The following is a 237,656-nucleotide window of genomic DNA, read 5'->3' as shown; positions in this document are numbered from 1 at the left end:
ATAAAATTTCATTTAAAATGAGCAAGCTCTCAGCACATCAGCATCTAGTCGGTTGTAGATTACTAGAAGATATTTTGAATTTCAATTAGAATTTTACTGCAATATATATAAGCTTGTATTGTGGTTGGGATTTCTGTAACTCTTACATACAACATTTAAATATCAACTTGTTTTCATTTTTCTTTTTAAATATTATTCAGTAATTTTTCCATGAGTTCAGTATCGTTGCGGTCGATACAAATAAATAATGTATTAGGGAGACCGGAAAATAATGTCGTTTCTGTCGACATATCTTTACAGAAAACACTATTGATTTTTACCGCTTCCGCAATAAAAATTTGATTACCAGATTGCAAAAGATTGTTGATAACGAAGGTGAATATATTGTTGATAAGAAATAAAAACTTGTTAAAAATTTAGTCGTGTGAATTTAACTTAAGAAAGCGACATTATTTTTGAGAAATTAGCGTACTGTCTGTATATATAATATAACATATACATTTATATATACATATATAATTGAATTACAATTAGTGTACTTGTTACTAAGGTCTATTTTCTCTCGACAAGGTAATCTACGACGGAGTGCTGGAATAACAGAATTTCGTTTTGTACACCGACCCAAACCGTGCAGATTTATTTACATTTTATTTGTACAGATTGCGATGTTTTTTATTCGTGAATAGTTATCCACGTGAAAAACTCTGCTATATTTTAATATATGCGCGCGAAAATCCCTTGAGCATTCTACGGCATCATTCATTAATTCAATTATTTAAATTAATGTCTATGTAATATATTAATTGAATATTAATGTTAATAATGCATTTAGCTGAGTGAAATATGTCTTAGGCTATTAACAACATAATTTGCAATTTTTTATATCTCGACGTCAAAAACTTTCAAAATGCAACGTAAAATCATTATAAAGAATTTCAAGTACTATAGGTAGGTATAAATGTTTTATAGGAATAAGTATATAGCACATTTGTCAGCAAAAAGGTTTTAAGCTTTATGACCTATTTCAAATTACCCTGTACATTTGATTATAAATTCTTTTTACTGAAGTGTTGGTTAGTGTATCGAACGTAAATGATTTTTTTTGTTCTATATTAGTGAAGAAACCAATAAAAAATCTAGACTTGAGTCAGTTCTGCTAGATAAATCTGATTTTGAAATTTGTCGCGTTATACAGTTTATCCGATCATTCCAGATTTAGTCGAAGAATGTTCTGAAATATGTTACATTAATTTATTTTTCTAATAAAATGCACCAGGTCAATAACACCTGGTACTGCAAAGTCTCCCTGTAGATATGGGCGGCACGGTAGACCTTCCATGAGGTAGACCGATGACATAGTTGAGGTCGTGAGAAGTCGCTTGATGCAGATAGCGCCATACCCTAGAGAGAGAACGATAGACCTTGGCAAGTGGATGTTGTAAAGAGCGTCAGAAAACTGTGGAGGCAGCCCGCTTACCACCGGTCTTTTTGGAAATCTATGGGGACGTTTCTGTTGAGCAATTACGGCCGCTTATGATAATGATGCCTGTGCCTGATGCGTGTATCATCGAATGATTTGCTAACGAAAGCTATTGGTATTAATAACCAGACTCTAAAAAAGGCTTTTCTTAAGACCAAACATCTTTGCAGTAATGAAGGTTCGAGAGCTTAGGCCAGAGCCGTTACCTTGGATATACCAGATCTAAGGCGGCCCAACTCTTAGCACGCTCTTAGGTGGACTCTGGTTGGAGTGATTAGGAGAAAAAGCCTTCAAGAGGGGCACCCGACTTTACTATGCCACGTGTTTACTATGACGTTTTTTAAAAACTACGATGGTATTTAATAATAAATAAACGAGAGTAATAAATATTGCTGTATTAAATAAAATTTTATTTCTAACAATGTTTTAAATAAAGTTGTCCATTACTGGAGAACAATGTTCTAATAAAATTCTATGGAATCGTTCATACGGAAGCATCCTCACAAACGCGAGTGTTTCGCAAGTTTTATATTTCATTCGGATACGCGAAAATACCGACATAAACGATTTAATTGTATATATTTATTTATTTACCGTGTTAGTAGGATACGTTATCGATTTTTTATTGTTGGTGATCTTTGCACTATGCCTGCAGGATGTATATACAAGGTTTAATACGACCGGTAAATCCAAAGTGGCCCAGAAGTGGGGATTATTCACATTAATACGTATATTTTCTACTTTTATTTGTATGTTGTTAATAAATATATCTTACAATTTTTTTTAATCCTTTTTAAATGCGTCTCGCGTAAATTATTTTTTTATAAAATATCTCGGACTATCAAGGAGCTTGGTCACCCCTGGTATAAACAAATACTGCCTAATCAGTTTTTGTCCTCAATAACTTCACTCATCGACAAAAAGTCTGCGAAGATGCCTCAAGGACCTAAGCGTCACTTAACGTCTATAAATAGATGCAGCCTTCAAAAATCCTTTATAGCTCACGGGCCCTTCGCTCCGTGAACTCATTTCTGACGAAGCTGTAAAAGTCTTCGAAACAGTACAGTACAAAATTTCCTTCTAATTACTACTGGCACATAATTTTACAGAAAAATCAAATGTTTTGAATTTCTTTGTTTGTTATTAATAAGAAATTTTATTTTATATCTCATGTATCTAATGGCGATCTTTGGAGAAGGTCATATACCCAACAGTGGGCGTATATCGGCTGAAAAAAAGAAGAATAGTATGTACTGAATGATTGACTTAGTTTAAAGCTTAAAAGTGGTGAATATATAGCTCATATGCTGTCAATTAATAAAGGTAAATGTTCTCCAAATATAAATGGTTTCATAAATAATAAATAACGTAATATTAAAGTAAGAAATGCGTTTTCAGATTTCAGATTAGTACATATAAAATCATTAATTTTTTCCAATATGGCCGTGTACATTTTGTACTGCCAGAAGATATTGGCCAGTCGCATTCCAATAGTGTATCACATTATACTGATCGGATATAAATGTAAAGGTGTGTGCACAGTAATGTTCTTATAAAAATAAATATGATACGATATTCGAAATTGCGGTAAACGATCACTTAAACCCGAGTCATCCATCAAGTTCCCCATCAATCATACTACGACTCAAACTAACGAATTCTCGCGTCAACGTAAGCGGATTTGGTATAATTTACTCGCTTTTCAATTTGTATTCTATCCATCTTATCGATCGTTTTCGACCATAGAGAACGAGATACGGAGATGTCTTCGAGAAATGTCTATCGTTGAACCCAACTCGGCTGCGCAGCGTTCGAAAAACGAGGAAACATCCTCTAGTCCAGGGTTAAGCAACACGTGGCCCGTTAAACATATTAAATTATATCCCTTAGCGAACGAATGCAGCCATACTCGTGACATTGAAAATATTCTGAAAAAATTGAATGCCGCATGTACGGTTTATGCACCTTTTTCTGCTGTCGAAATAAAGCACTTAATTTTTTAAAAATCCGTTGAAAAACTGGTCATCGTTCTAGAAAAATGCGCAATAATAAAAAGATATTACATTCTAAACCGAAACAATTAATCAAAAATAACCATCCAACAAGACTTAGTGACGCACAATTAAATAGCATACATGTAGCTACCCTATCAATCCCGACTTGCATTCAGTTTGCATCGAAAAACGAGTGGAGCTTTGCATTACAAATTTCAAGTAATTTCGTTTTTCTACTCTTTTCTTGTTATTTTTATGTTTTGCTTAAAAATTTGTACATGAAATCTCTACTTTTTTAAATTCTTATGTATATTAAAAATATTTTTTTATCAATATCATTATATTAATAAGTGTTACATTATGTGCGGCCCACCAAAAAAAATAATTAAAAAGGTTGCTCGCCTCTGTTCTAGTCCAATATCCCTCATTGCTTTAAAATTGAAAATATGCGTCTCTAGGTAGGAGCGAATAAAAGAAAAAACCTGTCCTATTAAAAATTTATGGGGGAGGTCTCCTTCCAGCAATGGGGTCTTACTACTACTTACTTTGGGACATTTGGCAATATAAACGAACGGGTCGCACCCACCACGTCGCGCCGTACCTCGCTCCTGCCTCCAAGTCTTCCACTTATCCTGGATGACAGTGGTCGATAGGTTAGTGGTGTACTTTCTCTCATCAGGCTGGGCAAGGATTTTCATACTTATCATGATATGTGTATAATCATTTATTAAACACCAGCGAATACTAGCCGTTTTCGTACAGAAGTCATTAGTAAACTCAAAGGTCAAAGAAGAGGGACCTGATATTGTCACTCTAAGGAACCGTAAAATAAATAAGTGGCTCAAAAATCAAAACCAAGGCATAGGTATCGGCCTTAGAGTAGAAAAATTAAAATGGAACCGCTTGGCATCGCCAGAAATAAGATTTATGATTTAATCGAGTACAAAAATGAAGAACATGGAACTAGAAAAGAGCACGGGAAGGATCGCAAATTACGATGGCAGACCATATAATAATGGTAACGGACATTGACTGGACTCTTAATGCCTCAGAACACTGAAATATGGATTGAAATGCCAACTCCAAGTTTTCAGCTGTGGAAGGCTTAAAAAGAATCTAATGTCGGCAAGCGGTCATGTTATGCTCCGGCTTTCTTTGGTTCTTTTGGAAGTGAATTCTCCAATTTTTTTCGATTCTCATTAAAACCCAAACCTAGAACCCCCTCCCCTTTTTTAAAGGTCCTTACGCTAAGTGACTACATGGAACATCCTCTCATTTGACCGAGCTGGGCGTCCACCCGATCCGATAACAAATAAACGTAACGTGCAACATTTGCAATAAATTTAACGCAGAAATATCCGAGTTGGACATTTTTGAACACTCTTAAGATAAAGAATGCTTACATGCTTTTCGCAATTTAAAACTATTTTTATTTTACTGTAACGAAACTGTAAAAACTTGTCTATAATTAGACAATAGTATAATATTATTAATATTAATGTTTAGATAAAGCACATATATGGTCAGGGAGGCCTCTTCTACTGGGCAATTTGTTAAATTTATACTAGGTTGTAAGAAACTATTGTAAACTATATTATGTTTTTCTGTCAGCGTGCCTATTTAAAATAAGTAAATAAATCAATAAATGTAACAGCCTGAGCCGAGACTCTCTACCTCAAATCCGCGTGATTTAAAAATACCAGTAATGTAAGCAGAGAGATTCTGATTAGAAAAATGTTAGCATTGGTGAAAAACTCTTCTTTCAATAAAACTTAAATATTGTGTCATGTATTTTTAAACAACATTATATTTTAATTTTTATTATTAACTATTTTTAATTTTGTGAATGTAACACAACAACACAAATATTTAGGACAAAAGATGCGATTTCTATTTGAAACGTTTAATTTAAAAATGAAATGGATACGTACATATTGTCATCATCATAAGAGCCGATAGACGCCCACTGTAAGGCATAGGGCCCCTACAAGGATCGCCATGATGATCAGTCTTGTGCAGTCCGCATCCAGCGACTTACCGCAAACTTAACCATGCCTTAACTGTGTACATGTGTTATTCGCCATTTGTAGAAATATTAATATTAAAAAAAAAAACAATAACCTAATCCAACAGCCAAAAATTATATATAGATAATTTTAAACCTTATGTTTTTCTACACAACCTTTTTTATTGATGAGACATGTAAATAATTCTAAAACACCAATGTATTTTACGAAGGCATTTCTTTAATAAGTATCACAGGACGAAGAAAAAGTTGTAGCGCTACGCAACAACTTTTACGTCGGAGCAAACTTAGCTTTACCCTGCGCTTATAATTACTTCCACACAATACCCAGAGCGAGCGCGACTCCGCTAACTCCCGTAAATCCACAGTTCATACACAATAGCGATAAGTAAACGTAACTTACGTTCGTACGTCCAATGTTCGCAGACGTCGCTGATCCATAACAAATCCCCTGAGTAGCTATATAAAGAGAACGACGTGTTAAAAGTTTTCGAAGCGGCACGAATAATGAACCATCTGTTAGCTAACAATAGACGACGACCTTGAAGGCTCTCGCGGAGGAGTTTCGAAAGGGTAGGAAATGATCACGACGAAGTCAGTAACCCAGGCGTGCGTTATTGATGGGAGCAAGCCGAGACGCGGGGTAAGTGGGTCAGGGGGCGAGGGGCGGGCGGGGTGTAAGGGAGAGCAGGGGGTGGGAGCGCGCAGCCGCGGCGGGCGGCAATCTGCCCCGAACCGGCGACCATGGCGGACGCTCCGCCCGAGGTGCTCGAGCTGAACGTCGGCGGCGTGCACTACGCGACGACGCGCGACACGCTGCTGCGCGAGCCAGAGTCGCTGCCGGCCGTCGCGATCGCCGACCCCGACCACCCGCGCGACGCCCGCGGTCGCGTCTTCTTCGACCGCGACGGCGTGCTGTTCCGCTACGTGCTCGACTACCTGCGCGACGGCGGTCTCGTGCTGCCCGAGTGCTTCCGCGAGCACAAGCGACTGGCGCGCGAGGCCAAGCACTACCGCCTGCCCGGCCTCGAGAGCGCAGTAAGAGACGCCGACCCGCGCCCGCCCAACCGCGAGCGCGGCTGCATCACCGTCGGCTACCGCGGCAGCTTCGCCTTCGGCCGCGACGGGCTCGCCGACGTCAAGTTCCGCAAGCTGTCGCGCATCCTCGTCTGCGGTAAGGTGACGCTGTGTCGCGACGTCTTCGGGGAGACGCTCAACGAGTCGCGGGACCCCGACCACGGCCTGGCGGATAGGTACACCTCCCGGTTTTTCCTGAAGCACTCTTTCATCGAGCAAGCGTTCGACATGCTGCAGGAGCAAGGATTCAAGCTGACAGCCAGCTGCGGCAGCGGTACGGCGGGTGGCGCGGCCGAGCTCAAGCCCGGCGTCGACTCGGAGGAGAACCGCTGGAACCACTACAACGAATTTGTATTCGTTCGCGAGTAGCCGCGTGTCATCGGAGCTTGATAGTGAATCAGCTGACGCGAGTGCGGGTCGATGACCTCACGCAGCGCGGGAAATTTGACACGTGCCCGATCGACGGCTACTCGATTTTCAAACGCATACTTTTAAAATTACTATTTGTCTTGTCAATCTTGATCGCTAACTCGAACTTCCTACATTTTAGTCTTGTTACTTACACTACAAATATTTAGTGATTATTCGACAAAATTGTGTTTGGAACCGACAATTTTCTGAAAACGAGTTTTCACAAATTTTCCTTGAAATGTGTAAGATTTTCCCATTTTAAATAGCATTAAATGAACTAAAAGGAAAAAAAACTTTGATAATAGGCATGTAGATATAAAAATTTAATGTAACCCTGTATCTAATATGTAGATAAAATATAATAGTGATGTAAAAATGTAAACGTAGTTGTTAAAATATTACCTCTAATAGAACTTTTACAAAGTAGAATAACTTTTCTATTTTTAATAATACAATTATTCCGTTACCGCAACATAAAGAATTTTATGTTTTTTATGAAATTTTAAATTGTTTAAATAACGCACAATGTTGTAAAAAAACCACGAAACTTTATGGTCAATAAAAAAATTATGATGACATTTATTTCCACGAATAAGTTTACATATTTGTATTTACGGAATATGTCAAGACAAAATATTTTTAATCTGTTGATGGAAAAATACAGAAAACTATATTTAGATAATATGAATTAAATTTAGATATACAAATGTTAAAAGAAATATATTTAAAACCATAAAGGTAAACTTTTACTAGCTTGTTTAAAAAGTATCGGGTAATTTTTTTGAAAAGTTTAAAAAACTTTCATTGAACGGAAAAATCTAATGAATGGAGTTAGTGGAATTGTGTAACAAGGTTTGGTAGGTCGGAATATTAACAATTATTGATGAACGAAGTTTAACAAAACATTGGAAACTTCGAGAAAATCGTTATTTTCTTTGAGAGTTTATCGTTGAGTACCTTCATATTTCATAATACCCTTTGTCAAGCAGAAGACTCGTAATTAGGGCTTGAATTTAGAACAATCGCTTTATCACAATTCTTGTATAACTTTCTACTTCAATGCTTATATTCCTGTAGGCTGAAACCTAAATACCTCTTACAGCTGTTATAATCTATTTTCATTACGTTCCTATTAAATTACCTAAAGTTTATATCTCGAACTTGGCATAGGGATTCATATATCTTCTTGAAATTTACGCAAATTGTTATATTAAATAATTAAATAAATATTACCGCTTATAACATTTTAATCTAAGCAAGTTTTTGTGTTGCCATACGGCGTCAAAAAATAAGCACTTATAATATTTGACTATGTAGTTAAATGAAATATATAACTTATAGTATACTTAAATGGCCCGTGTGGAAATGAAACAACTCGATTTTTAAACAAAATATGAATGTAAATTAGATTTAATGTTAATCAAAGAAAGCACGTTGTTGCTTTTTAACCTGAAAAGGTATCATTAATTCTTATTAATAAATGTATTGTCGTGTTTAGAATTGTAGGTTATGTTATTTTTTCGTCGCAAACTATAAAGATATTTATACTCTTTGTATATCTGTGCTAATAATTTATACTATTTACCTTAATATTATTCGCTATATTGTATTTTTAATTTTATTAATGTAACGGATAGCGTTGATAATCAATTACCTACAATAGAAAGGATCTTAAGATGAGAGTTTTGAAAATAAATTTAGAAGAATTTTTTTGTATTTTATTGCACCTTTTTTAAGTGTAAGACCAAACGTTTAGTATTGTATGTAAATTGTTGGCAATATATGATTAGAACCTTCTAGTAGGATTTTTTCACAAAAGTGAGAATGGTTTCTTTGAGGCAATGTTGTAACTCATTTGTCAGCGAAAAACTTTAAGGATTTTACACCTATTTCCAATTCACCTGTATAAAGTGATCATTCTCAAATATGTTACATTAATTTATTTTTTCTACAGACAGATAGTAAACAGATATTAAGTAGTATTAGTAGTCAAATATGAAGTAATACAAATTTTTAAACCCCTTTTCTTACTACACTACCATAACCATATTTATTATTTCAAAAATCACTGATTTTTAGATACGTTTTCACCCATTAAATACATCATAATAAAATCTAATAAAAACATAATAATATCTACATTCCTACAAAACACGGGAAAAAGGTATTAATGTAGCTCGGAAGTGCACATTAGAAAACTTTCAGCTCGCGTGATGCGAAAGTTTTTTTATTTCACAAAACTTTTACTTATTCCCTGTGGCAATGCTTTTCAGTAAAAGAAAATAACCTTTTTTTTCGCACTTATATATTTTAAAGGATGAGCCATTTTTGTTTATTCTGTATTTAAAAAAAAAAAACTATAAAAATGTGTGAATTGGTTAAAATTTTGGATGTAAGGTTTACCTTCCCTCAAGTTCACCGACTTCGACTATGACTACTTTGTAGGTCCACCTACTGGAGGGCTTATCCACGTCGCGTCTACCGATTCGTCATGACCACTCGAGAACCTTTTACTCTCAACGACAGTCGGTTCCAGGAACGATGTGACCCGCCCACTGCCACGCCAACGAGCAATTCTTCAGGCTACGTCAGTGACCTTGGTTGTTTTATAGATCTCTTCACTTCTAATTCGACTAAGCGAAGCTCCAATCATAGTTCTTTCCATAGCAATCTGGGTGTCTTTGAGCCTTCTTATAAGGCCTATGTCTCAGATCTATAATTCATCATCCAAAACACACATTGGTCAATTTCATATGAATAACCGTAACGTTCGTTATGTCACAGGGTACTGACTAAATGGCACCCAAGCAAAGGTCATAAAGGTTGAAAGGGACAGCGGAGGACGTGAACAGATGATATCAAACTGACAGCTGACCACCTGTGGACCAGAGTAGCACAGGAGAGACCACAGTGGAAATCGCTAGAGAAGGGTTATACCAAGAGTCACACTGAGATTGAGGATACTTTATAAGTTCATTTGTTTTTTTAATATTTATGTTCCTCGATTTAAAATAATATTATTTTTCTTGTCAAGACGAAGGTTCATTAAAAATAAAGCTGGAAAAATTTAAAAAAAAAACGATAGTAAAACCAGACTCCTCTTTTCCCAAACATACATACCACAGAATAAATAAACACACCAGTACAAAGCTTCTCGTCAATCGAAACCAATAGGCCTGTCGAGATCCAATAGAGAAGTAATTAGATAAAACGTATTTTAGAGTGAACATTACATTTTGATTTCATCGTCATCGTTTCAGCCGTAGAAGACCACAGCTGGACTTAGGCTTTTCGCATTACAATAGGCCAAGTTGGAACTCTGAAGCGGACGATGGTTCGACGTGGTCTTGAACCATCGTGATAGCACCACCAGGGTTTCGGGGGTAGCGTATACACGCATACCCCGGGACGGGTTTTCGAAAATAGTACGGCGCGAGGGAAGACCGCGTGGCGATCCCTGATCGGGAGACACCGCAGTCCCCCCCCCCCGGGGGGGGGGGGGGGTTAGTGGGTAGGAATCCCACATACCCCTGTCCTTTCCTCAGAGGCGGGGCATCTTGAACGTCCGGAAGATTCCCCCCCCTCCCCAAAAAAAAACAAAAAAAAAAAAGGCCAAGTTGAAAGCCGCTTGCATCCAACGGCATCCGATAACAATGTCACCCATTCACTTCCACTCACTTCTGAGTGGATACTCTGCACTGTGATTGCCTCGCCTTGGTCCCCAATCTCGTTAGCTACTTTTATACTGTATGAGTTATCTATTTTGCTTCGGAAATAAATTGTATATTATTAAATAAAACAGACGTAATAATTCGATGCGAATTTGAACGTAATAAAAGGTTAATCCGCTTTCAAGCGAAGTGAATAAAATCTGTCCGCTTTGACGTAACAAACATTAAAGGTTATAGAATTAGACTCTACGATCAACAGGTTTGAATTACTAACCGTCCGCGTCGTGTGACATAAAAATACGATGGCGGCAAACAAATACAAATTATAGATGTCAAACTTTAAAAGGGTGAATGAACATTCTAATTCATTTACTGTCAATTAACAATTGGGACACGCTATTTAAAAATCGATTATTTCAGAAATAATAAATAAAGTAATAACAAGGAAAATCATCTATACGGTGATATAATAGGAAATTAAATTACTACATATTAAAAATTACTATTATTTACTATTTGTTCTTACAGACTTTATACCGCCAAAAGTCATATATATATATATGTATATATATGTATATGTTTATATATATATATATATATATGTATAAATAAATAATGAAATATAATAGTTCATATTAATTTATATAAGACGTATAGAAGTCATATATATATATATCTAATATAAATTATATATAAGTCATTTAAATCGGCCAATCGCATTAAAATATTTACTTCAGGCAAATATGCATTCTATTGTCGATTTCATATCGAGAACACACGGTTATAATATCGCATATTTATACTTGACAAGACGGCTCGCATATATTTATTAAAATACGAAGGCAGCCGCGACCTCTCTTCTCTTTTTACTTAATCGATATTTCTAAAGTTCAGTGATCTTCATTAATCCTTTGATTATTCGACGCTGTGAGATTTATATTCGTTGTACGGAAGCAACTGGCTTCGAGCGCCTCGACCGTACCAATTTTCTATATTATTCCATTCTTTTATATGCGTTGATGACTCAAAGTTGGCCAGATTAAAAAAATATATATTTTGCTATTCGAAAATGGATTTGTTTTTAATCTTTTCGAGAACATTACATTCATTCTGTCATTTATTTTTACGAATTGGCGGCAACTTAGAAAATACTTTTCAGGGTCATAGTAGATTTATAAAATAAATTAAACAATGTTAATTCTTTTCTAAGATATTTAATTTGTCATCCGAAAAATATGGATTACACAATCACTCACCGAATATTCTTATGATTTATTTATCTACTTTTGAAATACAAGCCGCACAGGAATAGAGATAATTTTTTTTAATTAACTTCCAAACCTCTTGGAAATTTAAAAAAGTTCAACTCAAGTTATGATGTGACCAAGGAAAATAACGATTTTTATAAGCAACATGATTTGTTATAGGTGTAAAATTTCTAAAGGAGTTAATGTATAGCTAGCACATCTGTCAGAAAGAAAATTAAAGCTTTATTACACCTATTTCAAGTCACCCTGTATAAAGACATCACTCTAAAGCATACTCTGGCAATACGAACTGCAGAGACGGACAATAAATTATAATTAACTTTAATACGAAGTTATCCGAATTTTAAAAACGCTTTTTATTCTATTTTATTATTAATACGTTTCTATATTATTATAACGTTATTTAATTCTCTTACGTATTTACGTATTTCTATTCTATTATTATTACGTTCTTTATTATTTACAAAAACCATCGATTTTTGGAAGGTTTTTTTGTTTTATTATACATTAATCGAGAGTACATTTACTCCATTTATCCACCGCTTTAAAACTGTTACCTCTGATCCGATCATTATATATAGTTAAACCATTATATAATTTCCCCGCTGTAAAACAAATCAGACAGCAGTAGTTTTTAATCTATCAAATATTTTTAGTACGAACATTTGCATGTTATTGTTTTCTATTGGAATACAGACTTTGGAAGCCTTTATTAAAGATATTTGTGTAGGTGTTCACAAAAAAAGCCGACTGATCCTGTCGGGGACTCTTTTTACTTCTTTTTATTTTTGTCTTTTTCTTACAGGATGCGTTTTCGTAGGCACGTAGTTTTAACTCTTCTAACATTTTCCTCATACCGCACACCACACTATAAATTATACAAATTGGATAATCGTCGTCGTCTTTTCAGCCATAGGACGTCTACTGCTATGTAAAGACCTCCTCCATAGATTTCCAAGTAAATTATAATAATGATATATGTATTTGTTGTAAACAACACATATGAAAAAGGAAAAATTTATATGAAAATTAAAGTAAAAATGAAACAGAACGATGGAGTAATGGCACAATTGTACATACTAAAGAAACTAATCATGGTAGAATAAAAACATTACACGAACATTATTGTTTATATATAGGCTATTTAAAACAAAAGGAGAAATTAGACATTCTTAGCTGTCTAATGTATATACGAGTAGTTTCCGTGTCTCAGGGTAGCATAAAAACATTGCACGAACATAATTGTTTATATATACACTATTTAAAACAAAAGGACAAATTAGGCATTTTTTAGCTGTCTAATGTATATAGTTTCCGTGTGTATGTGTGTGTGCGTTTGTGTTAACTAGTAACTTATTAACGACAATCAAAATACATATAAAAATTGATGAATACCGTGCAATGATCATTCGCACTTGGGCGTAAGTAATTCCACCCACGATGTTTAGTCTTCAACCATGTTGTCACCGCTTTATTAGTACTCAAGTCTAGTAAATAAAAATTCTCATGAGAGGTTACAAGACTGTTGTGCGAAGTAAACCACAAAACTGTTCCATACGGAATACTTTTAAGAAGTGCTTGTATTAATAATATCACGTAGCTAAAATTTATAAACCTGTGTGAAAGAAAAGTTCCAACTGTCGCGCGACACATGAGTTATTTGAACTGTTTCATTTTTTAATGGCCCCAAATTTTGACCTCTCGTTCCCTCTGTCTTGTACATCACTTCTTTATTTTGCTTTCTCCTTTTATCTTTCACAAATTATCACCTCCTTCTCATGTATATCCTCTTCCATGCATCGCCTTCCTTCTCTCATCATTCCAAGATCACAGTTTATTATTTTTCAGCCTTAAGAACGATGTATCTGTAATGGTCTTGCAACTACCAGCACCAACGTCATCCTAAATAAACAAAAGTATCATAGTTAATTACACAGTTTTTATTTTATTTACACTTCTAATTTTTGACCACCATCTTTGACAGTAAATCTTTTTTTATAATTTCCTTTTTTCTTTCTTAACATTTTTTGTTTTTTATATACAAGATCTTAGTTAAAATCTTCCTTACCCGACCATTTCTTTTATTCCCGAGTCTCATTTATGGGTATGATTTTCCGTAACGCCTCCTCCTAGAAATGTTGAACGAAGTCCGTCATCATCCATGAGGGAGGAGAGCTTTTCAATGTCTATTTTTCATCCCAAGTCTAGCTTCGTTTCGTTCTTTGATGGACGGACGAATATACGGGACAGCAAATGATTACACTGTTGCAATTTAGCCGTTACTCGAAGCCAGTCGTCTGTCAACATGTCGATTTTATTTGCTCGAAATGTGACGTAGGACGGGAATATCGGATAAGCAATTAATCGATAAAATATGGTGGTTCAAGTGTACAGCTACTGTACAAAGCTCCTTCGGGCTCATGTTGATACATATTACTTTGACACCAGGTAATTCTCATCACATCGAGCCCTGTCGGGCACAATGCACCGAACATTCATCACACTTATACTGATGACACGGCGGCCGCGCCCGCCTAGCCCGCGTTCAAGCGAGGGCGGTCAGGGTCGGCCCGTGTCGCTCCCGACCGCCGAGTAGTCCTCGCTTCGCATAACTTACACTACACCTCATTCACTACACTATACACCTACACGTGTATAGTCCCCCTTCGTATGTACGTCTTCTTTGTAACTAGGATACGATCACCCAACGTAATTTTTTAAGTCCGCGGGCCTCCTCATTCCGTGGACCCAATTTATATGAAGCAGCACGAAGCCTAAAACGGCTAACAGCATAACTTCAAAGACATAAAATGCAATGCGTAGATTTCTAATAAGACCGGTTTGAAGCAGTCTGCATACAGCGTTTTTCGATCACAAAGGCCAAAGCCAAAGCCATCTGTCAATCTTGTAGGATGACGTTCTAAGCTGCGTTGGCCGATCTGTGGTCTCCCTTCTAGAACCTTAAGGTCACAGCGGCCATCTTTTCTATGTGAGCTCCACACTGCCACTTTAACTTCCCAATCTGCTTGGCCATGTCGATTACTTTACATCAGTCGGTTTTCTTACGGATACAATATGCAATACTTGTAAATATATTAATTAAAAGTAATGATTTTTAAGCAGTTTCTAAGAATTTTTAGTTTATGTCTTTTAGGTATACTTATTTACTTGATTTTATATTTGTGACCTGTTGAAGATGTTGTTATTTTTAATCTGTAAGATTTCATTACCTGTAATTTTCCAAATAAATACTACAGAAGAAAAAAGCAGGTATACAATTTTTGCGATGGGGTAAAAGTTTCTTTGGTAACAGCCAAGTGACTTGATTTCTTCTTGCTTTGGAATTGACCCTTGATTGTGATCTACTAATATTTGAGACGTGTTCGTTTATCGTGGCCTTATAGGAAGGCTCAAGGCCGCCCAGAGAGTGAAAGCGATGTTTGGAGCATCGCTGCGAGATCGAATCAGAGATGAGGAAATCAGAAGAACCAAAGTCACCGACATGGCTCGAAGAATTGCTTAGAGAACTTGCTTGAATAGACGTTGGGGTCCAAAAGTTCTCGACTACTAGACCACTAGATGGTTGGACATAGTTAAGTTCCGAAAAGTCCTTGGGTGCAAGCAGAGCAAGACATCGTGGCGTTCTTTGGGGGCAGTCTATGCCTTGCAATTAGCGTCCATCAGCTGAATTAATGAAAGTTTGAGATGCACAATTCAAGTGTTTTTGTGAACGAAAGGAGGTCGAATATTTCAAAATAAACCAGAGAAAAGCATATCTTTTATAAAAGATAGCAAAAATAATAAGGATAAGCATTAAAAAACCGACGCATACTTCTCAATGTTCTCGCTTGAAAGCGTTTACCTGCAAACTACCGCCATCTAGTAGCGTCGTTGTTAAACATAAGACTTACAATTTAAAATAATACATTGACATACTTTTATGGTATTATTTTTTATAGTTCATTAGTTCGTCTTTTTCAATTTAATTTCATACCAGTTTTATTAATTTTTAATGAATTCGGACTATTTAAAAAAGTCATTAACAAATTACTATTACAGAACCATCTTTTATTACGTTAAGTAGATCTGTGAGAACAATGCTAACGACATCTGGTGATTTTAGTTAAATAAAAGATTAAGATAAAATTCATTTATTATATTCAACTTTTAACAGGATTTAATGATTGTTTCTGACTAAACTAACTTTTTTTAATTTCATTTTAGTTTTGATTACTCTGCTAGACGTTAAAGTTGTGAAGAAGAGGGAAGAAACTCCACAACAACATATATTTTATAAAAGTTTAACAATAAGGATTAATATTAATGTACATACATATTCTATCAGACAGCTTAAATGAAAATAAAATAATCAAGTGACTTCACTGCCTTTTGCCCTTGCGCCTCTTATTCATTCTTGTCATTTAAATAAATACGTTTATTAAATAATATCCCTTTTTAGACAATTTATTTTTAATGTGTTTTAAATTCAATGATTTGCAAAATTTTGTTACAAAATAGGAATCCGTTTATTAGAAATGACTTAAAGATTTGTTGCAGTCAAAATTTAGGTATTGATAGTTCTGTGCGTTATCTTGGAAATACCATATCCACAACCCCTATATATATATATATATATATATATATATATATATATGTATATATATATATATATATATATATATATAATATTATAGTTAACAGTTTCGAGGTACAATAATAAAACTTCATTATAAGTTTTAATACTTATTTTATTTAATCAAAGTTGTGGTAACTGTTAAAAATGTTTAGCGACACCAAAAAAGTTTACATTACAACAGTTGTTATAACACTTATAATAGAATAGCTCAAAATAAAAAATGTAATAAGTAATTTCCTGGTATAAAATTGATAATAAACACATGATAAAAAAAACATTCTACTCATAATGAAACAAGCTGTCTACAGACAATAAGTGATTATTATATTTAATGTTACTGAAGTCAGTATGGATGGATGTATGGGATTCAGCCCTGGTGAGTTCACCAGTTTTAATATCTCTATTATCAGACGGTACATAACCAAGTGTGAAATCCACACAAGCCTTAACATGGAACCAGTCAAAGAAATTAGAGCAATGGCTAACTCCTCCCAACAACATCTTACTAACCATCCAAACCAGTTAGAATTATGAATGTCTGTAGTACAATTTAATAAATTTCATAAATTTATAATCAGTTTTATTCTTTTTGAACATGAACATGAATGTGATGAGTGTTAACAACTGTTTGGGGCCATAAATTTATCACAACCTAGCTTCACCATAACCGACCAAAAATAATAAACATGTACAAGCTAATGACCAACTCTGGTCTAATATTAAGGAAGAAATGGAGAAGTAAAACAAACACCACATAAAGATCCTAACCAGAGCAATGCACAAACATGTAGACGAACATCTCTCTCACTCAAAGAATTCTTATTAGAAAAGTGTTTAAGAAAGATAAAAATAATAAATGGATTTAGATCTAATCCAAAAGCCTTCACAGATACATCGATACACAATCCACCATATGGCAAGAGCTCCTTAAGAATAGAACCACCAAAGAAATTAGGCCTTAACATTCAAGGTGGAAAATTAAAACATCTGTTATTTACAGATGACATAGTTTAAATGTCACTTTTTGAAGAAAATCTTTCACTCTTGGAACAAATGATACTCAGTAAACAAAAAAAACAAAACTGAAGGCCTCCATATGAAACAAACCAAAAAAAGACAAAACACTCAAATGTGTTTAAGACAACATTTATCTAGGCCAAATAATATAAGGAAAAAGGTTATACTGGTCATTGAAAATGATAATGAAATCCAAAGAGCTGAACACATCAATGATAAGGAAAACTTTCATATAAACTCCCTGTTTTTACAGATGACTGCAAAAGGGTCCCTTAACATGAACCACAGAGAGAAATTGGAAGACTACTGGAGAACTATTTAGAGATGCATCACAGGAATAATGAAACAAGTAAGGAGGTGCAAAATCAGGGAAAAAACTCAACCTACCAATATACTCGCTAGTATTGACCAACAGAAGTGGAGATGGAAGGGACACATAATCTGAAACAAATGGCGCAGTCATATTTGACTATTTGACCCCGGAGATAGTAAGCACTGCAGAGATTGCTAATAAATGAAGTGGAAAGACAATCTAAAACTTATGGTGGGACATGTGAGATAAGCAGGATAGTCAAAAATTCTTTACTCATACATTCTATAGAGTAATTAAAACATCCATACAGTTATTTTTTAAAAAAAATATCACTTGGTCAATATAATCACGATAAAGAATTGTCGCTGTATTGAATATGTCTTATTTATCTTTTGTTGTTCAGTAATTATGCACAACGGTTCTGATGTGGAGACCATGAAGCATCTGCAGAAAAGGATGTCCACCATCAAGGTGTGCTTATGATCTTAGGGTTGTAGGAAAAAACTGAAAGCAGACTGCTTTCAATTGGTCATTGTGGAAATCTATGGGGGAAGCCTGTTGAGTAGTGGACTATGGCTGAAACAATGGTGATTATTATGAGCTATTGACAGTATGAAATTACTCAGAGCTGCTAATAACCAACAAATCTAACTACTTCTTCAAATCAATTACAACTTTGATTAAAAAAATTTTTATCATCAGAACTTTTACTTTTTAAATATATTCTCCCTATAATATTTTAATTCAGCTACACTCTCCAGGATGTCACTCATACATCGGTGTTGAAACTTTTTCTGTGGCATTTTAGAGTAATCTTTTTGAAACCACCGCTTACCTAGTTCTTTTATAGTACTAACATCAATTATTCTGTAGTGTAAATATGAATCGAGTTTAGGCATGAACTTTCTAATGAAGAGTCTATCCATGTAGACACTGTTGCCAGCGAGAGGGCTCCTGTTTTCATAGACATGCTGACTCACAAACTTAAGAACTTGGTTTTCTGCTTCCTGAACAGTTATGGAGGAGCAGCGACTAGCCTCCGTTAGTCCACTCTGTGAACCAATACATAAATAATTCAGTTATTTTTGATTAGCTGCTAGCCAATATTGTCTACTTATTAAGATTTGACTTTAATTTGTTTATTGTAAATTACCAGTATAATATTGCTCTCCAAAATCTAGAAAAATGTAAAAGCAGGAATTTTTATTGAAAAAAAAAACAAAATTTTACATATCTTTTTCTGAGAGATAATCTCTGTATTTTGTAATTTGATTTCATTAGTAGTATTTTAGGCTTTGTTCTTAAATAAATCTGGATTTAAAACAAGTTATATTTAAATTAATTAATTGAAGCAAATTAGAAGCAGCCATCTACAAATTATAATATTAATATAAAGCAAATTTAACTAAAAATAGTGCTTAATAATTTCTTGTAACAATGTTACATAAATAAGATTAATTAGTTTTTAATGGTTTTTTTTCTTCTAAAATAGAGGTGAGTTTTAAAAAAGTTGAATAAATTTTGATGCAGAAAATTTTTTGATGAACCAGATATTGTCCTGTATTTCAAAATTTTAAATATTTTGACACTAATTTCTATAAAAGGTATAAATAGCTGTTTATAACATAAAATAACCCAAAAATCAATTACATCAAAAACCTTAACACAAATTACTTTGCTGTCATTAAAATATATCGATAATTATCAAGTATACCTCACCGTGTTGAGCAACACACCACGTATTCATTCTGTTTAATATTTCATCAGGCTGATGTATAATGAGGTTTGGTCCAGTTGCAACGATATCAAGATCTGCATTAGTCACAAGACATGCTATTTCGAGAATGTGATCCTTTTCTATTTCCAAACCGGTCATTTCTAAATCAACCCATACTATCCTCTTTGCTATTTCCTGCTGTGACATACCTGTAAAGTATTTAATTGATAATGAATATTAAAATCTTAGGTTATAACATAGGGTCAATTTATTGCTCGAAACGCTATTGATTCAATTTCTGAGACCCGTCTACATTATTTAGATAACTGGAAGTTTTCAAAACTTGAGCTTAAGCTTGAGCTTTGGAAATTTCCCGTAAATACTTAAGAATTAATGTGCTTTCATAGTAACCTAAATTTCAAATCCAACTTTACTCATCGACCAATATTTATTTAACAAACAAGAAACACTTACTATTAGAATATGACCGCCTTGTTATATGCTTAAAGTAATTAATATTTGATAGTAAATATTGACAAAAAATACTCATAGTTTGACAGGTATTTTGAAGTCAATACTATAGATTTGCTACTCTATATAAATAATGGAATTTCTTTGAGTCACATTTGCACTGTCTGCATGTATATCTGTTGGGATTCGATTTTATAACCGACGGTTGTAAAGCAAACAATTAATAATACTTTAAAATTTTTATATTTGTTAAAGTAATATTTTTACTAGTCTTCTTAAAAAAAAACTAAAATATTATTAATTTAATTTTAGCCATCATCTTAATCTCATGCAATATTACGTATTTAACTTTTTAAAAGTAATTTTGTTATACCGAAAAGCGTAATGGTTTATAAATTTGTGTACAGTCCTTAACATATTTAAGGACAAGTAATTAACGACCTTCATTTTAATGTATTATCTATACATAGTAACATTGATTATATTGTTATCTGTGTTTCATCTGGACTGTCATGGTGCATAAAGTTGAATTTGTTTTTAATTTTATATAGAGTTCATTTTTTTAAGACAAATAAAAGTTCAAAATGAACAGGATAATTTTAAATCACTATCGGTGTCTGAAAAGATCGAGTAAGTATAATTACATAATCTCCAGACCATATTTAACATTTTATTAGGATAACCTAATAATTATAACAAAAACTACCTACTTGATTGATTATCCTATGACTTTACTGATATTGAGGAACCAGGAAATGGTTTTCTTTATCTTTAGAAAATAATAAATTATTATTATTATTTAACATCAAGTATCATTTGTCCTGAATTAAGATATGGGATAAAAATGCTGAATTGTACAATAATGTTTAGTTTAATGTTTTGTTATAGAACTATCAAAACTACAAAATCTTACCGATGTATAAAAACTTTCCAGTGATAAAAATAAATTGTATTAGAAATATTTTGTAGTGCTTATATATTTCAAAACATTTGTTTATTTCATAATAAAAACAATTGCCGCTGTTATATTATTTTTTTCCTTCTTTCTAGGTCTAATATGGGACAGCAAACAGTATCAAAATATTCCATATATTACACTTTCAAGGTCATTGTCATATTACACAACTCACCCACTACGGTTGATGCATGATGTTACTCAAAAGCCTCTTAACTCACAAGTCATTGGCTATCCACCTTATGTCAGATTTTTATCTGTTACAAGTCAATGTTTTGAGAAAGAACCACTTAAGCCTTCGTCTAAAGTTGAAGCAACAGTTGTGACAATAAAGAAAGGTATTGAAGAAAAAGAGAAACTGCCCAAGAAAGAGATAGTTAAGAAAAGTTTAAAAGAGCGCATAATGGATGAACTCAGGCATTACTACCATGGGTTTAGACTTCTCTTCATAGAAGTGAGAATATCAATGTCGTTGTTATTTCAGATATTGAAAGGAAAATCACTTACACGGCGTGAACACAGACTACTAGTAACTACTATTGGAGACCTATTCAGGATGGTACCATTTATTGTGTTTATAGTTGTACCATTTTTGGAGTTTGCATTGCCAATATTTATTAAGCTATTCCCTAACATGTTGCCATCAACATTTGAAAGTAGGAGTCAGAGAGAAGCTAAGCTAAAACAACACTTAAAAGTAAAACTGGAGATGGCTAAATTCTTCCAAGAAACCTTAGACCAAATGGCACCACAGGCTAGTAACAGGCATTCGGAACTTGCTAAAGAGTTTTCAAGTTTCTTCAACAAAATTCGTACATCAGATGATGTTGCAACAAGTGAAGAAATAATGAAATTTTCAAAACTTTTTGAAGATGAAATTACATTGGACTCATTACAAAGGCCACATTTGGTTGCACTGTGCAAGGTTTTAAATGTTTCTACAATAGGAACAAGTGCTATGTTACGGTTTAACCTTAAAATGAAGTTACGGTCTCTAGCAGCAGATGATAAAATGATTGCCAAAGAGGGTGTTGATAGCTTGAACTTCAATGAGTTACAGCAAGCATGTAGGGCAAGGGGTATGAGAGCTTATGGTGTGTCTGAGGAAAGATTACGGAAAGAGCTAAGAAACTGGCTTGACTTGTCTTTAAATGAAAAAGTACCTCCATCTCTGCTTCTACTGTCTCGAGCTCTCATGGTACCAGAACATGTGCCTACAACATACAAACTTAAGGCGACGATTTCTGCATTACCTGAACAAGTTGCAACACAAACTAAAGCTGCTATTGGTGAAAAAGAAGGAAAAGTTGACTTTAAGGTAAGCATTTATAAAATTTATATGAAATCCATTCTCAGTAATTATTAACATGCACCAAAGAATATTGTGGCTAAGTTTTATACCTATAGAGCTGTAGTTTGAGAAGAAGCATTTTTTTTTAAAGAATATGTTAAACCATCTTTTGTTGAGTTTTAAGCTACCTTACCTCTATTTATTGAAAGAAATATTTCTACCAAATTTCAAGTCTCTGAATCCAGTCTATATAGCTTCCGGTGGCATATACATATATAGATAAACATCCATGTAATTTTCCCTAAATTACTAGCAAACTAAAATTTAAACTAAATGAAATTGGACTGCAAGTAAAATGTCTAATTTAAACTTGCATTTAGAAAGACAGTATGACAGTTTTATTATTACAAAACAGGAGTTGCTTACCTGAATGCATAAACCTTTAGGTTTTAACTTTCAATTTAGACAATTTTTAAGCTAAAATATCCTTTAAAATTGTTGTATTTTATATCCAAACAACAACAAAAGAGTGCAGCCAAAAATTTTACACACTTTTATTATTTTCATGTAGACTAAAGCAGAAGCTATTAAATTAGAAGAACAGAAGATTAAGGAGGAGATGAAAGAGTTACAAGAAGCAGAGAGAGAGAAGGAGATCCTTGAAGCTAAGAAGAGAGAAAAGGAAGTGCTTAAGGATAAAGCACCGGTTATTGACGTAGAAGCTGAAACTGTTTCGGTTGACCCTGCACCAGTAATAGCAGTAGATGCACCCAAGCCAAAATCTGATGAAGGTTTATCTGGCAAAGACTTAGAAGTAATAGAGGATGCTTTGGAGAAATTAGGTAAGAAAAATTTTATATTTCTTCTGGTCTCTTGGTTTTATATCTGTAAAGGTACCACAAAATGTTTAACATACCATTGATCATAAATTTTAATGCTAAAGTTGAAGGGTTTATCATTATCATTTTTTAAATTATCATTATCATTCATTAAAGACATCATTTATGAAAACATTTTAAAATCAATAATGTCAATTGGATGTAAAAAGTTAAATGAAGAAGACCATTATATTATAAATGTAATTAATATTAAAACTACTACATCATAATGTTAGGCGCTAAACAAGCACTGCAAGAGGCAGCTCTCTCTGAAGACCGTCAAGGTGCCAGCATTGCCAGCATCCAGTGACTTCCCTCACCTTTGACTATGTGAGCAGTCCACATGATGCAGAGCCTACCCGTTAGATGAAACTGCTAAGAGTATAAAATTATATAAAACGGCATATACTGTCATTACCCAAAATATTTCTTTGGATAAGTGCCATGAGTGTGATAGTCATTAGAAAACTTCATTTTGAGACATTTCAACTAGAAATAACTGACAAAGGTTATTCTTTTGAACATCCCGTATTTTCGTCACTTTTATTTATAGATTAGTTAAGACTGCGTGGGCATTTATTTTTTGTTTACAACATACGACTTTTATGTGTTGTACCTGTCTTATATTGCTTTTTGCTTTAATTTATATGCATGAATGTTTTTATCATTATATGATGATTGCTGTATAATTTTAACATTAAGAGTATAGCTATTTAACTTTTAGATTTTCCAAAGATCAAATGTAGCAAATAACAAAAAAATACAATATGATTGGTTATTAGTGTAAAAATGTTAATGCGGTGAATGTAATTCTCATTTGCTGTCGATTAATGTTCCGAACACAAAAGTATTAAAAAATAACAAAGTTTATAATAAAGTAAGTTTTGAGAATGTTTTTGAAATAAAAACTGTTACATATCAATGTTAATTCTTATAGACTTTGTACTGCAAGAACTAATTGGTCTAATATATTTCAAAAGAAAAAAAATATAGCATATTTCAGAGAGATCACTTTATTCTCTATATCATTCTCGATAAAAGTTTTTGCTAATAATTGAGCTGTACATTTACATCTTTAAACCCTTTATACCACCAATCATTCTGTATAAAATAGTTTTTTGTACCTGTTGCAATTTATATAGTTGTTCATAAACATTTAATTTAGAAAATTCATCTCTTATTTTAGCCTGAAATACTGTTAGGGTGTTTTTCAATATAAAAAATATTGTATAAATCAGTTTCACTGTGAATAAGTAGAGTATTTTTTATATTAACTATTCTATGTGATCAAAAATTTTCAAGTCTAAAGGTTCTTTAGGACTATAAAATCTCCACAGGAAGTAGGAACTGTATAAAAAAAAATCATTTGTAATTAAACCATAAAATATACACATTAAACAAGTCTTACAAATTTAGACTGTGACAATCAGTAATGATGGTATTGTTGCATTTTGTTCTATTAGACATTTTAGCCTATGCCCAACAGTGGACGTATTATGATGATGATGAACCTTAAATTAGTTAATTTATTCCATGCTTATCAAAACAAAATTTTGATAATTTCAGCTGAACAGAAGAAGTCTCTGCTACTTGAAAAGGAAAGTATTCAGGGGCTGAAGTCAGAACTCTTGGACTACAGCGAGGATGTCAAAGAGATGCAAGAGATTGTGAAGACAAAACAGGCCGACATCAAACTTACTAAGGGAGCAAGAAGGTATGTTGGAATAAATTTATTGTAGTCCTTATTCTTGGACACAGTTTGTAATAAACATGTGGATGAAATACATAGACTTATGTGTATGTATATTATTTGTTCTAATTAAACATTATGTCATATTTTTATGTCCATAAAAATAATGTTATTTAAATATTTATTATTTATTAACACTTTTTTGTACATCTATTTATTTTCACATCTATTTTGAAAGTTCTTTTCACATACATGTATTTTGTATGTCCGTATTATGTGAATTGGCTCTTTTTATATAGATGTGTTAATATAAAGTGCTGAATGTTATTTTTATGTATATATAGTGCTGAATGTATATTTTTCTGTTATTTGAGTTTTATTAACATGGTGATTAGTTAAAGCTACAAAAGCTTTAAAGGATCTATAACCCAACCAAAAACTTTGAAGCTACTGGAAATATCAAGCTATATAAAATGATTACTGTGAGAAATATCACATTTACACATATCCCCCAATTTACACGGTAGATACGTTACGTTACTGAGAAAAACGTGTAAATCGAAAATTTAAAATTTTCAAGTCAAAACCGTGTAAATCGAAAAACTTGCAGAAAATACATAATTTTGGTATTTAACAGTTGTGATTTTTTTCAATATTTTTCGGTGTACACAGAAATAAAAATAAAATGCATTGAAAAGTTAAAATATTTAATATATTAGATATATTACAGAAGACTAAAAATAAAAACAAACGTGTTTTATTATCCTTTATCACTGTCAGAAATTACTCTTATTCTTTTTTTCGGAATCGAAGGTTCGAATTCACTTTCATCACTCGAAGTTATTCGATGTTTGAAGCAGAAATATTTTCATTATGAGAGATGGTAATAAAATCGGTTATTAAAAGAAAAAAAAACTTATTTGCAAAACCGTGTAAAAGCGAAAATGTTTAAAGCAAGTACCGTGTAAATCGGGGGATCAGTGTACTTATTTTTTTCTATTGAATTATCTAAATTCGTTTTTTCAGTTTTTTACATATTACACTATTTATTATTTTTGAAAACATTGATTTTCGAATAAGATGTACCATATATTAATTGACAGTAAATGAGTTTTGCAATCACTCTTATGCCTTTTACGCCTATAATCAATAACCTTTATAAAATTCGTTGAGAATAAGTTACATACTTGGTTATACTGTTACATAATTGTAAATATATTTTAATCTACGGTTAGTCTCAAGACGTTAGAAGGTCGGCTACATGTGGTGACCTTGAATGAGCGTCTTATTAATTCTATATTAGTATGCCGGCGCACTTACTATTGACTTTTATTGTCGATTGTTATGGAAAGAAACACATTAATGTTTAAGTAACTTTCCATATTACAATGACGCTTAAATTTTTATGCATTTTGTTTTATCGATTCATGAAAAATTTCACATAATAGCATTTAGATATTTGTTAGAGATTACTACTCAGACTTGAAATTTAGAAAGAATATTCCTTTTGTCGGGTAGAGGTTTGTCGAGAAGGATTTTTCTGAAATTACACCCGAAATTGGGGAGGGCTTGCAGGAATGCATAAAAGGCATATTAAAAAAAGTGTTGCACTCCTTTATTTATAAAATTTGCCAGAACATTTTTTAGTAATAGGTTGAAATATGATAAAGTTTTATTAACAAATTTAATTTGTAGCAAAAAATAACAAGTCATTTAAGAAACACACACTTCAACGAACTAAAAAAATAAAATAATAATCCACGGAACTAAATATTATTTTATCATCTTTGTAAATAAAACAAATATTAAGTACACTGTAAAGTTTGTTTGTAAATATTACGTTAATTTTTTTTATATCTATTAATTATAACTACATCACCAGTCTAATGTCTAACATTATACGAATATAATAACATGAAATAGAAAATAAGCAGTCATCAATTAGCGAAAAGTGCTATCAATTTTTTATTAAAATGTTTTTTTTACTTTTCCTCGAGTTAATGTATGTTTTATCTTTAAAACCCGGACACGAGTCACACGACTTTATACGTCAACATTAATGTTTTACTCACACTATATATGTAAATACATGTATTGTTTGTATAATTTAGTGGTCACTTTATTTCTTTTATTTTGGTGACGTAAAATAAATGTCAGGACAGATAAAATGTTAAATCGTTTTTCCGGTCATTTTTACAATATGTACATGATAGTAAATATGTGATGTTTCTTAAAAATATTTTGAATACAATTTAAAGTTTTACAAAAGCAAAAATGTGATGCAATCCAAAAATGTGTAGCACAAATTCAATTCAAACGTTTGACAGTTGAACGAATAAATCGACGTCATTTTGAATAAATCCATCTGTCTAAGCAAAAAGCAAAGTTGCCCAAACTTTTTTGTGTCGTAGACCCCTTGCCATGTTTTTCCGTGTTGGGTCTCAGGTTTTTACAAGTTCAAAATGTATTGCGACCACAAAGCGAATACCAGCATCCTACAACTTACACAATTTTATAAACATATATAATATTTTTTTTACTTCATAAGTACTTTTAAAAATAATGTAAATATTTTGATATTATAAGATAGTATGATGCAAGTAAATAGGTACTATCAGTGTATGTGTTGAGATCCACTATCGTGGACCCCCATTTTCATTTCATGGTCCCCCAATTTTTTTTTCGCTGACGTAGACCCCTTGCAGTTTGTCATAAACCCCTAGGGGTCGATATAGACCACTTTGGGATTCACTGGTCTAATCCATCAATAATTTTTTTAAACGGCCCTGTTTGGGATAGAATTTAGTAAATATGTTTTATTTTATTTTCTTCTTTATTTCTTCATATCTTTTGCTCACCATCTGCTATTTTTCACAAAATCTGTCAATGTTTAGGTTTTTACATTTCGTTGAGATTACCTTTTAAATACTTCTGCTGCGTTCCTTAGATGCACTGATTGGAACTAGCAGGAATAACTAAAGTTTATTTCTTTGCGTAGGCTGTACCGCGCTGTAAACAACATGATAAGCAAGCTCGACGCTGCACTGGTGGAGCTTGAGAATAAGGAGAAGGAACTGAAAACTACCCTGGAGCAAACCAAGTCCGAGCCGCAGAAGGCCAAGGAGCAGTTGATCCAAATCGACGAACTGATGCATTCCATTAAAAGCCTCCAGAAGGTTCCCGACGAGGCTAAACTCAAGTTGATACAAGACGTCCTGGGTAGGCTAGATGACGACTTCGATGGTCAGTTGAAAATCGATGATGTGCTAAAGGTATATTATCTTACATATATTATTATATATAATAATTATAAATTATGTTAACATATATATTGTAGACGCTTTGGTAGGCCCCCCACTAGGAGGGCTGACGATATAGTCAAGGTCGCTGTGATAATGATAAATTTTACTACACTCCAACTTAATAAGAATATTTAAGACAAGAAAAAAAATTATAGCAATTGACCATAGTCTCACTTACGTTTTTTAAAATTCATCACAACATGTCGTACCAAAAATTATTTAAAGTCTCGTTTTCCTATTACTTTACCTTTATCTTACTAATTTATTCAAGCAGACTCAAGTGTTGTGTCAGGAGATTAAACATTAAAAATTAGCCTATCAACACAGATATCCCAAGTATCTTATAATTATGCATAGACAGCTTTTGTTCAAATATTTTTACCTAACATGAAGCTACCAGTTTATGATAATATTATTCAATTATTCAACATTAAAGGTAATGTATAAATGCATAATTTCTGAGGTATTACTGAAAATTAAAGGAATAAGACGAAAAGTAAAACACTAATGTGAAGTACAACTAATAGAAAATTAAGTAAATAAACAAAAATAGTTTAATTGTGATAAAATATGAAATATATTTATATAAATTAAGGATATTACATATTTTAGATAAGTTTTTAATGTCCTGTCCCGTAAATACGATAGGGGGAGCGAGAGGCTCCCAATAGCGCATATAAAATAGCCAATGAAGTAATTTATTACTGAACCATAACTTAGTAATTAAAATTATTTATTACTATTGTCAAGAGCTGTTACAATGTATAGCAACACTAGATTAAACCTATAAGTTAGCTAGAAGAGAGGCGATGCATTAAAGTAAATTAGTATGTAGAGGAATGCTAGAGGATTACAGAATGAAAGAAGAGGAAAGTCACATCATGTGACAAATAAAAGAACAGTAAAAAAATATATAAAAAGAATTATCAAAAAAGAAATGTAAATGCCCTGTCCTATAATTATACAGGGTAGTAGAAGAGGTCTCCAATAACATTGGCCCTATAAAAAACCTGTATGCTGTTTATGGAAAACCAAAACTGTAAAAAATGAAGAAGTATTGTAATACATAAATAAAATTTTTACTATTCTCCCACAGAACTTGTAACATAAAAATCTTAATTTTTAATATTTAAGAATGTATAACATTATTTATTGATAAAATTTGTATTGTAATGTATTTCCAGATGCTCGAAATAATAGGCAACGAAAATGTGAATCTCTCGGAGAAACAAATCAATGAGCTGATTGAACTGCTCGACAAAGAGGAGATCCTGGAGGTGGAGAGCAAGATTCAGAAGGCGCTGGATAAGGCTGCTGCGGCAGCGAAAGAACAGGACAAGTCCACTGAATCAGAGGGAAAGGTAATCTCATACATATTTAAAGAAGGATTGGTTTCCATTAGACACTAAATCTTTGGCAACTTGGAGCTACCCTTGACCTGCCGTAGCCACGATCTCGTCAGCACATCTGGCATTAGGTCTGCCTCTCTGAAGACACGATATAATAATAGTAACTTTTATTTCAGAAGAAATAAAATATTTAAAGCAAAGGTCTCCGGCTACTGTAGCCATGTTTGTCTGTCCCTTGCTGTTCTACAAGTTTTCGCGGCCATATTCTTATATATGTTGTAAACCCAAACCCTTGAAAGGCCTGCAACACTCTATTCGTGTCCTTTTCTTGTCGCGTCGCGTTGTTTCTGCCACAGACAGCACAACCAGCAACTTCATCTTCCTAATTGACTATAATATGAACGAAAATAAATTTAAAAACTTACACATATTCTAGGAACAGTCTAATGATGCTAACTAGGAGCCCTAAATTATGAAATTTTGATTAATCATTATTTATAATAAAAGTTATTTAATACTATATATTATAAATATTTAATAATGTAACATAAGGCCTACTGGAAATTGCCTTTACATACTGGCTTTACTTTTATGTTTCTTCTTTGTTTTTTTAGTAATTATGCGTTAAAATTAAATAAATGTTAATTATTTCAGAGTCTATTTGACATAATTCGTGAAGCGCAAAAGCGAAGAGAGATGAAGAAAGCGGTAGAGAAGTTCGGTGAGCAGAGGCCGATGCCCAAAAGCGAAGACATCGTCACGAAGTCGGAGGAAAGCAGTAAACGGCCACAAAGTCACTGAGTCTAGTTAACGTTGTATATACAGTTTCTCTAATGCTGTAGTAATAAATCGCTCTCATGTTCAGCGCCATAATGGCAAGTTCAAAAATAGAACGTTTTATTTTTTATGTATGTATCTTTGGTTTTATACCAGTGCGTAAAGGTTAAAAAAGTAAAGAATGTGTAACATATTAAAACTTTTATAATTTTACTCTCGTTGAAATTGATATGGGTAATGTAAAAATTTAGCCCTAAAGCATTCAGTGACCTTTGAAAAAGTTAAGTTATGTATCTTAAGGTTGACATTTTGGCGAGATTTTGACAGACAGACGCAATGGAATACGGGCATTTTATAAACATGATATTAATTTCAATATTTGACAAAATAATTTAATTATTATAGTAAAAATAAAAATAATCTGTTGTCCGTCGCGAAAATGTGAATCGATATGTCTGTCAGCCAAATATGTGACCAAAAATGTCTACACATAGTATGAACAATATTCAACATGGTAATGTGTTGATGTCATTGAAATAAAATTTTAAATTGTGAGAGCGGGTTATTAAGATGGATGTATGTTATTTTGATTGCTGGATTTACTCTACGCTTTCCTGCTGGTTTGCCTTGCAAATTAGTAAGATGAGGTGGATGTATAGATTTGATAATGCCGTGTCCACACACGAGATTAAATATTACATATATATAAACTTAATAGATAAGTACATAAAATCAATAAAACACGTGTATTTTTAATTGAATATCATATTTTAAAAATAATAAAAAAAATATTCCTGTACTTTTCTATATTAAAGAGTTTTAATTGACACAATATTTTAGTCTTTGGTGTGGAGAGGGCCTTTTTTATTTTGAAGGGCTACTTGTGGTTCACGACAGTCAGACATAAACATATTTATTTAAAAATAATGACAATTGTTCATTAAAGTTATCTAATGACAATAAGCCATTTTGTAAACATGTAATCATAATCAAATCACTAAATATGTAAATAATACTTTCCACGCTCGTACAAACTTATATTACTTAATGTTGTTTTCGTAATTTGTAAATGGTTTATGTTTCTTTGGTTGTTTAAGAGGTTTATATTTGTTTCTTGCATTTCTGTGATCACTTGTAGGGATAGACTGGTTTGCGGTAAAGTATTAACATGATTTGAACAAAAAAAAATTAAATGCATTTTGGTTGGCCTTGTTTTGTGTGGGATATTGATTATCAATAAAATTGTTTACATAATTTAAATAAAATGCATTGTTTCCAAACTTAATTGGCAATTTTTTAATAATCGGATATATTTATTGACTTTTTTCGGTTTAACAGTAGTACCTTTTTTACTTTCTTTCATGGTGTTATAAATATATGATAATCATAATTCGTTTATCTTCTCTGTGTATGACTTGATATGTTATTGAACTAATATAATACAACTTTATACTAATGTAATACATTAGTACGAAAACATTGGTTAATATCTTTTGTTAAATAACTTGATTGTTTTTAAATTTTATTAAAATCGATTGATGAAATATGAAGTAATTCTTCACAACATTTTAATCAATATGTTATAATTTTTTATATTACAAATGTCTATTTGAAAACTGACAATTGTGGCGAACAGAAAAAATCTTCTTTTATAATGGTTAGCTGTTTGAAAACCATTTCAAAATATGTATTACCGATTGTATTAAAAATAGCCAGTTAAGTTTTGAATCATAAAGGTTTAATATTGAATAACTACAAATTATCCAAAATAATTCATGTTTTTTTTATTATAATGTATGATATAATTTAGAATGGAGAATAAATAATGCATGTAATGCAATAAATATTTATGGTTAATTAAACCCTGTGTATTGTATGTTTATTTATTTATAAATCTACCCTAAAGATATATAAAATATCTTGTAAAGTAATAAAATTAATATGGAATATATTAAAATGCTTTTAGATGTGCTGAGAATAAAGTTTTAAGAGAATAAAAACGTCATAAGATATAATATTATTTGCAGTTTTATTTCATTTATTATGGATTGCAAAATTTACATTATTATATGCAAATGTAGAATGATTTAAAAAAATAGAAAACAAATTTAAAATTCAATGACAGTCAACCATACGGCATTAACAAAAAAGTAGGATCTATAAATTAGATTTAGGATCTAACTTAAATTAGATTAAGGATCTAACTTAGTGGGTATTTCTTGGTGCAGAAATTGTTTTACCGGTATTTTAGACTTCTTTTAATATCGTACTTGTCATCAATACGTTTAGTTTTAAAAGACGTCATGTATATATTTAAATTTACTATACTTTTGTCTGAAGTCTTGAGTATTTCACATTTCCAAGACTCATACGAATATTGTATTGTAACTTAATGATTTTAGGAGAACTAAATCAGTTCAAAGTAAAAGATCAAATTATTAAAGAAACTAGGGTGGACTGGACGATGACTAAGATCGTGATCGTGTTTCTCAAAAACAAAACTGGAAGTGGTACTATTAAGTAATAATCTTTAAATAAGTAAAATGAATCCAAAAGAGTGAAAATACTAGTCAGGCGTTTAAATAACAAAAAGGTTGAGATTTTAAGAATAATGATTTTACCAAAAGGCGTTATCTAAGTTTTAGATTTTAAACTGTTCACTTCTAATTTATAACACAAGCCAAATTCAAATTATCGCGGAATCGTGCGGCGCGAAATTCTATTACATCCGGTTTAAAATTAGTTGGTCATTGGCAGTTGCATTTTCTCTGCGGCCAATAGCCGTAAAGACATACATTTTGACGAATCATAAACATGTGAAAACATAATCACGAAATCACGAGCTTACTGTCCGCCATCTTTGATAAATTTGAAAATCGAACGAACGTGATTGGTGTCTGACGAGACGTCACTTCAATCTTTTGACGGCGTTGCGCAAATAATAATTTTTAACTCTCACTCATTGTGGCTGCCATGTTTTTTTTCATGTGGGGTGTGTGTGTATAGATTTATCATGATAGTTTCCACACATAAACTGTTACAGGTGAGTTTTGTACTATTTTTCTTTTATTTTTACAGTACATGCGGAGAAACCTATCGCGCATTCACAGTGAAAGTGTATCATGTAATACTGTCTCATTCTTGTGAAATTGCATAGTTTACTTAAGTACGTCTTGATGTAACGCAAAATGGTGTAAATGACTAATCCTATCGTAGGAGTTTATATGTTTATTCTTGCAAATGCATCAGTCAAGAGTCATTTGAAAAGGCTGTTTTAATTTTATGCCTTACCCTCGCCCGAGTGACGTTTATTTGGCGCCATCGACCCATTTAGCGCGGCGGGGCGGGTGTTTCCATCAAATTCTTTGTGCCCTTGCAAGTCATAGTGTGCTGTGCAACAAAACAACACGTGATAACATTATAAATAAATAAATTTCACTTTACAGAAGTAAGGGGTGCACGAAGTGCGTCATTCGTCGTAAGCTAGTGACAATGCGATTGCATACAATCAACTAAAATTGACAATCGCCGCCTTATACACGACTGGAAGCTAGCAAAGAATAGGCCAAAGAAATTAAGAATGCATTATTAGTACGGAGGCATCCCTAAGGATCGATAAATCACACGGCCCACGGCAAATGAAAAATGGATACACGATTTATTAATATGGTGTCGGTGTTTGATAACGTTAGAGATTATAGCGGGCAGGATGCGTAAGCATAAAAAAGGGAACCAGGCGTACGCCTGCTGGCCTGCCACGTCGAGAGAGCTGCAACATACTCCGTGCCTCATCATCTGATACTCGCACACCAGGGACAGGTAAGCTAACATTGTTTACATACCTTCAGAAGCTCTGCAGCTCTATTATGATTGGAAATCTATCTTAAATTGCAAGTGAGGCCTGATTAGTAAACAAATGTTGTGTATGTTCATTGTGTTGCAAACATTTGTCATTAATATTTTAGGGAAGGTTTTTTGTAATGTAAAACAGAAATTAAAGTTAATGCCGACTATTTTGCATTACTTTGCTATTGTTTACTTGGCAGTAAATATAATAAAATGCTGTAGAATTTTATTGTTTTCAAACAATAGGGAAACAAAAGCATATTAGCTGTAGAATTGTAATCAATTTACTTTCATTTATTAATTGATATAAGTGAACATAATATTCAACTTAAAGCAAATGACAAAACTTATTTGTTTACCAAACAACTGATAATGAACATTAGCTGTGTGTGGAACAGTCATTAATGTCAAAATAATTAAATAATTGCTAAGTTTTTAACTAATAGTAGTTTGTACTAATGGATTGTTTTGTCCCCTAACAAGAGGATATGCAGTGTTCAGTTATTCTGGAAAGTGACCATAAGAGTGGGAATGTTAAAATGAAGATGGTAGACAATCTAAACAACCTATATGGAAAGGTCGGTCTTACTTTGCTTTTAAATGCACTGTTAAGTGATATTCATAAGCAACATATAAATATGTGGTTAGATTTACAGTGCCTATAAGTGATAATAAATGTGTTGCCTGTGAAATACTGCACTTGGACATTCGTTGGACCCTTCTCTTGCTGCCACACTAAATGCCTACCTCTTTTTGTTCCATTGTTTCAGCCTATGTATAATATTATTTATATCGTCATATTTATTATTTTGCATTGTGTAATTAACAGGTATCATATAGCATTTCTTTTTGGATTTTATTATGATGTAAAACTTATTAATACAAATTAGACTTCTAAAGATTTATTTGCATTTTACTCCTTGTAGTAGTTATGCATTGGTTATACTGTATACTCATTTAGTTTTATCATAGATTTTTTTAAAAATCTCCTTCAATAATAATTTTAACCTGTTTCAGGAAACTAATCTGGACAATATTGTTGATCAGTTGTGCACGCGTCTACAAGACATCAAGGATAAAGAAGGATCTGCATTAGTAGGCATGCCCACGTGTTCCTTAGAACAAAGTGAAGCAGTACGTCGATATTACGCTGCTTTTCCGGCGCTAAAAAAAGGCCAAGAGTCACCTTTGCAATATTATTTACCACCACCAGCGTGGTGTCGAAAGCCAACCATCGACACAAAAGTCAAGATGCAAAGTGAACTTTCTATGTCTAAAGATTGGAATTCAAAAAACAAAAAGTATTCATTGGGTAAGGAGCGGCGTAACTCTTATCACGGCCAGAGGAAGAACAACAAGAAACGTTGGAATAGTTACAGCAAGTCCTTTGAGAGCAAGGAGAGTCTTCCCGAGTGGGTAACGCACGAAGGCGTGTGGGATATGGAGGCCCAAGATCCAGTTAAAGAATTCATAAGAGCTATTGCTTTGGATGAGGGTTATGGCACTTGTGAAAACACTGTCACTGATGAAATTAAGGAAATAACAGATGTGAGGCTGAGAATGAAAGAAAGCATGGTGCCAGACTGGGAGGATACCTTTAACTTGGCTACAGCTTGGGACATAACTGAAGATCTAAACCCAAGAGTGCGTTCACCTATGGAGGAAGAGCTGTATGCAAAATTTGAGGCAAAATTTGATCGGAGCATTGAAGCACTTTGGTCCAAGGATCAGAATACACCAGATGATGAATATCAAGATTTGCCAATAGATTTTCAAGATTTGCTGTCTTCACCGTCTGATCATCTTTTCGCCGACCCATCAGCTGAAAAATGCAGCCTGATTTCTCTGACTGAGAGCATCTGGTCAACTGATGCTACTGAAAATACATTTGACCGTGCCAACTCTCCATCAAAGATAGCAGATGCTCTTCATGACCGCTTTAAGCCACTAAATTTAAGCGATAATGTGGAGCCCATGCCGCCAAATGAACTGGAATCGTTTACCCTGTATGAGAGCGAGGAATTGTACGATGCCTTATCGGCCGTGGCGCACACCATGCGTTCTTATACCGCGATCAACCACAGTCGGGAGCGCAGCGGGTTCGCGGAAGTTCCTCCGCGCAGACGCAGCCACGAGGCTAAAGTCCCCATCGCGCCACCGCCAGCAGTCGAAGAGCAACCGCGTTCCACGTCTCTCGACCGCGAGGATCTCCTCACGTCCACTCGCACACACTTTCGGCCAATTCGCCGTGAGTCAGAGTCGGACATCACGCGGTATGCAGATGGCGATACGTTCGACATACGCGGCGACCTCGATACCGTCGAGGAGCGACGCAGCGAATCCGGCAGCCTGTACATCGGTGGCTCGCTCGACCCGTTCTTTGAATACAGATCGAAGAGCATCAACTATGGACGGCTCAATCTGACGGCGGCGCAGCGCTGTCCGGACTTGGACGACAACGGTTTCCGATTGCGTTTTCAAATGAGGCAAAACGACGCATCTGCGCAGACGGAGCAGCCTGACGCGTGGGCGTGCGAGGAGTGCGGCCGCGCAGCTAAGAAGATGCGCAGCGCCATGCACAGCATCTGGAGCGAGGAGAGCGCGTGCGAGTGTGCTGCGCATACGGAACCCTCGGTGGCGCCGCGTCGAGATGAACTGTCGCGCGAGTGGGAGGAGCTGCTGGCGGACATCAGCGCTGCGCACGCGCAGTACGCATGCGGTACAGGGGGCGGTAGCGGCGCGGACAATACAGACGACGCGCTCGTGTCCGCAGACCGCAAACGCAGGCACAGTGCAGCGCTCCGCTGCCCAGGCGCCTGTTCCCACCCGCACGCGCGCTTTTTACACTGCTGCGTTGCGGCCCTTGACCGCCCGCTCACTCGCTGACCGCTTATAAACAAAGTATGTTTTCGACCTTCACCATAGCCCATACGCATCCATAAGCCTTCAAATTGTCCTGGCAATTTTCGGTAAAAATTTTATATCAAAGTGTATATAAAACCTAAATATACAGTGTACATTGATCCATAGAGAAAAGGGTTAGTTATAAAATTAAACCGAAAACTTGCCAGTAATACAAAATGAATTAGATCAGATAAAAATATTAATTTGCTTGAAAAATTTTGAAATTTATACTCTTATATATATATTTATACATAATGAACCCACCGTCATAGACTTATATTTTCGCTGTAAAGTGAAAATTTATTGGAGCTGTTTAGTCGGTTCTATGAAAGAGGGCTAATGCGTATGGGCTTCAGAATTTATCATCATTAAATACTACTGACAAACTATACTCGTATATGTAGCTTTTAATTCATTTTCATTGTACCTATATTAATTGACAATGTTATATTTAATTTCTTGACAAATTTCAATTTGAAATGATAATGAAGGAATTTAATTTTTGTTTTATTTTTAATTATTAGTTTGACAAAGCGGTGTGGTGTGTCAGTAGTAATTTTTGTGTAACATCTGAGGTCTAATTCAAACTTGTAAATTTGGCATCCGTGGCTTGAATACTATCCTATATATAACAGCTGACCATATTAACACTATATTTAGTAAAATAGATACAAAAGTCAATATAATAGCTATATCCATCTGTCTAGGAAATATGAATGTTGTGATTAACTAAATATAGTGTCAAGGTGGTTTTAGTACAGATAACTTATTCGCAATGAATACCCTCTGTGTAAATAGTAGCCTTTTATCCATCGAAATTTTTCGAAGATAAAAAAAACCTTGGTTTCAAGACTTCATCAAAGCCAAGGTTGCTACATAAAAAAATACTTTCGAAATTTTAGCCCTTGATATTTCCCTCGCATAATTCAAGTGGTTTTAGGAAGTTAGCAATAATATATTGATAGGGTATATTAGAAGCCTTTACAAATTTCTACTGCAAATGTCAGCTGAAGAGACCGAAAATGTGCTAACATATCTTATGTCTTGTAGATGTACGAGGGAGCAGTAAATGTAAATCTAATTTAGTTTGTTTCCTTTGTAGTGATTTTATATTAATGTATATACATATATATTTATATATATTTAAGTGTTTGATGAAATGCTTTCACTTTAGATTTCCGGTTCTGATAATGTGGTTAATTGAAAATGCAAATTTACATATTTTATTGTCTTCTATGATTATTGTTGTTTAAATTCGGTATTTTAACAGTTTAAAATCCACAAAAGTTTGACATGTGACCATAAATAGAAGTGGAGGCATTTCAAGGCAAACACAGGACGATACTAATATAATTCTTACAATGACATCGTCCGGAGTTGTTTAAAAAATAATTTGTTAATGTAAAGTGTAGGTGACCAGGTATTTTTTTTTGTTAGTACTTTTTCGTTTACGTTTTTTTTTCGATCTAAATTTGAATCAAAATTTTATGTGGTATAGAAAATGTTCTAAATTTTTTTCTTTGAAAACTTTTTATGAGCGCGTATCGCGCTGCGCTGGCATTGGAGCGCCGGTTGCGTAAGTCGTTGGCAAGTTTGCATGACTTGCTTCGAAACATCACGATCGATCGTGGCGTGCGGCTTGATATTAAAATGGCGGATATTTGGATGTCCGCAGGTTGGTGTTGGTCGTTATGAGGACGGTTTGTTTTAATGGTTTGTCCAGTACGTCTTAAGTTTTATTCGCGGCGATTTTATTGATTGGCCGCTTTATGTAAAAGTAGGACTGGGGATGGAGTGTAAAGTTTTGTACGAAGATGGACTATGTTAGGCGAGGGCGCGTCCCTCTAGTGTGTTAATTGTACGAGGTGTACTGCGGTCTTCGATAATAATGTTTGCCGCCACTGTTTAAGATTCTCGATGATCCGCCGAGCATTTTTTTTTATCTCGGACTACATGAAATGTGTAAATGACCGCCGTTCGCGGGTGTGACAGAATGTTAAACAGGGGTAGTATTAAAATGTAATATAATTTACAACTCCAAATATGGATGGTAACAGTTCATATAGGCGTAACTGTTATTATAGTTTATGTAAAGCGTAAGAAGTGTATATGTTATATTTTATACTTTGTTTATGTCGGAGCTCGCCTGTCGCCTGCAAACGTCACGTCGCAACCCGGCGTTGGCGATGGGTAACGCTGCTAACTTTGCATCGGAGCTCCGTTCATTATTTATGTATTTCATTTAAAGCCTTCTTTAGTTACATTTTCACACAAAACTGCAATCTTTGCTACTTTGTGTCGTGTTTTATATAATTCTATGTATTTATATATTTTCTGTAGTGTGATATACTTCTGTTTGTAATAACTAAAAAGAAAAAGAAAAAACACAAAAAAATTCATAACGAAACTTCCATCAGAAGCTATATGTATTTATATTAGTATATTGTAGAAATTCATGTATATTTTCAGTTGTATTATTTTCAATGTCATTTTCATTATTTTGTTTCCATCTCCGATGTAGTTTTTTTGATTATATAATAAAATGCATTGTACACTGTAATATCTCATGTATTAGGAACGCAGTCTAAAGTTACATTATATTGTTTGTACGGTTGGGTATTTTTAAAACTCATTCAACTAATTAAATCATCTCATTTCTCTCATAACGTGTAATCTATTCAGTCCATCACAGTTTTAATTTTTTTGATGTAATGTCATAAGTTCATTTATTGTACTTATTCCATTAACGATATTCGCTAAAAGAATACCTCGATTAAAAAAAAATAAAAAGTAAAAAAAATATGTTAGTGTCAAGTCTGCATATAATATTATGTTTGATTAGTAAATAATCTAATGTAATGTGCCTATGCTCTTGAACTCTGTGCGGTCCAGGTCATCTGAGGACAAGAGTTGTTTCTGACACACCGTGTTAAGAACGACTCGCCGGTTTGCAGTGACATTTAGGGGACCTTAAAAAACATTCACTGCAGACTTAGTTAATTTGTCGGTGCGATATCAATACCTGTTTTGTAGCACCGTATGACTTCATCAACCAATAAAGTTATTGACATCGTATCTACTGTAAATCGCAAAATCACTTGCACGAAATTCTGGCGGTCTCGAGAACCAATCTGATGTAAACGGAACAGAAATCTGTGCAAGGAATTTACAACGCGTGGTAAACGTCCCCATAAGAACTATATACCCTAGCCACAATGACATTGTAAGTGGCATAAATTTTTTATCTGTATTGTATTGTTATTTCAATGTATGCAACATCACTCTGCCAAGAAGATATGTCAACTTATGTTTAAAGCGCGGGAGTATTGAGACGAGAGCAGCATTTTTTCCGTTCGGACACATCGCTATTTGGCACAAGAAAAAAAAAATAAAAATGAAAAAAAAACTGCATAGAAAAGTCGAGTCTTAAATCTTGCAATGAATGCTCTCTGCTCAAGAAACAAGTGGGCATGTAACCGATAGCTGGCTGTCCGGCCTTGGTTACAGGCATATTTGTTACAGTTCATATCAAATTATATCATTACTCTTTCTTTCTTGAAACTCCGTAAAATTCATTAGAAATAAATTATCTTATAAGCCAGGGTAGGAGCTCTGAGGGATTTCACATTTTGACTTTTGTACCAGTCGTTCGAAATTTGTAATTTGAATAAATTTTAATTGAATCTATGTAATAAACATAATACGAAAAATATAGACGCTGTTAAAAAAAATAAGTTCAAAATGTTTTGTAATAATTGAATACATTTGTCAACAATTTTCCGTGTCTTCATATAAATAATTGTTAATTAAAAGTAAGTAGGCAATTAATTTGTGCCAGTCTGCTATAATAGTTGTTATCCCTGATAATAGTTACCATTTTCGTTATAGTTTGTGCTCACTACTCTGGTTCTTGCCACTTGTGGGAAGAAAATAAAAAAAATTATAAAACACCAATAACGAGTTTTATTTTTTAACCGGCTGTTTTCACAAGTTCTGTGACGGGTGGTCCCAGATAGATTTCGAGAATTTATTGAATTAGAATAACAATAAAATAGTGGGCGAAGTAGCTGGCCCGTCTGAAACGTAAACTTAAGGCGCGCACAGCCATCTTTTTCTAGCGTACGAGAAGGACCGAGAGAGCGTTATACAAAAACCTCAGTTTACACTTTCATCCATTGAAATGCACGCGGTGCTTCGTAGCGGACGAGACGCCGCTTGGTCCATTTGAACGGCACCGATCCGTCCGCTCTTATCTTTTTGGAGTAAATTAATATATCGGTACACAAAAAAAATATTTAAAGTGAACACTGTGCTCCGGAAGAAATTGAGTGAATTATTAAACTGTGCGACACAAAAATATTTATTTTTCTGTTTTCTTTGCGAGGTGAGCTTTATTTACTTTTTAAACTTGTAGATAACGTAAGTTTGTGAACAAGAAATGCTAGTTGATTTTCGATGTTTTAATACTTAACATCCTAATTATGAACCGAAAGTTAGTAACGGATATTTTTTAAAGTTTATCAATAACAAATATTGACGAAATAATTTGAAAATATTCAGTTATGTTGCACGGAGTGTTGGCAATACCTTTTATGTCAATTATCTAATAACTGTTTTCTTCAACCGTGGGACGTAAGGGTACCGGTAGGAACATGCCAGTAACTTCCGCCACGCTAGCTATGAAAAAACATGCATAAATATAATCACGTTTCCAGTTATGTGCGAATGTAAAAAAATTCTAATAATAATTTAGCTGTTGTTTAAATAAAATTGACCCAAGGACATAATTAAAATTATGAAATCGTATAAATCAAATTTTAAAATATATCCATCATTTTTATTCTTTTTAATGATTGCATCATATAAAAAACCAGCGAGTTAGAGATAGGCGTTTTGACATTTGATAGTTTAATTTTTTACAATGCGATATAAATATTTACAGACAATAATGTCATTATGTTCTAGTAATTTATTTAATTTTCTTCAGTTGCTTATTGTGGTGATCTTTGGTAGTCTATCGGATGACATGATGGTTATAAATTAAAACTGTCTTTATATAGAAGAGTAGATTAAAAATAAGCAATACATGGTTTTTGTTAAAATAAAGATATTAGAAGTATTTAATCATAAATTAGTGTTAAGAACCAGCGGATAAGTGAATGCACAGGAAAATAACTGTACATAATAAGAATTTGAAATGGTATTGTTAGGTTCAAAGCTCTCGTATGTTATTTGAAAGATGAACATTTTATTTTCTAGGTCAAACATTTTACGTCGATTGACAACTTTGCACCTGTTATTTTATTTAAATCTTTCTGGTATTATTCGACGGATATCACTTATTAGGTGTCTATTTGTTTTTTTCTAATTTGTTTAAAAATCATGAGTTAATCTGGTCAAACGTACGCTATTAAGCTATGCTATTTTATCCGTTATAGCTATTTTCTTTTTTTTTCATGATCATGCATTCATAATATGATACTATAAATTCATATTACATATTTTATCAAAGAAATACGTTTCCTGTGGAGTGTAGAAATAAGATCAGTGTAAGTTCGAGTTGGAAGTATTGTGTAGATGAACGTACTAATGGGTTTAAAAATAAAAACGTTTTATCACCAGTAATTGGATTTCGTTTTTCATTTAAGAAGCTAAATAAATGTAAAATGGAATATTCGCTGTGTAATTAAGTCGGTGTTAAAAATACTACCCAGTAACCAGAATGTACAATTACGTCTTTTTTTATTAAGAGAAACTGAATGTGGTAAAGCAGTTTTATTTTGTAGTTTATACACAAATAGATATAATTATTCGTCTTAACAGCGCTGTCAGCCAATACGGGGGTAAATCCTACAGAGCCTGTCACACGTGTTAGTCAAGGCCGGACCTAGTTCGGAGCCTCTATTGAAACGAGTTCTCGGCATGTTTTCTTCAAATATTACGTTCTGGGAGTCTATTATTAATAACTAATAGCTACAAAAATAAAAATATTTTCACTGTAAACGTAATTATGAATCGTGTTAGAAATATCTGGGTTATTCATCGGAATTTTAATAATTTAAAAAATACTCAATAAATATGTGTTAGAAATAACTAGCTTTTGCTATTTTTATAGTAATTCTAATAACGGATCGTTATCTGATATTATAAATTATATGTATCGTTTTATCCATCTACATTAAAGGTTTCTGAAGCAGTCTAGTTGGACCTCTAGGGTTCCAGTGGAGATCCACACGGGGTTCTATGTTGATGTGACAAAAAAATGAAGGTTCGAAAATTTATCTGCTTTCGATAAAAAAGAATAAGAATGTTACCTTGGCTTCACCTATCTTACTTGTTTGGATATATCATATTCAGTAACTGCGAGGGGTCCACCGAAACTAGCCGAGTTTTGAAAGTAGTTTATGGTTAAAATTTTCGTAACCTCTAACGACGATTAATTTATAACCAAAGGAATATCGATATTTGTAGCGATTTGACCCTTCCGACAATGAATTTTTGCGGAGAGGCATCAAGAACATACTTGAAAAACTCCGAAAACCATCGTAACAAATTAGATATCGGCAAATTACTGACCAAAGATTTAAACTTCTAAAACAAAGCTTTGGTCACTCTACCTTTTACTACCAATCGATCCACTAAACCCGAAAGGGATCGAGCATCGCCTTCTAAGAGCAGGCAGCCCATCAATATGAATCATCACACGGACTAGACACGCCCACTTAGGAGGACCACCAGAAGGGAAAAAGTTAAGAAATAAGAAATCTTCAACACCGAAAACTATCGAAGCAGCCAAAATGCCGACATCAGCTATGGAACGAGAACTGCTTCTAATATAACCCGTAGGAACGAAGGAACAGTATACCCGTGTCACAGAAACGTGCCATATTACATTCAAATTGCGCACAATGACGAAACTAAATTTACTAGTGGGAGGATTTAAAATTTTAGCTCGTTTTTTAGCAATGTAGCTAGCAGCGCCGACAGCTCACAGTAACTAGAGAGAAAGATTAACATATATACATGTCATGCTATGTGTATATACATTCTGGCATAAATATATAAATGAAATTAAATTCGCTAATACACCATATGTGTTTCTGTATAATCACTTTGTTTTCACGTTGGCAGCTCAATTTATTTTTACTAGATCTCCACTGGATCTTAAAAACTAAGCATATAAATACTACCATTTAGATTATGCTATAAATTACAGACAAAAACTAATTAAAGCTAAAAAGGATGAAAGGGCAAAAAAATGTAATGAATACAATAGCAAAAGAGCGAGATAAAAGTCAACTAACATGTGTTCTTTATATAACAAATGGCAAGTATTCAAGAGAGATATAAATGTTTGTTCAGCTCGATCAAGTGAGGACGGATAACTTGATAAAGTTTAATAAAAATTGTTTAAGCGTCCACTATAGTGTTAAGAGTAATGTCGAAATCATGTTGCGGGCATAAATTCAGCGTGAAACACAAGTCGGAGGCCTCTTATTAGCGGGCTTAGATAGGAGATAGCGAAGGATGTGTGCCGGCCTCCCACGCGTCGCCTTCACCATAATTATCCGAGCCATTGTCCACGCCGGACAATAAACACAATAACGTGCTTATACCGCGACTTTCCTCATCCGAGATATATCCCTGCGATAGCGTCTGGTCTATGAGAACATTGGTTAATTTTTTTTAGAACATTTTGTTTAGTCTTTCATCGTATAAACCTGATAATGTTTATTGAATGCACCGCTTTCTATAGAAAATATTTTTAATCGTTATAACTCCTCGAAATGAATGAATCTTTATGACATGCAAAAACTTGGTGAAGGATGAGGTATATCCTGCTAAGTAGCGCGTGAAATGAGGAATAGAAATCTGCTTATAGCCTGAGACTGATCGCAGATAAAAACGAAAAAGAAAGATGTTATAGCTTGCAAGCCGGCTTGTCACACGTTTCTTTCGTTTTATCATAACTATTTTAGTCGTAAGACGTTCAGTGCTGTTGCTTCCCCCGTAGATATTGAAAAGGATCTGTTGGAAGCGGCCTGTATCCAGAGTTTTATGACGAACCTAATGAGTTCCTTGTTTGAAATTGTTGAAGCACGTTAAAAAAACAAAGACGATGTCCACCAACAAACCTTGTAAGCACACGTTCTGTGTTTCGCCTGCCGTGGTCTCCATTCTAATTATTTAAATAAAATTTATAATTCGATTTCGTGGAGAAATTCCAAGTACCACCTTCTCCATGGCTTGATTATTCAATTATTCATATCATTTTATATACTTTTTATCAGAGATAGTCAAGAAAATGACGTTAAAAACGCCCACTTTGATGTAAACTAGTGTCAAATTCAGCTCCTCTAATAATGACAACCTTTATTTTAAATAAAGCTAAAATAATACTAAATGTGTCCTTATCTGAGAAGACCGTTATAATAAATTCATCGGTGTTTATTTACCTTTTTCACAGATAAAAAAACAGTTGTTGGAACATTTACACTGTAACAGGAATTGTAATTTTTTTGTTTATTGAATTTTTAAAATTTATTGCTTGAAAATTCAAAGTCCTTACGCGGCACTTATTTAATGCAGTGTAGAGATATATATAGTAAACTTGTCTTTATTTCCAGTCCTAACTTAGTGTACAACGTTGTTTTGTTTATATTTATCTTTATTATTATTAACTATAGCTGTGTATGCGACTTCGGCGGCGTGGAATTTAACAAAAAAATATTTTGTTTTAAGTATTTTAGTAAAATTAAAGTAGTCTAAATTACTCATTATTACATCGCCTACTTGCCGGTATAAGTCCTGTTAAAATACGTCCAGCCATTTCCAAGGTCCGGAACAATCACAAAGACGGTCAGACGGACAAAAATTTAAAACTATTTATTTTTGGCATATGTCCCGTATATATATTCATACGCATGTAGTCAAAAGTTATATATAAAAGTACGGTTATTTTAATATTACAATCAGACGTTCTAATTTTATATCTAATATATAAAATTCTCGTGTCACGGTGTTCGAACTTGAACGCCTCCGAAACGGCTAGACTGATTTTTACCAAATTTTACATGCGTATTCAGTAGGTCTGAGAATCGGCTACTATCTATTTTCCACACCCCTAAGTGATAAGGGTGGCCCACCCCTAAATTTTTTTTTAATTTTTTAGACAATTTTTTTGGTTTTTATTTTATTATGATACAGCATACAAAAATACATACAAACCTAAATTTTCACCCCTCTACGATCAACCCTTATCTTACATTTGTTAATTAAAAACTTTAATCTTTTTTGCAAAACAACGTTTGCGGGATCAGCTAGTATTTGTATAGATTTATTCAACATCACGTCAACAGATTGACGCGTCGCCCACTGTAAGGTAAAGGCCTCCCCCAAAATTCGAGTATATGACACATCTACAATCAAAATATCAATGATTTTAGAAATAATTAATAACGTATTGATAATATCGTAAAAAAAGTTTTTTCAAAATTAGGATTACATTAAATGTAATTATTGTTTAATGTCTATCCGACGGTAAATAAGTTATCGGTCAATGGCATTTTAATCACTTTATGCAGTATGATTGGAAATAGGTGTAAAAAATTTAAAGACAACAAATTTAAATGACTAATCAGCATTCAATTCTTTAAACCTTTTACACCTGTTTGCAATCATACTGTATTTACGTCTGTAAACACTTAATTATTAAAAAGTAAATATATAAATGAGACGCACCGACGACACAATATAAGAGTTGCCCGAAGACGTTACGCATTGACGTTAAGAAAATTCCGCAAAACTATTTTGTATTGGAAGTTTGTAATCTCCAAATTCATATAAGTGATGCCGTGAAAGCGGAAACCACACATTAATGAAAACACTACTAAGGCTTCATATTTTTGAAACATACAATAAATCATTAACTAAAAATATTTTTTATAACAAGACGCTTGTATCTCCTTTGCTTAATATAGAAACATTATATTTATACTATTGAAATTACTCTCAATTCTTTGTATAATGTTATAACTAGCTATGTCCGTGACCTTGCCTGCGTGGATTATTTGTGGATCGCATGGAATTATCAAAAAAAATATATTATTTAGTTTTTTTCGTTTAAGAATTTTTCTAAAGAATAGTCTAAATTACTCTTACTCGACTTATAAGTCCCGTCAAAATCTGTCTAGCCATTTTATAGGTTAGTCGGAACATACGGACAGAAAGACAAAAATTAAAAAAATAATATTTTTGTATATTAACCATATATACGTAAAAAGCGGTAATTTTAATATTACAAACATATATTCCAATTTTATTTATTTGTATAGATAATGAATAAATCAATTTTGTTTGTAATTTTATTCTTACTTTTTCTACTTCAGCAAAGAGGTTTTATATATTGTTAAGATAAAAGAAAAAAAAAGTAAAAAAGTCAATGGAAGAACTCCGTTTGTTATAGCAAGCTACTAATGATAATTAAAACAAAAATAGTGCGTTATTTTCAAAAGAATTGTTGGCGCGACTAGGCGCGTTGGTCATGCAATCTGTTTTCCTGTCAGAGCAATAGGTGAGACCTAGCTCATATAATGGCCCGAGATGTTAGTACCAGATTGGTGTAGGTCGATATCTGCACTTAAGAGTGGATTTAAAATAAGTATGTCAATATCTTTTGGGAATATTTTAACTTTCTTTTGATTATATTCTTAGGTAATGATTTTATCAGAATAAATAAACAAAATTAGTTTTTTTTTATTTTTCCAGCACAAAATGTTTTATACATTTGTAGAAAAAAAAAAGTTATTGAAGTATTTAATTAAATCTTTGTATTTATATAACATTCACGGCGATTGACTTTTTTAAACCCAAACTTTTTTTTATTTATTAACCTTAAAGACGCTGGAAGAATGCAGGCCGCTTGTAAATTTTTTTTCATATTGGAAATCTATTGGGAAGCTTATGTCCAACAGTGGACGTCTTACGACTACAATGACGATGAATATTTTATACAATAATGTCTAAGATTAATTAAGAAAAGCTGTATATAATTATTCTTATTTTACTTATGAAAATAAACTCGTACACAAAATTGTCTGTGTTTATGATAATTCATATTTATTTGAGTCGAGTCATTTTTCCGTTGAGCGGCCATGTTTTCACTTTTAAACGACATTATAACGTTCTTAATTTAAATATATAGTTTTGTTTTTGCCGCTTACTTTCTGCCGCTTAACGCCTCTACCATACACCAAGTAAATGCTTATCTGTGTATTGTCCGTAAAGTTTGAACAAAAGGCTCCTTTTGCAATGTGTTTCGTGTTTCGAGCATTAACATTAATACGCTCCGTTCCCTCTGTCGTTCACGCAGCACAGGCAGCAGTTGCTCACGGAGCTCCGAAGTTATTTATTACAAACGGCTGCAGTGAAACCGCTCTAGATGTTACACCAAAACGGGACATTTAATGTCGATGTTTATCAATGACGAAACGCTGTATTACGTCACTGCAGTCAGTCGTAATGACGGCGAAACTTAGTCGTTTTTATGTAAGCAGACGGACTACAATCAGCTGAACTTTAATTTGCATCTATTCATGGGCTCGTTATACAAGCATCCTGGATCCTTTATGTGTATAAAAATTTAAATTAATGTCCAAATATGTTTTTATGTGCCAAATTCTAGAATGGCTTGGTCAATTCCGCCATCTTTTTTTAATATTTACATTAAAGCACGAGATAGTTTCTTCGGAGATTAAAAAAATGGAAAAATTGCGAAGACATTCTTAGGTGAAATAATATAATGCCATGACTTATGGAATCGAAACGTGATGCTTTGCTCTGTGCCTTATTATTAACTACAGTCTTAATGAACCATGGAGAGGGCTGTGTTCAGTATTTATTTGCATGGTCAAATCAGTAATGAGAAGATCAGTAGATGAAATTTATGTACGAACGTTTTGTTCCGCAGTGAACATCCTACTGATGTAATGCAAAGAAAACACTTTTCTTTCCCTTTACATACCACTGAGTAAATTAAAATATTCATAAGTAGCTAGCGAACATTTGAAGATAGTTGAAGTAAGAAAGGAGTCTTTAGATTTTCAACGGATTATTACTAAAGTCAATCGATGTATCAATCATAAAAGATGTAATTGATTGTTGTTAAAGATTAATACATTAGTTGACATCAATACTGGATTCTTTTGTTATTTTTCTTCTTTTCGGCCAAAATGCCAGGTCAAAAATCGGCATGACGACCAGGTTTGCGCTACTCCAGCAACACTATGTTGTCGTTCCACCTGGTAGGTGTCTACCCACACCGCGTCTAGCGGTTGGTCGTCGCCACTTTAGATCCTTCCGGCCCCAAGGTTATCGGTTGCACGAGAAATATGCCCCACTCACTACTGCTTTTTACGAGCAATTCTTTGAGCTAGTAACCTTGGTTCTTCTGCGGATATCCCAATATCTGATTCTATCTCATAGCGAAACTTCGACCATAGCTCTCTTCCTTGTTTCTTGTGTGACTTTGATTTGACTCTTTTTATAAATGTTATAATAAAATACGCGTTTTTAAGCGCAAAACTTCGAGAACGACCCTACCAATTTTTTGATACAATTATTACTTATTACAATACAATTTCTTTAAGGAACAAAATAGGACCTGAAGGAGGAAAGAGAATAAAAAATTGTGTGTAATATAGTAATTATTTAGTTTATCCCTTTGCAAAGCACAGAATAAATCAAAACATGACAGCAGCTGTGAAACATTTGATGCTTTTATTTATTATTGTAATTATATTTATGTATTATACTGTATTTATTATGAGTATGTATCTTACATACATATGTGTACACGTTAACTTACTGTTATTCATCTCTCTACTGTTTCCATACTATGGTTGTCTGAAAGATATTGTCTCGTGTGATAAAACAGCCTATTGCACTTTTATTATATACTTATATTATTATATATATTACGCAACTGTGCATATATTTTCCAGCGTGTACAAAAGTAATAAATTAAATAAAAGCACAAAAAACGCGGTAATGTTAAACTTGCAATTATAAAAATCATCAAATCAAAAGTTATGTTTGTAATTTACGGATGTTTGTAATAAATAAATTAGCATAATAAAGGAAGTGATTACTAAATAACAATACGTTTTATATTTTTATTGTTACTGGCTAATAAATTTGCAATACGAAGTCAGTCAGGGCGACTTGTTACGCAATAGAATAACTCAATAGTTAAATTTTTCGATAATATTCGTGAAATAAACGCATTTCAAGTATTTTTATAGCGAAGGTTGTGCTGTTTTATTCATTTCCAGTTCTAACATACAATTACTTCCTGTCAAAATTAAACAGACCACGAATGGTTTTAATTAAAATAATATATTACTAAAATATAATGGAGGTAAAAGTTGCTTAATAGTTGTGTATTTTTAACCTTTGTTAGTCATATATTGTTAGTGATATACGTAATACACTTGTAATGGAGGTGGATTTCATTTCCTTAATGTTATTTTATATTACCTCGGCTTCTTTGTCAGATAAAGATATAGAATAAAGTGACTACACTTGCTGTTTTATTAAAGTAATTATTTCAATCGTGGGACGTTCATTAAGCCTTGTATACTCAACATCATTACCAATTGAAAACAGTTTACAATTGATTTCATTCCAAATATATTTAGGTGATGCTATATCAAAGAGGAAAGTAACTCTTGTTTGACGCTTATATAGATATTTTCGACAACTTTTTTTAAAACAAGTTGAAGAGCTGGCTTGTTATGGAAATCACTTTTGTGTTTATTTTGTCTGGATTCACACTGTTGCTTTATTACTTAGAGGTTTCGATTAGCATTTGTAGATTGCGCGGGTGTAAGTGGAACGGTTGAGGGCAATCAGCCTAAAACCTATTTTAAGGTAGTGAAGTTCCAGAGCTTCCTCGAAAGCTTCGGCTCGGACTGCTATATACTATAATTTCACTGGATTGGCAGTTTAGTTACAAAGCTTTGGCGATCTATTGGAAACGTTGACTAAGTTTTTTAAACAGAGTTATTACAGGATTAAGTTGGCCGCTTATTGGGTCATTTTGGCAGGTATTCTATGAAGTGACTAGGCCTAAAACGTCCCCCAAATGGACCTCTACTTGGGACGAGAACTTTACACTTACTTACTTTATAAAGAGAATTTGACTAATGTCATTAAGGTTTGTTCAAATTTATAAGTTAGTTATGAGGAACAATGTCATTTCAATCCATTATATAGTCAGAGATTGCAAAACTTTAGAAAGCTAATACCGATAAAATCACTAGCGTATTATTAGCATTTTAAAAATCACGTAACTTCAACTTTGATCGAAGCCGCCGAGCTAGTGAATAGTGTTCCGAGGTCCATAGTTTTTAAAAACTCCGTCCACGCTATTTGCGCGCGGAATTGATTAGAACGATTCGGAATAATGCATCGCGTCGTCCTTGAACGACGAGCCCCACACGATGCCGATCGACTCTTTGTTATTTTATTGGCGTGAATGATTGGTTAATTAAAGCTGTACATAAGAGTTTTTTTGTCTACACTTTATATGTCTACACGGTAAGACTATACCATTAAATATAAGACTTGCATGCCAGAGAATCAACAATAAGAAGTGTAGGTAAATAATTGCATACAATATTCACTAATTATAATCAATCATATATATAAAACATGTAAGGGTATATGTTTATATCAATATATATATAAAGAGAGAGAGAGAGAGAAGTGGATATCGGGCAACATTAGGATAGAAGGATGTAAAGATTGACATTGACAGAGGACTGTCAGAATTGCGATTTACGACGAATGTGCGAGTGTTTCCGTTTAATTGAAGTTACTGGTTTTAATCAAATGTTTTCAATGCAACACCCCCACATATATATGTTAATACAGAATTAATAAAATAATGAATAAGCATATTTTACCACTATATATTTACCACTATATGATAAATATAAGTACACACACACACACACACACACACACACACACACACACGTGGATTAATTACACACATTGATCTTAAATATATATATATATATATATATATGTGTATATATATTTATGATCAATGTGTGTAATTAATCCAGGTGGCCAATTAATCCACTTATTTAATTTTATTATAATAAGTTTCCTGGACTATTTTTATTAATATATTTCAAAAATAAACATAATATTAGTATAGTGCTAACTTATAACATAATTAAATTGTCGATAAAAGAGGAACTAGCGATTTTCTTGCAGTATGGAGAAAATTGGAACCAATAAAACTATTTATGTGTTTAAACATGTTTAATGTGTGTTATATTAATGTGTTGACTTTACTAAGGTAGTTATCAAAGCTTATTCGAAATAATATAAAGAAATAGAGTGCATGTACTTTTTGTAAGCTTTTTTTGACGACGATTGATACTTGCGATCGTAGGTCAAGGAACCCGGCATACGATCTTATATAATTCACACTTTTACACTATTATATAGGATTACTATATATATACTATATACTATTATATAGGATTGCCACTGCTCACTAATTATCTTCCAGAGTATGGACAGCAGCGTCCACTACGTATCACACTCGCCGTCTCGCCTGCCTAGCATGGCGATTATGGTATATCTCCCCATAGATATCTTTGTGGGGAAATTATTTTTTGCAGTGGGCGTTTAAAGGCTGAAATGACCTATTGTTAGATATATATTACGGAGATTTAAGTGCGTGTCATACACAATGATTGGATATAGGTATAAAATCTTTGAAGAGGTTGTATTGCGCATTTGACAGCAGAAACTTATAAAGCTTTTATTTTCAATTATACTTTTGAAATATGTAACATTAATTTTTTTTTTTTTGGAATACGTCAGGCCGATGACTTTACATAAGATACTTAATTTTAATATGTAATGATAAGAATTTTGGTAACCCTTTTTCTTGCTACTGTACTATAAATAATTAGACAGTAAATAAGTTTAACATTCACTCCTTTAAAGCTATTACACCTATAATCAATTTGTATTTAAATAATATACTTCTGTTTCAATTAGCCGTTTTATAAACACATTGCATTGTAACCAGGAAGATGGCGCGTATAGTGTATATACTCGTTAGTAAATGTTTGCATCATATTCATGTTTATATGATTTTAAATGAGCTACTTAAGTCAGTTGACCGAGTCAACAAACACACAAAGCGTACACATGAGGAAAGTTTTTTTTTAATTATTCAAATTAAAAGTAGAGTTTTTCTTTCCTTTGTTTTTATAATAGTTATTATACAAAGTGTGCAAAAGAATGTAAAAGTTTTTAAAGGGTTAAATGTATACATAATTTGCCAGCAAAAATCTTTAAACCTTTTACACCTCTCTCCAATCAACGTGTATAAAGTGATTACTCTGAAATGTATTACATTGATTTATGCTCTCTATTGGAATGCGATGTGCCAATAACTTCTGTTTATACAAAGTCCGCGAAGATAACTACAACACGTTTTAAAGCTTTCACACCTATAAACAATATACAGAGGTATATTTCGTTACATACAAATCATATATTCTGTAAAGAGTTAATATTTTATGGTATCTAGGAAAAGATTTAATAAGCTTATCTTTATAGATCTTTATAGAGCTGACATTAAGTACATCACTATTTTTCTTATACACCAATACCTCACTTCACGTCGTTTTGTTTTGCGTTTTTTTCGAAGTTGCGTCGCCGCTTATTTAACACTAATTTTCACTGTGCGTCGTTAGATTTTCGAGGTTACGTTGTTTTGGGTTCGAGTCTTTTTTTTTTGAAAATTTTTTTCTTCTAAAAGATGTCAACACTTTTGTTTCTAATTGCGCTATGCCATCAAAACTGGGGGATTGCGTTTCTAACCAAAAAAAAAAAAACGCAATTTAAATACAGTTTATTTTCACTTTGTTTTGCTAATTCTAGAGTTCAGTTTCAATTACGTAATGTGTTGTAATGTAGTGTGTCTTTTTTAAAAAGAGAATAATAAATTTATATAAATTTTTTCGTGTTGTTTCTGGTTACAAAAAGGTAAATATTTTTCCAATTTATTTATTGGCAGAGTTATATTATTTTTGTTTTTTTAACGTTTACTGTGTTCAATTTTCTTTTTAAGAAGTAGTATTTTCGTAACTCTGGAACCTATCTTCAATCTTTACATGGTTTGCTATAGAAAATCTTAATTTGTTGGTTTAGTTTTTTTGGAACGTAACCACGACGCAAAGTTAGGTATTGGTGTATTTATTAATACTCACTACAAACATATATAATGTTATCTACATTTAGACTAAACTTTGATATACTTTCGTTCAATTTATCGGACATCCGTAAGAAATAATCTACTGCAGGATTTTTTGATGGGTTGGCCCATTACACTGTCTTATACCACAAGACATTCAAAGGCCTGCAGCGACTTCAATAAAATATTGTAGAAATAAATGAATAATTTAGTAAAAGTCATAAACGAAATTTTTATATATGTAAATTTTAGGTGTATTTACTCATAAAAAAATGTAAATAATAAGATGCTGTCGTGACTCGCAGCTGGGAAAAAAAAAGATCCGTATCAGATAGCGGAAACCCTCTCCCTACTGTCTCCACTAAATAAATGCGAAAACAACGAGCGTGGTACAAATTAGAATAAATAATAAAAGATATCATAATTTTTTTCTTCACGAAACTTTCATCTAAAGGAATCTTTATACCTCATATAGCTCAAATAACTTGCACGAGCAACTCTCTTCTGTTTCTTAAATGTGGAAATGCCCATAAAGTTCCTATAGTAAATATTGTTTTAATTATAATAATTTGTCATTAATTGTAAGAAAATTGTCGTATATTTAGACTTTATATATATTAAATTTAAAGTACTCTGCCGAATCTGATTTCAATTGTAATCAAGAAAAATGTTCCTTAACCTCGAGCCGTGTAAAAAGCATCTATAGATACCATCGCGGCTCACAAATACGTTTTAAAACTCGACCACTGCGGAGCGTATAGATAGAAAATTGAGATAATATTTCCCTATTTAAGTTTCCATTCCGATATTGCTCGGCAGTTAGAGGGAACGTTGCACAGCTCACGAGTTCGTCCGCCTTATTATTTCAAGATAATCACCGCTGGCGGATGAGTCACGAAGTCAAATTCACTCCCTTTGTCAATCCCGACGTTGTCTTACGGTACTACGGACTCGCATCTGACAAAGATAAATGCAGCTATGCCAAACGATATTAAACTTTAATTTTAAAGCCATAAGTGTTTGCAGAATGCGGAATATTTGTTGTAAAGTCCGTGTATAGCTTTAGGTTGCTAGATACCATCTCCTTTGTTGGGAAGGCCGGTAAGCTATGCGCCGTATGCGGGGGTGGAGTTTTAGGCGTTGGCCTGTTTTGGCACGCACTGTACCGAAATACACTTGTGTCGAAAAATAGTTATATTACCTTTTGCTGTCCTGGCATACTTTATACTGTTCAAAATTTATTCAACACAGGAACATCACTAACAAAAAGCTATGTAAAACCTCTCTTTAATAACGAGTATAGAAAAGCAAGAAACAGAAGTAAACTCATACAAAAGGTATTAAATGTCTCCTCAAATCACATTTTTTAGTATATATCAAGCAATTTATAGGTTTGTAAATGTAAGGTATGTGCTATCTACATATATCATTACATAGATTAGAGCATCTTTGCACCTATGTGATACTAGCCGGTAGACAGCTAGCTCGGACTCAGTTTTAAGTTAGAATTTAATTTGTCGCTAGTATTTCAAGGTAGTTACAGGTAATTTGGAAAAACATAAAGTCTTTAAAAATTCGCTCAAAGTTTTAAGATATTATATGTTATTCATATTGTAAAAATGTATGTAAAACTAAATAAATAAATAAAAGATATCGAGCCGTTGAGTTAAAGAAACTATTATGTATTTCCAGTGACCACGTTATTAGTGCTAATTATTACATATTTTTTATTATTTAGCACACTATAAGATCTTAGATTTATACATAAATCTTTAAACATTTAATATCTTGTGTTAACAGAGTTTCTATATTATAATAACTTTAACTCTAAAATTACACCTAAAATGTAAACAACTCACGAAATGTTCAGTCATAAATGCCTCACATATACATATATGAATATAAATTGCTTTTATAAGAGGTGCTTTGGTCAAGTCGTTGCTTCACTGTTATTGTTTCCACAGCATTAAATATAGTCTTAGTAGTAAAACAGATTATTATACGACATTAAGTTTCTCCTATTTAAGTATGTGTATATTGGTAATTAGATAGTATATGTTTCATCATCTCTCTCTCTTTCTTTCTCTTTCTTATGTATATATATATATATATAAATATATTATGATATAATATACACATCTGCCTACTTGATATGTTTTGTACCACTGGCATGAATAATAAAAAAGGTCTCTGAGGCATTAAGTCCGCTGTTACGCAATGTGAATAAATAAATAAATATATGTATGTTCGTTGATTTTCTACTGTTGGTTTTCGAAGGATAGCTAGGATATCAACAGCAATTGGACTCTTCATAGATAATTTAAGCTCTATGTTTAAGTATATGTGTCTTGTAAAATCGAATTTTGTTTTTTGCGAGTCATCATTTCTGGAAATGCGTTTTCCAACGACCGTAACATATTTGTCTGTCTACCTTGTGGCTTTACGTGGTCTCTTGCTATCGTTTCTGCGCTAGGTGATCTGCCCCTTGCCAGTTCTTGCCAATGCTCTATTCTATGACAGTCATTTTTATTAGTCTCCAGGCCTATTCATGATTGTTCCGATCTCCTAAAGAAATTCCCAGCATACATCGTAAGATATTATACTACATCACACGTTACAAGACTAATATTAATGTGTTTAACGAAAGATAATGCTAACATGCTTTTTTGTTTTAATTGACAACAAATGCTTGGCAGTATCTAGATACAGATGTTTTTATATGCGTGTTTGATTCTGCAATTTTACTCGCAATTGTTGCCTCTTTTCTCTTTATAAGATCATTCATCGTGTTTTAATGGAAATGTAAAAAAATTGATGCTTGGCTAATGCAGGCATCAGTTTCTCAAACAATATATTAAGCGATGATATTTTTATTTATAAAGATATATGCGTTGATTATCATTTTACTAATTAAAAACTCGTACGTTTTAAGATTTATTTTTGTAACCTAACGCTCAATAAGAAAGTACAGTCAGCGTAGTGTGACCAGTGGGGTAACGTTAGCACAGCAAGTTGTGAAATCGATACCTTTACTCTCACGGGAGTGGCTAGCCATTTGATACGCTTATTGAATTATTTATTTCAAGGCTATCATATCATGACCTTCTTTAGCGTGGCCCTGAGTACAGCAGGTCGCCGATGCTATGTAAGTCTAGGTAATTGAAGATAGCAGAGTAGATATACAACACACAAGATATACATGATTAGTTAATAAAACTCTCACAATTGTGTGAACAACTGAAGGAAAGAATGAGAAGAAAATTCTATAATATCACTCTATTGCAATAAAGATATTTAGAAATGAGTTGTTCGACTTTTAAGAAAATATTTTTTTTTTTGGAAAGCATTAAATAAAGAAAATGTTGCAGACCCCGCTGTGTTTATTTCTTTTTCTCAGTAGGTGGCGCGTTACGAACTAACGTAAGCGTAATTTAAAGCTGACCATTATAAATGATTGTTGTGATTTCATGTAAAAAAAAACTATTTTGACTTTGACTTTAAAACTTAATTATGCACTTTAATATGTAGCTTATAAGAAAAATTACAATTACAAAGTTAAAAAAAGAAGCTAGCAAGCTAGCCAAGTTTTCTGAAACAGGACTAGGTTATTTCAATATTTATTTGTTTTTAGAGCTTCTTTCTCAATAACTTTTCTCTCTGTGTATTGTATTCTTAATAATTTATAAAACAACTATAAGTCTCAAAATTTTTTTTAAATTGGGAAATGTCAGATGTTCAGGAGTGGAGACCACAGACTTGCAAAGGCAGCATAAAACGTTTACCCACTGATGGGGGCCACTTACAATTGATCCTATTGACTATTTTTGGAGAAGGCTGTATCTAGCGGAAGATGTTTTACGGCTGAAATGCTGATGAATTTGGTGAAGACACAGACATTGCTGATGGTAGTTTTAAAATAAATAATACTTTTTACTTTTAATTTTATTTTACTTTAATTTTAATGCAAGCTGCGAGTACCTATAACTTAGTTATTTTTAGATCAACCATATATTTACTATCATCATCGCTTCTGCCGTAGGATGTCCTTTGTTAGACATAGGTCTTCACCACAGATATCCATTGGTTGCTTGCATCCAAAGTCTTCTGACAATCTTAACAAGGTCGTCTGTTAACTTTCTGGGTGTATTTGAAACTATGTATTAAAAATACAAAAATGATGTAATAGTGTTGAAACCGTTGGTAGATTTAACAATATTTATAAATAAATAAATTATAATCATGAATTTCAAAAGTCTAGGAACTCTGGTGCGAAATGTTTAGATAAGGAAGCTCTCAGTTATCTTAAAAAGATATTAATTAAACCTATGCGTTCATGTCTTGTTTCTTCGCAGTTTTATCATGATTGATACGCCGCTTTATCCAGTGTACTCTTTAAAGGTGCAGAGAATCTGTGCTATCCTTTTCATTTTAATCGAGATAGAAAGGAATACCAATCGATCTATGTTTTACTGTGATAGGTCTAGAATGTGACATATCTGTGGACGACTTCATTATTAAACTATAATCTACTTAATTTATATTACTTAATTGATTCAGTTTGTTTTCTTTTCCAGAGTGATTGGAATTAGGTGTGAAAATATTTGTTTCTATTGGATAGCGACAAATAAACAACTTTTAGCAGTACAGTCTGCAGGAACAGATAGTAAACAATAATTATTTTATTACGGAGTAATTCGAATTTTAATAACGCTTTTTCTTTCTATATTGCCATTACGCTTTTTATTATTTCTGAAACCATTGACTTTTGGGATTGGGTGTGTACTATAAATTATTTGGCGGCGAATGAGTTGTACATTTAATTCTTTAAAGCTTTTGCACCTATAATCAGCCATCCTGTATATCAATGATGGTTAGTGATAAGGAGCTAAAGATGCGTTTACATACATCCATGGTTTGGACGTGCTTTAATGCTCTTATGTTGGTTGTTCTTGTCTATCTTATGAGTATTTTATTTTTGGACTGAGTTTCTTTTAATTTGTATCTTAATTTTTGTTTTTAAAAAAAGAATTGTGTTCATATGGCTTTTTTCACTGTCTATGAAGAAGGTAAAATAAAAAAATGAAAATTCTTACTCGGACCTTAAAACAATTAACTTTTGGAATAGGGTGTACCATGTATCGATAAGCTAAACATTCGTCTCCTTAAACATCACATTTGTAAATGTAACCAATCACGCTGTATATGTATATGCTTAATTTATTTATTCCATTAGTCTATAACACTGAAAATCATTGTCGGGTATCGAAATACCCGTCGTCTTCGTTTGATCCCACACACGTTCACTGCAGGCAGGCTTGAGCTTCTGCTAAGGATATAAATTGGGGATATACCATAATCGCCTCGCTTGGCAGGTGGGTTGGCGATTGCAATATTGTAATAAGGTAGGCAGAGGACGCTGATTTCCTCGGTTTTGTTCTTTTAATTTTTTTCTGCCCCCGTTTTGGGGGCCTCTTGTTCCCCTTTGTCATTTTTGGTTTTTCTCTCTCTCTTTTTATCTCATTTTCTACGCTCAATCCAATTACTCTCTTTCCACCCTCTTTCATCCTTCATATTTTCTATCATTCTCACAGCATCCATTTACATTATATTTACGCATCGTCTCCCATCCTTCGCCTCATTTCTGGAACTCTATATAATTTATATTCTAAATTGACTATTTTATACAATACTATGATAACTTTTTCTTTTTCTATATTAAAATTTCTTATCAATGTTTTAAGTTACTGAATATATTACAATGTCTTCTCCATACACGGTTTTGTTAAGCTTAACTACATCACTTATTAACTTGGAACAAAACCGCAAGTGTCGCGGCTCTCTTCTTCCAAAAGGGAAGCGATGCTGCCGCAAGTAATAGTCGTGTCCATTTCCATTGCACAAGCCAACCCTCCATACACGTGACAGCAAGTGATTGCTTGCACCACGGTCTAGTCCACCGCTGTCTCACAGATGTACTAGGAACTCCTTTTGAGCTTAAATCTATACATATACTCACCGCTGTTTATTATGAAGATTGAAGAAACGTATATTTAAAACAATCTAAACATATATAACAGGCGAATAGTGTCAGCTCTTGCTATGCTAGTATATGTACGCAGCACTGGATTACCTTGCGGTATGGGGGACGCGCTGGTTGGGTAACATGTTTTGTTTAAGTGTCTAAACCACCCGTCTGAACCATGTCAACCTTTACCTAGATACACGCTTTGTTATTTAAATTCTGTCAACCTTAAACATAACATTTAAATGCACTTATATTTTCATTTAATCTAACAAGCATATACTTTGACTGTTATAGAAACTGCATTTATATGAAAAGCCCGTAATGTTTTTAATGTATATTGTAATTAATTTCGTGAGTTCTTGTGGCCTATTACTTTGCATCGGGTTAAGCTACAGTTAAAGGTTTAATTATTCTTAATTATTGATAGCTTTCATGTATATCTCTGCTGTCAATTAATGTGTAGTATTCCCTATCCGTTAATCAATGGTTTCAGAAATAACGGAATATTACAGTATGACTGACTATTAATAGCTATCTTTCCCTGCTGTCTTTGTACTGCCAGAAATAATTGGACTGTCGCATTCTAATAAAAAAAAATTATGTAACACATTGCAGAGTGATCACTTTATACATGGTGATTGGAAATACGTGTAAAAGGTTTACAGAGTTTTGCTGACAAATAAGCTATAGTACAATCACCACTTTAAAGTTTTCACATCTATAAGCAATAATCCTACATATTAACTACTCAAATTCTGTATTCATGTTGTGTTTACTATGTTTTAGGAATTATACAAGTTTATTTAGGTTTTCTTATATAATTTAGTTATTTCATGATTAATATTTATATCACACATTGTGAGCCAAATAGAAAAAGAAAAAAATGTCTAGGGCGGTAATTTTATAAGGATTAAAATTACCGCCATGGACAATTTAAAAAAAAACATATTATTCAGTCAATTATTTGTTCTTATCAAATAAATCTCAATTGAACTGCACCGCGAGTCGAATTAAAAATGTGTCAAAAAGTTAATATAAATCGTTTTTTTTTTTAATAATAATTGCTACAGATGCAAAATGTCAATGCTTTTAAAGATGGCGATTAATCACGCGGTGAAAGTACGTATATTTAAATTTTGTCACCGTGATAAATTTTAAAACGTTGCATTTATGTTTCGTTATTTATTCTGATCACGTTTTAAAAATTATGTAAAAGTTTTTAAAACTCTTCACTTTATCGTATCGGGGAAGTTCATCGACAAGCTAATCAAAAGGTTAGGGTAAAATTTGCTTCGTATTTAATATAAAAATTCGTGATATATTTTATTAAAGTCTATTTACAATTAACTATAGTGCATCGGCGCCATTTTGTTTCATGAAAATTTGATAACTACAAGAGTTGTGACATAATGTCGTTGCTGCAGAAATTTTGTCACTTCTGATCAAAAAGACGCTAAGAGGTAATTTTAACAGTCCTTTCTCGTTTTTAACTTAAGACACTAAAACATGGAAATCTCAAAGTCAGGGCTATATGGCAGATGCAATATCACCTTCCAGTTAAATTATTAATTTTTGCCGAGTTACAATAGATTTGTTTGATTTAGCTTCATCATAATGATTTACCACATTCCTTCTATTGATTTATTCTGGACCTTTTCTCCTAATTTCTGGCTTTAATGTCATCAATTGTTAACAGTAGAGATAGGAATCGATTATAATGCCCGGCGGCAAAACGTCATAATAACCAGGCTCACTTTTTTCAAAAAGGTGTTTACTTTATCTGTACGACCAGTGTGGGGTTCGTTTGCTTTTATATCTATATACTAAAAGTTTGTGCCACTCTTACTGACATTATATTGGTCTATAAACGTCATAATTTTTTTCGCGTTATTTTTTCCTTTAAAGAAAAATATTTTATCCTTAATTCATAATATTTATAATGACTTAAAAGTCATTTACACTGTAGTAGAATTTTGTACTGCATTTTATTTAAGGAAATATTCAAATTTTATGCATGAAAAAGCACACACTTTTGTAGTAGTTTATCCTGTACTAAATTCATTGACAATGAGTTTAGCCCATAGACGTCCAATTCAACGCATAGGCTTCCCTCAAAGATTTCTTTGGGAAGATATACTATAATCGCCACGCTCGGCAGGCGGGTTGGCAATCGAAGGATGGTATTCTGGTACGTAAGTGACGCTGCTGTTCATCTTCTGGGAATTTTCTGAGCAGTGGTAATCCTAGATAATTAATACACAATGTGTGGATTATGTAAGATTGTATCCTGGGAGTTGAACTAACTACTTACGACGGTAAGATTCAATCCATTACAGCTGGCCTATAACCGCTCGACAACTAACGAATTTGATAGAGCCAAATCAGCTATACGAAGTCCACTGTTAGATATAGGTCTCCTTCATAAATTTCCAATAGGACCGATTGGAAGCGGATTACATTTAGCGTCTTCTAACGGTCTTAATACGATTGTCTGTTCAACTTGCGCGTGGAAGTCTCACTCTGTATTTTTTCCGCCGTGGTCTTTACTCCAGAAACTTAAGTCTTCAGTGACCAGCTGTTCTGCGCGTTACGTGGTCCACATGCTGCCACCTTAAGCTGCTGTTGAATCTCCTTGCTTATGCATTCAGCAGCTTCCAATGATTTTAACAAGTACATCTTGTCGGCGAATATCCTATGATGTGCTTACTGATCCGTGATCTCCACTGAAGAACCTTAAAGGCCATATAATAACTCTTTTACGGTATTACAATAAAAATAATAATAATCCTGTTTCCCATGTCATGTCATCTGTATACATCTGATCAAGAGATTGTACAGTATTGAGTCATACGTCTTGTATCAAACGTTTCAATCTACTATCCTTATTTGGCCCACTGCAGTTATCATTTAGAACTATATGAGTCGGAGTGTGTCGAAATATAAACCATGGGAAAAGGACAACAAAAGGAAACAGCGACCGACTGTTTATGTCGTTAAGAAACACAATGCACGTGATATGTATTAGAAACATGGAGTTGTCATTAGTCTAAATTTATCTTTGTAATATTAAAAAAAAATGCCTGTAACAGGAAAAAACGTTTTCAAATACTCGTTCGAAACAGACATACAAGGCTGCAACACAAAATGTATCTGTAAATAAACTTTTTTTTGCAACGTTTACTTGTCCACTTTTGACCACCAATTTACCTCATGAACAGCGAAGATTTGGACCCTCCCCCTGAAGAAACCTGGGTTATAATTCTCGAAAATAAGGATAATAAAATATAATAGTAATTTAACAATTCTATAATAATTGTTAATTATTTTGTTGTCGTCGTTTCAGACCATACACGCCTACTACAGGGCATAGGCCTCCCCCAAAGATATCTAGAGGGAATATGCCCTAATCGGCACCATTTACCAATAAACCTATACAAAGTGATCACTCTAATAATCATACAATAACATATTTTTTTCGATCGGAGTGCAACAAGCCAATAACTTCTGGCGGTACAAAATATACAGAGACAGATAGTAAACATTAATCAATTAATATAAAAAAAAACATATAGTAATTTGTATTTTAAAAATGATTTTTACGCATTACTTTATTATATATTTCTGAAACCGTTGATTTTTTGACAGGGTGCATGATATATCAAACGACAGCAAATGAACTATACATTCACATCTTTAAAGCTTTTATACCAATCCAATCACCATTTAAAAATTTTAAACCAATCAATGTATTTATTAAATTATCTTCGTAACATTACATTGGTTAAAACTTCTAATTCGGCTAAATTGTGGTACGTAGCGACTCGAGCTCTAACATCTGTAAGAGCCGGCTGCTCGGGATGGCTACGTACTTTGGACGCCCTCTGTCCCATCTTGGGGACATAGGAATAAATGATGATGATGATCGGCTCGTGCAGAGGCTTTTCAAGGAGCCTCAAAGCGCCGTTACCTGCCTCTGCGCTCTTTAAAAAAATCTTCGATTGAAATAAATTTATCTATGAGGAAATCCATTTTTAAATAAGGGTAATTTTACTATGTCTTTAATACTTGTTTAATTTACAACAGATCACTGGACCCTTGATACTTTAAGCTATGAAACGTACTCGCTTGGAAACAATACACACAATATATAACAGCGATACAATTTTAAAGGCTCTAACAGTGTATCAGAATTCGCAACTTATCTCCTACATTAATCGTAGTTGCGTAGGCGATGTGATGCGACATTGCGTGTCGGCTCACTGCTGTAATAATTGCCATTCGCGTACTTGTTTTGACGCCGCGAGACGTACGCCCTCCCTCCGTTCCCGCGATCGGTTCGCGCCGCATTTCCCGCCAATGCGTCCGGACCTGTCAACGCACAGCCTCGTGTCTCGTACCACAGATGTTTATTTATTTCAATACATCAATACATGTTTACATTACTTTAATATAACAATGTAAAAAATTAAATATGTTTGTCTGTTGCAGGCGTACATAATTTTGGCCAAAATTATGGTTATAACAGAAAAAACATATTAAAAGGTTCTCGTAATAATTAATCAAGAAACAGACAATGTATTGCATTTTAAATTAATAACAGTATCACTTTTGCGGGAAGTGTAAGACATCGTGATGATCTTTGGTGGCGATTTATGCCTTCCAGTGAGGGTCTATCGCAGTATTTTCCAAATTTCAACGTTATTAAATATAAAATATAGAAATAATTACTTCACTCACGGTTTCAGTTACTCACTGTAAAATTAAACTAAAAATGTTATCAAATAAAAACTTTTGTAGTAATAGTAAAAGAAGTAATTTGTAGATTTAGGTTTGACGTTGGCTTATAAAACACCCTATATGTATCTAATAGATTCAGGCGTTTCTTTGCGGAAGTCCATCCTAAGTAAGAAAAGGACTAATATATAGCTACTTCCGCTTTGTAGCAGTAATCGTGCAATAAAGTACACCGCCCGCCAGCCCGCTGATAAATGACAAGTGTCAAACCTAGCGTTATATAACCTACTCAGTTTTAGATTTTTTTTATACCATAATGTTACACGTTTCACATAATCCGGCAGTTATTGTGAATTTTATAAATTAACTGTGAACTATTGGAAGAAATAAACAATTTTTGATTAAACTGTTATTAATTCTTATATAGCAAGGTTTTAAGACCTCTTATCTAAATAGTCATTTACATTGCGATAGAAAAAGTTCGTACAATAGATAAATTTTAATAATTTAATTGTAGTAAAATTAAAAATTAATATTTGAGAGAGCAACACAGTCGTAAAATTGAGAACGTTAACCGATTTTTTTCTTTAATTTATGAACGGATATCATATTACAATTCATGTAGATAATAAAAATAAAGTCCGTTCGCGGCGTAGAGGTTGATTTATTTATTATCTGTGATTATAATTAAGTTTATTGCATTTTTAAATTTGTCTTCGATTTGACAAATGACTTATGATATTTATATCGACGGTTCTCGTTTTTTTGAATAACAAAGTGAATGATTACTTTAATCGGTGTTAAATTTATATCCTAGTATTATTATAATTTTATTAAAATCATTAAATATAACGCGTATATTGCGTTGAACCTGTAGCTGCTGGTGCATTAAGGTTCTGGAGAAGTGATCACGGGCCGGCAAGCGCAGCGTTGGACGTTCAAGGTGAAAAACGAACTTGTTAAATAATACATAAGGTTCAAATTACGCTGTAATGATTTTTGTCAGAACAAGAATTCAATGGAAGGCTTTAAAAGCTAAGCAGCGTGCGAATTGCAATTATCACATTCGTGTATTTTCCTCAAAGCTTTTTTGTGTAATGTACAAGTTAACAAAACTAACTACTCGTGGTTCCAGAAGAAAAATAAGATTTTATTGATCGGATGCAGTTTGCTGGGAATTACTGTTTAACAAATTATATGAAACGCTCTGTCCATTTAGTGTGATATCCAATGTTTGTAACATACAAAATCTTGTACACCACCGTGATTATTACTGTCACAGTGATTGTCACACACAATATATTTATATATAGGGTGATTGGTTACAGATGCAAATAATTTATAAGGTTGTATATGTAGCGCTCATGCTTCGTACTTTTGGCTACTACGCAATAGGTGCTCTATTTTCTCTTTGAATCCGGACGCCATCAATGATGTGGTCGCTGCCGTTGTGTTAGGGTCGTGTAAATTGTAAATACTCTTTGCATATGTAAATACATCTTCTTCAATCACTATTGGTTTTGCCAATATGTGTGTATACGTATATATGTGGACGTCAGCAAAAAGCTTAAAAGCATTTCTATCTATTCCCAACCAGTCTATATTGCTACTGTCATAAGGTAGTCAAAGCAGCTACAGTAAGGCATGAAATGTAATTATAGGCTTAAACATTATCGAATAGGAAATGCAAATAGTAAAAAAGCATTGAAATAAGGAAAGAAATTAAATTTAATTGTAAATTAAATATTGAAATAAGGAAAATAAAGCACAAAACTGTGATAAACATATGTAAATAATGAAAAGAAAAGCTGTAACAAAGCGAGATTTAATGTAATAAGTAAATAAAAAAAACCTAGAATGTAGTAATTGAGGTGGATGAATGGTAAAAAGAACGAAAGAGAAAGACTGATAAAATTGTGGAGTGAAGGAACAGAAAGAAAGATCATATGATGAATGAAATGAGACATTGATAATAAAAAAGTGTGTGAAAAATTAAAAAAAAAAAAATAAAACCACCCTGTCTCACCGATAGACGGGGGTGCGAGAGGCCCCCAATAGCGGGTGCCATATAAATATAAAAAACAGTCTATATAAAGTGCTAACTCTGAAATAATTTAAATTCCATTATTTTTTCTGTTGAATTGCTGGCAGTACAAATTCTGTATAGACATATAAAAAGCAATAATTATCTTTTAATCTGTAGTAATTCGAATTTTAAAACCGTTTTTATTACTATATTATCATTAACATTAATTATTATTTCTGAAAGTATCAATTTTAGAATAGGGTTTTCTGTACATTGATTAATTGAAAAATAGTTGTATATTCGCCCCTCCAAAACTTTTATACCTATAACTAATCAACATGTATATTTGTAAAAATAATAGACTCTCACCACAATTTGACAAATTTCCGTCATTAACACACTAAACCAATATATTTAAAGCTTTCATTATCATTTTAATTCCATCGAGATTGCATCGATATTCGAGTGAGAACAGAACGATTTCATTCCAACGGTAACGCGTTTGGTGCGCGAGGTGAAGAAACGACCTCGGACACCAAACCGTTTATTTCTAATAACCATACAGCACAAAACACATCCGTAATCGTGTTTCGTGTTTTTCTAGTTAGCGCTACCATGTTAACCCGAACTATTGTTGTTAGCCCACATAAGAAAGTTGTCTAATTCATATTTAATCTTATCACAAAACGTCTAGACACTACATTTACAATTCTGAACGCGTAATTAATACATTCCGTATGTTAATTTTAAACTATTATACTTGTACTGTTAAATATCATTCTCTATGTATTTTATATACATATCTTTTACATTATAATTCTATGCAAAAAAAAAACAAATTTAAGCCCATTTTCTCTATGGATAATAAAAGATAAATATTGTGGTTTACTATATATAGGAAATAAAAAATTTTTTTCGTAACTATGTTGATAAATTGCCAAATGCAAATGGGTGTTAATGAGATTCCTTGGATAGAATATTTTGATGATTGGTTACAGGTGCAATAGCTTTAATTGTGAACGTATTTTTTGCTGTCAATTATTAATTATAATATTAATAAATACCGTAATGATTGTGTAGCAATAAAAAACTTTTACCTGATTCGAATTACTGCGTGCTATATTTTATTTTGATTTTTAGATTAAATAAGATTTCTGTAACATATTTCTGATCTTAAAAGTTTTAAAGTTTTCTGCTGACAGATGAGCTATGCATTCTTGGAAATACATAAAATCAATTTCTTTGTATATTAAATATACAATACTTCTTAGCATTATATCTTTAGCAATATCTCTTTAATCGAATATACCGAATCCAACTATTTCTTCATGGTTATTAAAAAATAATAATTTTTTGAGAAACCAATAAAACTTTTTGCATCTATATCGACACAAACAAATGGCCGTTAATAAGATTTTTTGATTAGAATATTATTTTTGTTTATGTAGAATCTGTGCATACATATACATGTATACAAATAGTCAAAATATTGTAAATAAAAAAAAAAATATTTATTTATTATTTTCTATGAATTTGAAAATCGTAGAAATCCCTAGGAGAGGACTATGTCCAGCGGTGAACGTTTTAATGCTGAAATGATGACGACCATGAAACAACAATCGTCAAAGATAAAAAAGGTCGTTGTTATATTTTTAAAAATTGAAACATATTTTATATTTTTTGTTATCTGCACAAGGAAGTAATTAAACAATTCTGCTATAAAACTTTATCGAAACTGCTGTTTTATGTAAAAATTACATCAACCGGGTCACGAAAAGTGCACAACTGCAATTAGGAAGTGGACCGTTCTGATCTTTATCCATTATGCACAAAATTAAATTCAAAAATATCGTCTCTGACGTGATTTACTTTTCAAACAAGTTAGGTCAGTTCTACTGTTATTCGGATTGAACTTATAGAATCTTAATTAATATTTATATCTTTAAATTTGGTTGTACGCAATTGACAGCTTATTCAATTATGTTGACGTTTATGGATAATATACGCGATATAACTTTAATTTTTTTAGTAACTTATATTACTGTCCGAGTAGATTTTGTGGGTTCAAGGAGGCTAAGCATAGACGAGTACTGAAGCTCGTAGGATCCCTGGGAAGTCTGGGCTTGTGTCGTTACATACTAGTCATAGGTCATGGGCGGACGCTCCATGGGATGACTTGATTCGGGGGGCCCACTCGGAAAGGCCTTGGGCTGTCGTTCGTTGATAATATCCGTTTAGCATTCCGACTCAAAAAGAGAACCGAACCTCAACTTGGTCGGTTGCTATTACTTAGGTAACATTACAATCACTTTGGAAAGCGTTAGCGCTGGGAGAAGACATGGAGAAGTAATTAAATCTAAAACGTTGTAGTTTTTTTCAGTACTTCACCATTCATTTTTTTACAATCCTTTATTACATATCTTAGACAATAAATCAACAAAAACCGTCTTACGCTTAATGTGACTTAAAAGAAAATAACGATCGCTACTCCATTTTGAGCTAGTAAAAAATAAAGATGTGGTGCTGAGTCAATAACACTTACAAAATTCTTCTGCAGTACCACATTTACAATAGAGTAATGCTATTTTTTCTTTTGTAAAGGCTAAAGGCGCCTTCAAAAAGCCAATACTTTGATATAATGTACTACTGTGATCAAAAAGTAAAATGAAATTGTCATTTGAAACTGTCCACTTGAATAAAGATATTTTAAAATTAATTCACACGTTTCTTTGCAGGAATGTATGTCAACTAAGATGGGCCACACGGAGGAGTCACGGTCGGGTAGCCCGCGTCGCTCGCCCGACCTTCCAGCTCTTCCCCCACCCATACAGCCCTACAGCGGTTTCCTCGGCAATGTAAGTACTTCTACCATATACGTCTTTCTAGAAAGTTCTCAACAATGTATTCCAAGCGACTCAACAACTGTAGCATTCCAGGAATTCACAGTGCGGCTATCGGGTTCATCGCGTTGTAAAGAAAAGGAGTCAGGTACGGTTCTCGGGGCTGACGACTCTCTTAGCAGATTTAACAAAGCGTCCTTGCAATGCTTTAGCGTTCACCTCCACTGACGATTCCTCTCTTTACCTAATCAAATTTTAAATGACTTTACCAATGTTGCTTTAGAAAACCGATCCAGACTTGAGTCGTTAATCGCACTTGACTGACATAAATCTTTATTACTTGTTCACACTAGTTCTGTACGCTAGTTTACTACACGATTCATTGCTTTTGAAAATATGTATAAGTCCAGTTTTGAAGACATCATCGTCATATCCTCAGGGACTATATATTGTATCTCATACATACCCATCATGTGTTCAAACAGTAGCTGCTTCGTGATTAGAATAATGCTTTTTCTATAAAAAGAATCAGTCTTTTGTTTGTAACCTTTTTCTGTGGTCTAATATATTCAGGCGTTACTTTGCAGAAGTCCATCCTAAGTAAGAAAAGGACTAATATATAGCTACTTCCGCTATGTAGCAGTAGTCGTGCAATGAATTGTACCGCCTGCAAGCCCGCTGATAAATGGTTATGCGGCAAACCGAGTCTCGGTGTTTGGCACTCGGTGTAACAATACTCCTGAGAATGCCTCGTGGAGGGGTGAAACACGTGTTGAGTGAATTAACGATTGTAGTTGTGTAATTCGCATTGTTTGCCGCATGCGGATTTATCAGCGGGCTGGAGGGCTGCACTTCATTGCACGACTACTGCTACATAGCGGAAGTAGCTATATATTTGTCCTTTTCTTACTTTTTCTGTGGTCTTACAACTAACAGTCGCTTCGTGTATAATTTTCAAAACAATCGTGCCGACGCGACTAGCGACATCTGTCCGAGAGACTGTACTATACACTGTTGTAAGAATAACTAAAATAACAAATCCACATTCTTCTTCTTCCTTTTCAACCGATAGACGCTCACTACAAGACATAGGTCTCCTCTAAATATCGCCGTGATGTCCGGTCTTCCGCTGCCCGCATTCATCAATTTCCCGCGACCTTAATTATGTCGTCGATCCACCACGCAGTCTACCGGCTCATATCTACATTATCGATAATACAAGTGTATTAGTTTAAAAATAATGTTCCTTACAATTACTACGTATAATAATCGTGGTTGCCAATCTTATATATATATAATAATCGTCACGTGAGTTGCTATGCGCAAAATGCGAAGATGGTTAGATTAATTCGGCGATTTATTTTTATTAGCGTTGTGGCACGAGTAAGATTGTTATGGATACAAAAAAGTGTAAAAATTGCGAATGAGAATTGAAAAAAAAAACGTCAAATATAGGGTCATGGTTAGTTATAGGCATAAAGGCTTAAAGAAGAAGGTAAAGCATATTTAATGTGTATAACCTTATCTAAAAACGAATGGTTTCAGAAATAAAAATTACATAATGATAGTATTGTAAGGAAAAGCGTTTATAAAATTCTGATTACTACATATTAAAATTAATTATTGTTTACTATCTGTCTGCAGACTTTGTACTGCTAGAAGTTTAGCCTTTCGCATTCAAAGAGAAAAAATAAATAAATGTATATAGAGTGATCACTTTATACAGTTTGATTGGATGTAGGTATAAAAACTTTTTGCTGACAAATGAGCAACACTTTAAAGCTTTTACACTTGTAGGAAATCGTCCTGTATATTCAACATTTTTACTTCGGACTACGATAGACTATTAAAATAACAAATTGTGTTAGGATAGCTGGAATGTTACAAATTGCTAATTATGTTTTCATCTATAAATACATATGAACGCGTACTGTACATTAGAGTACATTCGGAAACGAGGTCTGTTGCAGATTGTCCCAATTTTCGACGCGATCCCAATCCGACCCTGTCGGAGATGTTCCATTTCACACGCGCTGTGATGCCATTACCATAAAATTAACAGTCGCCGGGCCATCTGTCTTGCTTTGTCGACTTTCCTCGTCGGCTTACCTCTCGGCCAGTTGGACAGCAGTAACGGTATCGCGACGAAAGTGACTTTTAAATTATAAAGCGGATTCGCTCTCGCCACAACGTAAGCTCAAATTTAGGTGCCATATGCGAAGATGACATCATACATAATTACCTAGGGGCCCATAATTGCCTAGGCGTGTCTTAAAGGCATCAGTTATTGTTAGAAATCGAGTAATCGAAGGCACATTTGTCAGGAGTTATTACATATTACTAAATTATGGAAAAGGCTTTTATACGTTGCATGGCACGAAGAATAGATGGCTGCTGGGGCCTTAAGGTTCTGCAATGGAGACTAAGGACCCGCAAACGCAGAAGAAGAAGCAAGCAAGGGGAATGTGAGACATTGTGAAGAGAAATAGAGGAATGTATGAGTGAGATTGTGACAGAAAGAAAAAGAGTAAAAAAATAAAAATAGAAGTAAAAAACAAATTTGTAAAAAACCTTGTCTCTACGAAGATAGGGGTGAACGAGATGTCCCTGAAAACGGAAGCCATAGTAAAAATACTCGCACTAGACTCGTGAAGAAGCTTTGGTTGTGGAAAATACATTAGAGTGAGGTAATAAAGTCTCTTTCTAGCAAGGTTCTATCCTCATCATCATAAGCCTACTCCAGAGATTTCCAGTAAGGCCGCTAAGCAGCGGTCTGGAACTGCTTATCATATTTTGTTTAATTAAAGTTTGCATAGAAACATGTGGCAAGCGGATTTAACGCATGTGCCATTTTTATCCAGTTAACGTTACGAAAATTTAAAACTACAACAGGTTTAATAGTTTTACCTTTAGTAGTTTTTATTAAATGGTCTATTGTAAAGCTAGTGTTTAGTTATTCTATTTTGTATTTACAGCGTTTAAAAATGACTAGTAATTCTCTTCGCTAGGATCTGATTGTGTAACGAGACGGTAGAACGCGAGCGGTGTGGGCTATCGCAAATCGGGGCAATTTATGCGGGCGATGGAGCACTACGCCACGGGCAGGAAGTCAACACGGTGTCCAGGATACAGGATTTACTCGGACAAAATTTAAATAAGCAAAAATATGTATACAGTCTCTCTGTAATGTAAATAGTGAGTTACATACGAGATGATTGATTATGAGTGTAGAAATTTAGAGGTGAATGTATAGTTCTTTTACTGTCAATTAATGCACGGTACTCCCTAACCAAAAATAAATGTTTTCAGAAAAAATAAAAACCATATAATAATATAGTAAAGAAAATTGTTTTTAAATTTCGGATTACTACATACTAAAATAAATTATCGTTTATAATCTGTCTCTGTACACTTTGTGTGTCCAGTCGCGTTCGGAAACGCCTTCTATTATAAAATATAAAGTATATTTTTCATACCACTCATACAACTCCGAAGTTTTTACAACTTACAGTATGTAAGAAACTAATTTTTTGTCATTTTTCATGTCAATCAAACTCAATGCATAACGTTTTAAACGTCAAACATTTTACATATCAGCTTTATTACAGTGCATGCCTCACAACGACATAAAGCATAAACGTAAATATAAGAGATTTAAATGATTAAAATTTCCAATTCTTAAAAGAAGAATGTCCATAAACATCTAAAAAACATGTTGATCCTAGTTGTAGCAGATTACGGTTCGCACAATCTTCTTACGCTCATAAATTGCTCGATTTGTTCACTCCAGCGCAAGCTGCTAAGGCGCTATTAGAGCAATGCTTAGATCAGCGAGTGCCGCGTTCAGACAAAGACTACTAGACTACACATATACCATTTAGTTCTCTAACCCTTTGTACTATTCAACTACTCAGGTCTTATTTATAAATCCGTTTATGTTTATTCGTTTAGCGAACAATATTTCATTCTTTAAGTCGAAACTATTTCAGTTGTTGTCTGTATATACGCAATTAACTTTGATATGTTAGACCTACTTTAAGATTTATGACCAATTATATTTTGGATAATTGGATTAGTTTTTTTAGAACGACAAAATTTCATTTTAAATTTTAATATTCAAAAGCTCCTTTTTTAGCAAATATGTTCATACATCTCTTATTAACATCAAATTGAGTGTATGATATGTTTGGAATATAAATGCCATGAGAATAACTATCGAAAGAACTCAGGACTATATGATATATATATATTAATGAAATCAAATTACATTACATTACATTACACAAATTACAAATAGGAGAACACATCACTGCCTAGGTGTCCTATCTATTTTGACCAATTATAGTGTAGTGACCACAACACACAAAGTTACAATCATACATTTGTATAATTAGTAGGTCTGTTTTAAATAAAACCCTTTAGGCTCTTAAAACCGGAAACCGTTAATATATTCACCACTGTTAGTGGTAACCCAGCGGTAGAGGACTAAGACTTGCGATCGTAGGTCACCGATTCGATATCCGAGATACAATCTTATATAATTCACACTTTGTGCCTTTATTATATAGGACCACTGCTAACCAATAAGTTTCCAGAGGATGGGCGGTAGCTTCCTTGCTTTCGTACACGGTATCTTAGCTCCAATAAAGCCTTGTGTCCAACAGATCACTTCCGAAATGGCAAAGCTTCAGAACGGTCTTAGGAATAGGAGGAGGATTTGTTTATATCGAAGGCAATATACATTCAAGCAAGGTCCAACGTGGCTCTCCCACGACAATTAAACAAGAACAATGTTGAATAAATGATTTTATTATTTAGAATTCAAATAACCTGTCAAACACCGAGACAGGCGCCTACCCGGATGTTTACTATTGTTTCACAGACTTTAATATTAAGGCTGATACATTATTCAAGCCAGGCCGGGCCAATCGCTGTGATGCCCAAGCGTTTACAGCACGCTACTCACAATGCATTGTTGTGACCGATATTTTGAGACAACTTTTGATTCCAGTTTTTATTAAAAAAAAAAAAAAAACTCATTACAATAACACCTTTGAATCTTAACACACGTACGGATTCAATTGACCTTTGCGTTTCGTGTAATTTAGTCGATGTTTATTATTTCACACTTATGTTACGCGGATTTCGGTTGTCAGGTTTTTCGTGCGGTTGTCAGTATCGGGGTTATGGCTTTTTACTTTAATTAAAGATTTTAAAATAAGATTGTACAAAGTTGTCAAGTAAAACGGTGTTTAAATCTTTTGAATACAACGTAATGTGAACGAATATATTTCGATTTTAATTTGACTCATTTATACATATTCGTTTAAAATTAAAAATGTAAATTAAATACTGATTTTATATATTGTATATTTGTGTATCTTTAATCGAATGAATTCAGATTTAATTATCGATTTTTTTCTGTTTGTGCCGTTATGTATGTATTTAATTACTTTTTTAATATTAATTAGTATGCGGCGTAAATGGAGTCTCATTGATTGAACTGACGGCGTAGTCAAGATCGCGAAAATTTGCTGGATGCGGGCAGTGTAAGACTGTATATCGTAGCTATTTTTAGGGGAGACGTATGCCTTGCAGGGGCGTCTATCCGCTGACACGAAGATGATTGTGGTGATTTTTACGTGTATTTCACTATTTTGGTTACAATTAACATCTCGGCTAAGCATGTTTTCTATAGTCATTTTAGTTGCTTCTTTTTATAAGTTTTATAAATTACTAGGTTTACCCGTTTATGCGTTGCTGTCTTATGCATTTAATCAAAAATCTCATTAAAGAGTAAGTGTAGTTAAAGATAGATCTAATTAAAGTATAGTTTTGATACGTCAAACATAAACTGATAAAAGAAAAACGATTTTTTAAAAACCTTCCCGGGGATAAACCTAAATGTTTACAAAATTTTCGCAGTGATTAGATGTATTTTTGGGTTTTTGAATCTATTGACTATACACAGACACACACACACACACACACACATTTTTGCAGTAAAATACATCAATCAAAAATGAACTAAAAATCACCATGAAATCTTCCATATTGAACCAATGTAATAACCATCTTTATATTTTACGTGTACACAAAAAAAATTTAAATTAAAAACTTAAATTTACAATCATTAATAACATTTTTTTTTGAATGAAAGTACATAAAAATTCTTTACAAAGAAGTCCAGACAATTCAGCGTTGCAGTATAAACCACATTTTGACATTTGTAGCGATATTATTAGCGTATACACATGTAGAGAATGTTTCTTCGGTCAACAGCAAAAGGCCGCAATGATGGGGCCGTACCCCGTATAGGACAATACAGGGCAGCGCACGCTCGACCTCTCTGCGCCGAGATTATGCTTATTTGGCTTAAAAAAACGAACAAAGCGGTATACAGGATGTATTTACGAGCAACAAGAACACGCTGTTTCTAGCCGCGAACTTTTTCTGTAATAACAGCGAATACATTAATATTCCTTTCTACTAGCGCTCCGTGTGAAACCAGGTTCTTAAGTATAAAAAACAGCGCAGGTAATATTGTATGGATATGTATCTTTTACTAGAAAAGGACATAGATTTTTTTTGTCAATTAATATTATTGATATGTAATAGTTTTAATTTGATTTTTAGTTTCATATTTTTGGCAAGGATATGTCTAATTTTACAAATTAAATTATTACTTAAATAACTATAAGGTCAAAAGTTATAGGTGTAAAAGATTTAAAGGGTGAATGTACGACTTATTTGATGTTAATTAATGAATGATTTTGAATGGGGTATCCATTTAAAAATCGGTGGTTTCCGAAATAATAAAAAGAGAAAAATACTTTTAACTAATAATATTAAACTTAATTAGATTAAAACTAATTATTGTTTACCATCTGATCTTGTAGACTTCATACTACCAGAAGTTATTATTACAGAGTCATAACTTCTTCTTCTTAAAAAGGGTGATTGTAAATAGTTGTAAAAGATATTTGCTGAATGAATGATATAGTTCATTCATTCACTAGTTTAAATTATTACGCCTGTAACCAATCACCATGTAAACAGATTACAAGTTTCTATCTAAAGGAAAAATGTATATCAGTACCTATAACAAAAAAAAATGAAACTTCGCCACCTCCCTGCTGGCTCACACTACCTATCCATTCACGAAGTATGTAATTTTATAAAAATCCTTAAGTTATTTTTAACATCTCCAAAAAATATTCTCGCTAAGTTTAATAGACATGTATTCGAGCTATAGTTTGAAAATATAAATTCTTTTAACGAACTCGTCATCTACCTTTGTGGGTTGAATTTCAATATATATATATATATATATATATATATATATGTATATGTATATATATATGTATATGTATATATATATATATGTGTGTGTGTGTATGTATATATATGAATATATATACTTTTTTAGTGTAATTGAGCTAAGCAAAAGGAATATTTCTACTAAATTGTAAGTCTTCAAGCCTTAAGGTTTTGGAGGTGTCATACGTGCTCTTTTGAATCGTCGATTATTTTAATCTTATAAGTAGTAAGCTGAAATTACTGAGGAGAGCGTGCCAAAAACACAACATGAACTTATTTTATGAAATTAATTAATTTTTATACGTACATTATAATATCAATCGTATAAATGAGTCAATAAATCAAGTTCTACGCATTATGATTAACTAAAAATTACTGAATGCAATATTTATTTGTGCACTTTAAATTTAAAATTTTAGAGAGTTTAAAATTCTCGATACCTAGATTAGTTATACTTTTATTTTTGATAATAAGCTTGACTAAGTTATAGATATGTTTTATTTTAGTTTCATAGTAACAATATTATTTTTATAATGGTTTATTTTTAAAATAAACATATAACTGTCGGAAAATAGCCATTGAAGAGACGGTCACGGTAGTAAAAAGGAAGATGGAAGAGACTGATGTAGCCATTATTGAATTCACTCTCATATCTCATATTCTCTCTCTATTACTTTAGTTTAAAATGACAAATTTAAATAAATCAACATAATTGGTAGTTCTTCGTAAATTTTTATGATTATCGGGAGCGTATTTGTAAATCGATGAGGTGTTTGATCGAGTGTAAGTACTTACGTTTCAAGTTTTGAATTTGGTGCCCGCTATGGGAGCCGGTTGTACCACTTGCGCGGATGTAGAGCACAAACAGCTGTGACTTGCGTGGGCTGAACTAAACGCAGCCACTCCTATGCCATCTTTAATGACAAATCTCTTCAAAAATGATCCACTTCATTATAAAATCATCTTAATTTTAGGCTGTGTCATTTCATTTCGCCTACACAGTATAGCTGGAACACGCAAACAAACTTCACACAAACTCATTAATGTATAAATAAACATAGTTGCTACATACGAACACAATTCTTTTTGTAGTACTTTTGAGTGTATTATTAAAAGCTGGTTGTAACACAGTTTATTACTAGTACAGATGCCAACGATATACTGAAATTTAATTTTTTGTAATTTTATACAAATAAATAACGTTTAAGTTTAATAAAATATTAGCAATACTTTATTATTATTGTTATATTATCATATATTAATATATATTTTATTATCTTATTATTATGGAAAATATCGGAACCTTGTAATTGAAATACAGTTATGCTATTTACCAAAGATGTGCACTAGAAATAAAGAAAAGCTTGATATACATACCTTTAAGCTCCGTAATATAAGTAACTCCTTTGTAGGCTACTGTGTACTGTTTTATAATAAACTCCCCTGTGACGTCTTAGAAATATCATGCAATGAATTTAAAAATTTCACCTAAATGTTTGATCATTTGCTGTTAAATAATGCATAGTTCACCCTATCTATTAATCAAATGGTTTCTAAAATAGTAAATAAAGAACCAATACTTATATATGGCACGAAAAACTTTGTCTAAATTCAGACTACTACATATTTAAATTAACTATAGTTTACTAAGTCTCTGCAGACTTTGTACTACCAGAAATGCGAGTCTTTCGCAATCCAATAGAGTTTTAAAGTAATCACTTTATATTGAGTGATTGCAAATAAGTGTAAAGTTCTAAAGTTTTTTTGCTGACTCATTTACTATACATTCACCACTTAAAAGCTTTATCTCCTATAACAAGTCAACCTGTATGTAAATAAAGACGGAAAAAGATCCTGATTTTTCAGGACGTGTTTGATACTTAGCTTCATTTTAAGTTGAAGTATGTTATGAAAATTGGTACAGTTGATGTATATAGATTCATAATGGAAAATTATAAGAATATATAGATATATTGACACGATTAATTCAAGAATGGATTTTCCAGTGGATTAAAAAAAATAATTTATGTCGTTAGCGAAACGTATTTTATTGTTTCACGTCGGTGAACTTGATATCAAATAGTTTTAAAAGGCAATGACATCATGCTCCATAAAGCCACGCTCTTTTTCGATGATAGATAAATGTAAATATCTAAAGCGTGAAATAATCGATATATTGACACCCACGGGCGCTAGCTGTTTGTTGTCGCTCGGGAGCCCAGCTGTCAGTGGGAAAGGTTTATAACTCTCTAGTGCAGTATCTTCGCCTATCTACATGTCTACTCGACAAAGCTCCGTTATAATGTTTACAGAGATGTAACTTTGCGTAGCACGTATTTGAAATACTCCGTCATTGTCAATATACAAATACAATACTATGTATCTACATAGGTACTTTGAAATTGGAAATATTTCTATTTGATTACGATAAGCCAATAACTTCTAGCAGAAATAACTCTGCACAGACAGATAGTCAACAATAATCAATTTTAATATGCTGTAATCCCAATTTTGAAAATGTTTTTAAAGTTATACTTATTTAGGCGCGTTATAAATGATGAGATTGATTTTAAGATGTGCGCGTATTACTGTAACACAAGAGTAACAGGTTGTTTTAGTTTCATACGAGTGTGAATTCTATGTGTTAAAGTTATATTCAGAAATGATAAAATCATTTTAAATATTTTAAATTAATATTATTAACTATCCGTTTGTATCATTATTGATATAAATTAAAATATTCATATTTAAACCAATAATACCGAATATCATTAAATTATTGATGTTAAATATATATAATAAATATATATATTAAAAAAGAAATTATAAAAAACCTGTGATTAAAATTATATTCTAATATCAAAATTAATACTCGTATATATTAATAAAATATATTTTTAATATTTATTATTAAATTGAATAACAAATACGTATCAAAATAAAGGGACAAACTTAATTACAACTTTTTAATCAAACTGAAAAGTAAAATAATAAATATGTAAAAATATTATAAAATTTATTTAATGATGCCAAAGAAGAATAACTTTGACGCACGTATTCGCAGCCATTTTTTTCTTAAAATATTATAATTACATTATTAATTGTTTCTGAAATCATTGATTATTGAATATGTTGTACCATACATTGACTGACAGAAAATGAACTAATCACCCTGTTGTCATTTAAGGTATAACTTAATTTGTAAAAATAGCCGTAAGCTTACCAAAAAACATCAAAATAAAAAATAAAATCTAGAGGTTACATTTCAATATTATTAATTTGAAAAAATGATTCTTTGTCTTATTTTAATAAAAGGACGCTCATATCCTCACAATATTAACTGTTCTTTTGTTTATTATCTTTACGAACTTGGTTTCACACGGAGCTTTTTTTACTATAATTATTATTATATTATTTATGAAACCGTTAATTTTTGGATACGGATTTACCTAACATTAATCGACAATAAATGAGCTATATGTTAATCCATTTAAAGTTTCTTCATTTATTTCCAATCATCTTGAATACACGTTATCATAACAATCAATTTAGTGCGACGCCAAAGCATCAATTTATTAAACAACTTGCAATAAAAACTGGTGCAGGTATACAGCGCCATCTAGTTATCGTAAACCTTAACGCGGTCAACATTTGTAATCATAATTAATAATAGACCAAGCCTCTTATTATCCTAGATAAATCTGTTACGGAGATAATATCGAACGTCTAACGCTATCTGGGATCTCCGACAAATTAATGTAATGAAAAATAAGGGTCGCGATGGACATAAAACATACCGGTCTAAGGCCCTTGGGAGTGAAAGGCTGTGAAGTGGATAGACTTACAGATTAATATCAGCTAATACTATATCATAAAGTAACCACCTGTCCGCAGCGCACACCCGACCACACACATCACGGCCCTGAGATACAGTTAGATGCCTTCCAGGGCTTGCGATATCGAAATACAAATAGAATATATATTTGTTAATTAATAATAATGATAAGCTTTATACAGAGTGGTCGAAAGGTATAGGGATTGTAGGTCGCGGGTTTGATTCCCAAGATACAGTCCTATATATTATTCACACTCTGCGCATTAATTATATAGGATTGCCACTGCTCACAAATAAGTTTCAAGAGGATGGGTAGCAGTGTCCTTTGCGTACTATAATACCAATGCGATTGCCAACCAGCCTGCCAAGCGGGTGATTGTTTATAGGTGTAATAGCTTTAAAGAGGTGATGTACAGCTAATTTGTTGTCAATTAATGCATGGTACCTATCTAAAAAGGTTTTTATAATGTTTATATATAAGAAAAAGTGCTTTCAAAATCGGATTGCTGCATATTAAAATAAGTTATTGTTCACTATACTAAGTAGCTATGGGCCGGCCACATTGTGTGTGGAATAAATTGTCGCTGGAGTCCTTTATTGTAGATAACGAACAGCTAGGATGACCACCCACTGGTGGACAAACAATATGTGTTATTGGAAATCCAGTATTATGACTGAAATTATGATAAAGATTGAAAGACAATTTATCCATGGTCTGGTCGTAGCCCTGCAGGCGCCTAGAGTTTCACAGATGAGATTATACAGTATTAATTATGTCGATACTTAAGGCGAACTGGTAGGCCATGCGAAACGTCAATTAGCAACGATAATACGATCTATCGCGATCATCCATCAACGACATTTGAGTTTGCTAATATGAGACTTTTAAAAGATATGTGTTTACTACTCAATTTATCTCGTAAATATATTTTTCAGCCAGTACCATGCTAGTATGATTTATTTTGGTATCGGGGAAAATCATGTTCAAAATGCAAAATGTTCTGAATTGTAACTAAAAATAATTCTAACACGCTTTTCATTGTTTAGATCGACGTTAAATGTCTGACAGGTATGGATATATGTTTATATTTATATTTTCTTTATGGTTTGTAAATTATGAACAAATGTCGAATTGGTCGATTCCAAATTTCACTTAGCGACAGAATTGGATATTCATTTTTATTTATAGATATTATATTAGTTTGCTACTTTAGCTATATTATATGACTCGTAGGTGTTTTAATAGGCGAATAGATGCTAGAAAAACTCGGACGCCATATTCCATACAGAGTTAGTTCTGTTGTAGGCAAACTTTCTAAGCCGTTCCTCTTTCTGTTTTCTGATCATTTATTTAGTTTAACTAATACAGGCTTCAAGTCTCGTTGCAAACCGTTACCTATTTATAATTTTAATAGTTTATCAATATTTTTGTATGAATCCTTTGTAGGTTATTATTTAAATTTTATTATAAACTTCCGCGTAATGTAACATCTTTAAATAATCTTGTACAATACACTCCGTAAATAAATTTATGACATTTTTTTTATTGATATTTAACCTATCGATTTCATCTCCTTTAACGTGTATAATAACTTTAAACCTTTGTCGTCTCTGCACCGCAAACGGTTAACTAATAGAGAAAGCCTTCGTCATTAAAGTTCGACGTAGCTGTTATAAAAAGAATATACATAATGGTCGTTACAGCCCGGACTAGTAGACGCCTACTGCAAGGCATAGGAATCTACCAAATATATCCCATAGATATCTCCCATGGTATAGGAAATTATCGCCACGCTTAGCAGACGGGTTGGCGACCGCATTATGGTATTATTGAACGTAGAGGACGCTACTGTGCACCCTCTGTAAACTTGTTTGTGTGTGGTACCCTTATATAATTAATGCACAAAGTGTGAATTACATAAGGTTGTATCACGGAATATTAAATGGAATCAAGCGTTACCTTGCGGAAATTCATCCTAAGTAAGAAAAGGACCAATATTTAGCCACTTCCGCACATGCAGTAGTAGTCGTGCAACAAAGTGCACCGCCCGCCAGCCCGCTGATAAATGCGTATGCGGCAAACAATGCGAATCACACAACTGCCACCGCCAAATCACTCGACACGTGTTTCACCCCTCCACGGGGCATGTATCACGGAAATCGAATTCGCTATTTATGATCGCAATTATCAGTCCTCTATCGCTAGGCTACCACTGTTCAATATACATATACATAAGAGAATATGCATAAGGATGCCCTCATAAGACAGTATATGATTTTAGTTAATATCAAAAAACACGTCAACTGGTTATTGACTCGAAGTCCGTTGAATCAGAGGACTATAAGTGGAACGTAAAAATATAATTTGGAACACACCTGGATTTTCTAGTACATAAAAGAATAATGAATTTAAAATCGAACAATTTCGTTCTACAATACCGTTGGATCAATTAAAAACAATTCAAATATGGAACACGCAATGGGCACTTTAAATATAATGTGTATTAAATGCAATAACCTCATTAAGGGTTTTAAGATGAGAAGAGAGTAAATTTTAAAGCTTAATTAAAACTTTGGATACGTTACTGATGTTGCTTTACATTTTTTATTGGGTATCATTTATTGGTGTTTTATTTTATAATTGACTTGGTGCGAGTTCAATGACTTTAAATGAACAGATTGTAACTGCAAAATTATATTTTCCATCATATATTTATTTGAGCGTTGACATTATTTCAATATAATTATTTCTTTTTAATGATATTATCATATTAATTAACATTAATCGAATGATTTTAAATGTGTTTTTATGTGTTTATTTTTAAGAGACATGGGTAAATGTCTTATGATTATTACGGCTTAAGATCAGATTAATTTATTCTGTTATGTGTTCTCTTACTTCAATGACGCATTGGCGAGTTTACGCTTAATGAGCCGTGGATATAAAAGATGAGGATGATAATCAACAATACGGAGGTTCGTTTACTAACGAAGGTAACGGACATAGCCCAGCTGATTGACAAATTGTCATATTTTAATTGAGACACGTTAAATGTAGAAAGAAAAAGTGGAACAAATGCTAGTACTTTTTATTTTCCCATACAAACACACATACTAAATTAAAACATCTGTATCTAACATCTGTCAAGCATTTGAAGTCAATTAAAATCGTGTAATCTTTTTTAATCACATTAATATTAGTCTTGTATGGTATAGTCTGTAATGTATAATAATGTATGCACGGGATTTCTTTATAAGATCGATATAGGAGTGAATAGACCAGTAGACGGACTAAAGAGATTGACGTAGCATAGCGGACTAAAGAGATTGACGTAGCGTAGCGGATTCAAGTGTCTGTCGGCAAGCTAGATGGCACAAAACAGATGTCCACCAAGAAAGTTGATAGACGATCTAGTTAAGGTCGTCAGAAAAAGCTGGATGCAAGCCGCTCCCGACCGGTCCTTCTTTTTCTTCTCTCATGAGAAAAAATGTGAAATATGAAAGAAGAAAGAAAGTGAGTATTTGTGAAGGAAGAAAGAGAAAGCGTGAAAATAAAGTAAAATGAAAAAATTATAGATAATAAAGCTCTGTCCCTCAAAAAAGATAAGAGAACGAGAGGTCTCCAAATGCGGGGGCCATGAAAAAGGTCCTGGTAATCTATGTCGGAGGCCTATGTCTAGCAAGGACGTCATATGACTGGAATGATAACGACGATGATGAAATTAAATATATAAACCGCATAATTAGCTTATAAAGATGTTACGTAAAACACGAGCAAATATGAACTTGCATCGTTAACAGCAAAAATAGCAGCAAAGAATTCCGGTTTACGTAATCGCAACATTACCCGACTTAGAAATTATAAGATCTGCAACATAATATAATGATCGCTTTCCTCTTGCAGTTGCATTTATGTAAGTGTCGTTTATCGAGCGGGACAGAAGTTAAAAAGCATAAATCACATAAATCGCTTATGACACCTGTTTACCACAGATTATATAACATATATAATCTGTGGTAAACTGCTGTCATTGTTACCGTTTTCTAAATTCTGCCAATTAGTAAAAAATACTTTTAATTAATTATTTTTTTAGTTGTTTGCTCTTCTGACCCGAACACGCGAAAAACAAGACAAAGTTTCTTTGTGACAATATTATGATAATACATACTTAAATGAAGAGATTCGTATGCAAATGAAACTAACGTTGATTAAAGATTGGCAAGTTATTTAGAAAATTGATATTTGTAGTTCAGTAAAAAGTTGGGAATTTGAACTGATAAAATATTAGCTATATCTTGTGTAAGAGTTAGTGTAATTCTTCTTCTTAGTAGTTTCTCCATGACTGTGTAGTCGTGGAGGAGTGATCTATTTTGTGAGCACCACTGGGTGTTGCAAGCTTTTGTAACTGCGACAGTCCAGCGATTAAATGAACACCCTTTAGCCCTAAGAGTGCCCCTTTTAACCTTCTCATTGCCAACAGGTAGTTTCTCCGGGTTTTCCGAGCTGCTCTGGTCAATGTGGCTGAAGTACTTAAGAATTATACGCTATCAGACTAGATAGTCAGGTCGATGTTCTAAGCTCTTTTAGGATAGAGGAATTAGCGCAGCTCTTTGTCCATAGGACTTTTAACATTAGGCGTACAGCATATCTGGAAAACGTCTATCCTTTGCTTTATAGTTGTGTCTGTCGTATAGAAATATGGAAAAAACGAGAGCACAAATTAGTTTCAACTTTGTGCTTCTGTGGATGTTCTGTATTTATTTAAAAACCATTGTCAACTATTATCAGTGAATATTTTAGAATTGAAATCTGTTTATTGAATTTGCGCGGGGCTTCGATGAATCGACTAACTGTATATTTGTATTAATCTCGTAGATTCGCTAACGGTAGTGTATGTAATACTTTTGTCAATACTGCCTTTTGCTGCGATAAGCCTTTCACGCGGACTTTTGTCGGTGTAAACGCGATGAAAATTAATTTTTGCTAACTTACCGTTAGGATTCGTTGTGTCGTCATCCGCTTTCTATCTACGCTTCTTAATAATAATGTTGCTATATTTAAACAAAAACATAGCACACATAGCAAAAGATTTTTTTGTCTGGCAGGCTTAAAGGGACAGAGCGCAATGAGCGCCTTGCCGGGACTTAGATTTACGAAGTGAAACTTCAAGGCTTCTTTGAGAATCTCGGCTCGGACTGGTACCTATTACATTCATTACCGGATAAGGAAGCTGTCGAGATCTTAGTTCGCTTAGGCGGATGCTTCATGAAGTTATCAGGTTAAAACATAAATAAAATGTACGGAACTACATTTGTATAAAAGATTGAATAAATATCCAAGTACAATGAGTTATTGATTGATATATTATTATTATTTAGATATCTGTCTTCTGCAAATCTAAAGAATCAATCCAAATATCCTATAAAGCGTATATGTATAAATCTGTATTGTTAAACTTTATTAAAAGATGTGTTGTTGTGTAGTTTCTTTCTGCTTCTTCTCCATAACTATAACACTTTAAGAAGCAGGGACAGTAAGAATAATAATAATAATAAAATGTTGTAAAATGTAACAATCCTGTTAAAAATTTCAAAATGAAATAAATAAATTTTATCTTAATCTTTCATAATTAATTTTAGTACGTAGTAATTCGAGTTTTGGAAACCCCTTTTCTTTTAATGTTATCATTACGGTATTTATTGTGTTTAAAAATATTGAATATTGGATATAATTCGTTATATAATTAGATATAATATTAGTAAATAGTTCATATATTAATTGAGATAAAACAAAATAATGCCTTTTAAGCTTTTACACCTATAACTAATTACCCCGTGTAAAAAAATCTTAGCGCAATGTGTTACGAGATTGATATAAAACGGGTTTCGTCCTAACAGGCGATACCATTATCCACGGGGTGGAAGTCTAGCTCGGCCCGTTACAGGCGAGCGCCTGTCATCTAGTATAACAACGTCACCCCATTGCGTCGCATTTTGAAACTGCATTAGCGGAAAACCAGAAGCCGGTATGCAAATGTGTTCGCATAAACTCCAGGAAGAATATATCGGAGCAGGAGTCGTGCGACTGCGACAAGAATAAAATGCTAAACGATATACTCTGTTGCAAGGGTAACCATGAAAAATGGTAAATTGGCAATGTAATCTTACGCATCAAATACTTTATCAATATTTTTAAGCAAAAATTATATTGAATCTTAACCTAAATCGACTGATAAAAGAACCATTCTTTTTCACTTAAAAATGACTAATTCAAAATTTTTAAAACAAAGGTTTAACCAATAATTTAATTAACATTGTTTTTACTTAATCATGATTCTATCTTGTAACATATTTTAGTAGTCAGGGTGTGACGTTATCAGAAGTATGAATATATTTGATAAAATTTGCTTTAATCTAGTTGTGTAAAGTAGAAACACACAGTACTGAATATTGCAACATTATGGTAAGGTGAAAGGAATGTTCAAAATTTTGGTTAATGTGAAATATTTGTGTATACAGGTGGAGTGATTACTCAAGACCATTTTAAGAAATATAAGTGAATGATAATTGCAAAGTTGCATTAATAAACGTGTAATAGTAAACCAAAAATAATGAGACGTCTTAAAGTCTAAACGCGGAATGGTTACCACCATCTAACAATAATATAATAACAGTAAATTGCATTGAAACGATTACGATAATTATGGTTTATGAAAATAATACCCGATTGGTTTTCCTACTATCTTATATTAAAGTTGTAGTTCTCTTTTAAATTTTAAAATAAAAATAATCTTTTTAATAAAGGACTATCCTTTTCACACAAACATCGTGGTCACCCTCATAACGCTACAGACGCGTGGCCACACTCCCGAAGTGTGCCAGACAGACGCACGAACCTGCTGGCACACATCGGCTCACACTTAACACACAAAACGTAAAATATCGCCTTGTCCGCCGCGCGGGCTCCGATCACTTATAAAACTTATTCGAAGCGTCTTTAGAGCTGCCCGGATCTTTATTTCGATGATTTATTCATTTACAATACATTTACATAATTATGATGTCGGTTTTTAAATTATCGGCCATTAACGCGGTCCTGCGACGCCGCGTGTTATGTTTTATAATTAGCAATAATTAAATATTTATTTTTTAAATTACTTCCTTTGGGTGCGTATTTATTATTTATAGTAATATATTTTTAGGAATATGCTTTTTAACAAATGGCATCTTTGACTGATTAAAATAGGCAAACCAGCTATAGGTCCAACGTAGGTATTCTCCGTACTATTTATTATAATAATTAAAATAATATACTGTAGACTGGCGTACATTATACAAAATGACGCGGCCGTACTTTCCGAAACTCTTACTTCAAACGGTCAATGTGAACACCGTTTTCTAATTATACTTTCATATTGGTAACAACGATGAGCTATTATTGTCGTATATTTACGGGATTACGCTATAACAGATGGGACTAACCAGCGGCTCGCGGGCCACATGCGGTTCTCTAAAGAATTATTTCTGGCTGTATGTATCCGAGTTTCCTTTTCATTTTTGTGTTTGCATGTTTAAGAAAAAAATGTCGCTCCATACGTATTTCTTTCTCTTACTAATATTGTAAAAAAATCACAACTTTCATTTCGGACCTTTTAAATACGTATTTAATTGCGGCACTCGAAAATTTAGATTTTTCATTTAGATTTAGAGTTTTCATCCGCATATATATATACATAAAGAGAGAGACTGTAGAGTTTCAGACCGGCTCTCTTCAGCAGATTCCGAACCGTTAGTAGCTTCTCACCGACTGACTACACTGATCTTTTTATATATTTAATCGAATCAGGCATTACCTTGCGGAAGTCCATCCTAAGTAAGAAAAGGACCAATATTTAGCCACTTCCGCACATGCAGTGGTAGTCGTGCAACAAAGTGCACCGCCCGCCGGCCCGCTGATAAATGCGTATGCAGCAAGCAATGCGAATCACACAACCGCTACCGCCAAATTACTCAACACGTGTTTCACCCTTCCACGGGGCATCTTCAGGAGTTATGTTACACCGACTAGTGCCAAACACAGAGGCCATATCTTTTTATATGTTTAAAATAATCGACGATTTAAAAATACAAGAACACATGTCTACTTGAATGAAGATATTCGGAATTTGAAAGAAAAAGTTTCTACCCTTCACCAGGCGTATTAATTTTCTATTCAAAATTTGACATATCGATGCCGGTGTTGTGCAACCGAACAAGTTTAACTCCGTGACCTTTGTACGAAAGAAACATCTAGCTGAAATCGCAGCGGACATTAAAGAACACAAAGAGCATTCGTGTACCGCAAACAATACTTTCGCTGGTACTCGACTTGAAAAATTGATGGTTTTTAATATAAGGAAGGACGTTTGTGCGATTCTCGGCCTTATGTGATCGCGGATTTGTATATTCTTAAGTGATAGGCGACGTCAATCGAGTGGCAGTGAAAGTTTGTAATACAAATAATAATGGACGAGACGACGGACCGAAAGCATTGTGCGCCAACGAAAGTGTTTAACGTCGTCTCGGGCTAGGAAACTGCGATTTCGGTGATTGCCAACAGTTTCAACAGCGAACTGTGTTTTGAAATTAAACGATTAACCCTTAAATGCATAATGATGTAAAACTGCAATATATCATTTAAACGTAAAATGAGTACTGCACTTAAAAGTAAATGCAGTGATGTATATCTGCAAGATAAGTTTTTTTAAAAAAGTAAATGTAAAAAATATTACATAGATATTTTTTTCTATTTTTCCTTGCGTTTTAGTGTACTTATCTGCAAAATAAATATTTTTTTAAAAGTATAAATAAAAGTCATGCATTTAAGGGTTAATGAAGGCCTTCAATTATTAAATTATTGTCTTTCTCGGGTTACTATGAAGAGGATATTGATTCTTAAGCTTAAAAGGAACTACAATGCTTTCCCTTGAGGGTAGTGTGGGGTGCGTAGTATTTTTGTAATCATTAACACTTTTTTGTACACCATAGATAACAAATAGAAGAAAAAAGAAACAGTTCATATGGTAAAAGGCGGTCTTGTCGCTCGAGGCGATCACTACCAGACAACTTTGGATGGAGATGAGAGACGTGAAGTGCAGTTTAAGGTGTACATACATACAAATACACACATACATGCATGTAAGAATAATTACATACACATATACATAGCTTATTGTATAAATATAGTACATGTAGTATAGTATAATTACCTGGTAAAGGTACTACATAAATACAAATTATTAAGAGATGCTTTGCAATATCATATTTTAGAGGCCAAGGAAGTACTCTTTTAACATTTTTTAAAATGCTGACAGTAATTTAGCTCATCTAATTGGATCTGGTAGCTCATTCCATAACCTGACAGCGACAACGGTAAAATATTTGCTATATTAAAAGAGGTTTTAAGTTAAGTGCCTTCAGCGTGCCGTCCTGGCCGGCAGCAATGTAATTTAGATGAAAAAATTAACTGAAGAAAAAGGTTTTTAATAACAGATTTGTTTGTTTAAATCGAATGTATTCTATCACGTACTCATTGATATATCAGTTTCATTTCAGCACATTAAATACAAGAATAAAAATTCTAAATAATACGATTAATCACTTTTTTTATTTAATCAAATTTTTGCGTTCATATTTTTTTTTTCAAAACATACCTACATATCTTTAATAATGAGCTGTTCAGACAGATTTCGTACTATTTATGCTTGTAGAACAGATGAAATAAATAATGAAATGATTTATCTTCTTAATAAAAAACATTTATAATTTTTTCCTCTTTGGTACATTCCAAGACTTAAAATGTTTCGATTTTCATTGCAATACTGTAAAGAATACGGCATTTTGTTTGATTACATTCGCCTTTTTGATGAGTTGTTTCCTATTTAATGCATTCTATCGAGGGCGTACAACATTAGCTATATCACGCGATTTCGTAGGTGTTTTAATAGATGAATAGACATGAGAAATAGGCGGAGGACAAATTCCATACAGAGTTACAGCTATTTTTAGACTCGGTGTTTTTTTAATGTTCCACTTTTTGTTTTCTGATCAAATATCGATTTCGATTAATACGTCTGTATTAATCGAAATCGATATTTGATACAATGATATTGAATACAGAATTGATCAGAATACTTTGATGTATATGAATACTTTGATTGATAGACATCAATTTTAGTCGTAACACTACTGTATTGGTTACCAATTAATAATATACATGAACTCTTTGACTTGCAGTTACTTGCAGTGCGAGTCAATTGTTTTTAACAATTGACTTGCACTTTGACATCATTGATGTATTATTTAAAATGATTTTTAGTATTTTTTTTTCTTTTCTTTAATAAAGTTTTTTTTTGTTCTTTTATCTTCAGTAATCGTTTACTGTCTTTACTTCAATTAATGCGGAACTAGCCTGTAAGAGATTGTTGCGCTCATGTAAATATATATCGCCTACCTACTTTAGAAACTCTCCAAATGTATGAAAAGTTGTAGGTTAGTAATTTACTAAAAACTCCACACTCTTACATATAAACTCCTTTCGAAATTATTTCGCAATAAATTTGAAAGAGTTTGTTAAACAAAAAGTAGTGAAAAAACTCTTTTACAGTATATATGTTATTAAACGTGTGTTATTATTTATTTTTAATAATACGATGATAAAGTTTTCATTGTTTTTGTACATAATAAACTAGTATCATAATCATTCTAAATATAAGGCGCCATACAATTCCGCACTTGTCGGTGGAAGAACAGATATCATACTTTCGCGGCGCTATGCAAGTGTCCTTCATCTCCGCTCCACAGCCTCCGGCGCTCGCTTTCACATCTGATCGATAGATACCATGGTACCATTGTTGCATTGATAACAACAAAGTGTGCATTTGTTTTGTGTTAAATGAAGACATTCTTGTTAGTGACTCGATTTACATTCATATAATTTCCGATTTTGTAGAAGGAAGGAAAACATGAACTATTTAGGCACTTTACTAAAGTTTAAAATGTTTAACTTGGTAAATAGATTGGTTTAGGTGAAAAAGCCTCAAAGGGGTGAATGAATAGTTTATTTGCTGTCAGTTATTGTATAGTACATTTTATTAAAAATAATAATGAAAAAGTAAGATTTTTTTTTCAAATTTCGAATAACTATTTACGAAAATTAATTACATGTAATACAAAATGTTACATATTTCGGAGTGATCATTTTATTTGGTGATTCGAAATAGGTGTAAAAGCTATAAACTTTTACATCTATAACCAGACACAGTGTATTAAGAGATACTAAACATTTTTTATTGTTTTAGTTGCTTCATTTTATATTCATCCGATAGACTAAACAGTAGAACTGAAATATTAGTTCTTGCTCGTTATTTTTGTACGAGTATTTCTCTCAATTTTACGTGCAGTTTTTCTGCAGAGAGTAACGAACTGGCTCGATTCGTGCCAGAGTCAGGATCACTCATTTTCAAATAAAAGTGGTGTGGCTTAACGACACTTATAAAAGTAATCAAACAGGCAAAAATCTTAAATTAAACAATATTTCCCATAATGCATCTTCAATTAATAATGGCGAAAACTAACTTAAGTTTCTATTTTACTTCTTATTGTATGCAGTTTTCAGTAAAAAGACGTACCCGTAACTTAGTTTCTTATGTATGCTTTCTTCATTTATAGTTTGTCATTTGGGTCTATTTAATGTAATAATTAATTAGACTAAATTAAAAAATCTAATGAAAACTGCATCATAATCATGAAAACACAAAATGTACGCAAACCAAACAACAAGTAATCCGTCATGCAGTCTAGTTAGCCGGCAAAATATAAAAGCAGTTGCAAACTTGAATTTACCGCTATTCTATCGTGCTACTTAATTCTGTCATATAAAATTCTCTGTTGATTTTATTAAACTTTGATGGTTTTGTACCTAAACCATCAGAGTTAAGAATTTTACCATTATTTTCTAAACAGGAAAAAGACAATATGGGATGGAAATTTATATAGGATAACTTCCAATCATAAGTCGAAGGTTCGATTCCCAGGGCACAAACTTATAATTCTCACTTTGTACCTTAATTATATAGGATTGCCACTGCTCACAAACAAGTTTCCAGACGATGGGCAGCAGCGTTCTCTGCGTATACCACACTGCAATCGCCAAGACTGTCAAGCGTGACGAATATGGTATATCTCCCCATTAATATCTTTGATAGAGTCCTATGCTTTGCGATGGGCGTCTATGGGCTGAAGCAACGAAACACTACAATAGTACACACATATTTACACATACAAAACCAAACCAGAATAATTTTTTTACCGGGAACAATCGATGAATGTCGCGGTGTGAAATGGGTCATGGTTTGGTTATAAAAAGTTTATTATTTTATCTTTGAAAGAAAATCATCTGAAATAGATATGAGTTGTATTGTAGGTATTGTTGTAATTGGTAATGGGCTCGCAAGTCGCGTACCAACGAAAACTTAAGGTCGCTGGAAGTCGCCGGAAGTTGCCGGAAGTCGCCGGAAGACGCCGGAAGTCGCTGGAAGTTGCCGGAAGTCGCTGGATGTGTGGAGTGTAAAACCGGTCACAGTAACGATCTTTGGGGAGATCTATACCTTGTAGTGCTCGTCTATTAGCTGAAAAGAAATGGAAGAAGGTAATCGATATTCAAGCCGATGATAGAGAAACTAATGATTAATACATACAAATTCTATTAATTAATCATGTGAAGGAAGCTTATATCTAAACGTATATTGACAACCAACAATGAACCACCAGGACAACATGACTTGGCATTATATAATACTTGCATCTCTATTGTCTTGGCTGGATCGTCTTCAATTACACCAGCTAACAATGGCTTGTACACTCACAGTATGATTAATTTAATACTACTATTTATTCTGTTGAAATCATGATTGTTTGCTAATTACATTGTTTAGATAATTATACTGGATTGAAGGATGTATTTCTAGTTGCATTTATTGCATAAGTCACTATTTTTAATCAAGGATAATAGATTAGCATAAATTTTGTAATAAAAAGTTTTGACCGGTTTTTACTACTTATATAGGGCGCTCGAAAAGAGGGTGTAAAATTTTTTAAACAGATGAATGTATAGCCTATCCAAAAATCAATAGTTTCAAAAATAATAAGTAACATAATAATATAGTAAGGAAAATCATATTCAAAATTGGGATTGTTAAATTAAATATTTACTATCTGTCCCTGGGGAATCTGTATTGCTAGAAGTTATTGGCCTGTCGCATTATTATAAAAAAAATATTTAATATAATATATTTCAGAGTGTTGGCTTTAGAAAAGTTGATTAGAAACAGTTGGAAAAGCTTTAAAACTATTTAGTGACTGACGAGAGAAATAGTCGCCTCTTTAAAGTTTTACTCCTGTTTCTTATTATCACGTGGAATAAAATAACGTCAAAAACAATGTAAAGGTAGCGAAACCTGAGAGTTCCCTGGGAGGCTGGTCCAGCTCGCTATATGCCACAATTTAACTGGAGTGGGAGGTCACCGAGCTTAGATCGAGGCGACGCTTCATGTTCAGGCTCAAAGACCCCCCCCCCCTCTCCCCTGAGAGGTCCCCGGCTTAAGCTGTCACTCGTCGATATTACCTATGGTCAAACCTACTACTATTCAACATTACTGCTATTTAGTACCACTGGAATATAAAAGTATGGTGACAAAAATTAATCATAAACATAGCCGTCTTTTGCAAAATTGATCTACAGCGAGCAAATAATTTAGAAAGTATCAAGCAGAATTGCGAGTGAGACAAAAAATATGCAAAAATTAATTTACATTTAAGCTGTAACTGATACGCGGATGCAAAATAATTATCTTTAATAAACTACACAGCGGCTAACTTACTTTCTACCCCGCAGCCGTACTTGTAGTTTTCACTCTTGATTAGATAAGCAGAGGTTTTATTTAAACTATCTATACACGATACGTAACAAATTTAGATATTTAATTTTACAGCAACTTCTTCGAATAAAAGTCAAATGATGCATAAAATAATTTCATATCTGACCGTAAATATACTATATTTTATGCCTAGATTTATTTTTATTTATTGAAGACATAAGAAAACAAGTAAAATGACATGAAAGAAATACCATAATTCAATGAATACGAATTAGACAAACATAAAAAAACAATTGATGTAAAAATCATATTGAGTCAAAAATGACAAATTTTATGTTGAAGGCCTCTACAACTGTAAAAAATGTTTTTGCTTTATCTCGAATACAAAAAGAATAAAAACTCTAGCGATAACAAGTAACGATTACCATTGTGTTTTGCAGTTAAAGATCACAAGGTTGTTAATAAGGACATGTATTATTTTTAAATTGTATGTCACTTTTAAACAAATCCTAGTATAGTGTAAAAGTTTTTTAAATAATATTTTGAACGTTTTTGGACGTTCGTGATAGATTCTTAACCCTTAATAGCCTAGAGTTTCATTTTGGTACCAATCTTTTAAACCGAATGTTCCATTATTATTAGTTTTTTTTATAGGTTGCCTGTACGTATTTTACTGTTGTATAATATTTTTTCCAACGAAATAAAAAAATCTATTTTTCCCTTCATCTAGACCCTCAAGTAAATACAGTAATATTAAAAAAAAATCATTTTCGTAAATCAGGCTACTACGGGTTAAACAGAGACGCGTTCGGTATTCTCATAGCTTTATGTTTGGGAATGTGATTATAGGCGAACTCAATTCGAACTAGATTTTTAAGAAAATGTATTGTTATGACACTCACCTCTTGTTGTACATATGAAATTACAATAATATAAACAAATTAAAAAAGTGTATTAAGGATTAATTTGTCGTCATTATTTAAAATGCATCTCGTTTATTGCTGGATATAGATAGGCTACTGCGATAAATTTCCACTAAGGATAGTTTTTTTTCTTCTACTCTTGCCTCCCTCTTCTTTTGGGATAGTGATAGATACCTATTTACACCCTCTTTCTCTTGTACTTCACAATTTCTCGTTTTCTTTCCTCTTTCATCCTTCATGTTCTCTATCATCACACTAAGGCCGGTTGAAAGTGGCCTGCATCCAGTGTCTTCAGACAACGTTAACCATGTCGTGTCTCCAACTTGTGATGGAAGCCTGGAGTTGCGATTGCCTGTCTGCTGTCTTCTTTTTCTTTTAAGCCCAGACCTCCTCCAAAGATTCATGATGACTTGCGCTGCCCACATCTAGCGACTTCCTGCGACCCTAACTATCTCGGTCTACCTGGATGGCCTACCCTCGCCGTGTCTACTGGCACGTGGCCGCTACTCGGAAACTTTTGAGCTCTGTTGTCTACACTCCAGAAATTTAAGGCCCCAAGTTTTTAGTTAGTTAGTTTAGTTGGCCTCCGGATCTTCTTATTCGATCTCACAGCAAAATCCAGTGCCGATACAGCCCAAAGATAAAGATATCACGTTACACTGCCGTAAGTTATAACTGGTAACATACATAAATATATTTATATACAGTACTATATTTGTACTTTAAAAAGTTGTTCTAGTGATATGTCTTAAATCTTAATACAAAAATATTTATACAAAGTTTAAAACTGAAAATAAGTTTGTTAGTGTAAGGAATGTTTCAGGTTAACCGTTAATTGCACTTCAAAGTATTCGCTTTGTCTTAAATCCTTTTACTCTTTGTACGTCCAGTTCAAACGTCATGTACACAAACAATACTTTGTTTACGTTCACGAGACGAAATAAATTAACGTTTCCCAGAACAAACTCGGCCGGGAGGACTTGAACAATGACTGGGGAAACAAAACGGTGAGTTTTACGCTACGCTAGCTTTCCGCCTTTTGCCTATTTGTTACATTTGATCATGATCCTATCTTGAGATTCCCACAGTTTCTTTGTATTTCTAAGATAGCTATCGATTTACTATCATTCTGATTTTTTCTTATTTATCGGTTAATTATAATATTATTAGTAATAAAAATAATTCAGAGCGGGCATAAATATTATATACTAGTCAATAATCAATAGTCCAAAGTTATTATAAGTCATTTTTTTAATTTTTTAATTTTGTGAAAACTGTTACATTGCAGCGTTTCGTTTCAATTCGAATCAGCATGAACTGTTACGACAGTATATAAAATTCATTGGAATTACATTGGCGCCATCTGTCGAAAATTGGTCATATCAACTTGGAAACTTTTGATTAACACATGATCAAATGCATTGTTTACGATTCTGTAAATGACATACAGACAAAAAATCATTTTTTACATAAGATGTAATGGTTTTTCTTTGTGTATTGTAGCTCATTTGCTGTGAATAAAGGTATCGTACAGCATACCCTATCTCAAAATCCATGGTTTCAGCTTCCGAAGGAGCTCTCGAGGTACTTAGAAGGGATGTTAAGGCTAAGCGTCTTCTGCTCTATGAAACCTGCAGAATCTGCGAGGCAACTTTGCTTCGCAGATTACAGAATCTGCGAAGCAAACCTACAGAGGTTCCAGATAAAAAAAAATCATTAAAGAGTTAATAATGCCTATAAGGGATAACGACGGACTCATATTGCATTGACAAATGCGGCAAAAAAGTTATGTACAAAATAAAATTCTGTAAATAATATTTTCACTTAAAATATATTTGTGATCTCACTCAGTGGTTTATGTATTTTTAGGGTCTGCAAAGAGTGTTTGTTTGGCTAAGTATTAGCGGTAAGGATGTGTCTTGTGTCCTTGTGACTTGATGGTCGATGACCCCGCGCGATGCACCCCCGAATATCTCGTGTAGACACTGTGTTACATCGCTTCAATCCGTGTCGGATCCTTTTTAATTCTTGACACGGTACTGTTCCGTGTCAAATTTGGCGGGAATTGGACGTTAGCGTGATATGCTTCACGTTTAATGACTCAGCAAGGTCGTTACTAGTGATGCGAGACCGATATTTTTGCTGAATTAATTTTTATCGATACGTCAAATCGATTTTTTAGATTTACCGCACATCGATATTTGTCACCTAAAAACTTTAATGTACAAATTTTTAATATTTACGTACTGTATTGTAAGTAACATTTACTATTAATTTAAAAATAAACTTTTAAATTGAAATTAAATAAAAAGAGCATCAAAACAATCGTTCACGTTATATTATGAATTGACTTGTTTATTTCTAGCATGATAATTGTGTAGTATTACAAGAGTGTTTATTACAAAACTGTACACAGTTGTGTACAAATGGGTTACTAATTTTATTGAACGTGGAGAATAGTTGTCTTTATTTATATCACTAATAACCATGTGCACATTAGTAGGAAAATTATTCCTACTATGTATTTTCAGTCCAAAATTTTAAAAGGATATTTGTTGCCAATAAATGTATAGTTCACCTTATCCAAAAATCAATGGTTGCAGAAACAATGAATAATTTAATATGGCAAGAAAGTCATCCTGTGTATAGAGGCAGTATACAGTACCTGGCGATAAATATTGCTATCTAAATAGCGTTATCTCTATCGCACGAAATACGGCTGACAAAACAGGCAGTGTGGGACAGAGATAGTGCTTTACGAAGCCGAAATTAGATTATCTCTTTCCAAAGGTCGATGTGCAATATTTGTCGCCGGATACTGTACTTTATTTCTTTTATATAGGTATATAGCACGAATACATTTCTTCTACAGTACAATAATTGTATCAATATCAGCAGCATTACTCAACAAAAAGAAAATGGATATAATGCCGTAGGACATAATGGTATCTAGAAACGGGACTGTATTAACTTGTAAATGAAAAGAGTCCCGATTTACCGTTTTCAGTCACGACCGTGTACCGGGCTAGGCCAGCGTTGACTAGTCCAATAGGCGCAGGCACATCGCGTAACGGTCCTTAAGGCAGAGACGTACTGGAAGCACGCCGTGTCTCGCTTTATTGACGTTGTCCGCTCCGGCCTTACTGCGTTTGATATTTTAAAAGCAACATCCGCTACGGCGACCAAGTCTATTTGAAATTTTTAGAGACAAAGAATATTTAATTTCTTTTTATTCATTATTATCATCGTTTCAGCCGTAGAGCGTCCACTGTTAAACGTAAATCTCCTCCCGTTAAAAATTTCCATTAGAATTAATTGAAAGTAATCTGCGTTCAGCATCTTCCACCGACAATAATTACCTTAACCCGCATAATTGCATCAAGTTGAATGATGAGCCCATAACAAGGCTTTTTGTGATAATCTTCTTAAATATGCTTAATATAGTATAAGATCTAAGGCTTTAAACATGCACACTGTGCCCGCAAATTAACTGCGACATTAAATCACAAATAAGAGGATCCTCAGAAGAACCAAGGTTACCGAGGTAGCTCGAGGAATTGCTCGTCTGGATTGGCAATGAGCAGGGCACATCGGTAAGTCGCAAGATCGGTCATGGTGGCGAAGCATGTGCAGGCGTCTATTTTTTTTATTAATTCTAATTTGTATCACTAGTGTTTTTGTTTTTACAATTTTTTTTTTCGCATTTAATAAACGCAGACAGTTGGGAGAGGGTTGCCGCTATTTGATAGGGATCTTTCTTCTCCCAGCTGCGAGGCACGACAGAAATGCAGGCGTCTATTAGCAGGAAAGATATAAATGCACAAGTCAGCACCATTTTATTTAGAGTGTTAATATATCAAGGTATTTTAAGCCAACATTGGAGTAATATAAATTATAAACTTCACTTGCAATTTGAATTAATGTCTCCGGACAATGACGACGTGTGGTTATAATAAAGAACACCATTTAAGGTAATTCAAAATTTATGTAACGACCTGTCCGTACACGGCTCGTGGCACACGACAAGCGTTTATTATAATTAACTACTCACAAAACTTTCGAAGCTTGACTGAGGGTATTTATTGATCGTTGTATTTCAGTATCACAGGATTTCACGGCCCGAGAGCCTGTATAATCCCATCCCACGCCTAATTCTTTAATTTACACCGAACCGGTGTATTTTATCTTATACACGTGGGCGGGAAATTAATCCTCGAAACAATGGAATCGACCAGGTGTTAGATTTATAAATGTCTCGGATTTTTCCGGTTAACGGTGAAATTGTACGGTTTAAAATCTGTTCTCTGCAATCCAAGTGAAACTTTTGTGATTAGTATGAGACATTTGCGTTATTTAATTGGAAAAAAATCTTACATTTAAGGGACATCTCCTCACGCTATATGCAAGTAAAATCTTCACACTTAGATAAGCTCTACAAAAGAAATATTCCTACTAAATTTCAAGTCTCTAAGCCTAAAGATTAAGCCTAAAGATTCTAAAGATATAGTGAGAGTGAAATCAAAGTTTATTTAGTTTCCAATATATCTTACAAACACATCGATATATTTGTATCATATATACTGACTCTTTTCCACATTGTTCTTCTATAAAAACTTTACTCCTACAATGGATTCTACAAAATAACCAAGGAGGACTTTGTTATTATATTTATTTGGAACTAATTGATAATATTACTTATTAATATTTAGATACTGACGACATAGGCAATGTCACGGGAAGTCGTTAGTGTAGCTGGATGCGGTCAGAGCAGGACCGGTCTTCGTGACGCTTTTCGGGGAGGCTAAGAAGAATAATATTAGTGATATCCAATGTAATAATTGGTGATTTGTTCTAAAATTCTTCGTATACGTTCTTCTTTATAATAAATAATCTCCTCAATAACTTCATGATCGACAATACATGTCTTGCGCAAGATTTTGTTCTTACACTCTAAGAATAAAGGTTTTTCCTCGCTCGCTTCTATAAACACGAAAGTAATTAATCAAAAACAAAACATTGCAATATCTCTCGCTAACCAACTCAGGTCGTGAGAACGAACCGTTTTCAAAACTATTACAGTGAACAATGAAAAATCGTTCCATAGACGTCGATCTAATAGAGATTGCTGCCCATTACCTGTCTATTCAAATGCCATAAAGCTTCAAAAGAGTTTCTTTTCGCAGGGCAAAGATTTCGCCGAGAATAATGGCGGGTCAGACTTTTGTAACTTCACAATAGATCGTTCTTCATGTTGTGGTACATTTAAATGTTTTTGACAACCAATTTCTTTTCTTATTTCTTGATGCCATCACTTACCGGAGGTCAGCTATTATGAAAGCTATTTACTTTCGATACAGTTGCTCGAAATACTGATCTATTACTTATATTGACACAGGTTTGTAAATTGACTAGCCAGGTCGAACGTCTTCGGCTACGTTTTCTATGGTCTTGGATCGTTCACTGTATAATAAGCAGCTGATTGGTTATTTTTCATTTAATTTAGTATTACAATTACAAAACATTAACATATAACGTCTGTATATCATAATGATGTTATAAATTGAAAAAGTTTGTAAATTAAACTTGTAAAAAAGTTCCTAGCATACGGAATGAATTATTCTACTACTATATTGAAGATATTTTAAAATTCAGTATCAAAAAACTCCGTCAGCTTTTCTGATTTTTATGTTTTGTGTTAAACTATATGTTGAGAATTTTTAGTTTTCCTAAATATTTTAGATTTAAGTAGTAACAAGTTTTTATAAACATTTATTAGTTGATGTGTTTATGTACATTGAAATAATAACCGTTATCTCATTGGTTCAAAAGAAATGCATTAGTTAATTTGACTTATAATCGGTCGATCTCAATTTTAAATGCAATTTAAAATAAAGTGCTTATAGATGTCGAAGCGAGCGTGAAAAATCTAGTGTCCGTTGCGAGCAAAGCCGGAAGTGTACACCCACATGTGACAAGTTTCGTTTTACAGAAGTACACGCTACTGGTTCGTTGGTTTTGATTCCAATTAAATATTTCGGGATTACGTCATGTAAGCGATTAAATTGAGTTGTTTAGAAAGAAATGCGTGACCGTGGGCGTAAATTTATTGTTTGGATTGCTCGAATATTGGGATCGCATTGCATGCACTGTTTTTATCAAAAACGAATGTTTTAGTAATTTAAAATATTTTTGGATTCTTTAACAATATTTTTAAGGTAAAACAATTATCACATAAAAATACCTCACCCTATAAAAAGTTTTTAATAAATTTTTGTTTCTTAAACTTCTTAATTTTTTTATGAGATAATTTAGAGACACATAATTGTGAAGTTATTGTAAAAAAAGAAAAAAGATTTACCAAATTTATTAGTCCTTGAATAGTTAACAAGCTTTATATATTATATAAATATCAAGAAAAAGAATGTCCTGGTACCAATAAAGTTTGATTTTACATTAGGCACTTTCGTTAATGAATTTTTACCTTGATCTTGAAATTGTGGAAAGGGATTGGCATCGTAGGAAACACTCTCTATCCTGACATATTCCACAAATACGACCGATTATAGTCATCAGACAGATCGTAGATAGGCAATGAGGAAAAAAAATTGTAATTATTTTATGTTACACTTTATTGTATCAAAAAATATGACGTCATCTGAAAATGTACGTAATCTTGTCGAAAAAAGAAATAAAAGAAATAACAAACTAATATATTTAAAGGTTACTAGTTATTTCAAACTTGTATAATTTTTAACACAGCTTATTACTGCTATTATTTCAAAAGGAAATGTTACCTAAATGAATCAAGTTTTGTGATGTTATTCAAACTAAATTGAGGTAAGCATTAATTTTAACATGTCAATGAGTAAAACAAGTTTAAAGATAATTTAGTAAATGTATTAAGCCATGTTATCAATTCATTTCAAACTAATATATGCTGTTACTCGTTTAATTCATAAAATATCAAGATGGACTTCAAAGTCGTTTTGAATAATTTCATGAATATATTCTCGATCCAAATACAATTGTAAAAAATTAACATGAAAGTTTAAATTTAGAACAAAAATAGTTTAAATTTGAAATAATCGATTTAAAAAAAAAAGAATTATTACTCGCCGGCGATACATAAAAACTTTTTCCGGATGGTTTTCTGAGCGGCCTGATACATATAGTAGCAATAGGTACAATCATTTGTAGGAGCACCGATTACAATAATTAATGATTGGAAGCGAGCGAAGCAATTTGTTTCAACGTGCAAGTTTAAATAGAAATAAGAAACCTACATTCTTATTACCGGCGGCTAGGCTGTGCTTTTATCTTGTTCTATTTGTTTACAAAGCATTATCTCGCAATATAAATGCGCTCGCCTGTATAATCGAGAGCCATTTGTTTGACGTATGTGTTACTCGAATCGATACTAATGGCGAAACTAATAACACCGATATCGATTAAATATCGACGCTTCACAACACTAGTAATGTTTTAGGTAATAAAGTTTTTTTTTTTAATAGTTCATTACAGTATTATTACAGGTTTTTGGTTTGAATTCAATTTTATTCGAACTAAAATAATTGATTTTAATATAGAAGCCGTGGGACGTCTACACTTGCACATAGATCTCCCCCATAAAATATGACCGGTTGGAAGCGGCATCCAGAGTTTTATTTTGTTTTTACTGGAGGATATTACAACGTACTTTGGAGAGGGCTATGCTCAGGATTCCTCTACGAGGTCGAATCGGAAGTAAGAAGATCCGTAGACGAACAAATGTAGCCCAGCTAGTTGGCAAGGTGAAGTAGCAGTGGGTAGGCTTTATGGCGCGCTGTGCAGATGGTCGCTGGCGTCTTAAGACAGCAAAGCGGTGACCATGGATCACCAAACGCAGTGCAGAATGCCCACATATAAAGTGAAATGCTAGACGATAGACACCAGCCGCTTTCAACCAGTTGCATTGTAAATCTTTGGGGTAGGCATAAGTCCAGCTGTGCACGTCTTCTGGCTGAGTTGATGATTACTGCAGGCATTAGCGTTACTTGATCTGTGAGTTGTTAAAGTTGCTTCGGCATTGAGTAAATATTTTAATAATATTTTGTTGCATTTATGTGTATCAATTACTTTTTTTGTCTCTTTTGTCACACCTATCACCGTAAAAAGTTGAGAGTTGAGATAAATCGGGAGTTTACCATTTTACATGTAATAAAATCGATATTAGCAGTGATTATCAGTAGTGATCCGTGAAAGGGAGCCAACACACTCCCAGCCGTCTGTTGTTCGCGGCCGCTCGTGATCAGAAGTCACGAATTTTTCACATTTCGTCACCGCCGATACGTTCGCATGCATCGACAGCGACGTGTCGCAGTGTCTTGACGAATAACAGCCTCCTCCGATTTATAATTGCTCTTACATTTACCACATACGTGTGTAATCTACTGTTTTGTAATATATGACAAATATATTATGTCTACATGTGTAGACCCACTAAAACCTCTTTTGTCTATTGTGTAAATTCTAAACTCCTTGTCACAATATCTTTCAGACTAGACAGTTGTTACTTTTTTTGGCTAAAATAACGCAGGTGCCCAAACGCATAGTGAAACTCTGAAAATTTAAACAGATAACATTCATATAATGAATATTATGATAGATAAGACATATTACTGACTAATGTCTAATACATGGAAATCGGTTATATGCAATGAAACAAAATGGCTTATTTTGATTAATGGCTTTTATATTATTCCGCAGAAAAATTGGCTGCGTAAGAAAAACGTATCTACATTATAGAAATAAATTAAACAAAAATTAATACTTTTCAAATTTCGTTACGTCATTTTCGCTAATGTGTAACTTTTTTCCGTTCATTACAAATTGTACAATTTCATTAGTCGAATAATTGGTTCATACAGTGGAGTAGAAATGAAAACAATGAAGTAAATTTCGATATAATTGCAAGTGGTCGGTAATACTCTGATATTAAAATATATTATGTAATCATTTTTTTACGGGTCCATTTGCAAATTTACATCTTACGACTTATAGACTAACTTGTTAGTGTTTTTAAACTGTTAGGAGGTTATTTAAACTTGGTATACATGTTCACCTGATTAGTTCAGACATTAAGTACAAGTAAACACACTACAAAATACTTAGATTTAGAAATTATATCGTTCATACATAGATTTTCTTTGTTAGGTTGGTGACACACCCTGTCATGTTTTTTACAGTCTAGTATGACATACAAATAAACTACTCTGTGAGATCGAATTGAGAATGCGAATCCGCCGACGAATCAAAGTACCTGACGTAGTCCAACGGATTAGCCAATTGAAGTAGCAGTGAGATGGCCAGATAGCGTGCAGAACAGATTAGTTGTTGAAGACTTGTGGCTCTGAAATAAAAGTGACCATGGACCGGCAAGCGCCGAAGAACCTAGTTAAGAAATGTGCCGTAGAACTTATGTTCCACGGCTGAAATGATGAAAATGACAATGTAAAAGTCTTACCTTCATAACAGTAAATAAGCATCCGTAGCGTGTTAACAACTTTATGAAATAACAACAACAAATGATTATAGTGGTTGGAATTACAAAGAATGCCGTAATGCCTTAAGCTGGAATTATAAAATCTTTTATTACAATCAGCTATTCGCACGCAATTCAAATCAGAAACGTGTATTATCATCGATTGACCACCAATAAAGTCCATTAGCACATCTAAGGATGCCCAAAGTGGGAATCTCTAGAAAGTTGTCATAAAAACCGGATTAACACCGAACCGAATTTGCGGGCCGTCACGAAACCCCGCGGTGCCGTGCACGTGTGACGCGCAACGTTTTTACGAAGATGCGACCCTTGAGAAAGTACCGGTCGACTCCAAATACGGTGTAATGAGAAACTATATTGTTGCGTCGTCTCGTGCAAGTTCGATTTTTAAATTTATTTGCGCACCCTTTAAAAAAAAACGAAATATAAAGAAGATTCGACTCTCTAGAAAATATCCCCAGACTTCGAATACGGTATAACGAGAAACTATATTCTTGCGTCCTCTCGTGGAAGTTCGATTTTAAAATTAATTCACACACCCTTACAAAAAATAAAGAAGACACTGCCCTCGCGAAAGTACCGGCTGACTTCAAATACGGTAATGAGAAACGATTTTTTTGTGTCGTTTGACTTTTGAAATGTATATACAAGCTCTTTAAAAAAACGATAAAACCTCACTTGAGGAACATCTATAGAACCTTCTCCTTGTTTTATTTTTAAACACTGATGACCTTAATTACTGCTGCGACTGCCGATCCGTCTTCACTTGGAAACCTTAAGGGCCCATCGGCCATCCGTTCTAAGCGCTATATGGCCTATCCACTGCTAGTTCAGCCTGTCATTCCGCTAGGCTATTTTGATTACTTTAGTTTATTTACAGTTCGAATTTCAAATTCGATCTTAATAAAGAAACCTTGAGCATAGTCGTCTCCATAGTTTTGTTAGCGACTATAAGCTTGCGATTGAAGCCAGAGGAAATAAGTCATAACGAAAAATCTTATTACGTTTTAATATCATATAACTTCCGAAACCGTCGTCATATTTTAAATATAGTTATTTGGATTAGGATAATATCATCCTATCATATATCTTCGAAATTACGTATTATGGTTATACTTGTAATAATCACATTTTTAGACGCAAGCCTTTTATCGTAAGATTTCGATGTGTTTAATTTAATATTCACCTTCATTAAAAACAAAATAGAAATTATCTGTTTTATATCTTCGAAACCGCTATTTTTGTATTTTTTTTAACTTTGATTTGTGATTTTTGTGCCAAAGTTTATTGTAAATAAAATAAATGTTCTTCCTTTGTGTCAGATTGCGATGTTGATAAGATTGTTTTTGGCCTTTCGTGCAAGCCGCATACTTTTACTAATGAATGTCTTTAGATAAAACATAGTTTTTTTTAGCAGGTGATTACGATTCGTCGCCAGGGCGCCATTTTTTATTTCAATCATTAAGAAACGGACGCGACCGACCATGGTTGTAGCAATCTATTATGTGAGATATCATCTATTCTATATTTACTTCCTCACTATTTACAGTTTGCCTCTCACACCGGGCTAAGTCCGTATCGTGAGACGACTTTACAATGGCATCCTGTATATAAGAATATTAAAATGTAATCTGGCATATTTTATTCCAAATAATTCTATTAAGTAAATAAATGTGTCTATAGTACAAAGGCATATATATATGTCCAGCAGTGGAAGTCCTTCGGCTGAAAATTATGATAATGATGAAATGAGAATCAATGTTCACACTGACCAGTTGTAGCGGGCCCAGAAAGATTGAACATCACTCTCAGCCGAGTGACGCCAGGTTAATATGAGCCACTGTTTTCTTTACTCGAATAGTCTATTACGTCAACTTATACAGAGTGATTGATTATAAGTTTAAAATCTCTAAAGAGGTAAATGCATAACTCATTTCACAGCGAAAAGTGTAACATTATTTTTTTTTCTATAGGAATGCAACAAGCCAACAAATGGTAAAAAATAATCGATTTTAACATGTAGCAAACCGAATATTAAAAACGAATTTTATACCATACGTTAATTGCTTAGATAAACATTGTTTTTTTAAAGCTTTCGTACCTAAGAAACAATCATTCTGTGTAATTTAAAGTTTATTAGAACAATTCACAAGATGGCGCCCCAGTACGTTAATGACAGTACGCTCAGTCCCGCGTTTTTCTCACGGACTGTCATAAAATTCATTTGAATATCATTATTAAGTATTAATTTCTTTTTAAAACATGCTGTCTATATATTTGTATTATTTTAATAACTTATAAATGTTTTATTATTTAAAACTATTATAGTAATTTAATAGTAAATACTATTTTATTACTTTAATAAAGTTAGGTTATAAACTAGCATAGATTACACGAAGGTTGGCACGCGTGTTTCAGTTTGATAAGTGTGATCAGTGTTTCCCTACAATGGTCAATTTGATTGTTAAGGCGAGCAATTTGAAGACCTTGACACGAGTTTAACCCTTTTGCTTTAAAAAGAAATTGTGTTTTACATATAGGGGCATAAAAATTTTAGAAAAGCTCAGGAGAGGTACAGTACAAAAAAGGTTTTAGGAACACTAGCTTAGATCCTTAATAAGAGAATGATAAATAAACATGGCAACATTTAGAGTTTCTAATATTAAAGTGTTGATACCGATCTTAAATTAGATACACGACTGACGGCGACATCGCGACTGAATAGCGGTTCGCTTTTGTATTTTATCTCACGTTTATTAACGCACACATCGTATTCTATCGATTGTCGTGGGAATGTTCGATAAAGACAATTGTACTGTCCAAGACCGAAGCGATATACGATGGAGGCTTCGATACAGCTGTACTAAATAGCGACAAGTGGTTAAATACAACACACTGTTAAAGCAAGTTCTTAGGAATATTTATCTTACTATTGAAGCAGAAAATATATCGAGGAACTAATACTGATTAATGATACAGTGTTTTTAAATTCTTCAATATATGTTCTATCTATATATAATGAGACATAAATAAGTATTATACTAACCATCGGTCCTTCTAATCCGCGTAATACTGCCCTTTATACGTATAATTTCATATAAAATATTCTCGATAATATTCACATGCCAAAAAATATTCTGGCAATGTTTTATACTCTAATAATGTGTGTTACAGTTTGAAAGTCTGCTTTTTTTATTAAAGCATCTCTAAACCTTCCTATCGAGTAATTTCGTAAAATTCGTAATGTTCCTACTATATACTACATAAATTTCAAGTATATAAAGCCTTATGGTTCCAAAGATATGGTGATGACTCAGTGCATAGATGAAAATCTATCGAATACAACATGATTAGTTATCGATGTAAAGGCTTTAAAAGGGTAAATGTATAGCTCATTTGTCAATAATTTTTTTTTAACTTTTTCACGTATTTACAAACATCCTGTATATGAGGGATGAGACAGAGAGCGAGTGAAAATAGGAAGGTTTATATTCCTGTCCCAAAAATAAAATAGGGGAACAAGTGGCCACCAATAACGGAGGCCATTTAAAAAAAAAATCATCCTGTATCTTGTACAGGATCACTATGAAACATGTTTATTTTCTATAGTAATGCTACAGGCCAATAACATCTGGCAGTAAAGTCTGCAGTGACAGAAAGTAAACAAAAATTAATTTTAATGTAAAGTAATTCGAATTTAGAAATGCTTTATGTTACCATATTACTGTTATTTATTTTTCTGGAACTATTGATTTTAGAATAGGGTGTACCGTGTATTATTTGGCAGCAAATCTAAAAGCTGTACATTCACCTATTTATATCTATAAACTAAGGTTTTACAATTTATTTTTTCCTTTTTGTCATGACCAAAATTTAAATGTATGTCAATGAAAAATTTAATTAATTGTCTAGGTACTATTCGTATGGAAAGCTATATTTCTTATAAAAGAAATTCGTAATAAAAATTATGAATAAAGCAAGCTCATTGTTAGTATTGTGGTAATGCAAAATGCTTGCTCCATTTAGCTAACGGCCGGGGAACTGAAAACAATGGTGTTGCTAACCGGTGCGTAACTCGGTGTAACATCGTTATGTGCAACTGTATAACATAACTGCTTCTTTTGCAATAACGGAACGCCTCCAGCCCGATCGGCAACTCCCCAAACCATAGATAATTATACTCTAGCCTCTTGTCTGTGGTTGACCTTTAACACAAAGCAACTGTCAAAGTTGTTGTCTCTTGTTTTTCTATAGGTTGTTGTTATTCACATGGCAATATAATAGTAATTTTGTTTACTGCAATTACTTACTGTATTTTCTATTTAAATATTTACAGATTAAAAATTTACAAGTCAACACAATGTTTTATACCATGTACGTTAGTTATTGTCAGGAATGTTGACACATAAATCTGTTTCTTTTACTTCATACCTATTTAAAAATAGTTTTGGATCATCAAGCGGTTTTCTATTAATAACGATCAAATTGTAACCACCGTCATCATGATCATTTCAGCTGTAAGACATCCACTCATGGACATAGATTTCAGGTTGAAAGCGAACTGCATCCAGTGTCTTTCGAAATAATGTCAATATTTCTTATTTATTAATTGATCATCAATTAAAGTTTTCAATATTTTGTGTATTATATTTTTTGTTGCAATGCGACTGGCGAATAACTTCTGGCAGTACAAAGTCAGCCGGGAGAAATAGTAAACAATAATTAATATTAATATGTTACAACAATTAATTCTAATTTTGAATATGCTTTTTCTTACTTAACACAGTTTTTATCCCCATATAATTCGAATTTTTGATAAGACAAGGAGTTTTTAAACAATAAATAGCTATGAAATAAATAAATTTCCGTCAATCTAAACACCGATGTAAATTTTGCTTTTGTTCTACTCACAAATCAATTGTTTTAATTATTATTTGTAGTAAGGCGCAAGTAAAGGCAAAACCGCGCCGAGCGTACCGGTTCTATGACAAATAAGTTGAATGATTACTGTCGACGAACTCCGTCCGAAGTTGATAAAAACATTTCGGACTCACAGTGCTAAATGCAGGTCGATACCCACGAGAATGCTTTTTATCCAATCAATTCTCGGAAGTTGTAATTTAATCCGACTGCAGATTTTAGTTACAGCTCGCGTACATCGTAATAACATTCATTCTAATTTTAAATCAATTTCTAGCTGCGAGTAATAGCATTCTATTTTCAATAATGTTCTAAATTCAATACCAAACTATTTTTTTTTAAAATATGAAATTAAAAGATAAGATCCGTATTTTAAACATCTTGTAATTTTATAATTCCCGCACAGTTTATTCGAGTGCAGATTTTAGTTACAGTACGCGTACCATAAAATAACGTTAATTCAAATTTTAAATTTAATTTATAGCTGTGCTAAATAGCTCGCTATATCGCAAATTCTGAGGAAATTTAAATATTTTTTTAAATATGAAATTGAAAGAAAAGGCTGGTCTCCTGAATATCTTATATTTTTATAATCCCAGCAATTTCGTTCGAAATTCAAAATATGTCGTAAGTGTAGATACAACGCACTTCCTTATCTTAATATCAGGTGCTAACTTTTTTAGCCTGTAAGCTTTTTTATTAACAAATAAAATAAATAATAAAATAATACATAGATGTTATATCCATGACATTGTAGGTTTATAGGGTAATAGAGAAACGTATATCAGAAGCGATGAGGTCAGGATGTTCGGTGACCTCCGAACTCGAATGCTTCATTGAGCATAGCAGCTGAGAGTCGCCCATTGAGTTCGCATCGCGGCTCAGTGCCGGTCCTAAACACGGTACGCGACACACGCGTCAAACTTGGCTGCGTGAACCGAACAACTTTGCCTTTATTTTTTTTTAAAACGCTCGCCTCGCATGGCGCGAAGTTTAACATTTAAATTTTGAAATACTAACGACGCTATTGTTTATCTGCTATACTTTGTTCTTTTATAATTAATAAAATATTTCGTTACTGTTGACAGCAATAAATAATTTCGGTAATGTAATAAAGTTATGTTTCTGTAATGTTAACGAATTAAATTTTAATTCTATGTGTATATAACCTAATAAATTTTTAAATTCGTGTTCGGTATAAGAGAGACGTAAACGTGATCTATTTGTAGTGAAATGTGAATAGATCGTGGACATTGTGTATAATATAACAAAAGTGAACTTCAACATGACGTCGTTGTACAACGAGGTGAGTGTTCGACATTTAAACGATGGCATTTTGCTTTTTGTTGAGTAATTTTCATTGTGAAGGGGAGACTTTTTTAATGTGTGTTATTATTATGGTCATTAGCACCCTTGTAGACGTTGATATACGGGATATTTGGTTAAAGATATATAAGCTTTAAAGATATGAATGTGTGTGCTACTAATTTGCCTAATAACGTATCCAAAATTCAATGATTTCAGAAATAACAATTCAAATAACGATAAGATAAAATGAAAAAACGTTTTCAAAATTCGAATCACTTTGATTATTGTTTACTATTTGTCCTTGCAGACTTTATACCGCAAGAAGCTATTAGTCTGTCGAATTTCAATTTAAGTTTGAAGCTTTTAATATATATCCAAAAAACAAAAAATATGTACCATTTTCTACATTTGTTTTAAATAAAACAAAAATGGTTATGTTATAATGTTTGGCATATTAATTTAAACTTTAGAACTAGTGTCGTAATGTCAGCAATCGATATGTTACAAGCGTCACGAATTGACAATCGATTGTCGATAACATATTCCATAGACAAATGTCACACTTGTCTATGATTGGTGGATACACGCCCGCATTTTAGATAACAATAACAAATGCCTTTGTGAACTACTTGACATACAGTACACTTGTTTTCTGGAAATGTGACTAGTGGCCCTTTTTTTAATTGAAGATAAAATCTTGTGTATACTTAAGAATAATTATTATACATCATTCGTGTCCATTATTTTAGTCAAATAGTACAATCAGTGGGAGCTGAAGCATTCGTTATTCAAATACAGGAAGTTGAACATTAAGTAATCTTCAACAATGCAATGCGTATGAATATACATAGCTGCGTATATATATATAAGCAAAACAGTAATAGCACAGTAGTGGAGGACTGAGATCGTATCATCGTGTACGATACGTCGGAATTCAATCTTATATCATACTTTGTGCATATAGTCAAACAAGTTTCCAAAGGATGGACAGCGGCATCTTCTACGTACTATAATACCATATTGCGATTGTCAACTCGCCTGCCAAGCATCGCAATTATGATATATCTCTCCAAAAGATACCTTTAGGGAGGCCTATGTCTTGCAGTCAGCGTCTTTGAGCTGGATACAATAATATATATACGTAAACGTATACACACATATACACTTATTATTATACTTTTTTATTTATAATCTATCATGTAAAAATATTTAAAAATTTTGAAATTTTAATATTACCTCTAGATTATGAGCATCGTATTGAAAAAAAAAACTAAAAACAGGTGCTAATTTACGTATGCATACTTTAGAAATAGCTGAATGGATTTTACGGAAGTCGACCAGTGACTCGATAAAAAAAATTTAAATAAATAAAAACCGCATATACAATTGGCGTCTTGAACATGGATCTTAAAAAAAGATTATTTTTTAGTTACTCTCTACTGTCCAAGTTACTGTTGATTTATATATCTTCTCGTCTCTGCTCTTGCAAGTTCGATCGACTAAAAAATTCATTTTCAGACATTTTTCTCTTAATGCAGCTAACGCAAATGTTACACTATTGGAGCATTTTTTGTTAAATTGTGTATATAATACATATTTAAAGTATTTCCGAATTTCGACTTGTTGAGTATGTTATTAAACTTAAAATATATTGTAAACAATTGTACTTTTCATTTTAAAATATCAAAAAGCTACTGTAATTTGTTCTTTATTATCAATTTATTAAGAAGTTCTAAAAATGTGTAATGAATATGAGTTATACTCATATTGTATACATTGTTAGATCTAATGTGAATTCGAACCATGTGGGAACGACATCCTCACCGCTTTTCAACCAGCCGTGAAGAAGCGCTTTTCAACCGCGTTACTAATGACTAGTTTAATAGACGACATAGTTTTATCACGTCAATATTCTATATATGTATTTTATTGTATATTCTACCTTAATATAGGGTTTTCCTTATCTATTATTTGTTTAATAAGCAGAAAGAGATAAAAACTTAAAACTTTTCATCCGCCATTTTAAGATAAAGTACGTGTATCAAATTTAAATAAAAAAGTAGTATGAAAATTTAAAAAAAAATAGGTGTTAATAAAATGACAAAAATTACGAATATAACCATATAAATATTTACATTTATAGACGTTTCAACCTATAGACGTTCACTGCAAGGCACAGGTCTACATAAAAAATATCTAAGGGGGATATACCATAATCCCCATACTTGGAGGGCGGGCGGTCGTAGTGCGGTATTATGGTTGGAAACTTGTTTATAAGCAGTGGCAATCCTATATGTTCAATGCACAAAGTGTTAACCGGGAATCGAACTCGGTACGATCGCAAAATCCTCAGCCCTCTACCGTTGGACTACCACTGTTCATTTATAGTATGATCACATAGCACAATAATCATCCAAACCAACTCGCTATGCAACTGATCATTCCTGTGATAATGCGTCAGTTAAAAAAAAAATATAAATTAAACATCGAACGCAAAAATTTAATTGAAAGATATTCCTAGCTGTGACCGTTTCAACAACTCATCAGCTCATAGGCGAACTAATCGTATGATAATGAAGAAAAAAAATATTCGTGCAAATTGGTTTAATTTTCACATATATTTGTTAAACTACTTGCGGCTTCATAAGAATGTTAATTCAAGGTTAAGTTGGCGTGTTGTTTTGTAACATTTTCTGTGGCTTTATAATTGAGTTAAAAATCCTTTGTACTTTGTAATTAGTCTTTTGAGTTCAGTTTCTTTTTGATGTTATTGAAGTAACATCTACCGATGATTACTTTTTTTCGCACTTCAAAAACTTTTAATTTTTATATGGTTCATGCACGAAAAAGTTTTTATATTTATAGTAACATTGACGGGTATTGTAATAACGAAGGTAATTAGGTATGTGTCGGTAATATTTCACGTGAAAAATTATATCATCTTGTTTATAATTCATTGCATCTTTATAATCACGTAACATTGAAAAACTTAACGTAAATGAAAATTAATTTGTAAAATGTAATCAATTATTGAAATTTAATAAAACATCTGTATCGTGTCAATTTAATTAAACTTTTATTTATAAAAAAGTAACTCCTTTTTTATGTGTAATTTGTGTCATGTCCGCAAACAAACTATACTATAGTATATAACATACTATACTTCAATGTTATAAAATTTTCCTTATCGGTCTCGCTAATGAATTGAGACCATGTGCTTTTTCTAAGACCGGAGCAAAGACGCAATCGTTACGTAATAACATAACATTTCTGTTTCCACGTGTTCGTAGTCCGATTGCGTTGAACTTGAATATTGACTCGGCTCATTATGAAGCGCAGTGCACGTATTTATACTGTCCTATAAGCAAGCCAAACACATAACAAGGCAATGTCTATTACCTTTTTAGGCGTGTTTGTATGACTTATACTGTTTGTTTATGGAAAGGTATACAAATGTATTTCCATATCTAATGGGAATCATAACGTGATAATAAAAAAAAATTAAACGTTTTATGTTACAACTGATGTATGTAGTCACGTGGTATTATATAAGCTAAGAATACTTTTGACGATCCGTCCCACATACGACGTGATGCATTAAGAACTAGATTAAAGTAAAGAGAGAGAACTAAAGCAAAAAGTTTTCAGCATCTTCCTGTAATCGACATGCGTACAGTAATATTTTTTAGCTACGGCAATAACATGAAACGCCTGATGGTAAAACAGAATACAAAAGTGTGCAATCCTGTAAAATAGTAATATGTAGCAGCCCGAGCTGAGGCTCCCTGAGAGCCTTCGAGCTTTGCTACTTTAATATGGGTCTAAAATTAGATGCCCCTGCCCTGCCACCTCAAACCCGAGGAATTTGGAATTACCATTTGGGCAGCAGTGACAGTCCGGTTCATAAAAAAACTGAAGTCTAAGGCAGTGCTTAGCAACCGGTGTACAAAATGTGCCGCGTTGTGCGTAAAAATTAATGAATTGAACTTTTCCAATTTTTCATTATACATATTTTGTATTTGAGACACAGTGGTACATCACGTTTACCCGTCTCTCGAATTTAGCTTTCGGTGTGCCGCAAAATTCTAGAAAAGATTTTAGTGTGCTGCCGATGAGAAAAGGTTACGGAGTATTGGTCTTAGGAATGATAGCGATTCGAAATCACAAACTGTACTCAATTATTACGAATTTATTAGTTGATTGCCCGTTGGGAATGTTTTAAACTGTTAGTTAAACTGCCAGTAGGTTCTGTTTATTTTTATGCCAGACCTATTTTCTCCGAAATCATTAGAGTGGGGAAGCGAGCATCAAAATAGCGTAAGTCTGAAAATAAAACACGTGTCGACCGACATCCAGCTTAACGAATCGATTCTTAAAACATTTTTTTTAATTCCAGTTCCGTACGTGAAGATGTTTATTACCCAATATTTGTTGTTTGCGAATCGAATGCATTATATGTACGTTATCAACACAGAGACCGTTATGTTTGATATCGACGACCGTTGGGAGAGTAAATATTTGCTTTGGATACGTGGGCTTCGTTCGATCATCAGCAATGCCTAACAATAACGTCTTCCTGTTAAAGTTGTATTAAATTATACCTGTATATCAAGCAAAAATTTAATAACCACTGTTTAATTGTAAGACAGCCTATTTAAATTATTTTGAATAATTTAGAAAGTGGCAACATAGATATGACAGATGACAGTAGACGTCAATAAATATTTTTTTTATTCAGAAACCGCGGTCATATTTGATAACTTTTTCTGTAAATATTTAAACATATAATAAAGCTATGAAAAGGTTTCCGTGTATACATACATATATGCAGTGAGTTATTATATTATATATATGTTGTTATGTATGGCAGAAGTAAAAAAATATATCTGAGTGGAAATTACTATATATCAACGGAAATTAATCGCAAAAGTCTTATTTTTTATATTTTCGTTAATACACTATGAAGGTTTTATGAAGAGTTAAATTTTAAAAATTGAGAGTCGAATAGTAAAAGTAATACTTTTGTTTACTTATATAAACCACAGAATAAATAAAAACCTATTGTGATACAAATGATGTCAATCCAAACGAAAAAAATTTTGCTTTAGAATGTATGAAAATATAACATTGTACATTTTTATAAAAATATTTTATTTATGAAAAAAGTTTTTTCTCTAAAATAGTTTTTATTTATGTATCACTTCTATTAGTGAAAAAATTTTGACCTTATTCTGTGTTCCTTGTTCCGTGTTGGTAATTTTTAAAAATATATTAAGAGAATTATTTCGTGTTCAAAAATATTGTACTCGAGATGAAGTACAGATAAAAAAAATGTTGCGATCGCGACGTCGGTGCTTCGGACTTTCACTCGACAAAATTGTGATAACGCGTGCTGTACCCCTCATTATTCGCGATCCGAAAGCTCATTGACGACTTTCACCCTCGTTGTACGGTGACCATTACCCGAACATTATACACCTATTTACCAACAAAACGTTCATTAAGTTGATAACGTAAGCGCTGGCGAGAACTTCGAAAGTTAATGACGGAGCCCCGATAGCGCTATTGGATGTATAAACTCGTGTCGAACTGTTTAAGAGGGTATTTTAAAATGATACGTTACCGAGATGTAATGCGCTTGTAAAAGCTGTAATCCGTTGTGTAAAAGATCGTTTCTTATCAATTCATCGAGTTAAACATATCAATTTTTACAATTTTTTATCAATTTATGAAAATCGTTGCCATCATGCCAACCGAATGCTCGCAGCATGTCTATATGCCATAGCCCTCCTCAAAAATTCACCATTACGACCGATCTTGCTTTGCCCGCAACCAGCGATTTCTCGCGATCTTAACCAACACCAAGTGTTCTACCATACGTAATTATCAATCCAGGTGTATAAAGTCCACAACTGGACACAGGTCTTCGCCATAGATATCCAATAGGACATTTGAATCGTTCGTAAAACATATTGATGGCAAAATAGAATTCTTTGATTTATTTAATTCAATATATACATACATATACATTAATATTTATATAGCTGTATATATTCGATATTTGGGGAGAAATATGCTGACAGCTATGATATAATTATTTATCAGTACAGCCACCTATAACATACTGGAATGACATATTGTAATTGAAATAAATAAATACATATATAACAATAGACAAATACAAGGATTTTTTTGGATTATGTCTGTCTTCACAGCGAGACAGTGTTACCTTATGGTTAGAGAACTTGATATCTAGTCTACGGATTTACGTAACAACTAATGCATGTAAGTAATGCATCTTTATTTTTCATTTTCTGATGCGTGACATATCTTTATAGTTTACGTCTATCTGCGTTACGTTTAGTAAATCGTGTAACGTCTTTGTCCTATATTCACGGAGGTACCTAAATTGATGCCTCTATACTTTACGTACATTAAAATCATTAATCTTATCAACCTTAAAAGCTTTGCGCGGTATTGCATCATTAATGTTTCTGAGTGCGCGTCGTTGGAGAAATATGAACATTGTGAATGCAGTTTAATTATTGCTTTTCACGGTTGCCCTTCGATGTTTATATTATCATAAATATTCCCATACTGTGTTGAATTAAAATTGTTTATATTATATACTAACTATCTCCCGGCTGCTTAATTAACATCTGAACGCCCCCTAGGCGGTAAAATTACGTAAAAATCTATTCATAGCTAATCTGTACATGGTAAAAATGTTCCAGACTTATCTGAACATAGCTCGTTTATAAATATAAGCCTATAATATATTTGTATACTAGCCGTTGGTAGTACTTTGATAAAATTCATTATAATTTATAACATTCCAAAATGAAATGTTAGTTTAATATTTATAAGATTATAGTATGAAATTATGCTTTTTATTTTATTGATGCCATCTCTATACTTCTTGCCTTCAGAAAAAATTACTTCTTAGCTGACCTCTACTGGAATATAGGTATATTCTTATTAATTTTTAAGTCTCTAAACGTTACGAACCTTGAGATATCGTGATGAATAAAAAGGTCAATGATGAAAACGCCAGGATCATAGTAAATAGGTACATACTGAATCTGCGTGCTTCGTCTTCAACCACATCGTATTATAATAAAATAAAAAAAGATATCGTAAATTGGTGTAACAACATCAATATATAATTAGCGGGACGTTAAGCAAACTGAGTCATTAGAAGCGAAGAAATAATATCTAGTCTCAACGGATTTGCGACTACCGCATACGTTAACTGCATGTAATGCACTTATTAAATGCAAACCGCATAGTTACGCGAGATGCCGCGACGCACTTACGGCGCGATAAATGTTAATAACGTTGAATAAATACGGATTCACTATCGACTAGACGTAAATATATGCGCGCAACTCAATGCATTATAAGATTAAACGCAGTTCGCAGTAGAGCTGAACCATTTGAAGTAGTCGTCGTAAAATATATCGAATGTTCATCGCCACGTTTGTTTTTTTTTTAATTGTCACTAGTCATAAATCTTTAAAATCAAGCATGAGATAAAGCTCAAAAAAAAGGTTCCAAACGCGCCATGTACAAAGATGCGTCACAATAAACTCGACTATTGTTTTTATATGATCGTCATCGTTTAGAGCATAGACGTCCACTGCAGGGTATAGGCCTCTCCCAAAGATACCTATGGGGGGTATATACCATAATCGCCACGCTTCGCAGGCTGGTGGGCGATCACAGTGGGGTATTTTGGTACGCGGAGGACGCTGCTGCACATCCTTAGGATACTTGAGCAGTGACGATTCTATATAATTAACGCATAAAGTGTGAATCATATAAGATTGTATTCCGGGAATCAAACCCGCGACCTTACGATCGCAAATCTCAGTACTCTACTGCTGTGCTACTACTATTATATGTACACTATATATGGTTACTTTCACAATATCCTTAATGCAATAGATACCTTACCTTTATTATCATTTTTAAATTCTTAACAATTATATGGGATTTTATAAATTTTGCTTAATGAACTTAATAAATAATTTAATTTCAATTTACAACCGGCGGGATCTTCGCATTTTCTTTTTGCAATTGTAGTACTATTTAAATGACATGAGCCGGAATAGGCATAACTGCTAGGCCTCACTCTAAGTGAACTGATGATATAGTCAAGGTTGCGGGAAGTCGTCGGATGCTGATAGCACGAAGATCGGTCATTGTGGTGACCTTAAGCTGATGATTTGACAAAATATATGTTATTACTGCCGACGGTAAAACATCGCCAGTACAGATTATATATAGTTCAAAAATCTTATATATTAAGTCCGTTAAAAATGTTGTAACATCAATATTGGATGTCTTTAAAATAAATTGATCTGGAATGAGTCATAAATATATATTAAGCACCAACGGACCCTTGTATCGAAAAAACGAAACACGTGGTCCCCGTCCGACAACGGACTTTGTTGTGCCGGGTAATATATGACGCCAGTTATGACTCATGCGCGAACACCAACCGACACCGCGTTCCATTCACAGAACGGCTAGCATTCCATCATGAGATAAGATTATAGCAAAATCGATGTGTGAGAGCATACTATTGCAAAGGGCACTCTCAAATTAAGATGCTAAAATTCAATTCGTCTTTATTTTATTGGACACTGAGCCAGAGTACAACGCATAAAGTTCAAATTCTCAACAGCTCATTGGCATTTACGAAACAAAATATCTAAATATAAATACTTCATTTTTAATTGTTTATATAGCTGTTGTTAGTCGTTGAACAAGTGAAGCAGAATGATGGTTGATTTTAGAGAATAATGAGGTAAATATGCGTTTACACGAGTCTACTTTTTAAATAGTACGCGTGTAATCTGTTTTCAATTTAGATGCATTTTTTGTGCATTGATAACGTCTTAGTTCTTGAAAAATTTCTACTCAATCTTCTTCTTATTGGGTTTTTCCTAAATAATTGCATTGTATTGCTGTTACAGATTAAACAAGAATCAATGCAAGAACACTCTAAATAACAGATTGAATAGAAACCTAGCCAAAAATACGATATTTAATAGTATGTTGAACAAATGCAAAGAAAACAAGAGCATGTACATAAATAAGGATCTATTTACATGCTAATACATAACATGCTATGGCTAAGGAACTAAAAGTTGACCAATGAAATAAGTTTTTCATTTTCTGTTAATTATATATTCACTATATATACATACTATCAGAATATCTTTATTACAGTAGTATAGCGTTTCATTCCTAGGGCAAATTCTTCGCACTATAATAGGATTTCTTTTCAAGATTTTACTTAATGAACTTCTCAAAAAAATCGTTTTTAAGATTATATAGGAATGTATAGTAATACCGTAAACACTATAAATTTTACTGTAAATGTTTTTAGAGTAATTATCAAAAAACAAGCCTCGCTGATTAGGAATAAATAAAAGATAACTTCGTACGCAGTTCAATAAAATGCAGTTATTTACAACACTGTCGTAATAAATAAGCGTTTATAAACGTTCAACACAGTAACCTCTATACCTAAAACAACGTATCGCTGGCAACCAGTTCTGTGGTCATCATTTATGCAATTTAATGCTTCCAGGTCAGCAGGAATTAATTATAAAGAATGAGCTTATTAATGGAACAACCATAGTCCGTATGAATCGTTTTGCTAATCAAGGATTAGTGCAAATGTCCTAACGGTAAGCACGTCGCGACAGTCGTTTCATGCTAAATTATTATTATACGCGTCGGAACTGCGCCGCGATGAGATTCAACTAATTATAAAACTGTTCTATAATTATGTCGATAGTTATAACAGTTTCGAATTTCTCTTATTATGAAAGCTTGTTGATTGTCTTTATTATTACTCCGGAATTAGGTAACGTACATGTTGTTATCGTATGTTTTAAAATGTATTTACAAACACTGTTTGCATTTACAACATTAGGATTCGTTTTGTAATACTGTAGTATTAATTAGAAGATATTGGCAGCCGGCAGGCCGCCTGGACCTCTGCCCACCTCGTGGCCAGAGGTCCAGGTCCTCAGTCTACCTTAAGGTCGTCTTAAAACGATGTAGGCCGCTTTCCACCTATATAATATAACCTAAAACTTTACGTTCCAACGAAGGTAAAAAAGGAACTCTTTCTAAAACATTTTTAAAAAAGCTCAACAGTGATACTTCTACAAAATTATGCTTCGTTTTTGTACATGTTTAGACGTAATATATTCTATTTTGGAAGTTTCGTATTAGATCTTAGATTATTAATGAGAATCGATTTCAGAGTCCTGAGAAAGTAATTAATGGAATCTTTGTTTCAAAATATCATTTCTTTTTCTTTCTGTGGTGCTATAACTCTTTATAACTCGCGATCTCCTCCACGGCCCTCTTCCATCTCCCTCTATCCACCGTTCTTTGCCGAAATACCATTCCTTTCTTTACTCTTTACTCTAGAGATCTTTTTCTATACATTCTAGCTTCTTCCTAGGTCTTAAATATCTTTTTTGTTATAGGGTCCACTGTGAGATGGTCTCAACTGCCTTGGTTTTGATAGTTTTTTGCAAGTACCCATCTGAGCTTTTGTGACCTGCAGAACCCTATAATCGTATCGTTGTGAATTAAATCGTTCAGCCCGTGAGCTCAACCGGAAGTTTTAGTTCAATTTCCGTGTCATCGTTCACATTTTAAATGTATAGGTCACACTTGGGTGGATTATCGTTTTGTAAATGGTTAGCATATACATGGTAGTCAATAGAATGCTGCTCAGTGTGATCTTGCACGGGTAGCAACATATATTTCCAGCGGTACAGCAAATCAAAATAAAAAAAAAATCATTTATTGCTCACAATTCTATTGTCAAAGATTTTAAATCTCTTTTGAGATCTGAAATATTTGTGATCGGATATAAAAAAAATATTACCGATAAATATTTGTGACTCTTACATATTAAATCCATAATGATACGAAATAACATTTCATTAGACTTGTTAATTATCGTATTACATAAACATTAAGATTACCTAAGAATAACCTTGAGATAAGTATTTATTATAAACTGGCATTAAAAAAGGTTAAATATACAAAAATGAATATTAAATAATTGTAAGATTTAAAACAGGTCCTTGTCTGAAATATCATATTTAAAACAAATACTTTTTATAACATTAATCATGCCAGCACTTACTGGGTACATATTTCATTCTACCATAGCTGGTCAAATGACTCGACTTTATGTTATTTGCTTGAATGTATTTCAAATGGCAGGTAACGATATAGTACAAGTATTAAAAAAAGTAAACAAAACAGAAAGAAATATTATAACAACTGAAGATTAATTGGAGCATTCAAGAAACGAGTACCATACTCGTATTTGCAATGCAAAAGTTTAAAATTGGTCATTTGACCCGTTATGGTATATTTAATGCTAAAAAAAGTTAGATATAACTTGACTGTGTCCGCCGAACTAATTCTACTAAATAACATCTAACCTAACTCATTATTCAGGGTGTATCGTTATAGGCGTAAAAGGTTTAATTTATAACTTACGATTGTAAAAAACTATACACCTCTTTACAATCATACTGTATAAAGGACGAGTCGTATATATGTTACATTTATGTTTTTATCTATTGGATTGCAGCAAGCTTATATATTCTGTCAGTATTATGTGTAGTATTCAGAATTTTAACAACGTAATCAAGGTCGCGAAAATTCATCTCGAAATTATAAAACGCTGTTTCTTACTATAGTATCATCGTCTTATTTCTTTTTTTACTATTGATTTTAATCACCATGTAAATAGCTAATCGCATATCTTTTAAAAAAAGTAAATACATAAGTAAGAAAAGGACCAATATTTAGCCACTTCCGCACATGCAGTAGTAGTCGTGCAATAAAGTGCACCGCCCGCCAGCCCGCTGATAAATGCGTATGCGGCAAACAATGCGAATCACACAACCGCCACCGCCAAATTAGTCAATACGTGTTTCACCCCTCCCCGGGGCATCTTCAGGAGATATGTTACACCGATTAGTGCCAAACACAGAAAGTACTAATCGGTGTAACATAACTCCTGAAGATGCCTCCTTTTCTTACTTAGGTTGGACTTCCGCGAGGTAACGCCTGATTCCATTAAATAAAAAAAAAAGTAAATACATGCATAGAGTTCTTCAGTCATTTCTCTCTCTATATTAACTCTATCAGGTATGAAGATTTAAAAAAGCCTCCCGGTAATACACGGAGCGGTTAACAATTAGAGCATATCGTTTTAAGCTACATGACTCACTGGAACACAAAAAAATAGCCTTCGCTTGCGACGGAGCCATTGTATCTAGCAATAGGTCCGTATTAAGTAGTCAGATAGGAATTTCGTCCAATGCCCATTAAGCTTTTAAATTTAGATCGCCTATTTGCGTTGTACAGACTGTAATGTTGTAATACCAGGGGTCGGCAAACTGTGGTTTGCGAGCCACGTGTAGTTTTTTGACAATTTTTTAAGGCTCTCATATAAAATGTACAGAATTGGCTACATAAATAATCAAGTAACTTAAAAGAGAAATGTAAGCAGTTTTGAAAATGTAAAGACGTGTTTACAATGTACATTTGTTTGAATGTAAAGAAAATGATCATAAACAGTGTTATAATCTTTTTTTTCTGTATTTTGTGGTCTCCTGAGGTATATATCGAGTATGATTTTTAATTTGTAAAAATTATAAATATCTTTTATACTCATTGTATATATATCGCGTAATCCATACGGGATTTTCTTAAATAAATCAATACGATATTTTTAATGAGGGAACATGAAACCTATCCCTTAGAGAATCTATAGCACTGAAGTTATAGCTTACTCGTACATATCTATACTATACTCCTATATAAAATAAATATAGTATCGATATCACTAGCTTTATCCCATAAACGTAACCCGTAGGAGGTAATACTGTGAAAATAACTAAAATATAATAAAACAAATAAATTCATGCAGTTTTAACGATTGTCAATTGATGGATTCTGTTTATTACAAACGATAAATCAAAAATATTAGGACCCCACTTTATTTTTACATCTAAGAAGGCAGTCAACTGAATTTTTTACCTATTTATGGAGTTGAATATTGGTTTCAGTAATTTACATATTAAGTAAAGTGTATAAGGAATACAATAATGAAAATGTAGTATAACATGAGCTTCAAATTATATATCGTCATTTTTTTGGTTTTTATTGGTTGTGACAAAAATAAATAATTTATTTACGATAATGCGACTCGAGTTTTATTCGATTTATTGTCAGGATAGCTAGATAATGTACGTATCTATTATGGCTTTACAAAAGCAAATTTATATTAAAAAGAATAGCGTTTTGAATTTAATATTTTACTTTAAAATTATTTACAAGAGGTAGCTTTTAAATAATTTTAATAACATTAATAATTTTTCTGTTTAATTATAAGAATTAAACACAAAAACTTAATTTATTGTTTAAGAGACATCTATTGTTAAACACTGCCAAACGTGTTTTGTTGATAAATAAAGTTAGTTAAACCAAGTTTTTTTTTTGCTTTTGGTTCTTTTAGATGACAAAGTTGCCGATCCCTCTATAATAGGCGAAACGAAACATGGTTAAGGATGCTAACGTCTTACGAGACATCCTGTTTGTTACTTCGCGATTGGACGTGGGAGCACGTCTGAAATGCTTGACTGACTGACAATTAATTCTACTCAGAAATTTCTACTTACTAGTTCATTAACTGTATGTATGTTTTAATAATAATATAAACCTTTTTTAATTATTTATTAATTTACACAAAGTCGTGGGCGAGCAGCTAAAACTATATCTAATCTATTTCAATGTATCTTTGAAAGTGGGTGTTATTTTTACGATACGAATTTTTAATTTTTGCATTCAGTTATATGGCAACGTGTCTCATTAATAAAACGGTATCGTCAATGCATCAATCAACGCATCGAAATTTTACAAATAAATCGAAAGATCGTTAATAGACTGATAAATTAAATCAGAAATTATTTAAAACTAACGCGAGCAAAGATAAAATACTAATAAAACCATCAGCTGGTTTCATTCGATTATAAAATTGAGAATTATAGAATATCAATGAGGATCTCAGCAGTCAGTTCGCCCACAGGCCTAAATCGATCAAAAACTCGATATGCGAGAAATTTTATGGCGGCGGAAATCGATTGACCTCGGCACCACCTAGGAGACTGAGGCATTATACACACTTTATCGGATAGTTTTTGTATTAAAACGTGCGTGGGAACTACGCCTGTATAAAATATTCAAAAAACTTTAATTTCTGTTTGAATAACGGTTATGCGAATTTATTTTTTTTGTCATGGACAAATGTTGTCTGTGCTTTAGTATTTACAATTTCCTGCTCTGCTTCAGAACTTCTTTCGGATTCTTCGTTGGAGACGTTACATTATTATTTCACCGCCAAGCTGTTATAGCCCGACTGGAACCGCTGAACCACGTGTTGGGTACATCTAACTATCTAATGCGCGGTACTCCAATTTGTAGTTTTTACAATTTGTTCGCGTTCATACTGTCAAAATGGCTTACTTAATCTGATCAATATGAACACGACATACTAATTTATGTGACTGAATATATAGGCTTCGATAGTTTTGCGTTCCATATCAAAAAGACGAACCACGGCTTAAAGATATTGTACGGACGTCCTTGTTTGAATTCTATTGCTATGTTTGAAACCATGTTGCTTTGTGCATTATTGCTCGGTTATGTTGCGCGTCATTTTCACCATTTCAGCCATAGTACATCCACAGCTGGTCACAGGCTTCTTCTGTACATTTCCGATAGGATCGATTAGAAGCGGTCTACATCCAGCGTCTTCTGACTACCTTAACAAGGACGACTGTCATATCTTGTGGGTGAACAACCTTCGCTGAGCTTAACGGCACGTCATCTATCTGTTTTGAGTGTTATATAGCCTGCCCATTGCGAGTTTGACTTCCAATCCGCTGAAATACAGATCTATTTATTTCTGATTTTAACTCTTAAAAGAAACCCAGTTTTATATTAATACATAAATAAAAATTCCTATATTCAATTATTTAACAAATTTGCAGTCCAAATTTATTTATATTTTATTTGTCTTTACATAAAAAAAAATATGCAAAAGATTCGACGTCTTCAGATCATTGCTCTTCCGGAGGTCGCACCTACAAATCGTTTTTTTGTGATATTAATATAGTAGATCGGTTTTTGATGTAGGAATTCTGAATAATTATCTTAAATGGGACCACTCCTATATATTGACATTTTAATTGCGCCTGTTCATTCATTAATATAAACATCGTATATGCAGGATGATAGGTATAAAATATTTAATCTTTAATCCTTTTATACCTACCCCCGATCATCCTGTACATGCTGCATTCTGAAATATGTAAAATTAATCAAATTTTTCTATTGAAATGCGACAGGTCAATAGCTTCTGGCTGTACAAATTCTACTGTAATATCTAGTACATAATTTGAATTACCAAAACTATTTTTCTTACTATTTTATCATTACGTTTTTTATTATTTCGGAACCATATTTTGTGTAGAGTTATTTATTCATTGTCAGAATATGACAAAACATTCACCTATTTAAAGTGTTTACTATAACTAATCAACCTGTATAAGAGATAATATGACATGTCCTGTACTCATAGGAATTTTTCACCTCTGTGAGAATGTATCTGAATTCATAAGACTGTGAGATAAAATTTGAAAGGAATATTTCCATAATCGAGTAAAGGTCTGCTAAGAAGGGATCTCACCAAATTCCACCTAAAGGAAGTTAAGGCAGCATTGAAAACCAGGCAAGGGACAACTAATTCTTAGTACACATTAATTCACACCAAATGAGATATATTCACTCCTTTAAAACAAAACGATATACATATATAGACAAAGCATATATAGTTATATTTAAATATTACCCCGCTAAATATTATCTGTTTTACTCCAACAGTGTATGCGTACAAATTATTTGACCAAGATGTCTGTCATTGCACACGTCGAAAGAGAAGCCTTCGTATGGTAAAATGTGTTAAAATTTTGTAAATATTAGTCGATTGCAATTGTAACCAATACAAATAATTAATATTTTAAGAAATGTTATTTATATATGCAATCAAACGTGATTTTATTTCGATCAAAATGGCGGGAATTGCCTTTACGATTCTTTGACAATATGGTGACGTAACATCAAGGTCAAGTTCGAATTATAAAATTGATTGAGCACGTTACGCTTCAGTAGGCGTTCAAGTCGATATATTTAACATATTATTTTTATAACGTCGTTAACATATTCTTATCGGCCAGTTTCGTTTTTTTTTTACGAAAGCGGTGGTAATAAAAATATTATCTTAGTGGTTGCCATTATCTCACCTGTATCAAGTGGGAGCAGCGATGCTTGACTGCGTTACGGTTCAAAGCGTTATATATAAGTAGCATGACTACTGAGGACGAAAGTCCATCAGTATCAAGTTCAAACCTTGATATTGGCAACCCTAGCTTGACTAAGGTTGTCTACATAGACTGTCAGAGGACTTATTTAATTTAAGATACAGAACCTATGCAAAACTAGAACATAAAATAAATTTCAGCGAATTGCCGGTGCGTTTTGCTTTTTCCCGTATGATGTGGTATCAGGTTTGTTTGGGACGCTCACGTTAATATTACTCTTGAGGGTTTCAATTCAAGGACTGATATATGGTCAGGAGCTCTTCCCAGCGTGATCTGTTTATCAACCATTTATTCGTGGCGCTTCGCCAGTAGGTCAGCGTTGGAGATTTATCAGGATGGAATACCTCAATGATTTCGCGGAGGGACTGTTTTACGAAGAATTGGATACGTCTCGTCAGTTCTTTCATTATTTTTCACGTTTCACATCCATACAGGATCACAGATGCAAGATCTATACGCTGTCATAGGTAGTCTTGGATCTTCTAAGGAACGAATAGGTATAAACATAAATACTCTTTTACAACGACCGTGGTAATCATTATTGCTGTATGCAATAGAAACTTATTATCAGCAAAACGCGTTGCTTGCTCTAGATTTTAATTAATTTGAGTAGCAAATCCGGTCAAATTATTACGTAAGATTCTTATCAAGAATAGGTCGCCTGGTCTATTGTCTACATAATCTGGTCTAAAGACTTTCTAATTGACCTTTAGTTAACTTTGTACAGAGTTGTATGGAAATAGCTCAAGGTTGGCCACTGCTAGCGGATTTAAGATCCGGCGGTCACGATTTTATAGCTTGCTTAAGTGGCCAATAATTGGTGCCTACAATGACGTAGAGACATTACTGATTACAGATCACTGGGCCGGCGCCAGGCCATGCCGGATAGACGGGCTTTAGATGTCCATTGATTGAGACAGATAATAACTTTGATATACGATAATTTCATTACAATTGTTTTGATGGTAAACAATTGTCTATCTTTTATGCAGTGGTAGCACTGTAGCAAAAGACTTTTACTTACTATGGTAGAATGCGGGTTTGATGCCCGGCAGACTGCATCCAGAGAAATTGATAGTGGATATGAAACCTATAAAGTAAAGATTAATTAATTTATTCTATTGGAATTCGACAGTGTACTGCGTATGTGTATTCGATAATATGTAGTGTATCACACATTGTAAATATTGTGATTGTCTCAAGGCACTATAATAATACTTGTTCACAATGCGTAATTTATTTATGATTTTATTATTTTAACTATCGGTGGTTATTCTCCAATAAATAAATAAATAAATAAATAAACACAAAACCAGTGATCAAAGAAGTAATTAACAAATATAATTACAAATTTCGAAATACAATGTAATTCTTTATAGGTGTAAAAGCCTTAAATGTATAGCAGTATATCATTCGCTTATAATTAATGTAAGGTATCCTATCCAAAATCTATGGTTTCGGTAATAGTAACCAAAATTAAAATATAATAAAAAAGTACCTACTACCAATCTCTCTGTATAGCATGGTATGGCATTTTACGTGTATTATATTATTTCTTTTCCCATGAACACATGAATTGTTATCTCTGCGAAATTCTAAATTGACTGGTATAGAATGCCCTTATAAGGAATTAGTCCGTTGCACAATATTCGTAAAAAGTGTGAATAAAAAGATTCAGTATTTGAAAAATATTCGACACGAAACTTTATCTTGAAGCAAATAACCATGTTTATTGAACTCACAATCCGCAACTTTACAATTTGGGGCTATAAAATATTTTATAGTAACTTTAAATTATAAAGTGTCATTAAATAGCGATGTTATAACATCATCACTCGTTTAGGCGGTGTAGATAATTAAAAGTCAACGTTGTCGGTTTAAAATATAAAAAAAAAGTTTTTAAATAAATGTCCTGGAGATGAAGATCACAGACAAAACGAGTCTGCGTTCATTCAAGACCAGTTTTTATTTGTGTAACGTTTTGCTTCTGTGCACTAATAGCTTTTATAGGCTTCTGCCTATGGAACAACTCACGAATGATGTCAAATGTATAAAGACATTGATATTCTTTTAGAACTTCGGAATTTTGAAAATTCAAAGTTATAGCAATTCAAGTTGCGATTCCCGAGCCAAATGGCTGTGAATGATTATTTATGGCCTTCAACATTTCAATATTCGGAATAAAAAATAAATATAGCTTAACCAAATACATAATTTAAAATTTGTCTTCTTTGATTGATTTATATTTTACTGGATTGTAAGTATCTGTTGATTTGTTTTAAATTAATATTTTTTGGACTCGAAGTCACCTAAAGAGCTCTGAGAAGGTCCTCAAAAGAACTAAGGTTATCGACGTTTCTTGAAGAAATGCTCGTCTCAAATGGCGATAGGAGACATACATCGCTTGCGCAACCAACAGCCATTGAGGATGAAGGGTCCTCGAGGTAGGACCACGAGTGGGTTGACGCGTCTTGGGTAAGCATCCACTAGGTAGACCGACAACATCATTAGGGGAGCAAGAAGTCGTTGGATGCGGGCAGATAAGAACGGTTATCCTGTCGATCCTTGTGTATTTTTTGTGGTATTTTTACATTGGTTTTTTAAAGAAGGGAGACATTGCTCGCAATAGTTATAAAAGAGTCTCATAATACAGAAACTACAACAAGTTATTTCAAACAAAAAGCTTATAAAACAAATTTTATTTATATTATTTTCATTCCAGAATCATTTTTCATTTTTAACAAAATAGACTTTACAATGTTTGGAATATACAAGTGAATGACAGTCATATAAGTGTCAACAGCTTGAACTTCAATCAGCTCCTAAAAGAGAAAACGAACAGTAAACATGTATTTATTCAATCCATCATAATTGTAAGAGGCGAACATTGCCATAGAAACATAGCTGTGAACTGGAATTCTCGTATTTGTGAGATTTTATTGCGCCTAGAGCGTCGAAGCTTTTGAGAGACAAGTTATTTGACGAGTTCTCGGCTTATACAGGTGTATATAATCTGAAAGCTGACCGCGTGACCCACAAACCGTCCGGCTGAAAGCGCACGCGTGTCTCCTCGGTAAAACCGCGTGCACACTATAAACCTAAACGGAAAAACTTTTATTTCAACGTTAATTTATTTGAACATTATAAGTAGCAAACTGTTACCAGCTCGAAATGCTGAACTGCTGTATTTAGATGGACGGATACACAAAATTTAACAATTTTTTTTGAATACATTGTTATGTCAATCATGCAAATAAGTCAACAAACCAAATTACACACATTTCGATAAACTAAAAACTCATAAATTCTACAATAAGATTTATTTATTAATAAACTTTTGTTTTTTTTTATTATTTTAAACTCTCAGAATATATTATTTATCTTTCAAAAGTCAGTTATTACGTAATATTTACATTATTTTTTTATCATCAACATTATCATTTTAGCTGTAGCACGTCTACTTCAGGGCCTCCCTCGGAGATTTTCGGTTGGACCGGTTGAAATCGCCCTGCATTCACCACTTAGAGACCACCCTAAAAAGGTCGTCTCTGTACTTTCTAGATAGACCTTCTATACAATATTGGTCGGTCTATGGTCTACTCCAGAACCTTAAGGCTCCAGCGGCCATTTATTCTGCGCGTTGTTTTGCTAACATCCTACACATAATAGAAACACAGCATAGTTTTTAGTGATGTTATCTGCAATCGACCCGAAAAATTAATCATGTATTAAATAAATAAAGGAAAGAACAAGATTTTAAAAATTAAGAATTAAAAAATAAAAATATGTGTAAATTAACATCATTATAAAAAATGTAAAAAATGGATAGGTGTACACATTAATGTAAAGAATTGTGTTAAATTTTGAAATACTCGATAGTAAATATCAACATACATTTCTATTAAATTCTTTAGATTTACAAATCATGTGTCATTGTGTACGCTACCTAAAATAAACACACCAGATCGCATGTTAGATAAGCGCGGAATCTCAAAATGTTTTATTAATCGACCTCCTTACGGGGTTCCGCAAAAGTCTAGCCTTATAAAGAATTATCGACGTCACCTTATACGAGATGCAGATACAATATGTCACGTAATAATTAATTGTTAAATACACGGAAGCTTCAAGTCATTCGCTAACTAAGGGATCTGATAACGTACAACAAAATCGTTTTGAATAATGAATTGTGCATGCACTTTTTAAATACATATACTTATAGACTGACCGGAATAGCGGTACAGAGGTTCCGGTCAAGAGGTGCCTATAGGTTGAATGAAAATGATGAGTGACCATTTTCTAAACGCGAATATGTTGTAGTTAATCAATGGCAAAGAGTACGTGTTAAATACCTTTACATCGGAATGGAGGTAGATCAAAATAAGACAAAGTCCACCGCATCCGCGGCGAAGACCACCGAGCGAGTGCATTTGCATATCTCCGGCTACGACACGATGCAACACGCCACCTAGAGACTACGATAATTAACCGTTAGGTCCTTTTTTCATTAAGACCTCCTTTTTCTCACATTATTATCAAACTGGCTTATACATTGATAATAAATTTTTTATCACTGTTTCCACTGTTGCTCAAAGCATAAGAACTCACAACACGTCACTCAGAGATATATAGACTATAATTAAATGTAAAATCCTTTTTAATTGAGACCTCCTTTTCCTTTTACTTTTATGAGTTTCTCATTTAACATTAATAATAAAATTTTAAGTTACTGTTTACATGTGTCGTTCAAGGCATTTATTTCTCAAAAATTACTGTTTCAATATAGAAATCAGAACAACAATAGGCAAAGTAAACAGACACCGCGAACTTAAACTGAAATTTTCAAACAAAAACTGAAAAAAATTTCTGCTAAAGTTTAATGTTTTTTTTTTGTTAAGATACAGCTTTGGGATGAAATAATCGTAACTAGTGCATTAAAAACATTCGTATGATGATAGTGATTATGTTTGTTGATAACTCTTCACAGATCAGAGTACGTTTGAAATAGCCGAAATTTTATTTTGCGATGAAAGATGTATAATGTTATCAGATAGCTTAACTTAAAGATAAATAATTCGAATTATAAATAAATAAAAGTCGCAACTTATGGTCGTCTTGTACAACTTTCTTTTGAGTTTGATCTGCATCTTCTTATATCTTCATCATTTCAGCTATATGTCGTCCGCTGCTGTACATAGGACTCTTCCATAGATTTCTAATAGGATTAGTTGGAGGTTGCCAGTACAAGGTCATAACTCTAAAATCTTTAAACCCAAGCGGCTACCTGTACTGTTCGCTGCGTGTCCTGTCCATTGGCATTTAAACTTGCGAAACCACTATATTGGTTACTTTAGTTCGTCTAAAGATCTTCTTACTTCTGATTCAATCTCATAGAAAAAACGGGAGCGTAAACCAGAGCTTGCCAATAGGCCACGAAGTGATAGACTATGTTTTATTGCCGTAAATCATCAACACACATCTTCCGATCTTATGTAAACAGTTTCCAATTCACCTATTTAGTCTGTTTTCATTGTTAAATATTAAAAACTCAGAGGTTTAAACATAGTCTTATCAGATTAAAACTATTATTATAAGTCGTCATAGTTTGTAGTGCTGGTGTATCAAGTTTCTTAATGCTATTAAAGTCTTTCGCAGACATAGATTCTTGCATGATGTTAATATTACGCGATTAGGAAATTAAATCCAGTATGGCGGCAGTTCTGGCGTCGCAATAAATACATTTGTATCCAATATGTAAGGCCCGGGATTATTCACGCTTGTCGGCCGTCGCATCCGCTCATGTCGACGCCGAGATTACATCGCCTACGCCTTTTAGATTAAGCATACGCTGACAACTCTATTTGTGCACCAAAGATATGTTTTAGATTGCCTGTCAGCGGGCGTTACATGAACTGCTGGTTCATTTTTCAAACGAACACTAGTTATTATTGAAAAATAAAATAAAAATGAAATACATATGATTTGATTTATTAGATTCGTAATATTCCAACTATTGGAACACAATTCAGACAGAATAAGTTCGAATTATCTGTTACGGTGGGATAATGATTGTTGAATATCACTAATTTTTTTATATTCTTTTCCAAAGTAGATAATTGTATGAAAAGAGAATTTAGAAAAGCCAAAATTAAACGACTAACACTAAATCATTCCTCAACAACGATTTATGATGTACGTTATTGTAGATACTAAATGATATAACTTTCTAAAGATCTTTTGTAACCGCGTTATTAAAATTATCCATTTCGACCGCAACAATACCGTCTAGATTGATTGATTTCGTTCAGATAAGATGGGCACCGTGAATGAATGAAAATTGTACGGTTTTGTTTTGTATATCACGCTCGGATACGATAGACCATTAGTTAATGTTTTATACATTTGTACATTCACTCTCACTTTCTCCGACCAACTGGACGATTCCATCAGGAATCCCGTGATTGGAATTAAATATTTCTTTACTAGGGTGACACTGAAAGTTTTTATAACCGGCCTGTTGATAAACCGAAAACTTTCACTCTCTGATTTATTTTCATGATTTTCACAGCTTATATATGTTACGTTTGAATGTCGTTATGGGTTTATTTATTAGTTTAAAATACTTTTTACACATTTTACGTTTAACGAAGAACTTAATGCCAAAGGCATTCTCTATCGGTAAACGGTTAGGCAGAGCTGATATAAATTAGTAAAGGTAAGTGAAACATATACTATTTATATAAGTATAACAAATAATAAAACATAATGAATTATCGTGATGATTTCGTCAGCTTGTCAAGCGACAGCTTTACATGCGCAACGATTCATGATCATCCTAATATCCAAAGCGCGTTCCAGAGAAGAATAGATTTTATTGAAAGGTAGGCGTAAAGTCAGTAATATGGGGGACATTTATGTAGACGAATGTTCGAGAAGCGAAGCGTTTTTTCGTTCGTACTAGCTACTACTAGCTACGAACTATAAATGAGAAGTTAAGTAGGCAGGTGAAGTGGGAGAAAAGAGTAAAGAATGCAGTTAACACCTGGTTTAACACTTGAAGATTATTTTTATCGACTTACATGATTTTTTTACGATTTTCGTTGCCTGCGTCAGTCAACAAATTCAGTTAGTTTTTATAGATGAAGAACCATCTCGTACTAGTATTTACAACTTGTTCAATAAATTCAAGCGTGGTCGTTTTAACCTCTGTGATGATCCGTGAGGGACGTGTATTGAATCTGTTAATACAATAAGGCATAAATGATTTTCCTTTTAAAAAACGGCTGTTTATTTATGACTGTTTTATACTGCGTCTTTGCAATTAATTTCTATTTACTACTTATAGACGATCAATTCATAGCTGACAAGGATTTTGTAATCGTTTTATTGAATACTTGCTTAAGGCGCCCGTGCTACTGGTGCCGCCTTCAGTCGTGATTAATGATTTTCGATGATTTTAAAGAATAGATGCAAACAATAAAAATATTTAATGAAGCTTCTTTCGTTACGTGAAGGTCTATGTTGATTATTACTCAATGAAAAAATTTTAACAAATCCCACGCGAGCAATTACGGCCTCGTTACTTTTGACTGTAACAATGATCAACCATTGTTACAGTCAAAAGTAACGTCATGGATTCGATGGGTCTTGGATTTGAATCATATTTATTTATTTATCCCTTCAATTTTTTTTACTTATAAATATTTATAGTAATCACTTCTCTTACATAACCAGGAAAACTAGTGACCTTGTTAATTTTGTTGGAAGAAACTAGAGGCACGTTCGACTGATTCTCTTAGAAATCTATGAATAGGGTTTATGTTTAACAGAACGTCTTAAGGCTGGAATAATATTGACGAGGTCCGAAGGTGCGATTATCGAGCTATGTTACGTTTCTCTATGTAATTGCTGGAAGACGTATGTCCAACAGTGGATGTCCTTTAAAGGGTATGTAAAGGAATGATTGATCGATAAAACATATTATATTAATTTATTAAAGATTACACATGAGTCAAACGTACCTATGGGTAATAAAATGTTAAATGTTAAAAGAATTGATTCTAACCTCACTAGAAACTTTGCGATAGCACCAACATAACAAACTTTTAAACCGATAAGACTTTTTATAAATACATATATATGTTGATCAAAGATAAAATTCTTTGTCACTTTTATTATTTGGATGTTTAGCTGTCAAAACCATAGAATGTCACCAGCACTATACAGTGAATAACACTGCTAATAATAAAATAAAGACTTATGTTTGGGACCACCATCTTTATTTTTGACATTCCTAGGTATATTTAAATTTACATTATATTAATGTTTTGACATCTCGAAGCAAAGTTTATTCGAAAGAATAAGTATTTGTTCCATTAACTTAATTTTAGATATTACTTTAGCTTGTAGGCAATGCTAATACTAAGATATAAAATGGTGCAGTTTAATCATTTTTATAGACCTTTTCTTCGCTGGGTTTAAATGCCCTTAAACAGATACAACACTGTATCAAAATCAGAATGACATTGGCCTACAATCTAGTTACGCATCAATAGATTAATTATTAGCACAAAGACCGGTGCATATGGCTGTAAGATTTACTATGAATCGATATCAATCCGAAGGTCTTTCGACGTTTGCTTTGCTATAATGAAGCGTTTTATATTAATACGTTACTCTTGCCGAAACAGTTTCTTCCAGAGATCTAATCCAAGTTGCTTGTGTTCACGTCACGATATTTCGAGATACATTCGTGCCAAGGTCTGTCTATCGCTAATGTGGACTATTCAGTACTGTAACGAGTGTTTTATGCCTTTACGGTTAACCGTGCGATAATTCCATCGACGCTCTGAGGTCTTGGATACCTGTGTTATATTTCGCAATCTATATGGATACTACAGGCTAGTGTTCGTGGGAACCTACATTATAGAATGATCGACGTTTTTATTCCTATAACTTAGTAATGGAATGTTAATTTTTGTTTGTTATATTCGTTCATTTTATCACTTCCATTTAGTGTTATAATTTAACAATTGCTTTGTCTTTATTGATATCATATTCACATTAGGATATTATTGAAATAACAAAAAATACTCTGATCAAGTTTTACACATATAAGAGTAGTTTAAGTATATGTTTTTTATTAAACGCCATCTTAACTCTCCTTGTGGATAGAACTTCGTAAAATTTGTTCTTAGCTGATGTCTATGCGGAAAAATATATATTTTGTTTAAATCTCAAGTCACTAAACTCTATGGTTCCAGAGATATCGTGATGAGTCAGTACATAGGTAGAAGTCTCACACACATATATATATATATATATATATATATATATATATGTGTGTGTGTGTGTGTGACTTCTACCTATGTATTTAACTTATTATAACTTATTACTACTGCCATATAATGGCATTGCTTAAAACTGATCTTGAACAATATATTTATAACTGATAAAACTTCTTTTGTATTCACATCTTAAACACTCTTAACGTAACTCGTTTTTTGAGTAAACTTTTTTTTTAAACAAAAACTTACACATCCTTGATGAATATGGTTTTGTAGGTGCGTGTAATTTATAATTAACTTTTTAAAACTATGTTGTCTTCAGTCTGATGCTTGTCACGAACTTTGTTAAATATACAGGATGATTGGTTATAGGTATAAAAGCTTTTAGTAGGTGGGTGATTTACCTCATTTAACAGCAAAAAGTTTTTACACGTATTTACAATACTTGTATAAACTGATCACTCTGAAATGTTATATTAATTTATTTTTCTACTGAAGTTCGGCAGGACAGATAATAAGCAGTAATCGGATGGAAATATACTAATTCGAATTTTTATGACGTTTTTTGCTAATATATTATCACCATTTTTTATTTATTTATTTATTTAACAGTTTATTGTACACAATAAAAACACTAAAGTAACAATACAAATATAACTGACACAACAGGCACTACTTATTTCTAACCAGAAATTTCTTCCAGTAGGCATGCATGCAATTTCTTATTTCTGAAATCATTGGTTTTATATAGGATGTTTAAAACTTTATCACCTATAACCGATCATCCTATATATGTATGTGATCGTTACAAATAAACACACAATATAAATATAACTTAACAGATTTAAACATTAATGTAACTTTGAACGGTCAGTTAAAAGGTTTATTAATAACATGATTTTATCGATTATCTGTTTAATGGTTTGTGTCGATTTCCACTCAATTAGTTAATTTATAAATATAATTAAAGTTAGTGTTCATGTATTAACATTACGGGTTTTGTAATTAACACTAAACTAGAGGCCATCGTATATCTTTTCGTACCGTATGTGTTAAACTTTTATGATGTATTAAAATGGCGTTGCAGTATAGTCAAAGCTTCAGTTGTGTGTACGTTTAGTGTATGAAATCTTTATTCATACGTAACCATTTTTAACCTTGATAATGATAGGCGTTGTCATTATCACTATTTATATATGTATATATGTACGAAACTCTCTCAAGTGGCGACCACGAGCTGGTGGACGCGGCGTCCGCAGGTCCTCAACTAGGTGGTTCGACGATATTGCCAAGGTAAGGTCAAGGTCGAGGTCGGAGGAAGTCGCTGTATGCGGGCAGCTCAAGACCGTTCCTCGTGGCGATCTTTGAGGGAAGACATAGCCTTGCAGTGGATGTCCATCCGCTGAAAAAGAAGAATATGAATCTATAATGTATATATATGGCTTTCCCAAAGATTTCCGTCTTCTGACATGTTACGAGTGTACGTCTTGCTCTGCGCTTGTCGGTTTATGGTCTTTGGAATTTTTTCACAAACATTTTTATTTTCTTTCTCTTCTTTCATACGTCATATTATCTTTCATTCGTTTCATTCTTTCCACTATTCTATTGTCTTTCCCTTTCGCTCTGTATCGCCTTTCATTCATTCCTCATTACTTTTTACATTTTCTTGTATTCTATTACTAGCTCTTATAAGGTCTTCATTCTTAAGGTAGTGCTTTATTGCACTAAGGTAGTGCTTCATCGGCTATTCGTTCTGCGTGTTATATAGTCTACCGACTGCCTCTTCAAATTTCCCAATTCGATAAGCTAAATTAACACTTAAAATATCCAACAAATTTTAGTTTAATAGACTTAAATTTATTAAAGGATCAGAGACATAAAACGGGAGTGTATTATCATATCGTACATATTAAGGATATTGAAAAAATTACAACAAAATAACTCTCCTGACTTTATTACGGGATCTTGTCAAAACAGGACGCCTTTGGCACTATTGACACCATCATAGCTTTATGTTGAAGAAATTTTAATCAAATTTGACTGGTTCTGGTATTCTTCTCAAAATCCTATGAGAATATAAATGAATAAATAATGATGCATGCTATATCTTGGTGGTATGTTATATATATTATCTAGATCACAGAAAGCAATATCTTTTCGCAATAATTTGTCCAAATAACTGTCTCCTTATCCAATCGTTATATCTACGAAATTAAAATATAGTCCAACGATATAACTGTTATAACGACTGTTAGCTTAAAAAATTAAACATATAATAAACAATTTTAATATATAGCTTATTTAATTTTATTGATTAAGCTATTAGCACTGAGCAATTAATTATATAAACAATTAATGAAACCAGTTTAATCGTATCGCCTGCAGCGACGTCTATAAATTTACGGCTACATATTACTCCAGTTGCCGCGAGCTGACTAAAAAAGGAAATGTATTTAGTTGTGCTCAATTCGGACAACATTTGAATAAGCTGTCCACAATGGCTGGGTTATTAGCGTGTAATTTCAAATATGCCAAGGCGCATACCATATCTAGGTTCGAAGCCGTGATGAACCTTTTTTGGGATTTTAACAAATGAATCGTGCATTTCAAGTACATAATTGACGTAAGAATTTCAACATTTCATAAATATATAATTAATCATCCAATAATATATTTATTATTCATTCCATATTACAATTTGAATATATTAACAACTATAACTAGACATTATTAGATGAATAAATAAATATAGATATTTGCGTTAATAATTCCAATTAAACAACACGCAACGCGGTCCAGTTTCGAGAGCCATCACGAGGTATTGATGTCAATCGCTTGTTTATCAATAGTTTTATACACCGATGTTCCGATGTGCTGACCCGTTTCCCATTGGAGAACTTTCACCGCCAAACAAAAAGTCGAACCGGCTTGCGAGTAACATCTCGGTAATTAATACTGTTAACATACGTGTCTCCTGGATTATTTGAATTAAAGAAATATACTCAATTGTGTAACGTACGATAATAAATATGGCTATTTAAATTTATCAAGGGAACACACTGCAGGCCGCTTTCAACTGGTCCTATTGGAAATATATTAGTTACAGTTATGGCCAGAAGTGGATGTATCACAGCTGAAATGATAATAACGCTGATGAAATCTGTAATACGAATTAAAATAAAACCTATAATTCTGTTTTTTGTCATTACGAGCTAATAGCTGACAAAGCGCTTTATGCGATTATCCTACACCTCTGAGAAGTTTTTTTTCATTATGGATCTAGACTGTTTGCCTTATTGGTATTTACAAATACTGACTCAGGAAGGCAGAGCACATAAGGTGCTTAGCTTTAACTTAGTAGGTAACTTAGCTCGAAAGATACCTTGCACGCACTGCACGGAGTGACTTGACGCATGGACCACCGTTAGAGCCTCATCTTGCACTCAATATGTTTAGTATTCCGACTCAAGCGCAGAAAGACTAAGCTTCGATTCTTTTTGATTGTTCTTCTTCTTCTTTAAAGCTGATGGACGCCCACTGTAAGGCTTACGCCTCCCTCAAAGATCGTCAGGATGGGCGGTTCTGCGCTGCCTGCATTCAGCGACTTCCTCCGACCTTGACAATGTCGTGGAACCACCTAGTTGGGGCCTGCCGACACTGTGTTCACCAGCTCGTGGTAGCCACTCGAGAGAGTTTCATACATAAATACATATATAAGTAATGATAATGATAATCCTATCCTAAAACCTACCTAAAAGCCTATCACTATCTAGGTTAAAAATAATTACGTATGAATAAAGATTTAATACACTAAAGTACATATAACTGAAGCTTTGACGATACATACGGTACGAAAAGATACTATGTCTACGTAATGGGGTGGCACTCGAGAATCTTTCGGCTCCACTGATATCGGTTGCAATTACCAGACTAATATTAATACAAATTCAAGAAGTAAAAGCTCTGGGAGAAAAAGTGACGGAAATAACTCCAGCAACGCTTCTATCAAAGATAGCCGAAGGTTGTATTCCCTGTGTTTTATATTACTTTAAAAGATTATCGGAAGACAATGCCAACCACCCCTACCGTTCTAATTTGAAAACAATGAAAGAGGCCTTTTTCACAGCATTTTGGTTGAAATTATGATAATTACTTTAATTTGTAATAAAATATCAAGGGTTTTATTTAATATGTCATAAATAAAATTATAATATAGAGTTGAACTACGACCCCATTTGAATAATAATATTGTTATTACCACCGAATCTTTTGTAGCAGCTCTCCTATTACTCGACACAAAGATATCCCCGTCGAAATGCATTGGGGCGGCGCACTCTATAATTAATTATGGGGTTGCTTAACAGAGTACTTTGTGTTTGAACAGGGGCAGATGGGTCGCGTTCGTGCGACAGCTGCCCAGCACGTGCGGGGTAAACTTAGGCCCCTGTTAGTATACACAGTTCGAGTTCTATTTACAAATATCCACACTCTCACATCTTTATTTATTAAGGATTGCCATCACACACACACGCAGACACGTATTTATATATTTATACAAAGTAACGAAAGAAGCAGGACTAATTGTAACTTAAATTGAAAAAAAACACCGACAGTTTAAAAAAAAAAGAAAATTAAAATCGGACCTACAATAAAGCTATTTATTACGTAACAAATTGGACCTACAATAAATCTATTTATTTACTACGTAACAAATTCTTATTTAAAAATGTAATGGGTTGTTTTTTAATTGACTTTTAGAGGAAGTATGAATTTGGCGGCCTTCCCAGTACCGCGAGATAAACAATAATGCCGCGAGTCGAAAGTTCGCGATGGATCCCAAGAGCTTAGAATGAGCGAGGGACATATATTTATAATGACTGTATTGATATATATATTTACCACATCCAATATATTCTTTTCTAAAAATATACTTATTTCTTTTTAATCATATGTAGTCGTATAAATAAACTCATTTTCAAATATGCAACATTGAAATATACACACTGGGTCGCCTATATTCGCTGAACCGTTATTCCCGCTATCCGTCATTCAGTCCTTTAGTGCCGTGCTTTCGAAAACATCCACGTAGCAGAATTAGCTAGATTTATTAAAGCAATAAAAACCTCTACAACGAGTCTTGAATCACTACACGCCTAATAAAGATTCCATTCACGATTTTATTACCAGCCGAACTTCATTCATCTGTCCTCAAATAAGATCTACTTAGATGTTAGTAATAAAGAAACCTTCTGTGATTTAGATTCAAAGCATTACCTAATGTTTTTGTTTTTGTAAACATAACATGACATACATAAATATACCACTGTGTCTGAACACGAAAGTCTTTGACCAACGCGTGTTACCAGTGAAGACATACGGTCAAAGTTACCCAGACATCAATAGAGAGGGTTACGTTTAGACATTTGTAGTTGAACGAAAATAACCGATGGCAGTGTCAATGGGCAGACACCACGCAGAACAGATGGTCGTTAGGACCTTAAGTTTCTGTATTAGAAACGTGGGATCCACCTTGTTCAGGTTATCGGAAGACAATGGACGCAGGCCGCTTCTTACCAGTCCTATTGGAAACCCCGAAGGAAGCCTACGTCTGGCAATGAACGTACTCATATTATGACTGATATTACGATGATTAACGGGTATTTCACAGGGCTTATGTTTTGAACCATTTTGTTTGATTTTCAATTTGGTTGTGTAGTTTTAATTTTAGCTCTTTTTAGAGGTAAAAAACTTATATCCGACTATAGTTGTATATCTAATACCCTCACAAAAAGGTAAAAGTAAAAAGATCTATTTTAAATCACAACAAGTGCGGCAATGCATTAACATTGATGTTGTCAATTCACATACATCATTGTCAATCTCGACCGTCATTGGCCGAGTTGGAAATTCCCGTACCAATACATCGCCAACATTGTTGATACAAACGGGCCATACGTCTTGATGCGCCGCGCTCTTGTAAACCGTCCTGTTCTGATCGTAATCCTCTAATTTACGACCGTGTTATTGACTCAGTCAAACATACATTGTCGGTCTCCAACCGTTGCTCCACTTTGTAAACGTATTCACCAACAGTATGTCAAATAAAAGCACCAATGAATATTAAAATATGTTTATGAACAACTGTATATGTTTATCGTTATATTTTTATAATATAATGTACTTGTTGAGATACTTTTAAGTTAGTTATTATTATAGAAACGGATGTGAAGCCATATGGGAATTTCGCAAATGCATTCGCGGTCTTGAAACTTAGCGTGCGTAATTAAACGTAAATAACTAATAATTCCGCTGAGAGTACTCAGAAGCAAGGGTCCTGGGATATAGCCGGAGGCGGTTTCAAAATATTTAACTGTCCCTTGCATTATTTAGGGTGTAGAACGCTCAAAACGTGTCATATTAAACTGCGTGCGTGGACGGTCGTGGGAGACTGCCTGGGGATATTGCGAATCTAAATCATTGTTAATTATTCGCTCCGAAAGAGATGTTATTTCGCGTAATTTTCTTGTTTGAATTACGCAAAACGTGTTCTGGTCCGTAACGATTAAAATATAAAATATGAAGTTTTAAAAATTGTACTCCAGATAGGCTCTTCCATAATGTTACGCCATATGTTCCTTGTTATTAGTTCCAGATTAAAAGTATTATTTGCTTTTAAATATGGACTATAATGCTACCTAAAGCATTGTACCGCGCCTTATGAAAGTGAGACGAGGTGGGGACTGTCAAAAGAATGAGTTGCCGCCGTGAGCATTGATATCGGACTAAAGGTGTCCTAATGCGTCCTAATATACCTAATGCGCGGTAGAACGGTATCGGTGGCACTATATGCGTTCGTAAAATGCAGAACGTCGCAAGGCTTTGACGTGAAGAAAATATACCTCGAACAACGACAAAGCAACTATTTAAAACCAATTTTTTGACAGTTAGAAATTTAGACTATTATATTTTTACGTTTAATATCTATACACATGTTCTGTTAGATATTATATTATTGAAGATAATTTGACTATTATCTATCATAAGCTGATTTTGTCGTTGAAAACAGGTTTGTTGATAAGTTTTTAAACACATTGATAGTCGGAGAAAAATTGATTCAATCGATGCGAGTGACCTATGTATGTTTCTGTGTTTGTATGTTTGTGTGAAAGTGTTACAAGGGTGGTCCGTCTGTTATCGCGTCGATCTCGGCCTGCACCATCCAACTGCGGTCGACCCACATCGCCTCGCTGGGTGGCTCGATGATTTATTATACGGAACCTTGCTTGCTGTTATTAGTCTCTATTACCTGTTGCCAGTTTCTATGGTCGTTTAATGCGATGTGCGGAGAGATGCATTCATTGCTTCAGTACACTTGTTTCGCGTGCACTATACTGTTTGATGTGCAAATTTTATATTCTTGTAATTATAGTGAAAGAACGGAGTATACTATTCTCTAGTTCTGTTAGATGTTGTCGCTGTCTCTTGTCGAGCTAAAATTTAAATTTCTACCACTACTAGTTCTACCCGTTCTCGTACCACTTTGATGTTACATAGCATGTCTGGGCGACTCGGGTATACTGTTTCTTCGCCCCTCCGAATTGTGTGGTTTAGTCCTTGTTCCGTATCTGTCCTGTCGTTGTAGCTACTTCTGTCGCTCTTGGTGTTGAAGTTTCCTCGTTTCTAAGGTTTCTCCTTTCTGACGCTCTTGCATAGGTCTATCTAATCCATGTGATGACTTATGTTGATGTCCTCTCAGCTCTTAGGAAGCCAGGCTATTGTAAACTAAAGTTACAACCGTTATTTGTTACTGCAATGTTGTGAATGAAACAATTATACCAACTTAACAAAATTTTTGTTTTGGTATCTTATGTCAAATTATAGCTCAATTGTCAGCAAATTTTTTAAAATTCAAGCCTCTTTCCATTTTTTTAATAAGTTCATGAACTTGAACTTATAAAAAAATACTCACGATTTAACTTAATGTTTTATTAATTATACTATTTTATGCACAAAAAAGATGTGGTGATACGTAATCTTTTAAATAAACCATGCATAAGCTATCTCAGATCTTTTTAATATTAATTGAAAACAAAAATAAATGAGTTATTTAACAGCACCTAACAAACCATAGATACTTAAAAGTTAACTAGTGTTTACAATAATATTAATATATAATGGGTACTTTGATACATGATACATGATGACAATATAGCTCGAATTTCTGCTTAAAAAGAATGTAAAAGTCAGCACAATATTTAGATACATAAAAAGAAACAATATAAATGTAATAAATTGCTCCATATATCCTTTTTTTGAAGGATCAAAATATTATTTCACGTCACTAATAGTCGTTGTCGTTCCAACTCATAGACGCCTTCTGCAAGGCTTAGGTCTCCTCGTAAAGTTATCTATGCGGGGATTTACCATGATCGCTATGCTTGGCAGGCGGGTTGGCGATCACAGTGTAACATCCTACGAAGAGGACGCTGCTGCCCATCCTCTGGAAACTTGTTTGTGAGCAGTGGCAAACCTAAATAATCAATGCACAAAGGGTGAAATATACAAGGCTATCTCGAGAATCAGGAGTTAATTCGACTTCACATAGCACTTAAAACATTTCGAAACGGTCCACAGTTTACTGATTCCGTGCGTAAGACGTATCCTTGGAATGTACGAAGCATTTCCGTCGAATGTAATTTTGCAATCAATTCGGTTTTGTTTTATACACACAATTGTGAGAGAGGTTAAAAGTTTTCTGAAAACTTTATTTACTTAAAAATAACTTGTTGAATGACCTTTCGTCTCTAGTTAGGAAAACCTTACCGCAATTTTGATTTATTCTTATTTCCCTTGGGCGAGTAGTAAGGGATATTAAAGACACTAAATTTGATTACATAACTAGGTTGCAGAACCTAACTCAGCTATTAAATCTTATGTTTAAAAAATAAAAACTATATTAAATCCTAAGCACGTAGCATATGTTTAAGAATTCATCTTAATTTAAATTACTTACTTGCTTGTCGTAATTATTTTGTTACCTAAGTATATATTTACAAAATCTTATAAATCTACGTTTATTCTCTTTATTTTTAGATTTAGGTAACCTCCTTCTTCTTGGTCGTTTAACAACAAAAACCCATGGTCCAAGATACGACGAGTTACCACCACAGATCTGGCACCTGCTTTTCTAAGTGCTCTTGTTATGGTGAGGCCTGTTATCACCAGCTGACTCCGCTAGGTCTCTATTCCTCTACTTTTTCTTCGGTAACCAGTTCATCGAAACTCTCTAGTTGCCTCTGAACCATGTGGCCGAAGTAGCTCAGACCCGCTTATAACAGATGGCCTGGTCTTTACACGAAGTTGATCGAGTTAACACAGTATTTTGAAATACAAAATTCTATTCAACATGAAAAATTGAAAGAAATTTGCAAAGTACCTGGAAAGAGCTAACACCAAAATCACGCAGGTATCGTTAGCGTTTATTTCCATAATATTATTAATATGGTAAAAAATAATTCATTTCCAGATAGTAGTCACTATTTAGCCTAGATTTTAGGTCTTTAAGGCGAATGAATTAAGTGATTCGGCCCAAGGGCCACCAAGGGAAACTTGGCATGGTTTGCTAGTTAATTGTTTAGCATTCAAATCTAGATGCCCGACGTACTTATCAAAGCTTGTTCAGTTCATAATATCATATTACACATTTTAAGAACCTATAAACATTCAAGTTTAGAGGGTTAAAAAAAATGATATTATAAAATATATTCTGTTGACAACCCTATGCAACTTGCATAGTATATACGTTCAGTACTACTCGTATTGAGTCCCCTGCTGTGGGTATTACACGCGTCCCATGCAATTGTCCATGGCTCCCTGAAGAGACACAGACGTGTCTATTGGTGCCGTGTAGCAATGATACAAACAGTTACAGCGTGGAACAAGTCAAAAGCGCTTGCGACTTACCTTCTCTTAACCTTTAATATATAATATTTTGACATTCTGGCAATGTTCATCAAACGTAAAATAAACTTATAATATATTAATATTTTATACATAAAAATATGGTGAATAGTACCGATGTCTTTTGTAATAAATGTCAATCCCTTTTTAAAAATATTGGAAATCTTGAATTATCTTAGATATATCCAGAACAAGTTATCGTTAAAAAAGGTAATTAAATACAGATTAAATAAATTTTATGTAATCTGTATGTTATTAGCTTATTTTAAAATAACTAATTGTTAACAAAAATAAAATATATTCAAAAATTCCCAAAAAAATTAAAATAGGTGTAATTTTAAATACTATTCTATCCCTACATACACGTTTTTGTGTGGTTCATTTTTTTTATTTATTTCATATATTTTTATTAAGTAATCTTTAGAGCTATGCCCGGAGCTCCGTTGAAGATGAATGATCGAAACAGAACTTAAAGATCCGCAGAAGAACCAAAGTCACCTACATAGCTTGAAAAATGATTAGATAGCGACCACGAGCCGTTAGAAGCGTCGTGATAAAGCCGACGACGACTTAGTTAAGAGCGCGGTACAATACCAGTGGTGGCTATCTTTGTAGGAAACCTATGCCCTACAGTAGGCATCTATCTGCTGGTACAAGATGATGATGATGAATCTTTAGAGATTCACAGAGTCTTGTTATAAGCTGTTGAAACAACTTTAATCCTTTTATTTCGCCTGGGCAATGTAGCACTAATTTAAAATCATTTCCAATAATTTTCGTTAAAGAACAATCAAAACATCACATCAAAGGATAACAATCAATGTAGTTCTCACAGACCCGCTGTCGCTTATGAATTATACGGACGAAATAATACGATCGTCTTGTTGCCGGTTTGCACCAAGCGAGACCTTGTTATAGACCGACTGTATCGCTCGCACCTTCATAAAACACTTGAGTGTACGTAACATTTGAAATGTGTACTGAAGAAATTCACTTTACAAATTGTGCTAAAATTACTATAAGTATTTTATAACTTGATACGTCGCGAAAATACAACATTCATTCGGAACACGTTCAAAGCATAGCTTTATTCGCGGAACAACGTTAATATAAAGCTTTTCAAAAGCGCTTGCAATGAAATATAAAGATGCGTTTACATGTAATATCTTCTTTTTTTTTAAACGTGTACAAAAAGTAACAATTATCAAACGATGGACTAAAAAGCATATACTCATAGTCTTATTACTAATCGAAAGAAAGAGTTCTCCTTTTTTACTCGCAAGAGTGTATGTTATTATTTAATTATTTTATTTTAAGTTTCTTAATTCAACGGTAACTTTGTTTACACAAATATAAACCCGAGTGGTTTGTTGTGATAACTTCTATCAAACGATTATATCTATTCTTTATAATGATAAACAAATAAAAAGATGTATTTTTAAATCTTCGTCTTCTTGATTGAACATAAATGCCTATCGAAAAATGTCACAATTTCTTTGTTGTTATATTTTTAATGTCATCGTTGTCCAAGAAACACCAAGACATAAATTAAACAGAATTCAAAACCAGGACATGCCATATCAAAGACTAAAAATAGATATCATTTCAAAATACGTCAGGACAGTGGGAAATATCAATTTAACAAGAAGAGAACCCGTCCGGATCGTGCAAAGAAAAAAAACAAGTAAACACATCCTCAGCACGTTGTCACTAAAGAATGTGATAAATTGTGCAATTTATGGTATTAACTCTAGATAATAAAGAGCAATGTAATCATCAAAATTTTAAAAATAGAACAATAAAAGCCCGTATAAATCTCAACAAAAAAGAAATCTTTGTAATCTGTCGCCAGAAGCACGTCAATAATTCGCAACGATATTTTTTACTACCAAACATTCCCGTTCTTCCGTTGACAGTGTGTCAGGCATCGGTGGACATTAGTTATTCTAATCTCCAGCTGTCCAGTATTGCGTCACGCTTGATTGATCGCTAATTCATTATCGGTGATTTAAGACAATTACATTCAGACAAAGCAAATCGACATAGAAGTCAAAACATTTTTTTTTCAACCTTGGCATCCTGGTAACTGAAAATGGGTGTCAAAACTATAATAAGGTGAATGTATAGCTCAATAGCTGTTAATTTCAGAAATAATAAATAACGAAATGATAATAAAACCAAAAAAAAAACTTTTTCAAAATTCGAATACCAACATAACAGAATTATTTATTGTTTGTACTGTCAGAAGTCATTAGGCTGTCGCATTCCAATAGAAAAAATAAACTAACGTAACATATACCAGGATGGTCATTTTATACAAGATGATTGGTAATAGCAATCATCTTGTATGTTAGGTACTCAAATTTATTAATGCGTCTTGTGTTCTTTATGTTTAAAGAATTACTCAACTTTTTTTTCTTATGGTATGTAATCAGTAATATTGTTTTATATTCCTAGTCGTTATCTAATAGAAAATGATTTAATATAACCTATTTCAGAGCGATTTAAAACAAGTGCAAAAGCATTAAAGTTTTTTGCTGACAAATTAGCTATACATTCTTCAATTTAAACCTTTTTCTCCTATAGCCAATCACCTCGCATAGTTTAACCTGTAACCTTTCAATCAACCATTATGAAAAATTATAGTTTCTCTACTCAAGTCTCGTTCTTTTTCTCAACTATTTACATTTGTAATGTCGCATTATTTTCAAATTTACATTAAAATAATGAATAAACTAAATAAATGGCGGCCTTTTTTGCAAAAACAATAAATTCTACCAAGATCGACCGCCCGCGGCTCTTTTCTCGTTGATATGTGATACGGATTCCCATTGCATATTGTTTACTGTTTTACCTTCTTATATATTATGTGATATGACTAGAATATCAAGTTCGAGATATCAAGTTCTCTATTCATATTATTTAAACATTAAGAATAATTTATCGTAAACGCTAGTGTACGTCTTGAGAAGAATTCTAGAAGAAACCAATTCAAAAGAAAGAAGATTTACATTTAATTCTTTTATAATGGCATCCATCAAGTTAAAGATACGAGGGTTCCAATTTGGTTTTATTTGAGCCCAAGACAATCTCAGACTTTTTTTTATGTGTTCATTTCCTTCTTGTCAGAGAGGTGGGTTTCGCTAGCTACGCGTTGTTAGGTAGCTCAATGTTTGGCGGCTTGAAGGCATTCGTTTACTGAATTTTAGTGGTAGTTTTAATGATATCTGTCCAACTTATTGAGAGAGCGTCCATGTATTCGTTTGCCTTGTACCACCAAACGTACAGTTGTGACCACATTATGGGTGACATGTCCAAAGAACTTCAGGATTCATATTTGCACAATCGTCGTAAATCTCTTTTTTATGTTTAGTTCTTTTAGATGTTGTTTTGTTAGATAAGCTATCCACCGGATTCTGGTCATTTTCATATTTTTAATAAAAAAGGACTTTTTAATTGCTTTTTTGTTAATTATTCTTCTAAAATTTAATATATTATAGTTTAAAGACAATACGTTTAATATAACGGGGATATATTGTAATACAGTACACAGTTGCCCGCAAAGAGAAATGTATGACAAACTTATTTATCTTCTATTTGTAAATATTATTATGTACATAGACTTCATTTGCATAATGGCCGCGTACTGTTCATATTTCTATTGCCTTTGCGTCTATACAGATTGATTGACTATAGATGAAAAAGCTGAGTTATATCGTTTATGGCTTGCAACAATAAGACGATACAGACAAAAATACGTATAGGGGAAGACAGCCCTCATTTGTTCTAGATAAAAGCGTTGATGGAATTTCTTCCGTCACTTTTTACCAGGGCTACAATTTTTCATCATCATAATCATTTGAACCGAACAATAGTAACCACAGGTCGATCAACCTAGCCGAGATTCCGTCACGAGGAAAATAAAAAACGAAAAATTCCAGCTCCAAACAAACGACTGATTACATGTAGTACATTTCCGTTTCCATATTTAACTCAGTGACCGATTTTTTCTATTTTAGTACAAGGTTAATAGCGGTCTATTTACTGATGAATAAAAGAATATTATTTAATGATATACGATCGATCACAAAAGATTGACATTTAAACAGAATATTACATCACACAAAAATGTTGCAATAAGTATATTTAGCGTTAAATTTTAAAATGTCAATTTTAATCCACCAGACAGTATGATTTATAAAAAAATTATGCATATTTAGTTTATTGAAATGTATAACAAAATAGCGAATGATAAACAAATTTATTTATAAACAATTAACATTTGAGAATAACATATTTTTTCGATCGGGAAGTACACTGATTAGCACTTATAAATTTGGCGAATAAGCTACCAGAACGTAAAAGGTTAAGCCTCGTTTATGTTAATTAGCTTGAGGTCTGTTATCTGACCCACGGACCGTTACATAACACACAATATTATTTATTTATATATTTAATATCCGTGTCTTATAAGCATCCTCTACCAGTTAGCAAAGTATAAGCCGAGTTCTTTGCTTCGGAAATAATAATGCTTCATGTATCTAATTCACAATGTGAACCCCGTAACAAGATCTTAGTTAGGTCCTTAGATACCTAATTAAGATTCCGATTAGGGAACGCTCGAGAGGTCTGAACTTCGTCCCGGTCGGTTCTACTTCAAAAAATTCTACCCCTGGGAGATATAGTGATGGAAGAAACTTCATCAAGACATCTATCGAGGATATATGTTCTCTGAAGTGTCTAATTATTGTCCGAATAATTCCAAATGTATCAGAACGGAGCGAAATTTGAATCACTTGGAACAATTGTATTATAGGTAGCGATATTTACATTTTTCGAATCTATATTTTGATTTATTTGATATTATGTCGATAATCTGATAATAGCAACCAAAAAATACTTGGTTGTACTTTTGCAGGCACCCTGAAATAAAAATAGCAAATAGGTCTACAATGGCAGTCCCTGGTCACCTGTCGGTTGCCTTTGCCCGGTCTCTCCGTGCATTGTCGGGCCCAAACAAACTTACACCTTGACATTCTTTTAATCCTTGGATGCAATCTTATATAATTCACACTTTGTATTTTAATTATATAGATTTGCTTCTGCTTACAAACAAGTTTTCAGAGGATAAGCAGCAGCGTCCTCTGCGTGTCATAATACCAGACTGCGAAGGCCTACCTGCCTATCAAGCGTAGCGAATATAGTAACCTCCCCCCTCCCCCCATAGAATAGATTACTTTGGGGAAGGCCTAGGCCTTGCAGTGGGCGTCTATAGGCTGAAACGACGATAACGAATGTATGATGGTAATGTATGTTAATAGAATGATAATGTGATTCTTAATAAAGGCATAATTTAAAATTTATTCAATTAATGTGTATTTACAATGACTTTTAAATACCGCATGAAACGGAAAACGTACCGATTATCCTAATTATGTATTACACGTAGCACGGACGTGCTGTTTTCGACTTCAATACACAGAATAAAATTAGCCGCTTTTGTAATATTACTTGGATGAACTTTTTCAAGTCTTAACCAACTAAAAAACAAACATTGTTCTCGATTGATCGATGAAGCGTTACTGCACATTTCTAGGTTTGCAATAGTAACAAACTCTAAGAAACTTCCAAGTCAAATATAGTCCAATAATTGCATTAACTTAATCAATCTTACTTAATTTTGTTCTAATGGTTAAACATGAAAAAAATTATTTTGAAAAACTGGGATTGGCAAGTTTGAGTAACAGTGGGTGCGCCACAGAGCGCACTACTGGCGGCTGGTGATTTCAGAAGTTTAGACCAAGGACCGGTAATTCCAACGTGGGATGGTGAACAGACTTTGTTAAAGTTATAGGAAGACGCTGGATGCAAGCCGCTTTTAACTGGTTCTTGGAAGTCTTTTGAGAGGTCTATACCCATCGGTCAACGTTGTACGGTTGAACTGACGATGATGATATATGAAAAGGTTGCTAACCCGCGCCTTAAACTATCGATAACATAATATTGAAACATATATATTAGGCCCGTGTATTTTTACTATGGATATGCTATCAAGTGAACGAGTAATGTTTTTTCGTCGAATTATATTACGAAAATATTATTTCTGAATAATGGTTAACTACAGTGGAGGCCTATGTCCAGCTATTGACGTCTAATACCTGAAATGACCAATAATTTATTTCGTTAATATAAATAATAAATACATTTTCTTCTTTGTTTATAACACTATCGAAAAAAAAAGTTTTACAGAATAAACCAAATAATTCCATTTCACCCACAATTATTGTGGACAGAGTAATAAGTACACCGAAATTTCGAGAGATTTCAAGTAATGCGAAAACGTTTAAAAGCGGTGACGGTAAAAAATACTTTCCAATTCAATAAAACAGTCGAAAAAGGCAGTAGCGAATTAAACACTTTCCGTTCATTTAAATTTACTTTTTACCTTAAATTGTAAATCGAAACCGTTTAACAATTTGTTGAAAGCAGTTGTAAATCTTTTGAACGATGTGGAATAGCTACCGCATGGTTGGCCGAGCGTAGGCTTTTTATTGCGCGCCTGGAACGAGCATTATTGATAACAGTGTTCATTATTACGAATTTACCCGAGACTTTTGGATTTTTTAATATTACAACATTGTCTATATTTATAAACTAATTTTTAGCGAAATAACATTAATATATACATTATTGATGGCTATTCGGTTCGAAAGGTTCTCCAATGGTTCTCTCTCTAGAATTAGACGAACCTATGAAAGTCAGAGTCACGGGAAGCCGCTGCATGTGGGCAGTATAAAACTGGTCTTCATGGCGATCTTTTGAAGAAGGCTTGTCTTGCAGTGAATGTCTCTCGACTGATATAATAATGATCTTTGATTTAATTAAACTAATTAATAATTTTCGATACTAAGTTTAATTATTGTTAACAAGGTCAAACATTATATTTTTAAAATTCCATACTTCATTATAATCCAGCGTAAAGAAAATAGCGACATCTTTAAACACTCAGCATATTAACCCACCTACAGCCAATAAGATAAAGCCGTGTTTACATAGATCAGTCGAAGTAAGCACACCATAAAGTCTCTTTCCTATACTCGCATACAATCGCCCACATTCGCTCAACAAGACATGGAGAAAACCTTACCTGAGATCTTATTAAAAGATCGAATCAGCAATGAGGAGATCCGTAAAGGAACTAAAATGTCCGAAATAGCCAAGCGAACTGGAAACTTAAAAGGCAGAATATATAATCTGTAGAACAAATGGCCGCTGGGGCGAGTAGAGATCACAAACCGACAATTGCAACGTCTAAGAGCGAAAGGCTATCTTGTATAGGTCTTCAGAAGACGCTGAATGCAGGGAGTTTCTTACTAGTCCTTTTGAAAATATATATAGAATGCAATGATGATGATCAAGAAGACAACCATGAATCACTATTCTAATTAATACATTATTGTTTTTTGTTCAGACAAAAAGAGTAGTTCTATATGGTAACATCGGATATCATATCCAAGATTAGCTCTGGGACAGTTGATGATACCAATTAACGGTATATACCGTCTGATGTCGGTCTCGGATGCGTCTCGTCACGTCGTAAAACAGTATTGACCTTTGCGTCGTGACATTTTGCGTCTACCGCGTACCAAATGCCAAATACGTGACGCCCGGCCAAGATAATCACAACGAGATGACTATTAGCTTAAATTCACTGAAGCGATCGATTTAAATATCAATCGGCAAAAATCTCGTAACCGGACAGTTAGTTCTAACCGTCTTACATAAATATATTTGTTTTAGGTCTGCATAGATAAGTATTATTCATGTAGATATATAAGATGGTTAGTTATAAATGTAAAAGCTTTTAAAGTGGTGAATATATAGCTCTTCTGCTGTCAATTAATGTATACTTTATTTAAAAATCAATGGTTTCAGAAATAATAGATGATGTACTAAAAAGCATTTTAAATATTCAGATTACTGTATAATAAATTTAATTATTGTTTACGCAAGGAAGCAAAACCGTGCTATTTTTTTTTTCAATATAGTTACTAAATTGAGTCTGCGCATATGTAATATATAACACATTATTAAGCCGGTAGTGTAAACAACATTATGATTTTAGAAAAGTACTTTTGTAACAGTGCTATGGTAACACAGCGGTAGATAACTGAGATCCGACAATTTAGAAGTTTTTTTTTTAAAGTTAATGGTTCTCATTATATATAGACGTTGGACACGTAGCGATTATTACTGCTCCGTAGTTTTCACTCCAAAACTAAATTACACGTTAAACATTAATAAATATTGATAAAAATAATAATATAGATTTATTTATTAAAGAAAACCATTATAATTGTAACTTTATTCAGGTTGTATTTTTCTTGTCTCCAGGGAAAGTCGGTGATCCGGCCTATAGCTTTCAAGCCGTTGGGCGGGCGGCTATCGGCGGGCGGGGAACGTTACGGTTCTACACCAGTGCTCGCTAGCAGGCCACCCTCGTTGATGACCCTCTATGGAAGTAAGTTCGTCAGGAAAAACAATCATCTTGTATTCAGAACCATTTATTCATTCATTTTATTATCTACATAGGATCGTTTACAGTGAGCTCTCCGGTAATAGCAATCGTTAACATTTAACGAGGCTTTAAACGCGCCCTTATCTGAGAAGAGTCCACAACAAACATTTTTATGTCTGTTGGGTTTGTTTGGTTTGTTGGGTGGTTTAATGGGTGACCTATTGCTCGTTTGAGCCATCCCCATTGTTCACCCGTTCCCAAGCTTTATGACTTAAAAAATCTTTCAAATTATAATAGGATATTTTTTTAGTTTTTGTTTACTTAAAATTATAAAATGACAACTTTTATATATTTCTAATAGATATTACTTGGAAGTTTACATACCGTACAATGTTGCCCATAGAAGGGTACATTCGTCGTTTATGTCAGATTCGGATACGTAATATCTAAATTATAATTTTAATTAATATCTACTGAAGTTATAAATATATATTTCTTTGTAAAATAAATATTAACTAATATTCCAATATCATTTATAGGTTCGTCCGATGTCCGAGAAGCGCGTTGGTGTGGGTCCCCGCAGCCAGCGTCTCTGTCAGCCTTACCGCCCGCTACGCTTTCCGCTCCGCTTCATCAAAGACATCATTCCGCCATTGTGTAAGTTGAAACTGACCTTTTTCTTCTTTTCTTTACTGGACAAAGGCCTCTTCCATACATATTTTTATATGTGTATGGAAAAGTGTGTGTGTGTAATACATGTACATATATTTATATATAAGTGTGTATATATATGTAGTGCTCGCTTCCTGTACTTCTGTTTCCATAAGTTCCCGATTCTCTGTTATAAAAATTTACTCGAATGATAAGGTGGCCCATTATACTTTTCTTATAACTATGACTCTTTTTCTGATGATATGAACTATAAATTCAAAATTAAATATCCCATATTTAATCTTATCCACAAAATAAATAAAATATAAAAGTTCTGTACGGCTTGGAAATTATTTGGCCTTTGTTCCACCGTTGCTACCAATTGTTAATTAAGTCATAGTAAACCTCAATTGATAGGGGTACTAATATTACCCACATACACGTCGAGTCAGATATTAAGATGGATATCTTCAACATGTGATATCATTACATCGTATGCGGGTATTAAGTTCATTCATGTCCACTGTATAGTCAAACAACGTACACCTGCAATTCTATGTAATGCGCTAAAGTAAAATATTTGCAAGCATTTGTTATTTATTCGTATTAATGTAATGTATATGTGTAAGTGTATTTTTGTTTTTTTTTTGTATTATGTATGCTCCAAACTGTTCTTTTCTTAATGACTCTTTTATACATCCACGGGTTCTCAGGCAGAAATCGCATCTAGTGATAAAATCGCCTGTTGTACCTCTGTATAAATTGTTTAATTTTTAGTTATTATCAATTTTTATATATACATTTTTTTCATATATTTTCATTGTTATTTTAAAGTACAATAAAGTGTAAATAAATAAATGATGCATTTAAGTCGATTTTATTGAATATATATCTACATTTATTAATATTATTTTCAATTTTGGATCATTTATAATTATAACTTGTCACGTCTTAAGAAGTATGTCAGAAAACCTCCTTCTTTTTAAAGTTATATGCCGACTTAATTTTTCCAAACGAGTTTTAAAGTGACAAAAGCCCACGACAAACCTGGTTATGTGTTTTTTATGAGTGCTTTTACAAAAAATCCTTAATACTAAAGTTAGAGCAATTTTTTTTTTGAGCTGAAATATCACTTAACATCCTTTACAATTTAATATACTCAATAAATATTTTTAATTCATTGCAGGACTTTAAATAATATTGCATTGTAATAAAAAGCGTATTTTGTATTAAAAATACGCTTGTGCATTAAACGTAGCGTGTTACAACCGAAATTAATATACTTCTACTGTTTCCATACTATGGTTGTCTGTAAAATATTTCCACGTGTGATAATATCGCCCATTTTACTATAAATTATTGTTATGAATCTATTTTTATATATCCTAGCAATAATTAATATAGAAATTAATAAAAAATAAATAAAAAATACGTACTAATATAATACAATCATTAATTGACAGCCAAATGTAATACATTCATCCCATTAAAGCTTTATATCTATAACCAATCATATTGTATTAACGTTAAATGATACTTACGTAACCAGATTTAGTTTCTAATTAGCAGAGAAAGAATTAAAGAGAATGAAAAGCTAGCGCTATAGAATTAGTTCCAGCAAGATATATCAAGCTAAGCAATCTGCACACGTTGATAATAGCACTTAGCTATTTTATTATTTCGTATATCACTACAGATGATCATGTCTTTCTTCATTCATTATCACCTATCTTATATTATGGTAAAATGCGAAAAAAAATTATGACTATAATTTATTTTAATGTTAATTTAAAATAGCTGATTTAAAATGGTAAAAAAAAAAAACAAAAATAAAGGATGTCGAATATAGATATCAGAAAAGTTCATGGCGCTATAATATAAACACGTTGAAAAGTTGTGTTCATTCTCGAAATTAAAAAAAAATATTTATATATTTTAATAAACTATATATATTATGTAGTAGCCATTAGTATATTTGTACAAGCTGTTCTTAAGCGATTCTCTTCCTTATTAATTTGAATTTACTTTTTTATTTTTCGTTTTTAACGATTAACTATTTTCACCCACACTTATTAATTTATTACTGCATCGCTCACATGGTTAACTGGCCGTGTATGCCTTCGGCATTAAGTTCGCTGCTATACAAAGTTGTATTAAAAGCTTTTGAATAAATAAATAAGTGGCCTTATATAAGAAACTAATTATCGCTTTTACTTATTTAATCAAACTCTGTACAACGTTCCAAATGGCAAGCCTCCTACCGTCATATATAAAACCTTTCTACAGATTTTTCCTCCTATTTCGGTCCTTTGAGAATTTTTTCAGGCAATTTCAGGTTAACATCCATCCAACCGCCTAAACTAGTTGTAAAGTTTTTTCGATGAGAATTCTCAATATTTTCACAGTAACGACATTAAATCGAGTCAAAAAGCATACTTACATTTAACAATAGTTAAGTGTATTATGTAGTATATATGACCTGTGGTCACTCATCGGTAGAGGATTGAAACTGGCGAGAGTAGGTCGCGGGTTCAATTCCCCGGAAACGATCTTATATAACATTTTGGGCATTAAATATATAGGGTTGTCACTGCTTACAAACTAGTTTCTAGAAGATGGGCAGTAGCATCATCTGTATATCATAGTACCACCTCGATTACCAAGCGCTGCGATTGTGTTATATCCTCCCATATATATCTTTGAGGAAAGCTTTAAAGTACAACGCCGAAATGTATTACATTTAACAATAATTCAGTTTTAGTATACAAAAAAGTTAAATGTAAATGAATTTATCTGGTCAAGTTCGTCTGATCGACCCTGGTGTTGAACACCATATACTATATAGCAGTAAAATTGGTTCACGGAGTTATGTATATATAGAAGAGCTAAGTGCTTCTAGCATTTTGCTGATTATTTAATAAGTCATTATAAGGAAAAAGATGTTTCTTACACTCGTATAAAAACATGTAAAATATTTAGAACCAGTCGCATACAGTACACACATTTGTATTTAATAAAAACAATCATTATACATTTATGCTAAGTAAAGACGTCTGCGCTCCAAAGTATTGAACAAAGCAATGTATAATATTGCCATAAACATTCCTTGAACAACCCCATCGATTGGTCAGACCTATAGAACCGTGGCATTGTTACGTCTACACCTTGAACTTTGGTTCGCGCGGGCTAATGTTGCCAATTGAATTAATAATAATGCAATTCTAAGCAATGCTGCCACGCTGTAATATACGTGATGTTTACAATAATATTTTAATCTTTATTTATTATTATAAGAACTACTTTTCTACTGAACTGTACCATTGATACTATACTCTTATTATATATAATCTTTTTCTTTGTTAGCAACAAGCTTTAAAGCTTTTATACAACTATTTCCATTACTCTGTATGAAGCCATCACTGAAATATATGTTACATCTTATTCTATAGTCTGTGGGGTCAAATAGCAAACATTTATTTATTTTTATGTGAAATATCTCGATTTCTTTGTCTTTCTAATATTATTATTACGTTATTTAATTATGTTACATGCAGTAATTGACAGCGCCGGAGATATACATTCAATCCTTTAAAGGTTTTTACACCTATTTCCAATCACCTGATAAATTACATTCATTATTATGTTAAGAAGTTAAAATAACTCTGAGAATTTTGAATTTAAAAACAAGGCGGTATCTTTCAAATAAGGTACCGTTAAACCGTGTAGCAAAATTTTATCTGTGATCATAAACATCTGACATATTTTTATATTCTAGTCACATTCACGGATTCGTTGCATTAACTCCAGTAGCTGGTTTAATGACTTTTATATTAGCATTTCCATAATAACACGAAATATATGAATTGTGTACAGGGTGTTTGGTTATTGGTGTAAAGGCTTTAATAAAATGAGTGTCTTTTCCAACTATACTGTACAAAGTGATCACTCTGAAGCTCTAGTGGAATGCGACAGGCCAATATCTTCTGACAATATGGTTTATAACTGTGGGAGTGGGAACTTTGTTTTTCATAATAATATAAGTGCGTAAGCTTTCTAAATAATAAATAAATCATATCTTCAGCTCATGGAAAGGCATAGGCCTGCCACAAAACTATCTTAGGGGAATATACCATGGGTGGTTGGCGATTGTAGTGTGGTATTATTATACGCAGAGGATACTGCTGATCATCCTCTGGAAACTTGTTTGTGAGCAGTCCTATATTACTAATGCACAAAGTGTGAATTATGTCAGATTGTAATCAGGGAATCAAATCCGCGACCTATGATCACCAGTGCCAGTCCTCTACCGCTGGCCTGCCACTTTGCAATAAATAAATAAATATAAATACAAAGTCTGCATGGGGCATTAATAAAGTGTTTATAAATACTCATTCTGTATATTCTGTAGTTTGTAATGTATATAATGTAATTTCGTTACCAACGAAATAAAAATTTAACTTTTCTAACAATTATTTTATTTTATGATTTTAATGTTATTTACTTACTCTAAAGTCTCGTAAGAATTTTAGCTTCTAAGGTATTGTAGTTATACTGTATTCGCAGGGCAAAGTTAATATAAAAATGCACAAATAATCTCATTGGTCATTTATATTCAGAGAACATTATGAAGGCAAATAGGAGACACTTTGTAAGATCCTTAGAAATATTTTAAGGCGCGGAGAAGTAGAGTAACAGAGAAGATGAAATCGCATTGATATCTCGGAAATATGTTGCAGATCACGTAGATTTAGCACCGTAAAAATGCGTATCAAAATAATATAACAAATGATATAGTTTGACTTGCACAAATTGATACTTCTAGTGGCCGAAAGAGAAACTACCACGAGCCGATGGACTGACGACTTACCGTTCAGCACGCGTCCATAAGCTGGTATGATGGTGGTACTCGCTATTGCAGACATTTGACATTGTTTAGTCTTAGATTGTTTATTTTTAAATTTTGATTGCGCGTATCAACTAACTATTAAGATATCCATGTAAAGTTTTTATCAACCTTACGATATGTTTAAATATTTATAGGATAAGTTATCAAATATAAAGGCCATCGGCTTTTTAATAAATGAAAAAAACAAGATGAACGGTCTTATAAACGTGGGACTCTGTGTGCTCACCCCAACGCAGCTTATTATTATTATATAGCGTTTAATTGGCTTGTAATTGAGAATACTCGTATTAAGAAGACACGCAATACCAGCTGTTCTTACATTAGAACTTTTAATAGAACTCTCATTGATTGTCAACTTATTATTTTTTTAATCTATTTTATTTTTGACTCTTGTTAGCAAGGTTTTATATAGTTGTGGCGAAAAAGCAGGAATAAACTCCTTGTGTAGAATAATTTGATTCGTCTTAAATAAGTTATCAAATAAAAGAGAAATATTAGCCAAGTCAATTCAATCACTAGTATTTAGTTGATAACAACACACTTTCAATACAACAGTTTCCGAAAGAAATTATGTATACGACTGACTGACTGCGCCGATAGAACATCGCCACCAATCCTGAGACAAATAACTTATTACAGATTACATTTTATTCGTCTAACATAAAATAATTAAACAAGTCAATACAATCTCAAAAATAATGTTTAAACTTTGTTTTAGGATGGTTTTAATGTGCGATTTTTTTTGTGCGGCGTGTGAAAATTTTAATCAAATAGGAACATTATTGACGAAGTGAACTTAAATGAAGAAATGTTACTACTTAGATTTTTTTATATCTAACATCGTTTAGTGAAAGAACACACATCACAAAAATTGATTACCGACTACATGGTAACTGAAAAAAGTAAACTCTAAATGGTTGCGAGGTAATATCTTCAAATAACGATAGCAAATTTGAACCATTTTACTACTAGAAACTTTACTTATCATAAGATTACGGAGGGTATTGGTTACATATTTTAACAATCCGCTAGTACCTTCAAAGGATATTAAGTTAAATTTTACATTAGACATTTCTAACGCAGTCCCTATGCACCATACAAAAACTGGTTGTATACTACTTTTTTTCTAAAGACGTATTATTATGTCAGCTGATAAACGGCCACTGTAAGGAAAAGGAATCATTTACCGCGATTTTAACAAAACATATAGTCATTGTAATTATTCTAGCATCATATATAACACAAATGGTTAGCTTTCTGTATCACTATTAAGCTATAAAACATTTTACATTACTTGCTACATGTGCGCTTTCTTTCATTAAACCATGTAATTAAAATTATTAGCGAGTCGTGCTCGCGTGTTGCCCCGTCGCCTTAGCAATTTGTGAATGAACGTGAGTCAATATTAGTGGCGGAGTTGAGCGTGAGTCCGAACGGTGCGGCGATAAAATGCTGCCTTGCAAACTTAAAATAATTCACATCTCATATTTACATCACGGTTATTCATATATTCATGTGTACAGTTTGTTTTATATATAAAATATATTTATTATAAATTGTAATAATAAATGAATGCTCATTTGCTCTCAAATAATGAACGATGCAAATCTCTCAAAAACCAATGATCTCATTAATAATAATTAATGTAATAATAATATAGTAAGCAAAAGCGTCGACGATATTCAGATAACTATATAATAAAATTCATAATTGCTTGCTATTTGTCTCTGCTGACTTTGTATTGCCAGAAGTTATATTTCTTCGGCCCTATTCTAACAGAAAAAAATAAATTCATATTACATACTTCAGAGTTGTCACTTTATACAGGTACGTTGAAAATAGGTGTAAAATCTTTAAAACTTTTTGCTGTCAAATAAGTTTTACATTCTTCCCTTTAAAGCTTTGACACTTAAAACTATTTAGTATTTTTGTAGAAGTCGTTTTATGTATAATTAAAATGAATAACATAAAAGATGTGTTTTTCAAACAAAATAATTACAAACATTTATGTAATAAAAAACAACGTAGATTGTTAAGTTGTAATCATAACAAATATTGCGTATTTACCCATTAAATACAACGACTTTAGCAATGGCAAAAAGGAAAAAGCGCCATTTTAGCTGCGACACGCGTTCATACATTCATTCACATACGTCGCAGACGCCGTGCCAGCCGCTCGCTGCACCCCAACTTTATTATTATCGCGAAGTGTCTAAGGATTTGTATATCACAGTGGAACGGTGAAGTGTTTGTGTTACTTTTAGTTATGTGGTAACTTTAGCAGAATCTAAATGTATAAGTAAGTAATAATTTCTATCATGACTTTGATTATATCTAAGATGAGTTTCTGTGACCACAACAAACAATACAGTCTATTTACTTATACATTTTATTATTTCAATGATCATTTACGGTGAAAACTTGGCTATGTCATTATAAAAATGACAGAAAAAGCCTATTTAATAGACACTACAATCAGGCAACTCTCCTATAAGGAGATTCCTGAACTTAAAATTTATTGGGATCGAGGATTTAAAACACGTCCTGATTAGAAAGTCCATAAGGAACTGAGATGTTTTTTTGTTGTTGTTTCACAACACCTGCCCGAAATAATAAACAATTTTATATATATATATATAAATATATATATATATATATATATATATATGTATATATATATATATATATATATATATATATGTATATATATATATATATATATAATTTTTTAATGATATTTTTAGGTTTAGTCATAGTAGCTAAATCGCAGAGCTAATTCAGAGATTCTACAAGATATAAGGGGGTTCTCTAAATAAGTGCAACTAGAAGACGGCTTTATCAATTAGGTTTTTTTTCATGTTTTCGTTTCGGTAAAAGCTCATTAAAATTACAGGGAAAACAGTATTAAAAAAACAACACTTGTTTCCATGTAACATAGGGCCGCATACATATTTTGTTATTACATATTCGAATTCATATTGATTTTTTTCCAGAGAAAATACGTATTTATACAGGTTGGTTGAAAAAAGGTTTAATAAGGTGCTTTAAAGATGTGAATGAAAAGTTATCGATTTATGAATAAAACACATTATTAAAGAATCTACGGTTTCAAAAATCATAAATAACATAGTAGGAAAAAGCTTTTTACCGTCTGCCCCTGCATACTTTGTACTGCCAGGAGTTGGACTGTCGCATTTCACTAAAAAAAAACGATTTTTACACTTTTTAACTTCGTCATTGTTTCATAGTTTTTTAATAAATGATGTAACAAATACTGTCAATTGCACAATATTTTACTATAAGTTACATTTGAAAACCAATCACACATAACACGTATTTTTAAATAGAGTACTATCCACACATTAGATAGTTGGATCCCTACAAAAATATTAAACCTAATTAAAAACGAATATTTACAGTCTCAAATTCGCTTATAAATTCGTTGAAGAAATGCAAATCCTAAACAACAACTTACTTAATAAAGAATTACGTTGTATTATTTATTTTGATAATCCAGTAAAACCGATCGTAATGAGTTAAATACTCCTTGGATAGAAATATTAAAAACATGTAGAATGACAACCAAAGTCGAGGTCCCGTCTCGGGGACCCTTTCGCTTAGTCACAAAAAGTACGCACCAGCAACATTAGAGTTCAACGACCTCCCAAAACGACCGTCTGTTCTGCGCGCTATGTGGCCTGTGCATTGCCACTTGAACTTGCGAATCAATAGAGCTACGATAGTTACCTTCATTCGTCTACAGGTTTCGTCTCTTCACCTTAAACCACTGTAGAAAACTTGCGCCTTACCACAACAACCTAAGAGATCTATGACATCCCAAGACAAAGAAAGAGCCAAGATAGATTACATAATAAGGGGGTTTTTGACAAACGCTCTCAGTGTAATGTCAACTTCTTCTTACCATCATGCTTCTAATGCCATCAACGGTGTTTCATCGCCTTGTTACCCACAAACTTGTAGCCTACTTATCTTGTCCTGTCTCAACACGATGATTTTCACATTAATGCGTCATTGCACTCATTTTGCGTCAGGGATTTGTAACCTCCATAAATATAAGTAATATTAGTAAACCTAATTTTTTTTATTAGATTTCAACTCCGACTCTTACTATGTGACTAAATTACATTAGAAACAATAATTGAGTAATTTCTAATACACAATGAACATAATATACATGATTGTTGCTTTCAATCATCCTGTATAAAATGATCATCCTAATATATATCACATTTCGATTGGAATTTGAAAGGCCAATAATTCAGGCAACACAATGTCTGCAGAAACAATTTTAACATGTTGTATACCGAATTTTGACAACGCTTTTTGCTTTTATGTGTATTTTGTAAATCTTCTACAGACATTGTATACGCTTTTAAGATACGATCCCGAATGAAATAAAAACTTCATAAAGCTCCTGTTGTTAAAGTATGTAATAGAATGTTTTTGTTCTAAGGCCTATACTGTGCTTTATATATATATTTAAATTAAATTTGTTTAGTGTATAGCACACAGTAATTAACATAAAATCAGGCATATATTCACACTTTTAAAGCTTGTACCTATAACCAATCATTATGTAGGACACAAATCTCCCAAGACACAATATCACAAGACTGTAGATAGATCTTAGGAGAAAAAATATTTGCATTTTTAAGTGTAGGTTTCTTTTATCAAGGGACAGGAACGAAACGTTGGCAAGCACTATTCTAAAGCATAAGTCGGGTGAGTCAGAAATGATAACGTTGTGATAAGGTTATCGATCGTCCGTCTGTTGCACATAGCAATCGGGCAGCCCGTGAGAAAATAAGGATTTATTTACGTTACGTCGAAACGCTCCATCTTTTTTTTATACATCTTAGCATGTAAAGTTCAGTTCTATATACACATATATGTATATAGGTCTTTTTCGTCACTTTTTTTTGGTAGCACGCTAATTCTTGAAAATTGTGAATCCTTATTCAATTTAAGTCAATAAACGAATATTTAAATGTCATTCATTCGCATTCATATAGCTTCATTATTTTGTGTTTATTGGAGCTATATTTGGAAGAAAATTGTATATTTAAATTGTTAAACTTTTATTAAAAAGTTGTCTTGTTGCGTAGTTTCTTTCGGTTTCTTCTCCACAACTTGCGATGAAGAGTAGAATAAAAAGAAATTTTGAACAAAAAAAATTTTGTGTTTTACATATTTTTTAGAAATCAGGGACTTACTACTTACGATTTTTATAGTAATTTTACTATATTTTCGAAATTTCCTCTGGGGCACTGTGTGGCCCCCTCAAAATATCGTAAAACAATTTTGTATTTCATAAGGGTTGTGAACGAGAGACAGGGGGCGAATTTTAATCAAGTAATTTTGTGATCCCATAATTTGATGTTTAATTAAATTATTGCTACCCCTCACCGAATTGCGTCATTATTATATACCATTTTGATTATAATAACAAAAATTATTTTATTTTCGAACCGTTTCTAGATGCTAAAGACGTCATATTTAAAAAATATATATATTATCTGTTTCTGTGTGACATAATCTTTCAAGATATTTCATACTTCGCAAAAACGTTGACAACCTAACAAAAATCACAAAAAGATGCAGAGTATTTTTTTACTTACATCAAATTTATAGTTCAAAATAATCACTTTTCAACTAATAATTACCTGTAGTATACTCCTAGCTGGATGATTCTTTAACACAGTTCATTGACATCTTTCATGATCCTGCCAAATTACGGTAGTAAAGTTGACAAGAGCAAATGAATGCTATGTGATTCATTTAACTCCTCGACGCTGCATTTTCAATGGCCAGTGCTACATTGTACGGCGCAATGTGTGAAGTCTAACCTTTCCCTTGCTGTATGAAGAGCTACTTAATTTTAATCTCATTTGCCAGAAAAAACTTTCGTGCATTTCCGCCTATTTCCAATCACGTGTATAAAGTAATCACTCTGTGTCATGTTGCAATAATATATTTATTTATATTGAAATGCGGCAGGGCAAAAAATTCTGGCATTACAAAGTTTACAAGGACAGATAGTAAATAATTCATTTTAATATATAGTAATTCCGATTTTGAAAACGCTTTTCATTACATTCATATATCACGAAGAGGCTATACATTCATTCCGATAAAGATTTAATATAAACAATTATCTAGTATAACAGACAATCAAATAGAATAGAATATCTACTTATATTATTATATCGGTGTCCACATCGAAAGTTTTAAAAATATGTTTTGAAAAAATGTTTTAAAAAAAATGGCAGCTTTAAAGTTAAAATTAAAAAAAGCATCGTTTTTCGAGAACTGAACTCTTTAACTTGAACTTAGAGATTGTTCTATATAAAATTTCTTTATTTATTTCATTTTATTTATATTGTATTTCTTATAAAGGTTTTCAATAATTTTAGAGAACTAATTTTATAATAATATGTAATTGTTACACCTGCCCGTACAATTTATCCAAATAAACCATTTATATTTTCAATTAATATTTTACAGAGGTTTGTGTATCATTTACATAAACTGCGTATTTGGTGCATCTTCATTGTCTTCATTTCATTTAATTTTTATTTATCACTACTCTTCGTAAATGCCGCGTTGAAACAACTAATAAAAATAAACATGTAATTTATAACCATTATACGTATTTGCACTTTATACAGCTTGTGTATAACATAACTCCAAGGTAAGGTTTATTTCTATTATGTAGCGGTCAATTATTCACATTACGAAGTCCTTATAAACACATTTACGTTGCCATTTTATTAAAATTCCATGAGCTTAATAGCCCTAAACTTCACGAATTTCAATACAATTTACCTCCTATTTACTTATGCAATCGTTTGTTAAATCTTTTCGCGTCTTCAGATGAGGGTTAGGGTATGATTGCCCAGCTGGTGTTGGAAAGATGGTAGAACTTAAAATACCTCATACGGATGTATTTAAATTTTGTTGGCGAACTTTGCCAGTATTTTGTTTGTAAGATCAATGATTGAAATAAATAATGTTAAACTAAACAAACCAGAAACCTATGTGCATATGCAAATATTGTTTAATTGTGAAAGTAAATAAGTATTTTAATTATGGATGTTATACATAATTAGATTGTAATGCCTTATCCCGTAAATATGACAGGGGAAAACCGGTCTTATTGGAGATCCATAGGGGTCGTTTTTCACAAGTAGTAAACTTCCATGGCTGAAATGTTTATGTGATGTTTATATGATGATGATTTTCATAGAAAAACTTAAGAGAAGTTATAGTGTCATAGACAACTACATCCAGAAAATATTAAATATACGTTTCTTCGTTGATCTGTTACAGCCTCTTCCCCTGAACCATGGAACTGTTAGTTTTAATTTTTTCTTATAATAATGTATAACTATATCATACAAAGTACTTGTATAACTGTACTTATAGTTTCAACCGCACGTAATAAATTTCAGACAGGAAGACCTACATTGTGGAATCGCATAACTGCAAAACTATGTTAGTCATTCGTTGCTATCATCATTTCCTTTGATTTCAATATTTACCCGCAATGTTATTATCTATCTTGTGCAATATTCCCGTGATTGTTTTTAATTGCAATGTATATATATATATATATATATATATACACATATATATATATACATATATATATATATATATATATATATATATATATATATATATATATGTGTATTATTGTGTAAATTGCACGTTTGAAAGTATTATTTTCTACTTTTACTTGCGATAAACAAAGATTTCTAACGTTACGAAATCTATTAAAACAGCTAGTATTTAATATAAGAGAACAAGTTATGTGAAAAACAATATATTATACTTTCGTCTGTTTATATTAAAGTAAATTAAACATATTATTAACAGTATATGCGAATTTATTAAAAATCAGTATACACTTCTCCAAACTACTAAAACCACTTCTGTTTTCTTACTTTAGTGTCAGTAAGAAATTGGCTCGAGTGATAAGACTACCCATTGTACTTTTATTTTTGTTTTATATTTATAAATCTAAGTATTTCTTTAGTTACACGTACAATTATCGTCGTCGTTTCAGCCCATATACGCAAAGATAAGCCTTTCCCAAAGATATCTATGGTCGGTACACCATAATCGCCACGCTTTGCAAGCGGGTTGACGATCGCAGTGAGGTATTATGGTACGCAGAGGTCGCTGCTGTCACTCCTATGGAAACTTGTTAATTAATACACAAAGTGTGAATTATATAGGATGGTATCCTGAGAATCGAACCCTCTACCTACGATCGCAAGTATCAGTCATCTACCGCTTGGCCACCATTTTTCTGAAATGACTGCTCTAACCTATACAATAAAGATTATTAAATAAATATGTCTATCTATACTTAGGTATAGCTCTGATAGATTGATATTATTTGATCTTTTTTAATATGTATGACGTATAACTACTGTAGTAGGGGCAAAAGCAAGTCGTGGCTATGTAAAAAGTTTCAACTTATAGTATAGAAAGCAATATTAAGAGGTTTTAGATGGTTAGAGTCAGAAATTACTTGCAAAGTGTTCAAAGGCAGGACTGCAACAAAAATCCAACTGATTTCACGTGATAGAAAGGCCATATTAGTAAAATGAGGAATCTTACGTAAATATGAGATAAGAAATATGCTCACATACTTTTAAAATTCGAAATACGAATACACCAAAATGCTCTTTGTTAACTTTGGACAGGGAATAAATCCCAAAATAACACATTCCCTACTGCAACTTAATAGCCCCTGTGACGAATGGAATATGTTTAATTTCATAACACTCGCTTCGCACATGGGGAACGGAATTTATTTTAAGAAATCCTTAAAGGAAGTACATCGTTCTGCGGAAACAAATTTATTTTTATATTTCATTTGAAATTTGAAAATCTGTTTAACAAGCTATAAAAATAAAGTAATAATAAAATTAAACAAAGTAATTAAAAATAAACTCATGATCAGTAAAATTAAAGTTAAAGGTTAAGGTACATAATAAATAAAACAATGATAATAGTACGAAAAAGTGTTTTTAAATTTCGGATTACTACATATTAAAATTAAATATTGTTTACCATCTGTCTGTGCGGACTTTGTATTGCTAGAAGTTACTAGTGTGTCGCATTCTAAACTACAAGAAAAAAATAAATGTAATATATTTCAAATTGATCATTTTGTACGGGTTGATTGAAAGATGAGCTTTAAACCTTTTAGCAGAGAAAATATGTCATACAGCACATTCAAACTTTTATGTGTATAACCAATTATCTTCGTTATTTTATTTCTGTTTCCTGTCAATACCCTTATAGTCTTGTCACTTTCTATTTTAAAAAACGATATGGAAATGACATATTTTTTTCTCACAAACTACCGATACATTATTCAACGACATGCAAATCATATGTAGAAAGTAAATTGCATTCGTAGTTTTTTTCAGCTAGCGACATTGAAGCAGCACGGTCGAGGTAAATACAAGGAAATAACAATGAATCCAATGTCTACGACAATTTCGTGCAGCCGTTCACGAACGCTACGCGTGCTAATGCTACAACACGCGATTGACGTGACTCCGAAACAGTGTTTATGTCCGATCAATGTCATACATATTAGGGGAGCCAGAAAGTAATGCCGCTTTCTTAAATTAAATTCACACGACTACATTCTTAACAAGTTTTTATTTCTTCAACAATATTTTCACCTTCGTTATCAAAAGCCTTTTGCCAAAATATAACGTATACACAGTACGTATTGAGCTACCAAATAACAAACAAATATTGACATGCGCAGAAACAACATTACTTTTCGGTACCCCTAATACATAGAAAGCTTTAAAATTTAAAATGTCTTATATTCGGTGCTGTTGACCGATACAGCTTTTATCGTAATCATTATTATTTCAATTATAGAACCTTCACCGCGGAAAAAAGAACTCAACAGATTTAGTAGTACCAATTGGAAGAGTCAACATCCATCTTCCGACGACTTTAACAAGATCTATTGTCGCTATTGGGGGGACTAAATGTCAAAGACAATATTATATCCGCGCGCTCGGAATTTGATGTAAATATCGACATTGGCTTTTACATATGTAGATTTTCAAATAATACTTTTTTGGAGCAAAGACCACGAATCGTTGAGCACAGAGTGAAACATCTACCGACAAGGTGGACAGCGGATCCTGTTAAGATCATCGGAAAATACTGGAACTAAGTCGCTACCAGCAATATAAATTTCAGTTGAAGTAATGATGATGAAAGAACTGTTAGTCTGTTAATTTCATACTGTAGAAAATGATCAATTGTTTCATGATTGTAAATTTGTGATCTACGATACAGATTTCGTAAGCAAATTGCAAAGAACCTTTAATGTTGTAACCAACACTCTCGCTGATGACCCGCATGGAGTCTGCAACAATAGTCTGCGAGATAGCCAGGAAGCACGCTTCGATGCGTACACGCACCTAATTTACATTCGCCTACCTACAGAATAATTAATATTATACGTGATCTGTATTACAACACTAGTTTCATCGCTACATTTTAGGTCGTGAATTCCGGACCAGTTAGCCCTGAGTAATTTAAAACGCAATTAAAGTTACTGGATGCAAAGTAGATCCCGATCATCGTCGCCATTTTTGCGGAAAGCTGTCTCACAGTGGGCGTCTATGGGCTTTTATGATGATAATAAATTCAAAACATATTCTCTATTTTCAAAAGACTCTTTACTTCTTTTTATCACGCAATATTTAGTAATTAATTTATATTATTATACAAACAAGCTCATTGACAGAGGAACCCAATTAAATAGAAACTTGAATCAAATTGAACTGACTTGTATTTATTATATTAACATTCTTAAATTTAAAGCTATTCATATACGACCAGATCTGCGAAAAGCTCATAATAAACTGAGACGGTTTTTTGTGGTACCTTATACAATATTCTCAATATGAATAATTCTCAAGCTTTATTATCGTTTAAAATATCCTTCCCATATAGGATTCTTTTACAAATTTTTGTTTAATGAACTCCTTTAATTGATTACATGATAATGTATAGACATTACATGGTATTGTATTGTAATACTATATTTAGTTGGCCAGAAATGTTTAAGTATATATATGTCAAAAATTAAGAATTATTACATTTCCAATACAACATACTTTCGGAGATTTTTTTTATATTAGACTAAAATCGTAACAATTTATTTTAAGATCTGAATGTGCCGGCAGTTTATTGACAACTCTTCTCTTAGTACCGTCGATGTGTCGTAATTTATACTTAACACAAAATAATTTTCGTCCACCTTAAATACTTTTAAATAATCGGATGTCTACAAAATAATTTCTGTCACAAACGGCGATTTATTTCAGAGAAAACCATTAGATAGACTTACTATTAAAACCATTATTATTAAAGTACAAAGTAACCTTGAAATATTTATCATAACAAAATGATTACATTTATAATATAGTAAAAATACAATACATTTGTCGACATGATAGAGTTGTAATTATTAAATATAGATTATAGTAGTATGTTTAAACAAAAACGTAAATACAGTCACACAAAGCCAATTTAGATGTGCCTAACTGCAATAAACTAATTAGGATCGGTCCGCTGATGATGGCTTGTGACCTATATTTCTTGTTACGTTGCAACATGTTTTAGTACTAAACTCATTCATTCCTCGCGACTGGCTGAACACGCCAAGGACTTGTTCGCTAATTGATTGAGTCAAGGCTCCTAATGTAACAATGATTTATTCGTTATAACATTGTCGAGTGTTTTACTAAGTTTATTTTCGTTGACTTGGGTTCTATATCAAGTGTCATAAACAAAAAATGCATAATCGGATACATATTTTCCCCAAGCAATTAAACTCTGTAAGAAACTATGGAGTTGGTTTCTATTAAATATAGTATATAGTATCAATGTGACCGCAGAATATTTTCACAATATTTTCGGTATATACCGGCGCCAATAATTTTTTTTCTCCCTGACAATAGTAAATATCGAGGGTGATTGTTTATGAGTGTAAAAGTCAAAGTTTTTTTTTCTATTACGATAACAAAGGCTGGTAACTTCTAGCAATAATCGCTTCTCGGATTAACCTCATTAGTTACGATATTGCCTCTGCGCAAAGTTAAAAAAAAGCCTGTAGGATTCCGGCATAACCCTTTCGTTGCCCCCGCAGCGGAGGGGTATCCCATGCATTTCCTTACGAGTATAAAAAAGGCTGATTACCTCTGGTACAAAATCATCAGAGTAGATAGTAAACGATAATCAATCTAAATGTATAGTAATCTGAAATTTGTAAACGATTTTTCTTATTATATTATCATTTTGTTATTTACTATATCTGCTACTATTGATTTTTCGATATGTTTTACCATATATTTCTTGATAACAAATGAACTATACATTCACTATTTGAGAGCTTTTTCACCAATATAACGTTACGTATTGATAATTTTATAATTACGTAATATTAAGTAATACGCTATTTTTGAAGTGTTTAACCTTGCTAGATATATCGTAGATATATTCATTAAAAAGATAATACTTTTAATTCCTTTTCCAAACAAACCAACTGTGAAGTGAATTGACCGTGACGATAACATATTCCAAATTTAAAATGTTTTCGTCTTGTGTAGTTATGATATTTAGAACGGCACTCAACATTTTTAACATTTAGAGCGTATCTGCATTTATTTCCTTAATTTCCGGACATATTTAAACAACGATAACATTAATTGTACATACTATGAAACCAAGATGACTTACGATAGAGATCGGAAGAAATCTACTTTCACCCAATAACACTGTGTTCGCTTTATGAAAATAGAGGCTTAGCCACGACCATTGATCAATTAAAATATAAATTCTTGTTCACAATGACCAGCCTTATAAGCCCTTTAATAAGTGCAGACGCGTCTCTAAATTTCTACGGGTATTATCTAGTTTGGATCCGAACTTAACGGTTGATAACGTACTTATAAAAGTTGTCAGAATACAACCTTAATAAGTACGTCTGTCCTCCTCGTGGGTATATTATAAACGCCTTCCGCAACATGTCTACGCAAAATTACCTTAAAGTCCCAGCGGACATCAGTTCCATGTGCCATGTGGCCTATCTACCTCCAATTCAACTTTCCATATCACTGGACTATATCGATAACTACTAAGGATCACATTTTAATTCATTACGATTTCACTAAACTATAATAATACTTTTCGTGTTAATTTATTTTGAACATTTTTATATATTACATTTATTGTCCAACCTAACAAGTGATCCTGTCATTACCATCATCGTCGTCTTAGCCCATAGAAACCGACTGCAAGTCATAGGTAGTCTAAAAAAACCTTAATTAAATATTTTTAATTGCTGAAAGGTTTTAAGCTGCCTGGAATCTTGACTAAGTCATTGGTCCACCTAAAGACAATTCGTCCATCGTAAATATTTATAGTGATGCTTTCACAAGATAGTGTAATACATCAAATTATATCTCTCTGAGGTTTTATTCACATTGCGAGTGCAATTAAAAATATTTAATTATGTGTAATTAAACAAAATTAAAAAAAGTAAAATAATTGCGAACAAATATATATCAAATAAATATCATAATAAAAGAATAGAGAAAACGGCGAAACTTTCACAAAAATAACATTGTACTCGATAGAGATTTTACGACTGTTACAGATAATAATTATTATTCCTTATAATCTCTGATGATATCTCAAGAGACTGTACTGCCAGATGTTCATCACTCATCTCTCCTTGCGGGAAGAATTTCCTAAAGCCATTCTTAGCTGATCTCTTATCTACTAAAGATATTGTCCTACTAATTTTCAAGTACCCACGAGATATCCTAAGTCAGTTCATAAGTGAAAATCTCTAATACAGGTGATTCATTATTATTATATAATATTAAATTATTATTAAACGTTTTAAGGCTTTAAAGTGGTTAATGCTCATTAACTGTCAATCAATGTACAGCCTACCCAAAAATCAATAGCTTCAGAAATAATAAAAGACAATATAAGTTACTATAATTTTTTTTTGTCAAAAATCGTTTTCATAATATTTAGTAACATATTAAAAAGAATTTTTGTTTACTATCTCTTACTGTAGACTTTGTACAGCTAGATATTATTGGTCTGTCGAATTCCAAAAGAAAAATTAATTAAATTTTATTACAAATTAGGGGGGGGGGGGAAGTAATGTCGCTTTCTTAAGTTAAATTCACACTACTACATTTTTAACAAGTTTATATTTCTAATCAACAATATATTCACCTTCGTTATCAAAAACCTTTTGCCAATATATAACGTCTTCCAAGCACGTAATGAGCTACCAAATGACATTCGTATATCGATATGCGCAGAAACGACATTACTTTTCGGTACCCCTAATACATAGAGCTCTTTAAAATTTAAAATGTCTTATATTCGGTGCTGTTGACCGATACAGTTTTTATCGTAATCATTATTATTTCAATTACAGAACGTTCACCGCTGAGAAAAGAACTCGACATATTTCCTGTAGTACCGATTGGAATGGTCAACATCCATCATCTTCCGACGACTTTAACAAGATCTAATAAGTTTGATTTCTAATCAACAATATATTCACCTTCGTTATCAATAACCTTTTGCCATCTAGTACACAAATTTGTAACACCGGAGTGGTAAAAATCAATCGGTTCTGTAAAATATGTCGACAGAAACGACATTATTTTTCGGTACCCCTAATATAATAATTCAGAGTGATGACTTTATACAACGTAATTGGAAATAGGTGTAAATGCCTTGAAGATCCTCAGCTGACTAATAATAATACATTTAACCACGTATAACCAATCACCTTCCACAATATACTATAATATAAGCCATAATTTTATAGGTAGTACATATTCTTCAACCTTCTCATAAATAACTGCTGCCTGAACAGTGTACGTTATAAAAGATTCGTTAATAACTCCCTAAGAAAACACGCAAGAGTCTAAAGATGCGTCTCCACGCTCGACCGACGAAGCGAGACGAGCTCCGTACTGTGACGGGTTCTTTTTACTGACTATTATACCACGCACCATAATCATAGGCCATACGGAAAGCCTCTATGGAGAAATTACTCGGTGAAAAACAACAATAAAAATAACGGGTGATGCGATTTAGAAATTTTTTAAATTTGCCATTGCATCGTCATCTATTGTTTGGTGAAATTGGAGAAAAAAAAATACTTAAATTACATAAATACTACATTTCTTGAAAACTTATAGTCAACGAGCTATGGAGAGAATTATACTAAGGATTTCTCTACGAGTTCGAATGAGAAATGAGGAGTTTCGTAGACGAGCTTATGTAACCGACATAGGCTTACGAATTAGCAAGTAGAAATCTATGGTGGAGACCTATGCCGAGCAGTGGATATCACACTCCAACTTGCCAAAGTAAAGACGTCTTTAAAAAGACCATTGACTAATAAAAGTATAATTTGAACATTGAATAAAATGATACTCGATATACGTCCACTCTAAAACAATCAAAGATCGCCACGATGACCGATCTCGTGCTGCCCGCATCGCGACTGTGTAAAATGCAACTATGTCGTCGGTCCAACTAGTGGTGATTCTATCCGCGCTGCGACTACCGTCTCGTGGTTGCCACTCGGGAACTTTCGACCCCTTCGACCATCGTTGACACGAGCGATGTGTCACGCCCACTGCCATTTCAGACGAGTAATTCTTTAAGCTCAATAAAATATTTTGTCGTAGTCGCTGTTTCAGGCCATAGACGCCCGCTGCTTGCAGTGGTATGCCTTGAGTAAGACTTCTCCAAAGATATCTGTGAGAAATATACCATAATCGCCATACTTAACAAGCGAGTTGGCTATCATAATGTATAATAGTATTATAGTGCGTTTGTAAACAGTGCAATCCTATATAATTAATGCACAAAGTAACCTATGAATTCAAGTTTGACTTGTCAGATTACATTTTCATCCAGTTAAAATCTTAACAATCATGAAGTTGTATAGTAACATAGTTTTAAATTTAACTTATTTATATTCCACTTTATAACGTTGCGTTATTAGCGTCCTATATGTATGGAGATGTTACAAATAAATAGCAAGTGCATACGAGTATGTGAAATATGAAACAAATTTAAGATAAGATAATTTCTAACGATTTATATCACACCTATGATGTTATGATATTCGTTGCTCTTTGTACTTTGAATCCCACACTGAGTTAGTCCACAGTGTAATTGTTTAAAATTTTAAAGTGTGTAAAATTTTAAAGTGTTGTATAACTCGTTTGATTTCAATTAATGTATAGTACACCCTATTCATTTCCTTTTTTGTTCATATTATGTTTATATTACTCTATTTATTAAGTAGAAAAAAGCGTTATCAAAATTCAGATAATTATAATATACACAATAATTAAAACTAATTATTGTTTAACACGTAAATAGCACAGATGATAGCAGTGGACATCACCAAAGTTTTCAAGTGATCTAATAAAAGCCAGTCTGGGTTCTTCGCAAATCAAATGACGTCAAGAACACTCGTGGAAGTTGAAGGATGCAATACGGGAGCTCGATTCGATTCTAGTTTGTATCAAGTAGTCGCTATCAATGATACTAAAGGAATATGAAGAAATGAAGGAAGATTAATTTACTTGTGGCTATTTATGTTACCGTCTTCTTAGTCGACAAAAAGGCCATATACATGTTAGTATTTTTTTTTCAAGAAAAGACATTAAGATATAAATTAAAAAAAAAGTCCATTAACAAACCAACTTATATAATAGACAGGTACAATCAACATAAGAGCATAAAAGCAGGTTCACACCATGGATGTATGTAAATGCATCTTTAGCTCCTTATCACTAACCATCATTGATATACAGGATGGCTGATTATAGGTGCAAAAGCTTTAAAGAAGTAAATGAACAACTCATTTGCTGTTAATTAATGTATAATATACACCCTTTCTAAAAATAATTGTTTCAGAAGTAATAAATAACATATTGATAATATTTTAAGAAAAAGATCATATAAAATTTGGATTACTACATATTAAAGTTAATTATTGTTTTTTTTAGTACTGCGATAAATAGAAACAGATAAAAACAGATAACTTTATACAGAATGATTAGAAATTCCAACTGTCAGCAAAAAGCTACAAAGCCTTAACACCCATAACCAATAACATTGTATAATATTTATTTTTACTTCTATTAACTCAGTCCACAGAGTATAATATACAGTATTGTTTTATAAATTTCGTATTTGAACTAGTGAAATCCATAATTATAATAATGAATATAAAATCGAGGTACTAATTAAAATAATTTCGTCGTTATCGTGATTATTACGTTAAATTTTATATTAATGTTTAGTCAAAATTCATGACAAATGCAAATATGCTTTCCAATTAAAATATTCATTCGAATAAATAAATAAACAAAACAACATCTGGGTTTAGTTAAAAAAGTAAAAAAAAATCCAAAGAGCATATTAATCGTTTCAAACAGGCACCCGTGTCAAAGGTGCAACATTAACCCAAAAGGGACAGCTCACTCGTTTATTCCGCGTCGCATGTTAAGTAAAAAGACAAGTATAAAAGAAACAGCCATAAACAAACTAATAAAATACTTAATACGCCCGGTACCGTTTCAGGGCAATTGCGATTTTAAACAAATTCAGTGTGTCGTATTGAGTTCAAGATAAGAGGTCAATGGAGATAGCATTTCACGAAACGGAAATAGGGTTGCCATAAGCTTGGCCATCTGATAGTATATAATACTGTGATGCAATAACAATATTTTACCAGGGCGCAATGAACTTCTTTGAAAAAAAAATATTATGTGTAAATTTGAAAATACTATTACTTAAATGTAAAAATATACATTAAACTAAAAATTTATAAAAACTACCGCGTATTTTAAACATAAATTAGCTTATGGGACGTTCTTGATTTTATTATTGTTCCTCTCGTGTGGGTGGATATTCAGGAACATTGCTATATACACAAAATTTATTAAAATGTATTTGATTGCAAAACTAGACTACAGAAGAAGACTCGGCAGTAACGTCTAATGCTTTAACCGTTTCCGTTATAATATTCTACGATTTTCATTTAAATTATGAAATGCTTCTTGCTCCCTGACTTTATATACACCAAGGAAATACAGCTTTCATCGACAAAAGATTCGCACACGTTCTAGAAGATCGTGGATGAAATGTAAATTTACATATTTGTTTACGATATTGTCCCCGTTGAATCTTTTATTTATGCGTCGTGAGCAAAAATGCCTAAAGCTACTTATTTGACAAAAACTAGAATCAATGGTAATCTTTAAATTAAAATACATAACGAGGGTTTTAGATATGTAATAATCTGAGTCCAATATAATGCGTCGCATTTTATTTATGATCACTTTTATTTTTACGAAGTTTTATGAACCACTCACAAGGCGGACATTGGAGGTCTTCGAGAAACGTAATGGAAGAGTTAAGGCGGCCCTTGACACGGGAGTCTTTAACAAATGATTAATTATTTTTCGTTTATTTAAGTTATCAACTACCTAATATATGCTACAGTAAATTGCATGGGCGTATATAGAGTATATTTTTACAGCTTCTCTTACTACAGGACTGATCTATCGATAAAAATTATTATTTATATTTATATATATTTAACGGAGAAACGTTTTCAAAGAGTGTAATGTCATCGTAGCCGATATCGCTAACGTAGACTCGGCGCCGTGTCATAAAGTTCGATCAACCCAATCTTGCTTAAAAACATACCTTCCGGACTACATCAGAGGTAAAAACTGGCCGACATCTAGTCTCGATTTCAATCCACTAGATTATGAATTATGTCTTAAGACTTGCTTTTAACTTCATGATAATTTGAAGTTCCTAAAGCACGACAAACGATTGACAATCCAGAATTTTGCCATGCAACCTTTAAAGGACTGCATTGCAGCCAATCAAGTCCACACGGAAAGATTTAACTTAAGCATTGGTTTTATGAATTATGTCCAGTTTTAAAGAGTAAGACTTGCTTTTAACTTCATGATAATTTGAAGTTCCTAAAGCACGGCAAACGATTGACAATCCAGAATTTGGCCAAGCAATCATTAAAGGACTACATTACAGCCAATGAAGTTCACACGGAAAGCTTTTAACTTAAGCATTGGTTTCATATTAATGTAGTAAACTAACACACTATGATAGTAATGAATGTTACGTACAATAAAAAAAGGTTTTCTTTGTAACAATATTTAGGGTCAGACTAAGTATATTGGCTGGAAATATTTATTGATTTTCTTATTGTTATTAATCTTATTGTTATAATATTATGATATTCATATTATTTTCCATTTAAACACATTTACTGTTCCACTTGAGTGCAGCACGAAAATAATGCCAGAAGAACCCAATTAAAAGTAGAATCGATAGGTAGTAGGATATAGAACCGGACAGAGCTCCCCTGTGACCTCATTCGAAACGACAAAACATTAATAAAAAATATCTTTATATATATATATTTGTATACAGTATTATTAGTACCAACTTTCTCCATATATTCCCAGGTTCAAAATGTTGATCATATTATAAATAATCTATATATGATGCTTTTATATAACAAGCATGTGTTATTGCTTGTATTGGTACATTAACTAGATTATCGTATATATAGTAAAAAAAAATATTTTTTTATTATACTTCCTGAATTACTTCATCATAATTATCATGTCAGCCGATAGACGCCTGCTAAAAGGCTTATGCCTCAAAGTTCAGCACAATTATTAATTATTTTAATTAATTACATAAAATAAATTAGTAAAGCTATGTTTTGGCAACCCTGCCCGAGTCTGTCTCGAGTACAGCACCGTTAGCGATGTAGTACACGAATCAGTGGCGGCCGAGACTCAACTGATCACGAGATACTTTTTCCTAATTAGCCCATATAAATTCGCCACCGGAGCCTTCTAAATTTATTATCATTTATTAATCTTTACTTTTATACTTTTTGTGTACAATTGTTATAATTGTCTTCTTAGAAATAAGGTAATCGTTACACTATGCCAGTTCGTATATGAATACTAGAAATCGCTTGAATTTATATATATGTCAGAACGTTACTTCAGACGGCGTCGAGAGATTACACTAGTAGTATATTGCCTCCCACTATCATTTGCTATTACGTAATATGAGGTCCTGATTGTTTTGTATTGGCCCTAGTTCATGGACCCTTCCGCTCTGTGGACTCTTATCCGAACAAGCCTTAGGGCTACTAAGCACTAACTTCTTTCGAAACAGTACAGTGTAATAACCTTGAGTCCGATGAAACTGTAATAGGTAGAAAAGAAGGAAACAAAACAATATTAATATTAAACTGAACTGGAAAGATATGAAAAGGAAGGAAGTATTGTGAAAAAAAGAGAAAATAATGGAAGATATTAAGAAGGATGAGAAAAGATATTATGAAGGATAATCCATAGCCAAAATAAAAAAAAACTATTAGAACAGCTAACACCGCCCAACACCGATGCAATATAGTAATAATTAGCATTAATTAACTAATAATAACAACGAAGACACTGCACTTATTAACAGTTTAAGTCTTGCTCATAGTCCGGCGTGCTTCCTATGATTCGGGAACAGCAGGGCAAGGCTAATGTCAATTCGTTCTGAAATATCACGTGTGCGCCCTTTGCCGTCTCATCGCTTACATAGCTCCCTGAGCTAACCAGTTTAAATAGCATGCAATATTCTCATATTTATTAAATAAAGATAAATGAGTCAAGGGGGCAGATTTATTAACTTTACATTCAAATAACTTAAATATGATAAGTTAAATCAATCTCAAAGGAATGATATAACTGTGTTAAAAAATATATCTTTTGAATGCACATTTCGTGTCAAGTAATTTCGTAGTTAATTTATAATTTTATTATTTCAGGACAAAATCTAGTTTGGGCGTCAGCGCCGATAGCAAGGAGCCTGTGCCGGCACCTTCTCCAGCAGATTCTGGCGTCTCAGAACTGGAGAGAGATCAACATGACTACAGGTACTTAGACTAATTACAATGTTTACATATCTAATACCTGCACAACATAACATACACCTAGGGATTATGCATAAGACGCAATAAATAGACATAAGATATAAGAAATGAGATGAATGATGAATGGAAAACTATGTATGTAAAGTAAAGAAAGAATAACAAGAATTTGTGACGTGTAAAAGAAGAAAGAGTGCAAGATAATATGACTCATAAAAAAAGAAATAAATGTAAATCATGAAACAATTATTAACCCTAAAAACTAATTGTAGAACCCTGACTTTCCACACGGTGGGGGATAACGTGTTGCCCCTATAATAAGGAGCCAAAAAATTATCTATACAGGATGATTGCTTATACGTGTACAAATTTTAAAAGGGTGAATGTATAACTTCTATAATGTCAATCAAAAGTACAGTACAATATACAAAAATCAATGATCACACGTATTGTTAACATAGTAAGAAAAAGCGTTTTCAAAATTCCGTCATCAAAGTTAGCTAGTGGAGGGCCTATTTACACCACATCTACCGGCTAGTCATCGCCACTCGAGGACCCCTAAAGACTGCATTTCTATATATTATAATATATATAATATATATATAATAAGCTTTTACGGCTGTAAACAATCACCTTGTATTAAAGGTGGACTATATATTTGCTAAGATTGGACATCGTGGCGATCTATAAGGGATGCCTTTTTGATTAGGATGATTTATGATGATTAAAACTTGTGTGATTCTTGACAGATTGATGATTCTAAACTGTACTTTAATGAAACTATGATCCATTTAAAATTTTAACAAAAATCCAGCAGAGACCAAGGAAGCAAAGAATATGTCAAGATTCTGATTTTGTAGCAAAAGAAAGAAATACTTATTTAAGAACATTGTCCACAGCACGGCTGAGCGACTGCGCGGGCACGAGGTGCGCGTGCGTGCGCCGAGAGCGCTGATGCTGCAGAGCTACAGCAGCCGCCGCGACGAGCGTGAGGCCGAACTAGCTCGTGTGCGTCGAGACCGCGCGTTGTTGCGCCAACGCCTCGAGGAGACCGAGTGGAGCCTATGCCAGCGCGCCGGCGAGATCGCGCTGCTCAAGACCCAACTCAAAGAGGCGCAGGTAAACTTTTACAACTTAAATACGAGTACGACTACTCGGATACGACTCTTTGTATACTATATGCGAGTCCAACAACTACTATAAAAAAGTATCTCTCAATTAAACTTCGATTTATAATTGTTCTTACCGGCTCTTGTATGAGTTTTCCTAACTAGCAACACAATCGGTATAATGTCGTAATGACAAAATAGCGTTTCTGATAACAATTGCTATTTTTTATTCGCAGGCGTCAACTGCTTTTTTTTTACCTTTGCTATTGTTATCAATGTTATTTAGTTCCCATTGTTAAGGCACAAGCTTCCTATTAGAGAGATATATATGTACATATGTATTACCCTGTCTGTTTTTGTATCACAGTATACCATTTCCTCAAGAATTTCACAATTATTGTTTGTAAACCAAAACTGCACAAGAACAATTTGATTTAATCAAATGATTTGATATAAAATTTGTATCGGTGGTAACATTAAATAAGTGTATAGTTTTTTTATTTTATTTTGTGTCTTTTTTTTTCTGTATGTTTTCTTAAAATAAAGTGTGATTCTTACTTGAATCACACCCGCAATACATTAAAAATTCATATCAGTGTCACTATTGTGAATTTTTTTTTATGAATAATAAATTTAGTTACATGTATTGTGTAAATAGATAGATCTATTGTCACAGCTATAATAGTTATTAGTATAGATCTATGCTTTAAAGTGGGCGGATCGGCTGACTATATTATGATTATCACATTAAAAGAACACTGAAGTTCAATCAAAATGTCACTAGAAAGAAAATTACACGATATGTAATTTAATTCTGGACCTTGTGCATGATAACATATCATCATCATTTCAGCCGTAGGACATCCACAGCTGAACATAGGCCTCTCCCATAGAGTTTCAGTAGGACCGGTAGGCAGCTAGATCGTCTGTTCTCCTCGTCTTACACCGAGCTTGCAAATCCGTAGTCTCCAATTCAGAACCTTAAAGATCCTTAGGTCATCTATCTAGGCTCTGGCCGGGCCATGTCCGTTACTTATGTTCATCTATGGATCTCCTCATTTCTGATCTTGTGAAGAAATCCCAAAATCACCCCCTCCATGGCTTATTAAGCTATTGTTAGCTTGTGTATGTATATACTTTTAACTTGAATTTGCCAATCTTATCTTCGCAGAATGAACAAACGGCGAAAGGACATGAATATCTTACATTGAAAGCAGACTGTCGCCAGCTGAGAGAAGCGCTAGATAAAAAAGAGAAGGATATCATGAGGCTGCGCTCAGAGCTAGAGGAGAAAGAGAAATCGGTGAGCCGACTGCAGTCCGAGGTAGACAGACTGACCGGCGACCTCGTGGAGAGCGTCGCTGAGATGAACAAGACAAAAGAGAGTAACAAGAACGAAATCGAAAGACTTAAAAATGAATTAAAAGAGCTAAGGCAGGAATTGTCCGACGTCTCCCTCAGCGGTTACGAGGGAATAGAATGCGGGCGGACCATGCGTGGAATTTACGACGTCTGCAAGTCGAACGAATACCACTGGAACTCGAGTGACAGCGCTCTAGAGGACGCCGAGGTACAGCGACTGAACGGGGAGCTCCCGGACGCGTGCGCCGAGCCTTGCCCCGCCAGCGCCATGGCCGAGAGACTCAAGTGCGAACTCGAAACTAAAGAGGCCCAGTTCAACAACGAAAGGAGAAAGTGGTCCGAAGAAAAGGACAAAGTGCTTCGATATCAGAAGCAATTACAACTCAACTACGTGCAGATGTTCAAAAAGTCCCGCACACTCGAGGCGGAAGTGGACGGCTTGCGGCTCGAACTGGAGCTTTGCAACAAGAATATGAAGAACATAAACCAACACGGGAAGACCATAGAGTTGTAACATTACCAAATTCGATAGAACCTAATATTTATTTAGATTTTCGACTTTTGTAAATATTTTCGATTTAGATACCCTTCTCTTGCCGCGGTCTACACGCCTGCACTCGTCACGGAGACGAAAATATAAAGACGATGATACTCAACGGCGACGGACTTTAATATTAGACGATTGTAAATTTGCGTAGGCGACTAAATAATATTTTGTACTAACTTTTATTGAGAAATTTAACGTGTTACTGTAGATAAGATTATTAAAACATTTTTAAAAATAATCAGTGTTTTATTGAGAACAAATAAATACCGTGCCACGACAATACATCTGTACTACTGACAAATTGCCTGCTTACACACAGTGACATGACTAACGTAATGTAGTACTTCTTAGACATAAACATCATGACTTGCATTTTAGATTGTCCCCTATAACTATGAGATAGTACTAGTAAGCAAAAGTACTGGACAAAAATCGCCTCGTAATTTCGCTTGATTTAATGCACACAAAACTATAAAATGCGCACACTTCTCTAAAGGTAACGCAGGTGGAGTCCTCCCTGGGAGTCCCCCAGGGAGACCTCGGTTCGGGTCGCTACATACTACAATTTCACGTGTAGGAAGTCGCCGAGCTCTTAGGTCAATTTGTCGAAAAAATTTGCTGGCCGAAGTAGTCGACTACTTCGACTACTTCGGCCAGCTCGGAAGCAACCTGAATAAGACTAATTGTCGAGGGAAAGAGATGGAGGGTCTGTTCTCAATCACCTACCCGATGGGTGGACTCTGTGCGGGTGGTGACGCGCCTCACAATATCGGCAACACTTTACACTCACTACAAGCACTCATTGTGGAGGTAACTCGTTAAATCATCGACCAAGACTTTCCTGGAAGGACGTGACCTGAGATAAGAAGCATTCCGTCTCAAGGATGCCTGAGAGTGCTCACACTGACGAAATCGATGGTTAATTCACTGTGTGTAGGCACAGTTATCAGTGGTGTATGAATCACAGTGCGAGCTTCTTGCCGTCGGCGCATACGCTTTGTCTGCCCTTAGCGAGCCGCGTCTTTTTATCTTTAAATTTCTAAATACACGGCATAAAACGAATATCTTTTTCTATTAAGGATTCATGATCAACACATCCATAACTTACAACAAAACAATCCAAACTAGGCAGCACTTGTCAATTGTCTCGAGCGATAGCTTCGTCGTTCCATGTACAAGTTTGCACTTTTAACGACATGTTTAACATACAGTTAAGAAAAAGTGCGCAAGTGCCCTTGTATAACAGGCCTTAAAGCAGGTAAGAACTACTGCAACGCTTAATAAGACTGCATCAATATACAGCGAACATTTTGCCCACGGATATTGTGTAGTTTATTTTAACGAGTTTGATGATGTTTTCTTAGGAGAAGCAAAGAGATCATTTTTTCATACGTGTCTGATCTGCGCCATTGACAAATCGCCATTCACTGCGACAAAAATATTTTTCATAGATACTTGTACAACACAATTTGTTTGCGATTTTTTATAAGTTTTCTTTTATGCGGATAATCTTTCGATATTATTGTTCGGACAACAAACTTGATAGTCTACGAAATAAACCTACCATTTAGACAAACAATCAATATCACCTACTAATTTTCAAACAACAGACTAAATATTTTAAAATTTTCTTTTCAAGTTCGCAAATGCTAAGTTTTTAGATCTGAATGCAAGCACTTCTGGTTTTACGACGCCGGGGTCTCCGATATTCCTGGCCAGTTTTGCGGGCTCCACCTGAAATAAAAAAATTATTTAAAAAATATTAATAAGCTTATTAGTGAAATGACAGATTTATCCTGAGCCTCTGAGTATTAGAGATAAAAATTGAAGTTATTCTTGAAAAGAATTCGATGAAAATTTCGAATTTAGTACACTTGTTTTTCTTTTTTAGAGCATATCTACGCCGTAAATTTAAACATATACAAAAACTTAAAAGCTACTAACTAGAGCATACATTAGTTACAAATGTGTACAACATTTCATTTAAGTTAGATAAATTGGTACATAAACTATTGTTTGGAAGACTGTTGGAGCCGAATTCTTAGTTTGCTTTGACGGGAGCTCTAAAATAAGCAGACGTAAGGGCCCCTGAGAGAAAAGCACAACTTGCTTGCTATTATCTGGCTAACATTACTACTATATTGGAAAGCGTAGGCGCTAGAAAAAGAAGAAAATAAAAAAGTGTAACAAACCCTTGTGACGTCACCAATGATCGGACGCTTCCGCCACTTGTACCACCAGTACTCGACGGCCAGCGTGAGACAGGCGAGACCGATGCCCATGAAGATGACGATGAACACGCCCCCGATGTTCTGAATGGAGATGCCGTCCGACTGGTCGTCTTGCTTCTCGCAGTGCACCGCATTCGGATTGTTGTTCCACCAGTTCTCCTTCAGCTTCTCCAGCTTTCGTTTGTTCAGGAGTTGCAGGATTCTGTGCATAGATATTCCTTACCATTAAATACTAATTAGTTGAGACATATTCATCTTAGGGAAATTAAATTAGATCATAGTGTCTTCAATTTGTTTTATTACTTGGAGAACCGTTTAATATTTTTTTCCGTTTTATTCACTTTTAGATATAAGCTACCGTAATTATGACCAGGGCTATTTATGCCTAGAATAGACAAACAAGTTTAATTTTAACTTTGCTAAATGAAACTAATGTATGTTTATGTTTTTGTATTTGAAGTAAATTAATAAATTTAATAACTTGTATACAAGTGACAATATGAATGATTGAAAGTGAAAAATAACGTGAAAAACTAAGACAAATATGAGAGTTGCGTGAAAAATTATTGTTAAATAAAGAGATATTACTATTAAAAAAATTCGTAAAGTAATAAATTTAAGTTCTCATAATTTATGAACTCGAACTCCTGCCACGGTTGTAATAGCTTGATATCCTCTTAATACTGTGGAATATATAAAATAACGTCTGAGGCCATAACCTCCTTAATTTTGCTTAAGACAGGTGGCCATTGGGTCCATAAGGTTCTAGAATGGAGATAACGAACCTATAAGCGCAGTGGAAGACGTTAACTCACAAGATGGACAGACGACTTTGTTAGTCGTGTGGAGACACTGGATGCACACCGCTTCCAACCGGTCTTAGACACCCTACAAGCAACCATGCTCCCAAACTGGGATACAATTATGATAAGGTTTAATTTGGCGGCAAAATAAACGTCGCGGACTACCGACATTTATTTACCTTTGTCCAACCGTGGACATAATACGCCTGAAATGATGATAATCATCGTTATAATTATATTAGCCGTTAACTACAAGGAATAAGCCTCCACCATGGTTCGCCACGATGACTTTGGGCGACCTTAACTACATATATGTCGTCCGTCTACCTACTGATATACACAAACATATCTACACAATATTTTTATGATTATATTTCGTGAAACTGACATAAAACAGATAAATTATGACGGCGCAGTCAAAATTAAAGATAGCGAATGTTTGCATGTTATGTAAACAGCGGGCAGCTCGATCGTCGAACCCGGCGACGTAAGCGCCAACCGCCAGAGGACACTGTAACATTGTTCTGACCCTTTTAGATCGCGCATAATACACTTTATATTTAAATAACTTTATACGCCGTATGTCCTTTATTTATGCGAACAGAACACAACACATAAAAGATTTAAAAAAAGATGTCTATACTAAGGCAAAGTTCTTTTATCGTTATTTTGATTTTTACAATAAATAAGTTTAAATTTAGAATTTATGCCTAACAATGTATGCTTACCATGACAGGAAAAACACAACATAACATATACACCGTTACTACAGCTCTTTGAAAAATTATTTGTGGCTCTCGTACATTCACGAGTTCCCTTTTCATTTATATGTTATAATTAAACCAGGATATATATATCATCATTATAAAACATCTCATTTTAAGTCGTTTACATGTGACCTATTTAGAACTTGTTTTATTGAATACAGACGCAGAGTGCGTGGAGAGACCTCGAATATTACATACGTCGATGTGCACAGGTAATAAATATAAACAGTATGATTTACTAGAAAACTTTAACTGGCTTGTACCTAAATAACATTTGCACATTTGTCCTAGCGAAGCTTATAAGACTTCCTGGGGAAGGCTTGGCTTAGGCCGCTACACACATATTATAGTTTCACCGGATTGAGACACCGTCCCATTGGGAATCTATGATGAAAGCCATTGTTTTTTACACCTTTTACCTTTAATTTATATCTTTTGTGACCGACGTGGATCTACCTGCCGCTGGCCCAAACGGGTTTGACAGTTGGTAATATAAAAAAGGTTCAAAGAGGAAGAAAGAAGATACACCAGAGTTCCTCATTCTCAACCGGAGACCTGAACGTCGGAGGAGATAAAGTACCAAACTGGTATCTGTTATCGTCTTACATGGACTTGGCGGCAGATGTATGGTTATCCGAGTTGATAGGTACGTAAGTCTTAATGTAATTTTGTTCATATTTATAAGATCAGTTATACCCTTGGGACTTTTAGCCAATATGCCAAAAACGTTGAAACGCCCGTAGTATGCGAAAGCGTTTTAACAAAAGGCATCGATGAAGACCGCGGAGTTTTAACAAGTAGAATTTCTGAAACTCATTGATATTTTCTGTTGCGGAATCAAATAAATAAAAAAATCGAATACACCAGTGTACATTGGTAAAAAATTAGTAAAGTAATTAATTTTAATGTTGTTATTAGGATTTTGAAACGCTTTTCCTTACTATATTATCATTTCATTATTTTTTTCTACAAAAACCAGAAATTATTGGATAGAGTGTCTATGTATTAATTAAAAGTGAATGACCTATACTTTCATTTCTTTAAAGCTTATACAACAATATCCGATCACGCCGCTAGATGGAGCAAGTAGTCAACTACTACACGCTACCTTGTATACTAATTAATACACAAAAATCAACGTAGAATCGACAAACATATAATGACAGTTTGAATTTAGCTTAACTTGTACTTACGCATTGTTAAATTGATCCTTCAAAGGGGAGCCTTGTTGAACGGCAATGGCGTACGGTTTCCTGGAGAACTCATCGCCAACCATCTGCAAGTCGCAGCTGGTCAGCACGTGATAGCGCACGTCAGTAGCATCGCCTAGCCACGCGAATCCCTCGCTGGAACTCTTCGACTCCCTGACTCTTTCAATCGCCTCCTCTATAGAGTTAGGTAGCCCTGCCTCTTTCATCGCCTGCCACATCTTGCTGTACTTGTCGCTGACGGGGTAATCCCACACGGCCAACTTTGCCCTTTCCACGTCACTCAAACTATCGTTTAAACTCATCTCTTTCCAAATCCTGGAGAAGATAAAACAACCCTCATTTTTAAAACAATGCAAACAAAATTCATAATAATAACAATACAATGTCTGAAACTAAGACTAAAGTTATTTAAATAGAAATTAAACTAATTATTAATTATTAACAATTATTTACTATATATTTAAACATTAAAACGTTATAGAAATCAAATCAATCGACACTAATATAAATTATAAATAAAATGTAAAATAGCACATGATATCACAGACGTTAATTATTTTAACCTAAAAATCATTTATAACTCAAGAACGAATGGACCAATTTTGATGATTTTTAAATTTGTCTTCGTCCAGAATAGGATAATAAACACTGAAATGTATTTATATAACATCTCCCAGTTCGTCACATATTTCATAAGCATGATTTCTTTTTCTCAACATTTACTGAGTTTTATTATATTGTTAACACTCACGTAAATCTAAGAAATCGTTGTAAAAAAATTGATAATTTAGAATAGAACATAAACTTAGGTTTTATTTTAAGTTAAATAGGATGGTATCGAGACAGATTCAATCTGTGCTATTAGTAGTAACGACTAGTAAGCTGCCACATTATCAAAATAATAAAATTCATTTTTGTAGTTAATTTTTAAGTCTAATGTACAAGAAATGATTATAAGTCAACATGGAAATAACGATTTAAAACAATGTGTATCTCTAATCTTATGAGACACAGCATATATTAAGTAAAACAATAGATAGCAAAAGTATTATGAAAGTTATTATTCTTATATTATTTAATAAAGGTGTTACAATTTTAGAATATACATTTTACACATTTAAAAGTGAATATAGTATTTATAAAGGCCTGCTATTTCACGTTGAAACAGAAAGATTGATGCTAAAACAAAAACAACATTCAATACAAAACAATCGAAATTACGAACTTAGCATAATTTATGACGAAATTGCAAACCAAGTTAATTTAATGTTTTTATTTATTATTGTATTTATAACTAGGTGTTACAAAGTATTATAATGTATTTATATAAGTACATATGAAAATATACATGTATGTACAAGTATGCATGTTTATATATGTATGTTTGTATGTACTCGACAACTATCCGCTAGTTGTCCTTCTTCTATTTCCATATTATGTTTATCTGTAAGCAATTACCTCGCCTATAGTACTTTTCTTTATTATTATCCAACTATGTATATTTTCTAACGTGTACAATTAAGAATATTAAATTAATAAATAAATTAAGTAAGTTTAATTAGTATAATAATTGTTCATAAACTTAAATTTAGATTTTATGTATTACAAATCAAACTAAACAAATTGGATGACCCTAAATTTTATAAAAAATAAATGTCGTATATTTTTCTGTAATTATTGCCTTTAAAAAATCCTGATAAATATTACGCACCCTATGATGTTTCTTCTAATACTATGTACGTATAATATAAACATTAGAAAATCTTCAGTTAACTACAGACAAATATTCATACTGTAATGAATAAACTTTTTAAATAAAATATCACTTTATGTTTTAGAACTATGTACTCAATTACTAAACCGAACTATGACCGTAATTTTTTAAATACGCGATAAAGACAGATTAACTTTTCTATGTAAGCCATTACCAACGCCATCAGCCACTTTGAAAATCATCATTATAATAAACTTAAAAGGTTTTTGACGGAAAGATCTAAATGTTTATTTTGCAAGACTAAAACCAACCTATCGACAAAATGAACGCAATGCTTGCATGATTACGGAAACCCGTTAAACAAACGATAAAATTAAGAGCATCATTGATTAATTTTAATAGTTTAAGTAATAAATTTAAACAGTACCCTATTTTAAATATTTGTTTATGACGCAAAGATTGTAAAAGATAAGAAGAAACATTCACGCGCTTTTTTAATTCGCTTATCGCATTGAATGGGGTTTTTGACCGATAACGGATGAGAATTTTGGGCACAATCGAAAGAATGGCTATTAACCTCATGTGTTCAGTTTGTAAAATGTATATAGTAACGTTTAAGACGTGTATTTGGAAGCGGGTTATATCAATATTTGTTAATTTTATTACAAGAGTAACCAAAAAGCACGACACATGTAAATAATTTTAAAGTACTTAATTATTGCAATAAAGTAGAACGCCCATCTTTTATTTAAATAGAACAAAACGGTTTGATGGTCGATTTAAAATATTTCAGTTACGTCGTCTAAATGTGTTGAATTTCTTTATTATATCCACTCGAACTACTGTCAATACAGTAGAAAAACAAATAAAAAACGTCTTGGATGGAAATTTCATTTTTTTTTTTAATAAACAAAACCAGCTAAATACAAATAGTAACAGCCAAAAAGATTTTATTACAAGTTAATACATACTATTTGCAAAAATACTTTTTTTTTGTCGCCCCGCTCTAGTCGTATTCACGTTTTATTTTTTGTTTTGGTAATAGTTTCAATTAAGATAATGTTTTTTTTAATATCGAACCATATTTAAACGAAGATTTTCTATCCGTAGTGCATACACTAGTCTTAAGATTTGTTGGATTGTTTTAATACTGTTCCAAAGTATACATATATATCCTGATATTACTTTGACGTATAAAATAACATTTTAGGTTAGTTTATATTTACGAAGAGGAAAAACTTACATAAACATCTGACGATATAACTGTTACTGTCTTGAAGACAATCAACACTTTAACAATCTTCTCTTAGCTGTGGCGTAACTGGCCTATATGTTTTATTTGATTAGAAAAATATTTTGAAATATAACAATGTTACTTTCACAACCCTGAGTACCGTCTCCTGTTCAATGTTCTTGATTCAATTTTCTCATATCTGACCAGTCTGGTTTTTCTGATAATCAAATCCATATTCTTAATGTCTCTGTTTACGTTATTTGTACCTTGGAAATTCTAATTCGCATTGAAAAATGTTACCTATTTAGTTTTATTACTATTTTAATATGTATAATATGAATTTCACCATCTTTTAGAAATGAATTCATATCAAATCTCGAAGGCACCCAGTCTACACAAGCTGGTTGTCGTAGGAAAAGTAGAAAGAAAGACATCAAGAAGGCGATCACCAATCCAATAAATGGATTCTACGGATGGTGACAGGCCTTACAGTGACGAAAGAGCTCAGAAAGGCAGGTCAAACAGACTTCTCGAGGCAGTTGGTCGAATTCTCGACCAAGGTTATCCAGGAAGGGCTGACATTAATCAACAATAAATATAAAAGATCTAGGAGAAGTATGAATTAACGCCAAATTAAGTAATAAGGAAGTGTATAAATAAATAAAATAATTTTAGCCGATATCATTAATTTCATTTGTTTATTTAAAATAGTATCGCTAGATTATAAGCTTCATTATTAATAAACATTATGGAATCAAATGAATCTTCATCATTTTGACGATAGGACACCCATAGCTAGACATAGGTCTCTCCTATATATTTCCAATAATCGAAATATATTTTATATAAATAGCAAACACCTGTCTTTATTAAATAATTCAACGAAATATAAGGAAAAGCCGCTCAATTTTTTTCCCTCATCTATTATTTTTATTCGAGAATTTATATCGTTTCCGTATAAGTATCGAATAGGAAGTCGTATACATTAATAATAAATAACAATAACAACATAATTCACTTTCTAAGGCAATTACCACTTGCTGCCTGTACGAGTATATTCGAGGCAGCTTATAGTTTCTACTTCGTTTATTTTTAAACCAATACCACTTCGACATTTTCTTCAATCATTCTCTTGTCTGTTCTAGATGGAGAAACTGGCAATGGCAGTGTTTTTTTTTTATTTAGGTAGAGACCTTACAAATCGAATGTAGATTTAAAATTTTTAAGTTGACTTTATGCGATGTTTTTTTTTATTTTTACATTTACACTTATTTATTATTTTTCTTTAAGATTGTGCCAGTCTTTACTTTTATTTACTTTATGCATTTTAAAATCACTATTATTATTTATCCATGTTAACCTAATTACATATTTTTATTATTCATTTATTTAGTAGACTTACGTAACTTAAACCTTATTGTCTACACGTGCTATTTTTGGACCGGAATGTTGTAGTGCTATTAAAATAGCTTTTACAGATTTCGTGGGTTTAAGAGGGCGCAGAGGGCACTTTGCCTATGACCTCTTTAAAAGTACCAAAGCGTATGTAGCAATCCTAGAGGGTGAGAGTGTGAGAGTTGAGAGTTCGCTAGGCTCGTAGATAACGAGACCTCAAGAGAGAACTCTGTATTGGGCAGTCGCTCTTCGATAAGCGCGCCATCTATAGTCCAGATAAAGATGGAATTTGGCAAATTTTTATTGCGTAACTGCCTATTGTTAATTACCACTTATTATATTTCTACTAGTTTTTAGTATCGATTTTCTTATAGATCTACAATTTATTTTTATATCAACCTTTTTATACTCTTACATTTATGTTCTAATCTAGTTATTAATCATATATGACATTTGGCCCTTCCACGTGGCAGTATGGTACGCAGAGGACGCTGCTGCCCGTCTTTCGGAAACTGATACAACTGTCGCCCGATACGACACCTGTGAAATAAAATGGAGTAGGCTTATTTTACGCGGGACCCTCATGGTCTGCTCCACGGTTTACCATCTTAGACTTCTCATGTACTTCGGGGAATTTCACGGAAGAGCTTTGAGAATCTGGGCAAGCTTATTTAATCTGTGGCTATAATATATAATTCACCAAGTGAGCATTTGACGGCGACGAAACACTCTTCGTATTCTGTGCACACTATCATCATATGAGACTAAAAACTTTTTTTTATTATTGAGAACCTGTATCTTTTACCACTAACGATCAAATAGCCAAATAACAGTAGACACAAGCTTGAGTTTTACATTAAAAAAAAACTTTTTTTTAATATTTTTTTCTTAAATTTAGTCTTCTTAAACTTAGTTTTATTAGGACAAGTTTACCCCTATTGTTATCATTAATATTCATTTATTAACACTTTTTCGTAAACCTGAGACAATAAATAGAGGAAAACAAAAAAGAAACAATTCATATTGTACAAGAGACGGTATTATCGCTCGTGACGATCTCTACCAGACAACCTTTGGATGGAGATGAGAGACATGAAGGAGAATGCAGTTTAGGGTGTACATACAAAAACATACATTACTATATACACATATACATACACACAAGACTTACAAGAATACTTACATATACACATCTATATACATACATAAATATCATCGTAAATTCATGCAATGCATTAAACCATTCATAGATCACAGTAGAGATAAGATGAAAATCTGCAAAACAATCTAGTTGCATCTGACTTTGGTTCCGATAAAAGAGTTTGCGCGGTATCAACATCGCATAGACTTTAAATTGCCCCGACAGTGACCCTCTGTTAATATGAATCTTAACAAATTCTATCATAGATAACGACTAACTTAAATTAATATTCTTTCACCTAATGTTACTGCAGACAGATACTTTTCTTCTTTTACTCATTGTCATATTTTAACTTATTTTTTTAAAAAAAATCTTTCTATTTAATTTATTTTGCTTCAAAAATTTTGAAGAGTAAAGTGAAATTGTAATTATCTTTGTTTACTTACTCATAAAATCTCACTTCTATTTGCGCCATCCTCTCGAAGTAAGTCATAGCGGAGGAGCCGTTCAACGGCGCGTACTGGATCTTGTATTGCTTTGACAGATCATCTAGCGACTCTATGGGCGTGTCCAACCGCGAAACCGTGAGAAAAGCCGCCAGGTTTGCGGTGTACGAGGCAATAATGATGAAACTGAAATGAACACATAACTTTTAACACTAGTAAAATCCCTGAGAGCAATAGAGAGAGCTATGCTCGGAGTTTCTGCATAAATAACTTACGTAGCTTGAAAAAATGCTTGTCTTAAGTGGCAGTGCACGGGGCACATCGCTCATGCAAGTGACAGCTATTAAGGCTAAAAGGTACTCGAGTGACGACCACGAAGTGGAAAACGCGGTCACGACCTTAGCTGTGTCGACGGTCCGTCTCGTGAGGACACCTGATTTTTAGCGAAATTTTAAGTGGCCTTCAAAATATGCCGCCCAGGGCCCGGGCCCAAGTGGACCATGCCCTAATCCGACCCTCCTAATAACACTACACGACCTAATATTCTTAAAAATTGGAAGAGGTACGTTCCTACAAAAGAAGATAGTAGGCGAGAAGGAAGAGCTACTCTTAATCTTCCAAGTCTTTAATAAACGATTTTCACTTTGGGTCATTTATACTACTGCATTGCGTACATTAATACATCAACAATAGAAATGCGTCAGGTCTAAAAGACGTCCTCGGGGATTTTCTTCCTCTTCGACGCGAATTACCGACGTTTACTTACCTTTGTCCAACAGTGGACATTATACGTTAGAAATGATGATGACAATCATCGTCATCGTCATATCAGCCGATAGACCCTCACTGCAAGGCATAGGCCTCCCCCAAGGATGGTCACAATGATCGGTCTTGCGTTTCCCGCATCCAGAGAGTCCCGCAACCTTATCTATGTCGTCGGTCTACTAGGCTTCCCTAAGTGATGTTACCGTTGTGAAAATAAAATCGTACTACGTACCCAAACAACCACCAAGTAGCAGCCAGCAACCGGCCCGAAAGGTTTTTCGGGGCTTCTCCTCCGCCTTGAGGCGTTAGTGATGTCATACAGAACCATAGACACTCCTTCAAGGTAAACTCCCTTTTTTCTTCGTCGTCTTTATATTTCTCTCTGTTGTTCTGATAGCTGTACGGACTCCATTTATCGAATACCCACATGAGAAAACTGTGTAAAAAAATATTTCAAATAACAACTGTACATATATGGTACATAAATATTAGTAGGTATCTTTGTAACAAAAATAATTAAAAAGAATCGTTGTTTCCTTAATTTTAATTACGAAAACTGATCAAAATCTCTTTGAGCTGTTATTTTGATTACAAGATGCATATATACATTTACACTCTACATACGCCAATACAATTACACAACTCACTACTCCTTAGTATGTGAGTGTACACATATTCTTTTTATTTTTGTAACATATTGTGAATTGTTATTTTTGCTTGAAATACCTCCAGTGCCCATAACATAAGTCATTTCTTACCATAGGCACGGCTATGTCAATGTCAGACTTGGAATATATTCACACGGAAATTGCATCTAGGGATAGTCTGTCCACTTCGTGGATTGTCCCGCAAGTCCGACGTCTCCACTCCAGAACCGTAAGGCCCGCGCCCAGCAGCAGTTCGTTCCGCGCGTTTTGTAGCTTGCGGGTTACTTCGCAGTATTTCGTTTCCGTTAGGATAGAGAACTTAGTTTTTGACCTTTAATTATACTAGGTTTGATAATAATGTTAAAGATTTTAGTATACTGTGATTAAATAATTGCAATTTTTCTTTTATTATTGAGCAAATTTATTGCTCAATTCAGTAATTAAAATTATCTGTATCATCTCAAAAACATTGAAACATTTTCACTCAAGTCGTTTTTTAATTTTAAAAACAATGTAGTTATACCGAAGCTAAGATATTGAACATTCTCAAACATGTTACAAAACAATGCAATACACACTTGTAATCTTTGTGAGACTGAGACGAAACGAATATAAAAGTAATATTTGAGAAAGAGTGAAATACATTTCACCTGTTGTTTAATGTAATTCAGCTTGTAATTTACGTCATTTCTTATCTATAAATCTAAAACATTGAGTGTAAATAACGTAAATTATTATAATAATTTTATAAAAATCCTCAACCTTTAAAAAGTTTCAATTGTCTACAAAAAAAAATAACAAAAATTCTATATTCAAAATGCGATGGATTATACATTACTTATTGACATCAAGTCCGTCGTATGTTCTAATAATAAATGCTTAAAACTTCAAAACAGGCCATAGAGTCTCGTCAGGGCATTTTTTAGAGAATATATCGTTATATAATAAACATTGAAATAGCCTGGTGTCGAACACAAAATTTCTAAGGTGTGTTATGTTCATTGAACTGCTGTAACCTTAGGCACACAAACCTTTTTTTTAAATATTTTTTACAGGTCGATACCAATAGGAGCTATCAAAAAATCCATCCAGGATCCTATTGTTAAAGTATATACATGGTCTAAAGAATGGTTTAACGTGATGGTGAAGGAATTGTTCATCAACGAACAAAGTGCAGCTCCTGTAATCTATAGACTTTATATCGGGTGATCGATAGTAAGGGTCATTCTTCTTCTTCATCATCAATGTCAGTTGATAGGCGCCCACTGCAAGACATATGCGTAGGCCTCTCCTCAAAGATTCTCCACGATGAACAGTCTTACTCTGCTCACATCCAGCGATATCACACTACCACATGTCGTCGGTCCACTTAGTGGGGAGCCTGGTCACCACTAGAGAACCTTTCTACCACAGTGGCCATCGGGTGCACGAGCAATGTGTCCAGCCTACTGCCAGTTCAGACAAGCAATTTTTCGTTTCAATTCAAGATCCATTATGGGATAACATTAATAAAATATTATATACAGATGATATAATGTTACTTTTGCCTTCATTTCCTCTCTTTCTTGCCTACTAGAGGCACGAAAACGTTAGTAATCTTGACCAGGTAACTCGCGATGATGATAATAAAACAAATAGGTGTAAAAACTTAACTAAACTAAACTAAGATTTCTTTTATGACAAATAATATACATTTACAGTTTACACCTTTATAGCTTTTAGACTTGTAACTAATCACCCCGTATTAATGTATTCAAAATTTTTGCGATAAACTTTTGTTATTTTTATTAAATAGTAAATAGATGCCATTTTGTAATTTATAATTGATGACGGTTATTTTTAATTGATTAATTAATATTAATTATTATTCAATTGAATTTATAGTTTCACAGTTAATAAACTTGTCCAGAACACAGGTCGTACAGTATAATGAAATGAAACGTTGAAATAGTGCCATAACCAGCATTCTGTACCAGCTCTACCGTTAAGTTTTTTATAACTGCCTTTATCTTCAACGTACCGCGTCCATTTTGTACAAGTTTCGCAATCTTAACTTCGTACCTAAACACAAACCGACATTTGAGTTATAATATAATTATTTTTAAGTATCGCTCATAAATAACCGGCATAAAAAGAACAAATGTTATATTTTCGAATAAAAAAAAATAACTGCTACTATTTTCCAAATTCTTAGAACATTCTATTTTCAAAATTATTTCTCATCTGATGTTCGGAAACAAAAACAAAAAATATCTGCAAAATGGACTTTTTTTATTCCAGATGAATATTGTTATTATTTAATCATTTCTAAGTATTATTATTTATTTCTATTATTCTCCTAGTAATATCAATATTATGCAGGGAAAAGGTTTACGTAAAAGTATTAAAGATGTAACATATTTACCATGAAAGGCATCTACAAGGTTATGATTTGTTTCCATAATTGGATTTAATTACTTGTGCAAACGGCTTATCTAATGGCAATAAATCGCCAATTGTACAGTGATCTATTAAAGTAACACCTTTTATATAGAAACACAACATAAGCTAGGCAGAACGAAATACCGTTTTACCTAAAATTTATGTGTCTTTTGAATTAAGGAACAGTTATTTCATATAAAGAATAAGCCAAGCGTTGCAATGAACAATATTTATTAGTATGTAATATTACTCGATAGATGGCGCTGTAACATATTTGTAAACCAATTAGAGTTAAATAATTCTATTTTAAGAAAATAATATTTTTAATATATAATTTTCACTGTTATAATGTTTTAATGTTTATTTGAAAATAGAAACGTATCAGGATTCAACAACGAAACTGTATTTCGTGATCCTCTTAGGTCATTTAACCTTATATTTTACATTGAATTGTATCACTAATCCAATGTATTTTATTACTTTTCTAAATTTTGAAGTATTTAAGTCTTTTTATGTCTTAAAAATAAGAAAGTAACATGCACGAGTGTTACTTTTACGAGTTTCTTTAATATATATTGCGTAAAGAGTGACGTAAAGTGTAGTTACATTCAAGTTACACGACGTACGATGCCACCAACCTTGACCGCAATAGAGACGGTTATTTTGTATATAACCGACAGACGAAACTTTACGGTGGCGCGTACGTCCAATGAGGTCACCTTATATAAGAGGAGTGAATTTCATAATTTACACTCTTTGGCATGCAAACGAGACATCTGCTTTCATAAGATAGTCATATAAAAGCTATAGTTGCTTTTGCAAACTTTTGTTCGGCTTCTTTAATACATTTATTTTCATTGGAAGGTCACTAAGCTTTTAGAAAACTATGGATTACTGATGAATTAAAAAAAAAAAACTTGCTTTCAATGCACTTGAAACACTTTTCTTAGCACGCTTGCCTTGAAATTTGACCACCCCAAAAATAAACAATAATTTTCAACAACACGGTAAGTTTCTCTTCTCTCACATCGTACCGTATGTTAGAGCTCGCGTATTAATAATTGTGTGATTGATTATTGTCAATAATAATTTTTTGTAACTGGCCAGTGTGATTATTCGAATTATAGCTCTAAAAAAATAACTCATTTTAAATAAAATTTTCACGTGCACTACATACATCGTTATGTTATTTATTTACCAAATTGGAAGGAAACTATAAAATTAGGTTTCATCTCCGTTTTTTTATTTAAGGCTTTAGTAAGCAATCTCAGTCAGCAACAAGGTCGACCATAACCTCTTTACAATAATTATACTTAAGAACTCCTTCAAAGTCTAGACTCAGATAATTACTTTAATTCACCGGTTTAAAAGTCAAAAGCCAAAGTCTTAGGTAACTTAGACAAATTGAAATTCAAGCAAGAATTCCTACTGGCCTCGGCTATACCTTTGACTCTATAACATAAGTTCCGATTCGAGTGTAATAAGATTAAGGATTTGATGTGTTGCTATTAATTTTAAAATTTCATACTGATTCTTTTTTTATTAATTACATCTGTGGTCAACCTATTTCCTGGCAAGAGGGCAATGAAAAAATTTACCAGTGCGGTGGGTTCAAGGTCTTTTTACGGTCGTATTTGGTGGGCAGAAGAGGGAACAAAAATAAACATGATATATGTTTATTTAATTTAAAAATAATATAATTAAATTATATATTATTTTTGGGGCCAGATATACTTTTTTATTATAGGAGCGTATTAATTAATTAACGTCAACCTATAGGCGCGCACTACGAAGCATAGGCCTCTTCAAAAGATGACCACAACGGTATCGCGGTGCTCTCATACTCCAGTTTCTTGCGACTTGGATTCGGTCGTCGGTACAACTAACAGGGACCTACTCACGCCGTGTTAAACATATATTTTGTTACAAAATTCGCTTCTATGACAAAAACCATGAAGCAATTTTACATTTATCCACGAAAAAATCAAAGCTTGTATATCTATATTTAATGGAATCAGGCGTTATTTTGCGGTAGTCCATCCTAAGTAAGAAAATTACCAATATTTAGCCACTTCCGCACATGCAGTGGTAGTCGTGCAACAAAGTGCACCGCCCGCCAGCCCGCTGATAAATGCGGATGCGACAAACAACGCGAATTACACAACTGCAACCGTTAAATCACTTAACACGTGTTCACCCCTCCACGGGGCATCTTCAGGAGTTATGTTACACCGATTAGTGCCAAACACAGAGTCACTGCATGTGCGGAAGTGGCTAAATATTGGTCCTTTTCTTGCTTGCATATTTATGTTTAACAATGTTTAATTAATAAGGCATATTATTGTTATAAATATTGCATAGAAGACAAAAATATCAGGGGTTAGTATTATGGTAATTTTAACTTGACGACTAGAAAATTTATAACATGAAAAAATTGTCGTTAAATCAGGTAGTATCAAGTTCTTTGACAGGTTCTTTTCAATAAAATCAAAATTCCGGATCTACCAATAGCATTTAGATAAAATTGGGACCAATAAAACGATGTATAAATACATTTTTATATGCCTTGACTTTTCAAAAGTGCTTTGCAAAGCCTATTTGAAAGAATAAATATTTGTTTCATAGTATGTTGATAAACTGTAATGATAACACCACTATTTATGTATTAAATGACAATTAAAAAAAGAGTATTTTGAAAATCTTGCAGCGAGACTGGTCAGCAATAACCAAGAGTATTTTTTAAAAATAAAAAAAAGTTTTAAATCAATATCCACAAGCTACTACAGAAAAACTCAACTTTTATTTGTAGCTAATTAAAGTTAAATTAAATTATTATATTTATATTCCTAACAAATGAATAATATTTGAACAATACAAAATAGTAAATAAAATGAGGATCTAGTACACATGGCAACAACAAAGTATAATGTTAACCTCGAAATACTACCGTTGTGTACTTTTGGCGCCAAATCAAAACGAATGTTTAAACGTTGTAACATGTATTTGTATTTTGTTCTAATTTAAAAGTTATGCCATAGTTATAAGGTATGTTTTAGTTTGCGTACTATGATAAAAAGTAGCCCTGATATACATTTTATTTATGTACATTCAGAAATACGGAAAGCGGTAAATTGTTGTAAATGCGACATAATATTTCAACAAACGTCTTGGCAAGCGTAACTAGACGACAGTGATGTTTAATTCTATACTTCGCCGCCATTTTTATTTGTTATACTTCCGTATGATAGTCATTTAAATGGGATACAACTTTCGTCTTATAACGCTTTTTATTACTGACCACTGCGACGAAAATATTTTTAATTATTTATTATTGCGCGTTCGAATTCAAATTTCCCGAAACGAGAGCCCACGGAATTTATTACTGCAGCACTTTGGGTAAGCAGCGTTAGATAATGTTAAAAATGTGTCTAAAATTGTTTCATGGATTTTAATCTTTTTTTAAAATTCAAAAGCCAATTTCAATCCAACGAAGTCGTTTGTTTGGTTTTTACATAAAGATGACTTATCTTCATCAACAAACGGGAGTATATTTTTTTTTCAGTGTGATGTTTACCAAGGCTAGTTCCTGCTATATACTACACTATTTATATTTTTTGAAATATTCATTATCATCGCCATTCTACCCGTAGAACACCCAAAACAAGACATAGGTCTACATCGTTTCAAAATCGACAATATTACCTGCCCACGTAACGGTTCTACATTACAGACTTTTCAACAAAAAAAACAAAGATGTAGCCATGTGACCTTTCAACTTGCCGTACCTCCTCAAGATAGGATTTACTGTTGAATCTTTTCGTGAGCTGACCTAGAACATTGTTTTAATCCTCAAGGCGACTGCAAATGCAATATAAAAACACAAACATTGTGTACAATTTAGTAATAGCCATATTTATTTATGACTATTAATAGCTATATCAATGTAAAACCTAATACACCGTAGCGATTCAAATTTTTATCAATAAAATAATTTAGGCCTCCCTATAGATAACACTGACATTGACCTTAAAAAAGACATGTCTGCTTTATGAATGAACGTTCTACACTGCTTTGTTCTTTGCCGATCCGTAGTTTACTTCCTTTTCTTCGCGCTATGTAATGTGCCATATTGTTAAGTAATCAGTATATGGAGTGCTTAAAGAATCTAACCTAATAACAAAATTAAATTTCAATAGATACTTTCTTGCACTACAATAATATATATGTGTAACCTTTGATAAATAGTGACTTGAATAAACTGAATATATAATTGTCATAGACCAACTGAATCATTTCGTAATCTCCACCTAATACAGACTAATATACTTATAAAATGTATCTTTATGAAAAATATATACAATAGTTTATTAACATAATGAATATGACAAGTATGTTCAGTGCAATTCTCTGACGCCATCATTCCACAAGCGGATACGTCGCACATAAGACTAGCAGTATATTTGCACTTTGCTGTACGTTCATAGAATTTTAAAACTTTATGCATGCTGATAACAACATTATACTATGATCTGTTTTAAAAAAAACGCTTGTATTATACCAAATATTGAGGTGAAGTCTTCCTCTCATGGAGTAATAATATATAGGCGGATAGAAATAAAAAATCGAAAGCAGAAACGACATGACAAATCTATTTTGTTTTTGTTTTATAGCAATTTTATAAGCAACAGCAAATCTGTTAGTACACTTCACAGCTGTTCAAAAATCAAGCATTGTAGGAACTGAGGTCCGTTCGTGCATAACGAGGGTCACCAACCTGTCATTCAAGAAGCATTGCCGGAAATTCTTTCGTAAATTCTCCCGACGCTAACGGTTTTCCGAAGTGTTCGTAATGTTAACAAGATAATAGCAACCGACTAAGTCGAGGTCTTTTTTAAGACCCCCGTTATTGGGGGTCGCTTTCGCCCCCCCCCCCCCCCCATCTTGTTTTTGGGACAGGAGTTATTTTATGATATTTCCTTTGACAAACTTTCTCTCTCTTCCTTCACAATTCCTCTTTGTCTTCCTTCATATTTTCTATCATTCTCACACCATTTATTTACACTACAGACATGCATCGCTTACCATCCCTTGCCACATTTAATAAAATCTTAATCACATTTACATTTCCAATCGACTATGTCGTTTTTTTTCTTAATTTATTAATTTTAAGTTATTTCATAGAATTTATTCATCAAAGTATATTAGTGTCCACTTATACGGCTTTATTACGCTTAATTACATCACTTATTACCTTGTGACAAACCCCTAAGAAAGTGTGGACGCTCTCTTCCTCCTCCACAAGCCACTCTTAGCCCCCATATACGACTAATTCGAGGTTCGGCCATTTCGTGCCCTACGGTCAGAATGCTAACCGGGTATTATCGATGAATGACTGCCCCAGGGTCTCTTTGTAAGGGCACTTCAGCATAGTCACTCCATGCATCCGCCTAAACGATCTAAGAGCTCGGCGGCATCCCAATCCTATGACATTGTAAAATATAACGGCCTGAGCTGCCGCTTTCCCAAAGGCCATCGAACTTTGCTACTTTTTTTACGTTTTAAACTAAGCGCTAACTCGGAACTATAAATAAGAGTTCCTACCTCGTCCTAACCTCAAAGCGCACGAAGTTCATAGCGAACTGTCAAATAAGCATTTACAACGTTTTAACATGACTACACAGAAAACGTATAGAAGTAAACAAAAAATTATAGATAAAACTATGTTGTATATTTTAACTGTTGGCATCGTATATTGATTCAAAAACGCCCTACAAGAAATGTTGACTCAACAACTTCCAACATAATATCTTTAACCTTGTCCTTTGAAAACAATGAGCAATTGAACTCAAACTAATAGACCTTCATCGATTTATTACGAAGTACATACTAAACTATTTTATATTGACTAAGTAATTTAGCATGTGTGTTTCAAGTGATGAAAAGGATCTCTAAATAGCCACAAAAAGGGCTATACTTGATTTGAATACAAGATAGAACTAGAAATGAACAGATCAATAGATGAAAGAAAGTAATCGTCACACCCCAGCGGATTGGCAAGTTGAAATGGCAGCAGGGAGGCCACATACCATGCAGAACATATAGCTGCTGGGACCTTAAGGCTCTGGAAGGTGGATCACGAACCGGCAAGCACAGCGTAGGATGCCCACGCGAATTGGATGAAGCTGTAAAAGCTTCTTAAGTAACAGCATAACATCAACCAAGAATAAGTCACAAGCATTGTAAATCTATGAAACAAGCCGCGGTCTAGCAGAGGACGTTCCACGGATGAAATGTTTAATTTGCATTCTTGTATATACATTGATTAACAAAAACTAAAACCTTTTTACAAAGCTAGCGTATAGATAAATTGTAACGATAGATATAACGCCTTTCAACACCTATTTATTCTTGCCCTACAAAGATAATATTCAAATGTTTACGGTTTCCTGTTTCATTCTAATAAAGTCGGCAACTTACACATAGCACGTGTTCACATGAACTTTTATTGCTCACGGAATCCGCGAGCCATAAAATCATGGAAGCTATAAATTAATAATTCTGAAAATCACCAAATATGCCCCAATATACCGTAACAAATATAGTAATTATTAATGAAACTTTTTACTATAATTTATATTTTTAAATGACAATGATAATGAAGAATGGATATTGAAATTGCGTTTGACAGTTCCCTATTAACTCCACGCGTTTAAAATTAGTATTTGCTGTTCCTAGCTAGCACCACAACGTCTGTGGGGTCAGTTAGTTCAAGATAATCAGATAATTCTCGATTCAAAATGAATTAAGTTAAATATACAAATAATTACAGCAATTAGTTTGAATTTACAATTAATATTATGGCTGAAATAATAAATTTAAAGAGCTAAATCTGAAACATTATTTAATTGGTAACTTACCGTCATTACTATGGTATTAAAGAATTTTAAAACAAATCTATATCCATTATAAAACATACGACTTACCTGGTAAAGAAATACGCCGCCAGAATCGACAGCCAGACGTCGTTTTCTAAAACCGTTAGAAATTTAAATAGCGAAGTTGGAGTCCTTGGTAATTTCATCATGATAGTAATACCAACTAAATCGTAATATGGTACAGTGAAGTCAACTACATTTTCCCTCTCAGCCATCACCGATAAGGAAGTCAATCCTATATCGGCACGTTTCTCAATCAACTCCTTGATTATACCATTCCAGTTTCCATTTTCATCCATTGTACCGAAGTGACCATCTGGTGCTAGTATGATTTCATAATCAAACTTAACAATTTCTCTTATCTCCTCTATAAGATCAATGCAATAACCTTTAAAGCCCTTTGGTGCATCGTCATCTCTTATAATAAACGGATGTTGCTGCAAACATTCAAAACAAACAACACTATCTAGCATAACCGCTTCCTATTTACATAACTAACAAATATTTTAAAACTAGAGTCTATTGTAAAATAAGTTATAATAATTTTGGTTTCATTTTTTAATCAGTAGGAGGTATACATTTAAAAACGTTGTTTTTTTTAAAAAAAAGCAAAATAGTGGATCTTGATATAGTTTTCGTTATAACAGTCACTATACAGCTATAACGGTATTTAATTTAAATACTAGTAATAGAATAAAATAAAAATGTAATCATCAAAAGTAGAATCAAAAATTCCAAAAATAATCTTTTTGATTTTAAAATAAGAAAACGTTTTCAAAATTTTGATTAATACATAATAAAATTAATAATTGTTTACTATCCATCCCTGTAGAGTTTAGAATGCCAAAGGTAATTGGCCTGTCACCATGTTCGAATAAAAAAAATTATTGTAAAAAAAATTGAAAAATTAATGTACCATGTTTCAAAGTGATTATTTTATATAAGATGATTGGAAGTATGTGTAATAGAATTCAAGTTGTTTGCTGACAAATAAGCTATATATTCAACGCATTTAAGGCTTTTATACGAATAACCAATTACTCTGAATACGGTAAATAACGAAATATCTGACTTATTTTAGAATATATAATAATTAATTTGAGAACACTACTCTTATTAAAAATCAATTATTATACAAAAACATTCTAATCAAGTTTAAGCTATTTAACACACACATTCATATAAGTTATCGAAAAAAATCGTAAACATTACAATTGTTTACACAACTGTTATTAAGCAAACGCGACTCAATTTTATCGCGTTTTATTTCAAACAATGAGAGTTCATTACCCACCTCCACGGTAACAATTCTATACACGAGCTGCGCTGAATAATCGCTCATGTTGTCAGCTTCGGTGAGAATCAGGGGATTAGAAAGGCCGGCCTTCCATGTACCCAAGACGCGGCTGCCAATGGAGGCGCCATCTTTGACAGTAACAGCTGATATATCAGTACTGAACTCCATGTAACTTCTACCATTCATTGGATCATCTTCTGGTATATAAAATGGTGCGTAAGTCGGCGTCTCTTTAATCTGCAATTTGTATTGTTACAAAAAACTTTAAACAATATTGGAGATGTTTATGTATACTAAAATATACGGATCAATTGATTATATGTGTAAGTTTTAAAGGGGTGAATGTATAGCTCATTTGCTGTCAATTAATATATGTTACACCTTATCTAAAAGTCAATAGTTTAAGAAATAACGTAATATAGCATGAAAAGCGTTTACAGAATAAGGATCACTACATATTACAAATATTATTGTCTGCTATATCTATCTTCAAATTTTGTACGGACATAGTTATTAGCTATCACGCATTCAGATAGAAGAATATAAGAATTTATTGTATTTTAGAATAATCACTTCATACAGGATAATTGGGAATAGATATAAACGCTTTGAAGCTACATTCAGCTTTATTTTAAAGCTTTAAATTATGCTTAAAAGCTTTCACACCTATAATCAATCAACCCGCTATTTACGTCATAATAAATACCTAATAAATGCTATAATAGATACTAAAATGCTATAAATGTTCCATACAAAACAATTTCTTTCACGCTATTGGCTTTATCCAAAGCGTCATGGAATTACAGACAGAATAGTTATATTGTGCGTATGACTTATACCATATCATGCTATAACAAAATATGTAAGTAGTATGATCTTGATTCATTCACAAGTGTGGCATTAGCAAGAATTAGGTATAGCCCTAAGTTTTTAAGAACTAAATGTAATACTTAACTTAATATAATATGAAAAAAATATGAAATGTAATATAATATGTAATTACTTATCCGTCTATGTATTTTAAATATTATTAGTCTCTGTTATCGCGCATAACATTTAATCTAAATTGTAAGCATATGTTTATTCACCTTTAGCTATACTTAAAACTGCTATAAGTTAAAACTTATTATTAATTAGTTAAAAATGAACAAGTTTTTTTTTAAGATGTAAGTTTTCCAAATGTTAATCTAATAAATACAAATTTTAAAATCCTCTTTTTGATACAAAACCATAGAAAAATATTAAGTTTCTTTGCTGATAGCATTAATCCATTCTTTTTTTCACTGTCTTTAAAAGACGAGACTACTACGGCGATTGATCATATAGATATGAAAAACCGCCTAAGTCCCCACTTTGAAACAAGCGCATCAATTGCCTAACAAATTTCTGGTTACATTACGTTTCAAAGTAATACATAGTGATACTTTCTCACTACAGTTTAGCAACGTAAAAATAAACGCTGCCAAATAAAAAAATAAAACAGTATCTCCAACTTTACTGCCACAGAATCAAAAAAAAATTTAGATTGATTAAGAAACTTGCAACACCAATAACTTAAAAATTGTTAATCCTTCATAACCTTAAAGCTTTTTTAAAAAAATTATATTAAGCTTCGCCAATTTTATATGAGTAGTCGTTTCAAATCATTTTTATGCTTAACCCGCTTTTTTATAAAAAAAAAGAGATAAAGTACATTAAGATCACATTAAACAAACCTCTTGAAACGCTGTTTTAAGATCCAAGGTCCTATAAGGAGTATTCTTACCGTCGTATTCATCACATGTAATATATTTCATGTCACTTGGCCAATTGCCAGAGTCCAGGAGAGATCTGGAAACGTATAAGTGAAGTCATGGAATAAACCAGGATATTATTAGACGCCCCACATACACTACACGTGGTGAACTAAATACAGAATATCGTGAGTATTAAAATAGTAAAGGTCATTACTTGACAGATAAAAATGTTCGAAGTGACAGGTCGAAGTAGAAAGCAGATGTAATCTCAGGCTCGCCGTTCATAGTGTATGTCGACTTTATTTTTCCCAAGCGATCCCTGCTCTTAGCATCTGGTGTTGGTCTCATGTAAACTATGATGGCATCTTTACAACTGCAACTAATGTCACCTTTATCCAATGATAAAGCAAACCAAGCGGTTTTTCTTCCAAAATATTGATTCTCATCAGCGGCGTCCAGAACATTCTTTATAGTTCTCAAACTGCCAATAATAAAGAAGTTTACAACATCCAATTCACGTAGACTTCTTAATTGCATTTTAATTTCATCTTTACTGAAGCTTTTAACTGGTGTTATCACGTGTCTGGTTGGTATATTTTGAAGAAGAGATTTATATTTGTGGTCCATAACTGTAAAAATGTATTCCCTTAAAATACCTGTTTACACAAGTTCTACTGGTAATTTTGTTAATATGTGCATATATTTACTAACCAAAAACTTCATCAAAAATTATTGCAGCGTTTGTAATATCTTGCTTCGTGACGATAGACCTAACTGATTCTGGCAACATATCCGCAGGCGGCATGATTTGAAGTAAGAATTTAGTTTGATTGACAGTTAGAGAGCGCCACTGTCTCAAATCGCCAACTTGACCAAAAGAACCAGAAATAGTCGGCAAGGCCAGTGCAGCGGTGAACGACTTTATGGTTTCAGAACCAACTCCAGTCACGGTAAAATCGAGAACCACGTGTGGTGGTTTATCCGCGGATAGCATATCGTTATATTTCCTGCAAACTGCAAATAAATAATTATCGTTATAGCTTTTAACGTATCGTCATTGTACTCATGACAATAAAGTCACATTACCGTTTTCTAAAAACGCCTTTGCGTCGGTTCGATTACCTACGACGATAACGGGATCTATGGCCAGACCTAAGTTTGGATTACGTCGCACATATTCCTTAGCCACTTCGAACGCTTTTTCAGCCAAAGCATTATTTTCTTCATTAATTAGCACTACAAATTTAATATACGAATATTACAACCATGCTATTTATTTCCTGAGACATATATATATATTATATTTTTACTCACGAATATTAATATTTTGCGTTGTCTGTGCAAAACAAGTATTAATAGACCCGTAAATAATAAAGACTAGTAGTAAAACCCGCATGCCTATAACTTTTTATACTTGTATATAAATCGCTTTCGTGAATTACATATCCATTCAAAAACCGGAAACCTACTGAAGCAATATGTAGACCCAAATACATGTCGGTATGTGTACCGCCTTGTAACCTAGGCGATGGCCGACCTTGATTCACCCTATGTAATTGATGTATTCCATTCTCATCATTAAAACATTTCTCGATGTTTTATTTGACTAGCCACTAGGTTTATTATTACAAAGAAAATGTTTATCATTTAAACGCAGAGTAAACACAAAACTGTCTCATTCAGTTGTGAATAATAAGCTATTCAGACTCGTTCCACTAATAGCAACTAAAGCAAAAATGGTATGTCATCTTATCAACCGATAGACGCTCATTATAAAGCATAGAGGCCCTTCCCCTAAGATCGCCACGATAGGCCTCCGAATAAAAATGCTCATAATGGGGGGAGAAAATAAACAATGTTTTCAATGGACTATTTTATTGCCAGAAATGTTTATTTAACACTAAGACTCCACATAGAGCATTAAACTGTACACTCTACTATAATTCTAATACTAAATGTACTTTGAATTAAAATGTAAAGTTTGAACAATGTATAATCTAGTGGAGTAAAGGTACATTGTAATAAGAAAAGTTAGTCGAAATCTTAACACTGAACACTGTTAATATTTCACATCAGAGTTAAAAAATAGGATCATTATATTCATAAATTGCCTTATTATATTGGTAGTTATCACAAAGAAAAAACTAAACAAAGAAAATCAAAATAAATTAGAAAAAATAGAACAGGAAATTAGAAAAATAAAGACCCATAGAATCAAAATAGCACACAGTTTTAATGTCAGTATGAAACTATCACCTTATTTGTCAACTTTGAACTTTTAAATTTCAATCTTAATATTATTGTTGCAGCTAGAACCCTTTGCCCCTGCAATCCGTCGGCAGACGCTCTAGAGTCACTTCCTGTTCGTTCACAACGCAGTCCATAACCAAGTCAAGGAATGTTTCAATGGTTAAGTAATAATGCCTATGATATATAAATGTGCGACATTTAACTGCTAACTTAAATTTAAACTGAATTATCTAAATCAATCTTCTTTAATTAATCTTATTTAATCTAAGATCCTTGTTACACGGAAGCTGTTTATATAAATCGCGTCGTTCACAGAACGGACTGGCGAGTTGCATTCACACTGGGTGAATTACTTTGGCAGTATCTTACTGGTGAAAATATAATTCCCCAATATTTGTTGTCGCATTTATATAATACTTTGATGTTCAACCCGTCTCCCTGTGTGCAGAATTAGACACGGATACACGACAGCTCACAACACCGAGTCAAAATTGTGTTCAGTCCACTGCAGTGCACATCTCCGATTCCCACGCCATTGACAGATTCAATAATTTACACTTCACAGGTACTTCAGAGGTAAATTTAATACAAATGTATTTATGAGGTAGGATAAAAAGTATCCAAGAAATATGTACCAGTCAAATTTGGACAATTGTAAAATGGGCTATCAATGTAATCAATAATCAAACTTTGGATACTTTTTTATCTTACACTTATAACCTAAATTTATAGTGTTTTCACAATAGAGCACAACTCCATTATTATCAGATCAGTTAGGTAAATATATAAAAACTATGGTTTCCATAAAGTTTGTAAAAATTCGAGTACAATATAGATATGTTTCAGTCAAGTAAGGAGTTGAACTCTAAAGTATATGGATGCATTGCAGTAAACCAAGCATAAAGTTGTGGAGCGGACTTTAAGCCGCTGTTTCCTCTGCTTCGGCAGGTGGCTGTTCTTCTGCCACTTTCGCCTTCTTCTCTGGTGTACTCTTTTCTTCTGCATCACCATTATCTGCTGCTACAGATTTCCTTTTCACACCAGTTTCTTTTGTTTCTATGAATAAAAAAAAAGTTAATTATTAGATACTTATGTTGTCCAATATATTACAACAATACATGCAAGAATAATTAATTATATATAAAATGTACCTGTTGCATCTCCATTTTCAACAGCATCATTGCTTTCTTCAGCATCCCCATTTTCAGCTGGAGTTTCTTCCGGAGCATCACCACTCCCATTTTCTTCCTTTCCATTACTCTCAGGCGCTTCATCAGCAGCCTTCTTAACCGGTGATTTCTTTACCGGAGATTCTTTTGCCACCTCGGTCGAAGAAACTTCCTCAGGTGCAACTTCTCTGAAAATTTAAATAGTATAATTTAAAAACCAATTCTGAAGTTAATTAGATTAAGTTCGGAAATATAATAAAAGATAAAAATAAAAACATAACAATTAAGAGTAAAAATACACTTTGTTGTTACATCTAAATTTAAAACTAAAAAATTTCTACTGATGTACATACATTCCAAACATAATTTATTTAATTATATAATAAAGTTAATAAACATAAAAAAGCTTAATAATCTTTGTGTGTATCTACTATATTTAATTAAAAACTTAACTTTAAATATCTTGCCCGCAAAAAATAACGACAGAAATAAAAATGTACTTATTATTATCTGATAAACTGTTTTAAAACCCAACGTAACGTGAGAATAATAATGTATTACAGTTTAAAAATGTTATTATCGCTTTGAAGTAGGAAGAGTAGCGGAACAGAAAGGCGAACGGTTATTGCATAAAATTGCACGCTACAGGTAACGAGGTAATTAATTTTTATTAAACGTATGTACTACACGCTCCCGCAGGTTGCGTACTATACGCGCGAACTTGAAAGGGTTAAAAATAACTAATGACACGTCCCTAACGATCGACGATAACGTAACCGCCGTACCTCCGGCAAGTTGCAAAACAAGCGATGGCAAAATTTGAAATGAGCGCGTCGATGACGCCGTCGCGCCGGCACGCCGCGCACACAACGCCATCTTGAACCGTAGTCCCGCGCTCTGAAGCGTGCTTTCAATTTCCCCGCTCTCAATTCTATAAATTTCCACGCGGTCATGGAAACTTTACGTGAATCATATTCGCTTTATATAATCCTCCCATAATATTCCATAAACTCGCACACACTTATTAAGGCCCTGAAATGATTCAAGGACTTTTCCCGCGTGTATTCTTCAGTCGGCGTCTATCACAATAAACAACCTTAAACTGCAAATGTACACTATAAATACTGTTGTGTATGATAATAAACAACTAGCAAGTATCACGGCGAACTCCTATGTAAAGTAATACAACTTTTAAAAACAGTAAAACGCTTACAGGAAGCCATTTTGATCACGTTTTCCGTAGCCGCCAAAAATATTTTTGCAAAATAAATACGATAAATAACAGAAAAATGTAATAAGGACTTACTTCTTTTCAACGGCTGCGTCTGCCATTATTATTTTTAATCAAATTAAACCGGTGAATTGAAAAGATAAAATTATTACACCACGTGCCACGCACAACAGAACACAACCTTCACAGCACAAACACCGGCGACCAAATGAGGGAGGAACAAAGATGAAAATATCGTCCAATTCGTTACGCAGGGTCGCGCATTCGGCGAGAAGTTAGCGCACGATGTTCACTTCATGAAACAACTGTATACTGTAAGCTACATGAAAAAGTGTGATGGGTATAGAACTGTGTTCAGTTTCGAACAACCTTGAGTACCTTGTACACTGCTTGCAAGCAAAAGTCTACCTTGCAAAGTCCTGTTTCGAAAACATAATCGTTTAATATTCTATAACGCAGGAAATGCCGAACACCTTTCTGGGTTTTTTTTAATTTTTCGTTCACTTCAAACCTACATTTATTAAAAGAATCATTAACAAAATGTACAGAAATACCATCAAATACAAAAACTATAATTCTTAGAGTTAAATGTTGTTACAGCTACAGCATGCATAGTTATGAAAAAAAGAAAATTATTAAACAAATGAAATGACATAAGTAATACACAATAATCGAAAATAAAAAGGTTTTATTGAATATTTTGAAATTTTGCAGGGAATGGCTCTCAATTATTTATGTAATATATTAAATGTAAAATTAATTAACTTCTATACTATTCTTTCGAATTCGATTTATGGCAAAGCAAATTATGTGACGTTTAAAGTATAATTGAGTGATTTTAAAATAATATATTTATTAGAACTTATTTTCAGTCTTACGTCCAAGTCGAAATGGATTGAAAATAGCTTCATTTATTTCTCCTTTCTCTATCTTCTCATACTATTTTCTCAAAATAGCGATTAAAAGAGAAGAATACATGAACGAATTCACAAATTTGCAAAATGCATGTTTTATAAATAAATTACTTTAGTTCTCTTACAGTTTTTTTTTATTAACGAACCTTTAAAACATTTTGAATATTTACTATAAATGATAAAATAAACAAAAACTTAATTAAAATCGTATGAGCCAGGTGAATGTTTCATGAATTTTAAGCCACGCGTGTTATTTTTAGTTCATTGACCTATTATATTAAACGTTTGATTTGATTAAAATTAGTATAAAAATTGTGTACATTTTATCGAAAAATATTAACGTCTTAAATAGTTTTAAATGTATTAGTATGTACCTTTTCTTGATGGCGATTTTAGTTTTTCTTTGACGACCGTAAACTTTAGTACCTGATTGTCGAAGCGTATACACCACAATGTTTGTGTGTAATAACCAACCTTGCACTTTATGGCATGGAAATAAAGACAGATTTTCAGAAATACTGAGTAATCGGAATTAACGTTTAGGTCATTGGCTTAGAAAGAAGTCTTGGCACAGGTTGAGGATTTCGTCTGATATGAATTCGTTAACCAGAATAATTCGTCACACCTTTCCGACTACATTAAAATAAAGCGCGCGATATAAAATCGCCTCATCATTACCGGCCGCCGTTTTGTAATTAATATTAACGTTACTATTGGAAAGAATAAGTGTATTATTTTTTTAAAGTAAATAAATTTCACATTGGCGTATAAATATAAATTATTCTTTTTAACGTTTTTAAGTGAAGGATGCTTCATCCTTGGCTGCTATATTCGTATATAACAGCGGCAATATTTTAATTTCCTGGTAAATACATTGCATTATTACGTAAATAATAAAGTTATTTTTAAACATAAAGCAAATAAGTTTTTCTTTCATTTTTATTTAGGTTTTTATTTAATTTTTATTTTATCTGATTAAAATTAAACAATTTTGAATTTATCAAATAAGTACATTTTGCTACTACTTTGGACCTAAAAAATCTATTTGCTGCCGGAGTTTTTCTATGTTGAAGAATAATATTTTTTATTACGAAAAGTGTGCTGTACTAATAATATTCTAAGGTGAGAACTTGTTTGATCAAGATTGAATAAAAATGTTTTTGCGCATGCAAAAGGGCGGAGTGTAAAATTTATTGTCATAAAATTAATGTGTTCCACAGTCACTTGAGTTCTTTTATGGTATTTTGTTATATTCCATTATTTACACATGATGATTGGGTAAAATCTTAAAATGGGTAAATGTATAGTTCATTTGGAAGCATAAAGATTTTAAACTATTATACCTATATCCAACTGCTTTGTATAACATGATTTCTTTGGAACCTTTATTTATTTTTTCTATGGGAATGCGACAGCCCAACAATTTGTGGCAGTACAAAGTCTGCAAGAACAGATAGTAAATAATTATACATTCTAATATGTAGTGAACCGTTGCAAATTACGTTGTTTATTATTTCTGAAATTATTGATTTTGAATCGGATGCGGTGATACATTATTGATAGCAAATGATACATTCACCTTTCTAAAATTATGACAACATTCTTTAACCATACACCCCGTATGTGAATAACTCGCTAAAATCTGTCTCTATAAGATATATTGTGATTCAATCCTTCAAGGTAAGAGTGGAATAATAGAACTAAGATAATATTCACAATTATTCAAAAAAAACTTATTCTTATCGATAGCATTTTATTTTTTTTTTCCTCATTGGCAAATGCTGTTTGGTTAGCATTAACAAGTCCACAGATTATAAAGCGACCTCTTTGCACCGGTTTAACGTCTTTACATTAGCTCAATTTGAGAACTTTCTCGGAAATCTGATTATTGTCATGGCTGCCACTTCGGAAAACGTTAGCGCCAGAAGTACTTAATTGAAAAAAAATAGGAACATTTTCATTATGTTATATTTTATTTAATAAGAATTTCCAATAAAATAACAATATTACATACAGTAACAAAGCAATTAAAAAATTAAAAGACTAATTGCAGTTTCTCGTTTATTGTGAAATATAAATTCAATGTCAAATTTAAAATAGGTATCAGGAAGATTAGAAACTCGTTGTTACACGCTTTAATAGACATGATAGTAAAGAAATATATTGGACTATATTAAATAATGTTCCTATCAATGCTAGCGTAAAAACGATTTACAATTAAACTTAAAAATTCTACTCCAATTAGATGACCTTGCATCTAATTGTTTAATTTATTTAGTTTTAAATTAAGTTTCATAGAACCAGTACCAGAAAGATAAGAAAAGCACGTGTATTCTTATATTATTTTTACATAGTAGATACGTTCCGTAGAGTTACAAAAAATTGTGTAAAACAATGCATGTGACACATAGTAAATTTCAAGACATTCCTTTTAACTTGAAATGGCGTAAAATGAAAAAAAAACTCTTAATGAAGTCCCAAAAAACCGTGCAAATGAAGTAGTAATGAAAACCATATTACATAAGTATTTAAAAAAGGAACATAAATCTATAATGATTTATGCTACAAAAAATTTGGTAGTCAAAATTTTATCCAAAAATTATTACTAAAATTAGAAATAAAAATCAGTTTTGTGACTATTCGTCACTACTTCATTACAAGCGTACACCATTATTATGGATTGGACCAAAAAGTACCAGTAAGTACCGCAGATATGCTGATGTCTAACGCAATTGTTGGGTTTTAAGAACTTCGTATTCAGCCAATTGTATTTTGTTGCTGTGTATTCTAATTTCGACAGTGCTTTCAGAAATAGTGTTTCTTCGAAATTAGAATTAAAAAAAACGTTTAAAAGCATATTTATTCTCATTGCATTATTAAAAAATCGTGTTAAAAGCGTTGTGTGTAGAAATATCTGTTCTAGGCTCTACTATAGGCTATCTGCTAGGTACGAAACGAATCTGTAATTCCTAAGAGACATTTATATTATTACATAACATCTGAGAAAACAAGCACCATGTTTCTGTTGACTAATAAACCATTCAAAACACAAAAAAGAAAAAAGAGAAATTATTTTTTAGATATAATTTATAACAATTGCAGGTTTATATTGCAAGTTTATATTAAAATCATGTTTCAGTCATCCAGAATTATTCAAAAAATATTGGCAGTATGATCTTCGAGATACTAGAAAAATAATTTTACATTAACAGTTATAAAACCAAACTGTTTTTTCCAACCAATACAGTTCCATCATACTTTAATCTTATATACTCAGGTTATTACTGTAAAAATTTTGACTTGTAGCAAATATTGTAAGATTTAATAATAAAAATTGTAAAGTTTTTATAATTCTTAAGATCGCTTCGAAGCTAAGAACCATGTTTTACAGCGCATGCTCGATGCCTATTGGCGGAAAAATGTTAGGTTAGAATTCAAAAAAGTATGAATAGATTTTTTGTTTCGGCGAGTTAAAGGAACCGAATGAAAAGAAACGTTTTTATGTTAATCGTTCTGACGAGCACTTATTAAATTTGTTCAATATTTTAAGAATTGATGTAATATAATGAAACAAAATTTTAATTGATAATACCAATAAAATTTAATATAAAATCTGTATATCCATTAGTCGAGTTAAAATCAGAATATCCACTTTTTGTCTCTTAGGTTAGCAAACTAGCCGAGAAAAAAATTCAACTAGTGTTTTCATTGCCTAAAGAGAAATAACTTTTGTGTTAAATGTGTAACTGTTTATACAAGAGACTCAGAAACTGGCAGTGTATTGGATTATAATTAATGATTACTTGTGTAACTTTTGCAAATTTAGCCGTGGGTAAGGGAATTTTTTTTTATAATTTTGACGTCCACTTAAATAATTTGTCCCTTTTACTTGCTTACAAAAGTGCAGTTAAATAATTATAAGCGCTTTGCTAACTCTATCCGGCGGATATAATATAGCCATAATGTTGTAGATGGCACTTAAACTCAACATTACTTATAAAATTTCTCAAATGGTCACCTAGATGGCGTTGATTCTATATAAAAATTCAAAGGCGTGTTCGAATATGATTACATCCTAAATGCTTGTGAAATGAAAGGTGTGTTAAAGACCTCAATGAAAATAATTTTATTCTTAGTCAACATTATTTTAGATTGCTTAATCTAAATTTATGTGTGTATAGACAAAACTTGAGAACAATGCAAAAATGGAGAACATTCTAAAAGAGATCTTCGCATTCATGTACTTTTGTTAGAGTGGTCGTGGTCAAGCCTTGTGCGGATATGGTGCCACAATGCTCTCGCGTCGTTTCCACATAGCTCGGTGTTTCGCGGAGTTATAACATTTATTTACTGACTTTTATTAGTGACAATTCTGTGTCCAATCTGTCTCGCTTAGCCCTGAAATAACACTATGGTATTGCTCGATCTCATGTTCCAGTACAGATTTTTCCCTCATCATTGAGGCCACTGGCATTCCATATGCCGATGGGGAATTTTCGACACAGTTGGAGTTAAGATCTTCCCCCAGCTTTGTTTCCGTGGGAAGCCTGGTCGCCTGCTTCCACGTGGCCGGTATCAAATTTCACAACCCGATCCCGGACTACGTTTATTTCTCTTGGACCTTTGCATGGCTCTCGTGGGCAAATAGTGCAGTGTTTTTACACCAGAGTGCAGAAGGCAACGGAAAAACATTACCCAAATATCCCCTAAAAGATCTGTCGTTTAGGAGGATTCAGTCGCTTCTTCTGGACGAGAGGCTTCACCATTTGCTTAGAGGGGGGGTCTCCGAGCACCCGCTTGGTCGACATGCGGAACGTGCAGGTGGTGATGACAATTGGACCAGTTGAGATGATATTGGCTGTTCCTCCCTTTTTCCTCTAAAAGAGTTACTAGACGTAGTAATAACTAAAATGCTTAGTAGCGTTTGTTTCTTAAATTATTTTTTATATGGACTTCAAAATAAAAAAAATTATAATTTTCAATCTACCTGTATTTTTTGCAATGAACGTTTTATACTTAAACAGATTTCCATTACATTAACTAGACGTTACTGTTGCTAAGTATACTTTCCAAGGTCATATTATTAATAAGCGTGTAACAGCGCCACTACATTTTATATGGAGATGGATACCCATATTTGCTGTTGCGTTAATAGACCTATCAAAGTTGTTAATTATAAAGAAAAAAAGAAATAGTTTATATTGTTAGTATATAGTTTGTATTGTAAATTATATTTACTCTGTAAAATTAAAGCATATTCGCCACATAATATAGTTTTTCATTCAAAGATGCCTAATGATACAGTGCTGTTAAAATAAGGTCCGTCCTGAGGGAACTGTGTATTATTAAATTACTTCATTTCCGTTTTTCGTTAATTTTAAAAATTCTCAGGCATATAGCAAGTGAATGGAAATTAACTGCAGCATGTAACTTTTATTAATTTGAAGATTGTGTCAATATCACACAATAAGCCTTTTAAGAAACATTTACAATAAATAGCGTTGTCTACGCCGCAACCTTTGTGGTGCCATCTGCATATTTAACGTGAAACTAAAATTTGGTGTTGCTACTACAAAATAGTTTAAATAATAGTAGAAAACTTAAAGTCAATGTGGAACGTTTTCTTCTATTGCAATTAACATTATACACGCATGTTAATCTTACAACAATGTGCGATATAATAATGTTAATATGGTTAAAAGATCATGGTTATTTTTTTAAATATTTTGTATGGATTCTGAATGAAACAAAATTATAAAATGAAGTATAAATGTTTGTTGTTAGTTTGTGTAAGTTAGCTGTATCTGTAGTATATAAATTATTGTCAACAGTGCTTACAAACTATGACATAATAGAAAATAATTGTACAGTATATATATAAAAATCTTAATCATCTATTAAAATGTTATGATAATAGGAAAGAATCTCATTCTAAAAAATAAGACATGTATATTAGAGAGACGTAGAGGTTTGTTTAAAGCACATTATCACAGCATTTTCTCACAAATTACTTAAATGGTAATGATTGCTTGCTACAATTTTTCTTTCCCATTCTGAAACATGATTAGTTTAGGAACTATAAGAAGTTAATATATTGTGTTTCGTTAAGAGAACATTAAGAGTTCTATCACGGTTTTACTCAAACTTTTTTTTTTTTTATGGGATGTTTTCCAGACTATGTGGATTTAGGTAGTTACTATACGATATCTTTGTCACTTTATCATAATTTTTCAATTACTACTAATGACCAAAACTGTTAAGGTTGTATACGCTTCAAAAAAATTTGATGGAAATTTAGGCATGCGAATAAATTAAAAGAATTTATTTACTGTTATAGAAATTAAAATTTGCTATTTTGTATTTACAATTCATTTAGTATAGATAGCTAGCTACAATAAAGCTGCGTACTAATAAAATATAAATATTGTTTTTATGAATGTGTACAGGAAAAATGAGGATCATAGTAGATTTATAATAAAGTTAATTTTTTTTTTGTAGAAAATGGTAGGTTAGGTATGCTATTGGTAAGTTTTTGTATAATCTGGCAGCACTGCCATAATTGACCGCCTCCCGTGAGCAAATCGTTCGCTCGATCTCGCTCTGTCGATCGAGTCCGGTTGTGGAAGCCATTTTATTCTTGTGAATGTGACAAAGTATTTTTCGAAATTTTTATATAAGGGCAATTGTGTAAATGTGTGCTTGCGTGAAGTGGCTTTCCTGACGTGTGTTTGTGCTTAAGAATAGAGGATGTATGTGTTTGAAATGAGTTTGTGTTGACCTGCCCATTTTACACGGTCACACAAGCAGGGATCGATTAGTGCTAAGCAGCCTCTAATAACGAGGAGTCGAGGTGTTGGAATAGTTTAATTGCGCCATGGGCAACAATGCTGCCACCGCCAACAAAAAGGTGGACGCCGCCGAAAGCGTCAAAGAGTTCCTCGATCAGGCCAAAGAAGACTTCGAAGAGAAATGGAAAAAGAATCCTACTAACACCGCCGGATTGAATGACTTCGAACGAATTAAAACTCTGGGTACGGGTTCTTTTGGCCGTGTTATGATAGTCCAACATAAACCCACCAAAGAGTATTATGCCATGAAGATATTAGACAAACAGAAAGTAGTCAAATTGAAACAGGTCGAACATACTTTAAATGAGAAACGAATCCTCCAAGCCATTAATTTCCCGTTTCTCGTAAGCCTTAAGTTTCATTTCAAGGATAACTCCAACCTGTACATGGTGCTGGAGTACGTTCCTGGTGGTGAAATGTTTTCTCACCTTCGGAAAGTAGGCCGCTTTTCCGAGCCACATTCACGATTTTACGCAGCGCAAATAGTGTTAGCTTTCGAATACCTCCACTACCTCGACCTTATATACCGAGACCTTAAACCTGAGAATTTGTTGATCGACTCCCAAGGATACTTAAAAGTGACTGACTTCGGCTTCGCCAAGAGAGTTAAGGGCCGTACTTGGACACTGTGCGGCACGCCCGAGTATCTGGCTCCGGAAATCATTCTCTCCAAAGGTTACAACAAAGCTGTGGACTGGTGGGCCCTTGGCGTCCTGGTGTACGAAATGGCGGCAGGCTACCCGCCTTTCTTCGCAGACCAACCCATTCAAATATATGAGAAAATTGTATCAGGTAAGGTCCGATTCCCTTCACACTTTGGTTCAGATTTGAAAGATCTTCTACGCAACCTATTGCAAGTAGATTTGACTAAACGTTATGGCAACCTAAAAGCGGGTGTTAATGATATCAAAGGGCATAAATGGTTTGCAAGCACTGACTGGATAGCTGTGTTCCAGAAGAAGATTGAAGCACCATTTATCCCACGTTGCAAAGGCCCTGGTGATACAAGCAACTTTGACGACTATGAGGAAGAAGCATTGCGTATCTCATCCACAGAGAAATGTGCAAAGGAATTTGCCGAGTTCTGAGCAAATTGTTGGTGCCTGCAAATGGACAGGCTGGAGAGCAGGCATTTGGATTTTGTGAATGGTCCCTGACAGAGGTCACATTACAGTGAAGAGTGCATACTATTGCTGGTGATGTTGGGTTATTATGGACGTTGAGACGCCCCCAGGCAGGTTATGCATCGCAAGAAGTGTAAATGATGTGGTTATAGTACTGATTTCTGATATTTTGGTGGAGTTAATTTGCTTCTGCTCTATCAACTTCATTGAACATTTGTTAAGGAAATTTGGTCTATGTGACTGTAATATCCCTTACAAAATCTCTATCAAGCTATAACTGATTGTCATCGTGATATTTCATACAATATCTCTACCAATGTATAACTTTGTGCACTCTGTTTTTAATTTAGACAATTGTTTGTTGTAGTCCTGGTAAGTGTAGACTATTTGTATTTTTTGTAAATCATTAAAATTGCGGAATGCTTTGTATAGTTTACCACTTACTTTAAGGTGAATATTTTCGTCATTACATTGCTTATTAAAAATCACATTAATGAAGTCAGCTCTTTCAGTCACTATTTACTGCTTAGCATTAAATTCAATTAAATATATGTGTAAGTCCCTATGGAATGTTTTATGATAGATTTTAATTTTTGACTTTTGTTATCGATTTTTTATTTATAATTGTATTGTTAATGCAGTTGATAATTTATTAGAGAGCTGTAATTCAAGATAGAGAGATTAATTTATTTTGTGTAGTAATGTTCAATTGTGCAATTCAACAATGTTTGTGATCTGATGTGTGGATTTGTTTGGTATTTAAGAGTAATTTGTATAGTTCCTTATGTTGTAGTTTACAGTTTTAAATGTAAAAGGGTAAATAAATTTATTGGCGGCCAGTTATAGCCTGCCGTCAATAGACACTTATTGCTAACAACAGTTGAAAAGCAATATATTTGATAAATTTATCATATTTAAAGAAAACAGTATTCAATATACAATTATATTAAGCACAAATATAATGAGAGAAATTTTTATATATTATGCAATCAATTTTATAGTAATTGTCTCATATTGTCTAAGAATCTTTGTTAATAACATTTGGGTATATGGTCAAAATGGCCATATTCCCAGAAAGAATTTCCTTTTGGTATTTTCTGACTGGTGTTATCAATAGGTGTTAGTCATTAATCATTTCTGTTGGACATGGCTGTTGTTTAAAACACCTTGGGCAGTGCACTTGCTGGTTCATCATGCTATTTGTTAGCTACTAGATGTAGGAATTTAAATCTGGTCTGTACAAATAAATATCTAGTTATTTGTAGTGAATTTTACATTGTGTAAACATGTGCGTTTGTGGTTATAGTCATTAGATTGAATTTTCTAAGGTTACTTAACAATTTGTTACAATTTCATCTCATTGCTAATAGGATTAATGCTGCCGCAATTAGAATGTTCATATTTCTGTTAATTTGTATAAAGAATTAAGTGTTTTGATTATATGTATTCATATCAATGTCACTACTTAAATATTCTGAAAATGTCCATAAATTTGTAGATTGAGCATTTGACCATTTGCTTTGTCTGTCTATGATATTTGTAAAATGCTAATATTTATTAAATATGTTACACAAGTTCTTATTTGAATGTTGAAAAAACAATGTCTTTATTGGAAAAGCTTGTTTCTTTTGTATTACATTACATAACTTGTTAGTGTGTAAAAATGAACCTCCTTTGCTACTTAACTATATTGTTATACAGGTGCCATAGCTGTCTTTTAGATATTGACATGTAAATATATCTGTAAGGTATTTTTTTTGTTATTTTGCATCAATATATAGTTTTTGCATGGCTACACCAGTGATAGTGTACAAGCACTTGCTTGTATGTCCACAATTATATCGGCACAGTTTGTTTTGAGCTTTGTGCAAGTCAAACTGTTAGAAATGTAACACTATAGTGTATTATATATATGTCTGAAACTAAACAAAAGCTATTAAAAACTTTGAAAAATTATAGTGAAATTTAAAATTGACAGGATATCAAAATAGTATATATTCTAGTAGCGGTAATAATACTACTAGAGAATTGTGAAATTTTAATAGCATATTAGAGTCACTTGTTGCTTTTAACCTATGTATAGTTTTACTGTGAAAGTTTGAAGTAATTAAGAATTAAAGAATATGATTTATTAAAATAATGGTGAATTTCTCATCATATGGACATTGTTTGTTTAGAAATACTAATTCAATTATTGATTTGACAAATTAAATTTGTTTTTTACGTATTAGAAATTTCTGATATATTCTTCTGTGACTTTCATTGTATATAAATATAGTGTGATTGTGTCCCCAATAATTAGTGGTTTCAATCTCTGCTTTTTGGTATATGCAATTGTTCATTCCAGTAGTCACATTGTTCATATATCATTCACTAGGGTGAACATTTCGAAACACATTTGAAAGATTTAAAGAGACATCTGACTATTCATTTTTCAATATGCGAAGATTTAAATGTTCACATTCTAGATTTATTACATTGAGTGCCTATTGCATTGAACATTCAAATGTATAAATTCATTTAATTTCAATAATTATTTGTCACCATGTATTGATCTTCCATAAAATTATGATGAAATTAAAAATATCGATGTAACAGTATAACATTTGTTTAATTCTTACCACCTGTAATATTCTAAGAATAACAGTTTCAAAAGTACGCGAAACAAGTTACGAAATGAGTACATTTGGCAGTCACGTTGCAAGGGGCGCCCGGGACGGAGTTAATATGCGGCTTCCTCATAACGTGAATTGAAAATATGGTGAAGTTCCCCCAGTACTAAAACAGAGGATTGGTCTATATAAAATCAAAACTGTTTTGGAACAGCTAATTGTTTTCGTAATTTTTTTATGTGGTGAGTAGGGACTGCATAATAATTGTTAAAATGTAAAATGTACAGACTTAATATATTCAAATAGCTTTCGTCACTCGATACTGCCTCTAACTCGGTGAATTATTTTCAGTTACGATATAGCCAGTGATCAGTTTTCGCATACGTTTCAGTAGCCAGATAACTTCATCAATTTGTTCCAACTTGTTTAAAATTTTCATAAACCGTACGAAAAAAACCACAGAAACATTTGAGTGTACTTCATTTGCCAGACATTTCATTACAAGATGCATTCGTAAGTAAATGTAATGGGCGTCAATAATGGTTAAAAAAGATGCTTTAAACGGGGTAATTTTTTAAGAGATGTAATAATTTTTTTTAAATATAAACTCAATGACGTAGTTCATTTTTCGGTCACGAAGTTTCTTAAATTAATAAAATTGAGATAAATATTCTTTTTTTAGACAGTGAAACATTTATAAGGGGGACTGGAAAGTAATGTTGCTTGCTTATGTTAAATTCACCGGATTACATTTTTAACAAGTTTATATTTCTAATCAACAATATATTCACCTTCGTTATCTACAACCTTTTGCTGTCTAGTATACAACGTGTTCCAAGCATGTAATGAGCTACCATAATTAAACATCGACATGCGCTGAAACGACATTACTTTCCGGTCTCCCTAATATATTATGTAGGTAGATATTTTGTCACCAAAATGAACGCATCTTTTCTTCGTTATTGCTATCCAAAATAAGGTTCTGTATTTTTTTATTTTTAAATAATAATCATCGAGAACTTAAAATAAGACATGATTACAAGTTATCATTGAAACATACGACCTTAAGTTACTAGTAACTTTGAAATATGTTATAAAACTAATAAATAAAAAAAATTAAAATAAAATTTTGATACAAATCACTTGACAAACTGTCTGCAACAATTATATTTCGATATCTTTCATGAGGTGTCTCTAAATACATTAATTTCAATTCTATACGCCGTTGAAGACTGGCTAAATGTTTATTATTTTAGTTTTGAAGACTAATATGTAAAAATTTGACAAAAAATTTCGATGTTTACCTTTATTTAGGCTTCATAAAATCAGGACCTTTTGTTACTGAACGGTATTACAATATACTGTTACTAAATTATAATAAATATTAGTAATTCATTATAAAAAAACTTTAAAAATGTACCATTACATTGTGAAGGATTTTAGTGACAGTCTGTTTCTGTGTTAAGGGTATAATAAAAGTGAAAAAAATCCAGCTGAGTTTCTTGTGGGCGCGGTAAGAATCCTCGTAGTTAAAATAAGTTTAAGATGGCACACAAGTGGTCACTAATTTTTTTTTATCGAGTATAGGCAAAGCATTTGACCTCTGTATCGCCTTTTGTTATGAAATCTATTCTCTATTGACTTGACAAAGAAAGTTATAGTTAGCTGAAAACAAGTATGCAAACACTGTAAATGAATTATCAAAACGCTAAATGCGGGTTAAAGGGATTTCAAATGCGTATGATTGTCGTGAATCCGTGCGTATATACTATGTGGATCATTTACAAATGAATATATAAATAAATGACTATTGCAGCAAATGAGTGTATGTATGAATGTTGCTCCAAATTTAACTCTCGTAGTCTTGTCGAGACCAGTGATAAACCAGCGGTAGAGGACTGAGACTTGCGATCGTAGGTCGTGGGTTCAATTCCCGTGATACAACCTTATATAATACACATTTATCATTAATTATATAGGATTGGCACTGCTTATAAACAAGTTTCCAGAGGATGGGCAGCAGCGTCCTCTGTGTAACTCGCCTGCCTAGCGTGGCGATTATGGTATATCTATAGATATATTTAAGGGGGTTGTATGCCTTGTAGTGGGGATCTATGGGCTGAAACGAAGAACAACAACGAACTCTTGTAACACCGGGGCATTACACGCCGGGCTTCGACATTGATGCAACCTTGTTTATATTCATAATAATTTATATAGGTATACAAAAGTTATTTTGATAAATTCTTTTCAAGTAAATAAGTATTAAAATAGCTCTGTTTGTGTACATTCTTGGTGCGAAATAGATTACTCACGTCAATGACTCTAAATGTTTGATGTTATTTAAATAATTAGTAATCGCATTTATTTGTAGCAACACCGATTGGAGAGGCGAATGTAAAAAAAAATGAACGAGTCAAGGTTGAATATGAGGTCAAATAGACTAAAGGAACATTCTTAATTTGAATTAAATACGTTTTAATATACTTTTAAGTAAATAAATTGCGATTCTGTGGTTTGATACTGAATTCCACAAAGAATAACGGCCGTAAAGCAAATAGGTCCCGACCCTTTGAAAGAATTTTCAAGGTTATCCGTGAGCCTATACTTTTTCGACTACACAGGGTGGGTGGTAATAAATGTAATGACTATAGGGATGAATATATACCACATTTACTATCAATGTATGGTACACCATTCAAAAAGGATTTATTTGAGGAATAATAAATAATGAAAATGTAGCAAAAAAAAGCGATTTTAAAATTAGGAATACTACGTATTAAAATTGAATATTGTTAGCCATCCTTGCAGATTTCGTACCGCTAGAAGTTGTTGGCCTGTTACATATCAATCCAAAAAATAATAATATAAAATATACAAATAAATGAATGTAACATATTTCAGAGTGATCACTTTATGCAAGTTGACTGAAAATACATGTAAAGGCTTTAAAACCAAACCATCCGGTTAAGTTCCAAGCTCCAATCACCTATATATCACAGTCTAATATTTGAAAATTAATAACAAAAACTTAAATTTTTGATAACTATATAATTACCTGCAAACTTATGAGTTAATGAGATTTTAAATTAAAAACTTTTTGATAAATGAACTATAAATTAAGCTTTTTTAAAGATTTTATACCAATAAATTGCCGAATTAGTATATAGAGTATGTAACAGTCTGTTGGCTTCTTTATTTCCCAATAATTATAATCCAGGTCTTCTCAGGGTCATAGTGAATAGGTAGCTACCAAGTGTGCGTGTCGAGCTGGTGGTGCGCGAATAAGCGTTAAAATCTCAGAATTCAAAGCGTATTGTACAATCCCTATAAGGCTTCACGAAACTCGTGTTTATTAAAATCCAAATGCTCACGTTGGCTGGGCGAACCGCCCACGTTTTCGTTACAGCGCAATCGTCTAAATAAACTTACTAAAAATTCTTACTTTACGATTGTTTTCTCAATTCCCGAATTTTGTATTTCGGCTTATACAAATAAACGTGGATTTTAATTTAGATTCGTAAGTAAACTAACATTTTTATTATTATTAATCTATCTACTGTAGATATCAAATGATTATGTAGCCGTTGTGAGATGTAATGATAGTTTTTAGAATCATAATTATCTCTTGTCTGACTATCACACCGTATTATCTCTACGTTTTTATTTTAATTTTTGTCAAATACTTGAAAGGTTAAATAGTGCAGGGGTTAATAGTAAGTAATTAATATGTGATGACATACAGATACTAGACGTGGTACCTTTCGACGGGCCTTATTAGAAGGCTCAAGGTCACCTAAAGAGCAACAGAGAAGGCTGTGTTCAGACCTCATTGCGTCGTTGAATTAGAAATAAGCAGATCAGCAGAAGAAATAGAATTACCAACATAGCTCGAAGAATTGCTCATCTGAAGTGATAGATGTCCACTGCAAGGCATATGTCTCCAACAAAGCTTGTTATGATGACTGGTCTTTCGCTGTCTGCATTCAGCGAATTCCTATTTCGTCAGTTCACTTAGTAGGGGATTTACCCACGCCGCGTCTCGGTAGACGTCGTAGATCCAACGGCCATTGATGGCACGACCCATTGCCACTTTTTTGTGACCTTAGTTTTTCTGTGCGTTCTATTTCTGATTTTATACGTAGTATTATAATCATATGAAAGTTATTTCAATCATCACACAGGACATAGGCCTCCCTTTAAAGGATTCCATTTACACGAATAGAATTAATGAATGATTAAATCAATATAAAGTAGTAGCTTGCGTTTCTCAAATACTAAGAACATAGGTGAGGACGTGATCAAAAGAAACAGTATAAAAAAAAATCAGGTCGGGTAAGCATGTAAAAACAGGAGAAAGTGAAATTAAGGTAATACAAGAGTTATAAATAAAATATGAAGATAGTAAAAAAATATAAAATTAGGAAATACACAGCATATTAAAAATGTAAAGCCCTGTTCAAAACCAGAAAGGGGTATACAAGAGGTCCCAAGTAACGGGGGCCAAATAAAAAAAATATAAAGTTTTTTTTTAATAATTCCGAAGCAAATAGAAAATAGTACAAGAGAATTGATGTCTAAAGTAAACACTACTACCACATACATAAATGTTTACGTGTGTTTAAATGCGTTGTGATTGCGTGGGTGGCGTGTTACTGTACCTTCACTGAATTACAGAAACACGGAGGCCGATTGTTGTGATTCATCACACGCGAGCTTTTTTTGTCTTGAATTAGCTCATCTGGTGGAGGTCGAGGACATATAGGTGTCCAGAGAGTGACATTCCAGAGGGTTGTGGCTGACGGTAATAAATATTGATTTGATGTTTCTCGGCATTTTTAGGAAAGATACGAACAATTTTGAGTATTTCTAAGTTTGTGTTTTATCGGAAGCATTTAGAGTTGTTACGTTTTAAAAAACGGAATAGTTTCGTAGGGAAATTGCGAGCATAATTCTCTCCATTGCATCAGGAATGTGGAGATCTGTACACTAACTTTTTGTGGTTAGTCAAATTTTATTGGCGATAGGCAATTCACATAGCGCGCAGAATAGTTGGCCTTTGGGGTCCACAGACCGGCAAGAGCAGTGTGGGATGTCCAAGGTTGTTAGACAATCTAAATAAGCTTGTCGGAAGCCACTGCGTACAGGTCTCTTACCTGTTGAGAATCTTTGAGAAAGGTGATGATGACTTGCTACTCCCACAGACTTCGAAATAATAAGTAAACCCTATTTCAGAGTGATTATTTTATTTATTGATTTAATGTCAATAATAAACAACGATTACTACATAAATCAAATTGTACATTTCGTACACTGCAGTAATAATGTGAATTTAATTTTATCGTAACACTATAGTACACGATAATTTTTGTCTAACGTCTTTTTTATTGACATTGAATATTTGGCAGCTGAAAACAAGTTTTTTTTTTATTAATTTTATGGTTTGTTCAGGAAAATAGGTCCTGTTTTGTATATTTTTTCTCTAACGCGTCTTAGCGGAAAATAGTTAAATTAGTTTGCGCTTAGCAAGATATTTTGCGAACATTTTTTTATGTAAATCGAATCAGAAATGAGGTGATCGATAGAAGAACCAAAGTCACTGATGTTATTGGAAGAATTGCTTGTTTGAAGTAGCAGTGGGCGGGGCCCATTGCCCATGTCACCCATGACCTTCACAGTCGAAAGATTCTCGACTGGCGACCACGGGCCGGTAGACGCGACGTGGGCAGCCCCCCGCTAGGTGGACCAAATACATATTATTATTTAGGGGCGTGGGAAGTCGTTGTATGCGGACAGCGTAATACCGATCTTTAATGAAAGGACCCTTGAAGTGGTCATGATGGTAAAATAGATAATAATACAATTATATAATAAAAAAAGTCGTTGCGCGGGATAGGAGCATATATCTTCTGTTAACTTAATTTTGACAGTGGGCGCACGCATTAATGACATGACATGTTGTCTCTTTCGCTCCAAAAGTTTTAATGATTCCGTATTACGGAACGCTCGTAACTCGTGAAATCTATTCTGTATGATCTGTGGAACATATATCAACCTGGCCACACGCAAAATAAATCGTATCGCGTAGAGGATTCAGTATAAATGTTTATCTTGAAAAACATTCTAATAAATCAACTCCGTATGCAAATGGGAAAAGCAAACTTAATATAGCCAGTATTTATACAATTGCATCTGATATCACGCCGTGCATATCTGTCTAAATAATATCTCTGAGTTTGCTTTAACTTTTCTTGGTAAATGACAGTCTTAATTTATTTACTTATTTACACTTTTTACAAACAGTTTCTTACATATGTTCATATGTAGCGGCCCAAGCCGAGGCTTCTCAGGGAGTCATCGATCTTCACAACCTTAAAAGAGGTTTTAGGCCTAATACCCAAGGCGACTGCAGTAGCATCGCTACTAACGCGTGTTAGTCGATCTTGGGTGGCTTCAATCTAGTAACCAACGATGGTAAAATTTAATCATAGCTACTATGCTATCATAACTAGATAACACTGAGTAAAGGAACTTAAAATGAACATTCAAGCAGGACTAAATTGACATTTACCAACCTCCTTGACAGCGATAACTGCTTTAATTACTGTGACATTAAATTTGGTGTTACGAGAATTGACCTTCCATTGCTGGTGTTAAAATATTATTGATCTGAACAATGAGATTTCAAACTAAACCAGAACAAGAATTTCAAAAATATTGTTTGACATAGCCCAGCGCAACTGCAAGCTGAAGCCCACAAGTGGGCTACACGATTCGTGGACCGGATGGCTGTTACAGTTTTAAGGTTCAGAAGTGGAAACCACGGATACTACGTTTCTCTGCATCTGTGGGTGCAATTTAATTAAATTTATTTTATAAATTTATATCATACCTATATTTATATCCATAAGTAGCGGAAGCTCAAAATGAACGCCCTCTCAACTTCCCTCGTGGATGAAATTTTGTAAAATTCGTTCTTAGCTGAATTCTACTCTGCAAAAAGAATGAACCTATAAATTTTAGATCTCTTAGCCTTATGGTTCTAGAGATATCATGATAGGTTAGTATATAGTTAGTAATTTCTTATATATGTAGATATATTATTTTAGGTTATAATTCTCCGAGCCAACCATTAGCGCTACAGTAAGGAGTATCGATACAAGGTAATTATGTTCGATTAATTTCCTGACGACATTGTCTGCAGTATCATTAGCTTATCCAACGGTTGTTGGTTGAACACGAGTTGATTGCTCCTTCCCTTGTCTCGTGTGACCCTATTCAGTTCTCGATATCCGCTTGAACATTCATTAATCGAGGCATTGTACTTCAACCGTGTATAAATGTACTAACACGTTTGTTTTCAAACAAATATCATGGTAAAGGAAGCTATTTCGTATTTTATACGTAATAAAAACTAGCAATGAAATTTCTCTTGTTGTAATATTCATATTTAGCTGGCTTTGATGCTATTAAATATTGGCATATTTAACGTGATATTTCAAAAATTGTCTTCTTAAATATATTTCTATTTACTATACAATTCTTATTTTTTTTTGGGCACACCTTAATTTAAGGACGACATTGACAATTTTAATAACAATTTTTATTAACTTCTTATGGAATAATTGGTTTTTGGGCAGTTTTGCAAAGAAACTGAAAAAAATTCTGAAATATTATTGAAACTTTGCTTGTTTGACAATTCACTCGCAGCAAATTTTTATTGTTGTGTGCAAATTACTACATCATATCATTTACCTTCAACAATTACATATACATTTTACGTACGATTATGATTTAAGTGCAAAGGAATGATGTACAGCGAGTTAAAAATGGCAATTCGAGCTTTACCAATGATATGAATGCACTCGAAGTGTAACCTTTGGCGAGGGAACACGTGTTTATTGCAAATATAGTGCTTTTAGCAATTGTACTTTGAAATAAATATTTCACATAGATCATTCAAAGTGTGATATATTCCAGATTATATATATATTATATATATATTATAAGATTCCACAGATAATATAGAGCGTAAAGTTATGCTTACTTCGTCTTTATTATCTGTAGAATGTCGGCTTGTTTTGATTACTACAAGGGCTGTTTAATAACTCCGAGACATTTAAAATTTTTCTCGTAATAACTTTATATGCAACAATGCTGCCATCAACCACCATCTATTAATAGGATTGTGTCAAATTTTGAGCAAGCGACATCATTTAGTTTGTGCTTCACAGCGTCAGTGTTTTATCGTACAAAATAATTTTCATATACTCCTTTTAATACATATATAACTAAATTTTGATTAAAAAAATTTACGGCTATGATTAACTGAGGTTAAATGATATTAAAGGTCAAGTATTCAGTTAATTCGAGGGAAAAAAATACTAGTGTAGGTTTAAGAGTTATATTGTAATATTAAGTTCTCTGGAGGAATCGAATATTAAAAATACATTTTTCTCGAATAACATACAAACCATTGAAAATTGCTGAACATACATGGGGGTCAAATGGATAGGCATTGAGGCCTTTCACCCCAGGGCCACGTTTGATTCACCGGTCGTATCACACCCTGTATTTATATGTAAATATTTGTACCTATTCTATTTCGACGCCGCGGACATGAGGGCGGTAGGGTAATGATTATTACTAATGCTAGAGAATCTTTTTACCATCAAACTGTAAATGTCAAAGCAAATAAGTAAGCCGTCACAATGAAAAATATTTCTGCTATTTCTAATGTGTCAATTAAAATTCGGCTGTTACAAATCTGTCGATGTCTCCTTAGCATTTATTAAAAATAATTACGTATATCGAAATCAACTTCGCATAATATACGGGTTGAAAGATCAAGTATCAAGAATTTGATACATTTACGTAATTAATAGTAGGCAGTCGTAAATTTACATGTTAAATATTTAATTACATTGCCACAAGGTTAATTTTTTACGAAATTCGTCTTGTACCACAATACTGTATTCGCTGGATAGAGTTAGTACCAGTTAATATATTAGGAGGACCGGAAAGTGAAGTCGCTTTCTTAAGTTAAATTCACACGACTTTATTTTTAACAAGTTTTTTTTCTAATCAACAATATATTCAACTTCGTTATTAACAACCATTTGCCATCTAGTATACAAATTTTCAATGCCGGAGCGGTAACAAATCAATCAGCTTTTCTGTAAAATATGTGGACAGAAACCACATTACTTTCCGTTTCCCCTAATACAACGCATCTTCATATTCATTATTTCAGCCGTTGGAAGTATGTTATGACATAGGCCTTTATAGATTTCCAATCGAACTTGTTGGATAGAGCCGGCAAAGCAGAGTCAAAATAGAATAGATTAAAAAAAATAGACGATCTGATCTTTCGAGAATAGTCGAGAAATTTGGAGCAAAGCTAATGAGGTCTGAAATAAGAGACGATGTTAAGGTACCGTAAGTTATTAATAGTACAAACGTTGTTCGGAAACCTTCGTCTTTAGGCACTAAAGGATATCAAATCACTGCTATTTTATTTAATAACTACGCCATAGCATTGAATTATCGTTTTGACATGGTTCTCGATTAAACAATAAAAAAATATATTGTTAAAAAAATTGTTAATATATAATGTTCACGATGTATTGCTTTAAAGGTTACGCCTAAAAGGTTTTTGAAATATCGCAACAGCGAGTCGGCTGTACCAATACGGCAGAGCGGTCTCGCAACCGGCCTTGGATCGCGAAAGCAAGTTACGTATACGTATTCAAAGGTACAGCGGCGCGTAAAGTGCGTGGAGCGTATAATATTTTGCTAACACAACTAGCTTGCAATTGTCTTCCTGTTTAAGATTTACCATTTTTATATGTTGTTATATCTTTACATAACTTTATTATACCCTTATAATATTATAAACTCGTTAGTAACTGCTAATGCCAGCTGACAGATGCCAGCTTCAACACATAGGTCTCCCCAAAAGATCATCACGATCAGTGCTCTTACCATCTCTACATCCTTCAACTTGACGATGTCTTACTTACGTCGTATTTAATGGAATCAGGCGTCACCTCGCGGAAGTCCATCCTAGGTAAGAAAAGGACCAATATTTGTTCACTATTATGTTAAACATAACTACTGAAGATGCCCCGTGGAGGGGTGAAACACGTGTTGAGTGATTTGGCGGTGGCGGTTGTGTGATTCGCATTGTTTGCCGCATACGCATTTATCAGCGGGCTGGCGGGCGGTGCACTTTGTTGCACGACTACCACTGCATGTGCGGAAGTGGCTAAATATTGGTCCTTTTCTTACTTAACTACGTCGTTTGTCAAACTACCTGTGCCTTGTCTACCGGCTCGTCGTCGCAACTGGAAAACCCGTCGGCACCTATGGCCATGTGATATCTTTGAATTGTAATGTAATTAATTTAAGAAGTGTAGGGTTGGCAAGACAAATAGAACGCAGATGTTTTAGGGGTGAAATGACGAGGACTGTAAAAAACATCGTACAGGAATCGCCGTCAAAATATTAGTAACTTAATAAAGATCTCAGTTGGCGCCAGACCACTTGACGTATCCACTTTCTAAGAGGAGTGTTGAGCTCGAACTGACAATTAAATATAGAATAAATAACCTTCCCAAATGTATTGATTAGATATTTGTATATGTATTCTAATTTATAAAATCTGCATTAGTTGTGTCGCAAATATTAAAAGCCGTCTCGTTTGAATGCCACAGATTTAATTTTGTTAAAAAAAATTACAAAACATATTAACAGAAATCTAACAATGTGTTTCTATTTTATTACTCACTTATATAACGACAGATAAGTTTAAAAAAAAATCAAATTCATAGAAAATGGATGCTTTGAACATCTGATTTACAATTGCTATTGGGCTATAACGTATATATGTGTAGATAAAAGATAAATTATATCTATTAGAAAAAAAAAACACTGATTATTTTTATAAACAGTGTCATATGGTATGTCTTTACTTATTAGATGTAGGGTTGATTGTGAAGGTAGTTCAAATCGATAATTAATGAATACTTGATGTTGTTTTATTGTCAAGGGCTTTCTTC

General features: G+C 33.1%; 8 protein-coding genes and 1 non-coding gene across 14 annotated transcripts; 5 read left to right on the top strand and 4 right to left on the bottom strand.

The window, feature by feature from the left end:
• Positions 1–6,080: 6,080 nt before the first annotated feature.
• On the top strand, positions 6,081–7,182 carry Ktl (BTB/POZ domain-containing protein Ktl). The gene is made up of 2 exons (XM_068761374.1): positions 6,081–6,143; positions 6,209–7,182. Exons 1-2 carry the CDS (start codon positions 6,081–6,083, stop codon positions 6,944–6,946), a joined length of 801 nt encoding a protein of 266 aa, XP_068617475.1. The 3' UTR covers positions 6,947–7,182.
• A 9,565-nt stretch (positions 7,183–16,747) lies between these two features.
• LOC137933760 (oligoribonuclease, mitochondrial) lies at positions 16,748–20,175 on the bottom strand. 2 transcript variants are annotated; one of them, XM_068777799.1, is made up of 3 exons: positions 20,085–20,175; positions 19,608–19,819; positions 16,748–18,945 (listed from the first exon to the last, which is right to left on the bottom strand). In XM_068777799.1, exons 1-3 carry the CDS (start codon positions 20,158–20,160, stop codon positions 18,601–18,603), a joined length of 633 nt encoding a protein of 210 aa, XP_068633900.1. In that variant the 5' UTR covers positions 20,161–20,175; the 3' UTR covers positions 16,748–18,600. The 2 variants fall into 2 exon arrangements, with proteins under 2 accessions (XP_068633900.1, XP_068633901.1); XM_068777800.1 differs by lacking the exon at positions 20,085–20,175 and adding an exon at positions 20,022–20,057.
• A 421-nt stretch (positions 20,176–20,596) lies between these two features.
• Positions 20,597–32,004, top strand: LOC137918428 (mitochondrial proton/calcium exchanger protein-like). Its single transcript, XM_068761230.1, has 7 exons — positions 20,597–20,711; positions 21,132–22,354; positions 22,899–23,169; positions 24,772–24,919; positions 27,894–28,167; positions 29,382–29,558; positions 30,201–32,004. Exons 1-7 carry the CDS (start codon positions 20,666–20,668, stop codon positions 30,345–30,347), a joined length of 2,286 nt encoding a protein of 761 aa, XP_068617331.1. The 5' UTR covers positions 20,597–20,665; the 3' UTR covers positions 30,348–32,004.
• A 978-nt stretch (positions 32,005–32,982) lies between these two features.
• LOC137918429 (uncharacterized) lies at positions 32,983–40,850 on the top strand. 3 transcript variants are annotated; one of them, XM_068761232.1, is made up of 3 exons: positions 32,983–33,366; positions 33,770–34,142; positions 35,187–40,850. In XM_068761232.1, the coding sequence occupies exon 3, from the start codon at positions 35,271–35,273 to the stop codon at positions 37,053–37,055; it is 1,785 nt and encodes a 594-aa protein (XP_068617333.1). In that variant the 5' UTR covers positions 32,983–33,366; positions 33,770–34,142; positions 35,187–35,270; the 3' UTR covers positions 37,056–40,850. The 3 variants fall into 3 exon arrangements, with proteins under 3 accessions (XP_068617333.1, XP_068617332.1, XP_068617334.1); XM_068761231.1 differs by lacking the exons at positions 32,983–33,366; positions 33,770–34,142 and adding an exon at positions 34,641–34,747; XM_068761233.1 differs by lacking the exons at positions 32,983–33,366; positions 33,770–34,142 and adding an exon at positions 34,785–34,998.
• Positions 40,851–41,250: 400 nt separating this feature from the next.
• LOC137918431 (leucine zipper putative tumor suppressor 2 homolog) lies at positions 41,251–185,907 on the top strand. 2 transcript variants are annotated; one of them, XM_068761234.1, is made up of 7 exons: positions 41,251–41,457; positions 69,881–70,000; positions 155,889–156,015; positions 156,552–156,669; positions 182,586–182,693; positions 183,587–183,806; positions 184,968–185,907. In XM_068761234.1, exons 2-7 carry the CDS (start codon positions 69,887–69,889, stop codon positions 185,670–185,672), a joined length of 1,392 nt encoding a protein of 463 aa, XP_068617335.1. In that variant the 5' UTR covers positions 41,251–41,457; positions 69,881–69,886; the 3' UTR covers positions 185,673–185,907. The 2 variants fall into 2 exon arrangements, with proteins under 2 accessions (XP_068617335.1, XP_068617336.1); XM_068761235.1 differs by lacking the exons at positions 41,251–41,457; positions 69,881–70,000 and adding an exon at positions 111,341–111,746.
• Positions 173,564–173,746, bottom strand: LOC137918579 (U4 spliceosomal RNA). The gene has a single exon (XR_011106701.1). It is a non-coding gene; the product is annotated as a U4 spliceosomal RNA (small nuclear RNA).
• Positions 185,908–186,909: 1,002 nt separating the features above from the next.
• Positions 186,910–219,769, bottom strand: Ir25a (ionotropic receptor 25a). 2 transcript variants are annotated; one of them, XM_068761229.1, is made up of 12 exons: positions 219,760–219,769; positions 211,535–211,684; positions 211,160–211,462; positions 210,663–211,077; positions 210,428–210,542; positions 208,710–208,949; positions 207,464–207,852; positions 197,645–197,848; positions 196,648–196,833; positions 190,700–191,032; positions 187,898–188,138; positions 186,910–187,439 (listed from the first exon to the last, which is right to left on the bottom strand). In XM_068761229.1, coding segments are annotated over exons 1-12 (2,691 nt in total). In that variant the 5' UTR covers positions 219,761–219,769; the 3' UTR covers positions 186,910–187,325. The 2 variants fall into 2 exon arrangements, with proteins under 2 accessions (XP_068617330.1, XP_068617329.1); XM_068761228.1 differs by lacking the exon at positions 219,760–219,769 and adding an exon at positions 211,763–211,844.
• On the bottom strand, positions 212,314–215,307 carry LOC137918433 (uncharacterized protein T28D9.1-like). The gene is made up of 3 exons (XM_068761238.1): positions 215,174–215,307; positions 213,850–214,055; positions 212,314–213,754 (listed from the first exon to the last, which is right to left on the bottom strand). The coding sequence occupies exons 1-3, from the start codon at positions 215,197–215,199 to the stop codon at positions 213,618–213,620; spliced, it is 369 nt and encodes a 122-aa protein (XP_068617339.1). The 5' UTR covers positions 215,200–215,307; the 3' UTR covers positions 212,314–213,617.
• Positions 219,770–222,587: 2,818 nt separating the features above from the next.
• Positions 222,588–226,581, top strand: Pka-C1 (Protein kinase, cAMP-dependent, catalytic subunit 1). The gene has a single exon (XM_068761237.1). It carries the CDS (start codon positions 222,887–222,889, stop codon positions 223,946–223,948), a length of 1,062 nt encoding a protein of 353 aa, XP_068617338.1. The 5' UTR covers positions 222,588–222,886; the 3' UTR covers positions 223,949–226,581.
• The last annotated feature ends 11,075 nt before the right edge of the window (positions 226,582–237,656 follow it).

Source organism: Battus philenor, unplaced genomic scaffold, assembly GCF_028537555.1.
Source record: "Battus philenor isolate CCGP_79_NKW_IND1 unplaced genomic scaffold, ilBatPhil1.0.hap1 SCAF_14, whole genome shotgun sequence".
NCBI classification, from domain to species: Eukaryota; Metazoa; Arthropoda; class Insecta; order Lepidoptera; family Papilionidae; genus Battus; species Battus philenor.
This window is presented reverse-complemented; position numbering and strand designations above follow the sequence as displayed.

Bases quoted from the DNA above. Each gene is read 5' to 3' on its own strand.
- LOC137918429 (XM_068761231.1), top strand. From the start codon at position 34,658: ATGCAGTGTTCAGTTATTCTGGAAAGTGACCATAAGAGTGGGAATGTT. The intron at 34,748-35,186 runs GTCGGTCTTACT...AACCTGTTTCAG, and splicing joins TAAACAACCTATATGGAAAG to GAAACTAATCTGGACAATAT.
- LOC137918433 (XM_068761238.1), bottom strand. From the start codon at position 215,199: ATGGCAGACGCAGCCGTTGAAAAGAA. The intron at 214,056-215,173 runs GTAAGTCCTTAT...TTAAATTTTCAG, and splicing joins GACGCAGCCGTTGAAAAGAA to AGAAGTTGCACCTGAGGAAG. The intron at 213,755-213,849 runs GTACATTTTATA...TTTTATTCATAG, and splicing joins TGAAAATGGAGATGCAACAG to AAACAAAAGAAACTGGTGTG.
- LOC137918428 (XM_068761230.1), top strand. From the start codon at position 20,666: ATGAACAGGATAATTTTAAATCACTATCGGTGTCTGAAAAGATCGA. The intron at 22,355-22,898 runs GTAAGCATTTAT...ATTTTCATGTAG, and splicing joins AAGGAAAAGTTGACTTTAAG to ACTAAAGCAGAAGCTATTAA. The intron at 23,170-24,771 runs GTAAGAAAAATT...TGATAATTTCAG, and splicing joins GGATGCTTTGGAGAAATTAG to CTGAACAGAAGAAGTCTCTG.
- Pka-C1 (XM_068761237.1), top strand. From the start codon at position 222,887: ATGGGCAACAATGCTGCCACCGCCAACAAAAAGGTGGACGCCGCCGAA.
- Ir25a (XM_068761228.1), bottom strand. From the start codon at position 211,844: ATGCGGGTTTTACTACTAGTCTTTATTATTTACGGGTCTATTAATACT. The intron at 211,463-211,534 runs GTAATGTGACTT...ATTTATTTGCAG, and splicing joins AAAGGCGTTTTTAGAAAACG to TTTGCAGGAAATATAACGAT. The intron at 210,543-210,662 runs GTAATGACCTTT...ATACGTTTCCAG, and splicing joins CGAACATTTTTATCTGTCAA to ATCTCTCCTGGACTCTGGCA.
- LOC137933760 (XM_068777799.1), bottom strand. From the start codon at position 20,160: ATGAGTATTTTTTGTCAATATTTACTATCAAATATTAATTACTTTAAG. The intron at 19,820-20,084 runs GTAAGTGTTTCT...AATACTTTACAG, and splicing joins AAGGCGGTCATATTCTAATA to GTATGTCACAGCAGGAAATA. The intron at 18,946-19,607 runs GTATACTTGATA...ATTGGTTCACAG, and splicing joins GTGTTGCTCAACACGGTGAG to AGTGGACTAACGGAGGCTAG.
- LOC137918431 (XM_068761234.1), top strand. From the start codon at position 69,887: ATGTCAACTAAGATGGGCCACACGGAGGAGTCACGGTCGGGTAGCCCG. The intron at 156,016-156,551 runs GTAAGTTCGTCA...TATCATTTATAG, and splicing joins GTTGATGACCCTCTATGGAA to GTTCGTCCGATGTCCGAGAA. The intron at 182,694-183,586 runs GTACTTAGACTA...CATTGTCCACAG, and splicing joins AGAGATCAACATGACTACAG to CACGGCTGAGCGACTGCGCG.
- Ktl (XM_068761374.1), top strand. From the start codon at position 6,081: ATGATCACGACGAAGTCAGTAACCCAGGCGTGCGTTATTGATGGGAGC. The intron at 6,144-6,208 runs GTAAGTGGGTCA...GGGAGCGCGCAG, and splicing joins GGAGCAAGCCGAGACGCGGG to CCGCGGCGGGCGGCAATCTG.